This window comes from Meleagris gallopavo, chromosome 2 (assembly GCF_905368555.1).
Source record: "Meleagris gallopavo chromosome 2, MGAL_WU_HG_1.1, whole genome shotgun sequence".
NCBI classification, from domain to species: domain Eukaryota; kingdom Metazoa; phylum Chordata; class Aves; order Galliformes; family Phasianidae; genus Meleagris; species Meleagris gallopavo.
In genome coordinates this window covers 58,882,325-59,122,109 of record NC_139405.1, presented here as the reverse complement: position 1 = coordinate 59,122,109, position 239,785 = coordinate 58,882,325, and the positions used below count along the sequence as shown (strand labels likewise).

Below are 239,785 nucleotides of genomic sequence, written 5' to 3'. Positions count from 1 at the left end.
GTATTTCAGAACATCAGGTTATCATAACTGCTTTTGCTGCAGAACATCAGACTGTTCAAATATGCTGCATATTGTCCCAGTCAGCCAAAGATTAGACTGTATTCTGAAGATTTTTCCATCACTGACTGTAAGCAAATCAATGACTTACTGCTTGAAGATGGGAATGGGAGGAGTAAACTCACACCAAAAGAAATGTTTGCTAAACTTCAAACAGAAATAACTTTCCTGAACTGTAGTAGGGGAAAACACTAATGTTACTAAGTGTCAGGTGAAATTCCTGCAAACTGACATTGCTGGTTCTTTTAAATCATTGTTGTTAATGCTTTTTTTCATCTTCATTAAAAATGTCCTTGTCTTCTCACTCAAAGTCTCAGTAGCACTGTTGAATATTGATGGCTATTACATAGTTGTCTTTGTCTTGATATCCCCAAGATGACTCCTTCTCTGCAGCAAACTTCTTTCTCAGTCCATTTTATCCACTGTTAATGGCAATCCAAACAACTTGTAGACTTCAAATATTTCTGAAAAACTGGAAGAGCACCCATAGCTCCAATCTGCAGTGGGAACTGCTGCATCACAGAGAGATAAAATCAACTGTCTTGGCAGGAAGCCACTTGCAGAATACTTGCATTTGTTTGTTTTTCTCTCGCCTTTATATTCTAGATACTTAGATATTTTTTCTTTCTCATTCTTGCTGGTATTCTGTTTGATTTTTTTTCTCTTTGCTTGTTTATTGAGATACATGTATTTTTAATTACTCCTCCCTGCAGGCTATGCCATATGAGGGAACCTTCCCCTGCCTGCACAAAGTCCCTACTGAAACATCCAGTAGGACCAGGATGAAGCATACCTTGACATACTTTTGTACCACTTTTCACCATCCTTTGGATGCATTTATGCCTGTTTCTGTCTATTTTGCACTAAACTTCCAACCCTCCCCCCATTCCCCAGCACCGCCTTTCTATTTTGTTTCTGTGTCTCTCTCCTTTTTTCCCACCAGCTGGACTTAAAGGACCAGGATTTGAAACTCCAAACAATAGCTTTTCAGATCTTGGTATGTTTCCTAAGGACTTCACAGGACTGGAGTCTATGAGAGGGGGAGTAGCCTTTAAAATAATAAGTAGATGTTCCTAATCATTGCCAGGAGATGCACTAAGGGGAGCCTGAGAGGACTCGATCCCAAAAAGGGAGTGGTATTTTCCTTGCCGTGAGCCCAGGATTGCACTAGCCAGCATTCTGAGTCACTTGGGGGAGATTTGCTGTGAGGCGTTGTGCAGGATGTTCAGCTCAGGAAACCAATCTTAGAAAAGTCTTCATCCTGTTTTGTAGAGTATTGATTATCAATACAAAGGTTGTTCAAGTTAATCTTCTTGTGAGGAGTAAAAAGCCCAAGCTATCTCTAAGCAGCACAGTGCTCCTTAATGGTTTCTCTGACATTAACGTGGTCACTGTGATTATCTGTTGAGTGAACACTGGTGGCATATGTTCAAAATGTCCCTATGTTATTTTAAGTAATTAAAGAGATATTTCCCGGGGGTCTAAGTACTTTGGAGATACAACAGAAGAAGAAACGAAGCAGTACGGAAAATGTTAGAAGGGATCATAGCAAACTGGCACAGATTAAGACAGAAATATAGACACACTTGTCTCAGAAAGTGATGTGGATGTAAAATCAAGCATTACCTGTAGTGTATTTATATTGGAACTGATAACCCAAAGACATTTGAAACAGGTTTCTTAAGGCAAGAAAAGCAGACAATAAGAGCAACTGAAACATTGAATTGTCCTTGTCTATCTTGCATAGGAAATGGAATAAATTGTTACAGGCCACAATTTTTCACTGTCATTTAAAGTGCAATCTGAAAAGAAAGTCACAGAAGTGTGACAAAAGTGTGACCTATATGAGCTTGTCTTGTATTTCTTTAGACACATGATCTTCATTACCTTTACTGCTGACGCATCACATTAGTTAGTCTATGTGGCATAACGAGAAACAGCACTGTAACCCAAGGTAACTCTTCCTGTGCCCCTGTAATCATGGTAAGCCTTTCCATTTCTGAAATTCAGGAGTAGATTTTCATCTTGTTGTATGTAGTATGTATTTATGAAGAAAGAGGATAGCTTATGCTTGGTCACACAACAGGAAAAAAAATACTGACATCACACAGGAGGTTGATGAGTTCTTTGCAATCTGACTTCATTTCTGAATCTATGGATAAAGTTTTCTAAACTCTACTACCAGGTCTGTCCCAATTTTGGACAAAACAATTGTTTGCTCCATGCTTTTGAGGTTTTTCCCTTAAAATTAATTTTGCAAACCTAAACTACTGGAAATGGATCAGTACTGCTCCCAGGTGAGGCTATGAGCTTGTTGTGGAACCAGCTCCTAGGTACGGGTCTGTGCCTGGGGCACATCCAAACTCCTCACTCACCAGCAGAAAAGACAAGACATGACCCAGACACACGGCCTTGCTCCCTCCTGCCCTCTGTCCTGAGGGAAAGAAAACAGATGTGCATGCCAGAGGCAGCTCCAATGTTATCCAACAGATCCCAAGACTAAAGAAATAGGACAGCGAGGGGAGGAAGATGACTTTGTAGTCAGGCCTCTCTCCCTTCAACAGTAATGTAAAAGAAACCACAAAAACAGCCCCACAATAATATGCAAAAAAGGCTCTGCAGACACACATAATTTAAGCTTAGTGGGAGCATTATTTTTCAAGCAATTAATGCTCATCTTCCCAGGAATGTCTTACACTACAGCCATGTGAAGTTAACACAGCTGTTTCAGAATCTTAACAGAGGGACTGTGAAACAGCAAAGCTGATGTGACAAAATGTAGACTAACCAGAAAGTATGGCCCCGGACAGAAGAGAGGAAGGGATCTCAAAAAGTTGTATTTAGGGAGTGTTGTGTCCTTTTGAAATATCTCAAAGACAGCCTTGTGCAGGCTTCACAATTAGTGTGGAAAAGAGAGGATTGTGAAAAAAAAGAAATGACGGAAATGGAAGTAGAACACGAAGAGCATTTTAAGAGGTTGGAGGCAAAACCCCCACCACACAGAGTGGGCAAAAAAAGAATCTAAAAATAGGCAGCATGAGACAGGGCTCTCCGAAGAGAGTGGGAAGGACACTGTGTTCTGGAAACTGGTGCAACCAACCGCAGGCAAATGTGCCAAGGCTCTTGTACATTTTGTTGGCAGCTGCTCAAGGCTGGCACGTAATTCATACCATGAAAGGTGTCACCAAGTAGGCAGTGCCCTTGGCAGGGACATGCATTACCAGTAAAAGATCCTGAGGAGCCAGAGGAAAGTAGCTCATCAGTCAGTGATAGAAAACGAGAAAATGGAGATCTTCCTGGATTCTCCCTTGTTGTCAGATGAACTGAGGGACTCAAAGTTTTATGAACTGATGTAACTCCATCAAAAATATTTTCTTCTACCTACTCAGTCAGTCAGTTTATAGCCATTTGTTGTAGTGCTTACATTGGCATTTTGTTTCTTTCTAAATTAATTTAGTTAGCTTATCTTCTCCCCCCATATGTTTATAGAAAATAATCATGTCCGTCTGCCCTCCCCACTAACCTAACGTGCCAAACTCTGCTATTTTTCATTATAAACTGCATCTTTGATTTCTTGAACTCTCTCCTTTCCCACCTCTGCACTACTCTGGTCCAAACCAGTTTCTCTTGGAGTGGGGAAAAAAATTCAAATATAAGCTCACCAGCACCTGGCAAAACAGTACCTTTCTACTCTAAGATGCCAGATCTGATAAAATATTTGAGGGTAAATAAGTCTTTTTCCTTTCCAAATCACACTACATTTTCTAAGTCCTTATTACTTTTTACAGAGATCTAGTGTATAACAGATGCTTCAATCACCTCCTAAATGCAGTCAGTTGTACTATTATACCAAATCAAAGAATCATAGAATCATAGACTGGCTTGAGTTGGAAGAGACCTCGAAGATCATCTAGTTCCCATACCTCTGCCACAGGCAGGGCTGCCACCCACTGCATCAGACACCAGAACAGGCTGTTCAGGGCCCCATCCTGCTTGGCCTTGAACACCTCTGGGCGTTTGGAATCCATGACTTCTCTGGGCAATATGTTTCATTTGTACCTCTTTTCTGCTGCAGTTATTTTCAAAGTCATCAACTCTTTAAGTAATGGTCTGATCTTCATCTGTGTTCTTTCTGCTTACCACTGATGGTTTTCTTCATCTGATTCCTGCTTTCTATGCCAAGCTCATGAAACAAACACACTGGGTGTCAGCAGTACCAAGACAGGGTCTCAAGGCACCTCCTTCCAGCCTGGAGGTTTCCTTTCAGCGTGACATATTGTGCATTCCCTATTATGTGCACCTGATGGATCTCATATTAGCCCCCTTCTCCAACCTGACTGTTTCTCAAGAGGCACAGTATTGAATATTTCACTAGACACTAAGAATATTGGGCATACTGTACTTCCTTTGGCAAGAAGATTACTTATTCTTCTCAAAGAGATTTCATGTCAATCTGGATTGTTTATGTAACAAAGACAATGCTTTGCCCTCTTTTCTCTTCACCCCCATTTCCTTAATTATTTGGTATCTATCTCAGCCCTGAGCTGCGCCTGAAATACGCTTTCCTGGCTGGTGTGACAAATGGAAATTGCCCAATGCTCCAACCAGAGTGCATAGAGAGGGCACAAGGAACACATGTTCACATGTTCCCCACTGTCTCTTCCAACCTAAGAAGCAGGAGACATGTTCAAAGCAAACAAAAGGAAGTATTCTTCAATTAAGCTGCAGACAACCTTTCTTTCCCTGAGGTGTTGTGAGTGACTGAAGTCAGAAACTGACTGGAGACTTGAAAGAGGAAGCAAGTGAAGACTATGACCTTCTCCACCCTTAACTTTGGTTGTGGAAATCTCTGGGCCACAAACTGCTGTAGGCTTGGAAACAAATGGGGAAGCATAGTGAGATGGTCTTTTGGTCCAACACAGTTAATTGATGCTTACATGTTTATATTTTTTACCTTATCTTGTTTGAGCAACACATCTGAGTCTTGTTTCCATCTCACATATGATAACATGCCTACTGTCATTTACTTTCCTGCTTTTTACCTCAGAGCCAGCACTTGATAATTTCTGTCATCATCACTAATGAAAGCTGAGGCAAAAGGATTGTTTATCACAATGCATGGGTAATCTATAAACCCTGTAATACCATTATGACAAAGCAGGTACACTTACGCTTTTTCTCTTCCTTGACATAATTTACTTTACCTGCTGTTATTTGTTGTAATTTTTATTATTATTATTTTAGTTAAGGGTTTGACTTTGAAAATTCTCACTTTCTCCCTGTGTTTTTTAATATCTAGTGTGGTTTATTTGTTGATAAATCCTTCCTCTATTATTCCTTGTAGTCTATAAGTTTGCTTCTTAAGTTCTTGTTTGACATAATTACTCATTAGACTATGACTGGATCCATTTTTGCAAGTTCCTCCTTGTCAAAGATGAAATATCAAGGTAGATTTTGCACCTTTGATTTGAGAAATTCCATCCCTCCACTGCCTCCCAATTCTTGATGATCTCTAAGTAACAGAAGTGAGGCCAAGAGCTCAGAGTTGTACTGAAAGTAGATTTTTTTACGTGAAGCCCCTTCCAAGAGTCTAAGATACTTACCTTCAACAATTACAGCCATCTAGTGGGCAAATACAAGAATCAGTCACCAGTCAGTAAAAATGTGGTTTTTTACTTGCAGTTCACTTTCTGAGAAGACTGATATTTCGTGTCCAAACTAAGCAATACGTAAAAAATATTTCACAAAAATTTTTTATCATAGGTTTTCAGTACAATTCAGTGCAGCCAAAGACCTTAGGAATGAGCACACCTTGCTACCACTGAATATCATACCACATGGAATCAATTGGGTATACAGATCTTTTTCTCTACATGTCAGAAATTGAACCAGAAATTGTTGCCATAGCAGTATTTACCTCTTTTAGCATCAGTTGTGGTGGTAACCAGGCAATCTGTAGCTGCAAAATGCTTTGCTAAAGGGTTGTTGTTTTTCTGATATAGTAGAATTTGTACATGAATGTTCTTCCTTAAAAGTGACCTTCAATTTTTATTTATTTATTTATTTTAATGGCCATGTTACTATAGAGCTTACAACCTCCAAAATTCTCTTGTGTCAAAAAGCACACACTTGGCAATATCACCGTGACAACCTGCTTCTTTGCCTGCCAAAGCCATCTTTTAAAATGCTGCTACTTGAGCGCAAGACATGACTTTTCCATTTTGTCAGCTAGGAACTCACCACAGTTTTGTTGCTGTACTGCTGAAAAATGCTTCTTACTATGCTGAAGGAATGACTTGTTGGATGCATAGCCATTTCAGTTTTGTTTTAAGTAGTATACCACATAACTTAGTTGAACTTTAGTGGTTATTACAAGGATAAAAGACATATGCCCATAAAAGAATTTGCCAAAAAGTGAGTCCTAAGAAGCTAACTGATATACTAAGCAGATACGATGCAATAGCCTATCTGTTTGTATAGGTTTGTAGCCACATTTGTATGTAATCATATATATACATTTGTATACATATCTGTAGCCAACAACATAGCAAATACAGTCCCTTCTTCCATTCATAATTTTTTTTGAGCTCTGCATTTTATCTATTTGTTTTTCTTGGAAGAAATTCACTGTAACTCTTTACTGAAGTACATGCTTTTTGTGTTATACCTATTTCATCCGACATTATTTCTGTCACCAGATGAGCTCCCTGAAACATTTCATCAGTAGGTACTGGAAATAAAACAGTCACTTCTAGTTGGATCTTTGAGCAAAGACAGGCTTACGCATATATCCACAAAAAGGGAGCCAATGTTTGCTTGTGTACACAGCCTGGGGCAGCAGTTTTCAGTATTGAAACCCAGTGGTATAAAAGAGATAGAAAAACAGATGTGCTGTGAATTTCCCAGCATCAGCAGAGCATCGTTGTCAACGTAACCCGGTGGTCAGGCCACCCCAAAGGGACTGACATCAAACTGGTGAGCATTTATGTCACATTCCAGAACAGCAGCAACAGTACTGAGTTACACAGGTCTATGCTGGACGCTAGTGCCTGACAGGCATTTGTCATCTACAGTCTTATTCCACATACACTGAGTCCCTGCAATATTTTCATATGTTGCCTTTTGGCAGGATTAGTGTACTGGACGTCCCCTGAGAAAGCTATAGGAAATACATACTGGTCTTGTGGTTAATTTAACAAAGCTCTTGATGTCATTATTATTTAGTGGAAATGCAGTCAAACACTTACCGAGCAGCCAAAATTTAAATAAAATCCCATGTTCTTAAGTGGTCATTTTGAATGTTTGACATAAAATGCACATCTCTGTTTAAGGCATGTGGCATACACAGATGAACTTACACACCACTGTGGGTTTTAACATGCTGAAACAATTTGAAACCCTGCTTTAAAGTTGCTGCTTTCCAAAACCAGTGGTGATAAGTGAAGTGAGATCTGGAACAAATTAATATGTTTCCCAATAACCTGCAGGTTTCTTTGGGACTGCTCGTAGTACTTGAAGTGTGGTCAGAGCTTCTCATAACAATAACAAAACGTAAAGGAAGAAAAACCCATATGGATATTGATAAGGTGCAAAGTCAGGCGCTTAAAATTTAGGAAATGTAAAAATAAGGTTCAGCATAATGTTGATTTGAGACCTTTGTATATATCTCTTATGATACAAACCTGATATTCAGGTTTTTGGTTTTTTTTTTCTACAGAGTTCTCCTACCAGGCAGTCTCAGGCTGTGTTCCCAGTTGGATGCAGATGTCTGTCAGCAAACGTCCTGGCACAGCCAGCTTCTCTGTGGGCACCAGAGTATGACTGACCAGGGGGCAATGAGCTCCTCTTCCCCAGACACAAGGACACCATATCGTGCCTGTGTTACTCTCCATGTGGTTGTTACATGTTGGCCTTTTTTATTACAGCAATTCAAAATAGAGTGAAAAGACTTTACAATTTGCACTCATTTTATTCTGCTCCATTTTTTCTTCTTTCCAGGAGAACAACAATGATCAGCTCTGCCATTCAGCTTGTCTGGTTGTGTGCTTGGGCACTACAATGGTGTGCATTAACAGCTGTAATATTTTTTATAGGAGGTAACTGGGAGTTCAGAGACACTGGGTGACCTCTCCAGGCAGGAAGAAACAAAAGCCTTTATTTCCAGCTTCCTCTTCCAACAGCAAAACTTCTCTCCCACCCTCCCTACAGTTTACTGAAAATTGCTCCTCCTGTTTAAAATGTTTACTCCAAAATACCACAATTGTGTCTCAGATTCCCGCAAAGCTCAAAGTAGAGATTCAACAGACCCTAAAATCTGCCAGCAGAGTTTCACCTCGATGCTGCTTCTATGGCCAGGAAGACACACTGCCCTATTCGCCTAGGGAGTAAACACAAAGGAAGAAAAAAACCCAACCTTTTAGAACTATCTCAGATCAAAAATTTCACAGTATTTCTTTCTAAGTCAGACAAAGAGTCTCATGCAAATACTACAGTCGCTTATGACTCAAATTTTCCTCAGCTTCCACATTCCTGAGTATTCATCCGACTTCATGACTTTTTCACATAAAGGCAGCTCACAGTTTCTCAGCAGTGTAAGGAAAATGCAGTTCTGGAAATGATGGCAGAATGGGTTCAGGATGGAGAGGACAACAAATGAGTGGCTTTGGTAGACAGGCTCTCTCATCTTCAGGAATGGCTCACCAAGGCCATGTCCGTGAGACAGGCAATGCCACAGAGCACTTCTGAGCACTGCAATTTGGCTGGCTGTTATTTTTTTACTATAATTTTGGTGTTTTACAGCCAGAGAAGGACTGGTTGGTCCTCCTTCTCACAGTGGTTTTGAGTACTGGCATGTCCATAGACTTGGTGTTGGAGCTCCTTCACAGACTGCCCCAGCTGCTAGCACTGTGACATGGCACTCAGAAGGATGTGGATGTGGCACTAAGTGCTCATTTGGGGAAGCCCTTTGAGCCCCACACACCTCATGGCTTCTTACAGAGATGCTTTAAAGCAGAGCAAGTCCTGGCAGTCTTTTTGCAGAGGAGAGACATAATGGCAGGTCTCTCCTATGAAGCACTTTACTATTACTTTAAGTAATACTTTCAGTGACAGACCTGGGAAAGCTCAGTGGCATTGCTGGGGACTGGAAATGCCCATGACCATCTGATGAGCACCTATCTGGAGCCCTAACTCTGTTTTCAAGAAGTCCTGCATGGACATGTGAGCACATGGCATTACAGCCTGGAGAGACTCACAGTGTGGCTCCAAACTCAGGAAGAATGACAATGGGAATGTTAAAGTGTGCATGATCTGAATATGTGTCACACTGTTTTCCTACCCCTTCAGAGGCCATTCAATCAGCCCATCTGGGCAGGTGGGTTTATCTGCTTTTACTCACTGAAAGCTTCTGCACAGGGACTATCAGCTCCAGAGAGTGCTGGTTACTGGCAAGCAAGCTATCTGCTGCCTTTTTTCCTTTCTCCATTCTGTGAAGCATTCAGACTAAAAATGTGTTAAGAGCTCTGGATTGACTTAGCTAGCTCTTTCAGTGAATCTGCAAACTGCATTGTTTCAGCACGCCTCAACTTCCCATCACAGTTAGGATGAAATGAATAAACACTCCATGAAAATGGCAATCTCAACCAACTTTATTTGTGGAGGCTGTGATTTGCCGTGGTGCTGTCCATCATGCCCCATCACATGGAAAAGCAGAAAGAAACCTGCATTCAGAAGATGATTGACAGTCCCTTGACACTGAGGGAGAATGTGATGTTCCCTAGGGGCATAACAAGTAAAGCTGGCCCATTTCTTTTGTCAAATGTGTCAGTGCTATTGCCACTGCACCAGGAAACTCAGGTATCCAGGATCACCAGAAATCACTCAATGAATCATCAGATATGTGTATATCTACAGCTGTTTCTGAACTAAGGTGCTCTTCATGCAGAGTACATGGGGAACTTCTCTGAGAGGCTTAGGCAGGACTCCCAGTCCTTTGCTATTGTCACAAAGTTTTCATGAAGTTCAAGTTTTGCACAACACCAATACAAGCACATATTTATCATTTTGAGTTGAACTAGCATATAACTGTTACTGCTCCACATCAACAAGCAATTAAATCTTCTGGCTGTTTAAAGCTTGCTTGCTTGCTGAATAAAAGTCAAAGGGAAGAGACACTGAAAAAAAAGTTCAGGCACACATAGAATCATAAAATCATAGAATGGCTTAGGTTGTAGGGGATCATAAAGATCACCTAGCACCAACACCCCTGCCATGGGCAAAGTTGCCACCCACTAGATCAGGCTGCCCAGGGCACCATTCAACTTGGCCTTGATCACTTCCAGAAATGGCGCATCCACAACCTCTCTGGGCAATCTGTGCCAGTGCCACACCACCTTCTGAATAAAAAGTTTCTTCCTAACATTTAACTTATATCTCTCCTGTTTTAGTTTAAAACCATTCCCCCTTCTCCTATCAAAGTTATACCATGTAAAAAGTTGGTCCCCCTCCTGCCTGTAAGCTCCCTTCAACTACTGGAAAGCCACAGTGAGATCTTCCTGGAGCCTTCCCTTCTCCGATCTGAATAGCCCAGCTCCTTCAACCTTTCTTCATAGGAAAGGGTCTCCAGCCCTCTGATCATCTTCATGGTCCTCCTCTGGACCTACTCCAAACAGCTCCACATCTTTCCTTTACAGAAGGGTCCCAGGTTTGGACATGTTACTCCAGATGGGGCCTCACAAGGGCAGTGTAGAGGAGATCACCTCTTTTGTCCTGCTAGCCACCCTTTTTTGATGCAGCCCAGGATACTATTGCCATTCTGGGCTGCAAGAACACACTGCTGGCTCGTGTCCAGCTTTTTATCCATCAGAACTCACAAGTCCTTCCCTGCAGGGCTGCTCTCAATGAGCTGTTTTCCCAGTCTGTACTCATACCTGGGATTGTCTCCATCCAAGTGCAATGCCTTGCACTTGACCTTGCCAGCATTCCCATTTCATTTATCAGAGAGGATACACTCTCCTGTGCCTGTTCTTCTGCTCAGTGTATTTAAAGAATCCTTTCTTGCAGTTTTTTCATGTCCCTTATCAGGTTCAATTCAACCTGCATCTTGGCTTTCCTGACTCCATCTATGCACATTCAGATAATATCCCTACATTCTTCCCAGGTCATTTATCCCTGTTTCTACTGCTTATACTTCTCCACATTTTTCCTTCAGCCTGACCAGGAGATCCTTGCACAGTCGCGCTGGTTTCCTACCTTGTCTGCCTGATAGCTTATTCTGGGAGATGGAGGGTTCTTGTGCTCTCAGAAAGGCATTCTTGAAGTACTGCCAGCTCTGATCTGTTCCTTTGTCCCTAAGGAGAGTTGGATGAGTGTGTTTCATCCAACAATTCATTAAACAGCTTGAAGTTTGCTCTCCTTAAGTTCAAGGTCCTGGCTCCATCCTTTGTCAAGCCTGTGTTCCTCGAGATCATGAACTAGACCAGAGCATGGTCACTGCAGACCAGACTGCCTCCAATCTTAACATATTTTGTGATCTCTTCCATGTTGGTGAACAGCAGGCCAGTAACATTTCACTTCTGGTGGCTCTGTCCAATACCTGAACCAGAAAGTTGTTGTCAATGGACTCCAGGAGGCTCCTGGACTGCTTACAGCTCATCATATTGTTTTCCCAGGATATCTGAGTGGTTGAAATACCACAGTAGGATAAGAACCTGTGAGTGCGACGTCTCTTGCACATAATGATTGCATATAACAATCAAACAAACTTTAAAACTATTTTCTCCTTAATTCTGATACCTTAACTTTTATTAATTGGTATTATTTTCCCAATACAATCTCAGTGCAGCCCCTATATTTACATAGGAAGAAAAGAGAGCTGAGTAGTGGTTTGCAAGACAAAAGTTATAGGTGCCCATTTAATTAAGGACCATTTTTTAATGACTGGTGTCAGGTCCAATCACAGAGTTTCTCAAACAGACACTGAGTTTTTTATTTTCATCTTTGGGAAGCTTTGAGCTGCTCATTTCATCTTATATTAATAAAATGAGAATCAATCATTTATATATAATTCATATTATACACATTCATATAAAGCACAGAGGAGTCTTGTAAACACAGCAAAACACTACAACATCTGTTATCATTAATGCTCTTTACTTTCTGCCATGTTTATCCATGGTCTTGTCATCAAAGGAAATCCCTCCTTGCTGGTACAGGAACCAGATGATCAGAACCCAGCTCACCAGGGAAGAGGATGCATGTCAGCACCGTTCTTTATACTCACTGAGAGCTGAAGGTGCTTTTGCCTCCAAATACGACTTAAAAGACTCAGGGACGTAAATACCTCCTTTTTATGAAAGTGTTATGATCTCCTGGACAACCTTAATTTTGGTAAGCTTAACAGGGTGCAATGAAGATTCATTTTCCACTTTCAATGACTTATAAAAAGCAGCACCATGTTTTCCATCACGTCCAACATGCTGCAATTACATGTATTTAGTGTAGTGGCAGTAGTGTTCAAGTACACCCACAGTAGTGTTTCAGACAAGAAAAGTATTTTTTTGAATAGTGAAAATCACTGAAAACTGACTAACATTAATTGCGTAAAATAATGAGGGTGAGATGAGATTGGTATATTATTTGAGAAAAAGTATACACAGAAAGTTGGGCTGTAACTTGTTTTGCTAACGTCTGGCGAAATGAATGGCAAAGTTTGAGTCATGTGCTTCTGAAGGCTAAAAAATATATTCTGTGATTTTGATACAGACCAGAAAAAAAAATCTCCCCACTGAAATCTCTAGGAAAATACATTCAACATAAAAAGTGATTTCCCGCAATCTAAATCAGTTCAGACTTATCCCAGAGAGAGCTGCTCATCCTTTCTGCTTATTTCCTCCCTATTTCTTTTATGCCATCTCTTTCTAATACAACTGGGGAAACTGATCAAACACATTCTATACATACCACCCAGCCCACAGTCTCAGCATCCCAGCTGTATTCCTAACCTCACAAATTCACAGTGAAACCATCTCCAGGGTTTCAAAAGCATAACAGCTTTCATGAAGGAGGGCAGTGGGAGCTCTCTTAATTAACCCAGCTTCTTTGTGCATTTCTAGGCATGTCTCCCTCTTTGTTCACCTTCAAGAGTCTAATGCCAGCATAGAAAAAGATTTCTCTTCCATGAAGTAAAATCAGAGTATGCATTCTTATGGCTCTTCATTTTTTCCTAGCAAAGTTTTGGCACTTGGAAAAGCAGCTGGGGCCAAGAATATACATGGAAAAAGGTGAATTTTAAACAGCCTACAGGTTTGCTGAATACTAAGAGGAAAATTTGGAAGTCCAGCCAGTTAGGTGAGCATCTCATTACCAGGAAGTCCTTCACTTGTCGCCCTTACAACCCTGGACAAGAAATTCAACCACAAAATCATCATTAATGTAACTCAAAACTTTCTGGAGGTACAGCAATATGAAATTCAATCTTGATAGTTTTGGTTTTAAAATTTTTCCTTTTGGGACATAACTAACTGACCTGACAGCCATTTTCTAGGAGAGGGTGGATGCAGGGAAGGCAGCAGGACTGTGAATTTTTCACTAGTTCTTTTAAGTGCAGGTCTATATACAGCAGAAAGTTGTGGATAAAGTCATGGTAGGATGGATTCCAACTTCATTGTGTTCTGATTTCATTACCATAGGTGTACAGTTTTCAACAAGGAGATAATATGATTGTACAGCACATTCAACCTGGGCTCAGAAGTTCTGAGACAACAAATCAGCTAAGGGTTTGCCTAATTTACAGCAACAAGTTTTCCTAAGGAGCTCCCATGTGGATCAAGTTAGAGAAAAACAGAAATGTCTCAACCATTTCTCTCTGGCTACTAATAATTAGGTTTGAAAACTGAGAATCACTGTTAAAACGTGTATGCTTTCCAAACTGAAGTAGTATGTGGCTGGATAAGAGGCAGCAGTCAACTTAAATTTGTAGCTTTTGAAGTTTTGGTTGACTGCAATATTTCTGTTACTGGAGAACTGAAACAAAAAGGCTACACTCTGGGTTTTGTTTAGCTTTTAAATATTATGCAGTACCACAATGACTAAAAAGGAATATGAAAACGTGAAAGAAACAGAGAATTTTAAAGATCTCCAAAGTGGTTGTATTTGTGAAGGTAAGGCAGCTGCGTGCACCAGCCTCTCTAACTGTTTTCCTTATCATTACGAAGAGGCTGTCTTCCTTACTAAGTAAGCTAAGTAAGGGAAGATACTAAGAAATGGTCAAAAGGAATATCTGCAGTCAAGTTTTGATGTCAAATCTTTTCTGTTCCCCCTGGACCCTGCTGTTTGTGGCAACTTCTCAAGCCTCATCTTTTTAAGAACTGTTTTGTTAAACAAACATCATAGATTTTATGTTCACCATAGAAAGAAAATCAGTTGACTACTTTGGCTAGCTACTGACCTTTATTTCTTTCCAGTGTAATATCTAACACATTGATGCTATTTAATAAAAATTGAATTCATTAACACAATAGTCAATGTGATATAAATATTGTTCAATAACTAACTCCTCATTCTGTTTCCCAGGCATAAAGTGATCAAATTAAACCTCAGATGTGTTTCTTATTGCCGGTTTCTTCTTGCCGCTGTTCAGCTGTTCAGCTGTTCAGCTGTTGTTTGTTTGTTCTAATGATTTTCTGTAGATAATTTTGTAAAAAGAAATGCTTCTTCAACTGTCTTATTGGAAGGTCTTTTTACACATTCTTATTAGAGTATTTATATTCTTTGAAGAGATTGTGGCAGTCCCATCTATTGAAGGGTAATGCTCAAAGAAAACAACGGAAAACACAATTGGAAAACACAGTTCTACAAACACTACAAACTACAGAGACTTCTCTATATTTATCTGAATAGGATTTGGGCTACAAGATCCTGGAGGATAATTTTATAACTTCTTGATGTAGACCCAGCCTCCTGCCCAAGCACATCAGACTGTGCTTAACAGCTCAGTTACATCTGTGCTATCAGACAAAGGTTCTCCTCCTGCTTCTGACGTAGTCACTGAGAATTTTACCATGAATTCATATTACTGTAATTCAGATGTGAAATAAATGTGATGTATATTTTCCATGATATGATTACTGGATTTGGTTCTGGTCAATTACAGCAGCATGCCCAGGGCTATCAACAGAGTAATGATTAATGTCAATAAGTAACACTTCCTGGCATCTGCTGGCTGCCTGTAAAAAAAAAGAAAAAAAGAAAAAATGTGGTGGCATCATCAATTTGCTGTCTGCAGCCACATGTAGACTAAGAATGCACAATTACATGGAGAGCAGAAGCTGTGTATTATGCCCAAAAATAATGGGAGAGGAAACACGTTGCAAAGAACATGGCCGTACTTTAAGCTGCAGTGTTTGCCTGTAGCATTTTGCACATGACGTGTAGAAGACCATCCAGCAGCACTCTGCAAGCGCCTCACAAGACAGTGAGTAAGACTCAAGCCTTGCAGCACAGCAGGAAAGAGCTTAAAGTGAAACAGGTATGAGTGATTGCGTATGTAAGCAATTGATTTGGCACAGTGCGCTATTACAACAAAACAGTCCAAGCGCCAGGAGTTTAGGGTGCAGTGAGCAATGTGAGTGCCAGCCCTACTGAAGGAAGCACGAGAGCAGTCTGCAAGCAGCCAGCTGGGCCAAGGTCCTGCCATGGAAAGAGAACTAGAGAAGTGGGAATTTCCTCCCAGCACACCCACAATGACTCTCAGTGTTTTAGTGAACACATTCTGCTTTTCCCCTTCTAGCTTCCAAATCAAGCAAACGGTTGCATCTCCCAAGCAAAGATGCTTCCTTCTACCTCAGTGAGACTGTTTTGGCTCCTTCTCCTCAGATTTTGATGCCACCCTACAGACTGAGATGAACACATCCCTGCACCATAGGGAGTAACGATGGGCATCTCTCATCCTTCATTGTTTTGAAGCAGGAAATGGCTGCAGAAAACTTCACAAAGTGCCTGGGCTGATGACATGGGACTGGTGGGATCCCTTCTGGTCAGAACGTAACCCTCAGTGGAACAATCAGCAATTTGGACATCCGAAAATTATTTTATTAAACAGCAGTTGTTAATCAGTAGGAGGCCTTTTTCCACAACCATTCTTTAAAGCCCAAACATTTCCATGCTTCCTGTAATACTTGTGCTTAGTCACACATTGACAAATACAAGAGAAAAAAAAAAACTCAGATCTGTGTGACAGACTTTTGGAACTGCCAAAATAATCTCTCTGAATTTTGCAGTCACTCAACAGCAGGAGTCCAGGAGAAGAGTGTTGAAAACAATCTTGTATTTATTCACTGGAGCTTTTACTCCATTTTTCCCCCAGAAAAGATTACCTATCTTATTCTGCTAAAGATGCTTTTTCAAGCAGATTGTAGACCCTACTGCAGTTTAAAAGTAGCCAAGTCCACTTTCTGCTACCAGGACTTTAAGACTAACAAAGAAAGGAAGATGCTTTGCAATTTAGCCAAAATTTAACATGCTTCAGGTATGGAGACCAAAGGCACTGTTGGAGGACATCCTTTGAAGAGCATCCTGCTGTTTTGCAACCCACACACTCGTATGAGTAGAAAGTCTCCAGCTGAGTCTGGCTTCCCCTGTTGTAATACATCACATGAACAGACATCACTAGGTTGGAATGCTGAAGAATCAAAGTATTTGAGAAGTATTAAGTATTGTAAGTAAAATTATTAGAATCATTCTCCAAATACTTGGAGAAGTCTGGTTGCATTCACTGGGCATGAGGTTGTATGTCATTAATCCAAAAATCTTTTTGTCTCCACATCAGGATGTCAGGGACTAGCAGCAGGTTTTGTTCGGGTACTGGCCATGAAAAGATAAGAAACTGCAGGTCCACTCTTTTTTTTTTTTTTTTTCTTATTGTCATCCCAAAAGACCATGAATTCGATAAAATCTGTTCATATCCATCACATTTTTGAGGCATGGAATAAAAAAACAGTGCGTCTCTAAGTAGATTTTGAAAGAAAGAGATAAGTCTGACTATTTTTTCAAAGGTCTGGCTTAGCACAGGGCTGGGATTGGATGTCAATGGTTGTCAGTAGAAGCCCTGTCAGTAGGAGCCCTGTCTGCTCCACTGGTGGCACAGACTTGAGAAGCTGGGTTTGCTGCCTGACCTTACTTGACCAGCTGCTGCTGGTCCTCCCTTTTTTCACCAGGTGAGCACCCACTAGCATGAGCAGAAGGCACAACTCTCCCCTATCTCTCTTCCTCAGGTTTATCCTCTCCTTCTCCCCTTCCTCGCTCCAGGACAACTCCAGTCCCTCCACTCTTCACTTCAGACCAGGCTTAGCCCATCCCATGCTCATCAGAAAAATACAAATAACATCTTTAATCAGATAAAGCATTTCTGCAGCTCAAAGGAGTACTGTGAATAAAAAACACACTGAAACCCATGAAGTGCTTAAAGAATTAATTATTTATGCCTTTGGGGTCATTTTGCTGTGATGGAGCAATAAGTACTATCGGGAAACAAGTATCCATGCTCATTCCCTTCAAAGCATACTTTGAGGTAGCCTTTGTAAATGAAATGAAAAATAAAATTCTCCAACAAACATAGATGAGGATTGAGTCTTAATAACATTTTTCCCTCACAATAATGATGGCATTTATTATAGAAACTGTTTTTAAATTTCTTTGGCCAGGTCAATGCTGAGGTGACTGTGTTGGGGTAAAGCCACAGGGAGCAGTCTCCTGGAGAAGCAAACAGGAGCAATGGAGTGTGCATGATGAGCACCACCAAGACCCTGACCTCAGCAGGGTGAGTAAGTAGACCTAGCATTTTCTACACAGCAGATAATTTCTTTCACTTTGCACCTTTGTCCTGAGGCTCCCAATAGAGCAATGCTTCTTTTTCCCAGACTCTCCAGCTGCTGTAGAGCTTCCACCAAATCCCTGTAACTCCTGCCTTACCAATACAAGACAGGAAGGAAACATGCTCACAGCGACAGGCTCAACTGTTTTTCTCCTTGGCCAAAAATGTGGGAAACCTGTGGTGGCAAGAGAGAGAGGTGATGTACATCAGAGCAGTGAGGGGCCATGTCTTGGCGAGCCTGCTGCCTGTCTCTTCCCTTGCACAGACACAACTAACCATGAAACATGAATACAGGATCAACAGGAGTGGCTGGGCAGCCCTCTGTCTTCATTGTGTCTTCTAGCAGCTCCTCTTCACACAGACTGAACAGTGATACAGGGCAGATCAAATCAGAGTTGATAAAAAGCTTGTATCAAGCTTAGCTCCTGCCTGTCTGTGCCACATGCCTTGCCCGTGGGGCTACTGCATTTGCACAGAGCAGCCATTGAGCTCTCACCATACACAAAATCCATGCACTGAATTTTTCTTCTTTGCCTCTAGCCATATGCATTCTGCTTCTTGCTAAGTCAAATAATATCTACCATGCTAACTGTAAATGGCCCTTGGGAAAAAGGAAACCAGGGGGTAGACCGGTTGTTCCCGATCTAGGCTCACCCTGTGCCAATACAGCATATTTTCTAGAGTGTTTTTTACAATTCAGTTTAAATGACTCAACTGAGGGGTTTTGTATAACTTCTGACCACAGACTAACAGTTCTCACAGGAGGTAATATTTCCTAGTGTTTGGCACGAGCTTTCCTCCTTTTCGTCTTAGCGCTTGTGCTCCTTCAGCAATCCTCATCCACTTTTTTCCTTTCTTCGTGCTTGCAGCCTACAACTTTGTAAGTGGTTACTGGATTCCCTCGTCTTCCACCAAGTCCTTCACCACGCAGCACAATGCATCACATTCATTACTGTTATGCAAGTACCTAGACAGACAAGCTTTATCTAGCTGTTTTAATCTTTCCCATAAACCAGTTCTTAAAGTCCAACAGTGGTTTGAGTTCTTTTATGTGAATTCCCCCCAGTTTGTCAACATCAATTTGCAATACTCTGATCTTTGAATAACTAGATCATCACAGTGCTCACAAGGTATGACTATTTTCTTTTTGGTAAGTAACCAACCACATATTTGTTGCATTTTACTAATTGTCCTTTTTTCTACCTCTGTTTTTTCACAGTTCCATTATTCTCCCAGTATTACACTTTTTGTGGTAAACAGCACGAAATACAATCAGATTCTTTAGTCTATAAGCAGCAAAGTTAATCATCATAAATATTTAATACAGCAAACTGATACATGAAACAACTGGAATCCTTACAAAAGCATCCTCTCCCTACACAAGTCTCCTGGCAAACTGAGTGCAAGTGGTCAGCAAAGCCATCAAATCAAAACCTTATCTTTCACTTCTACCAATGTGAAATATTTCCTGCTCTGCTCTATGCTCTCTCCTCACAGAGTGAGTAGATGTTTGATTAGGTACAGATTTAAACACAAAAAGATTTTCCAAGCCTCAGTTCCAAGTTCCAAGCAATTACCCATTTGCTGGGTGTAACTCTCTGCGGGGTTGCCCGACTGGGGAGCAGAACAGACGAGGCCCTTCACAAAGGAAAAAATATTCCAAGTGTTTCACCTCACAAGGAGTTCTTGAAAAATGTGCTTCCCCCCAGGAGACCTGGAGTTGTTTGTCTCATTCAAGGGCTAAGTGTTTTCCTCTCGCTGGCAAACTGGCAGAGTAGTTGCCTGCTCATGCAGCTGAGTGAGTGGAGCTCCTCTGAGCTGACACCAGATTTTCACAGGAGCTTTTTAGGGTTCCTCTGTTGCCACCTGATAGTTCTGTCTACCACTTACTGAACCCTGGATTTTGACCTTAGATAGACTGAGCAAGATGTAATCACCTTTTCTGCTCACCAGAGGTGCTGGCAGCAAAATAACTGTACAATCAGGGCAAAAAAGACTCAAATAGTACACTATGGTCTGCCCCCAAAGCAGCCTTCCTAAGCGAGACTGCAATTGTTAAGGTTGGTGGTCTTCCAATGACTGCACAATATCGCCTCTGAGGATCTCACCTAGAGAGAATAGGAGCTAACATTGGGCCCTGAGGTCTCAGATAATAAAGATTAAATGCCCTTTTCTTAACACTAAAATCAAGCCTAGAACAAGAAGCTAACAAACTAGCTCTGACTAGATGACACCAAGTGGTCATTGCAAAATTTACATTTATTATTTCTGGATCACTTTGGAAAAGTTTCACCTTTTGAACTGTAGTTTTGCAGCTTTGCCATTTGAATAATTTTATTCTTTCTTTTTTTTTCTTTTCTTTTTTTTTTTTTTTTATGTGGGAGCCACTAAGTCTGAGAATTTTGAGTCTAGGAAGTGTGCTCACACTCTTAAAAAATACAAGCAAAATATTTCAACATAAGTTGCTGTTACATTCAAAAGCTATCTTACTGTTTTAGCAAGATGCAGATTTTAAACACTATGTATTAATTTAATTAATGGTTAATGAAGTGACTAATAACAAGGTTATACAGACGTACTTATACAGAGCTCAATGAAAAGAGGCCTATTAGTAAAACATCATAGGGCTTTAAATGAGACATTACATGGACTAGTCAGACATTGAACTATGAATTAGCATCAAATCTGTTAAACCATTTTTTGAGAACAAGTGTTTGTCACTCCTTATACTCTTAGGTTTATAGTATCTCTTACAAAGTATATTTGAACATATCTTTATTGGGCAATATACTTACTGATGTAGGAAAAGAGAGATCAGAAGCGGGTTTTCCGCCACAATTTTGTATACAATGTTGAGTTATTACACAAATTTAAAAATGGATTTTTAAAAGTTAAGTCATCTGGTGGAATGCCTTCTGTTAGGATGTTTTCTTTTCTCCTTTAGATGACTCTGTGAAATACTTCTCTGGTCATTTTGCCAGTAACCATGAAACCCCAGCAAAACATCAGAAGTCCAGCCAACCCCAAACTGCAAAACTGACTACACTAAAAATTAACTCAGCAGGTTCCTCCAGTGATCTTGAAGGGCTTATACTCTCCCTCAGCTACAGATCCTGAATCTGTTTGGGCACACATGTAAAAGCAAATGCTCTCTGTGCCCATTGGGAAGGGAAAACCGAGAAGCAAGTAATAAAATGGAATGTGGACACACCCCCTTCATTCTACAACAGTTCACAGCAGTGAAACTCCACTTTCTACAGAGTTATCACATCAAAATATCTCTCATTTTGAATCTGATCCCTGTAAAAAAATTGTGCTTTAAATCAAAAAAATGCGATTTGAAGGAGAAAGGGAGAGCAATATGAAACACACAGCAGAAGGCAATCTGCACTGCACTTTCTTCTTGATGTAGTAGTGACTGCAGGTACTATGAGAATTTATTCCTGTGCTATCTGTGCAGGCTTGCCCTGAGGTACAGGGATATTTGATCAACTGAGCTACATCAGCCACTTCATAGGTTTTCTGCATGAGAAATACACTGGGGTCATCTGTTTGCCGGAATGTGCTCCCACTTCCCATGTTTCACTTTATGCCTTGGTCAGTGTTTTACTAGATGAACTGGTCTGTACTGTTTCTACATTTAATCTGCTTGCTGAACTTTCAAGGTTCCTTTCTGCCTCGTTCATTTCCTCATTGCTATTACAGGTCTTCAAAACTTTAAATAATCTTACATGCTCTGTTTAGCCTCTCTACAGTAGTCTGCTTACTTACAATTTATGATCAATACAGAAGAAATCAATGGGCCAACCAGCTCTGTCATTTTTTCTTTTGATTGTAACGCACTGCTAGCATTTCCTCTTGGTATTTGGTCTGTTAGCTGTTTTTCTCTTCTGAGATCATTTTAACTAGCAGAAAGTTAAGATTCCTGGAGAACCCCTATTTGGAAGAGTGATGCTGAAAATCTAAGTGTTGTGGTTTAACCTGGGAGGTGGCTCAGCACCACCATGAGCCATTTGCTCATCCCTACTCTTCCCCGTGAGATGGGGGAGAGAATCACTAACAAAGTAGAACTCATGGATTGAGCTAGAACTATTTACTAAGATAGAGACAAGGAAAAAGATCATATAAATGTGTATGTGTGTATACATATATATCTGTATGAAGCAATTGCCCACCACCCTTGCCCAGCTAGCCCCCCAGGCAGCAGTGGGGGCCAGACATGAACTTCTCCCCCTTCATAACTCCTTCCACTTGATGTCGTATGATACAGAATATCTCTTTAGCCAGTTTAAGTCAGCAGTCCTGATTCTGTTTCCTTCCAGCTCTTTGGGCCCTTCACTGAGAATGGCCTTGGGTCTGTATAACACTGCTTAGCAGCAGCTACAAACATCAGTGAGTAATCAACATTGTTTTCCTCCTAGAATCAAAACATAGCATCTGAAGAAAACAATTCAATCCCAGCCGAAACTAAGACATTATATCCAAATAATTTATGCTATTTTATTTTGTGGTATACGAACAAATGAAGTATAGGTCTGTTAACAACAAAAATAATGATCTTGGGTGGTCTACTCTAGGTGAACACATGAAGCACATGTTCTCTGGCAGTTCTGAAACCACAGGAAAAGCAGCACACTGGATGGAACCATACCCTGAGCACCGGAGCCCTTCTGGGAACCTGTCTTCAAAAGGGGGACATCCAAGTAGCTTGTACCCATCGTGCAAGCACTGACTTACTTCAGATTGGCACTGCACTTAGTCTGAGTGATAATCCCATTTCTATAGTGAATAGCAGCAAGATTTTTCTTTGTTCTTGTTATTACTATCAGGGCTGCCTCTCAGAGCAGGAAAGTTTGTCAGCCCATTTCCTCAACAAAGAGTCCATGTAGGAAACGTTCTACTTCTGCTCACTCTCTTCATCCCCACCCAAGGCAGGGAGATCTCTGGAGCTCATCCCTCTCACCTCTTTCCTCCCTGACAGACCTCAGGGCTGCAGCTGGCACTTGGAATTCCCCTATCAGGAGCAAAAAATCCCCACTGATTGTGTCAACCCAAGTCATCTACTGAGATGGACGCCTGATCAAGTCCAAGTGCCGCTACTCTGAAAGGTCACCTTGCAATAAAACCATGTGTGAAGTACTTCAATGTGGGGGTCTCAGCCACCAGGAGATCCAAGGATGAGGTGAAATTTTTGGGAGTTTATGGATATGGGCATATCTAGTAAATACCCAGGTTTGCAGTGCCTGCAGTTAGGCCCCCCAAAAATGTGAAGGCATTACAGATGCACTAGCAGGGAGAGAGAGAGGGCAGATACATCTGGCTTTAGTGGACCAGCAAGAGAAGGGATGAGTGTAGTAAGGCAGAAAGCAGGGATGAGGGAAGGGGAGGGCTGGGAAGGGCCAAGGAGGGAAGATGGTGTTTTGGGAGGGAATGAGGGTGCCGGCAGTGATGTGGTCAGAGCTGTTAACCAAAATGGTGAGCCAAACAGCCCAGAAGCAGAGACGGGAGAACGTGTACAGGAAGCTGGAGGGAAGCCTCCACAAATTCTTGTCTATCTAGCAGGACAGTCAAAGTACTCATTGCTCTGGTAGAAAGACCTGCCAGCCATTCTAGGATGCAGCCTTCCTGACTGTGCAAACAAGAAGGCAGAGAGGACACCTGCATTAAAAACCATCTACTCTGGAAGAAGTGATGCTGTCAGCCACCTCTGAGGAAGCAGGCAAGACAAAAGTTTAGGGAACGGGAAGAAATGATCAACTGACTGTGTAAAGGCCAAAGACCGGGGAGGTAGTGGGGGAAGTGTGAGAGCCTACCAAAACAAGATGTAAAAAACCTCTGCATGGCTGGGGAGAAGTTATTGCTTGAAAGCAAATTCTGTGAGCTGCTGTTCTCAAGATGTCCTCAGGCCTGACCCAGAGATGGATGCAGGAAGAAAGAATGGAGCAAAGCTGGAGTGTGCCCCTCCAACAGTAGCAGAAAATTAAGGGACAATCGAAAGCTGGAAAAAAGGCTGAGGAGCAGGGCCTGCAGACAGTCAGGGAGGCCAGTTTTCCACACAGGAGCAATGGTTTGGAAGAAGAAAAAAAAAAAAGCTTCAAAAAAGGAAACTAAAAATCTTTGGTAAAAATACATTCCATGGTGACAAACAAAGCAACAGAGGAAACGTGGAATAGAGCGTCTATGACACCCCCAGCACCAGGCCTCAGCATCTTGGAGGCAGCAGGAGTGCTGACAGGCAGTGGGGCCGAGGAGGCAGCAGAGATCCGAGGGACCCTGAACCCCACAGCTGGCATGGCCCAAGTCCCAATGCAGAGCCTTGGCTTCTGTCAAAGGTGAGCACCAGCAGCCCTGTGAGCACCAAAAGCAGCGTGTTCTCTGGCAGGAATTTCACGTCCCTTGGTTAACATCTGCCATGGAAATAAAACACATGAAGAAACAACTTACCAAGCAAAAGAAAGCATTTAGCGTTTTGGAAAGCCTTCAGTCTACATAGAATTTTTCGTCTCCTGCACCACAAAGAGCAGTTTTAAAACTCACCAACAATTAGCCTGACGTGTCCTCAGAACCCCGGTGAGAGCGCGCTTTTCTCCCAAAGAGAAAGTCTTATCTCTTTTCCTCTAAAATAAAGGACACATTTATTTTATTATTTCATCCCGCATAAACTGAAAAGGTACATAGAATAAAATCAATTAGAAAAGACGTTAAACTAAACTGCTGGCAAAGCGATACAAGATTTTGAAGGACAGAAACACATATGCGCCCATAAATCACAAATACCTTGACAGCATCCTTTTATTTTAGAATTGAGAAGAAAATTGGAATTAGGCCCAGCTCTTCCAGAGAGCTCTTCAATTTCTTTATTCAAGCAAAAGCCATATTCAGTCAACACAAGATTTCCTACTTAAGCTCAGCAGGATCAGATGCAATGTTAACTATAGGATCAGAGAAAGTCCTGCTTCAGAGCAGGCAGTTCTAATACACAATGCTGAGGACAGCCAAGACAACGGCAGTTTCTTTCCCTCTGAAAAAGACTGATGGACAAAAGGGAACTTTCTGCTGTTTGAGATGGCGGTGCTCTTCATGGACACACATTCATGCCAGCATTTGTAACTTTGAGTTCATGGAAAAACAGGTTACCTTTTTGTCTTAAGATCCTTAACTAGATTCTGTGGTGGTGGAAGTCTCTGACTCTGAACTGCATTTATGCTGGCTTATTTTGGGAACAGATTTTACCAAGGATTTATTTTGCCCCTGCATACTTTATGGCAGAGATTGAGAAAATATTTTCATTAATAATTGTCAGACGTCATAGTTTCTTCTACTGACAAGCAGAAGTGGAGCACGTCCCTTTATTTACCCAGCTTTACAAGGATCTGTATTTTCACAGTCATTTCCAGGTGCCAACAATGACTACTGTTACCGAGGAAGTGAAATAAAATACCACAGATCTTGCCAGAATATCTAGGGTTGCTTATTTTTGTTGTATGCATAGTCTATATCCAGGGGTATTTTTAGAGCATTAAGTGATGTGCTTTATTATTAACAGCTATATTTGAAGCCTGAAGATGATTTATACTTTTCTCTCATATAGAAAAACTCAGCTAAAGCCACTACTGTTTCCTTAGCACTTTCTGAGAACTGATTCCTTCCTAACTCTCTGGAAAGCATCTTGGTTTTTATTTAAAAAAAATAACCAACAGCAAAATTCAAATAATGACAATTCTCCAGTTTCTGGCAACTGAAAGGCACAAAAGAAGTCCCACTTGGAGTGAAACCACTCAAGAAAGAAAGGAAAATGTTGAAGCAGACAGAAGGATGGGGGGGGGAGGAATGGGAAGAAATAAAAGAATACCTCTAGTCCAAAACCCACCAAGCTTTGATTTAAAAAAAAATATCATCTCAGTGTTCCCATTTTTGACAGAAGATGTGCTGATTTGTTCATCCGGCCTTTCAGTAGTTGCATACCATGACTTAGTCAAACTATGCTACATCACTGCAAAGATTTAAATAGCAGTGACTTCCAATATGAAGTTATGCTAGTGTGTTCATTTCTACAATAAGTATTTCCATCATAAAAAGATAATTTTATACCTGCTCCAGCTTCATCTGTTTTAGTAGAGCTTTCTCTAAAACAGATTAAAGTTCATAATTCATGAAGTGCAGAAAACAGTGAGACGAGGTTATGTGCATTTTTGTTAGGTAATTAAGTGACCTGATTTCCATTAGTGAAGAAAGTGCCCTAGTTCCCATTAACACCACTGAAGCCGTTCATTAAGATGACAAAAGTTAGACAGTTCTTAAGTCTTGGCCCACAGTCTTTGAAGAAAATACGGAACCAAAGCCAAGGAGATGTTTGGTCAGAGCTCAAAACGCGCAGCAAAGCCTTCATTCCCCACTGCTATCTGTCTTGTGTGGCCATGTACAGCTGCGTACAGAGCCTGTAAAACACTGCCAGGCAAGAATTCTACACATGTGTAGAAAATCAAGTCCTGCCTTTTGAGAAACCTGCGCACTGAGTGGAAGGCAAAATGCTGCAGTTACCAAGAGTATTCAACACAGCAATTTTAAAATGTTAGCAGGCTACTACTATCTCCATTTTACTGATAGCAGACAGAAAGAAAAAGATGAAGCAAGCTAACCTAGATGGAAAAGCCCACGGAAATTAATAAGAGTTAATTTTTGAAGTGGATTAGTTAAACCACAAACAATTCTATGCAGACAATCATTCAAAACTAAAGCTGCTTTTATTCTATTCAGTGTTATTTTATTCTGAAAGTGAATTAATTTAAATCAAATTGCAGCCACTTTTGTTGTGAATAAGACCATGCAAATTGAGGCTCAATACAGTTCACAGACACTTCTAATTTACACCCTTTGTTAATGGAATTAATCGGTCTGAGTGCCCAAGCTCACAGAGGAAGCATGCGAAGGTGTGAGGAGGGAAGGATGAGGCTCACACCTGTAGGGTTTGCGCCCCTGCAGCCCAGGAGTCCTCGTCGTCACCATCCTGCACAGCCCTGAGCCAGAGGATATTCTGCCCTTCTCCATCACGTAGGAAGCAGTGACAGCTCAAGCATTTCATGCATTTAACGGGAGGACCGCACAAACAAGCGGCACCTACTGACTGGGGGCCAGGAGGCAGCACTGCAGCACTTGACCCGGGAGAGTGCATTCATTGATCTCTGTAGGCACCAAAAGGTGGGGAATGCAAACTGCATGGCACGTGAAGCAGTGCTTTCAGTCGGCAGCCTGAAAACCCGATAGCTGGCTTCACCAAGAGTACATCTGCAGAGGTGCGACTCAGTGATAACCACTGAAAGATGTCACTGCGAAGGATTTAAAAATACTCGCTATATTTCCCTTCTTTGATTTTTTTTTTTTAACTCATCATCAGCTTGACATTGTATTTTCTTACAGCAAGTCTCCGTGCAATTTTTATACCTCCCAGAACTGAAGTAAAATGAAACAATCAGCGGGTGTGAGCGCAGCCCGCCGAGGCAGCACAGCTCTATCACTGCACGCTCACAGCTGTAGCCCCACAGCAGCTACGGAAGGCTCAGCCCCATTGAGACCTGCTGGCAGGAGCCCTGCAGGCAGCTCACTGCCAGGCTGCTCGCTGCGAACCGGGACGAACGCTGCACACCCACGCACATGGTCCCGGCAACGCTGCGTGTCTCTACTTTTATTTCCCTCACATTCGCAACACATGATTTCCTCGGTTCTCCGCTCTTTCCTCAATCTGTCAGAACCACCTTGGTGTGACTGGCTAGAAATCACCTCAACCTTTTGGTTAGAATCAAATCAGGTGGGAAAAAAAAAGACAGTATTTTTTCTTGTTTTTCAGCTTTTGCCAGCAGTTACTGATGAGTCCATCAGTAGGAAGAAAATACAGCTTCCTTGTTCTCAGCCATGGCTATCTCTCCTCTACTGCTCTGAAAGCTTCCCAGTAAGAGAAAATAAAAGCTGCAGAACAGTCACTCATATGGGGCTGCTCACAGTGTGTAGGAAATGAGATGCGTTTGTTTATAAGTCAGATGGTAAAATACAAGAAACAACTCTAAGACTGAAGATTTAAGAGCCATAAAGAAGCTCAGAACAAACTTGAGTGCCGTGGCATAGAGCTGCTGGGTGACAGCTGCTGCTCTGTCGGGACATCATGCCCAACTACCGCACCTTACACGTCCCACTGTCTGAAAGGAGCAATCCCGAAATCTCTAGAAGCGCTCCCGGCCAGCGGGATCCGTGGTCCCGCGGCGGCCGCCCCGCCCCAGCCTTCATTCGCACCGCACTTCTGAAGAGGGAAAATTGGGGGATAAAAAACAAGGGGAGAAAAAAAAAGAAGGGAGGAGAAAGGGAAAAAAAAAAGAAAAAAAAAAAAAAAACAACCAGCCATCGCGGAGCACCGTTTCCCCGGCGGGGAGCGGCTCGGAGCGATGCCGGACGCCGGACCTGTGCGCAGTCTCCGCCCAGCTCCCCCCTGAGGCCGCCCGGGGGCTCCGCGGCTCCGAGCATAGCAGTGCCCTGCGGCTGTTACCTCCGGGGGAAAAGCGCTAGAGAAATGGAAGGAATACATTAACGCGAGCCTGTCAGCCCTACTTGCTCAGGAGCGGTAATTCCTCTGCAAGAAGACACCCAGAGAAGCCCCGCTTTTCTGCAGTGGAGGGACGCGCCTCACAGCACCTCTCTCCGCCCGGCAGTGATGGAAAACGCAGACAGCTGCTGTGGCCCGCAGCTCCTGCATGGCCTCCAGCGCGCACCTGATGCCGGCTCCGGTTGGGGACTGGCAGAGAGTGCGGCATGGAGGAGCCCAAAATGGCCCCCGGGGAACGGGTGGGTTGAGGATGGGAAGGAAGGAAAAAGGAAAAGGAAAAAAAAAGAGAGAGAGAAAAAAGCGAAGAGAGAGAAAAAAGAGAAGAGAAAGAAAAAAGAAAGAAAAGAAAAAAGAATAAAAGAAAGGAAATGGGGAAAGAATGAAAGAAAAGACAGAAGAAAAAGAGAAAGATTAAAAAGAAAAGCAAGAAAGAAGAATGGAGAAGAAGAACAAAATGAACCTGCCTAAGCTGGGCGCAGCAGGGGCCTCTTAGCATTGGGGGTTTCCAGGAGTCCCCAGCAGGGCTGTCAGGAGGATTTCGCAGCCGGTTCCACGACGCACAGCCCTGTCATCAGCCTTGCTCAGGGAAGTAAGCACGGAACAGCTCAAGTTTCTCTGTAAGAGAAAAGCACGGCAGAACTGTGCCTCAGGGAAAAAAAAAAAAAAAAAAGAAAAAAAAAAAGAGGGAGAAAGAAAAATCGTAAAGCAGCCGTAACTATGCCCAGAGTGAGCACATATCATACAGCTGTAGCGGCACTGACGCTTGATCCGCAGATGCCCGTGCAGAGCCCCGAGAGCGGGCACCGTGCCGCACGGCGGGGAGACTGAAGGCAGCGCCATAGCGGGTACTGAGCGCCCGCCTCCCGCCCCGTCCCGGGAGCGCCGCACGGTCCTCTGCGGCAGCCGCAGCCCCAGGAGAAGGCACGGGTACTGCAGCCGGCCGCCGCAGGCTGTTCCCGCTGCGGATCGTTTTCTCCCGAGCGGTCCCCGTCCTTATTTGTTTGGTTTGGTTGATTTTTTGCTCAGATACCATCAAAGGGGCCATTGTGGGGAACGCGTCCCGAGTCCCCTTGAGTCGCCTCGGCCCTTCTTGCGGCCGTTCCGCTTCGGTTGCGTCCCAGCGACCGTGCCTCTCCCGCTGACGGGACCGCGAGCGTGCGAAGGGCAACACAGCAGCGACACCCACGTGAAGAGCCCGCGCCCGGCATGCCACCGATATCACTGCCTGCACGGAGGGAAATAGGGCTGCCGCTGGATTCTCCTCCAGCACCGCGCAGAGCCACCTGCACCCGAGTGCTGCGTGTCCCCCCTACCCCCCGGCCCAGCGACGCTCCACAGGGGGCACCGGGCAAAGTGCCGCCGCCCGCCGGCACCGCGGCTCCGGCCCCCCGACGCCCACTCTCCCCGCTCCCGGCTGGTCGCCACCGCCGGGCCCCGCGGGATGGGGCGGGGGTACAGTCCGAGGGTCACCCCCTCGTCCCCCCCCAAGGCCGGGAGCCTCGTTACCTCTCTTCGCGGATCCCGGCACCTTCGGCCGAGACTTTTTTCCGTCTCCCGGGTGGGCGGCCCCCACCCTGCCTCCCTCCCTCCCGTCCTCCCGACGGGGCGGGCCTGGCCGGGGGCGGGCCGGCGCGCTTGAGGCTGTGCCGCGGCGTGGGAAAGCGTCTCAGAGACGGTTCGCCTTGCTGGCGGTGCGGTGCGTGCCCTGCCGGAGCCTCCGTCCGGATTTATTTCTCTCTGTCCCACGCCGGTTGCGGGCTGAGCCGCGATGAAGCGACCTTGCGAGGAAACTACCTCAGACAGCGACATGGACGAGACCATCGATGTGGGCAGCGAGAACAACTACTGCGGGTAAGCGGGACCCACCTCCCAGGCTTCCCCCCCGCCCCCCCAGTCCCACCGCTCGGGCGCCGAGGGCCAAAACCCCGGGCACCAAAACCCTGCACTCCATAACGGCAGCATCCCGAAACTCGGGAGTGTGGGCTGCTCCGGGATCCCCGGCACCACTCGGAGCCTGCAGCTATCTGGGAACCCCCGCGCCGCCTGGGGCTCGGGGCAGTGCCGACCCGGGGAGGTGCGGGAGCCGCCCGGCAGCCCCGCGTGATACACTGCGTGCAGTCGGATCTGTTCGCGAAGTCGCTCCCGATCGGGGCTGAGCGACCGAACTGAATCGGCGCCAGTAGGAAATGACCTGTGGGTCCGGTGGTTGAATGGGAACAGCAGCAAACCCCGCTGTGAGCCGATGGAGACTCGGGGAAGGGGGGGGGGGGGGGAAGAGGGGGAAGTGTCGGGGGGGTCTCTGCAGGGACAACTCGAGTCTGAGGGCCAATGAGAGCAACACAGTGGTATGGCCACTGTGCCCCGGCTTGTTCCCATCACTGGGGACAGTCTGTCAAACAGCAAGCCTGTTTGTGATGAGGTTGAGACCCTTGCGTAGCTGTAGGCAGTGCAGTTTTAAAAGCAGATTGTAAAAGCACTGTGCTGATGGTGCTGGAGGAGGTAGCAGGTGTTGGCAGGACGCTGCCCTCCTGCGTGAGTGCCCACCGACCACAGAGGTGACAGGAATGACAAAACCTGGCCGGGCCTATAACGTGGCATACATCTGCTACTGGTAGCATAGAGGCATGGAATCATTATGGTTGGGAAGGGCCTCTAAGATCATCTATTCCAGTTATCATGTAAAGGTGGTCCATGTTTTTTCCTTTGGATACTGTTCTACGGACTGTATTTGTAGGCATGATTTTAGATACAATGAAAATGAAACCTGTGCTGGACAGTGAACCATCTCCAGAGAGGACCTTTCAGAGGGTTCTGGCAATTCACAGAGCAATCCGCTTGGCTGGACCAATCCAAAACAAAATGTCTCTTTGAAAACCCAGTGTGTCCTAAGCAACATGAGAGGGCACTATGAGTACTCAGCAGGGCAACCTAAGGTGTCTTCAGGGAGCAGCGTCTCACATTGTGCAACACCTGATGTACTTTTGTCATTTCCCAGGCAAAACCATAATTCTGTGCTTCGACCAAATTCCCCAACCACAACATCTCAGATTATGGCCAGAAAGAAAAGAAGAGGGGTATGTGTCTTTCGTTCTTTTCCCATGTGACAATTTGCGTGCGTGCTGTAATTCTGCCCTTCAACAATTCTGTAAACTTACCGTGTTTTGTTTTTGGGAATAGATTATAGAGAAAAGGCGCCGGGATCGTATAAATAACAGTTTATCTGAGCTGAGGCGGCTGGTGCCAACTGCTTTTGAAAAACAAGTAAGCCCTTTTTTTTTTTTTTCATCCTGTATCTCGTCTGGCAATGTCGGTTCTCTTGTAGAGCTTATTAAAATAATCCTGTATGTGTCCTGATCTGGCACAAAACTGGCATCTCAGTGAAGCGCTTTGTTGTGGCAAAACTATTAGGAACATAATTCATCATAAAGCCGAAAAACATTTCCATTCTTCGGCTTGTTTTCCCCTTAAGGGTAACAGTGTTCATGTTGCCTCTGTTCTTTCGATGAATTCCAGTGGTGGTTTTGTTAAAAATGTGCTTTACTCTGTAGTTAAAAAACAAAACAGAGAAAACAACAAAACAACCCCCCAGACCTGTGTGTCAATTAGTCATCAGTATAAATCTTGGATCTCTTTTGCCCCTTTTTTAAGGAAACTTTCATTTTAATCTATAGTTGCAGTTGCAACGTAATCTGTATGATTTCCTAAGAAGCAAGCAAGCTGCCTGGATCAGTCAGGTTTTAAAGTAGCCATGTAAAAGCAGTGCATTGGGGCTGGGAAAAGGCCCAATGGTGAGATCTGGGTAAGGCAGTGGTACTTTCAAAGGCGTTCAGTGAGCAGTGCTCGATGGGAAGGCTGTGAGGGTCCAGCTGACCGCAGGGAACCTGGGTTCAGCTCCTGCCTGGGAAATTGCACAGCGAAAGCTTCAAGTACCATCGGTGCTGCAAAAAGTGTGTTTTGTTTCTGCTGCTCAAATTATTTAATTACTTTCCCATATCTTGAATTTAATTTTTTTTTTTTTTGTCTCTTGATTTTGATATTTAACAGCATTTATATTTTATCAAATGTATTTGAAGATGCATGGGTATTTGCAGATGGCACTGGGTCTCACTCTGAAGCACCAACTGAGCGTACAGCTCCTGACTTCCTTGTAACTGAAAATAAAATACAGAAAGTAAACCCTGAGAGCAGCGTGTGGGTGCCGAACTGCTGGGGCAGCTGGGAGTAGCCAGAGCCCCGCTGTATGAGCCTCAATACATGAACAGGAGGCCAATGAAAAAGCAATTTTAAGTATTGCAGTTGCAGTAAGAGCATCACTTGTGTCACCTGCGATGTACTTCAGTACCTGCTGGCTTTAGCTGAACTGTTCCATAGGCTGTGACACAGTGGAGCGGCAGAGGTATTTTCAGCTAGATAAACAGAGGCAAGAGACAACAGTTGTTTGTCCCATTTTATTGTTTACTTCTCGAAACCCACAAACATTATAAAACAAGTCCTACAGAGCCTTTGGAAGGGACCCAGCAGTGTGCAGTTTTTAGCTATTAGTCACTCGCCCGGAGATGGCCTGTGCTGTTTCTATGGAAAAGATGAAGACTGTGCAAAACACAGGATGCAGTTGCATGTAAAATGTAGAATTTAATCAAAAGATCACCCTCACACCAAAATTCATACTAAGAAATGCTGAAAGCAATAATTGAATTAAAAAAAAAAAATAAGATCGGAGTAAGAATAAGCGTGCGATGTATTTGTTCAGCCTCCCTGACACTTCCCTGTAAGATGCCAGAGACAAAGTCAGCCGTCCTTTCCCAGCTCCTTGGCATTCCACTCACTGAAGTGTCCGAGCAAGGCTGTTCACTCCCACTGCCCTTCCACCCCCTCTTGGCCACATGCTGAGCCCCTGGAGCTGAGCATTGGAGTGCTCCCCGGACCTCTTCAGCTCACCTGCAGCCCAAATGAAGCAGCGGGAGCTGCAGAGAGTCTGGTGTCAGCAGGTGGCATGAGTGGGAACAGGGGGCAGATTTGGCTTGCAGGATGCCGTCTGCCAGCAGGCAGAGTTTGTGCAGATCTGATTTTAGTTGATGCTGAGGGGTAGTCTGGGATAATGTTCGCATGGAAAACTCAGCTGTCTGGGTATGTTCCAGGTGTGTTTGAGGGAAATGGTTTTATTTATAAATTAATGTATTAATACTGCCTTTGGACTTGCATCCTACGACACCATGAGCCATCCCCAGTGACAGGAAAGAGCCTCACTGCTGGAAGAGCTCTTTCTTTTTCACAGTGTTCGGCTGCGTGTCCCTGCAAACTCAGCCTTGCAGTAACTTAAAAAACTGTGGGCTGTGCGATTGTTTTTGCAGTGGAGAATGAGAATAGAATATTTAGCAGCCAAACGACATGTCAAAAATTAATAGGCTTCTAAGGAAGAAGGATACTTTTCGGTGTGTGTCCATAGGGACACCTACTGGTAAAAGCAGCAAAAAAGGCTGTAGCGGAATCTTCATCACCAGCTCTGCAGACCTGTCCCAATGGGTTTTCAGTTGTTTTTTGGATCGGATGCTTGAAAAAGATGTGCTGAAAGTGAGACCCTTCTTTTATTTCATGAAGGCGTCACCTCTGCACCAACCTCAAAGCCAGAGTTACACTGAGCCATAGTCTTAATAAATCCAGGTTGTGCTGCTGGTCCTGGTGTCACTGAGAGAGAGACAGCAGTAGTCATCAGGCAGTGTCTGGGATGCAGATGCTCACAAAAGAATTAAACTGAGAATGTTCCTATGATAGGAGAAATTGAAACCGTAAGGCTGGGCTCAGTTTTATTTACATGAATCTCTTATCTCGAAGGGATCTGCCAAATTAGAAAAAGCAGAAATACTGCAAATGACAGTGGATCATCTGAAGATGCTTCAAGCGACTGGAGGTAAAGGTAAGGAGATGATGGTTTCTTTTTCTGCTACTTGGGGAAATCTCAGCAAAAAGTACTTTGACGGGCTGTGATAGGCGTTTCCAGATTAAAGGAGTGGAAATCAATGCTAATGGCAGGATTGAACTCGTGGGAAAGAACTACTGGGACAAAAGAAGCACTTGACCCTGGGCTTGTGTTTGCTTTCATAACACTGTGGGAGTAAAGGCTTCATTCACAGGCAGCCCAGTCAGAGATTTGTTTGGGGTTTCCAAAGAGCACTGAAATCGGCACAGGGAGACAAAACAAATAGGCAAACACCAAACATAAACAGGAGGTTTGTGGCAACAATTGTGTAGCACAAAACCAATGTTAAAACTCATTATACAGCAGCTATACCAAAGGAAGTGGATGGAGAGGAGCTTTCATTATTGTGGATGTATTTTCTTTGTTCTGGAAAGACTCATAAATGTGAGGTTAGACTGCCTCATCCACCAGAACAAAATCCAGCCTGCTATAGGCAGCTCTAGGTATCAGATAAGACTGCAGACTGATAGCAGCATTATCTGAGCTTCTATTTACATGCTGTATGTGTTTGTCCAAGGTCAGGGTGGTTCCTTGCATCCAGAGCCTGCGTGACACAGAGGCAGAGCAGTCGACCCCTTCGATCGCCTGCTGCCGTGAGCCAAGCGTGCCCTGCTTGTGCGAGCTGACAGCCCTGAGGCTGGAGGCCAAACGATGTCAGCCACCCACGAGCTGTTCTCTATCGTCACGGGGTTGCAGCTCATTTGGAGCAAAGAACTCGCTTGCCTTCCATAAGCACTGTCCCACGTCCCGTGCCCTTAACCGTGATTATAGTTGAAACTGCTGTAATGTAGATCAGCCCATTTTTCATTAACCCACTGTGATATAAAGGTACAGGCTAGAAAAGAGACTGCTGCTGGATGTGTAATCACTTTCCTTCTTTTTATTGAACTCAAAATTTTTTAGCCCGTGAGAGAATTGCTGCAGCTCTCTGTACCTTGCAGTGATTACAGGGCTCAACTTAAAATCAGCGCGTGCGTAACAACAAATGGCTATGGGAAAGCCTGCTGGTGTTCTGTTATTTGTTAAAATTCACACCAAGCTGACATACATATTTTATAGGTGTTAAGAGGCTTTTGTTAGTAGTACCTCTAAGCTTAAGATTTACTGGTAGCTCATTTTGTCAGAAGTGAAAGGATTTTATTGCCTTTCATATAACAGATATGCCTCTTGGTATCTTGAGCAAATGTACAAAATTTGTCTAAGGAAATGTTAATTTTATATAAATCTATGCAGGAAAAAATGTTCTGTAAAGATCTCTATTTATCTGGGAAAGTAGTGCTCTTGAAAGTTATGAAACGCCCAAATTTTTTGTGCTTGTGCAACTTGAATTCAAATCGTCTCGTGTCTGCGTGGCGGTGCAGTCTTTAATTGTGTAGTTGCTTACTGGTTTTCCACAAAGTCTGTTTCACTTGGTGCTCAGAGCAAGCAAGACTTAGAAGCCAAGGGCAGTGGTTGCCGCTTCGCTGTGTCCTCCCTCTACAGTGCGTAGCCCAGCTATCCCAACCTGTCTCCCTCATAAAAGCTGCAGCAGCTCCCATCTCTCCAAAATCTGTACCAATAGCGATATGGCCACCCTTTAGGGAGATTTAAGAGGAATCCTCCTTCCCCTGCCTCCCTATACTCAAATAAATGTTGTTGGGGATCATTTTTTAAGTGGGTCAGATCGAGTGGCTGGCTGATGGGGCAGAGACAAGGTGCTGGGGACAGGAGTTGCCGGGCACAGAGCAAGGAGTGTCGTGGTGTGGGGAGGTTGCCCACAGCCACCAGTGGCCACCCGGAGCCACCTTTGCGACCCTTAGGAGTCCTCCTTGCTACTCCAGGGCCAGAGATTTGTGACACATCATTATAATGCCCGGCTATTTCACAAACACTGCGGCTTAATCTTCTCCTTCTGACCCAGAGATAAGAGTAATCTCACTGGATGGATTAACAAACTTTAAGAAAAGAGCTCTGTAAGTTAGTGCTGGGCAAAGTTTAAGCCTGTGTTTCCTTCTTACTTAATGTTTTACTTTGCAAAGTGAGTAACAGCTTTAAATATCATTTCCTAAGGTATTTTAAAGGCTGGTATTTGTTTTATTTGCAAGCGTAGTTATTCCTACTTCATAACTCATTTTTGGAGCCAGAAACTTTGTTGGTCAGCGAAAAGATTTGTCCCATCATTTCGTCTATGGACAGAAGTTGTTATCGGAGGAGAGAGAAACGTCTCCTTACACTGTGTTGTGCCCTGTGTTGAGTGTTGGGGATGGCTTGTTTTTCTCCTAGTGGCCCACCAACTGAGGATGCATGGGGTTGGAAAGGGCGGCATTGGTGGCTTCTCAGATTTAGTGGTGCAGTGAATAAAGTGTGGGCACAGCAGGAAAAAGGCTGACATAGCTTCAGCTTTTTGGAGCCACTCTGGCAGATAGGGAAGCAGGCAGGGAATAAGCCAAAGCAGGGAAGCTACTGCTTTTCCAGCCCTGCGTATACTTCATATTTCCTGATGCAGGTGTGGGCAATGGTCTCATTGTTGTGTGAAGTTATTGTCTGGCCTGGGGCCAGCGCTTTTTGCTGACAGGGCAAGCAAGCAAAAGGAAAGAGCTGTTAGCCAGCAGCAAGTAGCTGGCTGGGACCTTGGTGTAGTTTTATTGCAACTTCAGTGCAAACTGAGCTTGGGTGACTGACACCTGGGTCGGTGTAGACAGAGCTGTTAGTGGCCATGCCCTGTCACCCAAGCACCTGGAGCTCAGTTCCCACGTGGGCTGGTGTCCTCATTTCTGTTTCTTGGCCACCTTGCAGGAGACTGACAGGGAGCCAGCACATACAGGGCTTTTGGACTGCTCATCCCAGAGCCAGCTCAGGCACAGAGGGAGCCACGGACAGCCATGTCCTCCACATCTGCATTCCAGAGACATGGAAGGGAGGTCTTGAGGCTTCTGATCTGAAGACAGTCCTCAAGCCAAGCTGCTAGCCACCATTCAGGCACACAGCTCTCTCACCACTGCCTGCCTGCCAGCCTGGTTTTAGTCAGAAGTTCCCTTGAAACGCTGTGATTTCACAAATAGTTCAGATGCAGCAGAGGGGTCTGTGCTTCCTGACAGAACTCCCCAACGTATTGTACTCACCAGGCTGCTAGCTTCTCTGGGGTCTTGTACAGCTTGAGGCTTGCATGACAAGCACTGTTGTAAATTGACAAGAGGTGGTATATATCAGGCAGGGGATTTAGGGAGATGTGATTAATTGTATGTAAATGTAATTAATTAAGAATAGAATGGGCTGGGTTGAAAAGGAGCACAATGATCATCGAGTTTCAAACCCCCTGCTATGTGCAGGGTCACCAGCCACTAGGCCAGGCTGCCCAGAGCCACGTCCAGCCTGGCCTTGAATGCCTCCAGGGATAGAGCATCCACAATCTCCTTGGGCAACCTTTTCCAGTGCGTCACCACCCTCTGTGTGAAAAACTTCCTCCTAATATCTAACCTAAAACTCCTCTGTCTCAGTTTAAAACCATTCCCCCTTGTCCTATCACTATCCACCCTCGTAAACAGTCATTCCCCCTCCTGTTTATATGCTCCCTTCAAGTACGGGAAGGCCACAATCTCCCTGGAGCCTTCTCTTCTCCAAGCTAAACAAGCCCAGTTCCCTCAACCTTTCTTCATAAAGCCTGAGTTCATTCTACAATGTGGACGCACAGCAATAGAAAGTGAAAGCAGCATTCTAAGCTGCTTGATTTTTTCAAGAAGACCTCAATTATTTCACGCCAAACTTGCAAGGTCTGGTGTAGATATTGGTTCTAAAATCCACCATAATAAGGGCAATTGACCCATCTGTACTAATGCACATCATAGTTATAAATACCATAAAAAAGTTTTGAAGAAAACAAAAGAAAAACCACTATGCCCACTCGAGAGTAACAGGACATTGTTCTCCCAAGGCTACCGCTAAACTAAAGTGGAATTGATTTTTGTAGCTGAAGAGCAGCAACTTAACCACTAGATTTGATACTAAACCCTTTTAGAAAGAGAATATCTTTTCATGTGTGTTTAATAAAATTGTTTTTTTTTTCCAAATGTTTTTTGTCCCAAGCCTATGGAGCTCCAGCTGCTATTTGCTGAAATGCCTCATGGGCTATGTGACTGTCAGTCTTCCATCTCCAAATTAGCAATGGCATTGCATAAAACGTTTTCTCAGTAAAGCTTTTTATTGTGTGTGTGCAGAGTCATGACAAGATGTTTTTAGTTTGTAGTTAAATAGCACCGTATGCCACATTGTCCTAATGACTCTGGGAAGGAGATGAGCCCTCAGCAGCAGTTGCAACAACTGTCTCGCAGTGTCAAGCAATAGCTTCAGTGCGTTGCTGTGAATGCTAGCATGGGGAAAGCAGAGACAGCAGAGTGCGTGCAAGCTGCCTGGTCCCCCACTGTCTCTTTGTGCGTAGAAATGTGTCCCTCACACACGCGCAGGGGTAACATCATAACGCCACACTGCAGAGGCACTGAGGTACTGCAGGAGCGGCATCGTGTATCTCTTCAAGAGTCACGAGTACTTATGGTCTTAATTCTTTTCATTTATATAGTGTGCAAAAACAACTGTAGCCTATTGCGTTACAGGGATGGTCACACAAATCATTTACAGACTGGAGAACACACTTTTCTTGTTGCAAATCTTAACCCATAACTGGCAGACCAGTGGCTGAGGGAGGGTGGGGTTGGCAGTGTTGCCTGATGTCGGCCGAGAGGTTGGCTTAGCGCTCAGCATGCCTTTTGTCCACCTCTTACAGGTTATTTTGATGCTCACTCACTGGCCATGGATTTCATGAGCATTGGCTTCCGGGAGTGCTTGACCGAAGTTGCAAGGTACCTGACATCTGTGGAAGGCCTCGACACCTCTGACCCGCTGCGTGTCAGACTGGTGTCGCATCTCAGCACCTGCGCCTCTCAGCGGGAAGCGGCTGCCATGACCTCCTCCATGGCCCACCACCACCACCCGCTGCACCCACACAACTGGGCAGCCGCCTTCCACCACCTCCCAGCCGCCCTGCTACAGCCCAATGGACTCCACGCCCCCGAGGCCACTCCGTGCAGACTTTCCTCAGAAGTGCCTCCTCACGGCTCCGCACTGCTCACCGCTACCTTCGCCCACACCGACGCCGCCCTCAGGGTCCCCTCAGCGGGCAGTGTTGCTCCCTGCGTCCCCCCGCTCTCTACCTCTCTCCTCTCCCTCTCAGCCACTGTTCATGCCGCAGCTGCCGCCGCCACGGCAGCTGCCCAGAGCTTTCCTCTCTCCTTCACCAGCACCTTCCCCATGCTCCCCCCAAGCGCAGCTGCTGCTGCAGTGGCAGCAGCGACAGCCATCACCCCGCCATTGGCCATGTCAGCCTCATCTAGCCCACAGCAGGCTGGCAGTGGGGCAAGCGGCAAGCCCTACCGGCCTTGGGGGACGGAGGTCGGAGCCTTCTAAGTGCCCCCTCTTCTTCCCTACACAACTCCCTGTTCTCTCTCCACGCATGTACACACACACACACACACACACACACACACTACACACACACACACACACAGCTCCTATGACCTTGCTGAGGGCCAAGGGCCACTGTCACCCAGGGTCTGGCAGCCAGAACAGGCACTGCCCTCGCTACTACAGGCACTGGAGGGGACACAGGCAGCCTGCTCCTCCTGGCAGGTGTGCTGAGGGCACCTCGAGGCAGTGGCTTTCAGAAGTATCACCACTGCATTGGCATGTGGATGTTCCCCAGGACATACATAGGCACTAGGGCTAACAGTTCTCTGGCTTTACATCCACACTTGGCGGAGAGGTGAGGAATTATCTCCATCAGGTCTCCTGGGGCTCAAAAAAGAATTTGACTTTCCTAAGTGCCTGACATTTAAACGATAATAATAATAATAATAATAAAAAGAAATAAAACTTATATATACATGTGTTCTGCTAAAACCAATAACATTGCACAGGTATGGGAGTGATCTGGGAGAGAGAGGCAGTCCTGAGTGCAGCTTCAGGACAGCTATATTCTTCCAGGAAAGAGTGTGCTCTTTAAGCAGACAGGTTCATTTAGCCAAAAGGCTGCTGAGAAACAACGTCCAATTTGACAGGCCTGGAACTTGCTTACTTAGTCTCCTTCCTTTGTACAGACTTGCCAAATTGTGACATCTAGCACAGCCCTGGTAAAAATGATTATCTTATCAGTGCTTGGATTAATGAACGTTTCAGCAGTGCCTGTAAGCCTTGAGGCACCCTTTTTTATGGCTTAACTATGGTGCTAGCTTGTATCTGCACAAACAGTAGGTTGTCATGCACCCAGAAGTAACCACCTGCTGACAGCATGCACAGTTCTGTGGGGTTGGCTCATGCCAATACAAGAGACCTGGTGTTGTGAGAGTTTAACTTATTTAGCTGCATTCGGACGTTTACTTTTAGCCAACTCTGTGCAAAATCCCTCTTCTTTTCGCTATCAACTTCTGGGATAACAATCGCTCTGGGTATGAATGAAGTGATGGTAGGGACAATTTTAAATTGGCTGTTAGCATGCCAACATTGTAATGTGGGTTTGATTCCAAACCAAAATGAATGTATTAAAGGGGATGGCAGTAAGTTATTTTGTCAATACCCAGACAACTAGTGCTGCATAAAATGTTTTGCTTTCATTTTTTATTACGGTGACTTAAAATAACCTAAGTATTTTAATACATCAAGTCAAAAACTAGAGATTTTATGTAAAAAAAATAAAAAGTAAAAATAAAACACAGCATGTATTATTATGCACTTGATTTCTCTGCTGTGTGGAGAAAGCAGTAAGCATTGAGAATGTTAAACATTACGCAAAATATACTTTAAAATATTTGTTTTAAAAATACTGTACCTAGTTGGTCTTTTATGCATTACTTTGTTAACCTTTTTTTCTATGCAAAAGTCTTTACATATCACTAATTAAATGAAGTCCTTTTTGACTGCGTTTTATGGATGATTTGTTGCAGTTTTTATTTGGTCTTGAGAAATACTCACGGACTCTGTGGCCAGAAGCACACCCATCAGCCTCTCTCCAGCTCCTGTTTGATCAGAAGCCTGTCTCCTCCAGGATGCATTTAAGCAGGCTGGAAAACAGTAAAACAGCATTGTTTTTTGATTCTGCAGTGGTGGGTCACTTAATGAAACAGATCCATCTGTCCATCCCAGAGAGTACCCTAAATCATTGGGGTTTCCAGCATTCATTCATCCTCACTAAGAGGTCTGTGTGTAGGAGAGAAGTTTAACCAAATGGCATTCAATATTGAGAATGAGAGAGGGCAGTTTTCACCTCTGGTTCTAGTTTCCTAACTTCAGTTCTCACTGATGCAAGAGTTTGTTTCATGTTAGGTCTGCAGAGAACGTTAGTATAAGGTGTGTAATTCTCTAGCTATAGGATAAGCACAAAATCTTACAAGTCTGAAAGGTGCTAGAAGATCTATTAGACTTACCTAACAGGTGACAGGACTGAGGCACAGAAATGAGGTGACAACTCTGTAGACTCCCAGAGACAGCATCCATTGCCAAAATGCAGCCTCATACATGACTTGCCCCCATCACCACCACCTCCCAAGTGTTAGAGATGTAGCCGATCCACACCTGCATAAACTGGACCTCGGTGCTCAGGCAATGAGCAGCATGAACAGCACGCTGTCCCATGGTTAAAATAGGACAGGAAAAAAAAAAAAAAAAAAAAAAAAAAAGAGGAACAATCTCTACAGATCTCTACTCCTGTGCCATAAATCATACATGGTATTCTGTGAAGTTTTGTTGTTTGTGAGATTCAGACATTTGTCTCCAGATGTAAGTGCCCAATGGCTCTGCTGGTATATTCAGCAGCATCCAGTTAAGGTATCATTCATTTTCTCTCTGGACAGTTTCAAGAAGAAAGGTCGCATGAGTGAAAAAAGTGGGGTTTATTTGCATGAAAAAGCAGATTTCAATCCTACTTGACTTTAAGCTGTTAACTATTAACCTGCCATCTAAGTGCCTGGTAGGTCTCCCTGCATCATACTGTGGTAAGAACGGGCAACCACTGACTTGGTTCCAGCTAAGGGCTTCAAACTATTTGGTGTGCCTCAAATCATTACAATCTGTCTCCTTAAAGGCAACACTCTGCCTTGTTATAAAGAAAGGTAGCTTGAAAAAATATTTTTCAGAAACTGATTAGACAGAACTGTGGTTATTTTGGCATCCTGAAGCAAAGCATCATGGGTGGATTTGTGCAGCCTTTATATTTGGGCCTGTCATATTTTCACTCAATGAAATAGGCCAAGTTTGTGCATGCTGAGTGGCTTATGTCTCCTCTATTTTCTTTTTCTGTTTTGTTTTGGGTTTTGATCTGGTTTCAATTTGTTTTTTGAGACCAGCACCAGGCAAGGCAAGAGCTCAGCCTACATGCCTGTTTAATCCTGAGCCCCCCAATAGGATGTCACCTCTGTGATGTCAGGTGAAGATTTCCTGAGTGAGAAATGAGAGGAGAAGCAGCTTATCATACATGTGCCCCTGGAAAGACATCAGAAGGTAACAGCTTTGGATAGGTCAGAGCTGAAGGAATTCATGTAAGTGTTAGAACAGAGCAAAGGAAAGATATCCGTTTGGTATAACTGAGTGCCAAAAGGTAGGATGTGGCTATGCACACCTTTACTTCAGCCTTTTTCTGTCTTTATTCTGCATTCAGTTGAATGTCCTGGAGGAGGAAGAGGAGAACTTGGGATCTACATCATAGCATGTAGCCCAAGAAAGCAAATCAGACTGTTCTCTTAACAGCGTATCTGTCTAACTTTTAGCTTTGAGTAACTTTTCCATATGTGGGTTAGAACCTTAAATTTCAGGAGTTGTACCCTGGCAGTAGCTGCGTGGCGGGAGGAGGAGAGGGTGGCAGGTTGTGCTGCTGCATCCTTGGTGCCATCCTTCAACATGTTTATTTGCAGTGACTCTGAAAGTTGTGCCCTCAGTTGGCCAGTCTCAAGGCAAGTAAAGGGCATTGGCCAACGCTCAGGACATAGGTGTTGACAAATTCTTAGGACTACTATCAGTGATAAAATTCTTCACATTAATAGCAAAAGTTCACAAAACCTCTTTTCACGAGAAGATCTTACATAAGAAATTACTAGTGAACTTAAACTGGGTTCCTGTTGGCTCCATAATCACTAGGACCCTTAGCCATTTGCTTCTGTGGGCATAGATGATAGCCTGAGATCACACAAATGAGGATTTAAGAGATTCAGTAGTTACAGATGGTTTTGTCTGACTTCAAGAAAAGATGAAGGTGTACATTTCTTTGCAGGCTTCCTGTGCCTGAATCTGGGTGTAGTTTTACTCAAAGCTGAAAGTTTATACGTGCTCTTTCCCCTGCTTCACCATTTCACACTGGCAAAGACCACTGTTTTGGAAACTGATGTGTGAAGGTCTCAAAAGAAGTGACAGCAGGAGCCCACCTGCTTGTGAGAACACATGATAAGAACAGAACACCAGGCAGGTGCCAGAAATGCCACAGTCTCAGCCAGATTCTATGCCCAACCTTTCCCGATTTACAGATTAAACAAATGTTTGACAGGCAATTAACTGAAAAGAGGTGAGATTTGTGTTTTTGTTTTGTTTGTTTGTTGTTAGTTTGGGGCTTTTTTTGTTGTTAATTGTTAGTTTTTGCCTCTGGCAACTGCTACTACTAGAAGTGGTAAAGTGCCACCTGTATTAAATATTTAGTCTGTATTCAGTTGCCTAAATGTCTGTGGTGTCCCCAGCAGGGATCCATCCTGCCCCCTGGCAGGCACATCTCCCGCACGTCCTCCAGCATCTCTGCCAGTCCATACAGCTGCTGCTTGAAGTGACACTAAATGCTTACGCCCAGGCAACTGAATTTCTCCTTTTCTATCTTGCATCATCTGCGAAAAGATGGGATTTGAATCTTAATTCTATTTTCAAATGCAATCTATTTTTTTTTCCCACAGAATCAGGCATCTCCTCCCCTGTTGAGAATATAAGTTTTTCAAAACAATTCGAAGATAATGTGAGATTATCATCTACTGATCTTGTAAAATTATGACTGGTTAATGCTTGCAATGAGCTCATTCAACACTACTGCCTGAATTTCTCTCAACCCTCTGGCTGCAGCAGTAGCAGCATGATTTTAATACAATTTCTTTTTGTGGGATATTTTCTTGCATTCATGATCGCAGTGCAAAGCTGGGCAACGTGAACTAGTGTTGTATACTAGAAGCTCAAAGATCAGAAGAAGAAAGGAAATGAATGCAGGAAATAAAAACAAATGAGTCTGTTTAAATGAGGTTGATGGTCTGGAGAGGTGGACTGCTTTTTACAGCTACAGCTGCCAATACTGAATTCAAGCAAAGCTAAATGTCTTAATGCTAAATGTCTAAATGCTTATCTGAACTGTGGTACTACTTATTCTACATGAAAATCCTTCTGTGCTTTTGATTTCATTCTACTTTCCACATAGTCTGTATTCAGCATTTTTCTCTTCTACAAAGGGAAGTCTTCAGAAAAAAAATATCCTCTGATGCAACATTGAAATTATGATTGCGATCACCATCAGTTCGGAAATTTGTAACTCTGCCCACGTCTTCATGCAAGTTACACTGCAAGCCCTCCTTCTATTAAACCAGCACTCTGATCCAGGAAGAAGTACGTCACTGGTAAATGTAAAAAAAAAGGGTTTTACCTGCAAATACCCATAAATAGTATTCTATATTACTGTGTGGTATGTGAAAATCTCATAAATGACTACAAGGCAATCCATAAACCTAAGGAGCAAAAGCTACAATTACTGAAGGGCCCACGCTTTTTCTTTTTTCTTAGTTTTGATTTAACTCTGAATGTGCTGGGGGATTTTTTTCATATACCAGAAAGACACAAATAGCTTCACTTTGCTTTGAGAAGACTCTCTTAATGGGACTTTAAAACAAAATTTTACACATTTCAGGTATGCTTTTGCAACAGGATTGACAAGATGATAGGTATTGTGTGTGGATAGCTCAAGTAGTTTTTAATGACACTTCCCAGCACAGCACTTTGGTTTAATCGGCAAGCCTTAAAACAAAATAACACTGCTTCCCTCCACTCTGTCTCCCTCTTTTAGAAGTATTTTGGTGAGGGAGAAGGGAGCGGTGTGTTTTGTTTGGGTTTTCTGGGTTTGTTGTTCTGCAGAGGCACCAGGCCAGCGGCACTGCGCTGGGAGCATCGCCACAGCGGGACAAGGCAGAGCCACTTCCTCTCCTTCTCCCCCTCCCCTGCCCCATGCTGGGCAGCTCTCTCACCCGGCAGCCCTCTCCCACCCCTCCCAACAAAAGGAAAGGCAAATGGGGTGAAACAGCAATAAAAATGGCCCGGCCAAGCATTTTCCCAGCTAACAGCTGGCGGTAAGAACCAGCAGCACAGCAGCAGCTTCACTGGGCTGCCTCGCATCTCTGTCTCCATTCACTTTTATTTCATTGATCTCAAAGTTTGTGCTTTTTATTAGTTAACTTGGATATTCAGTCTTAATCTGCCATCCTGAATTCCTGCTTCCTTCCCTCCTCTCATCATGGAGCATCTGATACCTGCTCAGCCACAAGGGCTTTTCCTCTTCTATTTATTTCCCTTCACAGTTAGCAGATACAAATGCTCTAAGCATGAATCTGAAAACAAAGCAAAACAAATATCAACATTTCTTCCCAATGATAGTGCTGAAAAATGACCTGTATGTGCCATCCTGTCCTCCTCTAAGTCCTGCTAAACCTACAAGAAAAATTCCCATTAGTAAATCACTGTTGTATCATTAAACCTTTTTAAGGCAGTATGTGCTTTACCAAGAGAATGAGGATTACAACACAGCCGTGCCTGCTGCCCACTGACAATCATGGGAACCGACCTCAGTAATAAATCCATGAATTATCTGGCTCACTTTGACCGGTTCTCACGCCAGAGCAGCTCCTTTGATGTGACCGTCAAGACCCAAGGATGCTCAGTAGCAGTAGCCACAAACAAAACAATACAAAAGTAATAATTCAATATAAATATGTAAAACCGACTTCTCTGTATGTCCAGCTTTTGCAGTGGGGTATTTCTGTGCCTGTGGTTGCAATTGGAGGCAAAAAGAAAAAAGAAAAAAAAAGAAAAAGAGAAACAAATCCCCTTCACACCTTTTGTTTTTTCCTGTGTATAACCCTCTAACGAAAGAAAAGCTGGACATGTCAGAGATACATCTTTTAGCTACAACTGTACATGACTCCTTCAGTTAAGGGGCATTTCCTGTTGCTTTCCAAAAGCAGTCTGATATTCAGAACAGATATGTGCTTAAGGACTGATCCTGTAGAGCCTGAGTAGGACTGCTTACATACTTACTAAGTAAGTAGAGGAACTATTCCACTTCAGTTGGACTGTTCACATAAATAAAGTTAGTCACGCTTTTAAGCCCTTGCAGGTCCAAAACTTCAGAGGATGCATTCTCATTTGTCTGATTTGTAAAAATATTTAGGTGCCAAGCTCCTTCTGAATGTTTAAACATGTCAGAAATGCAACAGTTTGTCTGCTTCCTGGCTGCCCAGCTGCACAACAGGGATAAAGTTATTTAGTTTCTTGTTCTTGATCTTGTCAAATTAGATGCCAGACACTGAGGAAGAGTTTCCCTCCAACTCAATCTCATCAGCACCCCTCACTGAAGTTTCTGGCCCTCACTGTAAGCTTCCAGCTTGTAGCTGCCCTGAAACCAAGTTGTGAGGGATGCAAATTTCTGATGATAATGAGATGATATGGAAAAATAATTCCCTTCAATATGACCAGAGGAGAAGCAGAATTTATTGCGTTATTTTTAACCATTGTATGTATATGATTATACATATATATAGTCATATTTACCGTAAAGTAAGATCAGCAAACTGTAATAGCTGACTAGTGGTAAGCATGCCAGGGTGATGGGAATGAATGAGATCATCCCGTTTCTTTCATTCATTCTGTTAGACCACTTATGCAGAACTGCACCTTATGCAATACAGTTCACGCAGTTTACGCATCGAAGAGCTGTCATGTATGTCAAAAACCTTCTTGCACAAGACGTGGGCCAGTCAGGTCAGTGGCAGAGCTGCAGAAGGCTTCCTGCTCACCAGCCCTGCTGGCCTCGCCTGGGTCACCGCTACTCCCTGTCACACACAGCAGGCAGCACCATCAGTCAGAGCATGTGTTGCAGTATCAATTTATCGTCTGTTACTGTTTTCCTGCTTTCAGGGGAAGCTGGCACCTCCCAGCTCTGTTTTCCTGCTAGCTAGGCAAAGATTAGGCACAGCACAATGCATTGTCAATGTAGTTTACTAAAGTGTGATTAATCAAAGCGCACATGGGAAACAAAGCATAAAAAAAGGACAAAATAATGACTGACTGTAGCCACAAGGCAGTAGTAAAACAGATCTAGAGGCAGATCTTTAAAATGTCTGAAAAAGTTCAGATGTTTAAAAGGCTCAGAACAGTTTCATTATCAGAACACCTCTTGAAAGGACATGGTGATTGCTCCTATAAAAAGACTTTTTGGAAAATAGCCCTTGGATAGAGCTACGTGCGGTAATTAAATCTCCACTGAACTTTGTCATCACCTTTAATAAGATGCTTTATTTCAGATTAAATAATTTCTTCTAAAATATGACTCAGAGTAAGCTTTCTAACCTAGCTAACTAACTCAGCTATGGTGGGATTTGCAAGAGATTGCTATGCTTTTTTAGTTTATCTTAATGCCCAGGAAATGTTGCACATCAAATCTCTGTCTAGTAGAGATTTACACTTCAGACAGTGCTATTTTACAGAGATGTTGTTGGGGAGAAAAAAAACAACCGCCAGAATAAGGGGTTATGTGCCTGACACTTCTTCTTTTTTCTTTTTTCTTTTCCTTCCATCTCCAGCAGTTTATCTAGTATGCACTTTGCCTTGTTTGTGTCTGCTCACTGCCATGGTGACAACGGCACTCGTGTCACAGCACAGCCGGCTCCCAGGGTCTTGCCAACCAGTGCAGCAGGGAAGCCAAGCAGAGCTTCGTGTCTCCCCGCCAGCCAGTCGTGATGCCCACCCACCTGGGATGCAGAAATGCTGGCTGCCTCCTCTGCCTTGGCACAAAGTTCTGCATGGCCCCTCGTTGCAAATCTCTAGTTAGAAAAGAGAGATGGAAAGAAGATGGAAGAGAAAGAAATACGTTGTTTACGATTTGGCTTAATAACGGTTTCATCTGTACATGAAGTTTCTCTATCAGCAATACAAAACCTTCATTACTTCAGAGCCTATCACATTCCATGAGTATTTAACATTACCTTATAAAATTAAATTGAAATAGGTATCAGTGATTGGTTGGGAGGCTGAGCGCAAGATAGTGGCAGACGTGCGGCTGGGATGCCACCTCGTGGCCTATTGATAGCAGGTTTTTATCAATAAGTAGAGGACTGTTTCGCTTTTGGAAGAAGGGAGTTTTATTGCTTTTATACTTTTTTTTTTTTTAAACTACTGAGTTTATTTTCGAAATTAAAAAAAAAAAAAAAGAAAAGAAAAATAATAGAATAAGCTGTCACCTGAATGTCATGGGAACCGATGAACGCGTGTCCTTCAGACAAGAGTGCAATATGAGAACAAGCAGAAAAGAAGTCTTTAGGAAAAAAGAAATGAAAAAGAAAAGAAAAAGGAGCTTTCATTTTCTAAATAGTCTGCTGTTATTCAGTCATGCAAAGTTTTATGCCTATCACAGGCATATAGGATTGGAAGAGCCTTAAAAGCAGAATTAAAATAGTTCTGTACCTTCAAGGACGTAGCCTGAAAGACATAAGATCAAGCTTGTATCTGAAAGTTCCTGTTTTCTAAAATTTCAGAAAGGGTATACAGAGTGTGAGTTCAGAATTTTAACTGGATACTCAACTGCTGGTTAAACTGATCTATAGTTAAGATATTGATTTCTTTACCTTCCTTATTTCTACTGCACTGTATTCCCATTAACTTTTGCTGTGAGATGGAAAGTTATTGGTCAAACTTTTCAGGAAGAACATAAGTGAAATTAAAAATACTTGAGATTTTTATCTCAAATGTACCATAGTTGAAAGCAAATTCAGCCAGCTGGTCAGGTATTTCTGCAGTGTCATGAGTTACCTATTATTTAAAACAACAACAACAACAAAGACTCCAGGACAGATTCTTCTTCCATCTCTTATAAATGAGTACCTTCTTCCCATCATGGAGATCTGAGGCCCAGGTAAAAGAAAGCCAATCTTTAAAACTGCGCCAAAGAATATTGGCAAACCAAGTGTGCATCAATGAAAGTGCAATTAAGACATTATCGAGAAGCTTTATGAAATATGCATAACCATAGTGAGTACATTTAGACAACACCTCCCTCTCTGCTCTCCTTTTATCTACCTATGGATTGGAGAGACCGCACCTATACAGAAAAAAATTTAAAAAATATTGTGGAGAAATAGCCATTCCAATGTTAACAAGGCCAGGTACCCATTCCTAGGAGTCAACTCCACAGTTCTAAGAAGGTATCAAGCAGTGATGATGTGGTGGCAAGGTGAGATGGCTCTCGGAGGAGTGAGTCAGGTGCTGGCTCAGCTCAGAAGTGGGAGCTGGAAACAATCACAGGCTGTCAGCCCTTGGCTGAAAGGAATGTTCTCTTTGTCAGGGCTAGCTTAGCCTGACCTCTCAAATTTTCAAAATCACTGATTTTACTACCACAGCAATCTGATCCACACTAAAAATGAACACTTACTTATCCTGGTGTTTTTTCAATTCAAATAGTAACCATGGCAGAACCTGAAGCATCAGGAAACTAGCACAAGGATTGTTTTCCACTCATTTCAAAGTGGGTATTCATTATCTGAGCTTAAGTGGCAAATTTCAGATCTAGTACTGGACTGAAAAGGCTTTGGAATGATAACTCTTCCATTCCTAATACAATATTACAACCTGTATGAGCTGTTTTGTAGGGTTTTTTCAAAGTTTCTGAAATCTTGTATATGATTAACCTTTCTCAGATGACTTTAAATCTGGGCTCATGGTGCTAAGAGCATGCAAAGATATCACTACAAAAACTGAATTTATGCTTTATGCCTTAAATCAAAGGAAGGCTTTTCCCTTTGCACCCCCCAGAAGTCACTTTTTTCACACACAAAAAAAAAAAAAAACAGAGCAGAGGACCTCTGGCTTCTTATGAGACACTCCCATCTGTACTGGAGAGTGGCTCAGAGCGCAGCACTCATCTGGCACATCCAGGCAAAGGAAGAAGAAGATATTATTTCCAGGGGTGCTTTCATATCAAAGTCTTCCAGCACACAGCACAGCCTGACAATTTGAAGGAGTTACCTGTGGGTGATGCAAGGCTTGTGGCATACTCTTGATAGTGGGGAGGATCCTGCCAGTCATGCTAACTAAGCTGACTTCATGGTATTCATTTATTATGGGTATTTCTTGTCTTACATGCCAGCAGGCACCACTCCAATATGAATAAAGAGGTCCTCCCACAGTCCCTAAATGGCAGCTTGCTCCTCAGGCCCCAGGGAGAACAGCAGCCTTCCTCCTGCTGGGGGGATTGAATCTTCTCCACAGGATGCTCCAGTGATGTGGAGGCTGTGAGCAATGAGGTCTGCCATGGCAATAGGTCCTTATTGCCTGTTGTGGCACCATTGCCTGCTCATCTGTGGAGAAAGTAGCAGGAACACCTTTTGATGTCAGAGCAGTCAAAAAGGGGAATTTCTACATGCTGACCAACTGTGCTGCCTGCCTGGCAGGTGTTGTTCAGCTGGCTCTTATAGGTCCTGCAGGGGGAATACGGTATCATATTGCAGAGACGTTTCTGTGAGGGCAGGACATCCAGGTAGACGCCTTGCCACCCTGCAGGTATCTGTGCACAGCGTAAGATTTTGCACAACTCCCTCCTCGCTTAGGTCCTGCAGATTGCAAACCATGCCTGAAACTTCCCTCTTAGCAGGAACACCAACAACTTAGGCTCGGCACAGAGACCGTCCGCATGCTCGTCGGGCTATAAAAGTAAAGAGGAACAAAGAGAATTTTAAAAAGCAAAACATCCCGGAAAAGAAATTAAAAGTTACTCGTTTCCCTGACCGGGAATCGAACCCGGGCCGCGGCGGTGAGAGCGCCGAATCCTAACCACTAGACCACCAGGGAACCCCGCCTGCGCTGTGTAGTTTGTGTATCAACACTTTATCAGCTCGCCATGTTTCTGCCCTGTGGCGTTCTACCTTTGCTCTTCCTCTTCTGCACAGTACAATGCTTCGGAAGTAGGTGTCCGTGAAGAAGGGACCTTCCGTTCCACCCTATGGAAAGGGGGCAGCGGAAGGGAAGCGGAGCCCACTCGGCCCCGAGGCGAGTGCTGTGGCGGGCCCTCGCTCACAGCGGGCAGATTGGCAGCCCGAGCAACCGCCGTCAGCGTCTGCGGGAGGAAGGAGCCGGGGCCGCCGGGCTTCCTCATTCCAGGGAGCTCCTTCCGAGGCCGGACGGGGCGGGAGGGACCCCGAGCCAGGGCAGGCCTCAAGCTGGGTAGAGGCGGAGGCTTTGGAGCTGGGCGGAGACACTATGGAGGGCCGGCACCCGGGATTAAAGTTTTTAAAGCACTTCGTATTGTGCCGTGTGCTGTATGTGCAGTGTTTCCACAGTGGCAGTGGGCCAGCACCTGATGTGTTTCTTCTGTCCGGGGAAAAACGTTGCACGAATATTTATGCCCTCCCTTAAAAGAGGAGAGAAGGCCTTGTCAGCAAAGTGCCAGGAACTTGCAGACTGAGGGCAAGATGCCTGGGAGAGAGGACATTCCAGCTGCACCTGCGTTCTGGGAGAAGCTCGAGGGAGCAGAAGGTTCCCTGGTCCATAGGAAAATGCCAATCCAAAGGCAAACAGTGAAATCTGCAGCTCCAAAATGGGAACCAGGTGGACGGTTCACTGTCCTGTGTTGGCAGGTAGGAATCCATGACTACTGTAGATGCAGACCACATCTGCATAAGTACTTTTCCCCCTGGCACCGTTGTTTCACAAGCAAAGCAGGTCTGCAGGCAGCAGTACTTTGTTGCCCAGAAAGGGAGAGGATGCCCCATCCCAGGATACATTCAAGGTCAGGATGGAGATGGCACTGAGCACCCTGCTCTAGCTGTAGGTGTCCCTGTTCATTGCAGGGCAGTTGGACCAGATGGCTTTTAAGGGTCCCTTCCAACTAAAACGACTCTATGACTAGCAAAATCTTTTCCCTATGGAAGCCGTATCCATAATGTAAAAAGGTTTTCTCTATACAAGCAAATATCTAGTTCTCAAACCTTCCGTCACTGAAATTTGTTATAGAGTAAACCTTTTCCACATTAAGATAGATATGCATCAGATTTAAGTTAGCGAATTCTGCAAATATGCCTTAGCTTATCTTAATGAGCTTCAGAGTCAGAAAGCAAACATAGAGGACTCCTTTTTCCTTAGGGATATGCTCAGGAGCTCAAGGAGTTTGGTTTCAGCCTTACCAGCCTCTCATCTGAGCCAACGGTTCCTTTCAGCCAAAGCCTTTCACAGTTAGCAGGCTTGAACACAATGCATATTTGGATTGAAATGGAACTTGCTTTTGTCCAGAATGATTGATTTCAGTGCACAGTAATGCAGTCAGTTTATAAAATTGTAAAGTAAGAATCAGGCCCTGTTGGATACAGTCAGTTATCTGATACCCTACAAGAATTTCAGTTCACACACATAGGTCAATAACATCTTCTTTGGTAAGGCCAAGGCATTTTCCTCTTGAGGGGCCAGAGCTGAGGGCTGCTGGACAGGGAGCTGCCCAGACTGAGGAGCCACTATGCCCTGAGAGCTATGCAAAGATGGGGACATGGTCAGGAGAAAATCAGCTGGTCCCAGCAGGTCACCAGTGCCCCTTGTTGAAGAGAAAGTCCGTGTGTGACTTGGTGTCCTGCCAGTTTGAGCCAGTGTAAATATAGTGGTCATTTTGACCCTAGAGTCTGCCTGGAACATCAATTTAAGATAAAGTAGTTGTATACCAGCCCAGCTGCTGGTTCAAGTTTGTTTGTGTGCTTAACCAACTCCGTGGCATCACAATTAGCAGCAGGGCTCCCCCATCTCGAATGCTTACTGTCACCCCAAAAGTGGCTTTTGGAGGGCAGCTGAGTTCTGTGCTTCTGTGGCTGTGATGCTAGCAGTAAAGGCAGCTCCTTCAAAACTAGAATAGATCCACATGACTGCGAAGTAATATGATTAAGTTTATATTTCTTGGTGAAGGGGTCCTTGATTGCAGATGTAAAGGTGGTGAAAACTCGAATGTATGTTCAGGAGAAGCTTTGCTGCAATTTTTTAACTGGGTGTGAATCCAGGCTGCAGCGGCAGGGGGCAGACTCCATGACCGCCAGGAAAGTGGCACTGGAAGTCGGAGGTTGTCTAGTTATTTTTAGAAAAGACTTTCACTTCCCTGCGAGTCGTGTGCCCTGACAAAAGATTGCACCTCTTCTCTTGATTCCTGTGTCCGACAGAGAAACCCCTCCGTGGAGTTGTCAGCACTTCATCCTCCTGCCCATGTGGACACAGCTGCAGCTGTGCCTGCATCCCCGTGATGCCGGCTGGGGAGGAATGATCATCCGAGTGCACCAGGGGAGGGATGTTGCAGAGCCATGCTCCTTGTCACCCGACATGGCGGGATAGCTTTGTCAGTTAGGCCAAGTGAGTGGCACTCGGTGTCAGGGGTACTGTACCCCAGCTTTCAGAGATGAGTAATTAAAGCTGAATTCTGAAACCTGAAAAATCAAAGCAATCACTTTAACTGCAAGCTCTAAAGCAGCACAATTAACTTGTCTGTTCCGTATGAATATGTTACATATTATTATTACTTTCATTTGCCAGGTTAATTAATGTGTGACAGCAGGCTTACTGCATAAAAATGAGTAAGAACAACATCAAAGCAATCTGTTAATTTACTCAAGTCTTTTATTTGGTTATGTTTCCGCAACATAATGGTAAGCACAAATTGTCTTTACTACCTAGAATACCCATCCTGGTAGTAGGGAAAATCCTGTATCTGAGCAGACAGTGTAAACATTATTTATAATTATGTGCAATATGTGCGTTTATCACTTCTCTCTTTCTCCAGCTGTTTATTTGAGCTGGAAAGTCTTGGCATCAGCTTTTCTTATTTAAATTAGCCTGGTTTAAAATGTGCATCATCCCAGTGTTAGGGAGATAGAAATGAAAGGGAAGGAAAAGATTCTGCACAGTCTCCTGCTGTTTTGTGCTTAATTTCCATGTATAGACAGAACGGTTACCTAATTGTCCTATTATAATAATGTTTGGGGAGTGAGGGAGGGATGTTGAAAGCAAAACAACACATTATTGCATTTAGATTTCTTAAAGCTATTTTCTTTGCGGTAGTGTTTTATGGAAAGAATCTAAGGAAAATCTCAAAAGATGTTTCCCAATTTTTACAGCAGTTCTGATACTCCTAGCTCCAAGATCATTTTAGAAGCAGTAAGGAGAATTGCTGTGTCTTCTTGTAGTTTAATTTCAGTAGCGCTAGGGGGAAGTATGTGAGAATTTGCAATGTCATGTTTTCATACTTTGTAAACCAGTTATTTACTGCTTATGGAAAATATTTTAAAGACTCTGAAGAGAAATAGGAGAGTAACTCACCAGCAATATTGTTATAATTTATCTTGCAACTTCTATTACTTCTTCCCTTGTTCTGCCATTCTTCCTCTGCTCTGCGTTTGACCCAGAGATACGTAGGTCAGCTTTTCCTCTTGCCTCTGTTAAAATGTGATACAGGAGTCTGTGATAAGGCATGGCAGTGGGTACTACTTCAGGTGTCCACTGAACTCAGAAAAAACCTTATTTGAAAGAAATACAGCTTTGTTATTATCTCCTTCTGTATCTGAGTAAATTCCTTTCATTTCTCAGTCTCCTCTGCAGAGATTTTGGAAGCACCTTCTGGTTTGATCCACTTGACAGAAAAAACTGGAGAACACTATCAGTTACGAGGGGAGAACTTCTTACAAGTGTTTAAAGCTCTGCTCTCTCTCTGTTTCATTTTTGGGAAATTTCTAGGAATTTTCCATATCCCTACCTGCTAAATTGATTTAAATCTAGGCAATTAATTCAAAACTACAGGGTTAGTCAGGAAGATTTGTAAGATTCCTCTTTGCCCTAACTGCAGAAACCAGACTAAAAATAGTGATGTGTTGTGACGGAAGTCAGCCCCAAGTGCATGATAGGATCAAGCAGAGACTCAGTTAGGAATCAAAGTCTGTCTGTATCAAACCTATTTTCTGACTGTTTCATAGTGAAAAATTGTAAAAATTCTTGGGGCTGGGAGAGAGAACCAACAACCAGTAACAGAATGACTGCTAATAGGAATAGAAAACATCCATCTCATGTTTATTTTTATACCTTTTCAAAATTGGACTGTTAGGATATTCTTTAGTAATTCTTTATAGTGTGTTACCTTCCTTAAATAAATGAGCAGTAAGGTAACAGATGCAGATGTTTGGGGAAAAAATGATTTGAGCCCTGCCTGAGCAACTGATTTCTTTTTTCTTTTTTACTTCTCCTTCTTTTTTCTTTTAATATATTTGTGGAAGCTGATCTGAGTGCAGGCCAGAAATTCACTGTCACTACCTCTGAAAATTCTCTGCAATGTATGCAGTTCTATTAATATACACTGCAGTGGATATTCACTAGGAGATCAGACTCCATTCAAAAACTGTACTTAGGCATCTGAAGTCTGTTCTTCTATATGCTATTATGCATGTGAGTTTGTGTAAGAAGTCCTTTTTCAAGAGTAAAAATTGATTATTTGAAAGTAATTAAAAACAAGCTTGCATTTTTGTCTCTTCCAGTACAGTGCGATCAGCGATAAAACAAGTTTGTCTGATCCTGAAATCAGTAACAGACATGAACGTCTGGTAAAGATATTCTAAGCATCAGTATCACAAAGACCATGATTTAAACAGTGTTAAATTATTTGCATTTAAAATATTTTCCACAGGAATGTATTGTCACAGGAAAGAGCAGAATATTCTGACTGTTTTTATCGCTTATGTTATAAAGATATCAAAACTAAATTTTGTTTCAGGTTTTATTTCAAAGATGATGTGTATTTGTATCTATACCTATTCTATAGATCATGTTCATGATTGTAACTGATAGGCACTATCTCTTGCTCCCAGACTCAGTAAAAATAAAATGGTTTATTAGATCCAGTCACTCAGTTTCTTCCAATGTTACAAACTCTATGACTTCAATTCCAAGCAATATCTCACAGTTCTGTAACAGAACTTATACTGTGCTTGTGTTCCAGCCTTAGTGTGCTTATTCTGCTGCTGTGACTGGAACTGGAGTGATTTCTTCCCAATGCCAGTAGCTGGAATAGACTTCTGAAATGCTCAGGGCTATGCAAACACTGAAGAGGAATATGTGGTTACTTTGTCTGGTATATGGAATTTATGCATTATCCTCACAGAGTTTTCTGCACAAGACAAACAGGTGATGTGCTTGAATGTAGAGTAAACTACATCTCCACAGAGACAACTTCTCCTGGCATTAAATAGTTTGTCTCTGTCATTGACATTTAAATTCAGCTGAGAGATAAGTATGTTTTCCACTTCAGTGGATAGGGCTCCATATCTTCCATTGCAATTCAGCAAACCCAAAAGAAGTCTTGTAAGGGGTACTATTTTAAGACTGCAGTTTTCTTTTTCTTTGGTGGTTTTGTCCCAGTACTGACACTGAGCAGTAGAAAACAGATGCTGTGAACAGTGATTGTAGTGGTGGGAGATGGCTGCATGTCCCTTTGAGAGCTTCATTCACACTTGGAATCATAGAATCCTAGTGTCACAGAATGGCTTGGAAGGGACCTAAAAGGCCATCCAGCTCCAACCTCCCCACCATGGGCAGGGCTGCTACCCAGCAGCTCAGGCTGCCCGGGGCCACATAGAACCTGGCTTTGAGTGCCTCCAGGGATGGGGCACCACAGCTTCTCTGGGTATCTGTGCCAGGACCTCACCACTCTCTCAATGAGAAATTTCCCCCTGACATCTAATCTAAATCTCTCCTCCTTTAGTTTAAAACCATTCCCTTTTGTCCTATCACTGTCAGACCACGTAAAAAGTTGTTATTCCTCTTATTTATAAGCTCTGTGATCAACATAGATGATTTTGAAAGGGAACTTTAAGCAGTTTTTAGATTAGAAAAAAAAATCCCATGCTAAATACTTCCCTTTAAGTCCAACAAGCTTTGGTGTTGATGTTGACTAACGTAGCTACTAAGAAAAATGATTGTTATCTGAATGTATCACAGAATCACAGAATGGCCAGGGTTGGAAGGGACCTCAAGGATCATGAATCTCCAACCCCCTGTCATATGCAAGGCCACCAACCTCCACATTTAATACTAGACCAGGCTGCCCAGGGCCCCATCCAACCTGGCCTTGAACACCTCCAGGGACGGGGCATCCACAACCTCTCCTGGCAGCCTGTTCCAGCACCTCACCACTCTCTCTAAAGAACTTCCCCCTGACATCCAACCTAAATCTACCCTGCCTTAAAATCATTTCCCCTTGTCCTACCCGCACACCATTTGCTGTTTTATTTTTGCACAGTCTTTTACCATCTGCATGCACGCACACACATTTTGTGCTACATTAAGTTGTTGTTTATGCAGGCATCTGCCTGTCTTCAGACTTTTGTTTTGCAGACTTTGGGATGTAGTGGTGCTGTGATGTGGAAGGCCTTTCTCCTGGTGTTCCTGTCTCTCACAGCTGGTTACTGACAAGAGGAGGGAACAGAAAGTGAGGTCTCGTTTAGCCTGCCACTAAGGTCTGATAGGGTTACCCAGAGCTACCTAAGGCAAGGGAACAGAGCTTCTGATAACTCGGATGGGATTTTGGGGTGTTCGCCGTGTGCTTGTGAGGAAGCCTGCATGCAGTGGATATGGAAACAGAGGAAGTTTACAAGCATTTCAGTTTCCTATGGATATAACAGCATGTGCAAACCTGGATTTCCAAAAGTGGTGCTTTAGTATTGCTCTTAAAAACTCTAAACAGGGGAGAAGCTTTTCCCTCACCCCGAGAAGTCCCTTTCTCAGCACCGTACCTGCGGCACCGGGAGCCCACAGGCAGCTCCCGACGCCCACCTTCCGCCCCTCGCCGGACGCAACCCCGCACCACCCACGGGGCGGGCCGCGCCCCCTCCCACGGGCCCGGGGCGGGCGGGCTGGGCGGGCTGGGGGCGGCTCGGCGCGTTAGGGCGGAGCCGCGAGCCAGGCCGAGCCCAGGCGGACCGCTCGGGAGCTGTGGGGCTGGTGGTGCTCCGGCCGAGCGGGGAGCGGTGCAGTCTCCGCGGCCGCCATGCCGCCGCCGCTCGCCCTCCCTGCAGGTGCGCTGGGCCGCGGGGAGGGAAGCCGGGACGCGTCCGCCGTTAAGCCGCGGGGTCACCGCCCGGCGTGCGGAGGAGGCGCGGGGCGGGGGCGGCGGCCGGGGCCCTGCGGTGCTGCGGGGCGGGAGGGAGCGGGGGCGGCCGTTCAGCTGCCGTGCGGATGTCACCCGGAGCCGCGGCGCGGGGAGGTGAGGGCTGCGCCGCCCTGCGCTCTGCGTGTCCTCGTTTTGGCGGCTGGGGGCTGCGGGCTGCGTGTGCGCTCGAGGTGCTGCGGTGGCCGTGCGCCTGCCGGGCTGAGCGACGCTGCCTGCGGGGCTCTCTGCGAACCCTTACGGCGGCTGGCGGAGCGGAGCGGAACGAGTCGTTCTGCTGATGGCCTTCAGCCTTCCGATCGGATTTTTTTTCCCTAGACCTCGCGTGATTTACTGGAATGTTCCGAGCTCTCCCTGTTAACTTATAGCCTCTGATGACTGTGACTGGGAAGCACAGCTGGATGTGAGGCGGTGACTGCTGTCTGTCCGTCCGTCCATCCGTGTGTGCAGCTAACCTCTCGGCATCTGCGTTGGTGCCCGGCCCTGGGGCTGAGCTGCGGGCTGCTGGCAGTGTGTGGTACCGACCGATGCGGCCTCCAGGTGATGGAATCTGGTGATGAATGCTTACGCTCAGCGTCAGCCTTCTACCATGTGTTTACTTTACACGCCGCTATTACTGTTTGCCCATTAAATCATCGTGCGTGTCTTGTGCTAATGCGTAGTAATGGACTTGAAGGACGGGTAGGTGCTCGTTAATTGATTATGGCTTGCTGCAGGATGCTGTGCCCTGACTAAGAGCCTAGTGGTGTGGGATGATGCTTAAAATGCATACTGGAGAACTCTTCCAGGCTGTAGTACAAGCAAGTATTTCCGTAGTGTGGCAATTATATTATGTTTATATTGAATTTTGGATGTGCCTATATGTAAGCTAGTGTGTACATACTCAGACTTCAGGAATTAATGGAGAGCACAATAGAAAATAGAAAGAAAAATGTATGTGCTTATACAGTTCCTGAATGGAAGCCACATTATCAGCAACAGATGTAAGACATATTTAAAGACACGTAGGTCGAGTGGCTGCATTCTCTCTTGTCCTTGCACTTTTGTCCTTTACAAATGTTGTATATGTAATATTCAGGATAACATTCATAAATATAAGAAAATATTTTAAGGATCAAAACCCGTAAGTAATTTGGGTTCTGTGAAGAGCTTTAATGGAGTTGTTGGGAGTGCTTGTAGACATAACATATTTTACAATAATTTCCCTTTTTTTTTCTTTTTTTCTTTTTTCTTTTTAGTGAATCAAAGTCTTGAGTTTGGTGGAAAGTCTGTACTTGGGTTAAATTCAGTACTGTTGTTATTTATTACATCGTTAAAAAAAATCTGGTTTTCTGGAAGTGTGTCTTATCTAAGTTGCAAAGTCAAGTCTGCAAGTCATGGCTCTTGCTTTTGCCCAGTGGGCTGTTCTCTTATGTTTCCACTGTGTCAGTGGCCATATTCTGATTGTTATTTGCTCATCTGTTACTGAAAAGATAAATGATTCTCTTTGGAGATGAAGTGACTTAGAATTGATTGGAGAAGTTCTTGTCTTGTTGGGTGGGAGTACTGTTTCGTTGTTTTGTGTATCCAGGATTTTGAAAGAGAAGACTGAGGTTGGCCAAGGGTTGCTTCTGTAAATATTTGGCTAGCTTATGGATCTGACTTCTTTTCAGTGGACAGCTTACATGTAGGTCTATTCATTTAAATAAAGATAGATTCGTTGAAAAGTGATTTGTGTTTGAGAATAAAATTTCTTTATAAGGTTATTAACAAAACTGTGTAAAATGCTCTAAATACGTACTGCATCTGCAGGGACTCCCTGCAGTCACCCATCTGGGTGAGCATGTCAAAGGTGGAAATTAGCGCAGTCCTCTGGAGCGTGATCTGATGCAAGAACCTGCTGCTTCAGGCAGTTGGGAATTTCTGCCGAAAATAATTATGATGCAAATGGAGGATGAAGGGATTAATTTTCCCTTTGCTTTAAGTGAATCTGCTGTGACCGTCCAAGGAGTGTGACAGCATGACAAATCTCTTCCTTCCCACAATCAATAATCTGTACATGCCCAAGGTTTTGTGGGCTCAGCTCTTGTTTTGGTGAAGCGTCTGCTGGCTGGTACAGCACCGAGGGTGGGGGGTGTGTACTGGCCTCTGTGCTCCTCATTTCTTGCTCCCTGCTGTGAGGACGCTCAGTCTCAAGGTCTGCTCTGACTCTGTGTTTGTGATACATAGATTGCACTGCTGCTGCAGAGGCTTCATGTGGGTTGGTATCACTTTTCCCAAAAGAGGAAATGTAACTACAGCTGAGGAGTGAAGTTAGCACCAAGAGGGCTCACTTAGGGGCCTCTTTTGGTAAGGAAGATAATAAAGGTGGGAGAATTAAGTTTTTGGACTTATTTATTGAGATCTGCTTTCCTTATTCCCAAGCCATTTCTCCCTAGCTTTATTCCTGAGGCGATTGTAAGCAAACCAGAGGGATTATATTCCTTCTATAAACACGTTGTTTCAGTTTGACACATCAAACACATTATGGGAATATTTTTCCTTCTTTTCTCTTCAAGCTCTTCTAATTGTGGGTGGAAAGCCATATGAAAACATCAAGCAGGTGTAAGCAGCTGTGAGCTGCAGCCAAAAGACATCTATTGTTTATTCCATTTTGAAGTCCACAGTGTACTGCTGCAATCCCAGGGCCCTTTGCTATGAATTTGCAATTTCTGTTCTTTTTGACTGCGGAAGGAGGATGCACGGACAGGCTTTGTATGGTCTGTCAGGACTTCACCATGGGACACAGCACAGAAGCTAGAAGTAAGCATTAGGGAGTGCAAGTTACTGCTTGTGCCATCCTTTGCTCTCACAGCTGGGTTGCTCCCAGTCTCTGACTAAACTTGGAGAGCTTGCATCAGTATTTCAACTTGATACCACATAGCATCCCAGAGATGAGCTTGTACTCGAGACTTAAGATGTCTGGCTTAGACTTGAAGCTTTCAGTGGATACAATATTTATCATAATCTTAATGGGCCTTTCTGATCTTTACTTAATTTTACTTTCAAAACATGTGTTGAAGTTCCAGTTGCGTGCCTCAGATTCTATGTTGCTTGAGGTCCTGCTAGATCAAGCTGTTTCTTACATTCAGTTGTTCTGTCTCCTGTAAAACATGTAATTGAGCACCAGGCCTCCTGTTCGATAATTAAATGTACTTTGTCATGGCTACTTGTAGTATGCATTAGGGTTTCTTAATTTGTTTGGTGGTTTTGTTTTTGTTTTGTTTTGGTGGGAGGGGAGGCTGTTTCTTCTTTCAGCATCCTTCTTAGAATCTAGGCTCTCTAACTGCCTATCATGTTTAAATGATGGTAATGTCAACCAGATTTACAGGAACAGAAAACATCAGAGCTGAGCAAGGATTCTGTACCTGTTTATTCAGGCAAGATTTGTGTTTATCTTTTGCCTAAAGTGTCAAATTGAGAGTGTTTGTTTCTTTCCCTTTCCACTTCAGCAGGATTTATAAGCCTTTTTGTTAACAGTTACTAATTTTCAGAAAGAAGACTTTCCTATGCTAGCTTCACTCCTTCTGACTGATTTGGGAATCTTCCGCACAGAGTTTCTGTAGAAATCTGAAAGCTGTTTCCCCAAATCTAAGACAAAGAGTGTCTCAAGAAATCACAGCTTTGTTTTTTTTGGCAGTTCCCAGTGAGAGTTACTAATACCTTGAACTCAAAGTAGGAGGAACCTTGTCTAAAGAAAAGGTAACTTATGTCATTTTCCAAGTGAATGTAAATCTTTTCTAGCAGTGCTTTCTCTCTGCAGCTACATTTATCTTTTTTTTTTTTTTTTTTTCCCTCCTCTCTTTTCCACATGCCATCTGTCTTATTTTCTGGTTTGTTTTCTTTTTAAATACTCTAAAACTGATGCAGAAGACAGAAAAGAAGCATGAATTTTTATGAACTGTTGCTGCCACCTTCACTCTTGGAGGAAGATGTATGGATGACTTCCTGCCAGCTCAGGTGATGCTATGATACCAGAAACTGATTGGAATCTGCCTAGGTTCTTACCTGGGATGTTGTAAGGAACAATTCACTGTCATCAGTGGCTCAGCAGTACTTTCATGTTGAGTCACTTAGTGTGCAAACTATTTTGTATGATATTTAGAGTATCTATTAAAGAACAAACAACTTTTCTTGTAATCTGTAACCAGCGTTTGACTTCTCAAACTTTTTTTTTTCTTTTTCCTGTCACTCATTGAGCCTTCTGCAGTGAAGCTGCTGAAGATTAATAGTAGCAACTCTGATAACTTTTGGCATAAAATCCAGAGAGTTCCTTCCATCCCATGTCCAAGAGCTTCCAGCCTGCAGATGTTGTCCACTGGATGTGTGGTGTGAGTGATGACATTGTGGTGACAGTGGGTGGTGAAGCAAATGGGAAAGTCTTTGATTTCCACTTTGTTATGGAGCAGCGTATTCTATGTGCTGAAACACATACAGGTGTGTGGTGAAAGACTGACTTTGCCTGATATAAGCCAGTCACCTGCACAGATATGGGCCTAATGTTCAACAGCCATGTGACAGTTGATGGACGTGGGAGGAACCACTGTCACTTGCATGTGAAGGGTCAAGTAACAAGCAGTTGAAGTAGTCATCAGGGTGGCTAGGAGATGAATTATGAACTCAAAGGAGTGACAAGCATGGCTTTCACTCAGTGCAGTCTGTTGTTCTCCAGCCCTTGCTTTCATATCAGCTGAAGAAATTTCCTTTGATTTACTGTTTTTTTTTTTTCTGTTTTTTTTTTTTTTTTTTTTTTTTCAGGGAGGGCATGATGCTGAGCTCTGTTGGTTAGACATGCTTTATTGCTGGGAGGTGAATAGACAGTGAGAGATGGCTGGCATCATTACATTGCTGTGCAGAGGCTAGGCAGGAACTTGCAGTGTCATCTATTTGTGTTCTGCTGCAGTCACACAGGACTGAAAGCAAAATCTCTGGTGTGGAGCTCATGTTGACGTAGTTGTTGATGGGAGAGGAATTGTTTCCTTTAATACAAGAATTCTTCATTCCTTAAAACAGAGCCTGCTGCTAGCTGATCAGTCAGCAAATTTAAAAGTGGATTATTTGTTTTGAAAATCGGTTTTTATATTGTAAGGCATGTTTTCTGTTAGTACAAGTAGCACACTGTCATGAAAAGAGTTTTCTCTTCTCCCACTCAGTTGACACTGTGCATTTGACACTGTTATACAAGTGGTAAGTTCCAGTGTTTCGCTAACTGGTTGTATCCTTTCCTGAACACTGGCCTGGTGGCTTCAATCTCAAGCTGAATTTGGAAGATAATAGACAGCTTTTACAACTCGTAGCTACCAGTGTGTGCTCCTCCCTAGAAGCTTACTGGGATGATAAATTCAAAAAATGCAGAGTTGCCTTCAGCATGAATGGGGGAACATGAAAACAACTAGGCCTGATGCTCTGGTGGACATTGGTGAGCTGCCTCTAGACTCAATGAGTAGTGAGCGATGAAGAAAATACATTATCTAGGAGAATTGGTATTAGTCCTTCTGTTCAACTCTGAAGGCCATTTCAGATTAGGTTTATGAGGAAAAGCAAGAAAGGTATGTTCTGTTCCTTGTTTTCCTCTGAGAAGAAAATACCAAAAACTCTGCAGAGCAGAAGTACCTGCTTCTTGCAGAATCCAGCCCAGGTATATTTGGAATGCAGTGATATTTTTATGTACTTTCTGTAAGGGCTTCAACTTTCAAAATGTATTTCTTAGGCAAAATGATTGCCATCCCCCAGTAAATGGTAACAGGCCTTTAAAAGTATCTCTTCTGACTTTGTTTTTTGCCTTTTTTTCTTCTCTTCTATTGATGTTGGAACTTAATAAATGATTTAATTTCTGCAGATGTCATTGAAATCAGGGCTTCTCTTTCAGTGCTGATACCGTTTTCAATTGTTAACTACTTTGCAGTCAACATTACATTGTGTTTAAAAGTCTTAACTGATACTTTATTTTACAACCATCCTTTAATTTCTGTTGTCTTTTCCATTCCACATACTATTTATTCTAAACGTTGCAATGAAAGAGCTGCAGATGATTATTTTATCAGTGAAAGGCTCTAGGATGATAGCAGACTGTGTTAGAAATTGAAATTTATTTTATCTGGCCTTGAAATGTATCTTCCTGTTTCCCTTCACTTTTTATCTTTCTGCCTCACTGAGTTCAGCAAGCAGAAAGGCTCAGAAAAGCTGTGTTGACCCCATGAAAAGCTCATGCCACATACTGTCTGTTCATTAGGTTAGCCAGCAGTGCATTCTGGATTTGAAGTGTAGATTTACTTCTAAGTCTTGTAGTAGTTATTGATCAGAATATATATCTAGTTCTAGAATAATATACTTCCTATAAATAATGTGCCAGTGCTTTTTTAATTACATATTTAATTGTATTGTATGTAATGTAACTTATTTAATTACATACCCAGGCATGGTAGGTATAAGCTAGATTTTTTTTGGGGGGGGGGGAAGTTGTATATTTTTATCCAGTTCGGAGACAGATTTCTAGAGGGACTGTGAAAAGGTCTGAATTGTTCTTTACGAAGTCTTAAGTTTTAGACACTCAAGCTGGTTTAAAAACAAAGGCTCTAAGATGGACAAAAAAATGCTGTTAATAGATTAACTATTTTGGATGACTTCAACTTGAGATCAGCCAAGCAATTACTTTGATGTAGCTGTAAACAAGAGAAGATGAGGCTTTGCTTGGAATATGTGGGCAATCTGAACCACTCACCATTACCAGCTATGTTAGGACTAATGTGGAGTGAAAGAAAAGCCCACAGTTTTCATCTTTGGGCTCCAATTCTGCAGAACTATACTTAGGTACTGGAAGTACAATAAGCAAGTAGTCCCTCTGAAGGCACTTGATGCAGACATAAATCTGTGTGAGTGCAGGGCTCAGCGATGTTGCAGTACCTGCTGTGAGGCTGAAATGGCTTCCATGAAAGTGCAGCACTGGAGCAATTGGTTGAAGCTATTTGTAAAATCAGGTTAAACTTTGTGAAGGGTTTTTTTTTTTTTTTTTTTTTTTTCCCTAGTAAAAAAAAGGAATGTTTAGCTTCGGAAATTCTGAGATACTTTGTTGATACACTCTGTGCATGATACTTTTAGTTTCAAGATCATCCTGCTCTGATCAACAAGAATATCTCAGTTCTATAACGGTTTGAAACCCTCAAATAATCTGAAGGTAAAACTTTTGATAAAGCAGTAATACCAAATAATTTCCATGCTCCTGTTTTTATGCAGCTGTTCAATCTTAATTCAGTCTTATTTTTAAGTTGTCCTTTTTTTTTAAAAAAAAAAAAAAAAAAAAAAGCTTTGAGTTGTCTCACTGGCTGAATACCTCTATCAATGAGCAAATGAAGGCTAGATTACGTACACTGTAAAAAAAAAAAAAAAAAAAAAAAAAGCCTACAGGTGATTTGTATGAGCAGTGTCTCTTTAGCGTAAATCTTATTTACCGGAGTATTTTCAAGCAGACACTCAACTGTGCATGAATATCTATTACACAGAAAAACTGTTTCTCTGCTTCTGGCCAGAAGCAAGTAGCTCTTCAGAGAGACTGTTGAATTAGAGGTCGGTAAATATGACAGTGCTGTGTTACATATGAAGGTAAATTTGGTTTCACATAGGAGTTTTTGCCTTGTAAATGGTGCAAACTGACTGTCAGTACAGGAGCAGAAATTGCCTGTCATGTTGTATGGAAGTCCTTAATTGGAGAAAGGAAGAACAGAAAGATAATAAGGGCTTTGAGGATGTTTCAGGGGAGCACGGGGACTAAATCATTCTTCATTGCACAATACCAAAAGGGGTTATGCAAGAAGGAAGGAAATAATTAGAAACATTGCTGCTATTGTGACAGGCCTCAGGCCATGCAGCGGTAAGGGCACAGCCAGCTGTCGGAGTACTGTGGCAGTGCTGCACTGTGGCCTGCAGCACCTGGGTACTTGTGGCCTGCACTGGTGTCATACCTTGCAGTGCCAAAGCACTGTGATGCACTAAGTGCTGCAGGAATAGCCAGGGAAGGTCTCCAGTGTTTATCTCCTGTGTTAGGAACAGACAGGATTTTTTCTGTTACAATTAAACTGTTCAATGTGTTACTTAATGTACAATGTATTCATGGCAGAATTGAGGTTGCTATGGAAACCTGGCATTCTGGTACTGTTAAGGGTGTTTCAAATCAGAAAACATTTGCATTGTGTTATTGTGAGACTCCCTTTTTGCTCCGCTCCTCCTCTTAGCTCCACTGCTTTTTGAGAGGCAGGTGAGAGAGGTGCCCCTAGATTTGCATCAGTCCTTGCAGGCAAAGTGGGTTGGAATGTTGAGGTGGAATAGGAAAATGGTCATTTTCTCTTCAATTGCTTCTTCTATCTTGAATTGCTTTTATAAGAGAGAAAAGTATTTATAAATGTTAATCTTTCATACTCTAATGTTAGTAGGCTGTCAATTTCATCTTTTTTCCCTGAACACTTGAAAATGCTAGTTACTTCTTAAATAAAAATTTATAGTAATTTTTACAGCATGAATTTTATTGGAAATATATTTGACCAGTTCAAGTACTTCCAATTAAATTGATAGATTTATTTGTATCTTGATACTTCATCATTTGCTTGGCCTTATTCTGTAGAACACTGAGAATATGCTGACCAAGTCTGTGACCCTGAGAGTGTGCATTTCTCTTTTATAGTCTGTGCCTGGCACTTACTGGCTCCTCTTGCCATCTGTCAAACTGTGCAGTTGCTGAGGCCCACCATACTGGGTGACTACACAAGGAGTTAAGTCTACATCTGCAGATCTGTCTTTTTCTGTCAACTCTGCCGTAATAAATTTGTGTGTGCAGTTTATCTGTGTAGCACAAAGGCCTGTGCTGCTTTCAGTAGATCAGCTGGGTGGAAGTGGGTGTGAGCTGACATAGCAGGAGATAAACTGGGCTGCAGGTATGGAGTTTCTCTGCTGACTCTGTTACTCACGGGTAATTTGTCTACCAGTTTTTGGTGGAGTAGTGATAACGTACAACTGTAGCAGGTGAAAAGGAGAAAGACGAAGAGCAGCAGCACTTCAAACCACGGTAGCTGCCTTGCTGCATGGGCATGTTCTAGCACCTTCAAAAAGCCCACTTTCTTTGGATTGGTACTTGTGCTGACCAAGGACTACTCAATTTGCAAAGGATGTTTACTATACATCTGTTACTGGGGATGCTGCTGTGTGAGGATCTCTGCTTTTTTTTGCCAGTGCAAATCCCATTTGCAGGAGGTGACTTATAGGAAAGCCTCTGAAGTGTGATCAGGCCTGGGATATGTGACACTGGGATCCAGTGCCACTTAACCATGGCCTACGTACGTGTTATAGGACAGTTCTTCTGGCAGTTCAGCTGGCATGAAAGTTGCACCTGGCAGTCAGCTGATCTTCAGAAAATCACGGAATAGTAAGGTAAGAGACAGACGTTTGTTTTATCATCTCTGGATATGGTAAACTGCATCTTTCTCTTGTTCAATGGTGCTGAAATTGTGATGCTGTACATCAGTCTAGGATTTGTCTCAGAAATACCTTATAAAGAGTGGTAGAGATACCTCAGTATCTCTCATAAGCATAGACTTGGTTTCACTGACAAAGTATCTTGGGAAAGAAAGGCACAATAAGCTGTGGTTTTGTAGTAATTTTACTGATTGATAACAATGTCCTTCTGGGTCTCAGCCTGCTGCTTTTGAAATGAGAGCAAATGTTTTTGACAAGGAATTTTGGGAGCTGTAGATTACTTAATAAAGTTACTAACATTTACAAAATAACTGGAGCCAGTACCCTGCACATTCCTGGGTGCTTCCATTGTTTACATATATGAGGTTGTCTGTATTTTGGTTGCTACACAGTTTGTTCTCCTTATCCAAATGTTGATGTTTTTCTGCTGCCTTGTATCTTCTGTTACAACATTTTGTGGGAAGGAACCAGTGCTTTCTCTCAATAGTCCATAAAGCATGCAGGATTTGGCATACTGACTCACCATACCGTGTATGTTGTACACAATGAATGTGAAAAGTGTTGGGTTCAGAGAGCTTGGCTTTGATATTTTACTTGAACCAGGATGAGTTGACACAGGAGATGCAAGAAAATGAAGGGGTTAATTCTTCTAAAACTTCAGGGGCAGCAAATTCTACAGAATATTAACTCCTGATTTAAAAATGAAAATCTTCTGATTTCAAACAGTACTGCACTTTCTCATTCAGTATGACATAGCACTCTGCTTATCGATTTACAGTTTTGTAACTAATTTCTTAAAACCACTGTTGAGTTATGCAGTATAGTGCATTGATCTTAATGGAAAATATGTCTGGTGATGTTCAGCTGCCTGATTGGGAAGATTAAATCTGGATGCTTTTCTCTTGACAGCTCTCACTTGTGGCCTGGACTTTCTGGCAGCTCTTCTGCTTCACTTTGTTCTGTGTGAAATATGATAGCCTGAGTTAGTGGTAAAATTTTCCTTCCGAGTAAGCTAGGAATGATTCAGCTGGAGAGTCCATAGGAACTCATTCAAGTTTTTGTTATTGATGTTCTGTTTCAGAATCAGAAATGTCTGTTTCACTTAATCATTGAGGTTATTTTATTTGAACTCTGTTTGGCTCTTGCATATTTAGTTGGCAAGTTAAAGGTGATCTAAGCTTAGCCTGCTGTTACTGTGTTAATGAAGAATGGAAATGACTGTTAACTTGCTACTCCTCTGCAGTAGGCCTAATAGCCTCTTAAACCATTGCAGCCAATTCCTTAAGAAAAGATATGTTTTTCCCTTACATATTTTATCTTTATTATCCGGGGCTTCTGAACATGCTGTTGCAAGTCCACGTGATGTAGCAGGCAGAACAAGCTGCTGTCAAATGCTGCACTTAAGATGGAGAATTTGTGATACTGGTCTGCACATTTAGTCTGAACAGGAAGTGTAGAAATGATTTCTGCATACAAATTCAAATACAAAAATTAAAAAACTGGAAGTGGAGCTTTTAGGAGTGAAGCCCTATTGCACAAAACATGACAGACTTAACACTTTAAAGGTCAGTGTAGTTATATGCGTAAATGAGGGTTGTTCTCCTTAGCAACAGATGAGTGATCAGTCCCAACTTCACTGAAGTGGGAAAGCTCTCCTAGTTTTGTTAGTACCCTTCACTTAAGTATACTAGACTGGTACTTCTTTATAAAGATGGAGCTTATTAATGTTTTAGCATTGCATTGTACTTTACGTGCTAATTACATTGTGACTATATAATTACAGAAAAAAAAATCTTATATTTATCTTAAGATAGCTTTAGAATAAACTCTCAATTTTTGGTTTGAATTACTGAATCTAATTTAATGTAATTAGTCTCTGCTGTGCTTTATTGGCATGTACTTGTGCTTTGCTGAAAGCTCCCAATCTAATTTTATCTGTCACTCTGCTTGAAAAAGACAAAAAAAAAAAAAAAGTTCACTTACTCTCATTTTTTCTGGCTATACATTTATATTACCCTTTCATCTTACAGTGCTATAATGTTTTTTTCTGAGACCATTAGCTTTTTAGTAACATCAAATGAAGCAGCCTAAAAAATATAAAAGCAGTAAAACTGAACCTAGTTAGTCCAGGCAGTGAGAAGCAAATGAGAATATCTTGCCTGCTTTGTTGCTTTACACTCAAGCATGTTCTGTGTGATCCTGTGCTACAGCCATGTTAGTGTGCATCTGTTTGCATATGCAAAGTGCCTGATGCCTGCTTGGGCTGACCGAGACACAAACTTTCAACCCCAGGTGTTCAATTTCAGAACTAATGTGCTAAAAATACCATCCCTCTGTTGTCATACAACCTTTTACTCTGGTAACTTGGTGGAAATTTGTAATATTGCTCTTAAGGTGTTACATATATATTTCATTTTTTGGTCTTAGTACTGACTGGTTGATGTACTCTTTGTCACCTCTCATGGTATGCTCTTTAGTGCCAAAGTGGCATGTATACCCAGAAGCCTTATTAGCCATAAGAAGGCGCTCTGCTGCAGAGCTGAGTAAAATCCTCAGTAATGCTTCACACCCCAAACCTGTGAGTGGCAACACTGGAATGTTTGTACTGAGCAGATAATATTAAGGAAACGTCTAGTGGTTTGAACAGATGTATGCTGTTTATCTGTAATCTCGGGGCTGAGGTAGAATAGAGAAGCAGAAATAAAGAGCTGTTGTTGTGTGAGATGCTATAGCCCGCACCTGCTCTCTCTAGTGGAAGGATATTTGCACACGTTGCTCCTCTGCTCTTATGTGAGCAGAATTCTTCATTTGTTAAGGGGGGAATTACAGTATTATCCTACCAGATAAAAGGTTGAGAGATGTATTGACTCAACAGTGTAGAGACAGATGGAGAGAACTGTGTGATTTTAAATCATGGAATAATAGAATATTCCAAGTTCGAAGCAACCCATGAGAATCATGGAGTTGAACTCCTAGCTCCACACAGGACCACTCAAAATCCAAACCTTCTCTCTGAGAGAGTTCTCCAAACACTCTTTGAACTCTGGCAGCTCAGTGCCATGACCACTGCCCTGGGCAGCCTGCTCCATGCCCTCAGCCCTCTGGTGAAGAACCTTTTCCTGACCCCCAGCTGCCCCTCCCCTGACACAGCTGTGTGCTGCTCCCTCAGGCCCTGTTGCTGTCACAGAGAGCAGAGCTCAGTGCTGCCCCTCCGCTCCCCTCATGAGCTGCATGAGGAACTGCAGCCATCATGAGGCCTCCCTTTATCATCCTGGGCTGAGGAAACCACGGGACTTCAGGCTCTGCTCACATATCTTGCATTCTAGACTCTTCACCATCTTTGCAACCTTTCTTTAAATGCCTCTCTGCTAATTCTATGCACTCTTTTTTCCCTCCAGACTTGTAATGAGCACGGGTAGCCAAACACAAGCTATCAAGTCCACTGAATGTTCAAAATGTGTTCAGATATTTTACTGGCTTCTGTGTAGTTAGTGCTGTTGAACATGCTGTTGCTCATGTGCATGGTTTTGGAAAGTAATTGGAGGACTGATAACTGATACCAGCAAGCAGGAATTCTGAGTTCTTATTATTGAGCATAGCAAGCGGATCCGCTGTTGTCTCTTAAAAACTGCAGACTACTTCCACTGAAAGTAGCAAGGTATATCATTCTTCATGCTTGAGAAGATACGGAAGGAAAAGTGGTGGTCAGGTGTTCAGTCTGTTCCTTTTACTTGTGTGGGTTTACTGGAGCATTCCTGCCCTTGTTACAAATACTCCAGTAGCTCCTTCGCACCATGCCTAAATTGACAAAGGATAAAATATCAAAAAATATGCTAATATAAATGAAAAAGTGTAAACTATCAAGACTAACAGCAAGAAGTAGAGCAATTTTTTGTATTTTGCTCTTTTCTTCCTGTGATTACTAGGTGAGATATTACCTGAATTTGTAGAGCAGTACGCTTTTAACAAGATTATTACATAAGTGCATTATTTGTGCATCAGGACTATCTCTTCTTTTGAAATTATCTTGTAGAATAATTAGCATTGCAGTAGACACGTAACAACAAGATTATCATTGTCTATTTCAGCTTTAGTGTAGAAAAGATTAAAGGGAGCTTGAAATTTCTGTATATCATTTTTTTCATCATTTGGGCTTGGACTGTTCTCATGATATATGAGTAACATCTGTGTCCCAGCATATAAATATCCGCTAAATATATACATTTTTAATAGTCTGTCTGATTCAATCTTCGTCAGAAGAGATACCAGGAAACAGAAATGCATTTTAATTGTGTATCCATAATAACATTTTCAGCAGCTAAGAGAGAATACCTGCTATTTCTTTACTGGGAGTTGCTGAAGGACAGACAGGGGAGAAGTGTGGAGTTCGTTTCCCTTTTCTGATGTAACTTTAAAGTATTACTGAAAACCTATGAAGTAAATGTTGCTTTTGTACTGCTATTTAACTGAAAACTGAAAAGGGCCTTTCAGAAATACTAGTCTTGGTAGCAATTATTGCAGGTTACCTCGATCCTCCTAGCTTTTAGGCTTTTGTTCCTTAAAGGTAATTAGCATGTGACAAATTGCAAAAGAAAAAACAAAAGTAAACTCAGAGGTCATAAAGGCTTGCACTCCTAATCCATTTGTTGTTCCACAGTACTGCTGAAAGAAAATGTTTTCAGAGTGCAATTTTTCAACTGTAAGTAGGCCTTCCTGGGATAATACTTGTTGTTTCTTTTAAGAAGGTGAGCCAAATAAATTTTCATTCAAGTGAGACTTGTTAAATTATTTTGTTGTGAAAATTTCTAGTACTCGTTTATTGGATACAAGATTCCTGTGTATTTTATTTCCAAAGGAAAAAAAAATTAAGCCATTTTTCACCAGGTTGCTTTTGTGTTACCTCTAGTCTATGGGCAACACTGCAATTTGTTAAATGCCATCTATTCTGAACACAATAAACCTCACATTTGTCAAATTTAGGAGGAAGCTTTTCACACAGAGGGTGGTGACACGGTTAAACAGGTTGCCCAAGGAGTTTGTGAATACCCCATCCCTGGAGACATTCAAGGGCAGGCTGGATGTGGCTCTGGGCAGCCTGGTCTAGTGATTGGTGACCCTGCACATAGCAGAGGGGTTGAAACTAGATGATCATTGCGGTCCTTTTCAACCCAGTCCATTCTATGATGCTATGATTCAAATTAAGCAACGCCATGATTGTTTTGTGCTGATGCTTTCTGTATTGCATGCAGCTCTAGGCTGAAACCCTACCAGCATCTACCTTTTTTCTCACCCTTGCAGAACCCAGGTATTGTTGCTCCAGCACTCGCAGGACAGTCCTTCTCCTCCTGGCTCCCTAGTCAGCGAGATATTCTTTCCACTGGGTGGGATTGGCAAATCATGGAAGAGAGTGAATGGAAGGAGCATGCTTCCATCTCTTGCACAGCATGAGACCCCAAGGAGAGATCTTCCTTCCCTCTGTTCATCCTGTACTTTCTAGCTGTCATATGAGAGGACTCTTGACACTTCCCTGTTCTCATTTTCATGAGTCCCACTGTTTTCATGTTTGTGAGTTTAATGTTATCTCAGTGCTTTGGTTATTTGGTAGTTCTTGACATCAACACGAGGTTCAGCCGTGACCAGTCAGTGCTATTATTCACACACCATAGCCTGTAAATAAAGGGAAAGTAGGCAAAGGGGAAAGGCTAGTTCCTCTGTCTTTGAGCTCTGTGTAGTTTGCTGTGTAGGTGGTGATTGTGTGCTTTTGAAAGACTTGTAATTCTAAGTGCAGTTGTAACAAAGACACTATTTTTTGATCCTCTGAAAGCCTAAATACCTACCTCAATAGAGGAGATAAGGTTATACTGGAATTGTTTATATCCTCATACTGGCTATGCAGCTGAGCAGGCTGCTATAATGTCAGTTTCTGTGTTCTGCTGGAGACTACAGCACACAATATTTTGCAGGGATAAAATAGTATTCTATTTATAAACCAAATATATCAGTCAAATTTGCCACTTAAAGAGTGCTATCACATACTGACCATCGTAAGTCTCTGCCTGATGCATAGAGATAAAAGAAACTTGATTATTTATGAAGTCCTGGATATACACCACATCAATGAGTAAGGAAAGTGCATTTTGAAGCAGTGGACTTTAATAGTCAAGGACTTCATAAATATGGAAAAAAAATATGGCAAGTATTTCTGATAAAATACAGCATGATATGCTCTTTGGCTTTTCAAATAGATTAGTCTGTTTTTCCTGCATGACCTTTTTTGTTGTCATCTGGCAGTTGATATCTTATGATCTTTTAATGCAGAAAAAAAATAATAGGAGGGGATTATGTCCTGGAGTAACTTTTCTTCCTCTATGAATCATAACTCATGTGTTTCTCATTTATTTGTTGTGTTGTCCATTAGACTAAAATGTTTAGTAGTAACTTTTGATTTAAACTTGAATCTGATAAAGAATTCTCAAGAAATTGACTGTGTGTGTGCACAAGCCTTCAGGGTAGGCTGACTGTATACTGGAGAGGGGAAGAGAATAAAATACACGACAAGATTCTCTGAAAGGAGTTGATATGGCATATGATTCATTGCTGTAAGTGCCAAGCAGTTCTGAAATTCCCACCTTTGGTTTACAAGAGGTGGGAATACTTCTACAATTTATCTGGAGAGGAGGAGATCGATCCTGTTTCTGCTCCTAGCATACTTGTTTGAACTTGTGTATTGTTCACAACATTAAAAGCTGTTTGAAGAATACAGATTACTTTTTTTTTCCTTTTCATTATTCTTAAATTTCTTCTCACTATTTTACAGATTTTTTTTATAAAGTCAACATTACGTATCTTTCTGGTTTTACTGTTTGAATGGGATGTTTCTGAGGAGTCTTGATCTTCTTATCTGTATAACACCAGGAAAATGTTTTGGTATAATCTATTTAACCGCTGCCAAAGGTTTTAATCCTTTCAGAGTTTTATAGCTTCTACTGCTCTTTGGATTACCTGCTTTGCAGTACACCTCTTTCCCTGCCAGAGAAATTGGCCTGAGTGCGTTTATTGTTTGACTTACTGTATGCTAAATGAATATCTTGTGTCAAGTACTGACTGGTTAAAGTTCTCTTTTGCTTTGCCAGTGAGTCAATTGCATTACCACAACACTGCTGTTTTTTGTACATACTGTTGACATACTGATTTATGAACTTCCTGTTTTTAAATTTTATATACAGAGAACTCTGCCTGGATATGAGGTACTGAGGGGAAGAAGAGCATCACGCCTGGCTGTTCACCTTGCCCATTTGACTGTACATAATGGAGACCAAGGAAGAGAAAAAGGAAAGAAGACAAGGCTATTTTGCTCGGTAAAGTTATAGGTTTTATTCCAATGCTGATTAAAATATGAAACTCTTCACTCTGCCTTTTCACAAGGCTTAACAATTTTTAAATTATGCTTTAAAATAAACCAGTGCTGCGTTATGTATCCAAAGAGTGCTTTTAATGCCCATCCCCAGTGCTGGAGTAATGATTTGTTCCCTTGAGGCAGTGGAGATGAACTTGAACTGTAATTGTTTATAACAGAAAACTGTGGGTGTTCAATTGCAATGTGCATACAGTTTGAGCTGCCAGCATCCAGTTTTTTGGAGAGTATTTATAAAAATAAGTGCATCTAAAACAAAATATCTGAAACTGAAGCTTATCTGACTAAAGATAAAGCACAGATTTGGTATTGCTTCATAGGAAAAGGTGAGTTAAGAAAGGGTCACTATATGTATATGATGCTGCCTAGATTTTATCATCTATGTAAGTACATGCAATACTTACTCAGTCAATTTTTTTTTTGTCATTTGAAATTAATTATTGGTGGTGGCTGAGTTTTTTTGTTGTTTTTTTTTTTTTTTTTAAGAAATAACTGATTATGATTTCCTGAAAACTTTTATTCTTTTTATTGTGTGTGTGTTTATACATACATATGTATAGTAATCTCTGAGCTTTAATGTAGAAGAACTAATGCTTGTTTACTTCTGTGGGAATAGGAGGGGGGAGAAAACGAGTATAAAAACATCTTTGACTGAGACATACTTTCTGCACCATTGAAATGGAAAGCCATGTACTCTCTCTATAATAAATAACTGTTACTAAAACTGCTCTAAACCACCAGCCTAAGTGAATTTGAGATGCCTAGAGACATGTTTGTCACATCTGCTTGAAGTAGTAGTATGGGAAAAAATTGCAGCTCTGATTAACTGCTCTTCAGGTGGTGTGTAATGGTGGCTAAAGACTGAAGGATTGCAGTAAAGAACATCTGTTAATGTCAGGTAACTTGCTTTCCATTTGGAGAAGTGCAATTATGTTGATGTTGAAATAAATATTTTGATTTATGATGTTGAGAAATGAAAACAAACAATGTAGCTATAGTAAAGATATATCAAATAAGGTAAAACATATCTGAAGAGACTGTATAACCAAACAAGTAATTTCTTTCTAAAAAAGATTTTCAAGAAGAGTCTGACTAAGGTGCTTTAGTATTGAAGAGAATATTTTGAGTCCTCTCTAAATGCTGTCTGTAAAACAAACCGGAACTGCCACTAGAGGCTTTCAGCAAAGTCCTCCTTGACACTTTATATAATTTGTTTTGTAGCTTTCCTATGTTACTTTCTTTCCTGTGGCTAGTCTTATCTAAATTTTCTTGGGGCAGTTTGTCTTAAATGGATGCAGGATGTTTTTGATCCTTGCTTAACACCTGAAATCAGTTTTGAGTTCTACCACTTACCTACTATGTAACTGTAGGGGAGATCATCTGTTTCTCTCCTGTTTTGCATCTTTGTCTTTTATGTAGGTAATAGGCCCTTAAATGAAAGTTCTGCTTTAAGCCAACCTGTGCGTGATTTCTACAAGACTGCTAGCACTAATTCTCGAATTACATTTATATATATATATATATATATATATATATATATATAGAAACTTAAATAGATGAGAAGGTAAGATGAGAAGGTATTTTGCCCAGCTTACATTTGCATACATTGTCCACATGTGCAGTCAGGAGCAGAAGTGGAACGGAATTTGCATGTCAGCGATTTTAATCTAGCACGTTTCCTCTAGCAAGCAGGTGTCATGTAAAACATCTTGCTTTACATGATGACCCATGTAAATGTCATGGGAGTACCTGAATAATAGGTGGTTAATACTGCTTTTCGTACCAAGGCAGTTCTAACAAGCCAGTAATTGTTTTATTTATTGTTGTTGTCTTGTTTTTTAAGCTTTAGTTTTTAACGTAGACAAAAGTTCCAAACTCAGTTGCACAGATACATAATTTTCATCAGGTGTGTACTTCACTGTCATTGTCAGTTTTGGCAGTTCATTAGCTTAGAATCTGTGGGCATGTGCTCTGTCCTTGTTTGAGCACATGAGTTTAATAGTTCTGGCCCTAGGTTCAGGTTGTTTTGTGTGCTACTTGAAATATCCTGCTTCTACTGCCAGCTTGAACTCATGTTTATTAAGCCAAGAGCAACTTTAAAGGATGCCAAACACGTGCACCCCCCTACTTCCATTACTGTTTTTAATTTTTCTTCCTTTATTTCTTTTAACTTGTTTTGTGAGCCTAGGAAAATATTATTTTCAAAATCTAAATATAAGTACAATCAACATTCTTACAGGGAGATCTGCCCCCCTTTGGACTTGATCCTGTTATATCTGCTTAAGAACAGTTCTTCATGGGAGAATAGGCTAGCACTTAACAAAGCAGAGAGTGGAAAACACATTATACCTTTTCTGTCAAAAGGAAAAACTGTGTTCTATGTTAGGAGGGTGAGGGAAAGGGCTCTGCTCCACCATGGGTTGAGGAGAGGGATTCTTATTTATTGCTTCGAAAGGAAAAAACTCATATGCAGTGCTGCTGAAATAAAATATTTTACAGTAAGCTTGTGGGCTATATTCATTAAGATATACAAATTTAAGTAGGAAGCTTCGCTCACCAATATGGGAGGAAACATGATATCAGCAAGGACAAAAGCATTAGCTAAACAAAGGGAGATAATTGCATTTTTTGGAATTTTACTTCGAACTGATATAAATCTTTCTCTCAAGTCTCAGCTACCTGAAATCTGGGTTCTCTGTTGGCAGGGTAAGACAATGTGCCTGTCTGCATTGCAGAACTTACACAAGTCTCTCTGCCCTGCCAGCACTTCAAAGGGCCCAACTTCTTGTCAGAAGGCAGCTTTTGGTCTTCAAGCTGGTGTAGCTTTGCCTCTTCCAAGAAAGCTTTTGATGGGGGTGATGGTCAGTGTCTTGATGGATTACACTAAAAAGTATTGGAGAGGTTCAACTTGAGAATCCTAAAGTATTTGATGTGGTTAGAATAGTGGTGGTGATGTGCTGACAAACCACCTCCTAGACTGCTAGAGGGGAAGCAAGATTAACATGAAGTAACCGTCTGCATCCCCCTCCACTCAGTTTGGTGTTTCAATTAAGTTTGTTTAAACATCAATCCTTGAAAGTAGTTAAACTTCCTCTTTAGAAGAGACCTATGCAGCCATTCTATCTTTTCTCTACAGATCTTCATGCTGTCAGTGCCTCGGTATTTGCCTGAAGCCAAACAACAGTTTTCAGAGGTCTCCACAGGGAAGCGAAGCTGAAATAAAGCCCTCAGCATTTCTTTCTGCTTACCAAATACTCTTTTACCTGCTGTTTGTTGTGCTAAAGACCTTACTTTTTGGCCATATTTTTGGCAAGAAATGAAACAAGTAACTTTTCAAACAGAAGCCTCTACAATTTTTAAAGACCAATTTAGATTCCTTATGCAGATAAGATGTTACAGCTCGTGGGAGTTTAACAGGCAAGAAGTTGAAGTATGAGAGTAACATGCAAGCATAAATTTCTCTTATGTAATAGGTCCTTATTTGAGACTGCTACTCCTACTTAAAGACCATTCTCTGTAGTTAAGTCTTCTTACTTATTTTTTTCAAACGTTTCTAGGCTCTTCTGTTTACTTCTGTGCCATCAGCTCATAAATGTACCAATTTTTTTCCAGCTCTTGCAAAGAACTGTCTCCTCTTACTCCAAAGGCTTTCTGGGTATCCAGCCAGTCAGAAAATAAATGGTACAGTGTAATATGGGTCTACAATGGTATATTTGTATGTATTAAGTCCCTGCTGTGCTATTGTCTGCCTGTGACACTTGGTTCTTTTAGCTGTAATTATGTGCTCTTGAACCTTGATACTGTTTGCAGTTCCCTTCAGTCCCTGTTTTTCTTGTCCCTCCTCTGCTCTTAGAGAATGGAGAACCTCTCTGTTTTTCCCTGCCTGCTGTGTAGGGTCAAGGTCAGAGGTATTTCCTTTCGTCTATGGCATGTGCACATAGGTGATTTAGAAATGATGTTACATAACAGTTCAAAAAGTATGTAAGTTAGAAGCTGGCAGTTTGAATGCTTAAACCTTGGGTAATACAGATTTTGTTGTGGTGAGGTACAGTCTGAAAGCACTAAATTTAACAAAGTAGCTTATACAGTAGCAGAGCTAGAAGGGCTATTCTGTCATACCTTCTGAAGGCAATATTTTAATTAGTACAAAAAACAGAGCAGACTTCCCTCCCCACCTCCCCCCCACCAACTTAGTATCCCTTGATATATTCATTATCACCGTTGCCTATAGAAACCTAGTTCCATTCCCGTCTATAACAGTTTTTTAAGACGAATCTAAAATGAATAACTTTTAAAAATGTAACTTAATTTTAGAAAGAAATCACAGAATTACGGGAATTGGAAGGAACCTTTGGAGATCCTCTAGTCCTACCTCAGCTAAAGCAGTTTGACATGAGTGGCATATCATATGGACAGAATTACCTTGAGTATAAGTTGATGAACTGGAAGACTGGCTAGAGTTGCTTTGCACTTGCTGCTTGGTGTTACTGCATGTATTTAGATAAGAAGTTCCAGGAGATGAGAAATCACAAGGAAAGCAATTGAGATGGTTTCTTAACATATGACAGAATAGGCTTTTTTAGTTTTAAGTTTTCTGAACTTCTTAGTCTTTCTTGCTGTGAGTTAGCATTTTCTGTACTTTGTATGATCTGTCATCATTATGTCAAGGAGCTCTCCGCTATTTCCTTATCAGAGAACAACAAATGGTTTATTTGCAAAAAAAAAAAAAAAAAAGTTGTTTTTCAACAGGTTGTTTATGTCAATCTTTATTAATAGCTACCTCTACACTTTATGATGACCTTTATCTGGTATGCTGTCTACAGAGGCATCTTAAAACTGATGTTTACACTGGATTATTTTATTTTTACCACCCAATTTCTTGGTGAACACTGAGAGCCAGTTTTCTGAAGTCAAAGATGAAGCATTTCTTTTAGGGAAAATATTCTCACTGGAAATTGTGTGCTTTTATGTTTAAGATTACATTTGTCTTGTTAGCATCATACTTCTCTAAAAACAAACAAACAAAAGCCCAAACAAAAAGTCATCAACTCTGTAAATATCTGAGACTTTCTCCAAAACCCATCTGAGTAGGAAGAGACACCATTTATCTCCAGATTGCTAATACTCAGAGCCTGAAAGTAGTCATACACTTGATATTCACCTCGTGTTGCATTACGATGTATGCCTTATGATGTGTGCCTTCCCATAGTATTCTCCTGTCCCACAGTATTCTGTGTAAGCTGGCAGCCCGTGGCTTGGACAGGTACGCTCTTGGCTGGATAAGGAACTGACTGGAGGGCTGGGCCCGGAGAGTGGTAGTAAATGGAGCTAAATCCAGCTGGTGGCTGGTCACGAATGGTGTTCCCCAGGGGTCGGTGCTGGGGCCTGTCCTCTTCAATATCTTTATTGATGACCTGGATGAGGGCATTGAGTGCACCCTCAGTAAGTTTGCAGATAACACCAAGTTGGCTGGAAGTGTTGATCTGCCTGGGGGTAGTGAGGCCCTACAGAGGGATCTGGACAGGCTGGATAGCTGGGCTGAAGCCAATGGGATGAGGTTCAACAAGGCCAAATGCTGGGTCCTGCACTTTGGCCGCAACAACCTCAGGCAACACTACAGGCTTAGGGTGGAGTGGTTGGAAGACTGTGTAGATGAAATGGACCTGGGAGTGTTGATTGATGTTCGGCTGAACATGAGCCAGCAGTGTGCCCGGGTGGCCAAGAAGGCCAGTGGCATCCTGGCTTCCAGCAGGAACAGGGAAGTGATTGTCCTCCTGTACTCAGCTCTGGTGAGGCCGCACCTTGAGTACTGTGTCCAGTTTTGGGTCCCTCACTGCAAGAAAGACCCTGAGGCCCTGGAGCAGGTTCAAAGAAGGGCGACAAAGCTGGTGAGGGGTCTGGAGCACAGGGCTTATGAGAAGCGGCTGAAGGAGCTGGGATTGTTCAATCTGGAGAAGAGGAGGCTCAGGGGAGACCTTATTGCTCTCTATAACTACGTGAAGGGAGATTGGAGTGAGCTGGGGGTCGGCATCTTCTCTCGTGTAACTGGTGATAGAACTAGAGGGAATGGCTTCAAACTGCACCAGGGAAGATTCAGGCTGGTTGTTAGGAAATACTACTTTTCTGAAAGAGTGGTCAGGCACAGGAATGGGCTGCCCAGGGAGGTGGTGGAGTCACTCACCCTGGAGGTGTTCAAGGAACGGTTGGATTTTGTCTTGAGGGACATGGTTTAGTGAGAACTATTGGTGATAGATGGATGGTTGGACTGGATGATCTTGAAGGTCTTTTCCAACCTTGGTGTTTCTGTGATTCTGTGAATATTTGAGGAAAATAACAAAATTCACAACACTTTAATTTCGTTTAGATTCTCGGTTTAGATACCTAAATGTGAATCTTGCAAGTTAAGACTTGTACATTAAAACCAAGGTTTGCAAAGATTATAAATGTCATGTTTACAACCTAACCTGAACTTTCCTTATAAACATTCATAGTTCATGACAGTAGGAATCATTAATACATAGCTACTGACCTTTGAACAGCTTGAGTCTGGAAGGATGGCCTGGAGAAGAAATTGTGTATGCATATGCTTTTCTTTTCTGGCCAGACTAATTATGTCCACACGGCATTCTTCAAATGCTGCATGCTCCTTAGGTTACTATTTTGTCTGCAATTGTCTCCTTGCAATTCTTGCTCTCTTGAGCCAAAGTGTTGCTGTTTATTCAGGTTTCCTGTAGCACCCATAATTTATTTTTTGCTTTTAGAAGGAAAAGCTTCCACACATTGTTCTTAAAACAAAACATCATGGAGGTTTATCTTGGGTGTGAAGAATATTCAAGCCAAGATCCTGGAGATACTTTTTTTTTTTTAATTACTTGAGGAAACAATGCTTCATTTCAGCTCATCTGTCTAGTGGAAATTTCTTAGCTCTGCTTCTAGCTACACAAATGTTTCTTCATAATCCTTTTACTGAAATTAAAAATGATATTGCATTTTACATCCATTGTTTTGTCCAATAATATACATGCCTCAGGCATGAAATCTGTTTCTGAAGAAAAGCTGAAGGTATCCCTGCTTCAGGTTTGTAGGTGCAAGCATATTATTTGTTCTGTTATGTGTAGGATAGTTCAATTGCTGTGTTGGCTGCTGAGAAAAGCCATAAAAATTTTCTGAAAGATACAGTATTACGTTGTCTTCCCTTGCTTAGAATGGAGAGTTTTCAATATTTTTAGCAAAATTCCTGCCTGCTACTGTCTATGTTAGCATTTCAACAGATCTCTTTGATGCTTGAGAGACATTTGCTGCTCATATACTTATTGCGTATCTAAAAATACATGGAAGTATTTTATCATAGTTATAAACCTGATGAAAAAGGAGAACTGGGAGAAAATTGTACCTTTTCTGAAGTACGCTGTGGAATGTGATCATTCACAGGGGAAGAATGTGTTGAAATGTTTCCTCACGTCACATTGCTGTTGTTTTTCAAACTTTGAGGTTTTTATATCAGTAATTTTGTAATTCTGTGATGCAGGATGAGAGTCACTGGAAAAACAGCCTTAATTATTGCCCTCTACTTACCCTGTGAATCACAGAACTATTCTCTATTTGAGTTCCTCCTCTGGGAATTTTAAACAACACGGTGGTTTGTGCAGTCTTGGATCCTTTCAATGCTTTTGTCCTTAAGAGTAGTAGAGTCATCTATGATCAAAGAAGGGTTTTGTTTTTGGCTAGCAGAGGTTAGAGAAAGTATCTAATGCGACTCTGAAATGTTTCTTCAGGGTTTTTCAAAACTTTCCAATGCCAGAAATGCTATTTATAGAGATGCAAAGCTTGCTTAAGACTTGTGTAGTTTATCTCTTATTCATTTATTTCCCTCTGCACGGGATTTGAAACTGGGAATTAGTGTGTGTTCTGTGTAAAGGTTTCATGTTTTCTTTTTCTGTTTCCTGTTTATTTTTTTCTTTTAGGAAAGAGAAGTAAGGGAGGTATTTGTGATGCTCTTATTTCCTTGAAGCCTGTATTGCAGGATAAAAGAGATTGTGCTTATTTAATGTTAAGACATGCTTTCTTACAGTGAAAATCCTAAAATTGTTGCTGTAAGATCTGTACAAAGTTAGTTTCTTAGGTAGCAAGTATACAGTGTCCTCATATTTGCTTTTCCTAGGGGGACTTTTGGGTGTCTCTTACCAGCCTTTAAAAAGAAGCTATTAAAAACAACAACAACAAAACTATTTTAAAAAAGAAACTGATTTAGCCTCCTTTTTTAGAACATAAGTAATTACGTGGTAGACCTTTTGATGTAGGAGCCTGTGCAGTTTTGATAAGAGTTGCTATTCATACAGTCGTAGTGTATTTTGTCTTTCTCTCCTCCCCTTCCCTTACTGTCTGCAGCCTGGTCTGCAGTGCATGGACGGCATGCAGGAGGCCTCGGGCAACTTCCTTCTTTGCACTTGGAGGAATTTAGGGAGGTAGCATTCTAAAGGCTGTAAAAACATGGGACCTTCAAAAGTTCTTAGATCTGGGTAGCTGAGATCTAGGCTTTTTACTAGTGTCTGTAAGAAACTGATATAATTACCTATCTGCACTGTGCTGTGTTTCTATAGCGTCTACATACACAATCTTGTCCTGTCAGTCTCCAAGAAGAATGTTCTCTTCTGCTCTTAGGACCTACTGTGTACAGTTCTCCATAATCCCAGTGACTAAGCCTACCTGAAAGCTGGTGGAAATCTAACAGTATTACCTAAGAGATCTTTAGTTCCATGGTCACCATAAACCAGTGCTGAGCTCAAGCTGCCACCAGAAGTGATCCTGTACAACCTTCTGGTTTTGCCAGGTCTCCGTGCACTGGTTGGGAGCCCATTCCAGGAGCAGCCACACTGTTCCTGGCACAGAGACACTTCTGTGTCACAGAGGCACACGCCTAAGGAAGTGCCTGGTGGTACAGATTTTTCTTGGTGGTGCTCTTAATTATCTCTTGCTTGTGCTGAAGGAAACCCCAGCTGTCTTACCACCTTGTGAAGCAGCCCTGATGAGCCCTCAAGCTTGGTACCAGGTGGCAGGTGGGATGTAAAATGTTTTGAAAAGAATTAGTCAGCATTTTGAGATATGTCATAATTTCCTTGGATTATGTGTTTTTAGTGAATGATGCCTGCAGGGGTCTGCATTTTGAGGCAGGTTCCAGGCTGTTGTGTTCCCATGCCCTAAGCATTAAGTCAGCTTGCAGACTGAATTCAGAAAGGATTATGTGAGATAGGTTGTCACTGTAGGTTTGTGGGCTTTTTTCTGTCTTACATTCATGTCTAGGCAGAGATCGTTTCCATCTGAAATTTAAGCATATGGAGTTAACAGTGCTCTAAGTCTGGAATGTTCTACCACTGAGGTCTATGGGACTTCTTTTTTGTTCATTTGTGTGGGAGAAAATCTCATGGGGAGCAGCAGAATTGGTTAGGAATTTGATGGGAGGGAGAGAATTGCCCTAATGCAAAAAACTTTTGTAATGCAAATGAACCATAAATCAGCTAGCTAGCTCCCTGGGTGTCTTCATGTGCTGAGCTTTTTCCTGTCAAGAAGCAGTCTCTTTGGAGTGGAGAATGTGTCTTGCATAGCACTTATACTGATAATAACTCTGAGTTTTTACCACTGTTTTTTTTTTTTTTCTTCAATAGGCTTAAATTTAGCATGTGGCCAATTGTAGGTAAACCCTGCTTAAATTAAATTTGATGTTTTTCATATAACGTTATGTGTCTGTCCATTGATGGGTCTTTTTCTCTTAATGCTTTTATAAAGACATAGTCTCAAGGCGTTCATCACACATTTCAATCATCTGATGTTCAAAAATCAGTTCTCTTGAAACGAGATTTCTATGTGCCCAGGATCTTTGTTGGAAAGACACAGGTTCCTCCTGGAGCATGATGGTTCCTGTAAGAACTGCGTCCCCCAGACTGAGAAAAGGGTTTTTGGTATTATGAAAGCATTCCTGTTAGACATGCTGCCAAACTCCCTTGGGTTTTTTGTTTCTTTGGGGTTTTTTTTTTTGTTTTTTTGTTTGTTTTGTTTTGTTTTTTTTTTTCAATCTTGAGTGTCCTTAAACTGTAGAAGATGATTCTGGTCACACGAAGTGTTGCATTTGAGCCATTTTATGCATATGAAGAGTCATACTGTTTGGTTTACAGGACAGTGGAAGTCACTTGTAGGAACAGAGCTGAAAGCAGGGTGATGGAAGTCTGTCCTTCCAGGAAGCTCCTACTCCCAGCTGAGAAGTGATGAGGCAAAGTGGGGATGGAAGTGGGATATTCCAAAGCACCCACCCTACCTGGTTCCTGCCAGTCCATTTTTCTATGAGGCCATTGTCCTTGAAGGCAGTGGGGTGAAGATAGCTGGCCTGTTTGCTCTTTGGGGAGGTGGTGGCACTTGATGCTGTGCCTTACCCACCCAATGGCCTCATTGCGGCCTGGGTGTGTGTGGTTATCATTTTCACTTATGAAAAATCTATTGTAAGAAACAATATCACTAAAGCTGTAGATTCCTCTTTTTCCCCACTTATTGTCAGCATTACTGAGCATGTTTCTGAACTTTAATCCATGTGTCAGGATCTACCATATACTCATACATTTCCTCTCCTGTGCTGAGCGTTGATTGGAACTCTTTTCAGGAAGCCAATTAAACTGTTTAGCTTGTTAAAAAGGTTGCAGGTTGTTTGGGAGCAACGATTGCAAACAGGACTGAGACACACAGTTTTTAATAACTAATCTGAAACATCTTAAATAGAACCTTTCTCCATTTGTGTGACAGTGCTTCTTGCTGTAGATTTATTCCTGGACAGGTTGAAGTTTGCAACCTGTTCGTAAGCATGTGCACAGCATCTTTTATGAGCTCCAGATGTGTTTAACAGAATCCTTAAGGAATATATGGTGGCACTTATATAATTCCAGTCATGGCAGTTGTGCCATACAGAAAACCTTGACATTTAAATGATAATTTTCAAAGTAACTCATGAAATAAAAGCAAAAGCTAATGCAAAGTCAGGTGCTTTAAATCTTAGTTTACTCCCTCTTTGGAACATCCCTCATAGGGTGATTTAAATGAAGAAATAATTAAGACTTTTGTCTGTACTACTTTGGTCACTGACTTTTTGGCCATGGTTACTTTCTGATCTTGCTTACCTTGCTGGCAGTGTCAACCAGGTGACTTCATTTAGCAAGTTGAGTTGATTACTCAACAGTAAGAACTTTAAGAAGAAAAGTGTTTTATTTTTTTCCCCACTGGTACTGTAAAAGCAGCGTCACAATTTTCTTGTGTCCTGCTGCAGCGAAAGCTAAACTTCTCTCAGCTCTCATACCTCAAATGAAAACTTCTCATCATCAAAGTGCTTTTTCTGGATAAGTGGGAAGAAGTTAGCACAGCTCTGTCAGTGTTCCTGTCCAGAGGTTGTCTGGGCGTCATGTAGCCTGTGTTTGCTTTAGTTTCTGGTGGCTTCTCTTTGCTGATCTCAGGCTGATGCTGGAAATGCAAGGCTCTCATTTGACGAGCCCTGCAGTCTGGGCAGAGTGCCTATAAACTGGCACTGCTGCTTCAAGAGGCAGCCTTGTCTCCTCTTTTGGCCTTTTCCTTTAAGTTGATACAGATGTTAGCACAATCATGCAGGATATAACGGGGGGATTGATCTGATTTTTGAGAAGTTAGTTACATATTGGCATTTCTGGAATGTTGTTTTGTTGTTGTTGGTTTTGTTTTTTTTTTTTTTTTTTTTTTATTCAGGTAATTTCCCAGATCTGGTCCCCATGAGGCTGCAACAAACACTTGTGTGTGAGAATGAAGACAGCTTTTGGGGACAGGAATAATGATGGACAGAGAAAGGCTCCTTCCGTGGCTGGGAGAAGTAGCTTGAAATTTTTCTGGAGCTGAATCTCCTTTTCCTTGAATTGTATTGTGCCCATCCTGAAACCCAGGGGCTTGCAGTGCTTTTTACTGTGCTTCAGTGCATTACTGCTGACAATGGCTGGTTGCGGATACTTAAAGAACATTTAGAGGGCAAAAAATCTCAATGCTGTGTGCATGCAGGGATTCTTCCCAATTGTGCTGACAGGTATACAGGCTTCTAACAGTTTTCAGTAATAGGTGCAATGCTGAGGAAAAGGCTGTATCCCTGTTACTGTGTTCTTATCCCCTCACAGACTCTGCCATGATGAATTTTCACAATTGCTTTTTGTACCTGTTTATGTCTCAAGCAAACTCAGTGTGTCTAAACTTTTTATTTTTATCTGCTTTTCACTTTTCATGGCAGTATTACTTGAAACAATTTAACTTGACGCTCTCAATGCTTGTTGTATATATAAAATGCTAAAATAACATTGTCTAAGTTTTTCTTCCTGAGTTGGGTTCTAGTTATGTTACTGTGATATTGTATGTGTTGCATTAGAATTCTTTCCCATGGATTTCACTTTTATTGATCATTGATTTTCATTTGCTGTTTTATTGTTTCATTGTAAATGTCTTTTGCTATTGTAGTTGCTAGGCTTTAAATTTCCTTCTGACCTTTCAGTCCGTTTAACCAAAAACTAAAACTGGCTTTATACGTTCAGGAAAGTTTAACACTTGATCTAATAAAATGGATGATTAGTGATGATTATATTGAGCAGTGCACATTCCAATAAGTCCTCTCGTGTCCTGTCTTCCTCTTTCTTGTTTTGTGACATTCTCAGTTCTTGTACTTCATTTCTCTATTTTAGTTAATTATTACTTTCAAAGGGACTTTCTTTTTGTCTCGTGGAAGTTGAGTTTATTCAAGTGTTTAACTGAAGCAGGGAGGAAGGAGTTTATCAAAGTTTTGAGGAGAAATTGAAATGTATTTCAGCCAGTCTTATTGCTACATTGTACTCATTAAATAATCCTGTAATATCATAGAATTCTTAAGAGTTCGAAGGGACCTTTGAAGGCCATGTAGTCCAGTTCTCCTGCAATGAAGAGGGACATCACAGCTAGATCAGGGTGCCTGGAGCCTTATCTAGCCTCACCTTGGAAGTCTCCAGGGATGGGGCATCAACCACATCTCTGTTCCAGTGCCTCACCACCCTCGCTGTAAAAGACTTTTCCTTACATCCAACCTAAATCTATTCTCTCTAAGCTTGTAATTGTTTCCCCTTGTTGTTTCACCACAGACCCTGTGAAAGTCTGTCCCCTTCTTTCATTGATTCATAGAATGGCCTGTGTTGAAAAGGACCACAGTGATTATCTAGTTTCAACCCCCCTGCCACGGGCAGAGTCACCGACCACTAGACCAGGCTGCCTAGAGCCTGTAGCTCCCCTTTAGATGTTGAAAGAATATACTATTCAGCCATGTAACTACATCTGTGGGGTTTTTTGTTTGTTTGTTTGCTCTGTAGTTTTGTAGTTTGTTGTTTTTTTTTTTTTGCAGTTCCAACAGGTGTGTCAGTGGTAGCAGAAGCTCAGCAAGCTGGCAGTGAAAGTAAGGAGGGGCTTGAGATGAGCACCAGCTGGAGGGCACAAGTTGAGGCCCTTCCTTCTTGGCAAGGGGCTTGAATGGAGAGATATGGTCTTGCTGAGTCAGTCTGGGAGGAATCTGGTGCATGTAGGAGCAGTTGGGGGATGAGCACCATGGTAAGAGAAGTATCTGACATTGTTAGAAAGGGAGAAGAGTAGGAACAGGATGGGGTTGTGTGGGAATACAAGAAAAACTGTTCAGAGCAGCAGCTGTGGAGCAAGATAAACAGCATGAGAACCAAGGACACCTCTAGAAGAAGAAAGAACATCTCACGGGTCTGATTGGATAAGCGCTTGCATGAACGGTTGAAGAGTGTTCTGTAGAATGCTCTGTTGACATGTAAAGGTGGATGGGAAAGCTAGAAAAAGAAAACTTGTGAAGGTATATAAGTGATGTGAGAACTTGTAATAAACAATTTGGATCATTCACATCTGAGTCTGTGCTTCAGATTCAGGTTGTGGTAAGAGTCAGGTTGGTGTTTGTGACAAGACAGATTTGTGGTGTGGATTTAATTGAACGAGCCAGTTTAATGCATTTAAGGCAAACTTAAGAGAGTAACTCTTAAGGGAGAGACTTCTTGATTTTTACCTTCTGCCTAAAGCAGTTCTACCAGAGCCTGCATTAACTGAGGTTATAAAAGAAGGAACTAGATAAATATTTAAATCGAACTAAAACAGCTTTCAAAAATCCTTTCCCTATGGAAAGGACTTTATTAAATTGTTGTCATGGTAATGGAGTGCTAAATACATGGTAACCTTTTTTGCTAAGTAAACTTGAGAAAAGTGGGGATACTTTGTGCCTTTGAAAGTAGAGTTTATTAAGCTGTGTGGGAACATTTTATTCCTGAATTTAAAAAAAAAAAAAAAAAACTTTCTGAAAGCTCAAGAGTCTCCCAAGTTTTATCCTGGGAAACTGTGGTATTCTTCCCCCCCACCCCCCCCCCCCAAAAAAAAAAAAAAAAATCATAAGAGAGCTTAAATAAGTTATTTAAAATCCTCTGGTATCCAGAATTGGGAAGAAGTAGTACTTTCATTTAATCCAACAGCTTTTTTTTTTTTTTTTTTTTTTTTTTTTTAATTAGAAGGTGCAGCCTTTTTAAATTCCAAAACAGCATTGCTACATATCTGCATTACAGATAATGAAAGAAAGGTTGAGATACTTTATTACTATTATATGATAATGGCAGTATCAGGAAGGAAATGGACATACCCTCATTGTCAATGCAGCACTTTGCTCTTTGAAGCATAGTGCCTATCTTGATCACTGCTGCTGGCTGACCATGTGTGAAACATAGAGCTGCTGTTTGTTGTAAATTAGTAACTGCAATTTCAATGAAACTGGAAATTTCCAGCTCTGACCTGTGCTACTAATATCAGAGGTTTCTGTGGCTGCAGTATATGTTGTTGTTTTGGAGAACTGGCAGAGTATAACTAGTGTGGGCACTTCTTGGTGTATTGCACCCCATAGCTGTTGTCCTTGATAGCTTTTTTTCTAGAAGAGTTAATTTTATCATTTTTTTTTTCCCCCTTCAGTTAATTGTTGAAATCTAATGTAAAAATGTGTGCCATTCCTTACTTTTGCCTTAAAATCTGTTTTAATAGTAAACATACAGAATTGTGGCTTGCTTATTTCCAGAACAGGGTGCATAGCAGCCTGAAACAGCACACCTTCAGTAGAGTGTGCTTTTTTGCACTGTGACCACTGCTTACTGAGATTGCTCACTGGGGGTGAACTGTCTTCATTGTAGTTATGAAGTGAAAGAAGCTGCGTTGAAGAAGTCAGGTGAAGGCATTATGGTGTGGCACGCTGGCCTTTCTTTGACTCAGAAAGAAGTCATGATTTTCTTTGCCTGAGATTATTTATTCATCATGTCACATCAAGTTGGATGAAAGCACAGCCATGCTGTAAGGTTTCTGAATTTCAACAATGAATTTGATTTATGTAGCTGTTTCTGTTCTGCAGGATGTTGTGCTGATTGTATACCAGTACCAAGGCATAATTTAGAGGATGCCTATTATAGAAAGTTTCCCAAAGGGAAAACTGTCAGCTTTAAAAAGTCATGAAGATTTCTTCTACATTTCCCTTCTCTTCCTCGCCCCCTTTCCTCCCTCCCCCCCCCTCCCAACTTTTTAAAAAATATGTATTTGTTTGAGGGCCACTTTTAGAAAAGTTTTCATTTCACAATGGAGTTACTTCTGCTGTACGACCTTTAACACTCTAATACATCTTAAAAATCAACCTCGGTCTTGTTATCCTGGGACATTTTTAGAATGTAATACAAACCTAGTGCTCTTTGTGATTACTTACTAAATATACACAAAATAAGTTCCAATCCAATTATTTGCTAGGCCCTCCAGTTGAATAAGTGTTAATTGAAACCAAATGCATTTACTAGGAAAAAAGATTGCTACTGTCAGATTTCTGTTTCCTTATTTTCTTGGTATCAGGAATGTATTGCTTTCTTGATGGTCATATTTTTCTAATGAAAGTTTCACAGGTAGCATCACCTTTTCTTTGTCTGGACTGTTTTCTTTGTACACTAACCATCTTTATTGTTAGTGTTATGGGAAAATCTAGCTGCTTTATTCTGAAAATGCATATGTATTTTCTTTTTGTAGGTAATCAGATATACTTGAATCTGGAGGATTATTTCTTAAAATATTTCTTGAAATATTTCCTAGTTCTTTTCCTGTAAGTCAGTGCCCAGATTCTCCCCACTCTCATTGCCAATTAATTTAAGGAAGCACTGCTGACATTTTGTTTTAACCTGCATACTCTGAAATTACACTCCTTTCACTTCACTAGTCCCTATTAAATGCTGCCAGAAATCTCTGCAGCCCGTTCTCGGTGTCTTCAGAACTAGTTTTCATGGGATTTCATAGTAAAGCTCCCATGCCATCTGTTGCTCACATTAACAGACTTAAAACTTTTTCTGGAAAACTTAGTGTTTGGACAAACTCAGAAGTGATGACTTTGAGGAGTAGTAAAAGGTTGCCTCTGTAAACCCAGAAGACATGTTTTGCCTGTCAGAACCAGTTAACTTGAGAAATTTTATCTGGTGTCTAAATTACATTACAAATGTGTAAGACTTTCTAAAGAAACAGGCGTGTTTTTGCAGATAAGTTGTTTGGTCTCCAAGACTCCCTTTTTCTCTGTCCTTCTTCCTTCCCTTTATAATTTTCCTGGTGAAACTCATTGTATCCCTTGACAGGGACATTAAAAAATGGACATCTTGTGCAGTAGTATCTATCTGCTTACTGAAAAACAGGCATATCGTTTTGTTTGTAAAGCTGTTTTAACTGCAAAACCTGACACTGTGATCAAACAGTGATTTTAATTAAGTATTTGGCCTTCAGCTCGATTTTTTTTTTTTTTTTTTTTTTTTTTTTTCTTTCTCATAATGTAGAATAAAATAATTCAGCTGGAAAGGAGCTTCAGAGATCAAGTCCAACTGTTTGACCTCTAACCAAAAGTTTCACTGCATTATTGAGGGTGTTGTCTAAATGCTTCTCGAGCACTGACAGGCATGGGGCATCAACCAAATCTCTAGGAAGCCTGTTCCAGTGTTAGACTACCCTCATGGTAAGGAAATATCTCCAATGCCCATTCAACCCTCCTCTGCTGCACTCTGTGTTATTTCTGCCCTGCCATAGGTGACCTGGATCAAAGCCCAGCACCTCCTTCTGCTTCCCCTCCTCAGGGAGCTGCAGGGAGCAGTGAGGTTGCCTCTCAGCTTACTCTTCTCCACACTGGGCAGCCTAAGTGTTCTCAGCCTCTCCTCACAGGACACTGAATTTTAGTTGGGTTCAGAGAACTGTCCTTCAGAATGGAACAAGACCACTAGAAAACTTCTGAGATGGTTGAAAAAGGAAATAGCTTGATAAATGATATTCTTAAATTGATTATTTTCCATTTTGCCAGAAACGGTGGAAGATAACAGAGTTGGAAGGAGCAGATAAGACCTCCAGTCTCTAGCCTGATCAGGAGATGATGAGTTTGAAACCTTAGCATCAGCAGGAGGAATGAGCAGCTTGCTTGCCTTTCTGTGTTGTGGCCCTGGTGCTCTTTGTGGTTGGTTATTCACTAATACCAAATGAGTTCCCATTCAGCTGTTTGTTGGGCACTTCAATTGAGTTAGTGTTCAGCAGCCTTGCTGGGTGGTGCAGCTCAGTGTGAGTGACAAATGGGTGGAGGCTGAACAGTGTGCCATAAGGGGATGCAGTTTGGCTAAATGTGCAGCAGGCATCTCCATGCTGTTCACTGCCTTGTCTCTGCAGTGCTCTACCAATGCATGTTAATAATGAATTGCCTTGTGTATATGCAGGGCTTTATATTTGCTATTCTGACAGAGTGTACTTAGTAAAGTTAAAAAGCATAGTGAGTTTGAGGATGTTCTTATAGTGTTAAATGGCATTGCAAGTTTGTTTCAGTTCATTGGGATATTTTAGTCAAGATCTTGCGTGTGTGCGGAAGTAGTTTTGGCCCAACTTTAGAGACCTTTAAAAACAGTATTTTTTAAGTACAGAGCATTTCCTCAAGTGGAGTTGCTGCAACTCCAGCTTCTCAGATGAGCATTGTGGGTGCTTAGTCCTCATATGGTGTTTATTCTAGTGCCAAGATTACCTCTTTGAAAGCTCAGTGGTTACCTCAAAACAGAGAATTGGGCAGGAGTAGTCTAGGCATTACTGGAAAATGTGTTGTGTGTCCTGAGGACAGAGTAGGACTTAGGGAGCACCCAGATCATTAACTGAGGAGTGTGCTGGTGGCTTTGCCTATTCACAGCTACTGCAGGTTTTGTGATAAGCTCTTGGTGAGCTGCGCAGCCCGGGAGTTAGGCAAGGTTAAATGTTGTGATGAAGAGCATTAGTTGATGATGTTACCATTGGTCAGTCCTGTCTTTTTTCTGCCTTCCTCCTTCCTGTCACTAATGGACCAGGTCTTTCATAGCTCCTTTTTCTTCAAGTTGCCTAGGGCAACTTTGAAAACTCTAGTTAAAGTGTGCTTTAAGAGAAGTACTGATGAAGCTGTTGGAGTCACTGTGAGGACTATTGACCTCTAGAGAGGGTTGTGGGTATTTTCCTTCAAAAAAGGATTGTTTCCATTATAGCTGCTTTTCTGCTGGTTGGTTGGTTGTTTTGAAATAATGCATCCATACTACATTAAACTTACTTAACAAGATTGGTGATCAAAATGCATTAGAAATGTGAAACGGAAGGCTCTGGTGCAATGTGGATAGAAATGGAAATGCTGGTGGCTTACCAGTTCCAGCCTGTTAAAGCAGATGATTTGGATAGTCTGTGACAGGCACATATGCAGGAAGGTCATTGTGTCACTAGAGTAAAAAGTCAGGGACGTCTCATTTACAAGTCTGGAACCATGTTCAGTCAAAAAGTAAGGATATGCCATTTTAGTGAAGCAGGCTGCTTTATGAAGATACTCACCAGGGCTAAATATAGACATTATTATGTGCAGTCTGACTGTAGTGTTTTGCAGTTGTTACAGCAGCCTTTGATCAGGTTTGTGGCTTATTAGTTAAAAATAAGTTTCCTTTGCATACTCAAATTTTCTGAAATCCAAACAAAACATTTAATTTGTTATATAGATGTATTCACTTTTATCTTTTTAGAGATATGTGTAGGTTGTTTTTATATGCAGTCAAGACCTAGTCTGTAAAGCTTTATGCATATAAAATCTATTTTGCTGTGCAGAGCATGAACTACCACAATTGCTTTATGAGTCAGTGGGTGTGAATGAATGGGGGACCACTGCAGGGGCAGAACTCATCCTCACTGAGTTGGCTGCAGAGTGGAGATCTCCTGCTATGATACTGGGGAAGCATTTAAGAAGTATGTATGCAGATGAGTACAACAGACGCGAGGCTTTTGTGAGTCAATCTGTTCTTCACTGTAAAATGTTGGTTGCATGTGGTCTGAAAAACTGACCTTTGTAACCAAGAGGTCAGTGTAGGAGAGAGAAGTATCATTAGATCAATTTTTTGTTCTGTGCGATATATAAATATAAATTCTTAAATTAGTGGTACTTGGGGGCAATTCTTGTGACTCTGACTCTTGGGCCATAAAGTGAGCTTTGAAAGGTAAAGACGGTGACTTAGCAGAAAATGGTGTTAGGATTCCTGAAGCATATTTTTTACTTAGGCTGCTTTAAGGCTTCTAAAAAGAAAATGCTCTTGTTGTTATAGTGATAAGCTGACAGATTTATAGGCAGGCCATTAACATTTTTTGTCAGAAGAGCATAAAAATCTGGGAAGTGTTCCTGCACAAACAGTCTGTAGCCACATCAATCTTTTTGCTGAACAAGCAATGGGTGATGCTTGGGGGCACAAGGTGTCACAGGCTGTGCAAAAAGCAGATGTAGGTTAGCATGGGTAGAGAATGTTGGACAAAGTGGAAATAAATAACAAGTTTATGTCAAAACAAATAGCTTTCTATTATGCAGGAGCAGTTGACTGTGAAATTGTTGTGTTGTATGATAGTATATTAGGATCTGAGCCTTGATTTTTATCCTAAGTTTCATCTTGGAAACATGTTTCTGTTTTCAAAATTCATTATGTAGTGATTTAAAAACAAAACATTTGGATGTTTCTGTTTCTTTTATGGGGAAGAGGAACAAGGAAAACAATAGTAAAAACATTCTTTTTTTAATTATTATTGCTCTTGAGAAGATAATCTCAAGGTGATGGGTGATACAATGATTGAAGAATATGCCTTAGGATAATGTTAGGTACTGATGAGAAATCTGGTTTTTACAGGGTTTTAAGGAATTTTGATGTTGAATTAACTTTAAAAATCAAAAAAGAAAGTGAACTAACTGGTATCATCTTCATGTTGTTTTTTTTTTTTTTCTCCCCTTTATGTATAGTTTGAAAAAGAAAAGGCAAGCCAAACAAAACACTGAGACCATCTCTGCTAGTTCTCCTGGATCTCCTGTTTCCAAAACTCCAGCTGAGAAAGATGATGAAAGTAAAGTTATTTTGGAGCAAATCAGTTCCTCTGAAGACAATTGTAAATTTGTTGGGGAAAAGGAAACTGCTCCAGACAAAGAAAAGAGAAAAAAAAAATACAATCAACTGAAAGACATCAGGCGCACAGAACTTAAAAGATACTATAGTACTGGTGAGTTATGTTGATGTTAGTGTTTTTTAATGTTTGTTTTGATGGCTAGTTAATGTGCTTTTCTGATATTTTATAGAGTTTCCTTTAAGAGGTGATTGACTCTGCATATCCTTTCTGTAAAAACAAATAAGATTATGTAGCCCTGTATATCCTCTAATTTTATCCTTCGGTTTCTTTAAAACCATGTTGGTTTTTTTCGTTTGTCAAAAACACATTTCTTGTTTCTCTGTTCTAAAATACAGCGTTATAGGCAACTGTTAACTTCTTTGCAATTCTTTTTTTTGAGTTTTTCTTCTTTATGAAATTGAAGTTTATTTTTGGTAGGGTTATTTGTTTCATAAATGATGCACACTATTTAAGACTTCAGTCTCAATTCATACAATTTTATCTGCTCAAGTGTGAACAAGTAAGGAAATTAATGACATAATTTTAAACAAAATGTCAAAAGACCTATGTGGTTGAAAATTTATCATGTTCACGCCCTTCCCTTCCTCTGTGTAATCAGTACCTCAGTTAATTATTTATACCTTTTTTTGAAAAAAACATTTTTTTCTTGCAAGTAATTTAGTCAAAACTAAGCATAAATATATGTGAGAAGAGACATACAGATGTGTTTGTGTTTCTAGATTATAATTTGTTAAATACTCTAAGTAGTTCTATATTTAATTAATGAAATACTCCTTTCAAATTCTCTCTTGGTATTTTGAAGGAGCTCTTAAGTTAAGAGAAGTAGGTGTTTTTTGTGTTTGTGTGTCTTAGAGGAAACTGTAGATATCCTAGAAGCGGACTTCTTTCCTGCTCATGCAGTGTGAGTGAGCAGTTGACTTCTGAGGATTTCTATCTAGGAGAAGGAAATGAATCAGCAGTAAAAATACTGTTATGCATTGACTGGCACGTGTAAACTAGTCTGTGCTTGTCTTTTATGAGGCAATTGGGCCTTTCCAAAAGGATGGTAAGTCTTAAGTAACATTTCCTAGCAAGCACAAGAGTTTACAAGAGTCAGACCATAAATTTTGGCAGGCTTGAATTTAATAAGATGAATAATTTGGAAACTGAAAGAACACTTGTTTTGCTTTTTGTCTTACATTCTAGCCACACTGTTTTTGAGGTCAAATTAGGAGGAATTTTTCAGGAATGAATCTGTGAACTATTTCTGTTTTGTTGGTACATCATTTTTAAAAATGAAACAAAGCTTACAACTCTGGCACAGCAATGTATAAACTCTTGCTGTATTGCTAACAAAATGCTTCAGCTAAAAGCTGTTGGTTTGTCCAGGTCTGTGTAAGGTAGCTAGATTTAATTTTTCTGGTGTTTCAGGACTTCTGTGAAAACCTTTTGCTCCAGTTGGTGCTTGGTGTGGAGCAGTGGGGGATGGCATGCCTCTAGCAAGGGTCCTTCTGAACTGGTGAGGGAGAACAGGAAGCTCTGCAGATCTTGGCTGGTGATCCAGCAGTCAGTACAAGCTCAGGTTTTACTCATATTTGTTTTGTAAGCATTCTGATGTTCTGCATGGAGTGACATTGTGACTCAGTACACCAGTAGCTGTTGTGTGGATGGGCAGAGTTCTGCAGTGTTTTGAGAAATGCAAGAATTTAATTCTGCTGTTGAGCTGAGCACAGATCAGACTGACAAAAACCCACAGAGAGACTGCTTTGTTATTTTAGTGCCTGCTTTGTCATTCCTACAGACTTTTCCCCAGCTGGAGCATCAAAATTGTAGAAGTGAAACTTTAGAGAGAGGTGGAAGATTGTTGATTGTGAAATGAGTGTAATAGCTCTGTGTTTCCTGTTCAAGTCTCAAAATGCAGTAGTTTCACTTGAGACATTGGTTGCCATCTAATTAGTCTGCGTGTTACACTTACCTTCTTCTGCTGCAGCTGTACCTGTTAAGGAGTTTGCAGTCCTCAGGCACTTGTCCCCGCAGTTCTCTTAACAGCTTCTACCTTTGCTGTCCTGCTGTGCTGACTGAGCAGTTCCTGAGAGCTCTCCTGAAACCTGTAACAGCCTCTGTGGGAGTGGGATTATTTAAGTAGTTAGCCTTTGCCTGCATGTGGAAGATGACTAAAAAAAAATATCCATCTGGCTGGGCTGAGCTTTGTAGGAAGTATGAATTCAGCAGGTCCCTGGTGAAAGATGTTAGCTGTAGTGGTCAGAATCGTAGAATCACCAAGGTTGGAAAAGACCTCCAAGATCATCCATGCCAAATGTCCACTTATCACCAATATTTCCCACTAAACCATGTCCCTTAGTACAACATCTAAATGTTTCTTGAACACCTCCAGTGACAGTGACTTCACCACCTCCCTGGGCAGCCCGTTCCAGTGCCTGAGCACTCTTTCAGAAAAGTGTTTCCTAACATCCAACATGAATCTCCCCTGTTGCAATGTGAGGCTATTCCCTCTAGTCCTATCGACAGTTACGTGGGAAAAGAGGCTGACCACCAGCTCACTACAACCTCCTTTCAGGCAGTTGTATAGACAGCAATAAGGTCTCCCCTGAGCCTCTTCTTCTCCAGACTAAACAATCCCAGTTCTTTCTGCCACTCCTCACAAGACTTGCGCTCCAGACCTCTCTCCAGTTTTGTTGTCTTTCTCTGAACATGTTCCAGAACCTCAGTGTCTTTCTTTTAGTGCCAATCTCTAAAGACCAGTTTAGAAATGTTGATACACTTTCGTATGAAACTGGCTAAGAGAGACCCTCATGTCATATGCATATGTTTTTGTTATTTAATGTTATGGGTATAGATACCTCATTTTTTGTTCTTTCACATGATTTCTTTTGAGTTGTCACTTCCATGGTGTTTCAGACCAAAGGAATGTCTGTCTCATACCTACAGTTAACCATTTTTCTGGATTTGCTTTTTTTGTTGTTGTTTTTGTTTAGTAGTTGTTATTTTGCAATTTCTTGCTTTGGCTTAATGTCTAGAACTTTTTAAGAAAATCTGATATAAGACTTATTGTTTTTTTTTTTTAATCCTTTCTGTACTTTACCAAAATGTATTAGGTGTAGCAACATTCTTATAGATTCTCATCTGCAGGTTGATATGATGAGGCATATGTGAGTTTTTTTTTTGTGGCTTAATGGAGGTCCTTCCTTAATTGAAGTTTCCTTGAGCCCAGAAGGGTTGTGTTTCTTAGCGTAAGTGACTGAAGACCTCTGTTCTCTAAATAAATCTCCCTTCCATATTTTGCATGACTACAGGTGCTTCTTTCTTTATTTTTGATTGTGAAACAGGAAAGGGATATTATATCTCACAGTAATTTGTTTCTCATATACCATGCTGCCTCCTTAGAAGCCTGTGAATATGTTTGCTTTCATGAATTTGCGAACGTTAATGATGGCAACCTCACTCAAATGTGATTCTGCTGATTAGATAAATCCCTTTTCCCCAGAAGAATAGCTGTAGTGCAGTTTCTTTGAAGGCTGCAGAGAACAGGAGGTGATGGCACACTCTGCCCCACTCTGTAGAAAGAGAGTGTTTAAAGCAAAGAGATGTGTGGCTGGTGAAGTGTTGTCGTGTGGTGGTGTCTGTAGCCAGTGGGTGGCATCGCAGAGCCAAGGAGGAAGAAGATCATCCCGCAGAAGTGAGTCCTCCAGCATCTCTCCCCATCTCCTGGCATTGTGGTATTGATCACTTCTCTTGAGACATTGCTAAATGACTGAGCAGTTGCCAGTAAGAGATGATTTCTCCTGTGTAAGCTTATACTTTGTTTCTTTATTTGTACTTGCGTTGTTCTCCAATGACTGTATAATTTTACAACATATTTGTACCATTCAGTCTCCAAATGTCACACTATAAGATGTTGCTTTGTAGATATGCCCTTGTTGTCATGCCTTAAAACAACAGAGGCACCAATACTACTCCTCTTTCTGAGGACCAATGGAAGTATCGCTTTCTCCTTATTTCTGCTTCATCTCTTGACAATCAGCTTCCTAACATTGTTTTACTCTTTTGCTATCAATGCTGCAGTAATCTTCTAAGGAATGTATTTGTCTGGCACAGTGTAGTATTAGCTTAGGCACTCTGGCTGATCCTTCTTCCCAGGATGCTCTACACTTCTTGAGATAGCGTCAGTGATGTGCTTCTGCAGCTGCTTAGTTATCCATATTTTTGGGGGGAAGCCAGTTCTTTTGAAAGATATTGACTTCCTGAGCTTCAAGATATGAACTATTGTTTTTTATTTGCTTTGCTTTTTGTTTTGTTTTCCCTAAGTGTCAGAGGTTCTAAAACACTTTCAAAGCATGAGGGTGAATTTCAGGAACTCTGTGCTGCAACAGTAACAGCTTGGAAGCACTGATTCCTCCGCTCTAGAGCAGAACTTACATCTCAGGAACAGAGAGCACTCAGATGGACTGCTGTGCGACTAGAAAGCCAGGGTTTGTGTTGGGAATTATAAAAGCACATGAAGATGAGTGTTTGTGCTTTGCCACTGAAGGCTGTTGGGGGTGGGAGGGGAGGAGGAGAGTGACCTTGTCAAAACAGACAGCGTGACAGTGATGTAAGTTAGGACTGAGTTCACCCTTCTGAATTTTGTTCATATATTTACTCCATAAGAATATAACTTGCCTTTCTAGCAGTTGTGCTGTGTATTCCCAGATTCCACTGATTTTTGCTTGAAATTGTAAGCAGTTGGCATATGTGAGGAGTTGGTCACTATTCAAGAAAGCATCATAAAGAAGAACTTGGTTTAGACTGCTTGCCCCACATCACACATTTTTATCAGCAAACTAAAATCTAGTTCACTAGCTTATCATTGTGCCCTCTAGTCATAAATCCATCTTTTATTTTCATGTGCCATGCTGTCTCATTCAGTGAGTACCGCTCAGTTTCTGCAGTGTGTGGGAGATGACTCTAACAGAGCTTGATCCTATTGCATCTCTGATTTCTGGCCAAAGCAAGTAGGAATCCTAAATGCCGTGACAAGAGTCCCAAGAGGGAAAAATGGTACATGCCCATGTAATGAGACAGCATAGTATATGTTGAGAAGGAGGTGCCAAAGTATGTCCCCATAGTCCAGAGGCATACAATAAATTATTTTATGGTCCATCCTCCCTGGCATAACTTGAGCAGGGGTGATATGGGAGCAGCATGGTCCACGTGCAGTAACAAAACTTCTGAACCTTCTGAGTGGCTGGCCAAGAGCAGATGTTAGTCAATAAAACAGAGAGGATATAGCATTTTCATCACTTATAGATGTGGTGAGATTTACTTTGACTGGCACCAGATCAACAGAAGCAGCTCCTCTGGTACCAGCTGTACTTAATGTCACTTTCAGAGTTGAAAGCTATATGCGATGCAGTGAGAATCATTTTACAGTTTAAATTATTAAAAAGATGGAACACTTACTGAACCCACTTTGCACAGTGGTTTCTAATCATTAGGCTATTTGTTAAATGGGCTTAATCTGAAGTATATTTTGAGTTTGAGCTTGACACTTTATGTGTGTTGAGAGAACGAATGAACACAATTGTCATGTTTCTGGCAGAGATAATGAAGGGGTATGCTTCTGAATGGTAGTGAGGCCTTTACCTCTAGGACACACTGGATAGCAGGTGTTGGCTGCCCAAACTTGCTGGGCCTGCCCCAGCTGCCTGCGGCTCTATTGCTTGTGAAGACATAAGCCATAGGAGCTGCTCCGAATGTGCCTGCAGGGACATGTGGCAAGTCGGGCTGTGTGGGCAGTATGTCTTGTCCTGGGGAAAAAACTGGGCTCCCAAGTTCTTCCTTCAGTTCTTCCTGGAACAGCAGAAACTCTAGGAGGTGTCCAAAGCCTTTATTTATATTTCTGACTGATGGAGGGTGTTGGTATACAGAACCTGGTGCATGAGCTCCTTCAGGCCATGTGGTGTCAGCAGGGCTGCTCCCCCTTGTCTCTACATGGCCAGTCTGGGAGTGTGTTTGAATGCACTTGTAATCGTGGTGCTCATCTTGTAGTCTTTGGAAAGGTGTGAGGGGCTCATTCTTGGCGACTGCCCAACTTAAGCCTGGTGTCTTCAAGGTAGATGTTTAGTTTCTCCTCTTAAGCAACTTAATCTTCTCCATCAGAAGAGGGGTGGCCAGCAGGGACAGGGAGGTGATTGTCCCTCTCTACTCTGCCCTCGTGAGGCCCCATCTGGAGTACTGTGTCCAAGTCTGGAGCCCCCAGTACAAGAAAGACAGAGAGCTGTTGGAGAGGGTCCAGAGGAGAGCCACAAAGATGATCATGGGACTGTCCCACCTCCCCTACGAAGACAGGCTGAGGGAGAGGGGCTTGTTCAGCCTGGAGAAAAGAAGGCTGCAAGGTGACCTCATTGCAGCCTTCCAGTACCTAAAGAGAGCCTATAAACAAACAGGAGGGGAATCAACTCTGAAAGAGCAGATAACTGCAAGAACAAGGGGAAAATGGTTTGAAGTTGAGGGAGGGAAGATTTAGGTTGGATGTCAGGGGGAAGTTCTTTACAGAGAATGGTGAGGTGCTGGAACAGGCTGCCCAGAGAGGTTGTGGATGCCCCGTCCCTGGAGGTGTTCAAGGCCAAATTGGATGGGGCCCTGGGCAGCCTGGTCCAGTATTAAATGTGGAGGTTGGTGGCCCTGAATGTGGCAGAGGGGTTAGAGATTCATGAGCCTTGAGGTTCCTTCCAACCCTGGCCATTCTGTGATTCTGTAATCGTATTTTGCTTGAAACACACTATAGGAAGTTTACCTAAATACTCTGAGATGTAGAACTCCATCCATGTGTGCTGAGGGAGCTGGCGGAGGTCATTGCCAAACCGCTCTCCACCCTTTTTGAGAGGTCTTGGATAACAAGGGAGATCCCTGAAGACTGGAGGATAGCCAATGTCACTCCGGTCTTCAGAAAGCATGAACCCATGCTGACTACTCCTGATAACCTCCTTTTCTCCCCGTTATCTGGAGATGGTATCCAGCACAAGCTGTTCCATCACCTTTCCAGGGACAGAGGTGAGGCTGACAGGCCTATAATTACCCGGATCTTCCTTCTTGCCCTTTCTGAAGACTGGAGTGACATTGGCTATCCTCCAGTCTTCAGGGACCTCCCCTGTTATCCAAGACCTCTCAAAAATGATGGAGAGCGGTTCGGCAATGACCTCCGCCAGCTCCCTCAGCACACGTGGATGCACCCCATCAGGTCCCATGGACTTGTGGACCTTAGTACTGCCTAGGCGCTCACGCACGTCCTCTTTCCTGACTAACGGGAAGTCTCCCATTCCCCAGACACTCTCACTAACCTCCAGTGTGTGGGAAATCTGAGGGAGAGCCTTTTCACTGAAGACGGAAGTAAAGAAGGCATTCAGTATCTCTGCCTTCTCAGCATCCCCTGTTACCAGAACCCCTCCCTCACTTAGTAAGGGGCTCACCAATTCTCTCTAGTTTTTCTTTTGCTGTTAGCATACTTGAAGAAGCCTTTCTTATTATCCTTTATCAAGAATGCAACTTGGTTTGTATGGATCCTGAAGCTGTGCATGAGTGGTGATGGCCAGCATCAGACAGTAAAAGTACACTGAACCTTCTTTTTATGCATCCCCCAATTTCTTTAAATAATTGCTGAACCTTTTTACAACTCCCATTGTATTAGAAAACAGGAATTAGCTCTGATTATTGCTGTATCCCTTCCAGAGTCCGCCTAAGGCTGTGTGAGGTTGTGCTGCCCTTCCTGCTCCTGAGCTGAGTGGTCCTAGTCCCTGCACCCTGCTGACACCAGCCACCAGTCAGTGAGCTGCAAACAGAAATGCTTTGGCTGGGGCTGGCATCCAGCAGGTTCTATAAGCTGAGGGCTAGTATCAGTAATATGAGAAAGGAGAGGGCTGGGCAATCACTTTTTTGGCAGCTTCATCTTAGACCAGTTCAAGCTGCTTGTGAAGCTGTACCCAAGTCCATTACTGTTCCAGAGTGACTAATCTTAGGTTTCTTCAGGGAGGAGCTGTGCATTGAGTTTTTATCATTGCCAGGGTAAATACAGCAAAGAAAGTTAAGTCCCTTTGTGTGAAACGGTTTATTTTTAAGCATTGTTTTGTCTGACAAGTGTATTGGAAATAATAATTTTTTTAAAAAAGTAGTGACTTGCGATTTAAATTTTATGTGGTTTTTTTTTGGTTTTAGGTTTTGGTGGTTTGTTTGTTTGTTTGGAGGGAGATATGTTTGCTGAGTGATTCCTATTGAAAATTCTTGCCTTTTCTCATTCATATAATTTGTTTTTTAACTTAACCTGAATGAGTTCATCTAGCAGAGCCCTGACATGGCAGTAGGAATTTTTTTCTTCCCATACTTGGATTTTCCTCAGTAAATGAAAACAATTTAGAAAGTACATAAAAATTGGTGTCTGACTTCTATATATACACCAAGTAACAGAAAATCTGATACACCTTATTTATTTGATCTCAGGATATGAGTGGCTTTTTCTTGCAGTTCTCAGTAATACTGTATATTTCTGTAGTGTACTCAGAGATCAACATAATTCATCTACACAATGCAATTTGGTCTAGTTTGTGAGTTGAAGTCACAGAGACCTGCATGAATTGTACATCCTCACGTAAAAAATTTAGCCAAAAAAGCTCTTTCACATCCCATGAAAAATGGAGAATAAAAGGTATCCAATGGTGCCTGCTAACCATGGAATCACTTACTGGTATCTTTGTTGCTGTCTTTATTAAACTGAAAATGTAGAGAGTTTTTTTCTTTGAAATCAGGGAAAAAGTTAGAACATGCATGTAGGGGATGCATATTTTTCAGAGGAAAAGTAGCTTGCTTTATTTATTTATTTATTCTCTCTCATTTGATTCATCTTGCTTGTTTTCAACGTGCAGACTTCTCTTTTAAGTCTGTGGTCACTGTTGCACTGCTGTAAGATGGCTAATACCCTGCTGTCTGGTAAATGGGGAAAACCACAAAATTCAGTTTTTCCTGCAGCTTTACCCAGCTTTATCAATGCCTCCAAGAGGACCTTTTTTCTGCATCACTACAAGAGGAGAGCAGGATGTTTTAGAGGCAGTGTCATTTTTGCAAGAGATTCATGTCCTTCCTATTCACATCCCTTTGTTCTCCCCCACTCTGTTTCACTTTCTTCCCTCTCACATCCTCAGTGGTGACTCCAGGCTTGTTTAAATGTTTAAACCTTGCCATTTAAAGATTAGACAGGTTGGGATGGAGTAAGAATTAACAGGATGTAGTGTAGGATGAGCAGAAACTAACACTAGGAAACTATTTACTTTTAAAATCACAATCCAAAAACTTAAGCACCCCCTAAAGTGAGGAATTTAAAACTTTTAGACGATGGGTGTCTCCAACTTGTACAGTGTTGCAATTTGATATAACATTCCTCAGATTAAAGCTTTGCAAATGAATGGGCTTGTGGTTTAGAGCACTCTATAAAATGTAAGAAAAGCTGATAAGAGCAAGATTAGACAAGTTATGCCTTTAGGACATGCAATGTAATGTAAGCCTTATGCTTACATTAGCATGGTATTAGTGAAGCTCCTCATTCTTTGCTATAAGAAATATCGTATAGTTTTTTGACACAGTAATTTTCATTTAATTCTTTGTAGAGACTAAATTGGTCAAGCTCTATTTTAAAACCAGTGAGGGCTGCTTTTCTTCATAACATCTGTTACTCCTTACTGCTCTCTTGTCAACCATCCTATTTGCTGCTAAAACTGATTTTATGCCATCTGATTCTTTCTTTCCTCGGTCTTTAGAAGTAATAAACTAGCTTTCTGTGTCTAAAATGGTTTTCTTTTTAAAATCTTCTTCCTTAAAGTGTCCCAGGATAGATTTAGATAACATCAACATGCTTGGTTACTATAGTTTTCTTAGACAATGGTTTTGTGAGTACAACTGAGTGAAGTGAACAATTTGATGTCTTGAAGTGTGAATTAATACCTCACTGCCACTGAAAAGGGAGGTCCTCTGCTTCCCAACCCTGCTCTGAACTACATTTTCTTCTCTCTCTGAACCATCACAATGATTTATCTGATTGCAAGGTAAAGAAGTCAATTCACTTGTCCAGCAGCAATAATAAAAGCTTTGCTTGTTTGTTTTAAGTAGCTGAATTGTCTTTTCTTTTCTCTGATAGCGAGAGTCCAAGGTTTAAAAAAAAAAAAAAAAAAAGCAGTGAGGGGAGAGAACTGCTTCTGTCCCTTAGTAGCCATTCATTTGGCTTATGAAACCATACCCCTGTGTTTGTCGTGTCAAAGAGCTGAGTGTCACTGCTAAATAATGTGAGATTGGAGTCCAGAGCAGAAGTCACACCTGTCTCTATGCTAAAACTTTTTTTCTGTTTCACGTTAGGTAAGGTATTGAACTGCTCATCTGGGCTACTGTATCACTGCTAAGATCAGTTGAGTAGCTGTGTGGTTTTTCATAGAATCATGGTTTGGGTTGGAAGGTACCTGTAAGATCATCTAGTTCCAACCCTCTACTATAGGCAGGGACACCTCTCACTAGACCAGATTGTTCAAAGTCCCATCCAGTCTGGTCTTGAATGCTCTCAGGGAGGGGCATTCACAACCTCACTGGGCAACCTGTTTTAATGTCTCACCACTCTCACAGTAAAGAGTTTCTTCCTAATATCCAGTCTAAACTGAACCTTATTCAGTTTAAAACCAGCTCCATGTGCTTCTTGTGTTGGGGAACACAGAACTGGGCATAGTATTCCAGGTGGGGTCTTACAAGAGTAGAGTAGAGGGACAGAATCAACTCACCTGACCTGCTTTCACCCCCAAGAGAGCTCTTTCACCCCCAAGAGAGCTCTTTCACCCCCAAGAGAGCTCTTTCACCCCCAAGACCCAATCCAAATGGTTCTTGATGTCTGATTCTTTCCCTTTCCTTTCAGGTGTTTGCTTATGGGGGAGTTTATACGTTAAAGAAGCTCTTTGCTTCTCTATGTAAGCAGTATTGACTTTGCTTTTGAGTTCAAGTTTTTGTATAGTAATTTTTACAGTTTACATGCTCTAAATACCATATTATTTAAGAGCTGTTTGTATTTTTCCCCCTTTTGTCTCAAGTATTCTCTTGTTGCATAGGGAAAATCACCCAGTTTTGGTTATTGATTCCTGTACTATTTTAATTCCACACTTTGTATGTATAGTTGCAGTATATCATTCCCACATTTATATTTGTTCAGCTCCTAAAAATATTTAAAAATATTAACCTGATTTACACTGTGAAGTAGGACCACCTCTGCAGGGGATTTTTGTCCCACTACCAGCCTTCAGTCTTGCACAAATCACAGAGAATCGCAGGTGTACAGTTTGTGTTGAATTTTAGACAACTGAACAGTCCTTTTTTTGTTTGCTTTCTTCTTATGGAAATCCTACACAAAATGAAGCAGTGATTTGTATTTCAGCATTTGTATTTCGGTTATATCTCCAAGAGTAAAACTGAAAATGGTTTAATAATCCACCTCTATCTCCTAGGTTTTTGCTCAGCCTTGATATGTATTTCAGCCTTGTATAAGGAAGTACTCTTTTGTGTCTATGAGAACTTTGTTAATGGAAGCTTTTTGCTTGTGGCATGGGAATTTGATTTAGAAGTGGTATGAGCTGTAATTGGCAGAAGTGATTTTTTTTTTTTTTTCTCTTACCTGTCTTATTGTCAGAGATGCTCAGGATAATTGTTTCTTCACATTGCCTACGGTCATTCAAAACTATTATGAAAACTAAACAGTTGTTTAAAAGCAGCCACAGCTGTCTCAAGCCTGAGGAAGGATGCAATCTTTGTTTTGAACCACAGATAAATGAAGTTTGCTAGTGTACCCGGTCTGTCTCAGATACTTAGGACACAGAAGATTTAAGGTGGTGTTTCCACTTGCACAAAGAAAAGTCTGTGTATCAACTTACTTATGGACAAAGATAGACAGATAGGATCATTGCGGCTGGGAAGCTGGGAAAACATTTTTCTCCTATCCAGCTGATATCATAACTTATTCTTAACTTGTACTTAGCAACGAAACCTGCTGTTTGCAAGATTTGAAAAGCGGAGTTGTGATCCCAAAGACTCCTCTTTTTTTTTTTTTTTCCCTGTATATATTAATCTGTCAGAAACCTTTTCTTCTTTTAAACTTCTTTACAGAAAGGGTTGTTAAGCACTGGAATAGGCTCCCCAGAGAGGTGGTTGAGTCACCATTCCTGGATGTGTTTCAAAACCATTTGGATGTGGTGCCCAGGCACATGATTTAATGGAGGGTTGTTAGTTAGGGTAGTATGGTTATGTTGTGGTTGGACTCGATGACCTTTAAGGACTTTTCCAACCTGAGCAATTCTATGATTCTACGACTTCTTACAACAGCTTTGCGTTGCTTATTTTTGACCATTATGGCTACAACAAGAACCCCACCACCCTTTCCTTATGTTCTCTGCTTCCTCCTTCTCCATGACACCTGATACTCACATTGCGAATGGGCTGCTTTGTGCCTGAAAACACTTGGTGAGAGCATTCCTGGGAGTCACTCCTCTCCACTTCTTAAGGATGAGTTGCACAGGAGCTGGATGCAGAAGCTGCCCCACCCACCAGGATCCACTGTTAGCCAGGGAGTGCTTGTACCATCTCCATCAACAAGGCATAAGCTTGCTTTCTCTGTGGGCTTTCTGCACTTTGGTAAACATCTCTATGACCTATTTATTAAGTAGTGATTCCTGCCCACAGAAGTTGCTTTTGTTTTCTGTCTGATATGAAGTTATCTGACCAGAATCCTTCCTATATCTTCAGACAACACCTACAGTGCCAGGAGCTTTCCACCATCCCTGCCTTTGCTGGGCACCCTCTGCACGCACTTGCTGCTCATAGCAGCTGCATCGTCTTAACTTTTTCCTTTCTTATGTTATAATATAATGCAACATAAAGATTCATCCAGTCTTCACTCTTCAGCATTTCTTTTCAGCTTCAACATATTTCAGCTATTGCCCTGTTGTTTTTCAGATGAGATTTAGAGCTGAAGCACTGGACTGCTGGCTGCATCTCGCTGTTTCTTTACAGTAATGTGCTAAATAATCACAGAATCACAGTGTGGCCAGGGTTGGAAGGGACCTCAAGAATCTCCAACCCCCCTGCCACATGCAGGGCCACCAACTTCCCCATTTAATACTAGCCCAGGCTGCCCAGGGCCCCATCCAACCTGGCCTTGAACACCTCCAGGGATGGGGTAACCTCTCTGGGCAGCCTGTTACAGCACCTCACCACTCTCTCTTTAAAGAACTTAAATCCTCTTGGCTATTGCAGCGTATAAACTAACTCTCTGAAATAGTTGTTTTTTTTTTTTTCCCCTAGACTTCAGTGACCTTTTTCACTAGATCTTTCCTCCTCCTCTTGCTTTTCTAACAGTTTCTCATAAAGGAAACTTTTAATGCTGTGGTGTGCATCTTGCTATCTTAGCCATGGGAGCCACTTAGTTGCTGGGCACTTGCCAATCTGTGTGATGCTCTTGTACCTCCATGCTGTCCCTGCAGGGTTTGTGTGTCCTGCTGTGTCCCCCTCCGTTCTGCCTAATGTGAAAGTGCCAGCAAAAGAACAGCAGTGATGCCTCCCTGTGCCGCATCTCCTTTTGCTTTGCGTTTTAGCACAGCATGTTCCGATTGTAATCAACTGTTAAAATCTGTTATACGTGATATTGCTTTGTGCCCCTACAGTTTAAACTGGAGCACCTAAACCCACACTTTGTAAAGGAAGAAGCAGGCAACTTTAAGAGAAATTTAAGCTCCTTGAAAATATTTTCAGTTTTCCGTGTAGAAGCTGCAGTATATGAATATTGCATGAATCTCAATTATGAAGTGAATTCTTACTTAAATGTTGCTGAAAATATTAATTCCATTTATAGTAGAAGGAGTTACTGCCTTTGTTACATCAGTTATTGGAACAGATTGTGACTTTGTTTTGGGGTCCTCTGTTTTCTGGAGATCTCTTAATTTAAGACATACCTGAAAAATAGCTAGTGTTGAACTACAATCAACTGTTAATGAAAACAGGGAAAAATTATCAGGGCATGAGTATTTCAAAATAGACATGACTGGATTTTTATTGGTCTAGGAATTACCATTCTCCTGTGGCAGAAGTTTCAATAACTGAAAAGTACAGATGTGATCATGGTGAATGACAACAGATTTATTGTTCTAGATTTCAACAGCAGAGAAAGAGGAGCCAAATGTTAATATGATTCAGTAGAGTGAAAAATAGAGAGAAGTAAAGGTGAGGGCTTGGCATGAGGTTGTCAGAGAAGTGGAAGCAGAACTGAAGAACGGCAGCTCTTATGAAGCTGAGATTCACCTGCATTTGACAATAGCTGAAAGCAGGGCTTTGTTACGTGTAGTAATTTCAGTATCAATGCTGTTCAGCAGGATAGCTCAAGGATAATGAGAAGAAAATTGCTTGGAGAGACAAAGTGAAATCATCAGCTGCTCTATATACACAGCATTGCTCGATGTTATTAAAAAGTTGGTTTAGAAAGTAGAGATAAAAAAAAAAAAAAATTGTTCAGATAAATTGATTTGTCTCCCCTCTTCATCGTCAACCGGTCCAAGCAAGGGCCTTCATATTCTTGAATTCTTTGCGTCTCTCTATAATGACTTAAGTGATACTTATTGTATTATGTCTCTGTCAAGATAGTTGGTATTGAGCCTCATTCACTGATAAGAGGAAGCTTTGGCTGCGTAATCTCTTAAGCAGTGTTCTGATTAGGTTACTCCAAGTGATATCTGTCCTCTTATGAGTTTATTGCCTTTTAGATTCTTGTGAGCTGCCTGCAAGTTTTCACTCCGTAGTGCTTGGTACTCAAGCTGTAAATAGTATAATTTTATTTCTTCATAGAGATGTAAGACTGGATTGTCCTAAAATGGTAGTGAAGTACTCAGAGATGTGGAAAAATATCTAGTATATTACGGTTTTAAGGAAACCCTTGTTATGTTATTGCATAAATTAATGACACCTTTACATCTTGAAAACTGCATGTAGTTTTTCTTCTTCCATCCAAAAAGGGCATATTAGAAAAAGAAAAAATCAAGAGACAGCCTTTGTGATGAGAGAAATAGGAAGGAGTGTGAAGTATGGTAGTATTCGTCAACCTAAAAAAAAATGGCATTAAAAAGGGAGAATGTGTAGAAATCTGTGACGTGATATGCAGAAGGGGACTTAGGATGGTTTATTTGTTCATCTTTTAGATAATATAAATCAGGATGCTCAGTGAAAATCAATTTTAAATTTTAAGTAGAAAAAGGGAAGGACTGGTTTATGTAGTGCAAGATGGTATATTGTGGGGTTCACTGTCATAGGATCAGTGTGAGGGTCTCTGAAGTGCAGAGGGACTGGGCAGACTTGTGGATGCTGCTCCTTTACCTTGAGAAATCCATCATTTCTAGAAGCCTAGGAAACTGCTCAGAGAAAAGATTTCTGGTTGCATGCTGCTGAAGTCTTTGTTAAGACAGAGATTAATAAGTAAAATGGACTTTTGGTCCAACTGTATTGCCTCTATTCTCTTAGGCTACTGAGTTTATTTACCCAGTGTGGGAAGCAGTCAGTCCTTCAACTCTTTGTTTACTTCTGTATTTCTGATAGCATTACTGGACATCAGCTATCAGGCCAGTTCAGGTGTCATAACTGCTATGAAAGCTCCTCAAGCTGATTCTAGCCAGTTGCAGGTTAGTTCATAACAGCAGTGGAGATGGTACCTTGCACTGACACATCATATGCAGATAAAAGCAGCTCAGGATTCTGTTGATGCTTCTTGACCTACCCTCATATCTTTATACAGCTTTTTACATAGTTGCAGAGATGTAGTTCTCCTATCATGCATGTTCTGGATAATAAGCTGACTGACCTCTTACTCCTTCAATAGTTGCTTTCCAAATTATTGCTAGGTAACTTTTTTTTTTTAAGGTCTCCTATAGGATTACAAAATGAAATATGAACAGACTGCTAGGAAACTGAGTCAGGTATAAATATATCAAGGGCAGAAAAATTTCCATTCCAAACCCATCGGTTTTTAATAGGCATGTATTTTCTTGCATGTTCTCACTCAGCATTCTTTTTCTCATTGCTGAGTAATTTTACTATTTTTGCATGATTCCTATTTTACACGTTTCCTGAAAAGATAGAGAGGTACAGTCCACCCACTCCACCCTTTTCCTTCAAATGCTATATGATTCCATTTGCATTAACACCTAGTCAGCTATCATATTTGTACAATGCCATGTTAAGTATATGTGTAATGCAGGAAAACTTGCAGGGCAGAACTCTGAGTCACTTCACCACCAAGCAGATGCCCAAGTTCAAAAAGTAGCCAGTGGCTTGTATTTTAGTGCCTGTGAAGATATACATCTTCTCCATTTCTCTGCCTGAAAGAAATGTGATTACTGAAGATAAGCCTGACTAGCCTCTGTCATACCTGTGTGTGCTCTGAGTGTCTTTGGGACTACTGCCTTCAAACAGTCAAAAAAGCTGGTATCATGAAGAAGAAACTGGAAAGAATAAGAGAACTGGGAAAGTAATATATTGTTTTTCTACTTTCTTTGTCAGATTTTATTTTCTACTTTATAATTCTTCATGCAGAGTGTAGTTTGTGACCTTGGCCCCGCTAAGTGCACAGTAAATAGAGAGGGCAGTATTTGCCAGACTTAATGGATTCACTGGAATTATTTCTTCTGATAATCTGATTTATTTTTTTTTTTATAATTTCAAAACTTTACATGAAAAATCGAAAGCATCAAGTACTGAAGACTTTTCACCTTGGAAAATAATATGATGATGTTTGGTTAGGTGGTTACGATCAATGTAAGAATGGTATCCAGAATCCATTGTTTTTTGTTTTTTTTTTTTTTTTTTTTTTAAAGTGTCAAATTGTGGTTTTGGAGAACAGGGGTACGCATATTATAATAGCTTCTTTTAGGCTATGCAGTTAAGAGTCTGTAGGTGAGAGATTAGCAGCTGTAGGCATCTTGCCTTCAGGAGGTAAGGTATGTAAGATATTTTTTCATGAGAGAGGAAGGACAGAAAGGAATAGCTTTTACTATTATTTTTGAGACAAAACTTGGCTCTCCGTAGCATCAGTCTCTTGATGGGTATGTGATATTGAAGTCATTTGCTTACTCCATTTCATATCTTTTCAAAGCATGCAGAGTACCTGTCTCCTGACTTGTGTCCTTCAAGGAAGAGTAGAATTGAACTTGTGGCAGCACAGGAGTCAGCTTTGCATTATTTCATCTAGGAAAAGCCACAATATAAACTAATAGTTTTAGGAAATGGTAATTGTTTTGATAGACAGTGAAAAATTGTGAAATTCCAACACTGTGAAGATGGGAGGAGGTGACATGACAATTCTTTAATCTTTACTTCAGCTAACAGCACGAACACTTCTTAGACTTTATAGAAACATTTAATGTTAAGAACCAGAATCTGTCAGATATACAAATTAATCCATCAGAGCTAAAGTAAATTAAGATACCGTGTGAAATATTCTCTTGTCATCTTGGAAAATTACTTAAATTAAGTGGTGCTTATAAAACTCTGAAAAAGATATCTAGGAAATAACCATTCCCAGTGTGCAAAGGAAAGGTTTTTTCAAGAAGTTCATAAATATATTCCAATTTTATATTTGTATATGCTGTTAATGTTTTAGCTGTAAAATTCAACATATATTTGTGCACATAGCTAGTAGACATGAAAGAAAAAGCAAGCCACTTAATGGTTGGGGTTCTTTAGGATGCATTGACCTTTACTGGAGAAAGAAGGGCTGCATTATATTTATTCTAAGCTCAGCTCATCTTTTGAACTCTTTCTGTCTTTAGTTTGTCTAAACTAAACTGTTTTGGATGTTCAATTATGTGTAAGTATCTAGATCACTTTACTGTAGTGCTTCACAGTTCTGTTGCAGACTCTACTAAACAAACAGACCCACAGTTCTGTCAGCCAAGAACTGGAGTGCATCATATGTCTCCTTGCAACAGTATTGTAGGTTATAACTTTTGACTGTATACTACATAATTTCCAAGCTGGAGTAGCTAATGCAGTTGAATGTACCTGAAAAGTAAGGTGTTGCAAGGGGAGTGAGGTGAGGGAGAGAGAAACCGTACTTTCTCAGGTAAGAAGCTGTAGAGTAGAAAGTTATCTGTATTGGCATACTTTTTTTGTGGTGTCCTTGTGCCACAGTGACTTAGTGGTTGCTGATGTCATCAGCTGTCAGTCATCTCTCCAGTCTTCCAAAGAGAAAGTCTTGGTATCAGCTAAACAGTTTTAGTTCCAAATAGCAATGGTTCTACTGGGAACTGCATTACTATTCTTCCCATTCACACACAAACTTAACTTCATGTTCAGCAGGTATAAATTCTGCCTCTTTCCCTCCATCTCTCCGGACTACTTTATTTTTTTTCTTCCTCTAAGGTCTTGTTGATGCCTGTATAGTGAGTATTCATGCATGTTGTTTCAAACAAGAAAGAGTTTTTGAAAATGTATTAGAAAATGTGTCTACTTTTTCCATCTTATCTCTCTTGGCAAAAAATCAGCATCGTCCTAATGTTCCTTATCCTACCTCTGCCCTTCAGGCTACGTGTGCTATCCATGCATATTTAAACTGTGTATTTGATCCTTGTTTTCTGCCTCCTTGATGGGAAGATTTGTGTTGTTATCTCTAATATTGTTAACCACAGCACTTCTCATGTCAGTGTCCTGGGAAGACCATTGGTTGTGTCTGCAGTACTACGTGCAGGTATGCTCAGCTGAGCACATATTGCTTTGCGGGCCTCTGCAGGCTGAAGAAGGTCCCTGAGTGTGTGGCCTCAGTGTTTTGAAAGCACTGTGTTAGTCCCTGCACCAGTCTCAAGGTAGAAACCAGTTGCAGAAGGGCCAGGTGTGACCCACTTGTGGGCCCCTCCCTTCTTTCTGTGTACATTACAGTTGGTTATATTAGCCCTCTCCCTTCTTTTTACTACTGTCTGCCTCTCCTTCCTTGGAAATAGCAAAGGTTGCAACGCAGCCTGAATGCAAGCCAGGAGCCCTGCCTTGCTGTTCCTCATCCTTTCTCCCCTGGCCTTCTACCCAGTGCTGCTGATTTGCACAGCAGAGCATCCCCCAGGGGGGCAGTGTCCCCAGAGCCCTGCCACTTGGTCTTCTGGGCCTGGCTCTGCCTTCTCCCTTCTCCCACCCAGGCCAACCTGCAACACTGAGAGGCTGGGGGCACGCAGGGCAGCCATGCACAATCTCTCCACCTCTCGGCCTCGCTCCTGGAGCTGGGGCTGTGTACCAGCCTCACCCCCGCCAGGTAGGCAGACATGGGTCCTTGGTGCAGGGTGAGCCCATGAGGATGGAGCTCACTGGCTTTAGGCTGGGTGGGCAGTGAGTGGCTTCTCTGATCTTTGGTTTTGCTGTCCCTCTGCTATGGTAAGAGTGAAAAGGAGCAGCCCTGCTTGCGCTGCCAAGTACTGTGCATGCCTCTCTGGTTCTGCAAGGGGTTGTGCAGGTGCACTCAGTTTTCTGTGTGCTAGCTGGCAGAAAATGTCTGCTGAATAACCCTTAGGCTTATACTACTTAACACTTTATTTTACTACTTTATGCTCACCTGTTTTACAGGACTGCTGGAATACTTCAAGCTTCAGAGTTGGAAAATAGCATTTAATTATGAAGTACTAGTAGTGAAATGGTGGTTAACCAATATCTGTTGTGATCGTATTGGTGTAGTATCAGTGCATATCTTCATAAGCTGGTTTCTCTCTCTGCCAGCTTGTCACACAAAATGCTTATATCCGTTAACAGAATTGCACAGTAACCATGGAAGAGCATGGAGCAGCTTGGCATTGATACGCTATCATGTACAAAATTCTTTTAGAGTTCCTGAGTGATCACTAATTGTGCTGCACTTGATGAAGAGTTGCCTGCTTTGCAATGCCTGTTAATTAATAGATACTTTTGATGTGTCCTTTTCCATTTGCAGCTACAGTTTGCACATCCTGTAGATATCTTTTGAAACATGTTGATACACAAACATCTTAAAAGTAAATTATAATCTTTTTCCTCCTCTTTAGATGGCAATCAAAACAAAACCAATGAAAAGAAAGAGAAGAAGATGGTTTCTCAGAAGCCCCATGGTACCATAGAATATACTGTAAGTATTGCACTGTGGTTTGTTCATATCTGCTTTTTGAAAGTGGAATTGTTGTGGTTGACAGTGAGCCAGTGACATAAAGCAGAAAGCATGAAATGAATACTAAATGATATGTTTGTATGTATCTCAGTAGGATTTGTTCCAGTTATCATTGTGTGAGGAGAGCCGGGCTTGCATCCAGAACTGCTGTTCAGCCCAGGTGCTCTGCCTTTTCTCACAGCTGCCAGTCCTGTTTTTATTTCTGCAGTGTGACCCTGTAATAGGATAATTGGTTTTGTTACTTTGAAAAATACTTCCAGTGTTGCTCAGGGGCATCAAGCATGTGCTTGATCCTGAGATGACTGTGCAATCTTTCGCTAAGCTGGAGCACTGAAAGAGCAGTCTGCTGCTGTCACAGCTGGGAGAACTACCTTTTGTGTGGAAAGTCTCTGTGTGCCATCCAGGGCCCCTGAACAACACTTGCACTCGACCCACACCCAATGTCACTGTAGAAAGCTTGTGTCCTAGCTGGGAACAAAACAAGTGTCTGACTTAATAAGACTGCTGAAGGTGTAATGAGTTTTCCAGTGTGTGTCCCCTTTCTCCATTTGCCATTTAATTCTACTTAGGGTACTGCTGCTTTAAAGTTTTGTGACAAAACGAGTGGGGCATCTATAACATTTCCATTTTTTATCTATTGCATAGTGTGAGAGAGGTGTTTTTTTTTTTGTATTGACTTTGGCTTATCATACGATCTGTTAAAAAGGGAGTGTGTTCTGTCATCAAATCTATTCCCTGCAAACAGTTTTAGATAGTTACAGTCCAGCTGTTACACTGTATGTGAGTGCCACTTTTATCTTAAGCTTCAACTCTTTCTTCAGGCTGGAAATCAGGACACCATAAACAGCATAGCATTAAAGTTTAACATCACCCCAAACAAGCTTGTGGAACTCAATAAGCTTTTCACACATACAATTGTTCCAGGCCAGGTAAATCTTTTATGTTTTATATATCTGAAATCTGATTATTTGCTATGCATCTGAGGCTTCTTATTGCTTTCTGCATATGTTTAGGTACCTAGATGCAAGGATAATGGACAGTAATTTAGATCTTTCAAATGGCAACTTTATGTGGAGCTGATGGGGAAGGGGGTGGGGGGGGAGTACTTTTATAATTGCTGTAACTGATGTCCATTATTTATCTGTTGTCACTAAAGCTTTAAGAGAACTCTGAAGCTCAAGAAGGGAATGGAGCTGTTGTAAGAGAATAGAATTTATGGAAAGGCTAGGTAAATTGTATTATATGATGCATTAAAGAATTAGAGAGTTAGATACAATCATTGAAATGGCTCTTTGCCATTATTTTGGAGATGAGTCAGTCTCCCATAAAGTGGGAAATAAATAGACTGCTTGTGAGAGAGTCAACTAAAAGAAATGCAAATGTGAAGACTAATACATGATTTCTGAAGAGCAAAACTCTGAAGTATCCTGATCTGCAGATGGGAAAACTGAGGCACAAAGAAATAGCAATATCAAAAAGACAGAAGCTGGGTTTAAGCGAAATGATTTTGTTTCTCAACATCTTACACCATTTTTCAGCTGCTAGTTTTGTGATTGTAATTGTAGCAGGAGAACATGGGATTATAGTTTTGGAGGGAAAAAAAAGGTCCTCTTTGCATGGGAAAATGTATTATTTTCTTGCTTGTTCTGCAAAATAAAACACTGACCTAGATTGTGTAACTAGACTGCACATACTCCATCACCACTCATGTGGAAAGATTCTAGAATTTGAAGTAGTTGAGTGTATTGCAATCATGGACAATCAATATTGAGTTGTCCTTCTCGTAGAATGTTGTATTTGTAGCGAATAATTTTTTAAAACCTGTCTTAATGTTTTTACATGTTTTTGTATTTAGATTCTCTTTGTACCAGAAACAAGTGTTGCCAGGCTGCCTTCTTTCAGTCCTGGTGCTCCCATTTCTCCTTCATCATCAGATGCTGAATATGATAAACTCCCTGTAAGTCAGATGTTGGCTCACACTAGTCTTATGTTCACAAAATGTTTTCTAAAACTGAGATTCGGGACTGTGTAAATAGCTGTTTTTTGAAGTTACAATTCTGACCTCGTGTAGTGTTATTAATTACTGTTATTAATTAGTGTTAAGTAATATTTTAATGTGCTGCGGTACAAATTTTACCGCTTTACAATAATCAAAATTAAGGGTTCTGTCTGAACAGAGAGATCAAGTACAAGATCACTTGGGCCTGGAGTATATCAGAGCAGTTGGAAATAGTGGGTGATTTCTAAAGAATAGAAAGTTGGATGTGGAGAAGTATTTACTGTTTCGCCCTGGAAATTTCTGTACAGCTCTGCAGTCTTTCCGCTCTGTTCTACAACCTTAATCCTGCATGAGGATTTCTTTGCATGAGAATAGTAATTTGCCAGAGCAGTCAATTTCTTGCTAGCAAGTGTACTATGGTTGTACACAAGACAAGACCACTGGATTTAATCTTTGTGAAAGGCCTTGGTGTAACTGAATGTTCATTTTACTTGGAAGGGTGGTTGTAATTAGTGTTTTCAGGGAATGAGCTGTTCATCTGCTGATAATAAAGCAATTAGACGTTTCAAATTCATAACTACTTAAGAGAGAAAATGGAGAGAAGTTTGGAGTGAATCATTGTGTTTAACTTTAGTCCTACTAATCTGTGCCTTCTGCATGGGAATCATACCAGTGCCAGTGGGATGCACTGTGTGTGTGGAAATCTTCGGCATGGATGGGGTAGCAGGACTTGGCCCTCTCTTAATGAGAGTACCTCATTAAAACACAGTAGACTTACTTGACTTGACATTTGAGTTTCTTGCCTGTTATTTGGAAGGATTTTTTGTAATGTAAGATTTTTCTTCCGTACCACATACTGCATTATGTGTGTGTATGTATCTACGCATGCATGATCACCAGTTTTCTTCCTTTTAATTAAAAAAAAAAAAAAAAAAAGTTGGTTAAGCTTGTTTTTTTTTTTTAATTATTTTTTTAGTTGCCTGAAGTTTAGAAGTAGATGATTTTGGTCCTGTTGCTCTGCACTAAGCTTTTTCTGTTTTAAGGATGCTGATTTGGCAAGAAAGGCCTTCAAACCAGTTGAGAGAGTCTTGTCTTCTACTTCAGAAGAGGATGAGCCTGTGGTTGTCAAATTTTTAAAAATGAATTGTCGTTACTTCACAGATGGTAAGGTATGTAGAACTTGGACTCTGGTGACTTTTTTTTTTTAAGATTCTTTGAATGCAAAATCTGTGTGATTAAGTAAAATTTTTGCAGCTATTACAATGACCATTTTATGGAGAAGCAGCTCTACTAACCACCTTCATTCCTTTATCATGCCTTGACCAGAAATATCTGCTTTAGAGTGTACTGTTAGACACAGAAAACTACTCTTCAGAGCTCAGACGAGTCAGGATTAGTTGTCCATTGCATCAAGTTGTGCAACAGCTTTGTAACAGATGAACACTTGCCAGTCTATCTTGTTTACAACTTTAAGCTAAATTTTAACTCTTTCCAGATCAGTGTTTCCGAATGTGACCAGGTTGATTCTGCACTTACAATATTAACCTTTTTATTAGAGTACAAGATCTTTTCTTTCTTTTCCTTAGAGCCATTCTTGTGACATGCGTGTTCTTGCTGGGATTGCAACTCTGAATTTTACAGTGGCCATTTTGGGAGAGAGGGCATAGTGTTTGTGAAGTATCTTGATCCTATTCTCAAGGTTGCAATAGTTTAGCTGTCTACTTTCTATACCTGCTGTTGTTGACTCCAATTTCAGATTGATGTGTCTGCATGTTTAAGTTTTCAGGTTCTCTGAAATTGATAATTCTGGCGGTTCTAACCTAATCCTACGACTTTTCTAAGAGTAGATTTGCATTTTTTACTTCTTTTTGCATGAAGTGGATGTGGACTGTATTTAATCACTCACAAATTTCTGTAGTCTCCTATTTTGTAGAAAGTAGTGGAGGACTACTTGATTTCTTACATGTAAATTAGGGCAATACTGTTGCATTGTTGTGTGATGCTTGCTGAGTGCAAAGGACACATACTGTTTTTTGGCCTTGGGACTGAAACAGCCATTTGCAGTCAGAGCAGTGGAATGTGTGACAGTTTGAAACATGGTCATGTGTCAGAGGTTGAATGCTGGATAGTAACTGATGCAGTCTTTTATCAAATCGGTGGCTAGGTCATGTTTTAGCGAATTAAATGCATCTTTCACAATTGTGCAAAATGTGCTTGGATCAGTAGTACCAGGAAAGAAGTGATTTAATAGTAAGTACTTATGTGTAGAAGCTTTCTGCATGTACCTTTCAGAATTCCAAATCAAGATGATTTGGAATTCAGCTTAGCACAGTAACCTTGACATATCCATGGTGAAGACTGCCTTCAGGTATGCTAGTTTCATATAAATACGTATGCTGTATGAGACTGGCTGTAGCTCAGATGAATTTGTTTGTTTTTAAAGTTCTCTACCCTGTTTTGTCCGAGGCTCATTAATTGTCTGTAACTCTAGATTGTAGCAGTCAACACTGAAAGTTGAATTGTTCAGATGTTCTTCCTTAACAGATCTGAACTTGAATGTCACTAAGAAATCTTTTTCTTTACTCTGCTTATGATGTCTGACTTGATGCAATTGGAAAAATGTTTTGTTATCAAGCATTGCATGACAGGGATATAAAAAAAGGCGGGAGAGAGGTTTTTTGTTTGGCTGGCTTTTTTTTTTTTTTTTTTTTTTTTAAGACTAGCAGTCAGAAGCCTTGTAAGTTATGATAAGTTAATTATATTTGGTATGCTCTTTGTTCTTCTACTTTAGGGTGTAGTTGGAGGAGTCATGATAGTAACTCCAAACAACATCATGTTTGATCCGCATAAATCTGATCCTCTGGTAATTGAGAACGGCTGTGAAGAATATGGGCTAATCTGCCCCATGGAGGAGGTTGTCTCTATAGCTCTCTACAATGACATCTCTCACATGAAAATTAAAGATGCATTGCCATCGTAAGGAGTGTTCTTTCCTGAACTTATTTTATTAAATTTTCCCTAACAGTCATGGAAGGGAGGTGGGGGGGAAGGTTTAATGCAGCAGAATAAGACAAACTGGGAGAAAAATGCCAACAAATGAATGATTCATGTATGTTCTTTTGTTTACTTCTTAGTAGACTTTAGTGGCAGTAAAGAGAAATGGGTTGTGAGTGTGAGAATGCCAGTGCAAAAGAGACCAGTTAAAAAATATTAATTAAAGCATTGGTGTTGTGCCATGATTGGGCTCTTGCACTGTCTGGTCTGTAGGAATATTTCAGCAGAATTGAAAAGAGTTAGACTTTTGAACCATTTGATATGTTATTGGAATTGTTCTGAGAGGGTTGGTTATAACTTTTGAAGATAACACCTTAACTGTCTCTTACAGGACTTGTAAAAATATTAATTTGTAGAATATTTCCAGTTCAGAACCAATTCAGAAGAGTTTTGGTAGTTCGCATTTGCAACACATAACAGACTTCTGGGCATGGAGAAGATATTAGTTTAATTTACATGTAGTGTAACCACTGCTTAATTTGTTCTAAGCAAAATTTTGTCCTCATGGGCAATATTTACTTCCTAACTGAAATTCATCTGTTTCTCCATTTTCTTAGTTTCAGTAAAATTTTCTAGATGTTTGTGTTATCTTCATTACCAGACGGCCTACTAATTAACTTCTGAGTGATGAAACTCTTCTATTCTCATTCACCTCAGATTTTATAGCAGTAAGATGAAGCTTATGCAGTTTGCTGTTGTCTGCTGGTTTTAAGAATTTTGCATTGTAAAATGTTTTAAATGTCTTGCATTAAAAATAAATCTGTGAGAGTCTGCATGCAAGTAGCATAACTTAGTGCTGGATAAAAGAAAAAAAAAAAAAAAGAACTGTTGCCAGTTATGTTTGTGGAAAACATATTTAAACAGCATATATCTTATCTGCGATTTGCTTTCTTCTCAAAAATGCATTTTTACTGACTTGGGGAGCATGAAAAACATTGAACTACCAATGAACAGAGCCTGACAATTCTCAAGTGTGGAAAGTAATAATACTAGTATGATAAATGAAATTTCAGTAGCTAAATACATGTCCAGTTTTTTTTTGGTTACTGAGCTTCTGATAACTTGTACGTTTTTAGTATGTGTGCCATTTCTTCACCTGTGTCACATAGTCTGCAAAGTGTTCTTGTCATTTTAGTTTGGTATTTTCCTTTCCACATTTTTTTCTTTAAACTCATTCATTTCTACTAGTGTATATTTATTTTGGAGAAAGTAATTTTTAGTTGAGTTTCAAAACTTAAGTTGATATATTATTCATTTTTTTTCATTTTTTTTTTTCTGTTTCCATTTTGCTTTTAACATCCTATGTACATCCATCATTTTACCTGGCAGTGACATACCAAAGGATCTTTGTCCTCTGTACAGGCCAGGAGAATGGGAAGACCTTTCCTCTGAGAAAGATATCAATCCTTTCAGCAAATTCAAGTCCCTTAGCAAGGAGAAGAGGCAACAGAATGGTGATTCACCCAATGTTCCAGGTGCCAAACAGATAAATCCTTCAGATAAAGAAAAGTCTGTTGATTTTGAAGTTCTTCAGTCATCTGAGAGTATGGGCTCAATTAAATCAAAGTCACTGGAGTTTTATAATAATATCACTGCCACTGAACATTTGGAAAAGTTTGCTGCACATCCACGTGTCAAGGAGCCTTCTGAAGAAAAAAATGTTTCAGACATCAGAACCAAAGAGGACTCCTTTTCAGGAGGAGGAGGGGATGATTTCATTGATCTGGAAAAGGTGCCATCTCCTGTGGATAGAGGGTTGGACAGGAAAATCTCATTAATGGAAGGCTTGTTGGCTGACCCCAGGGAATTGGGGAGAACGAAGCAGCAGGTAACCAAACCCACTACAGAAGTCCAGGAGCACTTCACAGTTGATTCCTTGGAAAAAAAGGACAGTGTTGACCCTAAAGCTGATTTAGACTTAGAGCTATGTGAAAAACAAGATGTTATTCCAGAAGTAAACAAATGTGTCAGTTCCCCAACAGGTAAGGTGGAGACTGCATTGGACACTAAGAAAGAGCTAGAGAAAGATAAACTTATAGAATTTTATCTCAATAAAGATGGGAGTGGGTCTCAGTCATCTGAAGACTTGCACAAGGCTGCAATCCAGGAAGGTGAAAACAATAAAGCAGTTGGTATAGACCTTACACTTAGCTGTTCAAAGTCCCAAGCTGATGAAGTCCATACAGTTAAAAGTATGGAGCTTGATTCCTGCTGTGTTGGAAGGAAAGCACCTTCATTAGAAAGCAGCGCAGCAGCAGCAGAGGAAAAGGATCTCAAAGAGTCTCTGGACTCTTCATTAGTACCAGCTATAGACAAGACCTGTCAAGAAACACAGTTAGACAATCAATCAGAGGTCAGACTGTGGCTGCTGCAGAAAATTCAAGTGCCAATTGAAGGTAGGTCTCTGGTTATCCTTGTTTCCTCTGAGACTCGGACAGCATTATGACGGTAACCTTTGCATTGATATGCTTCTGCTCTGCATTTCCTCTTTGTATATATAATGCTTGGTCTCTTTTTTTTTTTTTTACTGTTGTATATTATAATTTTATATTTTATGATATTTAGAAGAAAAAAATGTACCTTCAGGCTCCCTAAGTTTCTAGTTTAATAAGTAGCTTATGTGCTCGTTCCATATTCAGTGATTACTGTTTATATAGGCCTCATGTCATGTAAGCTTTGCTGCTGTTTATTGGCTTTACGAACAGTAAAATGTCATCCAGTTGGAATATTGACAAGGACACATCATGACATAGGAACTGTCACTGCTTATCAATAACTTCTGCTTCAGTGAAATTAGTCAATGTATTTCTAATAGAATCTAAAGTATTGCATTGTTACAAAGTAATCTTGACACAGTATCTTTCTGGTATCTTTGCTATGGAAGCCTCTAGGGAAGTGATAAATAGGATATATGTATGGTCTTACTGATCTTTTTGTTTTAATTAGTGATTAGTTTATTGTGAATAAAATTCGAGAAACAAAATGAAATCTTACTTTAAGTAGCATATTCACAGATTGCTATTTCTACTGCTACTCAGGACCTCTGAGCGTGAGTCCATCCCAGAGTTTTAGTTTAATGAGCTAATGGGCATAATTCCTTGATTCGTATGAGACAGCGGAGGACAATTCAAGTGGAAGTCTTTATTTTAAAAACAGTTGCTCTTAAAATAATTTTTCTTTTCTCTGTGTCTCAGTAGTTGTACTTGGTGATTGTTCTCATCACCAAAAAACAACAGAAGATGGCTGTATGTATATTCCTAAAATGGCTGTAACAACTTCAGTGTGGTTGAGGTTATTATTTAATAAACAACTTTTTTTTTTTTTATTGGCAATTTAAGGAATTTAAGCAACTATTACACTTTACCTGTCCCATGCAGACAAAAGATTTTGATATGGCTATGTCACCATTATGGCTGAAGATCTGATTGGGCTTGGTGTGTGTGAAGTTCCACTCTGGTGGGATTGGTTTCCTGGACTCATTCAAACACTGGGATAGGAACGAGGGATCTAGCCAGAGACAAGCCAGCAACTGCATTACCCTTTGCCTGTGGTGAGGTTTGTTGGGCTGGTTATGGTGACAGAGGTAGTCAAGATCTTCTCTTCTGCTGTTCCCCCTTCCTTGCTTCATGTCACAGTTTATACCCAGTCCAATCATCTTAATGATTTAATTTACAGTGCTACTGTACTCAGCTCTACAACTGAGGAGGATATGGTCCTGATAAAATGGAAATAAATGACCACAATTTAGAATGAGCAAGGATTTATTAAAGCAGTTTGGCTATTAAATGACATGTTAGGTTTAATTCAATGTATGATAATTTGTAGTCGTCTTTTGTACAATGTTATCCATCTCTGTGCCTATATTTATCAATTGCAGTAATTGTACTGTCTTGTAAACAGCTCATCTCTTCTGTCTCTTGTTCAGATATGCTTCCTTCAAAAGAGGAGAAGAGCAAGACTCCTCCAATGTTTCTGTGCATTAAAGTAGGCAAACCCATGAGAAAGTCTTTTGTGTCTCAGAGCACCACCGTGTCTCAACAGTACAGTAAAAAGATAAAGCAACCAGAGTACTGGTTTGCTGTTCCCCGGGAAAGGTAAGCTGCAGCATGAAGTATGAAAACATATCTGTCTCTTAATTTTTTAAGGTGTAGTGCTTTCTGGAGTTGAATTTGACTTTCCCTTTGTGGTCTAAGGTATAAAATGCAGCAAGAATGCTGAAACGAGGAGGGGAGGTATCCTCATTTTATTGTATGCCAGAGATATAAAGGAATGTGCAGTTCCCGGGGAGAAAGAGGGCATTGAGTGCCATGTGAAGGTTGGAAAGTGTAGTATACATGCTCAAGATAAAAGCACTTGGGGATCATCTGGGGAGTGAGGAAATGGGGAACAGTGGAGCAGTTGCAAGTGTCAAGGAATGCACTGAAGTGCCAGTGTTTAAAAAAATAGGTACTTCATGTGAGCAAAGGACATAGAAGTTTCTCTCTTTTCCACTCTAACTAAATGGGTGTGACATCCCTTTGTGACAAAATCCACTTAAATGCTCTATGTGCCCTTATGTAAAACAAGTAGTACCGTAGGAAAAAAAGAAGTTAAGGCCTGTGATCTTCCATATAGATCATTTTTCCTTGACTATGGGGAATCAAATTGCTAATCTTCCTCTAGCTAGAAAGAAGATGGTTCAGCAGACCTGAGAGCTGCTCTAACAGAGGGAAATCAGTGATCATACTTTTAGTGAATTAGATGCTAGGAAGAAAGAATCTGAATTTGAGATATGCAGTCAATTTTTCTTTTTAAATAATTTTTCTGAATATTTTCAGATTTGTAGCATGTGTATTAATTTAAGTGTTTATTTCATATATATTAGAAATGAGTGTTGTAAGCAGACTGGTAGTGTGGAAGTTGCTGACATAGGGAGGAGGGGGAGAGGTTTAATCCAGCTGGAATGTGGCCATCAGGAGTGTTGCTGAAGGTAGCTTTGGGCTTGCTTGCTATCTGCTGTTACTCAGTTCCTTAGGGATTTCAGAAGTGTGGGTTTAGAAAATTCTAGTTTGGATTGTGAGTAACTACTTCAAGGAGTTGAAGGGATACTGTAATATAATATAAGGTCAGTTATTGCTTTGGAAATAGTTTGTCTAATGTTGAAAGCTGGACTAATGTAATCTTTTATCCTCTGTAACAGCTAAATCTTAAACTTCTTAACACACTTTGAAAATGGCATCTCTATTTGTCATTTTATAAGCAGAAATTTTCAGGTTATCAAGGGGATCTAATTCATATATAAACATTGATAATTGGTTTATACTTCAGTCTTCAGAATAGTAAAAGTCATTTCTGGAGTAAGTTATTGCAGTATTTGGCCACGTTGGCTGAAAAGACAAATCTTTACTGTCACACCTGCTGCTTGGATCTGCAAAAATAGTGGTGAAAGCATTAAGAATGAGTCATTCTTGTGCTTTTTATACGTGACTGTTTTAACACCACATCGGTGCTTAAAAGGTTGCACTGAACTTGGGTCAAAAATTAAGAGATTCACTCCGTTGTTTTAATGCAGGAGATACATTTGCCTAACAAGTTAGTGTTTTCTTTAAAGTCTCAGATGCATCCTAAAGCAAAATAGGGCTTCCTGTTCACTCATGGCACGGCTTGTGCTAGTATTACATAGTGTGTACTTGGTGTTGTATCTTGAGAGAATCATGGAGAATAGATCATTTTGAACAGATCTGCAATGTATTTTTGATACAACATATCAAAATAACGTAATAAATTAAATACAATTCTGTATGCAGAGTACAGTTATGTATAAGAATATCACAAAATTCCTTTCTTGTCTTATTGGCCTTGAAGCAACATAAATAAAACATTTTCTGTTTACCATGTCACTGTAGCTTGTGCAGTGTCTTCGTATTTTGTAGGAATTAAAAAAAAAAAAAGTGTGAAGAAACTAGTGTGCATATCAGTAACCACTGCTTAAGTTAAATCTTCTGGTTTTCATTTTATTGTGTTTTTCTGTGACCTCTTACTGTTTGCTGTTAAAATAACTTCTGTAATCAGTTGTGAAAATGGCTCCATTTTCACCCTGAGCCCCATAATCTGCTGTTCCCAGCAGAGTTGCTGCTCCTTGTGTAAACAGTCTGTGGCTTTCGTGTCCTTGCCAGGCTTTGGTAAAGCTGTGTGGTTAGGGGTGAGGGACACACAAGGTAATTGTGTTGGTTTGCTTTTCTTTGTGTTTTATGAGAGCCTCTGGAGACATTAATACACAGAAAAACGTTAGGCTGGTATCCTCTGTAAAGGGTGCTAGAAAATCTTAAATCTTGTTTTTCTTTTGCCTGCTGTTCTAGTTCTACTCTGATATGTGGCTTCACAGGGCACTGAGAGCAGTCCAGTGTCACTCATGACCCTGAGCAACACCGCTGCATTAATCAGTGACTCTGGGACTGCTCTTTGCAGTTTTGCTTAATCACAGAGGCATTTGCCTTAGCACGTAATGTAGGAGATGGAAATCTCTAGTTGCCTTACATAAAGATTACCTAGACTCGGGCAGCTTCTCATCACTTTAACTGTTCCTCTGAGCATGGAGGCACTCACTTGTGCTTTTGGACAGTAATGAGGAGATCGATTCTTTTGCTGAGAAGTCCTGCAATGGGTGTAGCTTATGGCGTTAGAGGGTAAGTGTGGGTGCTCTTATGTTTTATTTAAATTGGTATTTAAATGGAATGTCGATTTTTGTAGCTTACTAGATTTTAAGCAGCAGTGGCAGGTGAGTAATTTGGTAACTGAAAGATTTCCTCAAGCTCTTCCAAAGGAATACGTATTGTGCTGGGACAAAGATAGCTACATGGGATTTCTTCCTTTACAAACTTCCATCCTTACAAATGATTTCCTCATTTTAGCATTGTAAAGCTCCTCAGGCAAGTAGTAAGTCTTTTAAATCATATTAGAATCGTTTGAGTTGGAAGAGACCCTGAAAAGTCATCTAGTCCAGCTCCCCTGTAATGAACAGGGACAGCTATAGCTAGATCGGGGTGCTCAGTCCCAGACCTTGAATGTCTCCAGGGGCGGGTCATCCACCACATCTCTGAGCAGCCTGTTCCAGCACCTCACGACCCTTCTTATGGGGGGAAAAAAAGTCTTCCTTCTATCCAGCCTAAATTTATCCTCTTTAAGCTTGAAGCCATTTCCCCTTGTCCTGTTGCCACACTCTGCTGAAGAGTCTGTCCCCTTCTTTCCTACAGCCTCCCTTTAAATACTGAAAGGCAGCTATCGGGTCTCCCCAAAGCCTTCTCTTCTCCAGGCCGAGAAGCCCCCGCTCTCTCAGCCTGTCCTTGCAGGAGAGGTGTTCCATCCCTTGGATCATTTTTGTGGTCCTCCTCTCGACGTGCTCCAACAGGTCTGTGTCTCTCCTGTACTGAGGACTCCACATCTGGATGCAGTACTCCAGGTGAGGCCTCACCAGTGCAGAGTAGAGGAACAGGATCACCTCTCTCAACCTGCTGGCCGCACTTGTTTTGTTACAGCCCAGGATACTGTTGCCTTTCTGGGCTGCAGGGGCACATTGCTGGCTCTTGTTCAGCTTCCCCTCCGTAAGTACCCTCAGGTCTTTTTCAGCAGGGCTGCACTCTATGCTTTCATCTTCCAGCTTGTATTAGTAGTGTGAGTTGCAACAACCCAGGTGCAAGACCTTGCAATTGGAGGGTTTGAGCCTCACTTCATTTTTTGAAAATTCATTTTTTGTCTTAGCTTCCTGCCTCCTTTATTTTTATAGTTTGTCTTTTTATGTTATATTGCAAATCTTATGGAAGCCTAAGCATATAGTAGTACTACCTGTCTAATCTCTGTCACCAAAACAAGGATCTCATCTAAACTGTTTAATTGTGAGATTCCCATTCTGATTAATGAAGGGATATTTCAGCTATTCCATTATATTGAGGACATTGCAATAACATTTCACTACCACTCTTCTTGTACAGTTTTATTCACTTAATGCTAGTTTTCTTCCAGTCTTTGAGAGCTGCCCCGGTATTTTAGGTTTTACTGAAGTCGTCATTACTTACTCAGACTTAATTCCCAGCTCTCAAAGCTTTTAGACATAAACTGCATGTATAGGGATAACTTAAAACCAACTCACTGAAATATCTTCTCTTTAATATAGTTCTTAGCTACTATACAAACATGGAGTATTTAATCTTTGTTATTGAAAAACTTTCAAATAGTAGTTGTTTAGGTATAAAATAGAAATATTTATTGAGCGATTTTCCTCTTTCAAATGACTACTGGTAACTTAATACATTACTCTTATTAAGGAGAATGGCCAATACAAATTTTAGGAATCAGGCTGCTCCGTGAAGTGCTTAAAAATCTCTAGTACTTCTAGATTTGCTGTCTTGATTTTGAGTTATGTTCTTTACTCTCTAAAATGAGTTTTCTGCTGAGTTCATATTCTTCACTCTAAACTTTTTGTTTTACATTTGTTCCTATATGTATTCAATACTACAAATATATTTGTTGGTGGCCCTGCATGTGACAGGGGAGTTGGAGATTCATGATCCTTGAGGTCCCTTCCAACCCTGGCCATTCTGTGATTCTGTAAGATTATTCAGTTTCCTTTTAACTTATCTCCAGCCAAGGGTGTTTTTTCCCCATTTTTTTCCCCCCTTTCTTTAATTGGTGTTTCATTTTTCATTTTTTATTTGATTTCCTGGACTTTTTTTTTTTAATTAACTTCAGGTTACTGCTGTTGGTCCTTTCCAAATAGTTTGCTTTATTGATTTTTTCTTTTTTTTTTTTTCTGTTAGTACATGATACAATCATAAGCATGTGATCACCAAAACAGCTACTGACATCTGGGGATACATTCTTTTGCAGCTGTCAGGTTGGCTGTAAGAGAGTTTCTCAAGCAATGATATTTCAATCTACACGTTGTTTTCAGTTCTTTTTGGCCATAATGTCATTTTATGAACAGAGAAGGGATGCTCTGCATCCCCTTTCAGAATTACCTCACTTCAGCAGTGTATTTTATGTTGCTGCTTCTTAAATCTGGAGTGTCTGGATTTACTTAGCATTTGCCCATGTGGAGGAAAACTTATTTATAGATTACTTAAAGAAACTGAGCTTATACAGGACCACGGGGCCTGACAGGAAATGCTCTGAGTATACTAAGGCAGCTGGTTGATATTATTGCAAGACTGCTTTCTGTCTTCCTTTGAAAGGTAATGATAATTGGAAAAGATTCCTAGTAACTGGAAAGATAATTAGTGCAACTACCTTCATAAAAATCAAGAAGAATCTCTGGGAGCGTGGGCCAGTTGGCTTCACTTCAGCCCCTGGGGCTATTATGATGCAGGGCCTGATGAAAGCCATTTCCAGGCATGTGGAGGTCAAGAAGTGATCAGAAACAGCTGTTATAAATTTGCCAAAGACAAACCATGTAGCTTTTCTGTTTGAGACATTAAGCTTTGTGAACAAAGAGATAACGAGGTGTTGTTAATCATGCCCTCAGTAAGGGTTTCACTACAGTCTGATATGGTATCGTTACAATTAAACTAGAGAAAAGAAGTCTAGACAGGTGAAAAATTGGACTGTTCTACTCGTAGTTGATAGCTAGTCTAAATAGTAATCAAGTATGAGTGGTATTCCTTAGCAATTGATCCCGTTTAATGTCTGCATCCTTGATGAAGACAAGGGGATAGAATGCATCCTTGCCACTTTGGAGGGTGACACCAAATCTGGGGAGTGTTCGTACATTGGAGAGCAGAGCCGCCGTTCAGAGGGACCACTGCAGGTGCAGTGGGCTGACAGAAATGTCTGGAAGTTCAAATGCAAGGTTGTATGCTCAGAGAACAGCCTCTCTGAGAATCTGGAGACAGATGACCTGGGGAGTGGTTCTACAGAAAAGGAGATGAAGAAATTGAGAACAAACTCAACATAAATCAGCCAGTATTTTCTTTGAGGTAATAAATGCTTTACTTCTTGCTGGCCCACGTAATGGAAGAACATGGTAAGCAATTTGGAAGTGATTATTCTCTTTTTTAAGATTGATCCAGACCCTTTGCAGATGACATGCTGCATACATCGGGGGGAAATTCTGATTAGATGCAAGAGGGGGAAAAAAAAAATACATGACATTGTTTGTATGTGGAGGAAATTGCACAGAGAGGCTGTGGAATTATCTGTTGGAGATTTTCAATGCTGCAAATGGACAAGACTGAGCAGTCTGCACAAACTTTGGAATTAGCTCTACTTTGAGCAGAAGGTAGACGAGATGTTCTCCAAGGGTGCCTTACGACTTAAATTTGTTTGTGTGGCTGAGATAAAGAGCATATTGCTCTCTTCTGCCCATCTACATGAAAGTACTTTCAGATTGGTCTTGGCCAGATAACAGCAGTTTCTAGTATTACTTTTCTTATGTAGGGATTTGTAGGAATTAAGTAGGTTAGTTTTACAGACTAGGCCTACTGCACATAAAACACACAGTGCTTGAGCTAAAAGTCTCTTTCAATTAAAACTCAAATTAGTTAGTGAGAAGATTATCATACTGCTCTTTCTGAAGCATCTGTGAAGCAAGCTGAGAGGAATGGGGCATACTGTGTCAGCTATTGATGTGGGAAAAATGCAATTAGGGGAAAAGATCTTATCTAAAATTAGATGAGGCAACTTTCAGAAATGTTCACAGTTAGATCTATGCAAGCTTGTAAGCAGTCACATGGCTTCTCACAAAGAAGGGGGAGCCCTTAACACTGTGGAGTGTGACCCTCTTTAGCCTCTTCCAGGAATTACTGGCTAGAGTAATCCTGAAGGCTGATTCATTGTGCATTACTACCTTGATCTCTCTCTCTCGCTGCAGAGTTATGAAAAACAGCTGATTTTTTTTAACTTTTTATATTGATGTTAGCTTTGTTGCTTATTTGTGGCAACAGGAGGCTGTTGATGCCATAGAAAGTAGCGCTGGGTAGAACTGCATGTTGTATTCTTTTAAAATGTTTCACAGATACAGTTCTTTTGATAACAAAAAACTTAAATTCAGCTGTGTCATCTAGTAGCCATACACTATGGAAATGTTTTGTGAATATGCAAAGAAGAGACAAAACTAATTTGTTCCTTTTTTCATAATTGGGACATGAAGCAGAAAAGTCAACATTTTATACTTTCTGGGGGTAGTGGAAATTGGAGCCAAATTTCTTGAGGTCTAAGTGAGTCAAGCCCCACAAATATTTTACTTTAACTGGGAATTAATGTGGCTATCATGAGCAGACAACAATTTTAGGACTATCAGTTTCTGCAGTTACAACTGACAGCAGACAGTAGCTATTACTGGTAGAAACATAGAACAAAAAAACATAGACTCAGTTGTAAAAATCTGTGGAATTATATCTATGAACAGAATCCAAAAGTGCGAGAATCCAGGTGTTTTAAGGTGATTCATATTATGATAATTTTGCATATACTGGAAATGCAAGTAACATGATGTATAAAGTGAAGGTATCTAGGTCTCACTAGGATTTTAATTCTTTTGTATTGATCAAGGAATTGCCAGAGGAATCTCTCTGGTGAATAACTGAAGAAAGATTCAGTGTCCTAAGTACTTATTATCTGTCTGTCTGCCCTCTTTAATTAGGGTTTGATTTCTGCTGTCCATTCAGTTTCTTGGACAGTGGGTTCACTAACATACTCCTGTTTGGTTTTGTGTACGTTCATTTTAATTTTGATCTTCAGAACTATCTGGATTAAAGGAATATACTACATTATTTCATTATAATTTTTTGCCTCTATTCGTTATGGATATTGTCAAACAACATCTCTTTAAAGAAAATGTACTTATGCTGCTGATATCATTGACAAAGCTGTCGGTAACTGCTCCTTTCCATTATTGTGACAGGGTGAAGAATTCGTTTGTGATTAGTCTCTGTAAATTTTAGAGGGCAGCTAGAAATGCCGTGTAGAATTTGTTAGTGATGCTTAATGGCTTGTTTTACTTAGAAGGTCAAACTAATTGAAAAGAGATGGTAGTGTTTTTCTTTTTCTTCCTTTCTCTTGGAATTAACTTCTGTGAAGCGTGTTTCTAATACCAAACAGTTGGTGGTTTTAATATGAATTGCATGGGACTAGATGAGCTGCTTAGTCTTTCCATAATGCTTTGTTTGTGTGTATAGCAAAAGGAGAAAAAATGTATGACAGGGAGGGAAAGCAGAGAAACCTTGAAGTACTTCATGCTACTGGGTGGAAAGAGCTACTGCTGTGTGTGGTGTGTGAGAGTGGAAGTACGAGAGTACCCAGTGCATGTGGTTATCCTCTCTTTGTTCCCGGATGAAATCTCTGTACTACATGATACTGTCATATTCATGAGTCACTGAAAAACGGTTGTTTCTTCCTTTCCTGTTTACAGGGTGGATCACTTGTACACGTTTTTTGTTCAGTGGTCACCAGAAATATATGGGAAAGATGCCAAAGAGCAAGGTTTTGTTGTGGTAGAAAAGGAGGAGCTTGACATGATAGACAACTTCTTCAGTGAGCCCACTACTAAAAGCTGGGAGGTGGGTGCTTTCTGCCACTTTATGAACTATCTATGTATCAATTGTGCATGCCCTGTTAAGAGTCTCAGCACTCGCTCTTTTGACAATTTTTACATTTCTTTTTATAATGTCTTCTGCTTCACATAGGAACTCTTCCAAGACTTGCAGCGGTCACATAAATGTACTCATCTTCTTTCACTATTTCTTTCTTTTCTTCCCAGAAACTGCAGGCAAACAGCTAAATAGTTTTCTGATTTGCCACCGGTACATACTATGCACGTATTTTGGCAAATGTGATGTTAGCCTTTTGCAAAACTATACAGCTGTATGTTGTCAGCATTGCTAAATTTATACTGTATTTATATACTATTAATAAATTCTCCCAAAAGCACATGTACCTGTGAACACCAGCACAGACTCTTATACACTCACTGAAATGGATTAGTATGAGATACTGTCATACCAGACAGATCTTCGCTTCTCAGTTGCACGTAGAATTTTAAATGGTAGTTGTAAGATGGATAGGTTTTATAGTCAGACTTGTTCATCCAGGGACTTTTGCAGTCTGTTTTAACTACCTGGTGTTCCTGTCTTTATTATCTGTGTCTCATGCATATCAAAACTAGTTTCTAAGGAAAATAAATTTACGTGCTTTTTTCCTAATTATATTTATGAATCGTGAAGCACTTGTTGTATTGTGATATGTGATAAATTAACAAATAGATAATTTCCTGACTGGGAAGTAACTTAGTTGTGATCGTTTGTCTTAAACTTGTTAAAAAAAAAAATAATAATTCTACTGCCCTGTTTTTTAAACATTTCTACTTTCAAAGTGAAGTATGTTCAGAATTAGAGCTTGGGAATGGAACTTGTCATTTGAAATGTCGAAAAATTACCTCTGATTGCAAATAGCTTTTATTTTTAAAGTTTTGTTGTCTCATGATGCTGGTGCTTTGTGAACTGCAGCATAAGGGGGAAAAAAAAAAAAAAGGTTTTCAGTCTCTGTTTTTCTCAAAGCTGAGTGCAGTCCTATATTACATTTCATTTCATTCTTCAGTTGCTATTTGCATTTTCCCAAATCCAAAATGAAGGAGTAGGACCAATGATCCAAAGAACAGAGGTGGGAAAGATCCAGCCACGCTGAGAACTTCTCTCTTTATTTTGTTTAAATATGTACTGGGAGAAGAATTAGCTGGAAACAGTTTTAAGGTGTGTCTCTTTTGTTTGTAATATATTCAAGCTTCACAGATTTAAAGTGGGTCTGCCAGGAAATATCCATTGAAAGTCCAAATTTGGATATGACTGTTGTGAAACTACCACTCTCCCTTTTGGGGAAACAGAAACTGAAATTGTGGAGAAGCATATAAGCAATTTTATCAAAGCGTGTCATGGGGAGAGGCTGTCTGTCACGCTTGTGGGCAGGAACTCTTGCCACTGGAGCACTGAAGTACAGTAGATATAAGTTAATTTAATAGATGATGAAAAGGCAAAAGATGCCACTGAATATTCAGATTCTTTACTGTGCCAAACCTGACCAGGAGGAACCTTTTGTGAAGGTATGTTGAACTGTGTTCCTATTTGAACAACATGGATCTGATACAGTACTACTTCTGTGCTGGTGAAAAGTACCCTCTTCTCAGATGAATATTAAAACAAAGTATTTCCACCTCAGGTAGCTTGTTTTCTCTTTCCCATAACATCTCTGAAAAATACTGCAGATACAGTTTCTGTAGCTGTTGATTCTTTTCATTTGTTTTTGGTTTTGTGTGGTTTGTAAATATCTGATTTGACATCTGTTCTTTTTTTTTTTTTTTTTTTTCCAATTTTTGAAACTGAAGCTTCTTCAAATATATGATTCAATTCAGTGGAAAGAGCAGCATTTATAGACTAGGTATCTGGAGTGAAGATGCTTTTAGAGTGGGTTTGAAGTTTACTGCAATGTTAGTAGTTTTTCCTGCGGTTGCCTATGTCTGCAAGTTTGGTTGTATTTTGCTACAGATGCCTGCTGGTGGTAGATTTATTTGGTACTTCTCCCCTCTTCCCCTCCCTGGAAAGCCTAAAGAATAACATTTATAATAGGAGTTCAGGTACTTCTGCTTTATGATAAAACAGATGTTCATTCAGGATAAAAAAAATTTATATTAATAATAATGGCCTGGGTAGGGAAGAAAAACGTTTAAGAGGTAGAAAAAGAGCAGGGATAAAAGCATAAAGAACATTTTCCTTTAACAGATTGAGGAGGAGGGAGTTGTTTTGAGTCTTTCATTTATTTATTTTTAAATTGGTTTAATTTTGCAGTTCAAACCCTCACTGAAACTGGACACATGAAAGAATGTCTAACAGAATTTCCTCCAGTCTCTGGATCCCTCTGAGCCTGGGCTGTTGTAAGGTCAGGGTGAGCTGCACTTGAGTACCACTGGCAGAAATATCTGTACTGCCTGGCTTTGCTGGGGCACAGAGCATTCATACTGCAGGCTGGATTTTTGCCCTGCCCCCCACTGCAGGTACTGGAGCATGAGTTTTCCTGGCTCCCTACTTAAGGTGCTGCTGTCAGCACTGCTCCAGGTGCCTGTGGATGGACATGGGGTGGATGGGAGCGAGCACAGCAGAGACCTTGCTCCTCTCCCACTGGAGATGCTGGCATGACTGGCATCACTAGGGCTTTATCCTTCACACAGAGAGCTCCTCACGAGTTCTGGTTTTTATGGAAAGTTCCTTCTTCACTTTGTGGTGGAGCTAAACCTCCACTTAGAGTCTGTTCAGTAAATTTCTTGCCTGTGCGGCAGGCGTGTACAGGACCTCCAGGTGTTTTTTGACTGCTGATGGCTCCTGCAAGTTGAAGCAGCAGTTATGAAAGTGTTGGGGAGTTGTTCAAACTCAACCAGTGCATTCTGTGAAAGACATTCAGAAGCTGCATTTGTAGGAGGGTGTGTGGAAGCTGTGCAGAGTGCTGTGCAGTAACATTTTGAGATTGCTCTTCTGAGATAAGACTGCTGTGGCATTAAGCTCATAGAAAGATGTTGATTTAAAGCTTCCTAGCTTTTGTAGCTTGGCCTCTTTAGCTTCCCTTTTCTTTCTCATCAGCCCTATCTCTAAGCCCTTGCTGCTGTTTCCTGTTTGCCGTGGTGGCATAGAGCCCTAAACCCAACTACAGCCCTGCTGCTGTGTTCAGTGTGCCTCCTCTCACCTCACCTGCCTGAGCCCAGAGGTATACTGAAGAGTCTGCAGCTTCCCTCCAGCCTTGCGCCTCATTTTGGCTCCTATTGCCTGGCCAGGCTGCACGTGGCTCAGAGCATATCCTCTACCTCTCTTGGCATACTGTAGGCTGCTGAGAACCTCTATAGATGGGTGTTAAATATATGGACTTGCATTCTCACTTTGTTTTCAGCTTTTTCAGAAAAGGAAGTGTGACCTACCTGTAGTTGTTGGAGAGAAGTCTATGCTTCATTTGACAAGAATTCAAATTCAAATCTGAAGTATAAGTATTGGCTCACCTTTTAAAATATTGTATGTTCTCCATAGAAATTCTTCAGAAAATGAATAAACAGAAGTTTTCAGAGAGTAATTTGTCTTTTCTGATAGTGGGCATTTTCAAGAACTTGCATAAACTGAGTGCTCAAATTCTTAGTGCGTCTCTTTCATGATACAGCTGCAAAATCTGTTTCAGTTGATTTACATTTGTAGTTTTGTTATATTGTTTCTGTTTGAGTTTGCATATACAAAAGCAAAAAGCATCAGTAACAAAACAACACCTCCCCCCTGCCACACACACACACACACACACCACGCAGAAGGAAGGGATTGTTTTAGAAAAGAGAAGTGAAGCTTTGAACCTTTTCATTGCGTTATCACCTAAGAAAATAATACACTAATTATAGTATATGATATTATAAAAATAGTATATATATATATATAACCTTACTACATGAGGGAAATGAAGAAGCTTGTGCCTACCTCCTTTAAATTCCCGTAAAGTGAAGCTGTGCGTAGGATGGCATGGAAATAAGTCAGTGTGCTTTTACCTTTTGACTCAAGACCATGCATATCTGAGAATGACCATGTGATGTCACCTGCTCACATCAGTATTTATTAATTCCAAAGGATCCAACAATAGTGGAAGGCCATGGGGGTTTGAAGACATTTGGACCGTGCTGTCCATGCTGTCTCAGACCTCGCCATTTGAAAATTACCCAATTAGTGGGCTGCCTTTGCTTTGATGTAACCATTCCATACGGTGGTTTTGCTTCATGCTGTACGGCTGCTGATGACTATACTGCTTTAAATGAATTTGCTTCCATAGAGGACTGGCAGCATAAGAACTGTGCTTTAGGTTTGACATTTGTTCTCTTGCTTCAGATCATTACTGTAGAAGAAGCAAAACGGCGGAAGAGTGTTTGCAGTTACTATGGAGAAGAAGACGATGATGATGCTTTACCTGTCTTAAAGCATCACAGTGCACTTCTGGAAAATATGCACATAGAGCAGGTATGACTGAAAAAAGAGAAAAAAAGTCTAGTTTCCTTATTAGTTCTGCTAAGTGTGGGGTGTTCTGCTACCTGTGATGTAACTGGTTGAATGCCTAACCATTTATCCCTGTTCACTGCCCAGCTTGCCCGGCGTTTGCCTGCAAGAGTGCAGGGCTACCCGTGGCAGCTCGCATATAGCACTCTGGAGCACGGGACTAGCCTGAAGACTCTGTACCGCAAATCGGCATCTCTGGACAGTCCAGTTCTCCTTGTCATCAAGGATATGGACAACGAGGTGAGGAGCATTTGTTGTGCAGGGGCTGGACTGAAAATAAACGTGTCATTAGGAAATGCTAATCATACTGCGAAGTGATATCATACCACAATAAAACATTGCTGATTTCTTTTATTCTATTTATATTTTGTACTGCTTAAAGTAAATTTACAGGCAGAAAAGTACGTATGCACTAATAGAAATAAAACTACATATTTTCATAATTACAGTGAGTGCTCCTTTTTACATTGGCCATGGAAGTTGCAAATAAACACCTTCGTGGTGGTGTACTTAGTGCTCAGCAGCTCCTGGAGTCATCGTTCCTGTTGCTGTTTTGCTTTATGTTAAAAGACAGAAAAGATTTGTAGGAATACTTGCTCAGCTGGCGTATTTCACCAGTTGGTTCTTTTAACATGAAATACCAGCTCAGAAAGTATTTTGAAAAATCTTTTTTGTTTCCTCTTGAATTTTATTCTGTTCTCAAAAATAGTTTAATCCTTTTATTCTAACAGATTTTTGGAGCATATGCTACACATCCCTTCAGGTTTAGTGACCATTACTATGGCACTGGTGAAACATTCCTCTACACGTTCAGTCCAAATTTCAAGGTAAGATGGTGTTCTCTTCCTCATATAAGATTTTTGGATTCCACTTCTGAAACATTTATGAGAAAACTTTATGGCGACTGTATTTTTGGGGGGAGCTGGGAGGAAAGATTGGATCTAGATAGTCTTTAAGGTCTCCTGCGACCTAAGGCATTCTGTGAGTTTAGAAGATGCTCCAGCTGTTGGTGAATGCAGCTGATAATTTGTCTCAGTGAACACTTTAAACAAAAAAGGCTATATTTGAGTTATTTGAAGTGAGGGTAAGCAGTGATTCAAGTTTCAAGTTGACTGAGGGAGGGAAGCAAGGAATAGTAAGGAGAAAACTATCAAAGGCTCACCTTCGAAGTTAGTGAATGTCAAGAGTAGGATCACAATGACATCAAATTAGAGACAAAAGTGCCACTGGAAAATCCCTCAATGTCCATAGCTTGTGTATTTTTCAATATTGAATGTACTGGCCTTTTTCTTTTCTGAATGCCTGCTGATTTAAAGATGTGAGCAGAATTGTGAAAATGACTAGGACGCCTTGTTCCTGATTTTAAATATGTACTGTTCCTTTTGTTTCTAACTGCTGCCTCTTCCTCCTTGCCAATCAAAAAGAAAATAAAAACAAAATATGACTACACCAAAAAATACCTGCTAAAAGTCAGTCCTTGCTAATTTTGTAGTGCTAGAATCCTCACAGTCCATGTAGCTTTGTTCTTCTTCAACCTCAGGTATTCAAATGGAGTGGGGAGAATACCTACTTCATCAACGGAGACATGACCTCTCTGGAGCTTGGAGGTGGAGGGTAAGTGAACGTTCGCTTCTTTTTCAAGTAGTCTAGCTAACTTTTTTCTTTTTCTTAAGGAGAATAAGGACCATGGTAGTTGCAGGAAAAACTAATGCTGAAATTTTAGTAAACTGTGTAGGACAGATATCTCAGCAGTCTGATTTCTGTTACAGACCTAGAGCAATTTCCATCACTTAAAGATAGCAACTGCTATTGGGCAAGTAATCTTTAGTGGATGGGGGAGGTTGGAAAAACAGATGTTTGGGATAGATACACTTCTCATTGCTGAAGAGGTTTGCTGCTGGAAGATAATCTGTAATGGCAGTTTTGCCATCAACTTCTAGTGTTTCTCACATGGCGCTTTTAAACTGTCATTATTCTGTTGCTCTGAAGAGCTAGGATACAGATAGTGCTTAATCAGGTCCTAAATTTCAAAAGTCAGTGGATATGAAATCGGGGGCTAAGACTGTGCAACTAACTGAAGCTGACAGCAGGCTGCCGTGTGCAATATCTGGCCATGGTTTGCATTGGGGATGCATAAACATATCTTCTCCTAAACTGGAAGGGACCATGTCTAGAGCAGGGAAAGGTCCCTGCTGTCTGGGCTGCTCTGCAGCAGCTGGACTCCAGCCATGTTGGGGAGGCTGCTCACCGGCAGCAACTGGAGCTGATGGCACTGAAGTCAAGCACATAAGGCACTGTATGTGCACGCTCATGCTTGCGCTCTGCTGCGATTTGCCTGTATGAACAAAAGCAAGCTTATTTGCAAGTGCTTTGCCAGGGTTAAGCCTTCATGTTCAATCCCATCTGTTCTCAGAATTGCCTGCTTTTCTCCATAGCACTCCTCTACAGCCTCTGGTTAAATATAACCTGACATTTGATGTGTATTTTTTTTAGTGGACGATTCGGCTTATGGTTAGATGCAGACCTGTATCATGGACGAAGCAACTCCTGCAGCACCTTCAATAATGACATCTTATCTAAGAAAGAAGATTTCATAATACAGGATGTAGAAGTATGGACATTTGAATGAAGTACTTACTGACTGCCTTAAGGACAGGATCCATTAGGCACTCAAAAGCTAAATAAAAGGTGCAGGCTGCCTCACAATGTTACACGCTTTTTTTTTCCCTCAAGTCATACCAGAGCATGACTACGCAAAAAATAACCAAGGAAAAAACAGCTGGTTTTCAGAGGCAGAAGGAGGTGGAACAATACAAGATCAGTCAGATTTTTTTTTACTCCTTTCTTCTATGCTCCTCCATTGAAGATATGATGCTTATGAAAACATCGATGGTGTATAAATTGAAAACTTTTTCTGTAACTGTGGAAAAAAAAAAATTTCTGTGGGAAAACTATATCTGTCTTGTACATTCCATATATATTTATGTTCAGTGTACAAATGCTAACCAAAAATAAAAAGTTACTTCACCAAAACCTACAGCATACTGTTTGCCATGGAAAAGAATCATAAGTAGGTGTACACAGCACTTAAGGGAACATGTTTTTAAATACTTTTTATTTATTGTTACTGTATAGCAGACTTTTTTTGTAAATGCATTAGCTGAGGTTTTTTTTCTTTTTAATATTTCGGATCTTAATTTGGTAAATAATTACTATTTAGGTAGGTTTCTTATGCATCGGCATTGATTTTGAATCAATTTATTTGATTTCTGAAGTTAATTTTTATTTTATTTGTAAATGAGGTTTGGTTTTCATTTAACTCAGATGAGAGGGTTTATTTTCTGGCAGAAACACTTGAGTGCATAATTCTGGTTTTCTCTGAGATGAGAGAAAAGGTGGTTAGCACTTCTCATTAACAGGAATGTAAGCAGAGTTAATAGATTATTATTTTGGCAGTGTGTGGAGACACTGGGCAGAATGCCACCTGGTGTAGGCTGTATGAGTGCTGGTGCAGTCAGCAGAATTGGGACAGCATACTCTGAGCATCTGTCCTAGTGCTATTTGACTGTTTACAAGGGGTGTTTCTAAGAGATGATTGTTTCCTGTATCATCACCAAATTATTCAAAATAAATCACCCACTGTGCTTTTTCTGAGCATTTCTTTACATATTGAATAACTGCTTTGTTAAGGGAAACACAGTCTGAAGATTTGGAGAACAATGCTGTTTCTTTAACAGGCTGGGCCATATTAGTGTAGTATTTGTTTTCTTAGCAGTTAATATTATTTCCTTCCTTATGACTTGAAGCAACAGGCTGGATTAGGATTTGATTGACAAATAAATACTCTTCCTTGTTTTGTGTTTTTTTTTTTCATGAAATAGTCAATCAGATAATTTTCCTATCAACATTTAAAATACCACATTACAATATTCGGCTAAATTCTAACCAGATCACTGCCATGAAAATGTCAGCAAGTAGAAAAAGTGTGACAGAAGACCACCAGTCTTGCTGTTTTCTGAAGAATTTTGCTTTCCAGTTAAGCTATGGTTTTGTTCACACAATCACCGTCCTGCCATTAGTACTGAATGTGGGATTGTCCCAAGAAAGACAGGTTTTAGAAATGGTGGTGTGTTTCCATGCATTAAACAGTATAGTCTAGTTTTGAAATATTAGTGAGTAATACAACTCAATTTAGTTACTGCTCTTCCCATTTTTAATATATTCATAATAAAACAAGAAGCCAATTTTTTTTTTTCAAAAGCATTAATAAATCTTAATCCTGCATATAAATTTCACAATCTAACACCAGTGCTATACACAGTAAGCCTGTAACATGCTGCACGTAAGCTTTTCACGCTTCCCATCTATGCGGTCTACTACAGCCATAAATAGATTTATTGGTAATGCGCTGTGAAGTATTTTCCAGGTTACTGATAGCATAATGCTTTGAAGGCACCAGGAGTATGCAGTACCGTTTGCTCTTCTGATGGTGGCAGACCACTTACTAGTTCAAAAATAAAAAATCTACAACCCCAAAGCCAAGTTCAACATTTTATACTCGTTTCACCATTGCTACCTACGACTTAGTTCATTATATTATACTTGTTAGAGCATATCTAAACGCTGTGTTCTATATCCAAGCAGTGTTGTTCAATCAAATTCTGTGACCCTTGAAACTATGAATATTGAATATATGTAATGCAGTGCTATCACAATATTTTCAATAAAGGAATTTATGCATTCAGAAACTTGCTGCAGATCCTTTTCTTCTTATTCACAGCTTTTAGTACATTTTTAAAGTGAAGGCATATGGCTTGTGAACATCACTGCTGTATGGACCATCTTCGTATTGCTGAAGTCTTTGTTTTTTTCTTTCCAAGTGAGACAAAAGCAAAAAACCACCTGAAAGCACTTGGTTCTCAGCTTTTTTAACGTATGCATTTATTAGGTAAAGAAAATTAGCATTAGGAAAAAATAAACGATGTACATATTAATATAGCAAGTATGCTTTTGAACATTTCTTTGAACATTACATTGAGTGCAATGGTTGTAGAATTTTTATAGTATATAAGTTAACAGGAAAATTATAGTCACTAGCAATTTTGCTCCTATAGCCATAACTATTTTAGAAAGAGCTTGTTTTTGTAACATGGAGCATATATATACCTTAGGGGATAACAGTTTTTTCTTTGGGACTGTATAGAAATGCTGGTTCACAGTAGGGCTGCTAAGTGTCCTGTGAGGCGCTGGTGGTTGGTGCTGGTTTGCAGTTCTTGCACTGGACTTTTTGTGCAAAGCTGGCTTTAGAGCCAGGTAAAAAACAGCTGTTTCCCAAATAATCTTTGCATGTAAACCTTAAGATGTAGGGATCCTGGAGGCCTCTCTCTCTCTACGGAGAGGTGGTGACACACTGGAACAGGTTGCCCAAGGAGGTTGTGGATGCCCCATCCCTGGAGGAATTCAAGGCCAGGCTGCATGTGGCTCTGGGCAGCCTGGTCTAGTGGTTGGCAACCCTGCACATAGCAGGGGGGTTGAAACTAGATGAACATTGTGCTCCTTTTCAACCCAAGACTATACACAGTGACCTGAAAGGAAGTTGTGGCAAGGTGGGGGTCAGCCTCTTCTCCCAGGTAACAGTGATAATATGAGAGGGAATGCCTCAAGTTGCGCCAGAGAGTGTTCAGGTTGGATAGATATAAGGACAAATTTCTTCTCAGAAAGAGTATATGGGCATTGGAACAGACTGCCCAGGGTGGTGGTGGTGGTCACCATGCCTGGGGGTATCTAAGGATAGATGCAGTACTAAGGGACATGGTTTAATGAGCAATATTTGTGGTAGGCAGATAATCACAATAGATGATCTTAGAGATCTTTTCCGACCTTAATGATAGTGCGACTGATTCTAAGTGCCTGCTGGCACTGAGGTACCTCCTGGCCTCTAAGCACGGGCTGAGGCGTGTGGGACAGTGTGAGCAAGCTGAGAAAACGCTTCTAAAGCCAAAGGTTAACTACCATTGAGGCATAGCATCTTTCAGTTTTGATTTAAACGAGGTCAGAGCGTGTTCAGTTTATTTCCAGTTTGCGCCAGAAAACTTATGCTGAACAGAGGCGGTGGTTTGCTTCAGAGCCTCGACCGAATGGAGTGCTTTACACAGCTAGGGTCACCCGCGGGTGCCATACGCAAGTGTAAGGGCACGTAAACCCGGCCCGTGTCAGACAGCCCCTGAACGACCAGCGCTCACTCGCTGCAGCCCTCCGCGCCTGGCGGGGGCGCGTACGAGGCCCAGTCCCGCGCGCCTCAGGCCGCCATTGGCGCACGCCGCGAGCACGTGAGGGCGGGTGGGCCCACGGCCGGTCGCGGGGCGGCGCGTGCCTAGGCGAGGGGCGATGGCGGGCGAGGAGGCCGCGGCCGCCGGCGGCCCGGGGAGCGAGCAGCTTCTGGCCGAGGGGAAAGAACCCGCGAGCGGCGGCTACGACGGCAAGTGCGTGTTCTGCAGGATCGCCCGCCGGGAGGAGCCGGGAACCGCACTGCTGCCCTGCCAGGTGGGTAGGGGCGGCCCCGCCGGAGGAAGGGTCGCTGCCGCCGCCGCCCTCGTTGTCCTTGGCAGCGCGCTGCCCCGCGCCGCGGCCTGCTCCTCGCGGTGGGGTGGGTTGGTGGGACGGACGAGAACCAGTCGGTCCGCAGGGCCGGGCTGCGGCGTGAGGCGGCCGTGCGGAAACAGCTGCGGTGTCCGTCCTGGCTGAGCTCGGGTGGCAGCTCGCACGAAACAGAGGGAGCACAGAGGGGTTCGCTTATGAGAACTGCAGATCAAACCGTGAAATCCTGGGTGTAGGTAGGCCATCTGATCCCTGTTCCCTTTCTGAGGAGGGTGGTGTCTTTATTTCCAGCTAACAGAGGGTGTCACCTTAGGGATCCCTGTCCTGGGGTTGCCGTGTAGCCATAGCAGTTGTCTGTTCTTTTATGGAGTCAGCAATGAAGCATTCCTCAGAAAAAAGAAGCATCTTGTCGTTGTTGTACAATAGCTAAAAGTCTAAGGGCGGTCATGGAGCAGGTGCTGTTGCTGTTGGATACTGAGGAATTCTGGCTGCAGAATGTCAGCTGAGAAAACAAGACTGTGCTCAAGTGCTTCGGCAGGCAGACTCCAAGACGGCTTGCTTCAGTATAGTGACAGAAGAAGATAGGCTTTAGTCTTGATATTTTTGCTAGTTGAATCAAATATGATACCAAGTAATATCAAACTGGTACAGGGGAAGACCAACTCTGTTACCTGTCCTCATTCTGATCTTGTGATTTGTATTCCTCTGCAGTATGAAGACCTTGTTTGCTTTAGAGATATCAGGCCTGGTGCCCCTCACCACTACCTGGTGGTGCCGGTAGAGCACATGGGAAACTGCAAAACGCTGAAGTCAGAGCATGTGCCCATAGGTAAGGCTGAAAATATGTGTTAGTCTGCTTAGATCAGGGGCAAGTGGTTTTTCACAGTCTTACGTAGCGTGCTGTCAAGTAAATTACAGCTTTGGACATCGTTTGTCTGAAACGCATGATGTGAGTGAGTTGGGTAGGGAGTTACTCTTGCTGGAAAGCTTCATCATGTTTTTTGTGCTATTCTAGAGTAATATTGCACTAATACAGGAAATCTCTTTTTGTTTGCATGGAGTATAGATGTTTCTGCACTTTGCTGGAAATGCCACTGTATTTTTTAAAGTATATTTGTGCAGCTTCATTGCATTTTCCTAGGTATTCAGGCCATTGGAAAAAAAATGACAATTCTATAAAATACATGTTTTATAATGTGCCGCATTGTTCTTGGGGAAAAGAGATGGAGAGTAAAAAAGAGAAGCAATGTTCTAACTAATGAAGTTAGATATCTTTCTTAAAGATAAGATCGTAAGATATTGAAGATATTGATGTGTTGTCTGCTTGATTTTTTTGTTACTGTTGCTGAAACATCATCTCAGATGTAATTGTCTCACAAGAAATGCCCAGCTAAGTGTGCTGAGTAACAGGAAAAATTACATCCATAAATACATGAACAGATTCTGCTTTGGGGAAAATGACAGGTGCTGCAAGAGAAGCACTGTAGTCACGTGCAAATTTTTGAATCATCTTATTTCACTTCTTAATGTTGGAGTTTTCTCCAGAAACAACTTCTGTGTGTTTTGCTTCATGACAGTTATTTTATTGTTTTTACCTTGGAAGTTTTGGCATTAGGCTTTCTTCTCTTTTACAGTAATGAAAACTTTGTCCTAGTAATAAGTAGGGCTGATGGTTTAATTGTACTTTATCTTTAATTTTTGTTTCATATCTGAAACTTTCTAATGCCAGGCTACAAAGGACATAGAGGTCAACGTCCTGTTGCTGTGTAGAGACATAACATGAGATTAGTAAACTATAACCTAAAAGTGTCATTAGCGTGGAAATCAGTAACAATAGTGATTTTCACATCAAACTTTGCACTGCAGTGTTTTGACAATCAATTTTATTATGAGCAGTTAAAGTATTTCTACTTTGAATAAAGCAAACACTGGCTTGTGATCTCAATGTAATCATTGTTGAAGTTAATATTTGAAGGTTTTGTTTCTTAAGACCACCTGCTTCAAACTGTTTGACTCTAAAGTCATGTGATATGTAAAATATTGTTTAAGCTAAACGGTAAATGAAATTTGTTTGTATTTAATAGTGAAAAGAATGATGGAAGTTGGAAAATCTGTTCTCCAGAAAAATAATTTTAGTGACTTGAATGATGTAAGGTATGTACTTGAGCCTTCCCTGTTCATTAGTATGTTCTTGACTTTTCAAAATGCTATTTTAGATACCATGTTACAGTTGCAGTGTGATTTCCTGGGTTTGCCTTGACTTACCAGGTGACTTGGCCAGTCTCATGTCCTGGCACTGAATATAAACTCTTCCCTTTTTTTTCTGATAAGTTTCCAGTGTAGATTGCGTTCCAACTTTGACGTTGTTTCCTGCACACATGCGGAATAGGGAGGCCAATTCACGCGGCTTATCTAAAAGGCTGCTCTTCAGTTATGTGCTGAACGTTGAATCCAATGGTGGATTCCAGGAAAGATAAATTTTGTCACTTTCACCGGGGCACAGCACTGTGTTTCAGAGTTATACCTGCCTTCATTTAGTTTAAGCCAGTGTGTTTGGTAGCCAGCATGAAGTGAGTTGTAACATAATTTAGTGTAGAGTGCAGCGAGATGAGTCTTCCTATTTAAAATAGGTAGAAGATACATTAATGTGGTGATAGTTAACTTTCCAGGTGAAAAATAGTTATGATATCTAAGGAATATTCCTGGTTTTTAACCCTTGTTTCAGCACAGTATGCTAGGTGTGAAGTAAGTTTTTGATGGTCTTTTGGGGAGTTTGCCTCAGAGCATGTTGAAAGGAAAGGACAAATTATTTTTCATGCAATATAAAAGGAAAATATTATAAGTAGATTTCTTTATTCAGTTGATCTCGAATGTAAGATGTTTCACTTCCTGTATTAACATCACTGGTGTTTTTAACTTGTTTTCCCTTTCTGAAGAATGGGTTTTCACTGGCCTCCATTCTGCTCAATATCCCACTTGCATCTGCATGTCTTGGCCCCAGCAAGTCAGCTAGGATTCTTATCCAGACTGATTTATAGGATCAACTCCTACTGGTTTATCACAGTAAGTGTAATGAGGTTTCTCAGAGATTCTTGATTGCAAGTTGAAAATGTGATGTCTTTCTAACATCCAAAATATTCTTTGAGCAATTATTTTTATCATCACTGTAGTTATTTGTTATATTTTGCATTACCTATTTGAGAAAAGGCAACGGATAAAATTTAAAACTGTTTACACTTACTAATGGAAATAGAGTGACTGACATTACCAGCAAACCATGCAGTAGTTCTGGATTTAATGCATAGCTTAGGTTGCTGTGATTTGCTTCTGACTAGACTTTGTAAGTATTTGTTTAATATGAAAAGATTTATTGGAATCTGATGGCTGAACAAAGACATGTATAACACATAGCCCAATTTAGATGAAAAATATGGCCACCTAACGGTTGCTTTTATCATTTCATACGTTTTTTACTCATCTTGCCATCCTTAGACTGAAAGAAATGTTTGTTGTACTGAAGCACTGTTTGTACTGTTTACTGTCTGTAGAGATTAGCAAGGAGATTGAATTGGCACTGCCGAAATCACTGCTCAAAAACCTCTCTCCTCAGCAAGGGTCCTATCCTTGCTGGAATTGTAGCTCCAACATCCTGGTGTCATTGGGCAACCCCAAGGCAAAGGTACTGACAAAAATCTCCTAAAGAGGACTATGGCAGCCTGTTTAAGAGGAAAAACTCAGCCTCTTTGTGGCGGTAGCTTGTTGGAGATCTCACCTATATTGAATTAAGCAGATCAATATGCTGTGTAGCAGAGCACCACAGAGGAAAAAAAAAACAAACAAACCTATGGCTTGTCTAGTTATACTGCTTACTATTTTGGATTAGCTCAGGGATCTCAGTACCAGGCTTGGTTAATCAGTGTGGATACAATTCAAAAGCGATTTTGCCCAGTTGTCAAGTTGGAAAATGTTCTTGAATTGTCAGGGCTTTTTTTAGTTATATACAATGCAAATACATAAAAATGTAACAGTCCCAGTTATGTGGTAGATGCACAAATAGCCATATGATGAGAAAAAGCATGTATGGGCCTAGTGACATAACCAAAGAATGAATATGTTTCCAATGACACAAACAGCACACAAATGCTCTCCATCACTCAGTAATGGGTATGACTACAGTGCAGTTGTGAGGTGTGAAGAGGCCACGAGATGCTGTTCTGGAGAGTGTCCCAAGAAATTCCAGTTCTCTTAGGTTGGTTGTTCTGGTCCTTAAAACGTGATAGTTTAACAGTGATTACTTTGCTCAACCATCTTCCGACTTTCATAGTTGTTGGTTTTGTTTTTTTTCCCTTTTCTCATCACCTCGTGGGAGTTTAGTGAAAACATGACAGTCAGCTGTTTAAAAGTCATGGTATTTTACTTCTTTGTATGCTTTATCTGTAAAAATGACAAACATATGCTGTGTCTGTCAGTGTCATGCTGTTACAATTTTTAAAGTGGATTTTTCAGCCAGCTGACAGTCTGCTGCATAGTTAATGTGTTGTGTTCTTTCTTTCATAGGCTGAGCAACTGATTGAGCGACTGCAAACTGAAAATGCTGCCAGCTGAGAGCACTCTTAGCCTTGTGTCATTAGCCATTTTGTTCTTTGTCTTTGAACTCTGATTTAAGGTTGCACAGTTCGTTGCCAGTTATATACCAGGATAAAAAAGGCTTAATTCCTAATGAGGAAATACCGAACATGGAGCTGTCAACCTAATTCTCACGTTTGGGTTCTTCAGAAGTCTGCATATTTCTCTGACAATAAGGAAATGCATTTTAATTATGATTTTATATATGCGTATACATATATATGCATACATAATACACACACATATGTAGGCAACTTTTCCCAGTAGAATGTGGGGTATGGCAGCAGAATGCACGCTAAGGAAACAGGTTGGTAGTAACAGCATGCACGTGGTACCAAAGGTAATATTTGCTGTGGAATCTAGCTTTTGTTTTAAAGATGCATCATTCTGGAATTGCAGGGAACATTTGAAGTATTTTCAGTTTCTGTCTGTTCTTGTATGATAAATTACCTATGCCTGGTTAGTAGTAGGTACCTTGCTAAAAGTACACTACTAACTTTTCTGGTGCTAAAACCACTTTAATATGTTGCCCATCTTACTTGCATGGCAGTGACGTAGTAAATGTTAATGCAGTATGTGCTGGAGATGTGATAGTGCTAAACCATAGAATGTTGTTTACTTGGATGTATAAGTGGTTGTATGTTGGACCTGCAGATTGTTCCCTTCTCATATGCACAATATTTTTAATTAGTTATTGTATGTTTACAAATATGTGAAGAGTTCAGAAGAATTGATTTTAAAGCACTGCTCTTCTGCGTAGTGGTAGAAGAAATTAAAAAAAAAAAAAAAAACACACAGATTTTGAGATTGTTCTGATATTGTTCTCACTGGAAGTCACTTGGAGATTACTAATGCCTTGGCTAGATTTGATTTCTAAATGAGGTCACAAAACAAATGGGTCTTCATTACAGTGAGTTTGTAGCAGGCTTGCATAACAGCAGTCTGATCTGAATTTGGAGTAGCAGGGGCTCAGCCCAAAAGCAGAACATGTAGGGATTGTGTTCTGAATTGCTTATGGAATCTGCTGAACACTTGCCCTCACTGCATGACTCTTAATCAGCAACTTTAGCTCTGTTTTTCAATACCATGTTAAGGCAGACTGTTTGGAAAGTTTAACTCCAGTAAACATGGAGTGGATTTTCTTTGTTCACAAACTATTGTCTCTTGGTGCCTAATTAACCAAGTGCCCTTGGCTGTTGCACTGAGATGCTGCTGAGGTAGTGATGGTCTGTTGCACCTGCAAGATTCCCTGAGTATAATCTTCTCAGTGTTTTCCACTGATCCAGCACCTGTTGCCTTAGTGGACAGTGTATTACAGTGGACTATACATCATAATTCAGAAGGCAGATGCTCTTCTAAACAAATGTTTTCTACCCAGAAGTTAACATTAGTCTTTTCTGAAGACCTCATTCCCAATGTCTTGTTATTCTTATTAGTGGGCACTCATGTAATTTGTAGTACTTTGTGGTTTTAATTTGTAATATTAGCTGTGAAGAGCGTGAATTAAAGCCACTGAACTTTGATCAATTCTGTGCAATAGATTGGGAGGCTTGAGTGGTCTCCTAACTTCACGAAATATCTGAACGTAAAGATTTTTGAAGAGTTAATACTATCTGTGTCCTGATTTCTAATTAATCTATGTAAATGTACTTAACTGTGATATGTAATATTTAAAGAACCGACATGAGCTGTTGTCCAAAAGAATAAATAAACTGAACAGATGCTAATCTTGGAATGATCCAATCATACAGTGGTGCGATCCCTCCTCAGTCCTGCTCCCAGTGGGATGGGGAGAGAATGGGTCAAGGTAACAATGGTTTAATAAATGAAGGAAAGAGGGTGGAAAAAGAACAAGATTTGCAATGTAAAGGCAATAATTACCTCCTGCAAGCAGTTCAGTAGAATTGGCTAGCCTAACTGTAGTCTTCAAGAAACCTTCCCTCCATTTTTATTGCTGAGCATGGTATTATACAGCATGGGATAACCCTTCTGGTTGCTTTGTGTTGGCTGTGCAGGTTGTCCCCTCCCGGCTTCTTGCCCACCCCAAGCCTGCTGGTTGGAGTGGCAGACTGGGAGAAGGAGAAGGCCTTCATGCTGTGCAAGCACTGCTCAGCAACAGAATCATGCAATCATATCGTAGAATCATAGAATGGCCTGCGTTGAAAAGGACCTCAAAGATCATCTAGTTTCAACCCCCCTGCTATGGGCAGCGTCACCAACCTCTAGACCAGGCTGCCCAGAGCCACATCCAGCCTGGCCCTGAATGCATCCAGGCATGGGACATTCACAATCTCTCTGGGCAATAGTCAGAAGATTGCTGTGTTAACACTGTTTTAATCACAAATAGGAAATGACACTGCTACAAAGAAAATTAAGTCCATCCAAGCTAGACCCCAATACACTGAAAAGTATGCAGCAGGAAATGTGAAGATTGACTTTTATGTTTGAGGAGGGCCAAAGTAATGACAAGAAAGTAAAACTGGAGAGGTAAAAATCAGGATATAACCTAGCTTCCAAAACTTTTGTTGACAATCAAGATAGGAATTTCTAATTGTCCCTGCCACTAGCAAATAAACCTCAAACAGGCTCAAACAAGAAGGTGCTAAATGGAGTCACATTCATTACTGAGATGAATGCTTAGCGTCTCATTAGTGTTTTCCAGCATGGAACTGTGCTCCATTTTCCTTCTGGATTGACGAGCTTTGTTCTTGGATTCAGCAGATATTTTTTAATTGGGCTAAGAAATATTTTCTGAAAAGTCTAATGCTTTGAATATGTTTCAGAATTGTTGGCTACTCTCTGGAAAAGACAGTGGGCAGACCCTGTTCATTATGTCACCCTCTTCAACAACAGCATTAAACATTTTAAACCATTTTAAAACATCCCTAACCTTCTGTGGAGAGTTGCAGTGAGCAGAGATGGCTAAAAAACCTTGTGGAAAGTGAATTTACTCAGCAGTTTTAATCTTCAGTGGGCAGGACTGAGAAGCAAAGGCAAGTTGCTTAGCCTCTATCCTTGTTCTTTGTTCTGGCATTAGCAGTCTTGAGAAAAGCTGCTTTTTTGACTACATATTTAAGAATGACAAAGCTTTACTTGTACTCTTATGCTCAATTGTTTTACCTAATGCAAACCCAGAGAATAATACTTCTGTGCTAGAGCACTAATTGCCTCCTTCTGAAAGGATGAAGTAGAGAAGTAGACACACATACAGTGCTGCTGCATGTAGAATTAAAAAAAAAAAAAAAAAAAAAAAGGTGTTTGACAAAGGACAGCATTTTCCATGTGATTAAACTGGTAATAGACCCTCTGTATTCTGAGGCCTTCATAAGCATGAGTTGTAAGCAAAAGCATGGAAATGTAAGCAAATTGGTGAAGATGGTATTTGAAATTTGGCAAATGTAGAAGTAAATACGAATGGTAAAACCTGCATAACAACTCTCTTGCTGTCATTTCAAGTGCTGTGCAATATTTATTGAAGTGCTGAAAATGCTTTCTTTGTTTGACAAGACAAAATACAGATAATTCCTGTACAATGTACAGTCCAAACCAGGTGCAGAACTCAGAGGCTTCAACTCAAAGGAAAGACTGCAGAGGAAGCAGATAAGGTTATTATAAGAAAATTGAACTTTCTGGAGAGACTGGAAGAGCTGAATGTTACATGGTAGGACAGGAAACCTTATAAAAGGTCAAACTTTAGTTACTACTACAAACAATTTGTAATATTTTAAATGCACAGTCTTACATTTCTAGTGAACATATTAAATTCTGTTCCACTAAAGAGGATTTCTGTTGCTCTGAAGAGGCCCTGTTGCGTAATAAAACTTCTAAAAACTAAAAAGCATCTGTAGATGCTAATTGAAACTGCATTGCAGATGAAGAAGCAGAATTTTGTAAAACTTGTAAGCTAGTAGCTGGATTCAGTCATGTCCATTAGATAGGGTGTATTCTTGTCTGTACTGGCTTTAAGATTGATTTTTTTATTCTTTAGTGTATTTGGTGGACAAACTGAACAATTACGTTGTCTTTTAAAGACTTCTTTTGAGATATGGGTGATTGCTGAAAGCAAATTAGATTTGTCAATCTGTGCACTGACCCAGTTTGGCAGATTTTGGTGCCATTGCATGGGCATATGAGACAGAAAGACTCGTCACCCTTCAGAGATTGTTCACCTAATAATGGCAGACAGGAAATTTGGCCCTACAGCTTTTTTTTTTTTTAAATCCAACCCCCTATGAACCTCCTATGAATTATGTTTTTAATAATAACTCTTTGTTTTGTTTAAGATAGGACAATCTTCTCACAGCCACACAGTTGATAAGACCATTTCATTAGGGCTTACTCGGCTTCTGTTCTGAGAGGTACACTTAAAGCTTTTGCAGATGTGCTCAAGTGATACGTAAACCGAGCCTAAGCAGCAGAACAGCTGAGGCCATGTTACGGTCTGACACTACATGCATGGCAGTGGAAGCCTTGGTTCTTGTTGCTTAATTACTTGGGTCAGTCTTAATTAAGAATTAGTGAGTCTGCACAAGCTGGACTTGCACCCTGAGAGTGCTCAGGTTGCACACTGCCTCAACTGTGTGTCTTTGGAGAGTAATGGATTATTTTCCCTGATACTGCCATCCTGTAGCTGGTGATACTTGAACTGCCCAACACTGCTTTCTCCAGGTTATGAACGACAACTAGAGCAGAATCAACTGGACTGGCAAACTGTTAGAATTAAGCAGACCACATTTCATAGCTGTGTTATTAAAAATTTGATTTACTTTGATATCAAAATGAACTCCCAGGTTTCATCAACTGGGAGTGGAAATCCACTAACATGGATCATGCTCATGTCATTTGGCTAGAAATGATTTTCCCAAAAAAACCAAAGCATTTTAAATGTGTAGCAATGACAAGTTACATAAGTCTTTTTTTAAGCTATAAGTGATTTTAGAAAGGAGTGGTTTTGAGAGCTAAGGGAACACAAACCAGTGGTATCTGGTGCAGCATGTATTGTCCTGTTTCCAACACGCTGAAATGACGTGGTGATTAAAGCCCATCCTTTGTTTCCCCTCCATGCTGTACCTGTATCTGGCTCTCCTGTTCTCCAAATGAACTTCACCACATTCATCTCTGTTTTTTTTTCCATTTTTCTAGTCTTTTCACTATGAAAAGGAGGCATAGAGATAACAAAAATCGTATTTTTACTTGCTCAGTCAAAAAATTTATTTTCACGCAAAACCCCAATAGAAAAAAAGTCAAAAATTATTATTATGCTGTTTGCAAAAAAAAAAAAAAAAAGTCTTTTATGTAAATAGCATTAAATAATCACTTTTATGAAGTGCATAATTTATAATAAATCTCAGTATCCTTTTGAGGCAAGAGAATATTCTTGTTTTAATGACTCACCAAGTACTGTACTTAGCACCATATACACCATATAAGAGCTTTTATTTGCCCTGTTAAAAAAAAAAAGAAACAGAATTTTGTATTCCCAACATTTTCTTGGTGGCAATAATTTGGAACACAGTTCCTGATTATTTTTAGTATCGTTATTACAACTATCAAACATAACCAGTTTTGACCACTGAAAAATATTCCTCCAGAAGAACCCTGAGGAAAATTCCTGTTGCTTATCTCCCAATCCCATTTTTATGTAGCAGCTCATTTTTTCTCCCGCTTTGGAGAACTTGCAACACAGCTCTGCCTCAACTAAATGAGGGATGTGACTGCACTCTACACTCCTACTTAGGAGTTTGGCACTACAGGATCTCTACTCTCTTGTTACAAACAGCACTGTTACTGTTACTTTTTTCTTTTCATGAATGCCCCAATATATTTTCTGTTGTCTTTCAAGTTGTTGTGTTGTGGCACCCTACTTTTTGAGAAGGGTATATTGGAGATCACCAAAAAGGCTGCAGAGCTTTGTGATTTCCCCTAGTATGACACAGCATTAGAAGAGGAGGTGAAAGTGATATCATATACAGAGGAAAAAGAATTAGATGCAGAAGACACGATGCTAAAGATAGACCATTAGATTCAGTAAGATACAGCTTATTTAGGAAACATGAAATATCCTTGCTGTATATATTTTAGGCCACTAAACAAGTGATATTTCTGTAAACTTGGGCATTTTCACATACTTCATGAAAGTCAACCTTGCATTTTTTTAGAGTCACAGCCAAGACTCTCGTTTGAAGTATATGAATTCCCATAAAAGTGCTCAATTCCATGTTTTGCAAATCAAAAAATCCCTCCCCACAGCAAGTCTTTCACAACCTACAAGATTCAGTGCTGTTTGGTGGCAATTAGTCATTAGTGTTCAGAACCTAAAGCACTAACCCAGTGAGGATGCTTGAAGAACCACAGTATTGTGACAGATTAGTTGACTTTTTTTTTTTGTGATTTCTCTCCAAAATTGCTTATTATTTTTATGCAAACCATTTTTTTTTTTATGTTTTGCACCCATTTTCTCTCCTTTAAATGTCCCATTAATTTGCAGAGCTGAAATTCTGCAATGAAAGCCTTTTTCAAGACAGCATCTAGAGGTTTTTCCAAATGGAAACAAGCAGCAAAATTCATCAGATGCCAAAGTCTCATTCTAGCAAAGTGATGACCACATCATCATCTTTTCCTTGCCAAAGCATTTCACCTTCAAAACGAACCAGGCCGTGTTTTCTGGCTCTCAGCAAGATTCCCACCACTTTGTTGGAGATAGTCACATATGTCTCAAACAGCTGCCCGAACGTTACACTCACATGTCCATCTTCTCCCTTCTGCCCAGTGCTTCTGATGATCAGGCACAGCTCTTCCACCTCCTTTTCCACATGCGAGTGAGCGTCTTTCCCTCTCTGCTCTGTTTTAGACCCTTCAGGGGGTCTTCCATAGGCAGGGTCTCCTCTCTGAGCATGCAGAGGTTTAGATGCAAGCCTGTCTTCGTTGCTGAATGGATTCTTCCTCTGGTACTCGACTCGATCCTCTGCCCAGGTCTGCCAGCTTCTCCTCAGGTCGCTCACAGCGCCGCTGGTTTTAGCATGCTGCCCCTTATTCTCCTCCATTCCTTGGAATTGGTTTGCGGCACTCAAACGGGAACTGTAGCGGTGGTTCTCCTGTGCGCTGTCAGCTCAGAGGGAAACAACACAAATAAGCCTCGTCAGAAGAGGAAAAAAAAAAAAATCCTGATAGTTTGTGCCGGAGTTGTGCACCTGCGAGTGCCAAGGCTGCCGAACAGACTTCAAATACTGAACTCTTTGGTCGGTCCACTCATAACCGCACGGCAGTCGAGAAGGCGAAGAGATGCAGACGGCCCCACGAGTCGGGCAGCGGGGCGGGCAGGACGCTGTCCGCGGTGCTCTCGGCCCCGGCCCCGCGGCCCCACAGGCACTGCGGTACCCGGCCGGCCCCGCGGGAACGGGGCGCTGCGCCCGCCCCGCCGCCGGGATGTGCCCGCCCCGGAAGGACACGGCGGCCCCGTTACGCGCGGCCGGACGGCCGAACGTCGCTCGGCGGCGGCGGATAGTTCTGCCTTAAAAGGCCCCCGGCGGACTCTGGGCGAGCTCGGGTCCGCGTGTGCGTAGAGCCGGTGGTGCCCCCCGCCTGCTGAAACGCGGGGTGCTGCGGCTGCACAACAGCCAGGTGCTGCTGCTGAGTTGGGTTCCAGAAGGAGCACGGGGTGAGCGGACCCGAGGGTGCTGAGACAGCGATCAGCATTGAGTGCGCCGCGGCTTTGTGTTGGTGGGCCCGTGAGCGCTTCTAAATGGGAACTCATGATTACTGCATGACCCCGTTGAGTGTTTTTGTGAGAGAGGGTGGCTTACTCTAGGCTCCTGGAAAACTTCAATTTGGGTAATTATATTTTGGATTCTTAAAATTCCCCTGAAGGCTAAAAAGAAGGAATTTCACTTCCTTCTCTCCATACCATAATTGTTGTTGCCTTAAGACAAGTCCCTTCCTGCAGCCCAACAACCCGCTTGGCTCATCTCTGAGACCTTACAGTACTGGTTTCTGAATTTATAAACACTGCATCTGACCAACCCTTTGTTTTTTGTGCTGCAAATACTCTGTAACTCTTACTTGTTAATCCGCGTACACTTTTAAACTGTGCTATGCAGCATACAAGTTTGGCATGGATCCCCATGCAGAGAGCAGGAAAGTGCAGAGCTTCGGCCCTGTTTTTCATTAGAAATGCATTGCTAGACCATGCAGGTCTTCATCTTTGGGGGTGGACAGTAGTGCTCTGTGCAGATAAAGCAGGAAAAAGGCAGACCCAAAGAGATTTAGTTCAAACAGCAACACCAGTGGCACCTCCTAAAAAGTTTTTGTAAGCCACCTGGGATGGGCTTGTCAGCAACCCAACGTGCTGGGCACTGCTGGAGCGAAGCTGAACTGACGAACAAGAGACATATCTATCTGCTGCTTCATCTCGTCCTCAAGAACTGCCCAGGAAGGTTCACCCTCAGCTTACAGTGCACACTGATGTTGGCAGCTGTTGGTGTGAAAGCTTCGTACCAACCTTTGGTTCTGATTACTGCAGGAAGAGAAGGTCAAGCATTGGCTACATGGATACATCAGGAACACAGCCCATGCACTGCTTGCAGGTCATGAGCAAAATCTTAGCAACGTCGAAGAAAGGCCATCCAAAAATCGGCATGGAAAACACAGAACATGAGTTACTGCTGAGCTGGCCTACTCCTAATAAAGGCTTACTGAAATCTGGATAAGCTGAACCTTCCAGCTCAACGTAACAGGGATCAGGGAGTATGGGATTACAGTTATCGAGTCTAGGTGTGAAGTTATAACAAACAATAACCTTCAGCACAGAGCAGCATTCTTTTATCCTGCTGAACGGCCTCTTAAGTGCCATTTCTGTACGGGTAGGACCGCACTCACACAGGAGCTACGTTACAAAACGTGCACGGCGATTGAGGAAGGCGGAGATGAAGACGAAGCAAACCATTCACTAGCGAGCGGCGGTTGCGTTGGAAAAGCAGCACCGCCTGGCCCCGGGCTCAAGACCTACACCGACGCTGCCGTACAGCAGCGTCCTGGAGCGGAGCGGTCGCCTCCCGCTGGGCCCTGCCTTCCGCCCGCTCCCCGCTAGGCCCGCCCGGCGGCGCATGCGGCGCGGGAGGCGGGGGATGGCCGGAGATGGCGGCGGCGGGCGCGGCGCTGCGGCGGTACCTGCTGCTGCTGGCGCAGGAGCACCTCGAGTTCCGCCTGCCGGTGAGGGGATTGGGCGGGGGGGCGGCCTCCGAGGGAAGGGGGCGGCGGCGCTCCGCGCGCGGGGCTCCCCCGGCTGCACCCGGGGACGGCCCGGCCTGGCAGCGGCGGCGGGACCGCGCTTGGGCTGCCCCGGGAGGCTCGGGGCGGGGCGGGCGTCCCCGGGCCGTGCCTCCGCGTCGCTCCCTGTGCGTTGCGGCAAGCGGCGCGTTCGCTCGGGGCCATCTCCGTTTGCTCCGGCATCGCTGCGGCTGCGGCTTCGGCTTCTTCCTTGCCCTCCAGTCTCCCCTGGTTTGAAGGCAAGGCTTTTCTGGGACGGGACGCTGGAGCCGGCCGGTTCTGTGGAGCATGTAAAGGCGGGACGGGCTGGCGGCATAGCGCTCCAGGCTGTAGATAAGGAATTGAGGCTTGGAGGAAAGAGCTGCATTACGGAGGTGTTGCTGAGGTCCTGTGCTGGTGCTCTGGCCGCGTGAGGAGCCGCGCTGGGGAGCCGGGCCGTCTGAAAATGGAGCGCGCTGAGACCAGTGCAGGCTGGGCAGGCAGAGCTGTGCCCGTCTGTGCAGTGCCTCTGTGCGGGATGGAAGGCCAGCTTTGCTGCAGGGCTGGTGGTGCTGGACCTCGGCAGCTGCAGGCTCGTATCCGGGCCCACATTTGTAATCAAGCTAACAGCCAGTCATTAAGTTACGTGTTTCACATTTCTCAGTCTGTAAGAAGTCGCACTCTGTTCTCAGAGGATCGCTCTCTGCCTCTCTCTTTTTGCTAAGGCAGAGAGAGATCCTGAGAGGCCGGCGCCTCCCACTTTGCTGTGGGCCGGCAGTGCCCACCAGCTGCTTCCCTAGGGGCACATCTGGACATCTGGCTCTACATCACTGCCTTTACTTCTGTTACACTCTGTTGTACTTCTGGTCACATTCAGAAGCTGCAGCTTGTCATTTGGAGTAAATGGGCTCCGTGAGGAATATCCCCAGTGTTTAACTCCCATTTCAGTTTAAAATGCTTTTTTCTGTAAGTATTTTTTACAGCTACTAATAGCTGGTTACTTGGAGATTTGCTGTTTCCCTTGTTCAGCTTGCAGACTGATTTAGCTTTCTGTGGACAAGGCACCCCCCGAAGGAAACTGTTGAGATACCTGTAAAGCAGAGGAGTAACAGAGAAGGAATTAACGCTTGGTGATGGCCTCAACCACAGTTCAGAGTGCATCATCCTTTTTTTTGTGCAATAATTAGGAAAGTATTTTAAGAATAGATAGCTTAGAGCAGTGTTATAACAGGAATATTGTTGTGAGGGCTAGGAGTGAGCAGTACAGATGTCAGTGAAGGATGAATAGAGGAAAAGAAATCAACTGGATTTCATTATTCAAATTTTGCCTAACTTGATCTTACTGTATTGTACAATATACAACTTCTCATGATCTGTTTATAACTCCTTCATTTGCAGTTGAGTTCTGAGAAAGATGATCAACTACTTCTACAGCAGGAGAGTCTGATGCTTTCTGCTCATCCATCCATACTGACTACAGGCAGAATGTAGTTGTAAACCTCTGCCTTAGCTGCACAGTCATTCTAAGAGTTTTTAATTGGTGGTTCTCACAATAAATGCTTTTCTTTCTTCTTTGGCTAATTCTAAAATTTCATTTATATTCCATATAGAGGTCACAGTTTGCATTAAAACAATGTCTCCTTTTTTTAATAAATAAATAAATTAGTAAATACTCCTAAAACCTGACCTTTATATTTTCTCTTTAGGAAATAGCATCTTTGCTCTCGCTTTGTGGTGGGCAGTTTAGCAGTCAGCAGGAAGTCCGTGTAAATGTAAGTGAGCATCAGATATTTTCTTAAAGTGTACGTGCAAATACGCTGTCCATGGTATTTTTATTGGAAGAGGGTGACTGAAGTTTATTAGGAAAATAAGGTATCTTCCAAAAATGAATAGTTTTCAATTTCAGTTAAGATTTTTAATTCAGAAAAAGCTGCACAAAATGCACATTGGCATGTCTTCTATATAAGAAGAAATTGTGCCATCTACTGGAAGGCTTGTTTTTTTTCAGAATAACTGAACAATGGAAAAGTCCAGTAGCTATGTGAATTTAATGTTTACCTCCAGTTCTGTTAAACAGTGTATCCAAAACAGTGAAGCCAGGAGATACATATTTCTAGTTTCAATGCTTAGTCAGCAAACATTGCTTAGATTTTAGCTGTGTGTAACAAAGTATTCTAATTCTTTAGAATCTGAATAACCTAGAAAAAGGTAATACACAGTTTTCCTTAAAATTAAATGTTTTATCCTTGTATTCTCTGTACAGTTTACATTTTCTTTCTTTCTTTTTTCTTTTTTTCTTTCTTTTCTTCTTTTTTTCTTTAGAATGCATATTCTGTTTTCATAGTGCAGAATTGTTTGATGGTGTAATTCCTGTAACATCCTCCATCTAGGTGTTTGCATCTCTTGTCTTCTTTTCATTTCAGTCTCCATTTTGGATTCTCAATATTCCTTCAGAAGAGATGGCAAGGGGGCTGATGAAACGGACAGTATGTGCAAAGTAAGAGGTGAAAAATCTTGAAAATGATGATGTAGACTGTGAAAATTTGTATCAGTATATGGTGATAACTATTGATTTTGTATGGAGAAATCTCCCCTATGAGGAAAGGCTGGGTGACCGGAGTCTGTTCAGCACTGAAAAAAGAAGACTGAGAGGGGATCTTATTAATGTATATAAATATTTTAAGTGTGGAAGTCAAAGGAACATTGTCAACCTCTTTTCAGCAGTCTGTGGTGACAGGACAAGAGGAAACAGCCATAAACTGGAGCACAGGAAGTTCCACACCAGTACGTGAAGGAACTTCCTCACAGTGAGGGTTATGGAGTACTGGAAGAGGCTGCCCAGGGAGGTTGTGGATTCTCCTTCTCTGTGCAGCCTGCTGTAAGGGGCCTGCTTTGCAGGATAACTGGACCCGATCTCTAGAGGTTGCTTCCAACCCCTACAATTCTGTGATTGTGTGATTATAATGAAGAGTCACTGCTTACCTCTAGAAATTGGGACTGATTATGTAGCATGTTTGTTCTCTTTACTTAGTGTATGATCAGCATCATGTCCTGAAACACAGATCTTCACTGCAGAGCCAGTGCTCATCTCATAGTGCTGCTGACTTCTTAGTTGACTTGAATACTGTTTAGTTAGTGGCTTAATTTAAAATATAAATGGAATTAAAGATGAGAACAGTGATAGATTAAAAATTGAAAATCAAATTTAGAAGGGAGCGGTATGATACATATTTCTTGTGTCACCCTCCTACAGCTTGTATGTGAGCCTTCAGCCCAGCTGCTCCTACAAAACTCCAGAGCAAAGGAGTATGCCAGAGATTGGTTGTTTCTGCTGCTTTTGACCCTTTTTGACGGATCTGAATAACACATTTTCCCATGAGTTGGGAGACATGACTCAGAAACATAGCACAGGACAAGAAAGTCCATGCTTACAAAACGGTTCTTTGTGACAGTATGTTTCCAATGGGTAGAACAAAACTTAAGCATACTCTAAGACTTAAGTAACGTCCTTTATTATCCCATGAAGCATAAGTATGCTGGCCAAGAAGGACTGCTGGGAAAGGATAAGTGTCTCTAAGACATCTTACAGCCTCCCCATCTTGCTGCACTCTAAAAATATTGGTGTTTTTCAGGTCTATATTTGAGCTGTGGGGTCATGGCAGATCTGCAGGGGAACTCTATGCATCCTTGAAGAACTATCCAATGGACAAGATGGTATGCATGTAAAGAATTTGGAAACCATGTTTCTTTCATCACAGTGATTAATGCTGCAGCTGTATGAATGACAGTCGTTGCCTTTTTTCAGCTTCCATATCTCCAGCCAGACTCGACGTACAAAATACATATTCATACATTTAATAAGACACTGACCCAAGCACAGAAGATAAAAAAAATAGATGTAAGTAGATGTTTGAGATCTTCAACCTTTATTTTTAATCTACTGATGTTGTTCTTATGCCATGTTATCAGTATTGTCTAAGATACATTGAAGTTTAGATTTTCTGAAGATTTTAAAGCAGCTAACAGCTTGTGTCTTGTCAACTCTAAATGGGATCTTTGTGTCTGACTTAACACTCCCATGAAATTCCTGACCTTGTGATTTTTTTTCCTAAGCAGGTCATGTTGATTTCACAGATGCTGATTTCATAGATGCAGAAATGTAGATGTATGGCCCAAAACTCTAAGATTTATATGGTAGAGCTAGGTGACAGTTTTAAGAAAATCCTTTACTTGATCTCAGTATTAGACTTCTATTGTTGTAGAATGTGGTACAAGCCAGTTCTGTGACTTTAGGTGCAAGCTGTGGATTGTTTGCCAGTTTTCTGTTCTGCCCAGTGAATGAATCTCAAACTCCCCTACCATATGCAGGGCCACCAACCTCCCCATTTAATACTAGACCAAGTTGCCCAGGGCCTTGAACACCTCTATGGACAGGGCATCTACAACCTCTCTGGGCAGCCTGTTGCAGCACCTCACCACTCTCTGTAAAGAACTTCCCCCTGACATCCAACCTAAATTTTCCCGTCCCTCAACTTAAAACCATTTCCCCTTGTCCTGCTGTTATCTGCCCTTTCAAAGAGTTAATTCCCCTCCTGTCTGTAGGCTCCCTTTAGGTACTGGAAGGCTGCAATGAGGTCACCCCACAGCCTTCTTTTCTCCAGGTTGAACAAGCCCAGCTCCCTCAGCCTGCCTTCACAGGGGAGGTGCTCCAGCCCCCTGATCATCTTCATCTCCCCTCTGGACCCTCTCCAACAGCTCCCTGTCTTTCTTGTACTGGGGGCTCCACTCCTGGACACAGTACTCCAGATGGGGTCTCACAAGAGCAGAGTAGAGGGGGACAATCACCTCCCTGTCCCTGCTGGCCACCCCTCTTCTGATGGAGCCCAGGTTATCGTTGGCTTTCTGAGCTGCAAGAGCACACTGTTGGCTCATGTTAAATTTTTTATCCATCAAGACCCCCAGGTCCTTCTCTGCAGGGCTGCTCTCAATTTGAATTGGTATAGTTGCACGTAATTGAAATTTTATATCTTACTGTCTGTCAGAAGTATTGTTTTCATGACTTGCAGATTGCATAATTAGTGTGCACAGTTTTTTTCCTCTAAAGTTGCGCCTTCTTCAGTTAATAACAAATCTCATGCTTCTAATTTTTATTCCTCACTCATTTGAGCCATCTGTGTTCACGAAAAAAGGCATTTTAGAAATCCAGGGGAATGTCAGAATGTATTTTTAGTAATAACCTGTTATTTCTCACAGATGGAATTGCAGAGTGTCTTTTGGTTTGGTGGCTGTATTTTTTCTCGTTGGTTTGTGGGGTTTTTTTTTTTGTAGGGTACGTATTTCAAAAAATTGACTCTTTTTCTTTCTTTATCACCGAGGCTCTTGAATTTCTGCCATTCAATGGAAAGGTAAATCTCAAGAATCCAGAACACATCTTCTGGATTTTGGAAGATTATGGAACAGACCCTAACAATGTCCCAGAAGAACCCTGTGATCTGTATTTTGGTAGATGGGTGCGTAAGTACAGTTACTTCTTTTTAGGACTTCTCTCTTCAGGAAAGTGTCTTTCAGTTTGAAATGGAGAAGTTGTATTGAGCCTTAATGGAAGCAGAATTGTATTGGAAGAGCTTTTGAACATGTTCTGTTCCAGACCACTTTGGTCATCTTCAATGTATTTTGGAAGAGTGATGGAAAAAATGTTAGTGTTTGGGCTTTGTTTTTCCAGTGAATTCTTATCTGTCAATGCTATCCTCAATTTAGATTTTGAGTATGACAGAAAAGCCAGTGGAACTTTTATGTGCCATTTGGCTATGTGCATACACTTGTTAACATGTCCTTCTTATTATTTGGGAATTCTTTTAACTCTAAATTGCCAGGAATTGTTACTTTGATACCTAGAATAGTAGCAAAGTTGCTCTATTTCTTATCCCTTTAAGAAGAAATTTCACTCTAAACTGTTTACATGCTTTTGATCTCTATCTTGAAGTATTTATCAGTTATTGCATCAAGATTTCTATTACTTGGAAAGAAATCACTCATACTTGCAGAAGGCAGAAAGCAGACTGATGTGTTATAAAACGAGTAGTTCACTGTTTGTTGCATAGTGTTACTTAAGCAAATCTATGAGTCTTCTTATCTCTTGTATCTGAGAACTGACAGCGATTTCAATTCTTTCAACAGATTGCAGATGGCCAAAGAGAACTTATTGAGTCCTACAGTGTCAAAAAGAGACACTTTATTGGAAATACAAGCATGGATGCCTGTCTGTCATTCATCATGGCAAACCATGGGAGAGTAAAACCCAATGATATTGTATATGATCCATTTGTTGGAACAGGTACGTTTGTTTATTTTTCTACTGGAAGAAAAAAAACGGAGGGTTTGTGTTACTGCTTGCACTGCACTTATACTTGATACAGCAGCCTCAAGTGCCTGACTGAGATTGGAGATCTACAGCAAAATGATTGTTGTAAAATGAATCTTGAAAGGGATTTAGGGAGAAGGAAGCCAACTTCAGCAGATTTAAACAGACTTCTCAGAAGTGTAAAATAATACTATCTTAACTAGGGTGTTTCTTTTTTTTTTTTTTTTCCTGAACGTAACATGTGTATTATGGACTGCTTAAAATCCAAAGTAACTAAGAACTGAACCTTGCTTTCATCTACTTTCAAAATGTTATGAGCAGCATTTTTGGAGGCATCTATTTAGAGTAGTCTTGGAGACACTTCTGAGCACGTAACACCATGTAGTGGTCATTGGGTCATAGCCCTCAATAGCGATCGATTCCTTGTACTGTTACATCTTCTCTTTAGGACAGCATAGTGCATACCACGTGTTCTCCCCAACTGAGAATTTTCTTGGTTAAACCAGGAGGGGGAGCTTTTATTCCACATAAGAAAGTGCACGGTGTAGTAGTACCTCTCGTCTAAGGGAAACTGCTATTTTGTAATTGAAATAGAAGATCAGTGGTACTAGATTGTGGGCAGCAAGCAAGTAAAAATGCTTACATTAGTGAGAGAATGAAGAGAATTCACTGCACAAATCATTACAAAGAGATAGGAAGTGTGAAGGCAACAATACAGCATCACTAGTAGAACAAATTTTTATTAGCATATGGCTTCTCTGTACCGTAGAAAATACATCCAGAATGTTGTATTTTCAGAAACACAAGACTTTAGTAAACTATATGTTTTTGTCTTTAATATTTGTGCTTGTATAAGACTTGATTTTTTGCATGCATAATTATTTCTTATGAAATTTACTCATCTTCCTTGTGCTCGTGTATAGGTTGTAGTCTTTGAAAGGTTGAGAAAATTCCTATAGTTCACCCCTGAGCAGTTTGTTTCACTTTGTTGTCAGTTTTGTTTCTTTACTCACTAAACCAAAGTCACCAAAAAAAAATCTCAGAGCATTCATTCTCTTGGAAGTGACAAAAAAGGGTAAAGTTAGAGGAAAAAAAAATCACATAGAAATGGTGAAGCTATAAAAATTAAAGATAAGAGTTAAGACTTAAATGATTCAGTCCAAAAATATAACATACATGATATTCTCTGTGAATTGCCCAATATTTGAATTACAAATTTTATATTCTTATTGCAGTAGGCACTTGTAATGTATGACCTTGTGATTAATGTACATAGGAACACTGGAGATGTTGGGTAATGCTATATCTGTTGGTAAGCTTTATTTATGACCAAACAGTGGCTTTTCCTTTGCACCTACTCTTGGTGAGTAAGACTCAGGAATTGCAGTAGTCTCTTCTGGCCTTTATAGGATTATCACTGGAATATAGGGAGATATTTGTGAGTGATGCAGTGAATGTGAGCTGATGAGTTTGGAAGGAGTATATCTTCAGGACTTGAGGAGTGCTTTGAAAAACATGTAATTCAGATTTCTTTCATGGTGCAACTTCAACACCTACCTTGATTTCATCCCAGTTTTTTAATGCTGAAAAGATAAATATTACGGAATATTACCAACCTTGCAAAATGGTGCTTGATTGTTGGAAGCAAACTGCTTTTGCTGAATGAACCAAATCACAAGTCTTCCAAATTAGCGTAATAGTGGACAAATTCCATTTGTCTGTGGAAGATAAAGTGCTTAGAATTGTGCTGCTTTTATTCCTTTTTTTTTTTTTTTTTTTTCCCCTTAGTGAAGCAGAATTGAAATGATAGATTTCCAGAATGTAAGTTCCATAAACTTTTCAGATATATTTTTTTCTCAGTGTTGGGCAAAATGAAACCTCAAGGAAAAGACAGTCTTTTTATCTGAATACTTTATATTGTCCTCCTAGACAGTTGTTAACTCACTAAGCTTATTGCTTGTACCTTTGGAAGATGTTTGTCCCTTGTTTTCCTTTGCCAATTCATAATGCTGTATAATTGCAAGAGACTGCAAGAATTGCCAGTTTGATATTGTGGGGGACAGTGATATGCCCAGACCTTCATCTAATGCTCAGAAGGTAGGAAAAATAGACACTGCAATGGAAGGCCTATTGCCACTGTCATTCCGTTAATAGTCATCACTGGATGCAGTGATTTTCTGTTTAATCCTTTATATACATCTATCTAATATAGGGTAGGTCAAAGGGCAGACCATATAGACCGTTTAAATATCTGTGCACCTTCTTTGTAAACATAATTTAGCTAGTACTGGCTGTGATCTAAAAGCTCTAAGTTCATACTTTCCTTTTTTTTTTTCTTTTTTTTTCTTTTTTTTCCTGTGATTAAAAATAATCTTAGATGGGCGAAGTACTTTCTTCTTACTTTTTTTGTAGGACTGGGTGGTATGCCCTACTTGGGGTCAGGGATAGCTAAATTTGTCTTGACCCCCTGGAGGTACTGCCCATCTGTTCTGAGCGATTACAGCCGAGGGGAATGGGTGACTCTTATGGGGTGAGTAACCTTACTTTTCCCTGATCCATTTCACAAGAAAAAGCAGATTTTTATTATTTTTTTTCTCCCTCACCTTCAGTTTTGGTAGAGTTTATTAGCATATAATATTTTCTAGAATTTTCTAGTGCCCCGGAATGGGACCTTCAACCTGCACATACAAAACGTGTTCAAGAATTTGTGTGTGCTGAGCAATTGGCACGGGGCAGTGTAGCTGCCTGAGATGCTCCTTTTCAGGTTGCCAGTGAATACAAGGGTTGGTATCATCCACACAGGTAGTTTGTGCGTTTCTGGTGCTGGTGGCCTCTTGTTTTGCAGAAGTTGTCCCCCTCGTTTTAGTGGAACTGTTTCTACCTATCAGCAGTTGACATCAATAAGGTGGATTTTAGCAGCTGGGTTCTTGGTTACTGTTCAGTTTTAAACTGTCCTGTTAGCTCTATACTTCCTGATTAACAACACAAGCCTTTGATAATCTTCTGCCATCCTTCCCTTTTTCACTTGGAAGCTGGTAAAATACTTTTTTTAGCTTTTTTTTTTTTTTTTTAATTAGAAATGCAGATCCCAATAGTGGTGGTAAACTAAATTAGATTCATTGTTAGATAAGTAAGCTAGTAAATGTATTTTTTTTTCTGTATTTACTGCTGCTATTTACTCAATGTATCTGCTTATAATTCTCAATTAGTAAAGGAATTAAGAAAACTTTTTTGATATTGACATTTACAGCAGAGATAATTATATTTATGAGGTTCTTGACCATTGCTACCTCTTGAAGAATGGCCACATACACAGCAAGTTTAATTTTTGGTGTGATGAAGGTGACTGACTTTGAGATTAGACACTGTTTGGTAATAATTCCTCCACTGTTTGTTAGAAGTACTTGTAGAATAGGAATAATAATTTTGATTCCTGAATGATCAAAGGGTCTCACTGCTTTGAAATACAGAGAATTACAAACTCCTGGGAAAAGTCTCCAGTGATGAGTGGCGTAGCAAGATGAGGAAGATCAGTGACAACAGACGAGGAACTTGGTGTTATTTTCTGTGATTATAGTTGTGCAGTGATTCTAAGTGGATTGTAGCTTTCATTCTTTTTATTTCTCTATTTCTTTCATTATTTTATTGTTATTCATTGGGTTTGAGGCTAGTGTACTACTTGTTCAGGCTCCTGAAGTTCCCTTGGAAAAAATCGTAACACAGGTAACATTAATGACAGTAATTCATAATTTTCCCCTTTTCTCCCATTCACAGGTGGCCTCCTTATCTCCTCAGCACACTTTGGAGCATATGTCTGTGGTACTGATATAGATTACAACACAATCCATGGATTAGGTGCGTTACATATTTCTAAGCCATTGAAATCTTAGTCCTTGAAATTTATAAATACTGATGTTAGAAGATAATTTTAAATCAATGTTCATCTTCACAGGATCATAGAATCACACCAAGGTTGGAAAAGACCTGCAAGATCATCAGTCCAACCATCCACTTACCACCGATATTTCCCCAATAAACCACGTCCCTTTGTACAGCATCTAAATATTTCTTGAACACTTTCAGGGATGGTGACTCTATCACCTCAGTGGGCAGCCCATTCTAGCACCTAGCCACTCTCAGAGAAGAAATTTTTTGATAGGATCATAGAATCCTTAGAGCTGGAAGGGACCTCTAAAAGTCATCCTATCCAACTCCCTGCGATGAACAGGGACATGCACAGGTAGACCAGGTTGCCCAGGGCCTGATCCAGCCTCACCTTGAAAGTCTCTAGGAATGAGGCATCAACCATATCTCTGGGCAATCCATTCCAGTGCCTCATCACCCTCACTTGTAAAAGACTTTTTCCTTCTATCCAGCCTAAATTTATCCTCTTTAAGCTTGAAGCCATTTCCCCTTGTCCTGTTGCCACAGACTCTGCTGAAGAGTCTGTCCCCTTCTTTCCTACAGCCTCCCTTTAAATACTGAAAGGCAGCTATCGGGTCTCCCCAAAGCCTTCTCTTCTCCAGGCCGAGAAGCCCCCGCTCTCTCAGCCTGTCCTTGCAGGAGAGGTGTTCCATCCCTTGGATCATTTTTGTGGTCCTCCTCTCGACGTGCTCCAACAGGTCTGTGTCTCTCCTGTACTGAGAACTCCACATCTGGATGCAATACTCCAGGTGAGGCCTCACCAGAGCAGAGTAGAGGAACAGGATCACCTCCCTCAACCTGCTGGCCACACTTGTTTTGTTGCAGCCCAGAGCATGGTTGGGTTTTTGGGCTGCGGGGGCACATTGCTGGCTCTTGTTCAGCTTCCCCTCCGTAAGTACCCTCAGGTCTTGTTCAGCAGGGCTGCACTCTATGCTTTCATCTTCCAGCTTGTATTGGTAATGTGAGTTGCAACGACTCGGGTGCAAGACCTTGCAATTGGAGGGTTTGAGCCTCACTTCATTTTTCAGAAATTCATTTTTTGTCTTAGCTTCCTGCCCCCTTCGTCCTTATTTTATAGGAACGTCTGATTGAAAAACACAAAACCATACTTCCTATCAGGAAACTTTAAATCAAGGTTTTAATTTTAGATTATTTCAGACTGGAATCATAAGTTTTCCTGAACAGATCAGAAATGTCTCATTCAGAAGCAATTATAAATACATATTGTTACATTCCACATCAGTCCTCTGCTATGTATAACCATGATTTATAGTACTGTTGTCTTTTATGGACCTAGATGCATTTTTCTTACTGGAGGATGTATAAGATTTGGCTTAAAAGTGAGAGTTTTGACTGTTGGTTCCCCAGATGAAGCATTTGGTCATGCTTGTTTTTATTGACTGTTTTGTCTGTGTCCTAGATAAGCTATCCTGATAATTTTTAAACAGGAAATATTTAATAAAAGGAATAATGAAAACCAAAACAGAGTTCGAAATAGTAATGACAACCACTGTGTGCTTTCTTATTGCTCATTACCAAACCCAGCAAGTCTAGTCCCATTTTTACTTCTCTGAAAAAGTTCAGTGGAAATCGTTGGATTTACTACATAGGATGGATAGTGATATTCCAAAATTAACATCTTTAAAAGTTAAGTATTTCTCATGTATTTTCATTGTGCCTTTTTACTTAGGAAGTTTAACCCAAATAGTTGTGATGTTGAGTAGAGGAAGGTAGGAGGTTTTTTAGGTTTTTTAATGGCTTAATTCCTTTCCTCTAAAAATAAATAGTAGGCAATATGAAAGGCTATCCAATGAAATAGTTCATTGTTGAGAATGTGTGTTCTTTCTTTTCTCTCTAAGGCAAGGCAAGCAGGAAAAACCAGAAATGGAGAGGGCCAGATGAAAATATCAGAGCTAATCTCCGACAGTATGGTTTAGAAAAATACTACCTCGATGCACTGGTTTCTGATTCTTCAAGACCAATATGGCGAAAGGGAACATTGTTTGATGCAATCATTACAGACCGTAAGTTTGTTAATGCTTTTTTGTTGCCTGATGACAGTGACTGAAATACTGTTGCCTAGATTGTAGAATCATAGAATATCCCAAGTTGGAAGGGACCCACAAGGATCAGATGCGTTGTTCTGTATTGATTTTGCATCTTGACAAGTGTTCATGTCTGCAGTTTCCACGTTGCAGAAGATGACCGTTGAGGATCTGCATTGTGTCATCTCTGCATTTATTTTAAGGATAGCTGTAAATGTGTAACAAAGCTGGAGATAATGCTGTCTTCTATGAAGAGAATGTTATGATTGACAGTTAAGACCAATATGGCTGAAGATCATCCTCTGAAGAAGGTTCATTCAGTAAAAGCATAACTTTACTGGTGTACGGAAGCTTCCTGCCAGAATGGTCCATGTTGCTGTTAGCACTCAGCCTGCAACATGTGAGTCTGCTGTGCAGCTCTGATGGACTTCTACAGGCATGTTTTAAGTGCTTCTTGGAATGCTTCCAAAGAGAGATTTAAATGCATTTATAGTACACTTATATACTAGAAACAGTAGGGATTTGTAAAGATCCCCCACTCTTTTAGAAGCTTGTGCATTTAACACCATTTGTCACACCTGAGAGAAGTAGAGGCTAAGGGAATAAACAGAAGTACTTGATACAGTGATTTCTGATCTCTGGTAACGGTTCATAACCTGACACATTGATATTAATTGGGAATGGAGAGACTGACTTTTCTTTGTGTTGCCCAGGGTTATTTAGCCTATTTGAAAATGAGACCATGTAGAATATTAGCATTGCATAGAACTGAGTTTTTAAATTGTGTTGAAACTTCTGCATTTATGAAATGGCAATGCTAGTGCTTCCGTGCTGAAATGAGTTTTACAAGAACACATGTACTGAGCATGCAGTAAGCATGTTATACTATTAGAAATTTGCAGAAATATATGAGAAAAGCCAACTCTGCCTCTGCCTGTCTGCATGAGAATTACCATTTGCATACTGTGTAAGCAAGAAATTCCTATATATACAATTTCATTTTATGTTGTATATATTTTATACATACAATTTCATTAGCTAAGCTTGATAGCAGAGGTGTTTGTCAAACAAAAGAAGATGGGATTATTTGCCATGCATTGGAAATGTAGGGAATATATATATATATATTTAATTAACAGGATGGAAAAGCATTCTCCTCTGTATTGTAGCTAATGTTGAGTGTGCTAGAAACCTCTTACAGCTGAAGGCTTTCTTTGAAACAGTTTTAAAGTAATTCTTTACACACTGAAGAAATTGTGCTTACGAACTTTCTTTGTAAGAGTTAGAGGGTTTTTTCCCTAAACTTTGTGTAAACCACAGACTATGCACTGTTGTATATGTATAACATAACTGTATATTGTTATTTGGACAAAGAGTGAATTTCCTATCTCCACATTATCTGTTTGCTTTTAACAGCTCCATATGGTATCAGAGAAGCTACTCGCAGAACAGGCTCACAAAAGGAATCAGTTAAATCATCTGAGAGAAGGTAAATAAGCTGTCTTCTCTGACGTAGAATATCAAAGTCTTAATAGGAAGGCAGTCACAGTTTCACAATCTTTATTTTTTCTTGGTTGTCTTTCAGCTCTGTAACAAATCTTAATAACTAAGGAAGAAAAGACCCTTTTGCTCTTTTTGCAAGAGTAATATGTCTAATACATCTGTAGTCTTCTTGGTTTTGTTCTACCTCCTTACAACTTGCACACAGGATTTTACATCCTGTATCTAATCTCAGCAAACCACTATTACCTTGTGTTTCCTATCCTCTAAAAGTTCTCTTCAATCCCTGCAAGCTGCAGAATCAATTTAAAATGCAATGCCTCTATTTTAACTCAACCATAGCTCTTGGTTTTCCACTGCTCCTTTTTTCTTCACAGATCACATGTGGCTTCTGCACGTGCATAGCCTTCCTTGTCTTCTGCCTTTTGCTCTAAACTGCCCTTAGGAAAGATGCTGTGCCAAAATAGCTTTTTCCAATGCACATGTGATTCTTTAATTTTTCAGGGGTAGGTGGTAGTCTAACATCCTAGTATGGGAATTTGGCAAATCATATAGTAGAAACTGCATACTGGAATTGGCCTAGGGTACTTTTTGCAAATTTCAAATAGTGCTTTTTTTTTTTTTAATTTAGAAATATGATTTTTACCTGTGCTTTTATGCTTACACTTGCAATTTTTTGTTTAGCACAGAAAATCACATCATCATATCATCCAGCTATCATCTGAGTGACATCTTTTTTGACCTATTGAAGTTTGCAGCAGAATATCTGGTGATGGGAGGAAGATTAGTTTACTGGCTGCCGATATACAGGCCTGAGTATGTATGCTTGATTTCTGGTATGTACTATGTCAGAGTAGATGGTGAATCCTGGCCATGAATATTTGGGCATAGTACAGCTGAAACCTTCTTAGTGCTAGCGTTGAAAAGTATTGCTCATACTTCATATGGTTAAAACTTTGAAATAAGGTTTTTGAGTGGAGAGAATTCCTGCCTGTAACTGAAAAGAAAAAGCCATCACATCTCCTTGTAAATGCATGTCCAAAGGATTGAGATTTAAGTTTAGATAATGAGACTTTTGATGTGCAGATAGATTCCTAAGATAGTAGTAGAAAGGCTCTTATTAATATATATTTCTATTAGAGTAGTTGATGGAGGTGCATGACAGAGTCCTGTCAGAGAACATTCCTGGCTGCTTGGAGTTTGGCACTACTAACTTAGCTTTCTTCTCAGAAATCAAAAGTCAGTTGACAGGAGATGGCAGTGAGAGGCAAGAAGTGTAGGAAAACAGCAATGCTAAGGACGAGAGAGGCCAGCAGAGACTGCGAGATGCTGTCTGCATCTGCAGCCTGGAGCAATGACTAAGTTTAAGAGAAGAGATGTCTGTTTGCATAGTTTAGTTTATCTCCTAAATAAGTTTTGTTGTTATTTATTTTTCCTCAAAACTGTTTTGTAGTAAAGGAGAGAGTCACTGTGTGGTTGCTGTTTGTGAGTATCTCCCAAATACAGATGTGCTCTGAAGGTAGCTTCTACAGTGTCTTGTATTTTTATGTATAGGCAAGGTATACTGATAAATGAATTAACTGCAGTCCCTGATTTCACCACGCACAAACCTTGTGACCTACGTACAGTTATCCTGTGTACAATTATCACATGCTCTTTCAAAAATTTGGAAATCAAAAGGAGCCAGTTTGTTACATCAGATGCCTGCACACTCTTCAGTAACAAAGCACTTAGTAGATTATATGTGGGTTGTTGTTATTTTAAATGATATAATTGGTATTTTAGGCTTTTTGCATACTTTTTTTTTCACACTGAATCACAGAATTTCAGGGGCTGGAAGGAACCTCTGGATTCCAACCTACTGCTAAGGCAGGTCACGCAGGTAGGCATCAAGTTGAGTCTTGCATATCTCTGGAGAAAGAGAACCTGCAATCTCCCTGGGCAGCCTGTTCCAGTGCTCCATCATGCTGACAGTAAAGAAGTTCTTTTACATGTTTGTATGGAACTTCCTGTGTTCCAGTGTATGTCTGTTGCCCCTTGATCTGTTGATCTGTTGCTGCTCCTTGTTATATTGGTGCACATCACTGAGAAGAGTCTGCCCTCATCGACTTGACTCCCCCACTTCAGATACTTATAAACAGTTACAAAATCCCCTCTCAGCTTTCTCCTCTCCAGACTGAGGAGTCCCAGGTCTCTCGGCCTTTTCTTCATAATGGGAGATGTTCCAGGCCCTTCATGTAAGACTGTTCACAGGCAAAACAAGGAATACCATTAACAGTATTGTAAATTACTGTTCCAAATGTCTGTCTATACATGCTTAACCCTTGCAGAACTCACTAGTACACAGGGGCTAAGTTTTCCATGTCAATAAACTCTGTTTCGAATTACTGTACTTGTGTTTGTCAAAATAACTGAATTTTTTGTCAACTCATTGAACATTAGTGAAAGCATACTTCCTCTGCGTGTGGGATAAAATGTTTAGCTGTTGGTAACTATCAGCTATGCATTCTCATTCTACTTTTGTTGCTGCTTTTGGGAGGTCAGCTCTCTCAAACTCTAGTTGGATTGCCTCTTAACAAGTAAATTTATACGTAGTGTTATTAATTTATGCACTGAAGCTTGAAATAGCTAAGTCACTTTATTAGCACAGAATATTTCTATGGTCTCTTTATTTTTCGGCTAGGAGGATGAACATGAGAGAAGATTTTATGTAGGGGAAAAATAGGAGTTTGTCTGCTGATATGTTGTGCTATCAAATATGTCCAGGCAGCACCTGCCATCAGGCTTCTGCATTATTTGAGATCCCTGTGTATTGCCTTAAATTGAAAACAAAACTAGGCTAAAATTGATGTCTGTTAAAAGCACTGCTACTGTATTTCTCAGATCATGTTCTGAATTTTACCTAAGATTGCAGAAAGATATATAAATACATATGTGAATTATTGCTAACAGACAAGGATTTTTAACAAAGCGATAATGATCTCTCATTCTGCAAGATAGCATCTCACACCAAAGTTTACTTTCTTTCTGACACTGAAATCATTGTTGAGTCTGAATTCCCTTAATTCCTTTGCAGTCAGGCTTTTATATGCTTAAAAAGAGAGACTTCAGGGACATTGTGGCAGTGTGCCTACTTTACCAAGAGTGAGAGGCTGCTTGGTGTACTGCATGCATCAAAAGTCTTTGGGAATAAAAACAAAGCATTTGAGAATTCATTTGGTTCTCCCTTGTCAAAGGCATGTTCTTACTTCACTTAGCAGAAGTTGTGACTTGATTTCAGACACGAGAAGGAACTGAAAGGCTGTTTTGTCTATCTAGAAGATTTGGAATGATGCAGAGATGTAAATAAATAAAAAACAAATGCTACTGCGAGTTTGTAATATTGTTTTATTTGTTTAATGGCTTACTGTTATCTTTAGATTGATAAATATCAAGGCTTCACTCAGTACCCAGAGGGATCCTTTTGTGGATTCTTTGTTTTTGAAGTTGCAAGGCTACTAACATTTCAGAAGTAGTATTTTTATTCTCTAAAGTGAAAACTTTGTGGCAGAGTTTTGTGAAGGATGACTTTTCTTTTTTTTCCTGCAAATACTGCATGAGCAGCTGAGCCTCTGAAATTAGTGTTAATTAGTAGTGAAACAGGAGGTTGTATGAAACTTATTCTACCAAATCCTGAGTGAGCATAGGGAAAACTCATTTGAAAAAATGAGTTTCTTTTCTTCTTCCAGCTACCCTTAGTGAACTCAAAACTATGGCTTAGAAAAGTTTGCATCACCTCCCTCTCTTGTTAATAGGTTTGGATTAGTGGAATTTGATTTTTGTACTTGCTTATGTTCTTCAGTCTGGTCTCCTGAATGCCTTTCTAGGTTGTGTGTCTAAATAGCTTTGCTGGTCCATCATTTGGTGACATGCCTACTGTCACAGGCCTGTGCCATATATACGTAACAAGTTATTATCAGTTGTATTGGATTTGACTCCCCTTTCTCCTAGAACATTAAATCTACTTTGTGAAACACAGAAAATTCACATCTTTACAGGAAAAATGAGAAGTTCCTCTATTGTATCTTTTAAGTTCCAATGTGAAAATTGTTCAGTTCTTTTTTTGGTTTTTGATGCCTGGCTTCTGGTGAATCCCAGCCACAGGCAAATCATGAGAGCAGGCATTTTATGAAATCATAGTCACTGACAATACTGCATATGAAGCCTAAATGAATGAATGATTTGTATTGCAATATATAGAAACAGTATCTGATCTCATTTATCTTGTGAGCTAGATTAATACTTTACTATTAAGTTTAATTTTAAATTCCTCCTTCAGCATTTGGAGAAACAGAAATAGGGAAATTTCCTATTTCCAAGGGAAAATAGTATGCTTCTGAGATGCAAGGCATTTTAAACATGGTAACTACTTGATTCTGTAGGAAGGTCTTAATTGCAAACCATGTTACAGGCATCTGATGTTAAAAGATTATTTATTTTTTCTATGTAGAAAAATCTTCTGTCACTTGTCAAAGTAATTACTATATGATAGATTTGCAACACCAACTTCTGAACTCAGGAATGGTACTTTCACAGGAGCTGCTTTACTAAGATTTGGAATTTGAGTACAGTGGTCTCCTTGTAGGAAGTTAGTGTTATGTCTTGCTGCAGCTTAATGTATGTTGGCTGTATATCTTTTGTTTTTCTTTGCTTGTAAATCACAGCTCCTGATTGGAGAAGTTATTACTCCTGGTTGGCTGAGATGTTTTCCACTTGAAATGATACAGGCATGCATGCATACATTAGCATAGCATAAATAGATGAAGAAAATGTGGGTGAGACCCCTTTCCAGTAACATTTTCACTTATTCTATATGTTTAATGTGGAAAAAAAGATTGGAATATATGATGGATAAACTCAGCAACTATACCTGAACTTCGGGTCACTTGAAAGAAAGTTGTCATACGCTTTTAATTGTAATCTGTTTTGTGAAAAATCTGTGTGAATTTTGTTTCAGATGCAAGTGTTTCAGTTCATGAGCTTACAACTCTGAATGTTTATTTCTTCCAGATATACAGAAGAGATCATTCCCCGCCACCCGTGCCTGAAACTTATTAGCAACTGTGAACAGATGCTTTCCAGCCACACATCAAGGCGCCTGATAACCATGGAAAAGGTGAAGGAATTCAAGGTAAGCTTGAATTCTTGATTATATTGTGTAAAATGGTAGCTGCTGCACTCATGAAAGGTTTGTACAGTGCAGCATTTGATCTTCACATAGTTCTCTCACACTTGAGTCTTTTATGATGACGGAAGTAAAATTGCCACACATTTCTTCAAAGTAAATTGGGTAGTGATTTAATGGAGTGTTCTGGTTTTGCTGTTTTGCTTTTTCTCCTCATCTTCTGATCAACTCTTATTCCTCAGCAAATCCCTTTAACTGTGTGAAAGTGATCTTTGAAACAGTGCTTGCTTATGGAAATTGCATATGCTTTTCTTGGAAAATGGAACTCTTGAGTCAAAACCATGGAGATGCTGAGATGCCTAAATGCCTGTTTTCTGAAACGTAATTTGGTGCCCAAGAAATGTTAAACTCCAAATACTGTGTGGATCTGATGGTACAAATAAACCATATTCAAGTGTTACTCCATTTTTAGCGTGGTACTTCTGATCTTTAAATCCATGAGAGGCTAGGAGGAATATAGCTTTTGGAAGTAATGATGTTTCTATGACATGAGTACAATGAAGGAAAGAGTTTTGCTTTAAATTTACTGTGGGAGAGGACAAATCAAGTTCCTTTCTGGAGACATCAGGATAGTAAACAAAGCATTCAAGTCTCCATTCTCTTGTTGCTGCTTCTCTCACCTATGCTGTTAAAAAGATGCTACAGCAAGGGGAAGCAAATTGTTAATGAAAACACATGCAAAAGGTGAGCATTCCTTTTCTGTTGGAAGAGTTGTTTAAAATGACAGGAGATACGGATGGACTGCTGTGTTTGCATGGTGCTCACACTAATAACACAGCAGGATTTCAGTACTGCATTTTTGATGCTAATGATGGCTGAAATTTTCAAGCAACGACTGACTTTTTGTAAAACACCGTACGTGGGATTCAGAACCCAAGTTGCCAACTTTGTCAGTAGCAAACCACGAGGGCAAATTACCAACCTTTTTGACATGTACGTCTTGGGATGTCCGTGGAGGTATTCTGCAGAAGTTTTACTACATGGCAGCAGGTATGTGGCTGCCAGTGCTGTAGGGTAAGATGTTCTGATTTAAAGAGTATGTTTGCCCTCCTGCGAATAGACTGTCATTATTTGTTATTCTAGTTTTGTGCATCACGTATTCTTCAGTACGTGCTTTGACACGTTCTCACCTGGAAACACTTAGCTTTGAGCACCTGACACTACTTGGCAGACTTACTGCCTAGATAAAACTGTGCAGTGCTTTTGCTGTGGACTCCAGATGTCTTTTATGTAGCTTAAAGATACTAAGGCTCATGCACTGTTTCTAATAATGTAGAACTTGTATAAACAACGGGGTATGTACTGACTGTTTTGCAAGTGTCTGCTTGTTTAACAATCTTGATGTTTGGCATCTACCTTCCAAAGATCTCCCCGCTCCGTTTTCCCTTACCTGACATGCTTCATATTCCCATGGCCCTCCAGAACGTGTATTTTTGTCTTTACATCTCAAAAAGCCTTTTGAGTTGGATACTTCTGACTCACCAGATATGATCATAAAATCTATGATTTGGAGCTTTGGCTCCAGTTTTTCTAAATTTTTATGAATAGGCAGGCATTTACATCTCCAGAAAACTACCATTTTCTTTACTAAGCTGATTTGTAACAGGAACTCACAGATTTCATTTAGTTCAGCTTAGTGTAATGCTTACAACTGACTAAGATTTTATACGTGATGTAGTGTTATACAATCCTTCAGTTTCCTCACTGTTTGTCACCAACAGTGACTTGCAAATTTCACAGCAAATTCAATTCCATTATTAACACTCTTAACTGAAATAAAATTTTCTAGTTGATATTTGAGTGGAGAGGACCGTGCGAGTTTAACATCACTGAACTATGGAAAGAGGTATTTTTGAGAGTAAAGACACAAGTTCCATTTTCCAAGACTGAAAGCAGTCATGTAAGAACTGAAATACAGTGATAATGTAAGGCTGAGAAGCTGTTGGTTGAGTAGATGAGTGATGTAATGTCTTTTGACTGTATCGAGTAGTCCAGTTTTCTGCTTTAGGCCAGAGAGGGTTTAACCAGTTCTTTCAGACTGAATCAAGTGAAAATGTTTTCTACTGTGCTGGTTTATTTTTTCAAGAACCTTTTAATGCAAGTCTGGAAGATCTCAGTCTGTGCTAATAAGTAGTTATTTATTTTAATTTCAATCTCTTTTTGGTAGGTTAATCAGTGGCAAAGTTGGAGTATAACAGCTTTCAGCATTAATACCACAAGGGTTCTTTGGGATCTGAATCTAGTGATGAGCCGTCTCAGGAGGGATGAACTTAGTAACAGCATTCAATTAGGATGTTCCCTTTCTTTACAACAGTGGTCTAGCTTTTTCTTGTGCATTTCTCCCTAACGCTTGTTTCAGCCACTGTAGAATTCCATGCACTTGTTTCATTCCTTATTTGGCTGTCTTACAGAAGCAGACTAGCTATTTGGCTGATAAAATCTACCTAGCTCTAAAGTTTCTCATTAGGGCTTCTCAAAAAAACAACAACAACAACAACGAACAAACAAAAAAATGCTGAAGGAGAGCTCTACAATTAGTGAGGGGTAAGACAGTCACCTAGAAATTTTAGGGAGAGATGATACAGAAAACTTGATTGAAGGTTGAATTCTGAGTGTAAGACTGCCCGTGCAGAGGCTCTGGAGCACTGGGTTTATAAATTCACAGTGCTGAATGGGTCCAGGATTTCCATGTCACTTAGTCACTCTGGAGTTTTTACTGGTGTGGAATTTTTCCTACTCCATTTAGCAGTGTTTGTTCCTGGATGTGACCCTGTTGTTCCTGATCTGGAAAGTGCTTATTGTTGTTTATAGCTGTATAACATCAGTACAGGTGGTTTCTATAGCTACTGTTCAGCACCAGATGTACAGTGGCAGGAAGCTGTGATAAGGCTAGGAAGATCTATTAAACAAGAACTGCATGTGAGTAAATACTTACAGCCCTAAGGCTGAACTGAGGCATGCCAGATTCATAAAAACTTGTAAACTTACACATAATATCTACCGAGACTTAAAGAAAAGCAAAAACTTCTTGTTATCTTTAAGGTCCTTCTTCTTTCTTCCATCACTTCCATTATTTATCAGAGACACAACACCTTTTTAGTGTTATCTTTGGAACAATTAAGTGGTAAGCTGAAAACTCAAGTTAGGTAAAAGCAGTTTGGTAGCATCCACTTTGACAAGAGCTTTGTTGGCTTTCAGTTGTCACAGAACTCATAAAATGTTTCAGAGCAGAAGTTTTATGTAATAACTGCTGTTTACAATTAGTCTGCCATTTTGAGAACTTAAATTATTCAAAGTGAGAGCTAAAGAGAATCTTAAAAAAAAAAAAAAAAAAAAAAAGACTAGTGGTAAATGAACATTTTTAGTTCTGACTTCTGTAAATAAAGGAAGAAGTCTACGTCTTCATGGTAGGACCATGGGGGAGGAGTTGCTTATTGCCAACTAGGCTGATCATTGCTGATCAGTCTTGGCACATGGTCTAAGGAAACATTTTCTTGGGAAGTCTCAGTATTTTGTGCCAAAGAACCAACTATAAACTTTATGCCTTGAAAACTACATACATTTGTTTGAGAGGGAATCAAAAACTAGTCAACCCTAGATGCAGGTTTATAAGTATCACTACTGATTCTTCCAGTGAGTCATGTTAAGAGGAGGAGAAGGACTGCCTAAATGAAAACACTGGTTCAACTCCATTCTCTGAATTCAGACATGTATATTAACTGGACTGGACGTTAATACACGTGAGGGAAAGCATGGTCAGTAACTGAAACAGTTCCTGTGATTTGATTCATTCATTACTGTTTCCTGTCCACGATCCCAAAGTTGACTTCTCTTACTGCAAAATATTCCTGTGAGAAATTTGGAGTGCATGTTCTGCCTGCTAATGCTACTCAAAATGGAGGCCAACTGAAAGGAGCTGGTGCTTAATGCCTAGGCAAATTCCAAACCAAATAGTCAGAGTTGTTTCATGAAGGTGATTTTTTTGGCACGGTCTCATCCCTGTAAAGATAAATGCAGTCTATTCCTAGTGCTCAGATAGTACCCATTCAGCTACCTTTATAGAATTTGTTTAAAAATTGTCTCTGAAATTGAAGAATTTCTTTTATTTGATCAGTTCTCATATTCCTTGTAAAACTATTTTAGTTAGTACATGTCAATAATGAGTGGCATCTCCGGATAAATTTAGTGTTTCTTATCTTCTTTCCCTTTTTTAAGAAGCCATTCCTAATTTGTTATTTAAAGCCATTAACATTTTTATTGGACAGTTATGTCTGCATAGGGAAGAGGTAGAGAATGGTAACTCTTAAGCTGGAATAATGATGGCATGGGCCAGGAGTTTTCTTTGTTAGCCATCCCAGGAAATCAGTGCCTGACTGCAGATCTCTCATCTATCAAGCAGTGATCTGCATAGCTTTTGATGAGGCCTGGATTTACCAAAAAGATTCTTCTGTGGTGTGAAGTACCATAGATGGACTTTAGTCCATCTGATGAATACAGATGCTTTTCTTACAGCTCTGTTTAACTTGAAGTTTCTTCCCTTTCATACCATATCCCTATTTGCCCTTACCAGTTTGAAATTAGTGGGAGGTAGTTCTGTTCTTCCTTCCTCCCTTCAACCCTAGTCAGCATTTTGTTACTTAAGGAATCCAGATGAATGGTGTACAGATGTGTGACCTCTTAGAGGTTATAGGGATTAATTTTTATGTTAAAATACTTTTGACACCTATATCATTATCCTTCAGGGTCAGATATCCATTTCTGTGAATACAAGTGAATTAAGTAAAATCATCATTAAAACACTTCCCAAAGGTATAAGAATATATTACCTGCTTAGGTCAAAGAAGGATTTACTGACCTGCAAATTCAGTGGAAGAACAAGTGTACTTTTCCTCAGAGTGGTACAGCATAAGAGAGCTGGGCAGACTGTGAAGGGACTTAAGTCCTCCTTGTTTCCTGTCTCTCAATAATATACAGATATATTTCTCATGGACATGTTAAGAGGCTTTGTCTCACCTCACAGAGGTGACAGAAAACTGTTAGTACTGTGTCTACAGTGGGCTTACTGAGATCATTTTCTCGTGCTATTTTCTTGCATCACAGTATTTAAAAAGAACAGAGAGGCTGCTCACGGTGTCTGTGCTTTGTGTGTTAGGTATGCACATGGCACTTAATTTTCAGCAAGTTAATACAAGCCTTTGGCATGCTAATGGTATCTGCTAGGATAGAACCGCTTCATAGGAATTACTCAGTGTGTCCAGAAGAGGGCACTTGCACATGCACACAAACGTCTTGCTGTGTTGAAAAATCTTTGTCTTGCTCCTTTAGAACGTGTGTTAGGACATACAAAGTGGGACGTGGTGTTGATCTTGCTAGATAAAAGCCTAAAAGAGCTACAAAATAGCTGAAGGAGGAGGGGAGGGAGCGAGCGGTTGATGTCCACTAGAACTTAGTTCATCTAGCATTGTAATTTCAAATATGAATGAATAACCCCGAACTGTATATTAAAATAATGAACTGATTTATATGTTACTGCACTGCTTGAAAATATTATGTAAGCTGTGAAGGAGCATTAGAAAGAAACATTTAATAGAAGTTTAGTTCTGTTGTATGCTTGTTTTTATCTTCTCTTTGCACGGTTCAGTTGTACTTGTGAGGCTGTTCAGCTCAGTCCCATCCTGCCACTGAGTGTGAGGAACTGTAAACCATGAATGTTAAACTGTTTTTTAATTTGACATCAGCTTTTAGCGCTCAGATAAAAAGGTTGATGTATTATCTGTTAGAGTACTGTTAACTCAAATTGGTAAGTATCTTAATTGTACAAAGCCACAGCATGTAATGAACTCTACTATATAATCACTCATATAATGGGTCAGTTTTCTAAACTGTTTTATAGGCTGATGTCAAATAGATTTTATGTGCGGGGCTTCATTCTATCAGCTTTACTTTTCAGAAGTACATGAATAGTGCACACAAATAAAATCCTCTGATAGTACTTCAGTATCTGTGGGAACTCCTTTTAATCTTTTGTGTTCCTCTTATGCTCTGTTTGTATCTGCTTTCCACAAAATGAGTGATTGAATACTTCAGGTTATATTTTTTTCTGAAAACTAATCTTTGTATTTTCCTTTGTAAAAGTCTGTGTGACATAGTACCTGTGTTCTCATTTCAACGTGCAAGGATTGAATTCTGGTGATAACTGCTGAGATACTTCCAGTGATTCAGCACAGTTCAAGCTTCTAATGTATGTTATTGACAGCTTGCATCAGATTGGTGTACAGAGTAGAAATTTGAATAATTACATTTAAAACAAATGAAGAAAAGCAACCCCATACAGCAAAACAAACAAAAAATTTGCTTACAGCTTGTATTTGATCAGTGTTGAATGAGAATCCACTGCATATATATTCTCATTTCTGTTAAAATGTCAAGGAGTTTGTAGTAGGATGTATGTGTTCTTGTTAATTCCAAAGAAAACTTCAGCAGTGTATTTTTGGAATTCTTTAACAATTTAAATGTTTGCCATTAAATTGTAAAAAATACTTTATTCTTGCTTGTAATAATCTGAAAAATTCTGGAGGAAAAACAGTGGCAATGCATGTTGAACTTAGTACCATAGAAATTAATGCTTACATTTTGATACCATACAGGATCAAGACCAGAATTCTTACTTGTTGGATGGTCAATACATGCCATACAAGGGACACAATTCTTTCCGTGAGAAGTATTTCAGTGGTGTGACAAAAAGAATTGCCAAGGAAGAAAAAGAAAACCAGAAGTAAAATATAATATAAACATATTAAAAAATGAGGAAGGAATGAAGATTGTGTTTCTTTGTAAAGACATCTGGATATGAACGTTCATTTGGATGCTTCAGAAAAATAAATACTGCTTTAATTTTAAAGCAAGATGGAGCCCACAACACAGGTTGAGAGCAGTTCTTTTTAATTACATTGTTTATAGCAGATTTTATTGTACAATGTTTCTGAGTTTTATTTAATTTATATTTGTGCTTTCAAGTCCTAATGATGATTGACTAAAACCATTATTATTGTTCTTTCACCATTAACATTTACAAAAAGTAGTAGTGTTATTTGGCTTCTTAAACTGTGAACATCTGGCCGTTTTAGAAACACGTGGTGATCAGGGATTGCTTAATTATGAAGATCAGTTTCATTTGGTTTGTTTTTTTCTCCTGTTGTTTTTTTTTTTGTTTGTTTTGTTTTTCTAAGTGGTATACAGTAAAACAGAAAAGTTTGTCATGAGATTTTATTTTTAATTGTTGTATGCAATAACTGCTCAGACTGCTCCAGCTGAGGACTGTAGTGTTTAAAACAAGCAAACAAAAAAACACTAACACAAAGAAACGAATGTGTGTGTGTACGCACATGCACGCGTCTCTGTGACCTGACAAACACTGGAGAGCCTGTTAAACCCTGTGAAGTTTGTCCACATCTGAAGCTCATCTGTGCTTTGGATTTGCTCTTGCATTCCTAAACCTTGACTCTTGGTCAAGCCAACTGTCTGCAATTTTTGGTTCAGAAATTGATAGTTAAAGCAGTAACAACAACAGCATAAAATCAGTAATGGTTCCCTAATGGTATTAAGCCTAATCAAATCTTTGAAATTGAAGCTGTATTTGTCAAAGGGAAAACTTTGCTGAATCCACACCGTGTCCATCATGAAAATACCTCATTTGAAAACCACTAAGCCCATTAATTCAGGATGTTAATGGCTCTTTTCATTTTGGTGGTCAAATATTCTTCAAGAGGGCGTTGGTGAACGGATCTGCTTGCTCCAACTTGCTTCTTAATTTGCTGCAAGCTATTGACTGTGGTCATTTTACAGTCTTTGTAGGTAATAATCTAGAGGCTCTCCAAAATCCCAGTCATACCTAGGCAAGTAGAAATCATTGTGCATTTGGTTGAGTTCATTAACTGGATTTACTCTTCTGTGTGTTGTGGTCCTCAGCTGCAGTAGGGAGAGCTCAAATATTCAGTGACAACTTTGTCTGACCTTCTGGATCTAATCTGTGGTGGTGTAGGTAGTTCTGAAATAGTGATTTATTTTCTCTGTTTACATTATAAATCACTTTGTTTTGAGACTCTTAATGTCAGCCGTATAATAGTTGTTCTGGGCTAAACTTGGAGGGAGATGAAAGCTCAGAAAATTTTCAAAAGCAGAACTTGAATTGATCACTTTCAAATATTACATGAAGAAATTACTGCTTCTGAAAAGCTGTCTTCATGTAACTTCTGACTTCAATTTTAGTATTACAATTTGACATTCAGTCTTTATTACTTTACAAATTAAAATTACTTTCTGTTCTTCATAGGCAAGGAATTTTTGTAGATGGATTTATTATGCATTTATAACTTCATTTTCTTAAAAGTTACTCTACATCGACGTGATCTAAATGGTTATACAAGATGTAAGGTAGTGGCAAATCTGGCTCTGTCTGTTTAAAGAGAATGATTTAGTTTATTTCTCCTCTTCTTGGTCCAATTTTCAGTCCATTCAGCGGTGGTATGGCCTCTGTTTAGCAGTTCATACATAACAGCTCTATGATTACAGAAGAATACCATTTTGAACAGAAACTATAAGTGTATTTGGGGTACTACATCAATGTACACTAATCAGAAAGTTTGGAATTGAAATCAGATGTTCAAGCTCTGCTGATCCCCAACATTAAAGCTATCATTTGGAAATATTTCTCATGTCTACATTTCTCCTTGTTTAATGTGCATACTGCAGACAATCGTATGTGCAGACGTGCAAAGCAGAGGCGTTTATAGCTATAGAGCTGGGACACAGCCCTCATGCTGTCTCTAGCGAAGGACTGACAAGTGGGTGAGTTATCCTTTCGACAGGATTTGGCCACCGATGGCCGCGGTTTCTGGCGCTTTCGTTCAATCTGGTTCCATTCAGTCTCTTTCTGTGAAGTTCCAGTTTCCTGTCCCTGGCAGGGAGGGTCAGTTCACAAGCCTGCGCTGAACTCATTCCGTTGTCATTCTCTCCTTTGGGGTGGTTTGTGCCATTTTCCAGTTTTGAAAAATAAACGTTATTTTTGGAGCGCTTTGTTGCACTGCAGTGAATTGGATGGAGGGAGGAGCTGAAGTCGGCTGCAAGGTCATACGGGCAGAGGCCCTCTCTTGCTGTAGGGAGCACTTTATTGAGTTAAGAAAGGGAACGAGTCCTCATCTTTTCATGGAATGCCTTTACTTGATGATTCAAACAGGTTTGACAGAAGGTCAAGGTTTAATGGGATCTTACAGGTAAGAAGGACCTAGAAATTCTGTTGAAATGAACAGAAGCATTGAAGAAAACAACTTCATTAACATATCTTTCAAGATTTAAAGAAAAAATAAGTAGTGAGTTCAACTCTCATTTAGTATTAGAGAACGTGGATGGAAACAAGACTTTGATATAAAAATGCTAACATTTATTTCTGCTGCTTCTGCCATAACCAGTGCTGGTTCTGCTGCTTTTCGATCCTTTCCTTAAAAGAAAAAAAAGCATACGAAGAGCACTTTAGGAGTTCTCAGCAGAGCTTTCTGATTCTTCAAAGCTATGACACCAGCTTAAAAAAGCTGACTCAGTCATTTCTTCTCTTCAGTCTGATGAGAGGAATCAAGGAGATGTGCCAGCCTGCTGAACATCGAAGTGCAGTCCTCCCTTTAAACCAAGCTAAGAAGCCAGTGTCTGTTACTGGGACATCAAAATCTAGATCTCACCTGGCAGAGCAAGCTTCTTGTTTCCATAACATTTTCACTGGACTTCATGCTGGTGCTATGCACTATGGCAACTTTCACCCATTGGATAGGGGTATGTGAGATCTTGAAGTTGGGTCTGCTGTTTGTTGAGCCTTTCTTCATCTCTGCCTCATTTTAACAGGGCAGTAAGACTGTGGTGGATATCCTTAATTGTTGGCCATCTCTTCTCCTTTTTGTTAGCCTAATACGCAGTGCTTTAGCTCAAAAGTTGTGACTTACAAGCAGATTATTTGTATCCATACATGTGGAAATTGACAAAAGTCAGTCTATTTTTGAGTTCTCAGTCAAGGTTCACCTGTCTGAAAATACTGAAGATACAAGTACACTTTCTCTCAGGCTGTTCTGATACCACAGTTAACTGTAGTGCTGCTACAGGAAGGAAACACCTTAATAATTCTGAATCTTCTTTTTCCTTCCATCACTATGATTTACGAGCTCTTTGTTAATGGTTATTTCTAGCATCCCCAGAAGAGCTTGGGGCCACCAGCCAGAGAAGGATGTCACTGGAAAAGTGACTGTGACTTTGCACTCTCCTCCAGCCACAGGTCTTTCAGGCACAAAAATGTCCTCTGAGAGAGGGCAAGACTGGAGCAGATAATGTGTAGTGGTTATTGTTTCCCTGCTGCAAAGCAAGCAGCTCTGGGTTAGCTGACAGAGGACTGAAAAAGGCTCCAAGAAGAGAGGCTGTTCACTGCTGGCTCAGCTCCCGTCACCACCATGGTTCTCTTTTCTGACTCTTCTTTCCATTCCTTCATCAAAGCTGAGAAGGAAGTTTGAAAACATTCTTTCTTTGCTGTTTAGCTTGGTCTGCAGTCTAAACTGGGGTCCAGAGTTGAACGAGACTATCTATTCAGTTTGGAAATTCCTTCTTTGCTCCTAAAAAAAATGGAGTTTTGGGTAGCCTGGAGAAGGAAGTGGCCAGTATCCTTTTCTTTTTTGTCTGCTATTTGGAAAAAAAAATCCTTTTTTTTCTCAGTCTTGTTTACTAATACTGCTGATGTTAGTGATCACATCATTTAAAACAGCAAAATGTATCTCACCTGCCTCCATGCTGCCTTTTAAATATATTTCTCTGGTGTTCTTTTATTTGCTTATTGGACTGTAAAAGTCTCTGTTTATGTATGTATACTCGCAACTGTTTTCATTTTAGTTTTCTATCGTTGCTGCTGTTGTTTTCTACGGTGTCTCTAATCAGTTACAGCTTTTCTGAGCCTATGTGTGTGGAGGATACCTCTCAAAAGAGATATCACCTCTTTCAGCCAAAAAGCCTCATCAAACTCAAGATCCTGGAGACATGACAAGCTGTCTGGCTAGGCTAAGGATATTGGACCTCAGGATAGGTTTGCCAAGTAAAATCTTTTAAAATTCCTGTATTTCACTTAAAATGAAGTAGGCAATTGAAAAATAAAATCCAGTGTGATAGGAGATCTTTCTGACTTCACTGCCACTGTTGTGATTTTAGGTATGTCTACACTCAGTAGGATGCCCATTAGGTTCATTACAGATTTCTGACAGCAGACGTAAGCACAGGAAGTTCCCTGAGTTTGACAGGAGTATTTTGCATACAAGTGGTTAGAAATGGGACATTTTATTTTATTTAAAGTTCCTCGACGGTTATTATTTTTTTTAATTCAATTTATGCATTCGGAATGAAGAGATTACTTTGTAGAAAGAAAAAATGATTGCCAGTAATTTCCTGGGATTCTAACTGAAAATTTCTGTAGCATTAAATAAAATGGCTAAAATAAATAATTCTACCTTTTAATTATATAAAAAAGCATGCTGTTAGCACTGTTTTAATTCTTTCCAGAACTAAGTTTTATTAAAAAATGTTTTCTCAATCTTTATTTCAAAGCAAATACCATTTGGCATATAAAATTCTTATTTAAAACTTGTTCTTCATGGATTAATTCTAATAAATTTGGGACTGATAAAATTGTTCATGTTGCTGTACTTTATAGGATTAGTAATTCACTTTAAGCAAATACCAAACTCTTAACTGAAAGGTCTTGTCTGTGCAAGGGGATACCGTTGGCAAAATAGTTTCGTAGCAATTAATCATAATACTTCCTTCTATAAAAGTCTGTCCCAAAAGATGTGATGTCTCTGAGTGATGACTCAGGATGGATATTTAGTGCCAGGACTGGACAGCCCACAGCTTCTTTACTTTATTCTGAGACTGGTACCAGAGGTTTCCACCAGAGATGGAGTTGTGCTGATGACTGCATTTTAGAGCAAGACTGAGACTTGATCCTTTTTCACTAGGAGAAAAACAGTGCATAATTTTAGTACAGAATAAAGCTTAACTGAAAGTTCTTAACAAGCATTAGGGAAGGTTCATATAAAATATTGTGATTTTTAGATAGAGTTGAAAAATATCTTAACTGTTGTGGACAAAATTCAGTGAGTAGCTGGATCTATTCAATTGGAAGGATAGGTGCTTCCCAACATGCAGTCTTCTTCACTGAGTTGTGTTCCTGCTTTTTGGGTGGCTATGGGATGGTGCCTCTTTGGCTGCAGATGATATCTCTTTGGCTGCAGTTCATGCTTTATAAATTGCTGTGCTTACAGGTTTGTTTTGAGGCTGTTTGTACAAAGCTGTGAAGTCCTGAGATTAGATGTGCTTGGTACGCAGTGTTTGTTACAGTAAAAACTGTGGCACAGACTAGAATATCTAAACTCAGCAGTTCCATAGGACACACTCCTCTCTTGGGGAGAAACTTCTGTCTTGCTGATAAACAAACTACTCACAATATAGGAAAGTTTTCCTCTTTTCAAACTGTGCATGCAGCAAACGGTACTTGTATGCTTTTCCATGAACCTAACTTCTTCACACAGTGCTCTCTGGAAAAAAACTGATTAAATTATATAAGGTAAAGAACTGGCCTGCTTAATAAGTATTTTTTTTTTAATGTCAAATCTTTTTTCTGCAAAATGTCATGTTTTAGTCTCAGTGTGTTACCCTAAGTGCTGTCACAGAGGTGTATATGCACCTGTTGGCTGGTGGTGGTTGCTAGAAAACAACTTAGTTCAGCAACAAGATGAACACACTCAGTCCCATAACTGCAAGGGACTGGGTCAGTGCTTGGCAGCTGGGTTTTGTCTGCATGAATGATGTCTTCATACAGCGGTGGGCGAATAACCGCGAGCTGCCAAGTACTGCGTGCGTTTGCTCTGCCTCAGTATTTCTGGTGCTCCCTGGGGCAATCTGACCAGCTGCAGTTTGAACGTGATAAACTACTTGTTTGCTGCAGGGAGTGACCTGCCAAAAACCCGCACAGGCCCCGTGCCCGTAGGGTGAGGGAAGTGGGACCTCCTGGCCTCCTTTCCCCTTGTAAAGCAGGAAAACGTCCACCCCATAAAAGATAAATTATGTAGTGATCACAGAAAAGCATTTCTAGCCTTACGCAAAGATGACCAAGACTGCACAGATATGGAATATTTCTTAAGTATATCTGTTTGTGTTTTTTCCTGTTTTTACCCTAAAAGCAAACAAAAACATGTTTGTGCCAAGACCTGTCACACTCCACCCCCATTTCTCTTTCTTTTAATTGTATTTTTATATGCTTGGCAGAATTAATGATGAAAATCTTCCCAGCTGTGACTTTGCCAGAATCCCTTTCTGAAGCTCCTACTAATTTGGATTAAAAGTGGATGGATGAAAGCCTCAAACAGCAAATCCTGGCAGCAGATCTGCTGAGGCCCCACAGCATAGACTTCTCCAACTGTTCTTATCTTCTGAGGCAAAATAAATAATAATAATAAAGAAAAGAAAAAAAAATGAAAAGAAGAAGAAAAGGGAAAAACAAGCAACGTAATTTTGTAATTACGCTCTTGTTAGTGCCTTCCCCCCCTTTGAGGTCCACGGCCTACACACGCAGGCCTCTGTGGTGTTGTAGTGCTGCCATCCATTGGGCCTGTGCAGGCCCTGGGCACTCTCACCTTGCTGCTGCTTTCCACCATAGCACACAACCTGCATTTTGGAGGCTTGCCACACTGAGGGAAGTCAGTTCGATGTGGTGAAGGAACACTCATGCAAGCATTCCCGGTGTGATGTCAAGGCACTGAACACCCCAACACTGGGTGCTCACCTCTGCTGCCTCACTGGCATGGAAATGGTGCACTGTTTTTCACCATCAAGCTCACCTTCAACAGATGGTTAAATTAATTTCTTTAAATCAGATGTATCGATCTTTGACACGTGGCCCATGCTCCTCTCAGTCTTTCCACTCTCTCAGAGAGCTTTCTAGAAGCTTCAAGCTGACCAAGACCTTGCTCACTGTATTTCTGCAGTCATGCTGAAGCTGAGGCAAGGCAGTGTCCTGAATTCAAGCTTTGTAACAATGGCAGCCTGCTCTGGTGGGCTTTTATGAGGATGCCCACCCTAGTTTCCTGTTATTATCAGCAGAAATAGCTATTCAGGATAATTTATACTATTAACAAGTTCTGAATAAAGCTGTTACCTTCGGATGGTGCCCTTGAAAACTGCTGCCACAGTTCCTCTGTTTATAGTATTAGTGCATTAAGGCATGATTTTCAACATCTTTTTTAAAGGTACTTTTTATAATCATCTTCTAACAATCAACAATAAGCATATGTACAAATACATATTTTAACAAGTTGTTTACTTTTCCATCAAACCCTTAGTGTGGCGCATCAGAAACCGAAAGCCCATAACATAAGACATACGGAGCATCCATTCTTACATGAACTCTTTGTATATAGTGATAATAACGCTTTCCTGTTAGCGAATTTAGGTGAAAGCTATTTATAGAAGTTCCTTGGTGACAGCAATGTCTGTGTGGTCCTTACAGTGATAACAGATTGAAAGTTTTTAATAATTGAATCAGTTAAGAATTGCATGCAATTTTAGTTGAATATAATTAAAGTTTTTAATTCAACCCTACAAGAACAAGAGAAGGATAACTTTTGAATCCTACCTCTGAATTTTCATCTCACTAAATCATTTGTAACTTAGGAGTTTATACTTAATTATGGGAGTTACTCAATTCACTGGACAAAATGGTTTGTTGTTTCTTTCTTGATTTATAGAAATCATGTTTTGGGAAAGAAAATTTCAAAATTTGGTCTGTTTATACCATACAGTACTCTGATTTTTTAGAATTTGAAATGGCAAGCAGGCTTTTGGCGATTGCTCCGTGCCAAAAAGAGTAACTAGGAAGTGTCTCAGAAGTGCAAGTGTGTTAAATATGAAAGGCTTAACTAGATTTAGGGTCCTGGTTCTTGAAAGACACATAGCAAATCTTATTAAGAGCTTCTCTGTGCCTTCAAGTAACTGCTAATAAAGACTTCTGAAAATGTTAAACATGATTTTGCAACTCATTTCAGCAGGGCAATTTGTTATATAAGGCATTAATCTGTAGATTTTAGATATAGACTGCTGTGGTTGTCTGGTCTGCCCTTGCACACAGTGCTTGCCACAGGATTTCCCTTCTTTACGTCTAACAACTCTGGCTGCGCCAAGGAGGCTGTTTTTGTTTGTTTTTCCAACACTGGCACTTGCTGCCTCCAGTGAAATACTTCATTTCTGGGAGTGTGAACAGCACTTTATGCTCCATGGAGGCTTGGTACAAGGTCAAGTAGTGAAGGAACAAGAACTGATGCCTGTGGAATTAGAAAAATAGAAACATACCAGTGATGATTTCTTATTCATGGATATACTTCGTACCATCACTTTAAGGCTTTTTTCTGTCTTTCTTTCTTAAAAAAAAAAAAAAAAAGCTTTCATCTTGTTATTCCATTGTTCTGATTTATTAACAAAAATATGGCAACATCTCACATCAAGTGCTTTCCTGAGAAATCTTTTATAACAAGTATGGAATTTGTAATACTAAATTCCTAAAACTTGTTTTCCAGATACTGATTTCAACTGGTAATAATTGTTTAAATTTTTATTTATTTATTTAATTAGCCAATTCTCATACCAACACTGGTAACACCAAGTTGGCAAGACAATACTTTCTACATACTTTACCATGAGCTTTATTCCAGACATCTTGAATTTCTTTATTGTATTGACAATGCTTACACTGAGTTTTGTCTCATCTGGGACTTGACACAGTCTAGATACAGATGTCATCATCTGCATCTAAATCAGTTTTGCTAGCCTCCTTCTAATCAATAGAGAGAAATAAATCCAGAGCACTTGTCAGACTGCTTCTGCAGCTCTTAGATGTGCATTACATGTTTAAGTATGCCTCTAATTGATGATGTAAATTCAAACATGCATATCACCTGCTGCTTCTACAATAATTGAAAAGAATATTTAAAAAGTAATCCTGTTTTTTCTTTTTTGTCTACTTATCTATCTAAGCATCTTTTCCTGGTCACTGAAATTATTTCTCTTTTTCTGCTTGCCTGCCTCATCAATTTTCTGGCTTATCATTTCTATGAGTTGCTGCCTACTTTTCCTTTTCTCGTGTGTTATCTGAATATTTTGTTATGGCAGGTTTTACTTCCCCTTTCACTAGACTGTTATTTAATACGTATGATGCTTTGGGGACATGATGGGTGAGATATGAATTCTGCTTGAGAGTAGCAGATTACGTTTCATGAAGTGCTCTGCAGATGACTTATTGCTTCATGGCAAGTCCTCAGCCTGCGGTTTCACAAGGAGGGGAGCTAATGTGACAGCTTACTGCTGCTGAAAGGAGAGGATTTTTGTGCCTTTCTCTGATCCCCATTTTTGTCTTTTCTCACACAGAGCTCAGCAGAGTTGATCACTCTTGCATGAGCTCTGGTTTTTATTGGACACTCTAGCGTCATTTTGCCTTACAGAACCAGCCAAAAACAATGCTTTTGCTGAAGAAATGTGGCTGCGAGTGACTTTTCTTCCATCAGAGGTGAGCTGTTGGATCAGTGGTGGTTGTGATCAGGAAGCTGTGGTCTCTGCCACATCACTCCTAGCCCACAGGCTGACTGCAGAGACTGTGCAGCTCCTGGCTGAATCACCCAAGAACCCCCTGCCAGGAAGTGGAAAACAACTGATGGGCTTTGGTGTCACTGGGGGCTTAGCTGAAATGTAAAACAGTGGAAGGTCGAAGAAGAGAAGTTATTAGCAGCCTTTCTAAACGCAAATTGACCATGCCTTTGAGGAAAGAAAGGATAAAGTGAGAAGAATTGCATTTGCGGACTAGTTAGTCACTTGTGACTTAACACTTGATTGTTTTTTTCTTCTCAATGAAGAGCTATGTTGTGGTTGTGGAAAGCTTTCTTTTTTGTTGTGGTTTAGGGACAGAGTGTGCTGAAGTTAACCAAAAAGAGCTTTGAGTATCAGTTCTGGAGCCACAGCCATGAGTGTTAGCACCTCTGAGGAATGTGAAGAGATTTGCAGCCCAGGGTCACTGGCAGCTGCTCTTCAGATACTGGCAACTCTTAAGGTGTAGAAAAATACAGCCACAGCGTGAGTCACTTCAGAAAAATCTTCATTTTTGAGCAAGATTGTGTCTCTCTCAGCATTTGGTGCTCTCTTTTTGAATATCTCATAATTATTACTTCTATTTTCCTTTCGAAAATCCCCTCTCCAAACTGATTTGGCTTAAAATTGTTTCCAACCTTTTGAACTGACCCTTTGGGAACATATTGTGTTTGTGATTTGGTCTGTGTCCTATTTGGATTTGCATCTCAGCAGCTACTGATTTTTACTGAGAAATCGGTTCTTTCCTCTCACTCCATCAAGTGAGACGTGGCTTGGGATTCATTAACTTGTTTGCAGCAAGTTTCAAAGAGCGTGCCTAATTAGCTGGTGTGGTGGTATATAGGTGCCTAGGTGGAATTGATGTGCTGGGTTTCTGTTCTTGGTGAGCAGTTTGGTGAGACAGACATTGTCTGGGCTGGATGGGTCTGAGTAGTAGCGTATGAATCAGACTCTATGTGAAATCATTGGCTTGTTAATCCCACCAAGAAGAGTACAAGGAAGAAGCAACATTGTGCAGCAGGCAGGTTAAGACAGTTACCAGGCATAAAGCAGTACCCAGAGGAGTTTTGGAATGAGATGCTATGTGCATACTTCTGGGGACATCTGAGATGATGAAGTATTCAAAGAGTGATAGAACAGACTGTGAATGCAATGGGTTTCCCAGATTTTATATCCTGCAGGAATATATCTTGCTTGGATATATCTTGAAGGGATTTTCTGTGTGTGAAATGCAAGTAGGTTCTCTTCTCTGTGGCTGAGAACATCTTTCCATGTGGAGAACCTGTCTTTTGGGGAGTTCAGACTGAAATTCCTTTTATCCTGTGCTGTGACCACTCCCCCTACAAATATATGAAAATATATGTTTGAGGACAACGCCCTACATTGCAAAGCTTCCAGCCACGGAACTTGCATAATTATTCTATGTATTTAAATAAGCTATATGAACATAACATTTGAGGGTCTCACATTCTTGAATGCATTTGCCCAAAAAAGAGATTTGCCTTATAAAGAGATATTATTCCCCTCTTGCCCAGGGTCACATATGACACCTGTGGTGGAGCAGAAAAATGAAAATCTTACAAGTTTTGTACTAGCTCCCAGATTGCTCCAGTCTTTTCTTCTAGGGTTGACCAGGACCAACTCCCAGTGCGGTATGTTCATTGAATTTTTTTTCCATAATAGGAGATAGAGGAAGCAAAATATTCTGGGTCTGTAAATCTAAATCTCAACCCAGCTGAGGAGCTAGTCCTTTTGCAGTGTTCCGCTCCAGCATTTAATATTTCACTGCCTATGAGTAACACTGACATTCATTTTCTTTTTAACTGGAGAGAACCAATGATTCTTAAGCATATATTGAAAATATATAAAAGTGATTTTTAAGTTAGTGGGGAAATTCATGGTGAGCTATAAAATAATTTTTTACAGTATACTGCGCATTCTATTGAAAAAATATACTGCATAGGTTATGTAAACTGCTCGGTGTCATGAACAACAAGGCAAAGCAGATTTGTAAATGAATGTTAATTTTTTCTGGGCAGTATAATATTCAAATTAAACTTCAAAGTTTGTAATCTGCACAATTGATTTGTCATTTGTAAGGAGGGTGCTCTTTATTTTATACGGAATTACAGCAAACAGATGAAGAGCTAGGAAGCTGAGAGGTTTTATTGGAGTTGTTATCTTCAGAACTTGTCTTGCAGACAAGCAAGACAAGCAAGAGATACACTTCCACAAGAGATGGAAGTATATTAGGTTTTCCAAAGGAAAAACTGTATGATTACTAATGTTAAGAAAGGCTGTTTAATCTGTGGAGCATTGCTAGTCTATGACCACCAATGGACTGAAAAGTATTCATGGAATTTCATTAAAGCTAGTAAGTAATTGGTACTTATCACTCCAAATCTGAAGTAAGTAAGTGACTCTTTTATTTAACTCAGCATTGTTCTGAAATATTCAGTATAAGAACCACAAGAATAAGATGCAATTTTTAAGAAAGCTTTATTTTATTAATGCAGATCTTCACAGGATTCATATGTGAATAAAGATGTCATTTAAAACTTACTGTTCTTCCACATCAACTACAGGCACATATTGCCAGATCTGAAATCTAGAGCAGTGTTGACACTATTCTCTCACTCCAGAGAGAATAGACCATTCAAATCCTTTTCCATCACTCAGCAGAGCTGTGACAAGGCGAGGAGAAAACCATCACAACATTTCAGAGAATCCGTCTTAGCCTTCTTTACAGGATGCTACACATCAACACGGAAAGAGGACAGTGTGGTGAGGTACCTGCAGCATATGCCTAGAAGATTATTTTCAAAGTTTTTTGTTTGTTCATCTAGAAATGAATTCCCACTCTCTGATGATGGATAGTTTCAGTCTTGAAGGTAAAAGGCCACACTATCAGATTACTGGCTACCAGATGCAGGCAACCGATTGTGTTGGCTACTCCTGCAGCCTGAGTTTTTATGTCCATGCTGAACTCTACCTTTCTAGCTCCACTGCTATGGGTAGATACTAAACTGCAATTCTTAGATTAAATTAGAACAATAGACTTCAGAGGTAGAAAAATACCTAATGGCCCTTCAGCTGCCAAACAGACTTCATTTTAAAAATTCCAGGCAAATATCCTCCGTGGCAATCGTTTACCATGAAATATTACATCGTCTTTTCTGTCTGGGCAGAGAGCAGGAAAGCAAACTACTTCGCTTAAGGTTTTGCCAGTCTGTAAACTTGGTACCCAAAGGCTTTATTTTGGTACCTGTTGCCTTTTGCTCTGCAGGCTTTGTGTGTCTGGAAAGTTGGACAGGGCATTTTTACAGTGTCCAACGAATCTGTTGTGTGAATACCTAAGTTCTAAAAAGGAGTGAAGAGTATTTGTTGAATCAAGAGACTTAGCACTCAGTCCCACAGGTTGCATTGCTTATTGCTCAAAGCCCAAATACTGTAATTTGGTAGTAACCTCTACTGTAATTGTAGGACACTTTGTCACTACCATGGCTGAATGTACTTCACTTCAACTCACTACCAAAAATATAACTGTTCCAAACAGAATGAAATGGTGCCTTTTTTTTCCAGATGATCACTATCTGTCCTATCAGAAACACAACTGCACTCCTGCTTCTGAGGTCTTTCAGAACTAATCTTAATATTTGATTTTATTAACCAGGTTTTTCAGCATTCTAAGGCTTTTGAACGTGTGTGCTTTTTTTTTTTTTTTTTTTTTTTTCTCTCTCTTTAAATAATTCTGGATCCTGTAGAACAACTAAAATGTTTCATTTAGGTTATTGAACCTGTAATGGAAAAAATTAAAAAAACAACAACCCTGCAGACACTGTAACGGTTTAATTGGTATTCAATTACTTGTGCTTTTTCAGGCTTGTAAGAAAAATATCAAAGAATGAACTATAAAACCAGATGTATATCTCCAGAGGTTTAAATTGTCCAGTTTCCAGGGACATGCTTTAATTCTCCTCCACTTAATAATTTTACATTGGCGCAAGTCCTTTGGATAAGAAAGGGCAGCTGACCTCTCCAAAATTAATGTTCTTACATCGAGCTGGAAACTATGGGATCTCACGGAATCTATAATCTCATTAACTGTAACCATATATATCTCTGTGTATTAATTCTGGATACTCTAATTAATGTCTTGGAGGTGATCCAGAGAAAGGCTTCGGTATATGCAGTTTTGCACATGCTTATGTGTCTAGCCAGCTTCAGAAATTATTATAGGTAAGGAATTATTGACCAAGCTTTTCCACTCCTTTCCCCATTTCTCCCCCTCTTCCTCCCCAACATCATTACTTAGATTTCAGTTAGTTCAGGTGCTCTCTGGTACAGAAATGTCTGCCTGAATTTTTATTTTTATTTTATAAAAAAAAATATTTAAAAAAACCCCCCAAGCCCTGGGTTTGTATTCTGAACGTCACAAGACTTCTGTTCAGCTGGTCCTTGTGAGAAAGAGGGGTCCTGCTGCTACCAGTCCCTGTCAAGATGCAGCAACAGCAACACTGCCTAGATGGGGGAAAGGAGTCTCAGCATTGGTGACCCAGCCCAGTTAAGATACCCATTCTCAGATCACAATGAGCAGACAAATTTAGTGTGTTGAGTTGCTTTGCTTTGTGCTGTTGGTGCCCTTTCTGCTGAAGCATTGAGATGCAGGGCTTGTAAGGACCAAAATGTGCCATGCACTTTGTCACCGATGTGGCTGCTTCACCTAGGTAAAAGAGCCCAGCAGTCTGCGAGTGACAAACGAGCTGACCTTGTTTGCTGAAGGCTGACTGTTTGAGTTCTCCTAGGGATTGTGGTTCTTCTTCTGAGATTATATTTTGGCAGCTCAGTCAGTTCAATGGTTGGGACCTCTATTTATAATGTGCAATTGAGCAATATGGTGGAGTAGGGATCTAAAACCCAAAGGAAATAGTCTGTTTGTAAAAATTGGAAGAGAGTTTGAAATCCCAGGGTCTCATCTTGTTCTGTTCCTTCATGGGTTCACCTTCCTTTTTCTTATTCATTACTTATGACAGAATGAAGTTTATGAAGAACTTTCATTTTCCTGACTCCTGTCCCAGAAGCAGAAGTAGGATCTACGCCAGCCTTAGTTCCTTGTCTATTCTCCATCGGTTGTCAACTGAATATTAACTACAACTACAACTAGTATTTATGTTATTACATATATATTGGAGAACAGACACAAAGTATGCTTTCTACTAAAAACAATCACTTTATTTATTATGGAAACCAGAATCTTGCTTGTTATCGTTGGTTTAAAATATGACTAATTGTTTGGACAGCTCAGTGCTTGAGTTAGATGGTTGGCTAAAGAGTGTAAGTTGTTGAAGAGTGAAGTAGTTGATTTTGATGATAAAATATACTCAAATATTATTACAGTTGTGTGTTTGCATGAAAATTGAGAGAAAAGAGGATTTTTTTTGTCTTTTTTTGGCTGAATCCTTAGTTTTCTTGGGCAACAAAATTGTCCTATGTCAATCTGGTTTGTAAAAAAATTGTTCAGTGGCGACCCATAACTGTTTATTAGAGCTGTTGGGGCAATGCTGAGGTTGAGGAGCTTTTGTTAAAGACAGAGGAGAGCAATTGGTTTCCTTAAAGAGTCTGACATGCATAATGAAACTAAACTTATTTTAAATTTTACTTCTAGAAGAAGAAATTGGAAAACTGCAAAAGGGTCACTTATGTAGGTATTTCCAGCTCCACTTCTATTACAGCTAAGATTTTGGGAGAGATTGTTCTGTCTATTTTAAGGGTATGCTTTTCTATTCTTAATCTAGCTTTGAAAACCATATGGAGAGCAGAGGCATTTGTATCCCCTTTTGAATATTTGGAATAAGGCTATTATTTCTCAACCTTTTTTAATTGTAGAATTATGCAGCCTTATAAAAATCTATGAAACTTTTTATCAGTTGGATAAAAACGACAGTAATAAGTAAGAAAATCCTAGGCATGTGGGCTAATCTTTTTGCAAATTCATAGTTTAATCTTGTAATCAAACAAGTGCTGATAATGTCTCAGTGCCTGCCAGTACGTGCTGCCTACCCACAAAATCCCATGCCTGGGTGACTGCCCCCCACTGTTTTTTCTGGCAGGCTGTGGCACTTCTTTGTGAACTGCTTTTGGAGCTGTGGATGTATTTGAAGCAAGGTGCAATCATTTTAATAACCACTGTCTCCTGATAGTCTGTGGACTTCAAGATGAGTGGCAAAGGTGAGAGAGCAGAGCTGTGGCCCTCAAGCAGGTACTTTCATATGTTTTATAAAATTTCTGCTTTTGGGCTCTAGCTGGACAAACAGAGATGCGTTAGGATTGCTTCTTTAGGAGGTACTGGAAAGCAAATACAGCATTTCTCAAATGAAGGGTGGAGACCAGCTATAGAGGAAGAGAACAGCCTGTTTTCCTGCATTAAGCTTGGTGGGATAATGGGCCGGAGACTAGAAAAATGGATGGAGATTCTTTCTGTGGTTACATCTTGAAAGAGAAAGAAGGTGTTGAGAAATACATAAGAGGCTGTTGTCCTTTGGCTGAGGCTAACCTGGTAGGGCTGGTCGCAATATGTGCACAAAATTGTAACAAATCAGCAGACAAGGAAAATCCATATTGACATGTTTTCAAACCAAAGATTTTCTGGCTGATTATAGCAGAAATGCAAGGTATTTCCAAGTAATTGCATCAGTACAGTTGGCAATGCCTCCGGCATAAACTCTAGGAAATGGGAGTTTATTCAGTGGTGATGTGTCAGTTGCACTGTCTTCACCCAGCCTTTTCATTCGCAGCCTTGCGCTGCCTCAGCGTAGATGAGCTTCTCTGCATGACTCTTCTGGTTGTACAGTGAAGTCTAGTTTGTTGCCTCTGATGTGCTTTCGACCAAGAAGTAGAACAGGAGCTTTGAACATGCGTTTCTACTCGCTCTCTCAACATACAAGGTTGCAAGTCCTACAGAGAGTGTGCTCTGCTGACTGAGTGACTGAGTGGGGTAAAAAGGAGACATTACAGTAACCTACTATTTAGAATGTGGCACTCTGAGTATACTCATCATTTCTTAATCTGGCTATGGGTCTGGTTATAATTTGCATCTTGAGCAATCTTACTGTGTTCTGCATTTGCAGCTGTGTTTTCTTTTTCTATTGTTAAACCTGTTTTCAACTCACACATCTTTCATTCTTCTGCAGCCCATAGCCAGTGACAGATGAGAAGGTTCAAATGCTGAAGGTCATGTGGATCATCCAGTGCCCATTGCTGCCAGCAGAGGATTATGGCTTGCATGGTCTTTTTACTATTGTTTTGTCCAGTCAATTGCTAAATAGACTCTGCTTATTGGACAAAGTTTTCCACCAATAATACCCCACATAACCTTAATTATAACAATGGAGTCATCTGGGCTATAGTTGAGAGGTAGGAGATGACCTCATATGGTCAGAAAAATTATCGGTTTTTTGAGTTGTCTTCTCCAGATCAGATTCAGTTCATTTTCTGTAGCACAATTTGTTAACTGATCAAACCCAACATCTAAATCAACAGCACTGTTCAAGTCCTGCTGATCTCAATCCTTTTAGTCTAGAATATTCTCTTAGCAGAAAACAGGTTGGATATCGACATGTATCATCATTAACCAAAAGGCTCTTTTGTTTGTTAAAAGGCTGGTTTGCCTGTATATTTACAGTTGTTCTGGACAAGAGGGATTGCACTTTGCTTTCCTGTGGTTTCATATTGCCACAGTTTACCTAGCAGAGAAACTTGCCTTAAGGAACTCAATAAGACATTACTGAAAATTGTTTGCCTGCAGAAGGAAATTAGAGTTTCATTGGCAGCCACAGAGACAAAAATCCACAGAATAAAAGGCTGGGAGTTGTGCCATATTGCAAACATCATTATGAAAATGATTTAGTATATATTTCAATACTCTTAAATTTTATAAAACCCCTGATACAAGACTGAAGCATATGTTACTCACACAAATTTCAAAAGGATGTTCCAAGGCTAGACTTTCAAGAATACTCTCGTATATTCAAGAACATGAGACAATGAGAAATATACTTTTAATTGTTTTAAAGAAAGTTTCTTCAGTGCCTTAAGGTCTACACTCTAACCTACTGAAATCAATGAAGTGGCTCCCTGTGAGAAATATGCAGCTGTGCATATTACAGCATTGCAGAAATAGACTTGTTGCAGGCAAAAGCTGTATGTAGCATTTCACTGTTAGCTGAATAAAATCACCTAAATATTCTTTGGGATAGTTGTCTTTTGGATGTGTATCTCTCAGCTGATTTCACATCAGTATTACTCTTACACACTTAATAAGGGAGCCTAAGGAGGAGTGGATTTTTTTGGCGGCATTCGAGAGATGTTGCATCCAATATAAAAGAAAGTCACAGCTGCGCTCCTCTTCCTCAGGGACAGCAGAGCCTTCTTTCACAAGGTAGCATGAAGGGGAAAGATAACAAAAACTTGTCCATCAGGGGTGGGAAAATGCTGACAAAGAACTGGCCATGAAACTCTCTTACACGAAGCTTTTACAAAGTTCATCTGCATCTTCAATTACTTTGAGTATTATGGGCAGCTATGGGACTGCTGTGCTGGTACCAGATGGGTATCAGCCCAGAACAACTACATCTTCATTGCTAGGCACAATTAAAAACCCTTGCTGTATACCCAGACCTCTATCTGTTGTCACACCTTTCAGCCTCAGTGTGGCCAATCTTTGCCAAGCCCAACCTGCCCCAAGTCCTGGCAGCGATTATCAAATGTAGCATGTCTTCCCTTCTCACACATTCTAGGATGGTCTTCATGCTTGTCCTTTTGAAAGAAGCCATAATTCAGGCTTCTTGGGATATATCAGACAGAGATTAGTAGCTGATCTGGGCAGTGGGGTAGTTTAACAAACTCCCACTCTCTAGCTGATGTAGAAGAAAAATCTGAATTCCACACCCTTGTATACTCCAGGCATGCTGCTTAACTGCTTCACCTGACATTTGATGATGAGCCCTGTGTTTCCCTGGCTGAGGCTATTTTGCTTTGCACTCTTTCTGAGGGAGGGGACTTCTGTGGACACCAGGGTGTGATCAGCGGGAATTGGGCACAGGCTAGGCAGCAGGGAGCTTGGGCAGGTTCTTGTGGGGAGTGACACTAAGTGCAGTGGAAGTAACAAAGGGTTAACTGGGCTTGAACATCTATTCGGGAGCAGATTCAGAACCGAGCACAGAGGTTTATGTTGCCTCGGACTGTGGTCCTTCTCTTCTGTGGTTTCTGCAGGCCAGTGTGAATAACTTCATGCTCAGTGTGCTGGTTTCTAGGAATCCTATTCTAAGGCACCTAATTCTCCCTGGGAATTGTATCTTGGCTGTCTAATTCCTGGCTGAGGAGTCTGCTAGGCAACAGGAAATCTACAAATTAAAACATTGCGACATTGAAATCCCTGGCTGTACCCCAGCTTTGCTGGAGGACCAGTTTTCATCTGTTTGCCTATGAAAAATATACTCAGATGTATATCCTTTCTCTTGCATCATTTAAATGATTCCTCATGCTTCCCACAGGCTATTACTTTTATTACACATGTGCAGTCATTTTGCTGCTCATTTAGTTTATTGTAACTCAGCCAGTAGCGCTCTTGTTTCTTGATCCCCCAAAATGCATGGTTTAAGATCCCACATTAGCAAACTTTGGTTAAAGTTAAGTGGACTTAGACTTCCAGCTTCTGATAAGTTGCAGTAGGAGCTGGAGCAGCTCCCATTGCAGAGATGGACTCTCCATCCTGACTGACTGGGCTGGACAGCTTCTCTTCTTTCTCAGCTCTTATGTCCTTCCTAACAATGAGGATAGAAGAGGCTGTGCTTGGAGTATCTTGCTGGCAGCATTCACTACAACTCCAGTTGGCCTCATTTCTGCCTCCCATTTCCCAACCCCTCAGGGACTCATCATTATGAACAGCAGAATTATTCTCTCTTCCTTCTCCTGCAGCACCAGCCCAGACTCCACGAGAAGCAACACAATGAGGAATCGAGAGGCAAGCAGTGGGCTCTTTGCAGGGTCAACACTCTGTCTCCACTGAATGTTCAAGGAAGTATGTGGGTGTTGGTTTATGGAAGATTCTGAATACATTGGAGACTCCCCAGCTGTAATTACTGGGTAGACTGTCTGCTGCCCTGCAAGGCTTTTTGGTAGAGATACTTTTCTACTTTTCTTTTCCTGGCTATCAGGGAATGAACATGCTTTACCTTTGTCTGTTGATCAAAGGCAGCCTTTAGAAGAAGGCATAAAACTAAAGAAACGCTTAAGTAATTGCAGTATTCATTCCTAGAATTATATTTTAATGTGTCCAGAAGTGTGTGTGCCCTTTCCTATTTGATTTCTGTGCCCTTCCATAGTACTATTATGCTCAGCATTCAATAAGCTTCTCTCTCAGATGGAACGCCTGTGGAAATATGATTCACTTCTATCCCCTCTAGGTCAGTGGTGTTAACACCATAACACTCCTTGCTCTGGGGATCTTTCACCAGCCTTCTACACTTGGATTTTAAAAAACAATGACAATCTTATCAGGAAATCAAAGCTGATATTCAGGATTCCTTAGCGATAGACTATTGACATGCTGCAGTGGAGAGAGGAGCATCTGTGCATGGAGGCATATGGTTATTGCTGCAAAGACTTGACATTCACAGAATGGCTGTCTTGCTACTTTTCTCTAAGGGTGACACAGACAGATTCCAAAGGAGTGGGAAGGGATTTAGGCACTTATAGCTCTTGTTACTTACCCAGCCAATGGGACATCCAGCATGAGATCCCTCCTTTGCCAGGGCAATGCAGAGCTGTTTGCTCACCTTTTAGGAGAAAAACATAAAGCTTTGTGGTGGGGTACCAAGTCTCCTGTTCAAGTTGTCATGTTTGCTGCAAGGATTTACTTATCACATTCAGAGGAAATGCCAGAAGGGGCCATGCTCCCTCACCAGGTTGCTAGCTCTCTCCAGAGACTGGAGATCCCATTCTCCTACTGTGCCAAATTCTTCTGGCTGAGAGACAGGAGCCCACTTTTATGACTACTCGTTGGCAAATACTTCCTTCTCAAAAAGCAAGAGCTTTCATAAGAGCACAATGTGAGGTGAATCCTATTTCTGAGGGGTAGGATGGGTGATGAGAGAGGGAGTGAGGGGAGAGGCTCAGCATCTTGCAAGAAGGAGGTGAATTACACTTTTCGATGCTAAAACATACACACAACAAGTGCAGAGCTCAGTGTTTCAGTAGTGCATGTGAAGCTGGACCTCTGACCTGACTCTCTGGGAGACAAATAAGTTCTGGACTTGGAAGGAGTCTTCTTGAGCTGCAGAAATAAAAACTTGTTTACAGCATACAAGGTAAGATTTACTGAGTGCTGTCATTAGCAATAGCATAGGCCTACACAACGGCTCACTCCTCTCTAGCTGACAGCTCCCTGGCCCAAATGTAGACTCCTGGACTGTCATCAAGGACATTGTTATGCATCACATATTAACTGTATTGCTTCAGATTATTTCTGATTACATCTCTCTCTTCTTTTCTTGCCAGTTTCTCTTTCCCATGTCTGCTTCTTCCCTCTCTCCTCTGGCTGCCAAATCTTCTCTCCTAGTTCTGTGCAGCACTCCTCACCCCAGACCTACAAGAACCACAAGCACACTGACTTGTGTTGCTTCCTGTGCATGGGTCCATCTGGGGCCAACTCTGACAGCCAGCATGGAGCAGCACCTCATCATCCCAGCCAGGACTTCCCTGGAGAGCAGGGGCAGTATCCATGCAGGCAGGAACCTGAGTGAGCTCGTGGCTTTCCAGGACGGCCATGAGATGCTCTCCCTCACCGTGTGTGTGCGTGCCAAGGGAAGGGCAAGCAGCATAACTGGGCAGTGGGCTTGGAACTGCCTGTGCCCACTTATTGCCAGGCCCCAACACCATCACTGCCAGCTGAAGGGCTGGATCTGGCCCTGGGACAGGCTCCTGGGGAAGGTATCATTGTGTTTCTGGCCAATGGGAGCAGGCCTTGAAGCCTGGGAACCTTTGCAATGTGCACAAAATATGCCAGATTTGAAGCTGTGGACAATCTTTAATTACTGGAGCTCCCCAAACTTTAGCAGTCAGCAGATTTCTTGTGCTGATAATATTTGTAACAACAGGGAGCTTACATGGGGATTAACATGAGGCCGGACAGTGAATTAGCTCTAATTCCTGGCTTTTACTAGGTACAGATAGATCTGCACCATTCCAGTTTTCACCTTATGTATTTAAGAATGATTAAAGCAGTACCAGAGGTGATGGGACCAGTCCTGCAGCTAACATTGCCCCATAAATTCAGCTGCATTAACCCTAGCTAGCTAAGTAATTAGATTTAATCTAACCTATAATTCACAGAGTGGCATGTAAAATGCAATAGAAGAAATGGATTTATTTATATTAATAAAATGTGATTTTAAGCATCTGATTTTAATAATTGGACAATTGCTAAGCCAAAGGCCTTGATTTTCTGTCTATCAGCAACTTTTACTGCTTCATATGCAAATGCAGCAGTATAATGAGCATTGAAACCAAGCTTGTCCTTGGACTTTGTGCAGCCGTGGCCCAAGGACAGGAATGGGAGATGTATCTCCAAAGGTACATGGGGGTCTCTTCATTTGCTTGACATAAATCTCAGTCTTCAATGACTTAAGGAAGAATGTTCACATACTTAAATGATCATTATTCATGAACATGAAGTTTTAACAGGTCTTGTTTTAAGTTTGTCATCAGCCTGTGTAGATTTATAGCAGAATTTCTACACATAATACGTTATCTGTTTGGACACTATCTCCTCTTCCTTCATCATGGAGCCGATCCTCTTTCCCAAATACACAAACTCCTTGACTTGTCAATTTCTGGGAGGAACTGATGATCTTTACTGCAGGTAATGTGGCTCCCACTACGCCTACACATGCTTTGGGAGCAGCAGCTACCATGGTAATTTGGCTTTTTGATTTCTACAGTGAGGAGACAATGGTAGGAGTCATCTTTTAATCACAGTGTTAATTTTGTAGGCTGTTAGTTGCATGTCAAGACCCAAACCTTCTTAGGTAGAAGTGATACATTCACTGGACACGTCGGAAAGGCTTAACATTGAGAACAATTTTTAAAAGGTGGTTTAAACATGCATTTAGTTAAGTACACTTTCAATAAGGTGAAATATGTAGCACAGCCACTTTTGTTTTGGTTACAGAATAGCCAACCTTTGTTTTCCATTTGAAACCATGCACCGGGAGCCACAGAAGTCTAGGAGCCCCTCACATACTCCTATGAAATAGTGGATAAAGGAAACCAGACAAACCCAGGTGGTTGGAGATGATTCTGCTGCCAGTGCTAGCACCAATGGCACCTGCGAAACGGCTGAGCCCAGGAGCTGGGACATGTCCCTGAAGTGCTTCTCTGAGTCACTGTGGCAGCTGGACTGAGGCTAAATTGAAACCAGAAATACCAGTTGTCATGTCACTCAGATGCTCTGCTTTCAGCCAAGTGGTAGATGGAAAAAAATACTACCAGATGTTCTTATGTTATTAATATTGTTATTATTATTATTATAAATAATATTCCGTGCTGGCTGGCTTTCACTCCGGGCACATCTGGAGCACACATGCTTGGGATGGGAGCACCAGCCGCCTGCTGTCCCCCTCCTTCCCTGCACACCTGTAAGAGGGGCACCCTGACCTGCCATGGGGTACCCATGTGTCCACTCACCCACGGCCCTGTTTTGAGAGCTCTGCACCCCTATGCAGCCCTGCTGTGGGCACAGTGGATGTACATGATGTAGGTAAAATGCAGACACTGTTTTTGCCGGCTGCATCTTTGCTGCTGGAGATGCTGATGTGATATGCCCATGGTGTGGAGCACCTCCAGCCAAGAAAGCAGAATCCTGTGAGACACTTCAGAGGAAGTTTGCTGCCTAAGCTACCTTATCTAGCATTTGACACAAAACTCCCCAAAATGTTTCCATGCAATTTTTCCTGCTCCATTTTATATATAAAAAAAAAAAGGACTGGGTATGGATGTAAAAGGAAGTGTGTGACACACTGTCATTGCTGCTCTCACCAGGAACCCCAGCAAACCCCAGGACTTAAGGTTGCATCAACTGCCAAACACTGTTTGACATTAGTGCCAAACCATTATTTGTTATTACCAGCTTAGGCCAACTGTCTAGGAATACAGGAACAAGGAAAAACAGTACTGAAGGAGGTGACGACAGTGGTTCATTAAAAAATAATAAAATGCAAGGATGCTATTAAACATGGCATAATGGTATTAGTGTATCTTTGACTTGATCAAACACAGCTCTAGTATAAATATATTGGATGGAGCTTTTTAAATCAACTTCTGCAGTCAATTTATTGCAGTAAGACAGTATATTTCTCATTATTACATTGTGGTGACATGCAGTAGGGTAAAGTACTTTCCATGAACGTAGGAAGATACTGTGCCTGCCCTTAAAATTTTACAACTGTCAAAAAAGATAGTACAGTCCTCTGAAGTCACCCCAGGAGTGACAGATCCTTCCTCTTCCTTGAGACAGAATATATCTATAACATGAGCGGAGAGCCCTGAGGGTCTCCACTAGGACAGCATGGACCCACTGGTAGTCCCTGAGCTGCAGATGCTGAGGAAGGGCAGTGCCTGCTGCAGCCAGAGAGACTCAAACCAGAGGTAATGCAGAGCAAGGGAATCCTGCCCAAAACAGCCAGCTGCATTTGGGGATAGATCAGCTGTGTCATGCATGTGAGCTGGCTCTGTTCAAAAGAGAACCAGTCTCCCATCTGACTCTAGTTGCTGTGGGTCTGTATTGGAGCAATTTCTCTACTTTCAATAATGCCATATATTTTTTTTTTATCCATACTTTGAGCAAGAGTTCTCATCCTATGCAATCAGATTTCCACACAACCAATTTTTCTGGAGCATGTCTCCTTTGCACATTGGTTACGTGACTACGTGAGCATGCTTGGGTTTCTAGAGACCCAGGAGCTGAGGTAAAGGACACAGGTCACACAGAGCCCTGGTGCTCACTGCAGCACCATGGGTAGGTTGTGCTAATTCTTCCGGCCAGGAGCCCTCCAGGGAAAAGGAGGCCCCAGCAAAGCCATGGGTGAGGGCTGAGCAGATCAGTTCACTCAGTAGGGAATGCTAGCCTGGAATTTCTTCTTTTCTATTTTCTCTTTTTCCTTCTGTGCCTCTAGGGAACAGAATAAACCACGTATATGTTGGAAGCTGCTTTATCAGACATCTCGCATTTCCCCAACATGATGCTGGCAAACAAAACCCGTGGTCTGAAGCCATAAAGAAACAGCAGGAAGTCTTTTCAGTATTAAATCAATGAGGCATTGCCACGGAGGTGAATAAGTCACAGCCTTCCTGCTTGTCACCTGAGAGGCACTCACTCGATCTATGGAAAAAGAGGGAAAATTAGGTGATAGGGGTGTTTGTTCCTCCTCTCCCTTTTCTGCTGTTTTTGATCCCAGTAGTTTACTGCTCCAAATGGAAAATAAGGATCATTACTGTGTTCAGCCTTGTTTTCTGTTAGATGCTTATAAATCTTGCTAATTAACCATAGAAATCATAAGAGCTCAGCATCATGTTTTAATCATAAACTCCTCGGGCCACTGATGTTCTTGTCATTCCCTGAATCCTCATTTCCATGTACAAATTACCAAGCTCATAACACTTTGGCAGCTCGTCTCTCATGCCAGTGCTATTTCCAGCAGAATTATTATTTCAGTAACAAAGCCACAAACATACACCTGCAAAAAATAAAAATAAGAGAATAACACAGCAGTGGAAGTCCTCTACTCCTTGCACTACTAGAATAATATGAAAGATACTTTGAAAGAATTAAACACAGGATTCAAATATAGAGCCTGGCTTACAGATTAACAAAACCATTTTCTCTTTCCAGTGAAGCTAAAGGAAAGCTCCCCAACAAGCAGATAAGGAGGAAATCATAAGCACTGCACTTAGAAAGCAGTGCTAACATGCAGAGGGTTTCTGGGGCAGTCCAGCAGGTCCAAAACATGGTGGACACAGCTGTGAAATCAAACTTCAGCTGAATTTGTATCCAAATCATTACAAGAGAGGTCAGCATCTGCTAAGACACTGGATAATAATAGCTTGCTTAATTATACATTTTGCCTGTAATTTAGTCCAGACCAGCTTTCCTAGTGGCAGTGGGGAGGGTATTTTCCAGTTCTTCTGTGTTCCTCTGATGAATGGATAATGCCCTCAGTATCTGCGCATGTATCTAATTTACACTTTAACTCAATTTAATTTTGTCAAAATAAATATTATTCTTCACTTTTCCAAATTTTGCTTCAGCACTTATAAAGTAAACATTTTGCTTAGGAATGTGGAAAGCCCGTGCCTGCTTAATGCCTCTGCCTCACAATGGGAGCAAGAGCCCATACATCTATTGTAGTGGCTGAGGGCTGCGCAGCAGCCAGCGCTGTGTCCTTCAGGGGGACCAGGCCCACCTAACTGTGTCAGAGGAGCAATGAGGACAGCAGAGTGTCTGCTTTGGTCATTTCTGTAATTTGCCTTTACAGCCCAAAGAGGAATGGGATGATGTGATAAAAGTTTCTTCTATTTTTGTAGTTGTCGTTGTTCCCTTATATGCTTTGTTCATGACTTTTTTTTTCACTCACAGAGAAATTACAGCAAGTCGTCCACCGATTAACTTACTATCCACAAGAACATGATGCCAGCCACATTTCTGAGGGCACTGTGATGAAGAGCTCAGAGCTCCTGTGCTGCGCATGGGTATGAGAATGACAGAAAATGGAGCTGCATTGAACCAAGCCTGACCACTCAACTTCAGTTCACTTCAGCAGTGACATGGTTAAGGTGTCACCGGTGCAGGCTGCTCACAGAAGATGTTAGGCCTTCTCCCTGGGGATCACCAAGAGCCACCTGGATATGAGCCTGAGCACACTGCTCTGGGTGACCCTACTTGAGCAGAGGTTAGCACAGAGGAACCCAGCGGTCCCTGCCAACCACAGCCATTCTGTCATTCTGTGTGGGCCTCTGCTAGCTATTAATGATACACCTAAAACTAGTTGCTGGCAGTGAGGATCTCCAGTAGCAATAATATCCTGGTTTGCAGCAGCAGGAGAAAGGCACGTAGGACACTGCTAACTGCAAGTGTGGATCTGTGCATCTCTAGCAGCTCCTGGGAGAGGCTTGGGTGCCTACAGGGAAGATGGCTCTATCTGTTTCCTTGATCAAAGGCTCCCATATAGATAAAGAGATTATGTTTTCTAAAAAATTGGATCAAAAAGTTAGCGATCATGAGTTTCTGCTTGAGTCCTACTTTCTGAGCTGTTTTCAAGCAAAAGTGAAAATTGAAAGCTGGCAAACTTACAAGATCAATAGGCTTTACTTAAAATGACTCACCAATTAGCATGTCTGTGGCTTTTAGTAACATTGTATTCTTGCCAATCACGCTGGTTTAAACTTTACCTCATATATAAATTACATGCCCATATTTGCGTCTCCTCTTTTTTCCTTTTCCTTTTCTTTCCTTTTCTTTCCTTTTCTTTTCACTTGTTTTTTTTTCTTCTTTTTTTCTTTCTTTCTTTCTTTTTCTTTCCCTTTTCCTCCACCTGCCTTTTCCATATCCCTTTTTTTCTCCCTTTCACTTCCATGGGCTCCTACACCTGACATCTCTGGGGAAGCCTGGCTTGTATAAGCATGACTTTGGGTGCAGGAGTGGAGCAGAGACGGGACGGATTGCCAGACTCCCAAGGAGACTTGTAGCCAATACTTCCCTTTTCAAGTTCAAGGTTCCACAGGGGTTAGAGGGTCTTAATAAAAGTATTTTTAAGAGTACAAGATAAGAGCTGTGAGCAGCACTGCCCTTTTCTCTCTCAGAGAGAAAAGGCTAGCAGATCATGGCTTTTATGGGTTTGGAAGAAGCCCTACCTACTGTCATCCATGCCTTTGTTCTCCTCTGACCAAATTGTTGAGGAATACTCACAGGATGAGGCAGCTGGGAGATGCTGGGGAGTAAATGGTGCAGAGAGCAGCTGGCATTACCACCTGGAAAACTGATAGATGAGTGGCCTTTGGACAGATTTAGCTTGCAGAGTCTCAACTGTAGCATAAATTCTCAGTTTTAGCAAAAACATCTGCAGTAGCATGGAGCTTAGATGCCGGAGAGGCCTGTTCCTGCTCTTGACTTTGTGTATGCATGTACACTGTATGGGAACTGTTGAGTCATGGCCTGAACCACTGATTGATCACCTGAGGAAAGGACTGAGTCAGCCGTGGGAGCACAGGTAAAGGCGATTCAGCTGTGTGACCGGGAGACCCCATTTAAGTGCTGACTGCCAATGGAGAAGGGTCTCTTTCTGGAGGTCTCTTCTCTGTGGAGTCTTTCCTGCAAACCTAGATCTTTGGATTCAGGTGAGAATTCCTTCCCTGTTTGTTTCTTTTCCCATTTTTACCACGATAATCTTACCAACTGTTACATAAATCCATTCAACTTGACTTTGATGTCTAGGAAAAACAGCTGTGAGCCTAGTATCCTTCATGATGCTCTCCTGGCTTTGACATTTGAAACCCCAGAGATATGGTTGGGTGAGCTGGTGAGCTGGAGCACTGCAGCCTAACTCCAGCCTGGCTGTGCTCGAACTCTGGGCCCTGCGGACAGATGAGTCCCTGTTAGAGAGGCTGCACTTCACCTTGATTTGGCATGTGTGAAGCATGCTCACACAGACACTCCCCGCACAGAAACTCATTAATCAAGGGGAACCTGATCATGTGTCTGAGCCCTTGTTCAGTCTGACTTAAGGCAGGTTTGTTGACCTGAAAGGCACACTGCAAACCACATTATTCCTCATAGGCATTTACAGATGTTATAAGCCTGGGGAACATGTGGTTAAAAGGGAAGTAGGCCATGTATTTATATGGTTTCACTTTCTTCTTTTTTTTTTTTCTTGTGTTGTACTTTATTTTCATTGCTATGAAAATGCCTATGGCAATTGGCTCAGCACTTATGTGTGTGCAAGAAATCTAAAGAAATTAAAAGTCCTCCGGGGGCTTAAGCATCATCTTGTGTTTAGCTAAGATGAAGCTTAACAACAGCCTTGTCTTAGATGGGATTATACACAGAAGCATGAATCTCCAGGGTGGTCTTAGGGGTCTGCTATATCCACCCTTCATCTGCAGTGCTCTGGCCATGTTTCCTACTGCAAGTTTGCACAGGTGTCTGCACACTTTGGCTTTGACAATACTCATTTCTTCCAAGAAGACACCAGGCTGAAAAAGTTGCCTGACAACAGCTTAGCCATGATCATTTTGCTGGGCTGGCAGTCAGGGAAAACCTCTGGAGAACTGCTTGCATTGGCTGGGGAAAGTGGAGCAACCATCAGGCACAGGACCCCCCAACACCATTTTTACAGCTTTGCTTTCCAGGGCTGACCTGCCCTGAGAGTGACATAACAGAGCCCACACAGTGAGTCAGTGCTGGAACTGAGCTCCTGGCGCTAGGTGCTCTGTTCACTCTGCTAAACCACACTGAGATTAAACCAACAGAGGCAAAGAGGGAGCCTGGATATGAGGGAATTTAGCAGGGAGAACCTGCCTTGACTCATTAATGGAAACTTTTGAAAACAGACAGCAGCAGTAATTTTATTTTTTTTTCCCCATGCTGAAACAATTTGTGTGCGTAGAGTCATTCCCTGGAAAAACATTTCTTTAATTTATCTTCTTTAATTATCACTCATCTTTAGTGGCATCTGGTTCTGATATTTTATTAGAAAGTTTGCATGTTTGAACTGGGGCTGGGTGGTATTTCCTTTTTTTTTTTTTCTTTCCATTTTCTACTCTGATGGTACTTCCCGTGGTGGGAAGAGATTGGCTTTGCTTTATTTCACAAGGCATAATAAATCATACGGATGTTCTACTTTAACATCATTATTGCCATGTAAGCATGCTCAGAGACATGTCCTGCAGATTATTTGGTGCAGTTACTTGAGGTTAGAATGCCAAGCATTACAAACAGCAGATTGGGTTCCTGTTGAGAAGATGTGTATACTGCTTATGGGAGGAGGTGCTTTCTAGCCAAAATCTCAACAACTGTCTGGTGATACTGAGTAGCTTATGATGTCCAAAACAAAGCCTGACTTCTGAGAGAACTCAAATTGGGCTCCTTTCCTATTTCCCAAGATGTGCATCCAAAGCATGAAGTATTCAGCATCCAAGTCCCTGCTGAGCTTTTAAAGTTCTGCTTTCTATGAGGAATTGTAGACAGAAGGGAAGACGTTGCTGCTCTTGTGGGCCAGTTCATCCCCAGATAGCATTGCTTTTAAAGACTTCTTTTCTGCTAAGAGATAAAGGTGCTGCTTAGGTTATCTAATGACAATTTTTTTTATTTTTTATTTTTTTTGCTGCTTGTTGACAAACCTTTTGTTTACGGATGAAAACAGCTAAATGCTGTCTTTCTATGCATGACCAAGTCTGATCTTTTCTCAAGTAACCAGCCAGTGCTGGTCAGAAATCACCTATTAGGCAAACATAAAGTCACCTGTTAACTGAGTTTCTGAGAGGGAGAAAAATGTCATTTAAAGCATCACAGATGTAAGCTCCCAGTATTTTACATCTGAAAATGAAAATGAGATCATGAAGCCAGTTGTTGAAGCAGACAGAAATAAAGAAATGCAAATGTTAGTTGACACTTCCCAGTGCCTTACAGTATTGTACTTTCTTCCCAGTGGCATTTGCTTACTCAACATGCTCTACTGGATTTTTTTGGTGTATACTTAGCTTCAGGTCTGCCTGTTTTCCCTATCATGCATTTTTTTTTTTTCTTCTGGTTAAACAGAATTATGGCCAATTAAATGTAACCTAGCAGTCACTTGTCCTCATATACATGAGCCAGTGACTGTTCCCTCTTGTCCAGAAAAGTCTGTGCTCTTGCCTACTGATGTGTAATGCCCACAGAAGTCTCAATGAAATTTCACCTCAATAAGCAGTTTGGTTTTGGAAGAGAAGAACTGCTAGTCCTGAAATGCAGTACAGAAAAGCTATGCTGTGAGGAGACGTTCAAACAGTCATAAGGAGGACATAAGTTAGCACATCTTGTTACAGCCCTGGAATTGGAAGGAAGGACCTGGGCCAGCCTGCGCCTACTCTACTGCAATGCAAGATAGTTAATGTGATAATACAATAAATGGAACTCCAGGTAACTAAAATTAGCCTGGTTTACTTATTTATTGGGAAACAAAGGATACTATGTCCTATAGGAGGTGGCACTTTCTTGCAGTGCAAATTGACAATGCTTTCTCCTTGTGATATATGCTTGCTCTGTGCATCTGTTTGAGCTACCAATGCTTCTGTCCTTCAAATATTGGAACTCTGGGTTGCAAAGCCTATAAAAGAAAACAGTTTGTCTCAGACATCAGGAGCTATCTATCTAATATTCTTCTTGACTGGAAAGATATGGATGAGCCAGCTGCATGTTGGAACAGGGCAATTTGGGACCAGCTGGGCTGTGGAATTTGGAGGGTGGCCTCTTTGTTGATAGTCCTACCAGAGGTTGTTGCTGGGAGCTGGATTTTGATATCATCCTGGGCAGTGAGCCTTGCCCAGCTGGGGGTGATTTCAGGAGTATGGGTCTCTTCTGTATCTGAATTGCCAGAGGCTCCAGTACAAGGATGAAAGGTTTCACCAAGAAGTCCAGCCATGTTTGGATGCCTGTGGACTTTTCCTCAAGGATAAAGTGAAAAATATGACCATAAATTGACAAACCCCATTCTCAAAATCTCAAAATTATTTCCTTTTCCAAACATCTATAAAATGAGCAATTCTTCCCCATCCTCCAAGTTACCCCAAGCTCTGCCCTTTTGGCATCTAAGGTAGGTCTCCCTTCTGCAGACAATGTAGTAAGAATACGGGTCTCGGTCTGGTGCCCCTGAACAGCTCCCCAAGATCTCCCTGGCACTGAAAAGACAGTCCTGCTGATGCAGTCAGAGTTCATTTGTGCTTCTTGATTGTTGGACTTTTGGCTCTGATTTTTCCCAACCAGTTCAGTAGGCCCTGCAGGAAGCTGAACCAGACTCCTGCAAGCCCATGACTTTTCCATTGTCCTGTGTTAACTGCAGGGCTGGCTGAGTTCAAGCCATTTTTCATCCTTTTGATTGTTTTCCTTACAGTCTGTGTTAATAAAAATATTTGTGCAATTTGTGCAACAATTAGGCCAACACACACTGTTAAGATTATTGCTGAGTAGCCTTGTCTCTCTCACCACAAACTGTCTATCCAAATACATAATAGACTGCTGCTTGTCCATCATTTGTCTCTAGCACATCAACTTTAGAGTTGTGCAGCATGATTTATGTGGAGGAATGCCTGACACCTGCTTTCCTATGATTAGATTAAGCAACCTACAGGTTCAGGGATGTTTATGAAAAGGTCTTGTAAACTAAGTATGAACTGGGCACATGTGGCTATATTAAGGTTTATTCTTGGATAATTTTCATCTTGTTTCACCAGTTTTGGAAGAGATCATTCATTTCTGAGATGAAATACAAACAGGCAACACAGTTCAACCACAGATTAAAAAAATCAAGGTTGGGGAAGCTTGTTCTCTCTTGCTCAATTGATTACACAAAATACATTGCAATAGGTTCTCATTCCAGTAGCTAGAGAACATAAGCTTTTAATGCAGATGACAAGAAAAGAATGTCCCCAGAGCCTCTCTGGATTTTAACTGGCAAGCCCACAAGAAAATAAGCATGGATGCTAATGTGTTCTTCCATCTCTTGTTGAGTACTCTGCGAATTCCTCTATAGGATAGTTTTTGGTACAGGTAGTTCTATGGGGAGCATGGACGGAGGAAGGCATTATGTGGAGGAGAGATTAGAAATCCCACTCTTATTGAAAACAGTCTGACTTCCACCGAAGTGGAATAGGAGCTGCTCTGAGACCCTCCCCCATCCCAGCTAAACCACCTCTTGTGACACAAGAGTCTTCATCTTCCTGGCCTACTTCTTTTTCAGGGCAGAGATGTTTACCTTGATAAAGCAATTGAAGTAGAAGGAAACAAAAGCCTCCCACAAAAAGGTGGAAAGTGATCATGTAATTTGTAAACTAGGTTCTACGCTGTGTTTTAAAGCTGTCATGGATGCAAGTTTGGCGTTGTGATTGAAATGGTAACAGCTGTAAACTACAAAGAATAAATTCCTCTACAGTTTCTTTTTTAATAAGCTTCTATCCTCATCACCAGACAGTCCCAATGGTTCAACTGAGTTTCCAGTTCTCCAGTACTTTCATGCATGAAATACAAGCTATGATTTCCCAGTTTTGCTTTAGGACACAGTACTCATCCATTAAGGGCAGTTTTTCCGCATTGCTCACTGACAGGATATGGAAGGAGAGAATATTCTGCTGGAAAGACACAGGGTTATTCCCTAACAAATTGACTGTGGTATCTGTGGCTTGGCATGAGCATCAGCACTGATTTGTCTCATTGTAAACCAGAATCACCATGAAGTATCTGATCACCACAGTAGGCATGTAGATAGGTTAGTGCATTCCTTCTGGTATTTTTTCTCCTTCATTTTTTCTATTGATTCAATTCCATAGGCATTCTAGGGCTGGTCCTCAGTAAAGCACACAATCTTCTCTTACTTGATCATCTTCTTGAGACATTTTCTTCCATCAAAAATTAAGCAGAGAGAGAAATAACCACACTATGATATCCCTTGGCTCATTCATGGCTTACATATAAGGACTTGTTTGTAATGTTGAATGCTTCTTTCTCTTCCTCTGCTTTTAATCTTTTCCTCTCCTAAGCCTTCATGACTGGATGCAGCTGAATTCTGATTTGGACCAAATGGTATGTCATTTGAAGCTTGGACCATAGCTTCACAAAATTTCAGAAAAACCTACTATGTCTTCAGTCACAAGTAAGCAAACAAACAAACTTTTGCTTTAAGACCAACTGAATAATGTGGGGACATCTTGGCCATGTTGAAGTTGACCTTGAGATCGTAATTTAGGATTTGTGGCTGGCCAGTGCCATGGACTGTAACACTAAGGAGTTCCTAAGTATAATGAAGAGCCATCAGGATCCAGATGCTACCAACCCATTGTTGTACCAAGATATTTCAGTTTTCTTGTGTTAATGGCATTATTTTTCCCTTTTAAGGGGTTGATCGTATTTCTTATCCTTCTTCCTTCTTCTCTTCCAACTCTTCTGGAGAAAATAAAGGCACTCAACATTTGCACTGGAGATTTGATCCCAGCAGCCTGTACTTCTGTTTGGAATTGCCAGTAATAATGTAGCTTATTGCTTTAATAAAATGACTCTGCAGTTAACGCATAAGTCAGCTTTGGGAATCTGGCCCCTTAGAAGTCATGCAATGTGCTTGGATTTTGATTCCTTCCCTTATTCTCCATGTATGTATTTTGTTTGACTCTTACTTCTCACAAACAGATTGGACATTTCATTCTCAGCTGTATGTAGCCTACCTCACATCAAAAGGATGGAGTAAATGACTTCTTGAGATCCCTTCCAGACTTGTTTCTAGGGTGTTTATGAATCTCACTTTGCTAGAATGAACTTACTGTGCAAAAATGTTACCCTACATTTTATGTATGTCATCTGTGAGGCTGTTTATACCTCTTCCTGAGTGGTATTTCTTTGGCTATAGACACTGACACTTCTGCAACTCAGGATGCTTCTGTTGTGCCTACTATAAATTTTGCTTTTAGTTGTTTTATTTCCTTTCAGATGTCCTCTTACATAATTTGATTTGAGGAACTGACTTATTTGCTTAATTGCTCTTTTACTAGCTGCAAGATATCTACTGCAGGCCAGTTAGATTGTGCTGAACAAAAATAAAAATCTTTTGAGCAAGATTCCTTCACTTTTCTGAACATAACCAATTCTGGAGAGCCAGCCCTGTTGTTTTAGGCACTAATACTGGGTGAATGTTTAAAAATCTTGTTTTTATTGTTATGGATCATTGAAAACTGGTGCTAATGCAGTGACGCTTAACAATGCCATTGATAATTACCATCCTTATTGAGCTGACTTTCCATATGAAATCAAGTAAAAGTCTGGAATGTTGGTTCAGGTTTATTCTATGGATTAAAAAAAAAAAAAAAAAAAAAAAAAAAAAAAGCAAGAGAAAAGATGGCTTTTTCTTTTTTCTTTTTGTTTGTGCAAAAGGCCTAGAGAGATCCACGGGAGCAATTTTCAAAAGGCCCCTTCAGGAACAGCTTCACCCTAGCAGAGATAGTACATCCTACTAGTTGATGTACTTCATGAGACACACCAAGACACTGCGCCATCAGTGCTGAGTTTCATTTACTGAAATGTTAGAATTATCTCCAAATGCATTAAAAAGACATTTCATCTTGTTTTTGTCTCCGAACTTGAATTTATCCAGCTGACTGAATGGATCACAGAGGTTTAGTTTAGAATGCCTTTATTTTGTGGGGAGATGTTGTTTTGGAGGGATGTTTCTAGTTATGTCAAATGTTATTACTATTTAGTATGGAAGCCAGATACCACTGTCTACAGAAGAAAATGCTACTTTTTTGGTACACTGTAATGCCAAGAAGATACGTTAATATGTGGCTTCATGCATATATTTCCTGAAGTCTCTTCTGGTATTAATATAGTATGAGAAAACTATAGATGTCTTTACTGTAATGTTTTATATCTGCAAACAAATTCTTAATTTACATTCTTGAAATGCAAGAAATCTGAAAAACAGTGGATTCTCAGAAAACAAAATGAAACAAATTACAAATCTGTAGAGCAATTAATGATCAAGCTGCAGTACTTTTTTTTTTTTTCTTTTTAAAGGGAAAAATGAATGAGGTGTTGATGAATGCCTTCTTTTGGTCTGCTTTAGCCACAAATGTATGCAGAGGATACAACATGTGTCTCCACGCACATACTCTCTGTTCATATCAGGGGCATGCTGCAGTTCCCTTCTGGGTTTCCACTGCGTGATATAGAAGGAACCCATCGGTAATTGGGTCTGCTCCCAACAATAGCATAGGATGTTGTTGGCAGAGGAGATAGGAAGTACTCCAGGTCCTGCTGGACAGACATGGGCAAAATGCCCAGTTCTTGTAAAGTGTTCTGGTGTAGGCATAAATGACAGATAGCGAATCATGAATGCTTAATACTTACAAATTACCTTTTCAGAGACAAACTTCCTTCCTTTCAGCCAGCTGTTCTGCCTCAGCACTCTTTGCTGGTAGTCTTCCAGAGCTACAACGTGAGTTTAAATTAATTTCTTAATTTTTTTTCTCCTTGCTAAACTTTTCTTACCCTTCTTTCATGAGTCTCTGTTAACTGAGTCTGCTGTGCTACATATGAGTTTGCTGAACCTGGGTTATTTTCAACAATCATAGAATCATAGAATGGCTTGTGTTGGAAGAGACTCCAAGGATCATCACCCTAAGCAATACAAATTAAGAACAAGTCTGATTAATCAAATATCTTCACCAACCTTTTCTGCCTATTGTTTGCTGTCAAAACAGAATGGTTTTGAGCATTTTCTTTTGTGTTATGTGAGTTTAGGTAAGTGCTTGATCTGATGCTTAGCAAAGGAAATAGAGTATTTTCATCTATAGGCTTGTTCCTGTATATTTCTTATCATGGAATTTTGAGGGCTTAGGAGCCTAAGTTGGAGTCCTCACACAGACAAAAATACAATGAATAGGAAAAGGGAAAGCTACTTGCTCAGTACCATAGAATCATGAAAGCATAGAATGCTTTGTGCTAGAAGGGACTTTTAAGATCATTTAGTTCCAAACCCCCTGCTATAGGCAGGGACAGCACCCACTAGAGCAGGTTGCTCAAAGCCCCATCCAGCCTGGCCTTGAACACTCCAGGGAGGGGGCATCCACAACCTCACTGGGCAACCTGTTCCAGCTTTCCTGTAGGCCCTCTTCAGTTACTGGAAGGCTACTCTATGGTTCCCTGAAGCCTTCTCCAGTCTGAAGAGCCGCAGTTTTCTCAGTCTGTCTCTGTAGGCAAGGTTCTACAGCCCTCAGATCATCTTCGTGGCCCTCCTCTGGACCTGCTCCAACAGTTCGATGTCCTTCTTGTGTTAGGGACTCCAGAACTGGACACAGTACTCCAGGTGGAACCTCACAAGAACGCAGTAGAGTGACAGAATCACCTCTGTTGATCTGTTGACCTCACTTCTCTTAATGCAACCCAGGATACAGTTGGCCTTCTGGGCTGCAAGCACACATTGCCAGTTCATGTCGTGTCTTTCATCAACCAGCACCCTCAAATCCTTCTCCTCAGGGCTGCTCTCAAACCATTCTCCACTTAACCTGTATTTGTGTTTGGGATTGCCTCAACTAGGTAGAAATCCTTCTGGTCTTGTTCAATATCTTTGTCAGTGATCTGGATAAAGGGACAGAGTCCACCCTCAGCAAGTTTGCTGATAATACAAAGCTGGGAGGATTGGCTGGCAAAACAAGACTGTACTGGAAGACTTGGACAGGTTGGAGAATTGGACAGAAAGGAACCTGATGAGGTTCAACAAGAGCAAGTGTAGACTCCTACTTACACCTGGGAAGGAATAACCGCATGCATCAGTACTGGTTGGGGCCTGACCTGCTGGAGAGCAGTTGGACCTGAGTATCCTCGTGGGCAGCAGAATGGCCATGAGCCAGTAGCCTGCCCTTGTGGCAGCCAGAAGGCTGTTTTTTAGGGTCCATTAAAAAGAGTGGCCAGCAGATCTCAGCTTCTTATCGATTAAGTGTGAATAATAACATTTTATCTTGAGAAAAAAACAGTGTACTACTAATACCCACTCAGATCATTATCTTCTCTCTGATAACAGCCAGTAGCAGATCCTCAATACAGGAGTTCTTGGTCATAACCTTTGTGATCTGTGCATGGGTTTTAAAAAACAATTTAGGACTTCTTTCTATCCCATCCCTATAGCAGTCAAAGAGACATTAAGTCTCCTCTCAGCTGTCTTTATTCACAGCCTGGCACATTAACTCAAAACTTGTCATTTTCACTTCACCTTACTGACCCAGTCTGTGACCTGTGACAGACGTATGTTCTAATTCATGGTCCCTGCTTCCTAGTGACCGATGACCCTTGGAAATAGTCACCTCTTTAGCCTCTGCAGCTACATTTAGCAAAGACTGTGAATCAGAGCCCTAAAAGTAGGGGAAATGCACAAACCTCTCAGTTCATCAAGCTGTGATTACACTTCATGTATGTGCATAGGCTTCATGCACATCCTCACCCTCTAGGTTGTATACACAATGTAATACCCTATATTTGGGAAATATGTAACCTTCCCTTTAAACCATTCTGATCAATTTATTCTTACTTAAAAACAATGACTCTGAAGTGTCACAGGTGAATTTATTACTAAAAATGTCCTCTCAAAGAGTGCAGTGCATTTATTTCAGTCTAATGGTCTTATTTCCTTTCTCACTATGCAATCTTTATTATGGCCTTCCATGAATAATTTTGGAACAGGAACATGAAAGGGGCAGATCTCCAAGAATGGCATTGTCTGCATTCACTCTTGGATAGATTTTTTTTTATTTATTTCTTTGTTAAAAGATATTTCATTCAGAGAATCCCTGCTGAGATTTTTATTGCAGAAAATTAGGGATCATAAATCGTCTCTCAGAAAACTATAAATCCAGAACTATTGAAGCATTCCATGGGCAGAGCTTGGCTCTTTGATGAAATCACTCCTTTTTCTTGTATAATTTATGAGCTTTTTTTCAGCATGGGGGGATTTATGCTTTTAAATTGCTCACCAGGGTTTTATTGAATATAATTTGCTAGCAAATTTATAGGAGCCAAATATATTGCATTTTATCCACAATTATGAGCAATAAAATTGATGGGGCTTTACTTTTCATTTTCTTCTGGCAAGCAGAGGAAACATGAGTTTATCCTGAACTTGGAAAGAGGTTTCTTAGGGATACACGTGTACAATTAAAATAGAAAAGAGTGCAGTCAGCAAGGCAGAGGTGCCATTTTGGAAACTTTATTTGGTGTATGGGAGGAGGCAAGCTAGCTCTTGCTCCAAAGGAATTGTAAAACACTGAGGAACTGAGTTAAAGCCACTGAAGCCTATGACATGCATCAACTTCTGCAAGGTTTGAATCACATTGTTGGGAGGGAAGGTGTAGATAAGCTGTCTGAAAGTGGCTTGTGTTTCAAGGTCCCCTTTAGTTCAATTTTCTTGTGATATTTTTTATTTTCATTTGGTTCAGTTTAATATATTCAAAGACACAAACAAAAAGCCTGGTGTAATGCTACTTTCTATGATTTATTTACTTTATCTAAATAACATTCATTTCTGTATGGTTGTTTTCCTTGAGGATTTTTCAAACTGACAGAAAAGAGGAATAAAATGCAATGTATCATCAATCTTTTTAAAGCTTAAAGTGCCATAAGGTCCTTCATATCCCAGTTCTTGACTGGGCTTCTCAATGGTCTCTTAACACACTTTTTTCCTAATATTGTTTTCACAAAATCAAACTCCTAAATCCATTTCCCTCATAACACAGTTGGATGCAAATCCTGCATCTTTCTTCTAAGTTAGAGCATGACAATTGGGTGTGCACCGAACCAGCATGTAACAGGGTATGTGGTGGGAAGGAAAATTAAAGTGCAAGGCTGTACATAAACAATATGACCCTGTTAGCAAGGCCCTCTTGCCCAAAACTTTGTGTTGTGGCCGCTAATTTGTAGTCCTGCATCTGTCCCTTTGTCTGTTGGCTTCAGAGAATCAGAATCATGCCCTCTTCATACCACTAACTAACTCTTATGATGGAGCTTGCAGTGAGACTCGTAGTGAGTGATGTCTGGGTGAAGAAATGCTTAAGATGATTTAGTTAAACCGAAGCAAACAGGTTTGTAGAGTGTCGTTTGGAAAAAAAAACGATAAATATAGCTGCTCTGAAATGGGAATAATATGATAGGAGTTTGAAAAGCACATGTACTACTGAGCAGATCCTATGTCCAAGCAACAGAAATGCTGCAGTATGCCTCCCAGTTTGCACAGATACAGGGGGACACAAGCAGAACCACCTTTATCAGATATTGATATGCGCCTTCGGCCGTAAGGTATGAAATCAGAATGGCTTCTGATTTCAACACAAGGGCACAGGGAAGCCACTGAAGTTGCTCAGTCATTCAAGAATGCTTTGATGGATCAAGGCACAGAATCTGAATCTTCTAAAGACCAAAGCCATCTTCCTCCAACCTACACACTCCATTGTGATTTTTTTTCTGCCTTCTTTCTCTACAGTGGAGACCTTTTTCAAAGGAGGTTTGGAGGTGAACAGATGGAGAAGGCAGGAAGCCCTAGGAGGAGTCCATGAGGCTGGAGATGTCAAGATCCAGTCCTGGACTTCTGTGTCCATCAGGCTGTCCATAAGATGGGAGACCCATCTATCCCTGTAGCTTCACTCACAACTGGAGTAAAACCCCCTTCTGTCCTGAGGGAATTGTTCAGCGCAGACATCCTAAGGGAGATCCTTGTAACTTTTTTTCTCCCTTTTTGGCCTCCTCCTTCAGATTTTACAGCAGAAGAACTCAGTTTGGCACAGAGCAGGTACTCTGAGGTTTTCTTTGCTCTAAAGGAAACCAGGGCTGCAATTTCAAATGGTCAAATCAAAGGGAATTCAAAGATTAAGACCCATACACTCTTCCTGCCATTTGTCCCACAAGATCCTAAACTGTTGGTATGGCCATTATGTTAACAATGAATATCCTGTCTGCTCATGCATGCCCACTTTTTTTTGCCATAGCTGTAGTATTGCTTAAACATTCTATGGGTTTTGTACTTAATGTACAGAGTGATGAATACTGGGGCCATAATAATGAAATATGGCTTTCTTAATGAAATTTCAGTCCCAGCTCATTTCAGTGCTGACATTGAGGTGACTGCAAATAAACACTTTCCAGAAGAGTCAGTTAAATGGCTGCATAAGCAATTTATCAAATACTGTAACATTTAAATAAATAAAAAATAAGTATTCAAGTGTGGTGTATTGCTGCCTGTGTTTTGCTCCCAATAACCCCACTCTTTGTCTTTCTAATAGTTAGATACTCACTGACAGAAAACAAATCTCTCTGCAGCACTGAAAATTTTATCAGATTTATCTCTGACTGTCAGATCAATGTGTAGGAAACAAATGGAGTCAGCAACATGATTTAAATTAGAAGTCTAACAATTTACAGTCTCCACTGGTTTCTCATAAACCTTATTAACGTTTGGCATCGGGTACCAAGGAACTATAAATAACATTCCAGAAGAACATTTATATCTGCTTAGACTCTCGTTATATGTCTTCAACACAGCTTAAATAATGTCAGTAATACCTTCATCATGAACAGGAAATGAAAAAGTTACCCCATACATGTTTTGTCTTTTAATCAAATATTATTTTCTCCTTAGAACTGCAGAACTGTTTTATTTCTTATTTTATTTATTCAAAACTTATGGCTACAATTTCCACTTGTTTTTCTAGATCTCAGTAGGGTGCAAACCCCTCCCAGCTGAACAGAGTAGCACAGTTTCCTCCCAGCCCTTCACAGTGGCTGCTGGTGGAGGCCAGGCTCTCTCCTCAGAGCTGTGGGAAGGGGCACTCAGAGTGCCTGTGGGCAGAGATGGCACAAGGAAGGAGGGTGCCTTCTTTGCGGTTTCAGTCCTCTTTCTTTCTCTCATTCTAATGTTTTCTTCAGATTACATTCAACAATTTGATTTCCTTTCTTAGAAAAATGGACTCCGATTTTCTTTTCCATTCCACACCATCAAACACTCTTGTCCAAAATTCAGTTTTGTTACAAAATCATCTGTTGCCAATCTGCTGCTGTTTTGATTGCCTCAGCTAGAAGACTAGTTCTTCAGGAAAAGATGCAGAGTTGCTGTCAGTTTCTGAAGCACCATGCTTCAGCCAAGCTCTGCATATAAGAATTCTCACATAGAATGAGATTCGTTGGTCCAAAGGTCACCATCTACACCAAAGAGAAACTTTTTCTCAGTCAGAGTGGATGTTTTGTGATGTAACTAGCATCAAACCTTGCTGCTGATAGCAAAGCAGAAGAGAATCAATGGACACCACAGAAGTTGTGCATCATGCATGCAATAAAGGCAAAGAGATTAAAATATGAAAAAGGTTAGTGGTGAGGAAAATAACAAATAAGGGAAAGAAGCAAAAATCTAAGAAATATTGCACACATGGACTTTATAAAACATGAAGTAATTCTCACAGATGTGCTAAGCTAACTTTGGAGTCTACTTTATTACTGTGAGAGAAAATAATTAGGTATGTTAGGAGAGCATTTGATCTGCTCTGAGATGTCTGCCATAGGAAAAGGTGAACAATACAATTGAAGTGACTATTTCTCCCTGTGAACTATGCAGACAGTTTACACAATTAGTCCAGGTGTAGCAGAACAGATGCTACATTGCCCTCCGTGCTGGGAGCAACATGGCAGCCTTCCACCATGACTCACAGTGGAGAGAAAGGACAGTGGTTTTCACAGCTAGAGCTTTACCTGCACCAGTACAGCAGTCCCCTGGTACTGGTGCCAAATGGTATACAATAGCTCAAAACACATGATGGGAAAGATGCTCCATCATGGCATCTTACATACAGCAGCTAACTCTAGCAGCTTCTTGGGATGGTGCATAGTTTAGTTTTGAGAGATGAAACTGGGGAAGAGTTGCATAGTTGTAATTACATTTGCTCCTATTCAAGGCATCCAGACTCCGTGTCATCTGGACTCTCATGCTGGCCTCTTGTCTTTCTTGACAGTCCTTCCCACTGCAGAGAACCTCACCTTTCCATGTTCTCACAGAATCACAGAATTGCAGAATCACAGAATGGCCAGGGTTGGAAGGGACCTCAAGGATAATGAATCTCCAGCCTCCCCATTTAATACTAGACCAGGCTGCCCAGGACCCCATCCAATCTGGCCTTGAACACTTCCAGGGACGGGGCATCCACAACCTCTCTGGGCAGCCTGTTCCAGCACCTCACCACACTCTCTGTAAAGAACTTCCCCCTTACATCCAACCTAAATCTTCCCACCCTCAAGTTAAAACCCCTTGTCCTGCAGTTATCTACCCTTTCAAAGAGTTAACTCCCCTCCTATTTGTAGGCTCCCTTTAGGTATTGAAACGCTGCAATGAGGTCATCCTGCAGCCTTCTTTTCTCCAGGCTGAACAAGCCCCGCTCCCTCAGTCTGCCTTCATAGGGGAGGTGCTCCAGCCCCCTGATCATCTTTGTGGCTCTCCTCTGGACCCTCTCCAACAGCTCTCTGTCTTTCTTGTACTGGGGGCTCCACTCCTGGACACAGTACTCCAGCTGGGGCCTCACAAGAGCAGAGTAGAGGGGGACAATCACCTCCCTGTCCCTGCTGGCCACCCCTCTTCTGATGGAGCCCAGGATACCATTTGTTTTTCAAGCTGCTTTTTCTCTCTCCTTTGCACTCCACTCATCAGCCCAATCAATACTTTTTCTCTCCAGTCATCTACTGCATCTATTCCTGTGCAGACTCTTGCCTCTGAAAAGCAAATTCAGCTGGCTGCCTTTCCACACAGCCACCCACTATCCCTCTCTTAGCCCAATGGGCTAGGTGAAATCCTTTTCTAGAACACTGAAGAAGTCAGCACAGAGCCGTGAAACTTCAACTGCAGTTTTTGTTTTTAGCCTGGTTCCTAACAAGGCATTTAGATTTGGAAGGGTCTTTGAATTGAAAAAAAAAGAAAAAAGAAAAATGCCAAAGGCAATAAAAGAAAGAATACAGACAAAAAATTTAAAAGCCACATAAATGCTCAAAGAAATATTTCAAAGAGGTGGCAATTAGATTTAGCTGCTCAGAATGATGTGACAGAGTTTCAAGAGTTTCAAGGATAGAGATATTTGACATTCAGTAGCACAAGAACTGCTGGAAAATTAGTTTCAAGAAAGCCGTAAAGCCAAGTGTTTCTTCACCTATAGAAATCAATGGCAAGAAAAACAAAACATTTAGCTTGACCTTCAAACAATAATTAGCAACTGATTTATTGACATGATTTTCCAGAAAATGGACAAAGCTTATGAAGATATTGGGAAGCCTGTTTTATAAATTATGTTTTCTTTGAACTTAAAGGGATGTAGCCAATTTTCCACTTTTTAAACAAGTTCTGCTAGGGTGTCCTTTTCTTAGGCCTAAGAATTAAAATCAAACAAAACAACAGCTTTATTGTACTGCGTGGTTTTAGCAGTAGACCTGAGGCAACTACTCAATATTAAATCTCCACAATAAAAAATGAGAAATAATTACACACTTTGTTATGGAAATTATACATGATCAGTTTATTAGAAGCCTCCATGAAAATAAATCTGAGTACATGGTAATTCATTTTTCCATTACCAAGTACTCACTGTTGCTAATTGAGAATAATCGTGTTCTGCATAGTAATCAGAAATCACTGTTAGTTTCAAGGTCTTGTAATCCCTTCAACTTGGGGGAGGAGGAGCTTTGTCAGAGTTCTTTTTATTCTCAAAAGCTTTATTTATCTCTCTATCTCTCTATTTGTTTATTTTGTCCAGAGCACTATCGTTATTAGAAGCAACCTTCTCTAAAAAGCGCTCCAAAGCTACAATGCTGAGTTTGTGCAGTCAACATGCAAGAGAGCACTGTGCAATTTTTTAAAGTGCCTAAGCTCAATTTTTGAAAGGGCTTTAAAAACCTAAGAGTCCTGATCAACTACCCAGCAAACGCCACATAACAGGTTACCATGTGTCAGCTAAACAGCAATACCTTTCTGTGTGTCTGCTTTCAGTCTGTGACAGCTGTGAACTTACCTCATAACAAGAGAGGTTTAAATTAGGTCGAATTACATTGCATTCGTATACAGATATTTACTGCCATTCAGCTTTTGTACAACCTCCTGTAACTCCAGGCTGGAGAAGTTCTAGAAATCTGATCATGTGTTTGATCTCTAAGTACCACTCAAAGTCAACCTGGCTTAGTAACAAAGGCACTTCTGAAAGTTTTACTCAGAAACTGGCAGTTGTGTGTGAAGCTTGTCTGACTGATTTAAGGAGAACCTAGCAATTTTAGGAATACTACAGTAGGCAGCCTGTAAAAGGATCACACTAGCTAAAGAACCTGCTTGTCTTCAGATAATCAGTCTGGCAATGGTCTTTACATCACATTGTACCATGAATCATAGAATTGTTAAGGCTGGAAAAGACCTCTAAAGTCATCAAACCAAACCATCAAGCCATGTCCCTAAGTGCTACGCCTACATGGTTCTTCAACACCGCCAAGGTCGGTGACTCCACCACCTCCCTGGGCAGCCTGTGCCAGTGCCTGACCACTCCTTCTGAGGGGAAATTCTTCCTCATTTCTGACCTGAATCTGCCCAGGCACAAGACAAGGAACCAAAGAACAAGACCTTGAGGAGCACCTCAGATATTTTAAAGCAGCCAACATGTGAGTTGTTGGTTGCTTTTATAACAAATTTTTCTGAAACTCTCAGCATTTGAATTTTTTGTGTAAGAAAATGGACCAGACCTTTCATAACATTGCCCTTTTCTCCAGCATAACAGCAGTAGCTGAAAAAAAGTGAGTGCCTCTGAGTTGAGCGAGTAAAAGTCATCAGAAGAAATCACTTTACTCAGAGACAGTTCATCCTGGAAGAATTTCCTTTCATGGAGGTTACTATAGTCCTGCTGGCAGTACAAGCTTTGTTGATAGATCAGATTTTAGCAATTCCTTCCTTCCTTGTCACATTGTTTGGCTAGATATTGTGCTCATGGTCTGCCAGCTACCCAGAAATGCTATTTGAAGGTACCTGCCATACCGCAAGGAAGTGGCAGGTTCTGTAAAGCTTGCAGTGTACAGCCATTCTGCACATTTGCACAAGGAGTCTTCCACCTGGATGTTGTTGCGCTTGTAGTAAATGCTTCAATCAATTGCTATCCCAACTGGAATGAAGTTAGGCCATTCTGCACTGTTTAAGGAAGACCTGATTATGCTATAGAGCACATATACATCCTGAATCATCCTGAACGTAATTCTGTATTGAAATGAGAGAAAGTGAATATGAACTGATTCAACGTGAACATCAAAGTTTTGCGTCAATTTTAAATAACTGATTCTCAGTTGATGTAGATTAAGCAGATCAGTATTAACAGACCAAATTTAGAAACAGGGCAATTGACATTAATGTCCAGTAAATTTAAGGTGTTTAGGTTGTTGAGTGAGCACTTTAATGGCCTACAGCGTATCCTGCTATCAAGAATCTACACAGTCCTGCTCAGATGCTGGTGCTAAGAATTGTTCTACTTCTGTGCCATACGCCACACAGGGAGCCAATGAGAAGAGACAGGTGAGAGCGAAGGAGTTTCTAATTACTCATGTGTTTCTCCACTTCTAGTCCAAACTTCTGGACAAAATAAAAAGTGAGCTGTCAAGGAAAGGCACTCAAGCCATATGCTGGAAACATCACAAAGCTTTGCTGGTTGTATAAAAATCGCTGCACATGGGAACAATAACTCTTTTTGAAAACCAAATAACTACTCTGATCTAAATCAATCAGGCTTGAGAAAGACAGAAAAAGGCTAGGAATAAAATGGAGAATAAAGAAAGCATGTTCTCTGTGACCTGCCCTTGACAGAGCTATAGTTTTTATGGGTAAGCTGAAGGACCTTTTATGCTGAGATTTTTACCCAGAAGCAATATCTCTGTTGGAGATACAGCTCTGTGCAGGCAGGAACTTTCAGCAGGATGTCAGCTCTCTTGGCAGGCGCAATGTCACCTCAGAGCATCGCCTCCTGCCTGTTTAGGCCATCCTAACCTCCACCTTCTCATTAACATTCTCTCACCTCCTTTCTTCATTTCCAAAGTGTGACATTTTGAGAACTGAACTCAAGACAGTAATTTGTAGAGAGCTGTGAATCCACTGCTTTTTTTTCATGTATGTCATGTCAAATGCAAAGGTAACAGAATTTCTCTGTTAACTTTGCAGGTTCTAACTGCAAAATTATTGGAAGGCATAAAGACAACTGAGTAGATTTGAATAGTTCTAATTTGCTGTTTCTGTGCCAGTGGAGCTTTAGAGGCTTTTAAGAGTGGTACTATACAAAAAGCCAGCCTCGGAGAGGAGACAGCATGTTGGCAGGCCTGTGCACCTCACAGACAATCAGCAGAGGCAGACATTGGGCAGGACCTTCCCCTTCACCTGCACATCTCCCTGACAAGCCAGCTGACTTCTGACTATGACTCTTGAATGCAACAAAAATATATGCCAAAGCTAATACTATGAGCACATGAACTCAGAGAGATAGACCTCAGCTTCTTTCCCTAGCCAGGGCTTTTCCTGTCAAGTTGGTGCTGGGACACATCTGTCACCAGCTGTGTGCCTCCCATGCACCCTGAGCAGACCCAGACAGGCCCAGAGACACCATTTGCAGGATCAGCATCTCCTTGGTTCTCTTTAAAAACAACCAGCAGGAATAGATGAATCTAACTAGCCAGGGCTTGTGCAGCAGGGCACCAGCACACTAAGCGGTCCTGCTTGAAACTCCTCTGTGGCAGAGGCACTTTATGCTGCAACATGGCAGATAAAAAAAGCAGAGCTGGTATTTCAAATACTGAATTGCCAATGTGGGAATTCTTGAAGAAGAATGTGAAGGAGGGAAAAGAGGGCCAGGGGACTGATCTGGAGGAGCACAGCACAGCTAGAGAGAGGGCAATCTGCAGCTAAACACTTCAAGGTCAGCCTCAGTGTGGTTATCATTAAATGCTGCATACAGAAGCCAGAATAGAAGCACATGATTGTGTCCTGTTTGCTTGTTTGTTTGTTCAGCTATCATCTGACTGCTTCCTCCTTACCAAACTGCCCCGAAGCTTTGTATGCAGCAAAACTTCAACAAAAATCTTGTGTTACGATCAAAGTCAGTGACAGGAAATGGCCAAAGCATAGGTTACGTTGCACGCAGCCCCAGTGAGCTCTGCATTACATGTGTGGGGGTGTATATAAACAAAGTCCTCATGATGCACTGACAGCAGTGAGATCCATGAAATATGCTGCTCAGGGAGCAGTGCTGTGCTGACAGACACACATAGTGACTGTGGGACCAGTTGCAGGATGGCACCTCTCTGGGTAGGGCTGCATGCTGGTTGCCATGCTGAGCCCTGTGTCCTGCGTCTGTTTTGTTCATGTGTGGAAAATACTTTGTGTAAGATTTCAGATTTTCCCTATAAAGTAGCATAAAAAGTGATTATGACTGGTCCACTGCCTGGTGGTTTATAGTTAGTCTTCATGAGTGACTCCCACTCAGCTCATTACTGAAGTGCAAATAGAGACACAGCACGTCTTGCTGGACATGAGAAGCCTATGCCCAGATCTCCTCCATCACCACTTAAAATCCTCATTTGGCTGCTGTGGACTTGTCTTAAACTTTCCCCATATTCCTGCTAGGTCTCTGTGCATAGATGCACTTTTGGACCCAAGGTTTTCTGTCCACTCCATACCATGTATGGTAGACTGCAATGTGGGTCTACATAATGGTGCTTCATGGCCGAAGCTAACTAAACTTCCTCAGTATGAGCAGCTGTACTGTGCCTGTGCAGTGCAAAAATTGGACAAAGTTACACCTGTTTCTTGAGGAAACTCCTAGACTTGGAGCCAGTCTACAGCTCTGCTTTTCTGTTTCTCTCCCACAAATTCCTCTCCTTCTTCATCTTTGCCCACAACATTTTCCCTGTTCAGCTGCCCTTTACTCGTGATACATCCTCCTTTGCTGCCTTCAATGTATTCATGCTCTTCTACCTGTTTGTTCTTAATTCCTGTCTACTTCTATTTATTTTGCCATAACCAAATCCATCATCTGCATCTGACTGATGGAGGATGAGAAGGCTGTATTCAAATGACTCCTTTCCTCCTTAAAAGGATGGTGTTTTACAGAACTCAGCATGGGAGTTTTGATGCTGTCTAGAAATTTCCATATAACATGTTCTGTATCATCTCATTACTGCTCAACTATTTGTTGGTTATAATTAACAAATTCGATTATAGTGAGTCATATTGTATGTGAAATATACAGTGTTCCTTTTCTCTCATTCCTCCAAATAGCTATTTGTGCCAGTCATGTACTGCACTCTGAGCCAACAACAGGTCCCAGAACTGCCAAAAATGCAGTTCAAGCTGAAGTCTCCCATATTTTTGGTCTTTCCGCTTGCTCCCCAGCCAACATCTTCAGCTTCCCTTTGAATCCCTTGTCCCCATGACATGCTTGGGTCCATGCAGTGCCCTGCTGCCTGTCCACAGCCCCTTCCCCAGCAGCAGGCCCCATAAGTAGGACAGGGCTTTCCAATTTGGTTTGTGTGGTTGTTGACAATCTGCTCTTTTAAATGGTGGGAACCACTGGTAGAGGAGAAGGGACAGTCATATGCTCAGTGCACCCATTGTGGGAGCAGTGCTGGAAGGAGCAGAAGAACAAAAGGGAGCAGAGATGTTTTGGAATGGAAGAGGTAAAAAAAGTTCAGAACACAGATGCAGGAAGACCAAGATTCCCAATTACTGTGAGTTGTGTGCTATCGTGCTCCAGTAGGAGCCTTCCTCTAAAGCTGGTCAGTACATCTGCACTGCTCACACTTTTCAGACCTGCAGCTTTCCAGGCTTGACTCAAAGCAGATAGCCACCAGAACACCTTTTGTGGCTGATGGCAGATGGTGACTAGCATTTTCCATCCTCCCATGCATGCAAACAGATATGCACCTGTTCTTATCTCATGGGCTATGGTAGCAAGAGACAAGGGACAGTGTGTCCATCTGTCCATCATAGATGAAGGTGGGGAGGACTCCAGGACAATGCAGGGATTAAAGGAACTTCTCCCAAGAAGTTAAGAGAGTGCCTTAACAGTTAAGCGAAACACATCCAAAGTTAGTTCAGCCTTTTGGCTGATATTTTGCTACAACATGTATGATGGAAATCAGCATTTTACTTTCTTCAATAAACACCACAGTGTAAAAGCATTGTTCAGGGTTTTATGCTATTACTGTCTGGAGTGTTGGTTTTTATGGTGCCATATGCATTTGTGGTATGGACAAGTTACAGTTGCTGTGGGAATGTTAGTAATGAAATTTTTGAGTTCTCAGTGCTCAAAAATCTCAACTGAGTTATAAAGGAGGCTTGTTTGCATTTCATTTCCTTAGTTAAACACAGAAAAATAATTCCCACAACCTTTTGTGGCAAAATTTGCCGAACTAACACCCCTTCATGTTAAAGATCTGCTTGACTTTTTATCCCCAACATACATCTCATGTATAACTCTTTCGTACAATGATAGCAAAATGATTTTGAGTAGGTCTGGGGAAATGCAGTGCCCTTCCTGCCACTGTTATCTTCCCATTGTTTCAATGTGAGTCCTGGAAATGTAAAATTGTGTTTAGGGTACAGAGGGAGAGTCCTGAAACCTGGGATTTATTTCTGGTCTTAGACAACCTTGAGCAGCTCCCCTGATCTGTGTGTTTTTGGTGTTGTTTCTTTTGTTTGTTTGTTTTGATTTGACAATCTGTCAAAAGAAACTTTTGCTGCCTATACATTCCCCTCTCCACCACCCCCAGGTTTACTCAGTAAGGAGTTTAGAATGCTATTGGAAACCTGGGTGAAGTTGAGATAGGAGTTTGAAAACTCAAGGTTAGTGTTTTTTCTGTCAAGTTTGTTTGGGGAATTACAAAGGAGATTTTTTTCCCCTAGAAAGGAATCACAATGTTATGTTTTAAAGTGCTGGTTCCTCCAGCTTATGTCCCCTTCCTCTTTTCTACCAGTATACATTGTCTGACATTCTTCAGCATCTTCCTCTTGTTCAATGGGACAGCCCAATATTATGTCCCCAGCATGTACATCAGTAAAAGGTTTTGTGCTGTTATCTGTGCACTGAGATTGGGCAGTATCTCATGAGTGTTTCTTCAATACTCACAACAGTAAATGGGAGGGAAGTTTACTGTTATCACATCCCAATATTGTTTTGTTTCTCTGAGAAATCTTCTTTTTGGAGAAGATTTTTGGAAAGTTTCTGATAATTTCAGTTCAGATCTTCCCTCCTCAATTAAAATTAGCTCTTAATTTCCAATATTAATCTGTTTGCCAGGAAAGGAATAAGGTACAGGGTCAGAAGACCTAAAGGCAGCCAGATATCTCCAAGAAAATAGTTCATTTTTTTCTTAACAAGGGAATAGTTGCTGCAGCAGAAGATGACCACAATATAACCAGGGTAGCTTTTTTAAGCTAGTCTGCTTTCTCTCTGGACCTCCTTCCACAAAGCAGATGACAACAAATGACTTAACTGCAGGCAATGTCCCATTTAGAAAGGCACTTTGAGGATCCCTCCATATTTGAAAGCAACCTCAATAGGAACTGTAGGCTAAAGGGTGCCTAATAAACTATATGCTAGAGGCTAGGTACACATATGGCAGGAGTGCATTTGCAGAAAAACCAAGGTATTTGTAGAGCTTGCAATCACAACAAAAAATGTTATTTTGAACTCAGAAAAGACAAAAGGTTGTGTTCCTGCTTCAGACACATTTCTAGATTGCATGTACAAAATGCATAATCACACTACTGCTTTCCAGTCTATTAAAACTGCAGTCAGGCCAGGTCACTGTAATACAAAGTGCATGTGAAGAGATGAGATGGGCTCCTGACATTCATGATATAGGCATATAAATAGGAAAAGACAGAAAATATATGAGGATTGATAAGAGATGGAGGGCAAAGGGATAGTCTGAAGTTAGCTGAGGAAGTGAAACAGATGAAAACAGGAAAAGACAAAACAATCAAAGAAGAAAAGAAAGTATAAACAGCAGAGATTCAGAACAACGGATAAGACAACTTATAATAAAATTGATTAATGAATTACACGGCCATTATCAATGACCAAAGTGGATGATATTGAGCACAGGAGTCTCCAATCTGCACTCCTTTATGGATTCTGGCATTTCAGAAACCTGAATATGTTGAGGAGATTGGATGGGAAACTGTGGATAACAGGTACTCCAGGTCTATCTACCCCAAAGTATGTGCATTAATCACCAATCTTGGAATCAGGAAATAATATGGTTTTGAGAGAAAAAAGAGGCAGGGCTTGTGTGTGAATAAAGGGTTTGAATGGAGCAGTCTACGAAGAAAGAAGAGATGGTCAAATGTGGGTAAAAAGATGATGGAAATACTTTATCTTTTATCATCATATATGCCATAGCACTCTACAGAGATGTAATTGTTGACTACAGAACAAATCTGAAGTTGATTTAAGTAAAGAATACATAATCAGTTGACATTTGTTCTACTCCCAGTTAAAAGAGTACTTACATTTAATAGCCTGGGACTAATTCTTAAGATCAATGACAATGTCTATGTTTATTTAAATATACATCTTCATATATATCTTATTTTTTCATTTGCTGAAGATAGAATGATCAAAAAGGGAGCGGGATGATTGTTCTAGGTTATGTAACCAGGACTGGTTTCTGAAAATGTCAGCAACTTGCTTTATATATAAATCTGCATTTGAGAAAAATCAACACAGTCTAAGTAAGAAAAAGAGAGAATAATAAATTCTGATTGAATTACACCATGAATAGCATTGATTAAATGGAAAAGGACAGCGTGTCCCATTTCTCTGCTCCTAGTTCTTGAAGAATTCTTGTTTCCCAACTGTGAATCAGATGTTATTCTAATTATTCCCAACACAAGTCTTATCCTGGACAATGTTAACCTTTCAGTTCAGAGAATACTAATTCTCTGTTTCAAATGTCATCTGAAGTCCTAAATTTCTAACTTTTCAAGGTTCCAATTACTTCTGTCCTAGTGGACTAACTTCATAAATGAGACTTACATGCTTGATTACAATAGTGAAATTTTCTTCAGTCAAGAAGATCCTTAACTGGTATAGCTTAGGAAGTGTGGTGACAGCTCTGCCAGTCATGGATCTGACCCATACAGTCCCAGTGGCTTACAAAGTCACTGTCAGCTGTGTTACCTTAATACCTTGCAGAATGGCTTAGTAACTGGGAAGAATGAGCTTTCAACTGACTTTATAATCTACTTTTTTGGCTGGTTTTGACTCCTGAAAAATCACAGAGTAGATCACTAAAATGCTGTTACAGCTGAAGATGGGGCATAAATAAAGCTTTTATCCAATCCCACCCTCTCCCTCAAATTTAATGATTCATATAAAATGAAACAACATCCAAACCACCCCCAACTTGTTTTTGTTTCTGCAAAACCAAAACCTGAGTGATGAGGTTTTACAAAATTCAAACCCAAACCACTCCAGTTTGTCCATTATAGACATGAGACTAAACTCAGAAACTTTTATCTGGGCTCTTTATGCCCTCTGGACTTTGGTGGTTTGGCTAAAAATGGAACCTAGATTTAAACCATTCCTGATTTGGGTTGTGCAAATCATAACTTGACTAATGTAGTTCTTCAAAACCAAAACCATAACATGGCCTTCTTATTCCATCCCTAATTAAATTAAATACTTTTTGTCCAGAACATTACGGAGACCAAAATGTACAGACGAATATTATCAGCATAACACAACCTTTTATTTTATTCATTCCCAAAGGGTCTGATCCTGAAATCACAAAACCTTCTCTCCTCATCAGACCATACTTGTGGGCATTTGAAGACAGACTTCTGCTTTGAAGAGGGCTGCTGCTGCTTTCATTTAAAATATGGGAACTTTCATGGAGGTTCATTGAATCCAAATGTACCATTTATCACTTGTATTTTCTGGGTACTTTGTTATTCCATGTACTTACAGGTTATCAGATGTCTCCTATTCCAGGCGGAGCTGAAGAAGAACAGAATTGTCCATGACACTTTTAACAGAAACAGTCAGGCTGTTTGTTTGTTTTTTTCTTCAGTATTTTTCAGCTCTCAAACATCAAGAAGTCTGGTTCTATAAAAACAGGGCTCCTTGTATGGCATTTTCTGGCATCTCTGATAGACTCTACCATGTTCTTGCTTTTCTTAAGAGGGTGATTCCCTGCATAAAAGTGTTTGATACAGTTCCTAGAGTAGTCTATCAAACCTTCTTTTGCAAGGGTATAGCAAGTTCTCTGAAGACTTTCTGCGAACCTTGGTGTACACTAGATTTCTGCTTGTGATGGATGCCTGCTTTCTTAGCTTTCTTAGCTTTGGCACTGTTCCTTCCCTCCTTTGCTGCCACAAAACAGGGTCTAAAGGCAGCACTTTCTGACCTCTCGACTGTCTGTAGACTACTTTGAAAAGAAAAACAATTCTGCTGGCAGTAGGATTTAAGGCAGTATCATGCACTTTGCCTCTCCAGCATAATGTTTTAGGGGGCCTGCAAATAGAGACATGCCTGAAAACCACCATCAGCATTCACAGACAGCTCTCCTGGAGATCTGGGAAGGGAGAACAGTGCCTCTGAGAAGCCAGCTCCACCCTGGCTCCCTACGGAGTCAGCTCTCTCCCGCCTGAGGACCTGCTGTTTTCCCAGTAGCTATGCTAACAGACTAGTAATCCTTTTGTTAGGCTTGTGGGACGCTTGCATGCTAAATTTAACCTAATGCTTCATTTCATTTATTTAGCTGCATCCCATTTTCTGATGTTTTTCTTGTTTGCTACAGATAAACTGTTGATACTTCTGTTTTTCTGCTGCCAGCAACCTCTGCTGATTTTTTGTTTTTATTCACATATAGATTTCAATAGCATTCACAGGCTAATAAACTCCACTCCTTACATACTAAAACCTGTGACCTATCAATAATAGTTTCCCCCGTTTACTCCGAGTGCTAAGACCTGTATCATTTCTGTGCAGCTACAAGTTGCTTGG

The 239,785-nt window shown here is 40.9% G+C and overlaps 4 protein-coding genes, 2 long non-coding RNA genes, 1 other non-coding gene and 1 pseudogene across 16 annotated transcripts; 4 read left to right on the top strand and 4 right to left on the bottom strand.

Annotated features, from left to right (window-relative positions):
* Positions 1–14,474: 14,474 nt before the first annotated feature.
* LOC146544997 (uncharacterized) lies at positions 14,475–30,134 on the bottom strand. 4 transcript variants are annotated; one of them, XR_014881416.1, is made up of 5 exons: positions 30,024–30,080; positions 29,704–29,742; positions 28,982–29,132; positions 24,464–24,543; positions 14,475–24,333 (listed from the first exon to the last, which is right to left on the bottom strand). It is a non-coding gene; the product is annotated as an uncharacterized LOC146544997 (long non-coding RNA). The 4 variants fall into 4 exon arrangements; XR_014881415.1 differs by lacking the exon at positions 29,704–29,742 and having other exon boundaries at positions 30,024–30,134; XR_014881414.1 differs by lacking the exon at positions 29,704–29,742 and having other exon boundaries at positions 28,982–29,156; positions 30,024–30,130.
* On the top strand, positions 29,162–42,203 carry HEY2 (hes related family bHLH transcription factor with YRPW motif 2). Of its 2 annotated transcripts, XM_085217368.1 has the most exons (5): positions 30,153–30,368; positions 31,513–31,591; positions 31,695–31,778; positions 34,350–34,431; positions 39,251–42,203. In XM_085217368.1, exons 1-5 carry the CDS (start codon positions 30,286–30,288, stop codon positions 39,928–39,930), a joined length of 1,008 nt encoding a protein of 335 aa, XP_085073494.1. In that variant the 5' UTR covers positions 30,153–30,285; the 3' UTR covers positions 39,931–42,203. The 2 variants fall into 2 exon arrangements, with proteins under 2 accessions (XP_085073493.1, XP_085073494.1); XM_085217367.1 differs by lacking the exons at positions 31,513–31,591; positions 31,695–31,778 and having other exon boundaries at positions 29,162–30,368.
* A 5,577-nt stretch (positions 42,204–47,780) lies between these two features.
* LOC146544996 (uncharacterized) lies at positions 47,781–52,040 on the bottom strand. The gene is made up of 2 exons (XR_014881417.1): positions 51,714–52,040; positions 47,781–51,493 (listed from the first exon to the last, which is right to left on the bottom strand). It is a non-coding gene; the product is annotated as an uncharacterized LOC146544996 (long non-coding RNA).
* Positions 51,568–51,639, bottom strand: TRNAE-CUC (transfer RNA glutamic acid (anticodon CUC)). Its single transcript has one exon. It is a non-coding gene; the product is annotated as a tRNA-Glu (tRNA).
* A 6,666-nt stretch (positions 52,041–58,706) lies between the features above and the next one.
* On the top strand, positions 58,707–143,426 carry NCOA7 (nuclear receptor coactivator 7). Of its 3 annotated transcripts, none has more exons than XM_085217365.1 (16): positions 58,707–58,871; positions 75,670–75,801; positions 96,235–96,488; positions 116,480–116,559; positions 117,420–117,527; positions 118,454–118,555; positions 119,641–119,766; positions 121,389–121,573; positions 123,014–124,047; positions 125,577–125,745; positions 134,031–134,178; positions 138,514–138,642; positions 138,766–138,918; positions 139,410–139,505; positions 140,219–140,292; positions 141,172–143,426. In XM_085217365.1, the coding sequence occupies exons 2-16, from the start codon at positions 75,752–75,754 to the stop codon at positions 141,305–141,307; spliced, it is 2,844 nt and encodes a 947-aa protein (XP_085073491.1). In that variant the 5' UTR covers positions 58,707–58,871; positions 75,670–75,751; the 3' UTR covers positions 141,308–143,426. The 3 variants fall into 3 exon arrangements, with proteins under 3 accessions (XP_085073491.1, XP_085073490.1, XP_085073492.1); XM_085217364.1 differs by having other exon boundaries at positions 58,708–58,871; positions 122,981–124,047; XM_085217366.1 differs by having other exon boundaries at positions 58,709–58,871; positions 122,981–123,633.
* Positions 143,427–144,995: 1,569 nt separating this feature from the next.
* Positions 144,996–151,628, top strand: HINT3 (histidine triad nucleotide binding protein 3). The gene is made up of 5 exons (XM_085217373.1): positions 144,996–145,221; positions 145,987–146,104; positions 147,360–147,429; positions 148,212–148,338; positions 149,833–151,628. Exons 1-5 carry the CDS (start codon positions 145,066–145,068, stop codon positions 149,878–149,880), a joined length of 519 nt encoding a protein of 172 aa, XP_085073499.1. The 5' UTR covers positions 144,996–145,065; the 3' UTR covers positions 149,881–151,628.
* Positions 151,629–155,087: 3,459 nt separating this feature from the next.
* Positions 155,088–157,345, bottom strand: LOC146544995 (actin-binding Rho-activating protein pseudogene; annotated as a pseudogene).
* Positions 157,346–157,593: 248 nt separating this feature from the next.
* Positions 157,594–187,267, top strand: TRMT11 (tRNA methyltransferase 11). Of its 4 annotated transcripts, none has more exons than XM_085217371.1 (13): positions 157,594–157,731; positions 160,851–160,916; positions 161,568–161,641; positions 162,777–162,858; positions 162,950–163,042; positions 164,520–164,654; positions 165,322–165,478; positions 169,280–169,360; positions 171,289–171,453; positions 172,891–172,963; positions 173,659–173,790; positions 178,024–178,144; positions 184,846–187,267. In XM_085217371.1, the coding sequence occupies exons 3-13, from the start codon at positions 161,604–161,606 to the stop codon at positions 184,975–184,977; spliced, it is 1,209 nt and encodes a 402-aa protein (XP_085073497.1). In that variant the 5' UTR covers positions 157,594–157,731; positions 160,851–160,916; positions 161,568–161,603; the 3' UTR covers positions 184,978–187,267. The 4 variants fall into 4 exon arrangements, 3 of the variants coding, with proteins under 3 accessions (XP_085073497.1, XP_085073495.1, XP_085073498.1); XR_014881412.1 differs by lacking the exon at positions 157,594–157,731 and adding an exon at positions 158,884–159,108 and having other exon boundaries at positions 173,659–173,810; XM_085217369.1 differs by lacking the exon at positions 157,594–157,731 and adding an exon at positions 158,884–159,108.
* The last annotated feature ends 52,518 nt before the right edge of the window (positions 187,268–239,785 follow it).

Bases quoted from the DNA above. Each gene is read 5' to 3' on its own strand.
- TRMT11 (XM_085217369.1), top strand. From the start codon at position 159,034: ATGGCGGCGGCGGGCGCGGCGCTGCGGCGGTACCTGCTGCTGCTGGCG. The intron at 159,109-160,850 runs GTGAGGGGATTG...TTTTCTCTTTAG, and splicing joins ACCTCGAGTTCCGCCTGCCG to GAAATAGCATCTTTGCTCTC. The intron at 173,791-178,023 runs GTATGTATGCTT...TATTTCTTCCAG, and splicing joins CTGCCGATATACAGGCCTGA to ATATACAGAAGAGATCATTC.
- NCOA7 (XM_085217364.1), top strand. From the start codon at position 75,752: ATGGAGACCAAGGAAGAGAAAAAGGAAAGAAGACAAGGCTATTTTGCT. The intron at 125,746-134,030 runs GTAAGCTGCAGC...TCCTGTTTACAG, and splicing joins TTTGCTGTTCCCCGGGAAAG to GGTGGATCACTTGTACACGT. The intron at 138,643-138,765 runs GTATGACTGAAA...TTCACTGCCCAG, and splicing joins AAAATATGCACATAGAGCAG to CTTGCCCGGCGTTTGCCTGC.
- HEY2 (XM_085217367.1), top strand. From the start codon at position 29,724: ATGCCACCGATATCACTGCCTGCACGGAGGGAAATAGGGCTGCCGCTG. The intron at 30,369-34,349 runs GTAAGCGGGACC...CTTATCTCGAAG, and splicing joins AGCGAGAACAACTACTGCGG to GGATCTGCCAAATTAGAAAA. The intron at 34,432-39,250 runs GTAAGGAGATGA...CACCTCTTACAG, and splicing joins TCAAGCGACTGGAGGTAAAG to GTTATTTTGATGCTCACTCA.
- HINT3 (XM_085217373.1), top strand. From the start codon at position 145,066: ATGGCGGGCGAGGAGGCCGCGGCCGCCGGCGGCCCGGGGAGCGAGCAG. The intron at 146,105-147,359 runs GTAAGGCTGAAA...TGTATTTAATAG, and splicing joins GTCAGAGCATGTGCCCATAG to TGAAAAGAATGATGGAAGTT. The intron at 148,339-149,832 runs GTAAGTGTAATG...TTTCTTTCATAG, and splicing joins ACTCCTACTGGTTTATCACA to GCTGAGCAACTGATTGAGCG.